The sequence below is a fragment of the Lichenostomus cassidix genome, chromosome 1, assembly GCF_008360975.1.
Source record: "Lichenostomus cassidix isolate B80296 chromosome 1, HeHo_3.0, whole genome shotgun sequence".
NCBI classification, from domain to species: Eukaryota; Metazoa; Chordata; class Aves; order Passeriformes; family Meliphagidae; genus Lichenostomus; species Lichenostomus cassidix.
In genome coordinates, this window is record NC_139479.1 from 32850192 (window position 1) to 33138549 (window position 288358).

The 288358-nt window shown below is 39.7% G+C and overlaps 6 protein-coding genes and 2 long non-coding RNA genes across 17 annotated transcripts; 5 read left to right on the forward strand and 3 right to left on the reverse strand.

Moving 5' to 3' along the window:
- The first annotated feature begins 512 nt into the window (after window positions 1–512).
- LOC146444491 (regucalcin) lies at window positions 513–12052 on the forward strand. Its single transcript, XM_085055974.1, has 7 exons — window positions 513–655; window positions 999–1164; window positions 3765–3947; window positions 5217–5432; window positions 6932–7063; window positions 10749–10903; window positions 11632–12052. Exons 2-7 carry the CDS (start codon window positions 1002–1004, stop codon window positions 11680–11682), a joined length of 900 nt encoding a protein of 299 aa, XP_084912100.1. The 5' UTR covers window positions 513–655; window positions 999–1001; the 3' UTR covers window positions 11683–12052.
- A 4629-nt stretch (window positions 12053–16681) lies between these two features.
- Window positions 16682–26598, forward strand: LOC146444492 (regucalcin-like). Its single transcript, XM_085050104.1, has 7 exons — window positions 16682–17071; window positions 20336–20504; window positions 20966–21148; window positions 22408–22623; window positions 24082–24213; window positions 24766–24920; window positions 26124–26598. Exons 2-7 carry the CDS (start codon window positions 20339–20341, stop codon window positions 26172–26174), a joined length of 903 nt encoding a protein of 300 aa, XP_084906230.1. The 5' UTR covers window positions 16682–17071; window positions 20336–20338; the 3' UTR covers window positions 26175–26598.
- A 17265-nt stretch (window positions 26599–43863) lies between these two features.
- On the forward strand, window positions 43864–64173 carry PLCXD1 (phosphatidylinositol specific phospholipase C X domain containing 1). 4 transcript variants are annotated; one of them, XM_085056072.1, is made up of 9 exons: window positions 43865–44024; window positions 45683–45794; window positions 50361–50419; window positions 50912–51054; window positions 53939–54075; window positions 57301–57429; window positions 57933–58088; window positions 61397–61580; window positions 62685–64173. In XM_085056072.1, exons 4-9 carry the CDS (start codon window positions 50943–50945, stop codon window positions 62975–62977), a joined length of 1011 nt encoding a protein of 336 aa, XP_084912198.1. In that variant the 5' UTR covers window positions 43865–44024; window positions 45683–45794; window positions 50361–50419; window positions 50912–50942; the 3' UTR covers window positions 62978–64173. The 4 variants fall into 4 exon arrangements, with proteins under 4 accessions (XP_084912206.1, XP_084912198.1, XP_084912213.1 ...); XM_085056080.1 differs by lacking the exon at window positions 50361–50419 and having other exon boundaries at window positions 43864–44024; XM_085056064.1 differs by lacking the exons at window positions 43865–44024; window positions 45683–45794 and adding an exon at window positions 46040–46167.
- LOC146444494 (uncharacterized) lies at window positions 52072–60640 on the reverse strand. The gene is made up of 3 exons (XR_014850943.1): window positions 59919–60640; window positions 57443–57559; window positions 52072–52285 (listed from the first exon to the last, which is right to left on the reverse strand). It is a non-coding gene; the product is annotated as an uncharacterized LOC146444494 (long non-coding RNA).
- Window positions 64174–64378: 205 nt separating the features above from the next.
- Window positions 64379–75721, reverse strand: GTPBP6 (GTP binding protein 6). Its single transcript, XM_085056052.1, has 10 exons — window positions 75306–75721; window positions 72379–72516; window positions 71889–71959; window positions 70250–70380; window positions 69475–69545; window positions 68897–69055; window positions 67334–67542; window positions 65842–65990; window positions 65379–65531; window positions 64379–65079 (listed from the first exon to the last, which is right to left on the reverse strand). The coding sequence occupies exons 1-10, from the start codon at window positions 75655–75657 to the stop codon at window positions 64938–64940; spliced, it is 1575 nt and encodes a 524-aa protein (XP_084912178.1). The 5' UTR covers window positions 75658–75721; the 3' UTR covers window positions 64379–64937.
- LOC146444496 (cohesin subunit SA-2-like) lies at window positions 75709–134766 on the forward strand. 3 transcript variants are annotated; one of them, XM_085055989.1, is made up of 33 exons: window positions 75709–75853; window positions 75959–76124; window positions 80468–80552; window positions 81173–81319; window positions 82795–82891; window positions 83892–83968; window positions 88292–88363; window positions 90109–90313; window positions 91401–91552; window positions 92842–92915; window positions 93366–93489; window positions 97192–97290; window positions 99350–99429; window positions 107292–107399; window positions 109318–109426; window positions 110257–110374; window positions 111249–111352; window positions 111791–111883; window positions 111969–112058; window positions 113057–113260; window positions 114803–114879; window positions 115836–115923; window positions 116939–117016; window positions 118736–118828; window positions 119504–119672; window positions 122230–122375; window positions 123246–123347; window positions 124665–124819; window positions 124922–125050; window positions 128978–129165; window positions 130247–130421; window positions 131399–131486; window positions 133755–134766. In XM_085055989.1, exons 2-33 carry the CDS (start codon window positions 76081–76083, stop codon window positions 133761–133763), a joined length of 3579 nt encoding a protein of 1192 aa, XP_084912115.1. In that variant the 5' UTR covers window positions 75709–75853; window positions 75959–76080; the 3' UTR covers window positions 133764–134766. The 3 variants fall into 3 exon arrangements, 2 of the variants coding, with proteins under 2 accessions (XP_084912115.1, XP_084912125.1); XM_085055999.1 differs by lacking the exon at window positions 75709–75853 and adding an exon at window positions 79720–79925; XR_014850910.1 differs by lacking the exons at window positions 124665–124819; window positions 130247–130421; window positions 131399–131486; window positions 133755–134766 and having other exon boundaries at window positions 128978–129119.
- A 1333-nt stretch (window positions 134767–136099) lies between these two features.
- On the reverse strand, window positions 136100–180862 carry PPP2R3B (protein phosphatase 2 regulatory subunit B''beta). Of its 4 annotated transcripts, none has more exons than XM_085056018.1 (15): window positions 180770–180802; window positions 180049–180091; window positions 178959–179410; window positions 152580–152765; window positions 150782–150885; window positions 150147–150249; window positions 149304–149378; window positions 145901–145987; window positions 145322–145478; window positions 143902–143950; window positions 142555–142644; window positions 141701–141876; window positions 138783–138901; window positions 138592–138698; window positions 136100–137294 (listed from the first exon to the last, which is right to left on the reverse strand). In XM_085056018.1, exons 3-15 carry the CDS (start codon window positions 179304–179306, stop codon window positions 137150–137152), a joined length of 1746 nt encoding a protein of 581 aa, XP_084912144.1. In that variant the 5' UTR covers window positions 179307–179410; window positions 180049–180091; window positions 180770–180802; the 3' UTR covers window positions 136100–137149. The 4 variants fall into 4 exon arrangements, with proteins under 4 accessions (XP_084912144.1, XP_084912153.1, XP_084912158.1 ...); XM_085056027.1 differs by lacking the exon at window positions 180770–180802 and adding an exon at window positions 180533–180599; XM_085056032.1 differs by lacking the exon at window positions 180049–180091 and having other exon boundaries at window positions 180770–180862.
- LOC146444498 (uncharacterized) lies at window positions 180722–205813 on the forward strand. Of its 2 annotated transcripts, none has more exons than XR_014850940.1 (4): window positions 180722–183791; window positions 194049–194121; window positions 198931–199054; window positions 205224–205813. It is a non-coding gene; the product is annotated as an uncharacterized LOC146444498 (long non-coding RNA). The 2 variants fall into 2 exon arrangements; XR_014850938.1 differs by lacking the exon at window positions 205224–205813 and adding an exon at window positions 199150–200982.
- The last annotated feature ends 82545 nt before the right edge of the window (window positions 205814–288358 follow it).

Here is a 288358-nt window from a genome sequence, read left to right on the forward strand (position 1 = left end):
TGTCATGGGATGCTGAAGAGGAGACCTGGGCTATAAAAAGTACCCATTGGTTTGTGACTTGAGGCCTGGGACCTGTCACGGCCATAGCACAGAGATGAGCAGGCTCAACAGAGGGCTGTATCTGCAAATTTTGATGCCAGCTGTTTGCCTCATGCCTTTGGAAGTTTTTGAGATTTTACAGCACGGGGAGTAAAAGAGGGCACGGCACACTGAAGGCGTGATTTCTGGGTAACCAGGGCAGTGCTGCAGGAGCCGTGAAGGATCCCTGGTGTTGGAAGTCGGGGCCAAGGTCCTGGGGTCACCTAAACCAGAGCAAGAGGGCAGGCAGAAACCAAGCCGTTCGGCAGTCAGCCTCTCTGGGAACTGAGAAACCTGGCCCCGCGGTGGGAAACCTCTCCTCCGTCTTTTCCCCCGCTGCAGCTCTCGGAAGGGGGGTGCCGAGCCGCTACTGCTTGGGCAATCGCCAGCCCTCGCTCCCAGCGCTGGCCTTGCCCGGAGAGGAGGATCCCGAAGGGCCTGGCAGGGCAGGGCAGGGCAGCCCGGCCGGGAGGGGTCCCGCCCCTGGCGAGGGGAGCCAAGGAGTGCCGCTTGCCTCTCCAGCCCCGCTATAAGAGCGGCGGCGGCGCCGGGAGCGCTCCGGCACCTCTGGGAACAGGTACGGCCAGGGCGTGCGTGGGGGCGCGCGTTGTTGTTATTATTAGTATTTGTTGTCGTTCCTCTTCTCCCCGGGCTCCGGGGCAGACCCGAGGTGCACACCCACGCGGTGTGTACACGACAGGCACACGCGGGGCGCACAGCGGCCGGGCGTGCGGGGGCGGGCCCGCCGGCGGAGCGGCCTTGGCCTCCCTGCGCCCGCCCGCCCGCACCCCCGAGTACGGTTTTTTTCTTCCCTTTTATTACCCCCCCGCTTTTTGTTTTTCCTCCCCGTTCGCTTTCCTCGCTCCCCGCAGGCCGTGGCGCGGCGGGGGTGCAACACTCGGTGACGATTCCCTCCGCAGGCCATGTCGTCTGTCAGGATCGAGTGCGTGGCCAGCGAGGGCTGCAGGATCGGCGAGTCGCCCGTGTGGGACGAGAAGGAGGACTCGCTGCTCTTCGTGGACATCACGGGCAGGAAGGTGTGCCGCTGGAGCCCCCTCACCCGGCAAGTGCAGGCCATCCCCGTGGGTAAGGAGCTGCTTGGGCTTGATCTGGTTCTTTTTCTTCTAAGGTGTACGCAACTCGCTCTCTTTTGTTCCCACTTGGTACCAGAGGTCAAGTTCCGACGTTGGTGTCTGTAGTAGTTCTGTTCTGATTTGAGTGATTAATACTCACAACATTTTCTGTATTGAAAAGAGCTTTCTAATAATGATTTGAGAAGTTGATACTTTTTTAAGGTAGTGGTGTCATCAGCTAGAGTCTTAATGGTTAAAGTATTCTAGAAAAGAAGAGATATGCTAACCCTCATGAAGAAGGGATTGCAGATCTACTGCTAGATGTGACAGAGCAAATATTTGTGTCTGGAGACAGCTCCTTAGGTGGTTTCAGTACAATTTTATTATTTTCTCATGTTCAGTAATGCTTGGTGAAAATCAAATTTTCCTACCTATAAGCTATTCTCATAATTCACTAGAAACTGATCTGGGCTTATCTGCCTTTCAGATTACTGTAGTTACCAGTTTTAAGATGAGAGAAAGCCTGATATTAATTTTGGAAATGTTGCTTCCCAAACTTACTTCCTCTTAGCTTAGCTGAGGGATTGTGCTTCTCCCGGGCTTTCCACCCAACTTGACCTACCCTCCAAGATATAGTCTTTTACTTGTGGCCTCTCTGGAGATGTGGAAGGGAGAGTAGCTAAAGTGGCTCCTTTTTTTATTGTGTACTCTCTTTAATAATAAAATAGTTATTATTAATAGCTGTGCCTTTGAGAATGCCACAATTAAAAGACCAAAATGAAAATAAAAACTAAAACCCAAATAGCCTAAGAATGTCAAGTGATTATAGTAGCAAGTTTCCAAAGTGGAAACTAAAAGAGAAATTACTCATTATTAAAGCTTATAGAAAATTACAATAACCCCCTGCATAGAAACAACTTCAAATGCCCTTTTTAACTCCACAGGGGAAACACTCTAACTGCATAACTGGGCCTGGAGGGGAAGCATTATGGTCAGTTTTCTCCTGGGCCTAAAATGGTGCTGCAAGTGAATCAGTTCCTGCAGATACTACTTTAACCAAGCCATCTGGGGTCACAGCGGACTGAGCTGGGTGCATGGGCTAAGACACTCCTTGCACTGTGTTTGTGCAGTGAACTGTAGGGTGGCTGTGTCCTCATGCACCCCTTTCCTCTGGGGTGCTTTGTCAGGAAGGTATGGAGCTGGTCTTGTGGCTGTGGGGATGTCCAACACCTCCAGTGGACAGCTGTGCTTGAGGGCTGCTCCTCCCAGGGTGGGAAGAAGGCCCTAGGTGCTGCCCAGGTGGAAGGACTCCTCTGAGCCTTGGCCCCAGGTGTTCTTCTGGGAGAGCAAATACAGACTTGCAATCCTATATTCTGCTTGGAAAGCCTCTGCTGCTGATACAGACAGAAAACCAACTTTTACTAGTGTGGTTACTGGCAATATGAATAGCAGCAAAATTACTACATGTGGCAGGTGCCACACATAGCTGAGGGGACTCTGCTGCCCTCTGTGCTGGCGTGGGAAGAAGTGGCACCTACTTGCCCAGTGTAAATGAACCCAGACCACCAGCAGCCTCAGCTGCTAGAGCTGAGCTTGCAGTCAGGTGTACCTCTCCAGTGCTGGGGGTAAATAATTGCATTTGAATTTCTGTCGTGGTGGTACTGCTGCCAGGGCTCCAAAGGGAAGGGGCATCCTGACCCATGAGCAAACAGCTGGAAAGGAGCAGTTCCTCTTGGCACCCAGTGGTGGCTGGTGGTGGTTATAAATGTTCGTGAAACTATTACCTAATTATACTCCTGCAAAGCTATAAGTACAAGAAATGTTTCAGTTTTAAATTAGAAAATTAGTAATTAGTGCCATGTACAGAAAATACTATGCCAGGATTTGTTGCCCTGTTGAAGTTATTATTCCTTACATTGCATCTTATGGTAGGCTTTTACAGAAATGTCATCTATGCACTCACTGGGTTTTTACTAATTCGTTTATAATAACCTGCAATTGAGGTTTCATGCATAATAACTCAAGTGAGTGTAAACTAATCATGGAGCATTTACTAGTTTTCTGATTTAGTTCTTGGGAAGCTCTGCCAGTCCTTTGTGCATTTTTGGTGCTGCTGGAGGCTTTTTTGTGCGTTTTTGCTGCTGCTGGAGCAGAGTGTGGTGCAGGGGGGTGTCTCTCCTGCCCACTGTGACCTGTCCCAGTGCAGAGATACTGTCTCCATCACTGTAAGGCTCATTACGCAGGAGCTGTGCTAAACAAACACTGTTGCTCCAGAGCTCTTGTGGCAATTGACTTTTCCTTTGGTGAGGGGGGAACCCATACAGTAACCTCTTGTAAAAAGCATATGTTCCTGTTCCCCTTTTTACACATTTTTTTAAGCATGTAGCACAACTAGGTGCTGCTAATGATTATAGCTTCTGGTAGCAGTGGTAATACTCAAGTTCATGTGAAATAATCTGCTTCTATGCATTTAAACATCAGTTTTGTTGGTAGAAAAGTAGCTTGTTTCTCTTGCCTGTAGTTTCACTGAGTTCAGTTTGCATGTCTAAAGTGGCCAGAAGAGAAATGTCTATTCACAGCACATCCCACTTTTCAATTTCACCCTGTTTCTAGATGCTCCTGTGAGCTCCGTGGCTCTCCGGAAGTCTGGAGGTTATGTCATCACTGTAGGAACCAGGTTTGCCGCTTTGAAATGGAAAGAGGAGCTGGTAACAACCTTTACCCAAGTGGACAAGGATAAAGCAAATACCCGATTCAATGATGGGAAGGTGGATCCTGCAGGGAGGTATTTTGCAGGTATGCTGCAGGCGCTTCCTTCCCTCTGGTGCTTGCTGGGTTTTGGTGATAACATGCAGTAATCAGTTGTAGATGTGGCAACTTTTCCTTCTTAGTTAAATGGTGGGGATTTTTTTTGTTGTCTTCAAACAGAGTTTAATCCCATTTACAGATCTATTTATATCACCTGGGCACTATCTAATCTGGACTATTTTGTTAAAAAGAGGCCGACTATTCAGAGGCTGCTAGTTTAAGATACTGGCCTTGCCTCCTCCCTGTCAGCAGCTTGTTTTGAATAATGGAAGGGTACCAATAGAAAACACTTTTCAAGTGACAAATTTGTTATATTGTGTGGTTTGTTCTTCATAAGTCAGAATTTTATTTCTAAAAACTAAGTGACTACTCACCCTGGAGATGAGAAGGCTTAGAGGGTCTTACCTGTATGCATAAGTATCTGATTGAGGAGGGAGTAAAACACATGGAGCCTAAGCTCTGCTCTCTGCTCAGTGATGCCTACTGAAGGACCAGAAGGAGTGGGCACAAATTGAAAACTCTTTTGCTGAGGATGATCAAACAGTGGAACAGGTTGTCCAGAGAGTCTGTGGAGTGTTCATCCACGGAGATCTTCAACACCCAACACTGTTGGGAGGAACCTGTGGTGTCTGACCCTGCTCTGAGCAGAGGTGATCCTGCATGATCTCCAGAGCTGCCCTCCAGCCTCAGCTGTGATCCTGTCCTCCTGTTTTTTAAAACACCATTCAATGCTTCTGCTGTGTCGTAGCATCTGCAGGCTTACCTTAACTTGCATTTACTCAGCCTTTCAAGAGCCAGTCTCAGCTGCCAACTTCAAGCTGCAAAGATGTGATTTGCTTTAAAAGAGGCATTAGTGTAAGACTCATTCTGAGGGAGGAGGTAATTTTTTTCCACTCTCTCAGCTCTACAAGACATTAAGATTTGTTGTAAGTTAAGTGCTGGCCACACCTGTCTTTGTATATAAATGACTGAATAAAACATTTTGCAGGAATCATGCTGCATGCCATTTCTGCCACAGAAATGTTCAACAAAAGAACAAAAGCTGTGTTTTGTTATCTTCTGCTAAAAGCAAGCACTTTGAAAATCCACCTTTTTCTTTTGCTTTTAACTCAGTTTCTTCCTCACATTTCAGAAGTATCCTGCATTGCTCCCTTCTATGTTGGCAGTGTGATCATCATCATAGTGAGGGACTGCCACCAAACGTGGAGGAGAGTCCATACACTCTGAACCTGTTTTCTTCCCTTTGGCTCTGCACAGGCACAATGGCAGAGGAGATTCGTCCCGCTGTGCTGGAGAGACACCAGGGCTCTCTGTACACGCTCTTCCCTGACCTCTCAGTGGTGAAGCACTTTGGCCAAGTGGACATTTCTAATGGGCTGGACTGGTCACTGGATCACAAAATCTTCTTTTACATTGACAGCTTGTCCTTCTCGGTGGATGCCTTTGATTATGACCTCCAAACTGGAAAAATTGGTATGAATGGTTGTATTGTAAAATAATTGCTTATGCCTAAAGACTGTGATGTTTGTTTCCGCTCTGGTTATTACACAGAGATGATCAGAGCTTTGGGAGCACTTATCCAGAAACCTCCTTAGAGCAAACAACAGAAGCCATATTAACATCTGTCTGCGCCTGCGTAGGCTCCTGGCTCAAACCTGTCAGGGTCGTTTGGTAATAGTATAAAGTATTTAAATTGCATGGCAGTTTGAGTAGTAATCTGTACTACTGTTACTAAACACAGGGCATCTCTGATCTTCCAGTGTAAAAAGGATAAAGTGTATCTCATCTGTCTGTTCCTGTGGCTGCGTGTTTCTTGTTACTGGCAGCACAGGCAAAGTGACAGCAAGCTTGCAGTCTTGGGCAAAACCTCTTGCCAGCTTCTCTAGATATTATTTCACTGTTCACCCTGTTTTGTTTTTTAAAATACAAGCTATTAAATGAAGATTCTGCAGAAAGAACACGGCAAAAATCGTAGCAGTAACTCAAAAAGCTTCCTTCATTAATTTAAAACAAAACAACGCCTTAAGGGCTTCTACAAGCTTGGGCAAAAGAAAAATTCCAGTGACTTGGACTAGTAATTTGCTTTTGAGTACATGGGCTGCAGTATTTTGCTTTAGAAGAACCCAGCCAATTTGATGTTTAGTTTTAAGACTCTGAATTTAAAGCAGTTTTGGATGTAGCACATTGTCCTAATGTCTCTCTGCTATAGCTTACAACTGAATTTTTCCTTAGGAAATAGGGTGCTTCTCCTCTCTCTCAATCGTTCTCGCTTGCTCTCTTTCTGTGGGCAGTCTGACAATTCCCAGGAGCAAAAAGGAAACTAATTAAAAATATTGCTGCATATGAGAAACATTGAAGTTGTCGGAGCATAATATAAACGACGTTGGAAAGTTGGGTTTAATTTTCTTTAATAACAGTGGATAAAAGTTCAGATAGAGTTGTTTGGTTTTAGGTTGATAGCATGCCTTTGAAATTGATGCTTTTCCTAACTCTGTGTTTATGTAAGCTCTCAGTTTATAGATCTGAAGGTCAGTTTTGTGTTGGAACAGTGATTATTGGCATGTTCCAGCAAACTGTTTGAAAATAATCCAGCTGGAGCAACCCACACTTGAAACGATCCAAACTGCTTTTAGAACAAGTAATTAATTTTATGAATATATCTAACATTAATTTATTCAGTTATTCATTTAATATTGTAAGTAGGGAACATGAGTGGTACACTGGAAATGAATGCCAGAAAAAAGGATTATACTTTCAACGGATAGAAACTGATCCATAGGTTTTCATGCTGAGAAACAACTGTCCCGGGAAACAAACAGGGCAGCGGACACAATCTATTTCTTTCCTGAGAAAAAAACCCGGGGCTTCAGCACAGCTTTTGAAAATAATAGTACAAATAACTCTGCTGGGCTGTGACTGATAAAAATTTTAACAAATGTCTCACTCAGTTCTGTGGTTTTTCTACCCTGCAGGCAACCGTAGGAGTATATACAAACTGGAAAAAGAGGAGAGCATTCCTGATGGGATGTGCATTGACACAGAAGGCAAACTCTGGGTAGCTTGTTATGATGGTGGGAGAGTGATTCGCCTTGACCCTGAGACAGGTAAGTCCTTGCAAAAGATGGACAGGAATTTTGTGTTAAACAAAAGAACAGAAAAAGAAATAAAAACAAAGAGTGAGAGGTGTTTTTTTTCTCCCTCACAGAAGTGGTATATCTGCTCTTTTAAAAACACTGTGCTTTTTTTTTGCCTTCTTTGCTTTTTTATTACTTTAAACAATTTTATGTCCCTGCTTTCAAAAATTACCTTTATAAATGTGTCCTTTGTTCCCAGCATCTGTTTTGTTGGAAAAGGTAAAGTTGCTAAAGAGATCATAATCTTACTTGTGAATTGTTTGAGTTAGCATCCTCTTCCATACTCCACGCTTAAAACTAGTGTTTACCTCATTGATAAATTATGTAAATGAGTAAGGCATGAAATGGGAAAGATTACTTAAGCCATTTTTGAGTCTTGTTTCTTCAGCTTAGTGTATTATTTTGTGCAGCCTACTGGATTTTATTACAAGTCCCACAGGACACTGATGCCAGCAACATCTTTTTTATTGTTGAAAGTTATTTACACGATCAATTTTGCAATGAAATAATTTAAAAATGTTAAATGAATTCCACAGCATTTTATCATTCCCACAGTAATGTCTTGGGTGTGTCCATTGTCTGAGTCTGTTGTTCATTGCTGCTCTCATTTGGACTCTAGTGATGTGCCAGGGATGATTTACTCTGGGTAAAAAAAACACACATAAAGCACGTAAGGGAAACTGAACCACATTGGCTGCAAGGAGCCAGTGGGTGAGAATGGGAGAATGACTTTGACAGATCCCAGACAGCACGAGTTTGCATAATGCAGCAAAAAAGCAACTGCACTGGGATGCATCTGGAGTAGAAGGTTTGTAGACAGTAGAAGGCTTGGGGTTTTGTGGGAATGCTAATTCAGGGATGCCAGTGCCTCCTCTGCAGTGCACAACAGACTCTGGCACACACGCACCAGCCAGATCAGGCTGCAGCCTTGCTTCTGACTGCTGGAAACCTTCACTTGAGGCTCAGACTGCGCTTTCCCCTTCACCTTTTGATCTGTACCCATCCAAAGTCTTGCCAACCTGTGGGACTTGAGACTTCTCCTGTTCTGCAGTCAGCCCCAGGAGAAGGAAGCTCCAGTTGGCAGATGCCAGCAGTGCTGGGACTTGTTTCTGGACCCACGTCCTCTCACTTTGATTGACAGAGCACTCCTTGGTGACATCCACCAGCCCACTGAATACCATCCTGGAGTAGTAGACTCAACCATTTTTCCTCTCTGGTTCACCATTTCTACTTTTTTGCTCCTTGGCCTCTTTTTTTCTCCCTGACCTTTTTTTCCATTCTTTTCTTGCCTGTTTTCCTTTTCCTTCTCCCTTTTGAATGTGTTTTCCTGTGGAAAAGCTAGATGGAATAGTGTCCACAAACAGATGCCTAGGGATTGTAAGAATATTGATGGCAGAGTACATAACCCTAATGTATTCCCCATCTTTAAGCTCATAGCTGGATGAGATACTGATGTGTTGGTAGTGTATTTCTCCTCCATGAACCTGTTCTGTCTCCCCTTACCCATGTAAAACTCAGCACCTGCAGGAAACAATGTTATGAAGTTTCACAGGGTAAGTGTCCATGTCAAAAAGAGCCACCTTTTTTTTGTGAATATCTCATGCTTACCTGCCCTCTCATGCTATCATTTTAAAGAAATATCTAAAATCTGCAATTTGCTAAATTCTGAATGAATTGTAATTATTTAGGGAGATAACACAGACAGGTTTTAAGAGAATTCTATGCAAGTCTCTCTTTTAACACACAATAGCCATTAAGTGTGGCTTGAATGGCTGTCAGCCAGTTGCAGATACATCCACTGATAAAGAGCTCATCTAAAACACGTGAGGGATTTTCAGGTTTCAATGATAACAAAGCCTGGACTTTGTTTTTATGGCAATGGAACCATCAAACTTGTTTGTATGGCATCTTTTCTAAGTGAAGGTTTTGAGGTTCAGGGTGAAGCAGTTTTGCAGGTTTAGGCTTCTTTAGCAGAGATGGCTGCTGCCTTTATATTCAGGATATGCTTCAGGGAAGGGCTGATGGCTGATCCCACAGGGTTTGCAAAGGACTCAAAAGGGTTGTCTAACCTGTGTGTTGCTAAATCTTGTCATACCTTCTGGTCACTTAGTGACCTGCTACTTTTATTCTTCTAATTAGAATCTTAGAACTATTGAGGTTGGAAAAGACCTCTAAGGTCATCAAGTCCAAACATCAACCCAGCATGGACAAGTCCACCCCTAAACCATCACATTAAGCATCACATCTACACTTTCAGGGGTGATGATTCTACCACTTCCCTGGACAGCCTGTTCCAATGCTTGACAACCCATTCAGTGAAGAAATTTTTCCTAATGTCCAATCTAATTAAATATTTTATTTTTTTCCTAATGGATGTGTTTAATGTCCTTTGATTGTATAGAGTCTGAAAGATTTGCTAAGTTTGTCTCTTCTGTAGATACCAAACACAGACTAATACTTCAGGTAGATTGTAGAGCATCCAGGTGCAGATTTTCTTCAATCTCCAGGGAGACATTGCTCATCTCAGAGCTTTGTAAATGAAATCTTCCAGGCTGTTATCCATTGAGAGCACTCTCCAAGTACCACCAGGGTCTATCCCCTTGTCTTTGGGGCTCATGCCTCTTTTCCTACAGTCCGTGTTTTTTCCCTTCAAATGCCCTTCCCACTCATTTTGTCCTAAACTTGGTGTCAGTCAGTTTCTAGGATTCCCAACATGAAAATTACTCTCCTGCTATTTCAACACATCGCTAAAGTTAGTTGCTGTATGTGGACCAAGCCCTTTACATAGGCAGTTGGGAGGGCAGAGAAATTACACATTTTGTAAGGAAATTAATGTACTTTAGCATATTTCTAGAAAGAGAAAATTCACTTGTAGGTAAATAAAATAGGCATAATGGGAATAAGCTCTTAGTGCGCAGGATTAGCAGAAATTTTGGGAAAATCTACTGTAAGATGTCTCAACAGCCTTCTGGTTAGGGCTGGAGGCGATCTGTTCACTACTGTCATTAAGACCATAGCTGTTTGTTGGCATAATAAACACGTAGTATTATTTATGGTAGAGCTATTTTCTTGTAAATGTCAGACGTGTCCCATGATGCCTATTTTATGCAAGCTTGATTTGAAAGACTATTGAAATTTCAGGAAAAACTTCTAGGAATTAATCTTCCTTAACCACAGGCAGTAGAGGTGTAGCAGGAGGTACGCCTCTGTAGTGCTGCTCGAGGTCTGCTTGCTCCAGGCTGCCTTTGTAGTTAAAAGTAGAAGAGTCAGCAGGTCTAGGGTGTGATTCATGTGACCTGTTTTAGAGAGGAATTCTATCCCATTTCCATTGACTGCATGGACAGCCTAGATGACGAGCTCAGATACGTGTCTGTGCTGTGGATGTTAGCATTTAATTAGAGGACAAGCTGGGATTGGAGTGGGATTTGTTTGTGATACCTGAAACTGAAACTTGTCCAATGCTACATCATCAACAACATGGTTCACAGAAGTCTGGTTTGTCCCTATCATGGTGCTCATCAGTCAGGATGGGACCTCCCCCAGCCCTGGTTCCCACTTCTGCAGAGCACCTGGCTCCACAACGGTTATTTGCAATAATTTGTTTAAATTTTCTGCTGTGAATAGACAAACAGGAAACATGCATGTTTTCCTCCAGGAAAAAGACTCCAGACTGTGAAACTTCCAGTGGACAAAACAACTTCCTGCTGTTTTGGAGGAAAGGATTATTCGGAATTGTATGTGACTTCTGCTACTGATGGGATGGATGAAGAGTGGCTTTCACGGCAACCACAGGCTGGTGGGGTTTTCAAGGTGAATGATACTTTCTCCTTCCATTTTAGATGGCCATTTCCTCACCCCTGATTTTTTTCAATTAGGAGTAGTGGAAAGCTGGAAAAAGACGATTGTTAGACCATTGGTCATATATGTTAAGCTATTTTTTGTATTTTTTGTTCCTGTTGCGGTATGGGAAAGTTAAAGGCATTTAGAGATTTGAAGATTCAGGGTTTAAACTTTGTAACAATGCTGATAGTGTAAATTTTCTATGCAATCATCTCTTTATACTTCTCCCTCTCTCAACACTGTTTGCATTTTCTATTTATTGTGGAAAGGATGGGTAAATACTTACCTGCCTTTACCAGTGGCAGATAAAAGCATCTGCTTTTATTTGCTTCCTAGTTAATTATCACTAAGTTACCTCTTTAAAAATTTGCTTCACTGGGATTTGTTTTAAAGCCCTGCTCTTCTCTGCGTGTGAATTCCGAAGGTTACATTGTGAACTGCAGAGTTAAGGCTTAGCAGTATCTAAGAGAAGAGGCTTTTGGGGAATGGACTCTGGCCTGTGATTACTGAGCTTTAGAGAAAGAGCATGCACTGAAATTCCTGGCTTTGATGAGCTGATGTTTGCAAAATATAGTAGGATGTCAAGTTGGACATCCTACTATATTTTCTAAATTAAAGCATGTCTAGTTGTGTAAGAAAAGCAAGTATCTGATAATGGTGAATTATCACTCTAATTTTTTTTCTCTGTGTTTTAACAGATAACAGGACTGGGGGTGAAAGGAGTTCCACCATTTGCATTTGCAGGTTAAATGCACACTTTTCACAATGGATTAGAGAATGCTGATGTGAGCAAGACAAGTCTGAAGGTTTTATTCTGGTGCTCAGCATCTTTTGATTTGAAACCATAACACCTTTATAATATTTCATCAGGAAAGGATGAAAAACTACTGAAATACATGGAATATTTTTAAATTGATCCTTTTTCTCAATTTAAACTTACTTTAAGTATATGATGGTACTTTTTCTGTTGTGCTAAAAAGATTCTCATCCTAATAAGCTGCTGTTGTAATTCTATTTTATGATTAAATAATATTTTAATATCTTTTTATTGTGTATTCTTCTGCCTGATTTGCAACTTATGTTATATTGCTTTATTGATTAAAGGACTTGTCTCTTTTACATATTTTCAAAGTTCCTCATAAAATGCCCTTTGGTGGCATTACCACTTTGTAACTTCATTTGTCTTATGATGATCTAAAAAACTGAAACATTAATACCTCTCACTGTGCATCTGCAGCTTCCTTCTAACAGGCCTCAGCTGTTAGAAGGCTGTTAGAACAGGCTGTGCTTAAATTAACTCCGGGTGGAAGAGGGTGGAACCAATCACCCTCTCTCTCCAGTGCATATTACCATGTTGCTCATTTTGTTAAATATAAACCCAGATTTCTGAAGTCAAGAACCTTTGAGGATCTTGGCCTGTTCTGGGTAGATCCATGATGCCAGGAAAACTTGGGGCATTCTTGGCCATTTGTGCATAAAACACCACCTGCATGTACCTCCTCTCGAACCTCCCCCACAGTAGAGAGAGGCAAGGCAGACCCACATGCCCAAACAACCACTGCTTTTACAAACGTGGAGGAAAGGGACTTCCCTCTATTGTGCCTTCTTCACACCAGCTGTTGTAAATTAAAAGCTCACTCATTGGGTTGCATTTTTGCTGGTAACTTCAGGCCCATATGTGCTGCAACAACTGTGTTGTATCTTAGTTGGATTTTGAACTGCAGATTTTTGCCCTTGGAATGTTACATGTTCCCGTGTTAGTGCACCTCCACCTGCAGGTGGAATAGCTGTCTGTCCCCATCCTGCTGTGGGAGGGTAACCCACCAACTGACTGCCATGTGAGCCTGGTCTGAAAGCGAGTGCCTTTTTTCTCCAGATAGCTCCAAGAATCAGTACGTAATGCTTTGCCATCTCTGCAGGCTTGTTGGAATTACTTTCTCATGGATTATCTTGTGTCGGCTGTGCCCTTGAGTGTGCAGTGGGTGACTCAGCTGCCCATCAAGGCCTCTGTGCTGCTTTGATCCAAGGGCTCGAAGATGATTTTGTGCAAGTCACTGTTTCCCCTTTAAACCATGCAAGGATCTGTTTTGGCAGCTGGAAAAAAGAGATGTAAGCAGCCCCACTTCAGTGTGGATGAGCATGAGGCAGTGGAGGAAGCTGGGCCTTGTTCTTCTGAGTGTGCACATCCTTCATTTACTTTGTGCTGCAAGGCAGACTCAAAGTCCAGTATTGAGAAAGTCTGAGTTGAGGGAGCTGGTGCATGTGGTAAGTTTAGGGCTCTGATCTCACTGAAGTCACAAACCTGGTGATACCTGCAGCTCAGTAACCACACTATTGGGCTGCTGTGGTTGATCACTAATGAGCATCTGGAGATGCAGCAGAAAATAAGTGGGCATAAACACAGATAAGCTCCCTCCGCCGTTGCTACTGAGACTTTGTACCTGTGCTCACCCTCACACCACTGCAGTGGCAGTAGGGTGATTGCCAGCACAACTCAAAAGAACAAGCAGATCTTTTCTGTGTTGTTGCTGCTCTAGAAAAATATGAGCAACAGCTTGTACAGGCATGAAAGATTGGGTCAAAGATTATTTTATAACAGCTGGCCAGGAGGTACCCATGAGACACAGGAAGGACATGGCTGCAGGAGCCCCTTACCCTCCATGTTGTGCATGGGTGGCACTGAGCAAATGTCTGAATAATGTGTTTCTTTGTGCTTGTGAGTGTGGGAGCAGAGGCAGGTAAAATAACCCGCTGCAGACATTTCACAAATGAATGCCACCTCCTCCTACTAGAAAAGCACCTGCTTGGCTTTGCTGCGCAGGTTTCGTGGGCTTCACATGAGCAGGAAGAGCCAACTCTGCCAGGAGAGTTGCATTTTTAATGTTGCCAAAATGCCCTGGGAGCGCTTCTCAGCAGAGCCTCCAGTGCAGAGGCTGTAGCTGCTGCCTGCACCCCAGCCCCAAGGAGCCCAAACTGGTGCTGCTGGCGTATTTTTACTTGAGTCCCATGACAGCACTGGATCTGGCAAACTGGAGCTGAGCCGTTGCCGGTTCCCTCAATTAGGAAGGCTTCCTGACTTCTGTTTAATCCCTCTCTCATTAATGGCGCTCACCTCTTTGATCAAAGACCAGCACTGATTTCAATTAGGGTTGAGCAAGAACCCAGTGACAGGAAAGACTGTATCAGGAGGAGCAGCTGCTGTGCCCTGAAGGGTTTCTTCACCCTCATGACCAAAATCTATAGTCATAGGTGAAGCGTAGTTATTCCCAACCAAGCTGGAGAAATCTCTTGTAATCCTTTGCTGGCAAAATAGCTCTGGTGGAATAAAAGCAGGCGGCTGACTGCCTGGGGAGCTCCAGTTCTTCCCATCTCAAGCACGGGGGAGGGACCAGGCCCTTCCTACAAAAGGGCGAAGCCACAAAAAGATAAGCCTTGGCTTCACTTTTGGACAGCACTGTCAGGTGGGATATCGCTGGGGTGAGTAGCTGTACCTGTATCTGCCTGGGGTTTTTCATACCTGTGTCTTCATTAACTCTAACCATGCCTGTTGTCATCTCCAAGAGGGAGACAGCTGCAGAGGTGCATAAAAACTGTAAGACATCAGGTCAACCAAACAACAGGCAAAGATGAGTTTCTAGAGCAATGAATGATGGGATGGACCCTCAAGGGGAATAAGTAACACAAATATGTTTTGGGGAGTTGTGGGGAAAAAAAAGGGAAGCAAAGGATTTACTAAATATTTGCAAAGCCACAGGAACAAAGTCCGAGCTATTGTCTGACCGTATGCCTGTGGGGAACAGAAGACAAACACAATTAATTTGTATTTAAATACCACATTATGTGGTGTGATAATGCCTCCTGTCTCCTCTATGTTGATAAAAACTAGGGACTATAAAAAGAAGTGGTAAAGAGTTGCATCAGAGGAGACCAAAGCAGTGGGAAAGGACAGAGGAAGCCACCCCAGAAGGTGGTTTGGTGTCAGCCAGAGGTACAGGGGTGGGTGGCTGCCTTTGGCCAACTTCACTAGAAACTTCTGCTTTGCAACCCAGCAACATTAGCAACAAACAAAGTGCATGGCAGGGCCAGGCTCTTTATGTTGTGGAAACAATTAAAAGAATAGCTGGCTGGCTAGCAAATACATGCACCTGCTATTGCAGAGTTGCACCACTCATCAACAACACCCACAAAACCTTTGAGATGTGTTTCTTCCTAAAGTGACTGACTTCTGGAAAGGCAGACATGGGGAATGTTGGAATGGCAGGGTGGGAGATGTGATATTTGTGTTGGTAGCCTAGAAGTTATTAGAGTAGGAATAAGAGACGGTGCAAAATATGGCAGGGGCATCCCCAGAGCATCTGCAGCCACCTGAATAAACTAGAGACATGTTCCAGTATAATTTTCCCAGCTGCTGTCCTTCCTGTGCCACTGATGATCCAGCATCCGAGCTGCTCACCCAGAAAGCTGCACATTTGGAATATTTGGTTGCGGTGAGGTGAATTCTTTGTCCCTCTGCCTGACTTGGTTTTACTTGGCTGCAGCCTGTGGTGGGGAAGTCAATCAAGTCACCAGAAGAAAAGAGCTGTGTGGAAAATGTGGTTTTCTCCTCCAAAATCTTTTTAGAGAAAATGCTTTGGGAAATAATTTTGCATAAAACAAGATAACTTGTATTTTTCAGTCATTTTTATTTTCAATTGAAAATTAATTTTCAGTGAAAATTATCTTAGGCCAGAATTTTCCTTTCGAATATGTCTTCCAGCTAAAAATGCTTTGAAAAAAATGCATATTGTTCTACTTAAACCTCCCTTCAAGGTTATGATTTAGGTTAAGAGAAAGAGAGCAGAGAGTAATGTGATAATTTTTCTGAGAGCAAGCAGAGACCAAGGGTTTGTGCTCAGATGAGATGAAGCCATTGGAGGCCAAGAAAGTCTAAGAAGGGTCCTCAAGGCACCCAGAATCACTTTGCGTGTAATACAATGACTTTGGCAGGAGTTTGACTTGGAAATATTACTGCCTTTTCCCCTAGAAATGTTTGTATTTGTCTCTGTCTTAGGGCTGTAATTTTTTAATCTCTGAATGTGGATTGATGGTGGCTATGATAGGTTAATATGTCTATCTTGTCTACTTGCTTATCAGGGAAAGATGTTCATCCTGTGAATAATTTGAACATCAAATTAAAAAGCTCATTAAAGTCTTTCATGAATAAAGAAATGCATTGTTCCTGCATGCTGAACTGGGGCTGATTCCTCCCAGGTGGTTTCTGCCCTCGCTGAGTGTGGCCCTGTCACTAAAACCCTGGTGGTTGCTCTGGCTCACTGCCTGGCTTGGACTCTGTCCCCATGGCAAGCCTGGCTTGTCCCCACCTTGCTGGCCCTGCCATCACCTACCTCTGCTGAGCAGCGCTGGGTGGGAGAAGGCACTTGGCATCTTCCACCTCTGCCTCCTACCAACAAAAAAAGAAGGCAAATGCCAAAGAAGGAAGAAAATAATAGTCTTAAAAGCCAGGCAACACATGGCCATCCTGCAGCATCCATGGTAAAATTTCTTCCCTGTGTGTGCTGCAGGCAGCAGCTTGGAGCTCTTTGCCAAAGTGGGATCAGGCTTTGCATGCTCAAGGTGAGGAGCCCTGTGAGGATCCCAGGTGACTTCACATGCAAGATGGTTGGGGCACAGCTGGGAGTAGGAGCCAAGTGTTAATGATGCTAATAAGCCTTAATCACAACAATATTTTTTTCCTTATCAGAGTATACAAAACCCTCCCCTGCATCTTTCATTAACCTTCCCTTTTCAACACCCTAAATTTGGGAAGACTGGGCTAGCCCTTGGGGCGGCTGAATGGTGCAACGCCTCAGTTTCCCTCTCGCGCTCTCCTGACATGAGAAAAATACTGAGCAAGGATTTTTCTCTATCACATGTCCTGCTGCTGGCACTGCAAACCAGACCATTCAGAAAGGCTTTGGTTCCTGCCTCATCATTCATGTGACTGCTGACTGAATACAAAATGTAAAAGGTTACCTGCTCCATGCAGATAACATCAACTGGTGCACATTTTTAACCGTCGCTGAAAGCAGCAGCCAGTTTCATTGGACCAGTGCTGGAAAAGAGTCACCAACCCAGGTCTTGCAATATTTTCCTCAGCAGGTGCGTTGATGTGATGAACTGCAGAGTTTCGCATAGGTGTCTTCCAGCTTGGTAAAAATATTCAGCTGTTTGACTGAGGGGAAAAGGGTTCTTAAAATGCTTTGGTTTATGCAGATGGTTGCTTGACTGTACATTAAAAGTTTTAGCTGTCTGCCTGCTTATTTGGAGGTTCAGCTTGACATTAAAAATGAAATTATGTGTGTTTGCACAGGGGGAAGAGAGGGAGGGAAACAGCAAAAAAACGTTTAAGGCCAGTAATTCATTTGTATTTTACCTGTATCTTTCTAGGTATACTGAAATGACCAATATTTGTCCAGATCATTTGAAAAGAGATGTGGAGTGAGGTCTAGAAAGGCTATTTTCAAATAGCTGCCAGATAGAGGAGTTTAGTTTCTAGAGCAGACAGGATGGTTTTATATTAGTGTTTTATTCCTAACAGGAAATTTTTCTTATGGTCTCCAAATTCTGTTAACTTTTACCAGTTTAACAGTTTGACTTGGAAAACATTTCAGTGACACTTGTCAGTCCCTTAGGCTCCATAAGGGGTTTACACATGAGTCCAGGATGCTGCAAAGCCAACAAAATTTTGGAAAGAGGATATAGGCAGGGTGAATGTGATGATTTTTTTTTCTGCAGGGATTTTACTTTGGGAAAATACGTAAGGATTTGGTGATCTTTACTTGGAATTTCTCATCTTTCTTTGCATGCTTGTCTCTGATGGGTCAGTGCTGTGCCAAGCAGGTGGCGAGGTGCCACAGGAAAAGGTGCCAGGTGGCAGGATGCCTGGGGACTGACTATGCTGGGATATTTCAAACCAGGATTTTTGGGGTCATTTCCTCATTTTTCCCTCTGAGATGCTGTATTTGGTGAAATGCTACTGCTGCACAGTTCCATGGGATGTCGGTAGTGAGGGCATGGCAGGAGGTGGCTCACTGAGCAGAGGGGTGACAAGGATTTGGCAGGACCAGGGCTGAGTCCCTCCCAGCTTGTGGGGACTCTTGGAGGGCAATGCTACCTCTTAGGGTTGGATGGTCCTTCCTGTTAAAAGCCTCCATTTTCAGCTGCTTGTAAAAATTAGTGAAACCTCAGCTAGCAAAGCACAGACCTTCCCTTCTAATTGTCCTCTTCTTAAAAACAGGGAGGGGTGATGGTGATTTGAGCCAAAATATACACCAATATGAAAACATCCACAGCTGGAGAGACACACAGGAGTTACTTCTTTGACAGAGGGGATGGATGCTGAGGCTGGATGTGCAGTCAGGGAAGGTGGGTGTGCACTGAGGCTCCATGGGACAGGGCAGGTCTCCACAGCATCGCAGAGAGGAGCAGCAAGCAGGCAGCTGGTGCAGGCAGGATGGTTTCTCCCCTGCCTATGCCTTGTGAAACAGCTGGCAATAGTGTGATTGTGTACTCCTCATGGGGCGTGTGGAGTGGATCTGTGAGTCAGTATTTCACCATGGCTTATCTGCCAGACCCCTTTTTTAGTGCTGCAGGAGTTGGACAAGGGGGATGTAAATGAAACAGGAGCTGGTGGGCAAAACAGGTTTAACAAGGCTCATTTGGGTCAATGAAACAACTGACAAGACAAATACACACTGGCTGCTGCAGGTCTGGAGGCTTTCTGCCTCTGCAGCAACTGCGCTACTGCCGAACTCTTGTTTTCACACAGGGATGAGAACAGCTCTGTGCTTTCCAGACTATGATACAATAAAGTCAGCATTGTGTCTCCAAGCCTCGGGTCCCACATATGGCAGCCACATGACACAAAGCTTTAACCCAAGAGAAACTCACTCCTCCAGCTCAAGCATTGTTTAACAGGTTTTCAGAGGTTAAAATTTGGCATCTTGCTGTGTATCCTCATTTACACTTTAGACTGATGCTGTTTGCCTGCGTGGAGCAGCTTTTTGTAGCCAGTGTTTTTTGGAAGGGAAAAAGATATATTTGGTAGATGGGTTGTCTGAATCTTACCTTGGTAGTGTGACTCATTGCAGGAAATACCCCATATCCCTCAGCCCTGGTGTTTCCACTCACAGTGATTGACTGGATCTTCCCACGTATTTTGAAGTGCAATAGGGCTAATTAATTATGTGTAAACCTTATCACCAGCTCACCTACTGGGAAACAATGCCCACTTGAAGACAGTAATCCCTAGGATTGATGTTGTGTCAGGGATTGGCTGCCTCCCAAGAATTATCTCCCAATCTGTGGGAAAAATGTGCTGAGGTCAGTGGGTGCAGCTGTGGAGGTGGCTCCATTAGGGGTGACAAAGGCAGTGAGTGGGCCTCTTTCTTTTGTAAGAGCCGAATGGTGGAGGTTATTGCTCACATCCCACCCCACAGCAAGGCCAGGGCAGGCCAAGGATCCATGTTTTAGAGGACATCACTGTGTTCTGGACACAAACCTGGTGGATTTTGCACGCTATGTGGGCGTCAATCAGCTATGGCTGATTGACTGATGTCCCTGAGAGCACCCTGCTGCAATGGAGACAGGGTAGCCAGGGCATGAACCACTCTGGGCAGAAGCAGGCATATGGAATGGGAGCTTCATTGGTGGCTTTGGTGCCACAAGCAGCAGCTGGGGTAATTGCACTCCACAGCCTGGCATTGAGTGAAATTCAGAGTGTGCAGCAGGGGTTGGAGATGAAGTTGGGGCTGCAAGGGGGTTGATGACGAGGAAATGCTTGGAGGGAAAACAAAGCAGTAGAATTTCAAAGGCAGGAACCTTCCTCAGAGTTTGCATATTCTCACTGACTCCGTGTGGGAACAGGCACTGGTTCTGCAGTGGCCTCTGTGGCAAAATAGAGTCAGTGCTGTGGGTGCGTAAATGTCTTCCTATGGAGGAAGTCAGTGCACCTGTGTTAATAGGACAAAGACTTGTTTTTCCACAGAAAGATTCCTGATTCATTGGTGCTGCTGCCTATGGATCCCTCCCCCCCGCCCCCCATGGTCTGGGGGGCCCTTAGGATCACTGATCCCCAGACAACAGCTCAGTTCCAGCTCAGGGACATAGCCCCAGCACTCCTGTGCCTGCAGGCAGGTGCTTCATCAGCAGCTGTGGTTTAGGAAAGTTTTGCTAAGAAGAAGCTTTGGTGCCTCAAGCTCAGTTCCAGCTATGAGGCCATGGAAATGTCATAGGAACCTTCTAAATGACTCTGTTGTGGGATTTGGAGTGCTCTGCTAGTTACAAACTCTGCTTTTAAACATTGTAGGCATAAAAATAATCCATGAGAGCTTTTAATTAAATCCATTATTAATTTCCCCTCAGACCATGTCTTCCTCCATCAAAATCGAGTCTGTTGTGAAGGAGAAGAACCGGATGGGAGAGTGTCCTGTCTGGGAAGAGAGGGAGAATGCTCTTGTCTATGTAGACATCAACTCACAGAAAGTTTGCCGCTGGAGCCCAATCACCAATGAGGTGGAGAGTGTATCTGTGGGTAAGAGTCCATGCTCACTGCTTCATCCTGGGAGCCTTCTCTGTCTGTCCCATCCATCCCTCCTGGTAGGAGTCCTGCAGCTTGGTGGTCTCTCTTACTGTCCATGGGACCACCCGCCCTGTCCTCCCACAATGTGTTGCTGAGCACAGCGTGGCCTAAACCAGCCAAGTGGAGAGAACCATGCACATGTTGCCCGTGATCAGCCTAAATGGGAATGCATGTTTCACTTGAGACTTGCAGAGGAAAAGGTGCATTCCTAATGGTTGTGCCACCCTAGAAGGTGCAAAAATCCATGGAACATGAAGCTGATGAGATGTGCTAACAATCCCAGGGGAGAAGGATCTTAGCATCAGCTCAGCCTTTCCTGGTCAGGGATGTCCCAGACAAGCCCAGATGCCTTTGGTGAGGGCTGAGTGATGTCCCAGAGCTACCCTTCACCTTCTGCTCTCTCTCACCCACAGACGCCCGTGTCGGCTCAGTGGCGCTGCGGCAGTGCGGCGGCTATATCATCGCGCTGGGGACCAGGTTTGCCTTCTTGGACTGGGACACCCAGGCAGTCACCACCATCCTCGAGCTTGAGCAGGATAAACCCAACAACAGGTTCAATGATGGGAAAGTGGATCCAAAGGGGAGGTTTTTTGCTGGTAAGTTCCTGGCAGATATTTTCCCCAGAGCAGAGGGAAACTAATCACAGTGTATTTTATTTAAGGCATTTTATTCCCTCTCTTGTGAACACTCTGCTTGGTTACTGCCCAGTGGAGGAGGACAGGGGACTCCACATCCTCTGACCTAAATGAGGACAGATGCTGTTGACAAGGGCCATCTGATAGGAAGGCTCTCCTACTTGGTGGTTGGTGTTTTTCAAACAACTGCCTCCATGGAAGGTGAAAAGCCAGTGAAGGGCTCATGTAGGTGGGACTTTTTCTGGACATGTAGAGAAGGATGCAGCTTCTAGAGCAGAACATGAGCTGCAGCTTGCACCCTTTGCATGCAGCCTTGGTTAACCTGTGGAAAGCAAGGATGGGGGTCGGGGTGGGGGGGGGGGGTGGGGAGATTCTCAGCCTCCTGAAGGCAAGAGAGAGGCTTAGGTTGGATATTATATACAAGGTCTTCATCCAGAGGGTGGTCAGACACCGGAACAGGCTCCCCAGGGAAGCAATCATGGCACCAAGCCCGACAGAGTTCAAGAAGTGTTTGGACAAAGCTCTCAGGCACATGGTGTGCACCTGTATTTTAAGGTCACAGCCCATTTAAATAATGAAAGTAGCCTACAAAAAGCAACAACAAAAACAGCACTTGATGCCTGTCTGCATCTTGGCTTTTGCTGTGAACAAAACCTCAACACCCTGGCATGTCCTTGTGGTCCTTTGGGTTTTTGATATCTATGGCTTAAACTTCATGGCAATGCAAAAACATCCTTTCATTGGCCAGGATCAGCTCTGTGGGAGACAGCTGCTCCTGATCTGCTCCTTTTCCTCTTTCTCATCAATCTTCCAGGACCTATAACTCCCTTTCATCATAGAATTGTAGAATTGTAGAATCATAGATTGGTTTGGGTTGGAAGGGACCTTAAAGACCATCTAGTTCCAACCTCCTTGGCATGGGCAGAAACACCTTTCACTAGACCAGGTTGCTCAAAGCCCCATCTAACATGGTCTTGAACACTTCCAAGCATGGGGCATCCACAGCTTCTCTGGGCAGCCTGTTCCTGTGCTTCACCACCCTCACAGCAAGGAATTTCTTCCTAAAAATCTTTTATTTTTAGGAAGAAAAGAGAAGAAAAAAAACCCTAACAATCCTGTGATTCTCCCTCAGACCTCTTGGTAACACTTAGAGGAGGTTTTTGATCAAACACAAGGAACAAGCTTCTACTCTCTAACCAGTGCTCCCACTTCCATTTCAGGTACGATGGCTGAAGAGACAGCACCAGGGGTCCGAGCGAGGCGGCAAGGAGCTCTCTATACCCTCTTCCCTGACCATTCAGTAATAAAACAGTTAGACCAGCTGGACATCTCCAATGGTCTGGATTGGTCCCTGGACCACAGGACCTTCTATCACATCGACAGCCTGTCATATGCTGTCCATGCCTTCAACTATGATGTGCACACTGGAAAGATCGGTACATATGCTTTTAAATTTGGTGACAAGTATTGCTATTGCTCTTTCTGCAGCAAGACCTGGGCCTGTGAGATGCAGTGATTTATTTGACAGATCTCATATCTTCTGGTTACAACTGTCAGCAGCCTAACTGTGATATTTCTCAAATTTAGTCACTCATGAGGTGCATTTGGTGAACAAACTTTTGACAGTCTTTCAGCTTCCTTTCATCTGGGAAGATGGCTCATACTTAGACCTGTTAAAGGAGTAACAGGGAAGAAGCCATTTGCACTGCAGAATGAGAAAGAGCTTTTAGGATGCTATTTATTCTTTAGTGCCATCTACTGGAATTACTTAGATTGTACTTGCTCCATAAATACAAGTGGAGAGTGTGCATGTATATGTATCACAGAAAGGTATTTGGAGGATCAAGCTGTCATTGTGATGGAGATTTCCCAACCAACTTTCTGAAATTGAGATGTTTTCAGATTTAACTTAAATGTATTTTATGGATAAACATTTAAACATTTTTTATTATATCTGCAAAAAGCAAAAATTTAAGTGTAAGCAAAATGGATTTAATCTCATTTCAAAACTCTGTGAAATATTTTTGTGCTTTATCAGCCTGATATACCCCACAGGAATTTAAATGTCTGAATGGCCTTTATACTCTAAAGTGTGCTGACTTTATGAAATCATGGATGAAAATCACACAAAATAATTACATTCACTCATTTCATTTTGTTGAGAACATCTATTTCTACAGGTTGTAGGCTTTCTAAAGAAGATATAACACAACTTTCCCCCTGCAAATATAAAAACCTAACATGTTTGAGCTTCCTAGGCTTAGTTTTATGCTCACAACTATCTGTTCTTTGGTAGTGTAGTGGCCAGAAGGTGCTGGGTGGGTCAGAGCAGATGGCCCATGGCCCTGCTCCATGGACTACATCTGCTCACCAACACATCTGCACTGCATCCTAGACCATGAGTTGGTGTCCGGGCTTAATCAAAACTGGTTTCTTGACTGGCCATTAAAAAGTAAAGTTTTTCATCATCAGCGGGGAGAGATTGCTTATCACCAACATTTAAACCCAGGTGACTGTTTATGTGACACATCCAGGCTGCCACGACCAGTGAAAGTCCAGGAAAAGTTATTGCACCTGCAGCAGTTGTGTTATGGCAGGCAGCAGGTGGGTTAACAAGAGAGATGGGGGCATTTTGTTCTCTTCTCTTGGTAAATAACAGGAGCACTAATTTGGTACAATTCCAGACTGAAATGGCTTTCCTGGGGACTTGTTTCTGCCAGGCTGAATCAGGCTTTTAACACATCAGCAAAATGTGTATGTGATGTACATTTTACAGTGTATGCTCACAGAAAGTGAACTTAGCTTTTTGCAAGAGCATGGGAGATGTTAGACTGGGATCTGATACAGAGAAGGTGGCAGCCCACATAACTTCAGCTTTGTGCCTCTTCCTGCAGCCTGCCCCAAGCTTTTGTACCATCTGGAAAAGGAGGAGCAAATGCCTGATGGGATGTGCATAGATGCAGAAGGGAAGCTCTGGGTGGCCTGCATTGATGGCGGCAGGGTCATTCGCATAGACCCAGAGACAGGTAGGACCTCCACCAGCTTCTGCATATAAAGGTGAGAGGAATGGCAGCAGGAAGAATGGTTTGAAGGTGAGATAAGAAGGTGAAATTTATTGCCTATTGCTGCCCCATGGGTTGTCAAGAGATTTGCTGGTTCAGACTCTGATCATGTAAAGAGTGCAGCTCCCTATGCTGCCTCCCAGTGTCAGGTAGCCCTGCTCCCAACAACTGCTGATGAGCTGCACACTCTTCTTAATAATACCACTACCAAAAAAAAAAACCAAAAAACAAAACCAACCCCAAACCAAAACAACAACAACAACCCCCCCCAAACCCCCCAAAAAACCAACCAAACAAAAAAAAACCCAAACAAAAAACCCAACCCCAAAAACCAAACCCCAAAAAGCTGCATATAAAATTTCTCAGTGTTGAAATGTTTAACTGGGAAAAGCTGTAAGGAATGACATCCATCCCAGGCCAGGTGTCTCTGCCCTTCCTGGCCTCACACATCGAACTGCTTCATTTAAATGCTTCCTAGAAAATGAGCATTAGAAAACAATTGCACATTTTCCCCAGGAAAAAGAATCCAAACTGTGAGGCTTCCTACTCCGAGGATCACCTCTTGCTGCTTCGGTGGAAAAGACTACTCAGAAATGTATGTGACTTCTGCATATGATGGACTGGACGAGGCCACCTTAGCCAAGGAACCTCATGCAGGAGAGATTTTCAAGGTGAGCAGATTTTATTTCTTTCCTTCTGTACATCAGGCCTGCCAAGACTCGTGTTCTGAGGGTGAGGTGCCCCCAGCTGCCCTTGCTCATCCCACTCGCCTCATGAGCTGCTCCAGGTGCATTACTTGTCCCCCAGCCAGGCACAGCTGCTTTTGCAGAGCTGCTCATGAACTTGGAAGGAAGATTTGGAGAAATTACTAGTAATGGTGTTGATAGCTGGGCTGGCCAAAGTTGGCTGGCCAGGATCTGAAGGCAGTCAGTGGGTATGGATCTGCCACATGGATAGTGCATTCTGTAACACACTGTAAGGCATTGCTTTTATTTCTTACTGTGTTTTCATCACTTTTGGAAATTTCATTCTCTTACTTCTCAGTTCTTAATTGTGCCCAGAAATCTAAATGTTTACAGAACATACTTCTCCTTCAAAAATTAAATGCTTAAATTCACCAAGGCAAAATTTTGCATCCTAATCCCAAAACTTTTGGGATTCATTTAGTTTGTTAAAAATGGTTGCAACTTTTTGAGAAACATTTTTATCCAGGGCTCTTGAATCTGAAACTTGTTTTTCTCTTCATTTGTTTTCACTCTATTATCAAAAAGCACATCAGGAGAATAAAATGCAGTTCTTACTCAAGAATTGCCACCAACCCAAACCAAACTCTATTATTGGTTTAGCAGTAGGATGAAGACATGTTACAGGAGGGATGGAGATCTGGGACACTCCAGTGCTTGGAGCAGATTTATCATGGCTGAGAACTGTTGCATTCATCAAGCAGTACAGTTTAGAAGCCCAGAGGAGGATTAAATGAGCATTGTATTTTTTGGTTTTGTTCTCGAGTTCTCCTATTCCACAAGCGAATTGGTGTTTTCCAAATTCACATTTGTCTTGCATGGGCAAAGCATGTTAAAAATTACTGTGAACTGTTTTGAAGATAAGGACTACATGTAAGGGCCACAGATAATGTTTAAATTAGCAAAATTGTTGAGTGGTGCTTGATAAATCTTAGTGATCTCAATGAGTTTGAAAGAATTCCAAACTCTTTCCAAAGACTATTTTTGGGCTCCTCTTGAAGCAGGGGACCCTCCACGTCGGAGTCTGCTGCTGTGATAGTTTTTCTAAAATGTTTGAATGTTTTCATTATACTCAGTTGGAGATTTATCTGTTTCCTTTATCTTTTAATTTTTAATTTTTTTTTAAAACAGATAACAGGCCTGGGTGTGAAAGGGATCCCACAGAACTTCTTTGCTGCTTGAACCTTGTCACTAAACATCAAAGAAGAAATGCTTCCATCTTGTAGTAACTCTGACCAGGAGAAGTCAAATTAACTACAGAATTTATTTGTGTGAGGATTTCTAAGCCCACATTTGTGAGTGTGCTTGTTTGGAATTGAAGATATTCTTCTGTGGGCCTGTGGCTTGATGCAATAGGTTAGAGAGGTAAAGTTAATCTGTGTTACACCTTGGTAGTTTTGTGACTTACCGTAAACCTCTTAATGCTCAAGAGTAGTTTCGTTGAATTTTCTCATGACCAGCTCTGGATTTTCAAGTCTGTGCAGATCCCAAAGCAGAATCTGACTCCTCATGTGACAGTGATGTACCAGCAATGATATGGCAGATTTTAATAAACATTTTAAGAGTGGTGTCTTGAACTGGACTTTTCCTCTGCTGTGGGACTCCTCTGAAGTTTTTTTTTGTTTGTTTGTTTGTTTGTTTTTATGATCAGACCTATTTGTAGTATTCAGGTTCCATTTTTACATCCTCATTAGCCTTTTTCCAGGCTGTCTTGTCTTTAGGACACCACTTAGGCTTCTGAAAATAAACTACACAACTATATTTAAAAAAATGCTTACAGATGATTTTTCTCTGCATTCAGATATTACTATGAAAACACAGACTGACCACACACAGTCAGTGCACAAACAGGCTGTGAACCACCAGGACTGCTGGGATACCAAACACGGCTGGTGGGTGGAGTTGTCCTCTCAGGGGTCATATTTAGACCCACATGGACTTCCCTTTCCTTTTGTGTCTTCTCAATGTGCACACAGCCTCACCATCTCACCCCCCTTTCTTCTGGTGCTCCTCCTCTCCCGTTTTGAGTATTTTCCTCCTTTTTCCATTTAGATCCTCCCCTTCCTTCTCCTCCAGAAAGCACAACATCAAGGTGTATTCTTGCAGGCTTAATAACGACCCAGCACTATCCTGGACTCACTGAACCACTGTAATGCTTTCAGGATTTCAGAATGCTTGAGGACTATAGATATGCAGTGAAATCTAGCCTTTGCATTGAGTTTGTTATCTTTTTACTGCCTGGAAAGATACGCAGCACATAATGCATTTTCAGATCTTTAATGCTGACACTCTGAACTGTTGCAAAAAAGGCAATAATACGCATCATTTGCCAGACCAGATGTTTCAGTGTCTTCCTCTGAAGTATTTGACCTTTTCACCCCTGCTATTCAAAGCCCTCAGACACTATGAGTAGGAGAAAGCACACAGTGCCTCGTGAGGGTAATCTCCCCCAATAACTCATGCATGGAGGAGCAGAAGAGCTGTGGTTAGCCATGCAGAAATGCTAAACATAGTTTCCATGGGGCTGTACACAGATTGCCTCTAGAATTAGCTGTTTTCTCCAAAACCAGCATCCTTCTCCTGGCCAGGGGTCCCTCACGGCAGTTTTGGAAGAGCCAAACTGGGTTGATTTCTTCTTTTAAAAATGCCCATATTGCCCAGCTCTCTTATGAGGTAGCCTTCTGGCCTGCTGGCAAGTAGAAGATCAGGTGCTGAGATCTGATCAGGCAGAGGGTAGGTCAAGCCACGTATCCTAGGAAAACGTCCCACTCATTTCAAAGGTGAATGTGACAGGGGAAGGTTAGGTGGTATATTTGGCCCCTCAGCTGAACTGGGCCACAGTCCAGAAAGAAATCTGAGATCCAGAGGACCAGGAAGGGAGCTTTATTCACTAAGCACTATTCAATTGACATGGCCATGAACAGTATTTTCCAAAGAGCATGATTTTCAATGCACCTACCTGAGGTCTACTCTAAAACCCACATTAGGCACTTTTCAGACACTTATTGTAGATGGTTACTTGAGGTCATTAGCATGCTCTTTGCTCCTGTGCTACTTGACCAGATAATTTGTATAACAGGATAAAGGGGCTTGACCCATCACTCCTACCTTTTGCCCTGGCAGGGAGGTGAGTCCACAGAGCTGCACAAAGACAACTTGATTGAGAAATAAAACATTCAGCTTATTGTAATGTTTGCTTAACAAATAGGCTGTTGTTTTTTTCCCAAGTCATAATTCCAAGAGTAATTAAACTGCTGAGGGTTCTCAAGAGCAAAGGTGCTAAATGCCTTTTGGCACCATGTCAATGCCAAACTGGTATAAAGAACATTGACAATTATGCAAGATTTCCTGTTTACCGCATCTGGAGAGGATTGTGAAGGCAGGGTGTTCGGAGGCAAGTCGAGTGTCCTAACCTTTAATTAAAAAAAGAAGTAGGAAGTGAGTGCAGATACTTTATTTAACAAAAAATACTCAGTTATTTGCAAAATTGCTCACTACTCGGTCCTTTGCTCTGTCAGAAAAGCAAAGTAGATAATTTTGAAACAATTTGCACTTGAGAAATACTTACTACCCCGCAATTTTTTTTCTCGAGCTTTCCCAGTCATGTAAGACAGAGTTGCTGGTTTGTAATTCTCCAGCCACTCCTTCTTCTACCTCTAAAGGGAGACAATGGTGCGTGCTGCTCTCAGATTCCAAGGTTCGAGTGTTTTGGGAACTCTCTCTTTGTAGCATGGCTTCTCAAATTATAAAATAAAATGTGTGAAGATGAGTTTCTCTCTGCTACTCAAAGACCCACTACTTTGCTTCTCTTCAGATTTCAGAAGTTGCTGTTTTGTGATTTTGTTTTGTAAAGAAAAGCTGTAGTTGAAAACCATGTTTGGGCTATTCTCCAGCCTCAGCTCACCAAAGTGAGGCAAAAGCCCCTTGCCTTGAGGCAAAGGATGAAGGTGTGAAGGAAGCAGGTACAGGACTGGGTTCATCCTTTTGCGCATACAGGGAATAATATGGTATCCACAGACCTTGCTGAGGATACACTCTGACGTGGTTCCTGGGTGGCTGAGTACTTGGCTGGTGTGGGTCAGCCCTACATGGTGATGACTGTGACAGGGAGGATGCTTGTGCCCAGGGGTAACCTACAGAAAATACACCATCTAGTCAACAATATGGCACAGGCTGATGGGAGCTGGCTTCCCTTCAAAGGGATTGCTCTGTACATCCTGCCTTTGATAAGCTTTTATAAGTATTTATTATGGTTTATCTATATTTAACCTATACCATACTGGATGATATTGAACTAATAGTATTCTAAGTTAGCCATTCCATGGTTAAGTGCTCACCTTGTGAAGCATATAAAAAATGTGCTGGTGACTGACTGGTGTGAAATTCTCTACTTGACTGCAGCAAAAGTTGGTCTGAAGTCCCCATTAGTAACCCGTGACTGGTTAACTCTGTTTTTGAAATGCAGCAAACTGGTGGAATAGGAATTAGTCCAGCATTTGGAATTCAAAGCTTTTGATTTATACATGTTGTGATAGCCTGCTTTTGATGCAGCCCAGGACACATTGGCTTTCTGGGCTGCAAGTGTGCATTGCCAGCTCATGTCCAGCCTCATCCACCAGCATGCCCAAGTCCTTCTCGGCATGGCTGCTCTTGGTTACTGCACTGTGACTGATCCAGGATCTTGCAGATAATCTGTGTCAGGAACAGGAAACCAACTCCATTTCCTTAATGTCAGTTCAGCAATTTTCCCACTACAAAATTACTGAAACATAAATTAAATTACAGTGTAATCTGAAGTCTGGGGAAGTTTTCCAGTGACTCTCAGGGACTCAAAAGAGAGGATTTGCTTCATTTTTGGCATTACATCTGTATAGCTGTGTTCAGGCCAAGTGTTTGTTTCCACTACAGAAACTGCTCAAGGCTCAGTGGTTTTTCATCAACTCTTCCTTTGCTGGTGTACACTAGCCCAACTAATTAATTGTCTTTCTTTTTTGTATTATAACATTAGTACAAAGCTTTGAGAACTTATTGGGAAAAATTTAGGGTGCTCTCTTTCTTACATGGAAATGAGAGAAGAAATGAGAAGTTTTACAAGCCCTCAGGAAAATAATATGTATATAAGAATATGTAACGTCTTTATTAGGGACTTCATTTTTTATTCTTAAACATTGGAAAGATTTATTTTGCCTTCATTTTTGCTTTCCTACCAATATCTCTAGTGACAAGAAAGCTTAGAAATAAAATAATGGAAAATTATTTCGCTACACAATGGTGCTAGCGTGCTGTTTTCATTTTCTCTTAAAAAGCTTTCCCTAACTCTGCTTTCCCAATGGAAGGAGACCTATTTATATAGCCCCAGAATTTGTATCTTCATCCTGGGTGCCTGGTGATTCCCCTGATAACTCTCTCAATACAAACAAATAAATAGGTAAATAAAATTTTTTGTAATAAATAAATTCCCTTCCTAGATATAGGAGAAACATTACATGCTTTTGAAGACCTACTGTGGGAGATCCACTCAAACTGAAATGAATTTTTAAATTTTGTAATGTCAATGAGTAAGTGCTTACTTTTGGTAAACTGGGGCTCCTTTTGGACCTCTTCAAAACACCTTCTTCCCTTTATTGCTGACTCATTTACTTGAGGAAGACTGATCCAACAGGTAGATACTTAAACCATTAGACACAACCAAATCCTCAAATCACAAATAAAACAAAGGCAGAATTTTTTGCTTGTGGGACAGCTCCTTTATTTTCACATCTCCGTGTGGTATGACAAACCATATTTATCACATACTTTGGACCATCTCTAAAATCTCCTTGGCATATCAAAGACCTCTTATAACTGTTTCTGTTTATACAAAATTCCATTTTTCTCAGTCTATAAGAGGCACTAAAGAGTCAAGTAATGCTGGAGGGTATAAGATCAAACCTTTCTTATGTGCCTCAGAGGCAGAATTTCAAGAACAGCAAACAACAGTCAGAAAAGACTGGAGGAAATGTTTAGTGGTATAATTTTTAATACTAGCCAGGCAGCAAGATTTGCCAGTGATATATTACTTGAGGGTAACCATCCCAAGACAGTGACAAAATATTCCTTCATTCTGTACTCTGTGTACTACCTATATAGTAAACATTTGTGTCACCTGTGATATTAGAAAAGTGTTTGGGGAACATTAAGAGTTTTAGTGAACATTTTATATATTTTTAAAGACACAAGAGTGTATATATTTAATATTCTTTCTGCTTATAGCACTCAAGCTAGTATAATTACCTGGATTTGGTATATTTGGTCATTTTGATATTAAGCAATGTCATGTTTCCAGGTGAATGTCCAGCTGTGTTGAAAAAAAGCTTGTTTTTACTGTTACAGGTTTCCCCAGTATTCTCCTTCATGTAATTCAGTGATGTTATCATGACTCTAAAAAGGACACCCATGAGCAGCCAGCAGCCTGGCACCCTCCTAGATTTACTGATTTCAGGGTTCAGACCCTTCAGACCCTGTAGGAAAAGCCCAGATTGACTATGGACAAGCACATGGACTGTCTAGACATATTCACTCTCTAGATGCCAAATCAGTAGCACATGAAATGCCCTTACTTGCAAGATCTCAGGTGTTCTGGGTTGTGCTATTGATGACTGAAGCTATCCTGAAACTGACCTGTGTGTTCCTATCAAACAAAACATGTGCTAGACATAAATTTTGCAAAATTCGGTCTTTGCAAGATAGAGCTTTTAATTGCATCTTATTTCCAAGGTTTGTAGCATAAACAGAAAAGAACTACAGGGAAAAAAGCGATTCTTATATGTGCAAGAACCTTTATATCTGGCACAAGGTTACTGGGGATAATGAAGAATATCTGCTGGGAGAGAAATATAACAGATTGCTTTGAAAATTTTGGATCGCATCTGGAAAAATGTTTCTGATTCAAGAAGAAAAGGAAGAAAGTAAAGGAGACATTCTTTTATATTCGTTGGCAGTTGTGAGGAATGGATAAGAATTTGAGGCTGGATGGTCCACTGAAGAGTGGCCATTGGAAAAAATTCATTATTATTGCAGTACAGAACGGAGGAATAGCAGCTGAGTAATAGAAGGTAGACTTCAATAAAAGCTGTTGAAGGGTTAGTGCTTTACAAAAAATAAGCACAATAACGCAATATCCATCCACAGGTAAATACCACCCCACTGTGAAAAAAGGGAGAACGTGCAGTAAGAGATCAGCTTGATTAAAGCATGAACTCTGCATGAACCTTAAACACAAGAAAGGATCAAGCTGGAAACAGAAACTAGGTCAGGCTACTGGGGATGAGTGATAAATATAACATGAAGATATGGGAACAAACTTTTAAAAAGTCAAAGCTCAAAACAAGATGCATCTGCCGAGAGGTATAAATAATTTTAGAAATGCAGTTGTAACAGAGGGAAGGTGAAGGAAAGGATGAATTAGTCAGCAGTTCAGAAGAGAGGAAAAGATACTGTTAGATGATACTCAGATGATAAAATTTTGGGAATTTTTGCCTCTGTCTTTACAACAATGATCAATTTCAATTGAAGGATATTATAGTTCACAAGCAAGGGATTATGAGTTTCCTTGTGAAGAAATCGAAGAACTTCATGATGAAATATTGGATAATAATGTTTTACCTGAGAACATATTATAGGTAGGTAATTGTGGCTAGCGCAGGTCTTTCCCATGAGAATTTTTTCTTGTGTTTTATAAAAAAAGATAAAGTTTGGATGTTATTAAAAACAGTGTCTCGAGATTTGGACAGTTCAGGCCTGGCCAATCAGGCCTGGGGGGAGGTTTCTGACTGACCAATCTGAGTGATCTCTGAAAGATCTATATAAGTTGGAATCAAATAATAAAAGCTCTCCTTTTTATGCCATGCTGAGAATCTGGGTCTTTTTCTCTGCTAGCGGCTCAACAGCGACAGGTAATGTCTTGAAAGGTTCATGGAGAGAATGCCAGCATTTGTCTTTAAATAAGGAGAAAGGAAGATTGGGGTATGATTCAGCTACTAGCTTAATTTCTGCTTTCAGAAAATGTTTAAAAAACCAACGAAACAAACTATTTGTTAGTACTGAAAGACAACAAGGATGTGAGCAGTAGCCAGTAAGAAGTTATCAAATGCATGTAATTTCTTCCTACAGCAGAATAGGATTTGAAAACTGTGCAAAGTCACATAATGTTGGCACGGCAGCTACCTCTTTGTTCTGCCAGGGACCTATTCACCCCTAGTAGGCACCACTAGAAAGAGCTGTAGATTAAATTTATCTAAGACTGTAGATTGTTTGCGTTGCCTGAAGTACTGGTTTATTGAGTTTGTTTGTGCTGTGTGTTGCAGTATTGACAACCTGTAAGTCAAAGAAACATTTGGTGTTGATGTAATGTTCTCCTCCTGCACCAAAACAAGATTCATGTAAGCTGTAAATGCAAGCAGTGGGTGGGTTTTGGGCTACCATCCCAAATGCTTTGCCAGATTCTGCACAGCAGGGAACAGGCAGACTAACTTTGGCCAGTCCTGCTTTCTGCTGTGCTTTGTGCCTGTACCTGGATCCCCCTTCAGTCTTCTTTCTCCCCCATCCTGCCCCAGCACTTACCCATGCTTCTTTAGGGCAGTTTGTGATGGGAATTCAGTAAAGCCAGTATAGCCACAGTCACTGGAAATATGACAGAAAATTATCTTTTCAATGCATGTACAGAAAGGTGCAGGAAGGGTCAAGCTGGTGTTTCATTTCTCCTAAGAGCTACAAACCAAGGATGGAAGCTCCAGATGACCTGGAATATTGCTGTGGAGAAAAGGAATGAGAAACATAAAGATTAGCTTGAGATGATAACTGTAGTATGACTGCTTTCAGGGACAGTGGTTTTTTTTGGGTTGTTTCAGCCTAAATTACTCCTGCTGTCAGAAAAAAAAAAAAAAAAGTATTATGGACACACTTGACTGCACTGTCTTGGCTTGGGGAAGGTTGTATTTTTGTTGGTCTGGAACCAATTGGGATTTGGAATTGTGTCTTCCAGTCTGGGATCTCTTAATATTCTGCAGACACTATTTCTGGGGTGACTGCCCACAGCAGTGTGCTCTTGTTGCCTCTGCCACTCTTCAATCTGGGCCAGAGCTCTTTTCACTGGAAAACATAATTCCAAATCCCAATAACCTTCAATAAAAGGTTATGGCTTTGGAACCAACAAATTCTTCACAGTGTGGAGAAGAGAAACAGGCAGCTTCGGGGTGCAAGTTAGCAGACTGATTTCAGAGGCTGGTGAGTTGCACCCTTTTAATAAATTACTTGCTTTGATTGCAAAAGGAGTCTTAGCTGTGTAGTGGTTACCTGGGTAGTGCTTTAGTAGACATCTCTACAGCAGGTATCTGTGAGGCTGATTGAGTTGAATCCCACTTCAGTGTTCTGGTGACCTGGTCTTGTCCCTCAAATGTAGGTAGCATTGGCCAAAAAATTAAAATGTTACCTGGGAGGTCACTGAGTGATATCATAGGCTTGTGCCTTTGGGCAATGAGGCTGTGGAGTCACAGTGGTCACTTCTACCTTCCAGTGCTTGGAGGGCTTCTCCAAGCTCTGTTCTCAGGAAGAAATTTATGTAGTTTGGTGCAGGAATCATCTCTTGTAAGGAATGCTGGAGCCTGACTTTGCTCAATTTGTTTCCCCTCATTTGATAAGAGCTTCCTTTTTCATTATTAATAACCCTCTCTGCAGCTTGTGATATCTCATTATGCTGCTGGCATGAGAGTGGGGTGTAAAGGACACCAAGAACAGCTGATCATAGAATCATGGAAAGGTTTGGGTTGAAAAGGACTTTAAAGATCATCTAGTTCCAATCCCCTGCCGTGGGCCCAGACACTTCCCAGTAGCCCAGGTTACTCCAAGCCACATCCAGCCTGGCCTTGAAGTCTGCAAGAGATGAGGCATCCACAACTTATCACAGAATCATAGAACGTTAAAGGTTGGAAGGGACTGTAAAGATCATCTAATCTGCCCTGCTCCTACCATGGGCAGGGACACCTTCCACTACACCGGGTTGTCCAAGATTTTATCCAACCTGGACTTGAGCACTGCCTATGTTGGGGCATTCACAGCCTCCTTGGGCAACCAGTTCCAGTATCTCACCACCCTCATGGTAAAGAATTTCTTCTTAATATCTAACCTAAATTTCCCCTGTTTCAATTTGTACACATTACTTCTTGTCCTATCACTACAGCGTCTCTGAGCACACCCTGTTAGAGAAAACTTTGTACAGATACACAAGGACCATTTTCATGGAAAAGCTGGAGAGAGACCAGAACTACCATCTCCACTCTTGGGTAACTGATGCACGAACCAGATTGTTTAAGAACGTTTTAGCAGAGTTGAAGAGCCTCAGCAGAGCCCCATCTGCTGCCTCCTACTCCACTAACACCTGCTGGGTTTTGGTGACATGGAGACTGCAGTAATTGGAATTAGTGGGAGTAACTGCTGAGAGAAGGGAAGGCAAAAGTTAGTGCCTAGGAAAGCTGAAGGCATGCCCTTCAGACTCCATCTTTCTCCTCTGGCTGCTGCAGTCATTGCTGCATTCTCCCACTCACTGCCAATGCCAATGAGGTGTGTTTGCACCCACTTTCACAAGAGTGAGTGGGAGAAACATGAGTCAGCTCCTTGCCACTTCTTCAGTGGAGGTGATCTCTGCTCGGCATGCAGGCATCAAAGCTGCCAGGGCAGTTTTAGGGTGGCTATCCTAGGAATTTGCTCCTGATTTTTCATAAAAACAAGGTCACTGAGAAGGAGTTGCTATTTTCTACAATCTGTCTCTAGGGACTCCCCTATAGGGCAGAAAGCAAACTTCCCATCTAAGAATTGGCTCTATCCATTTCAACTGCTCATTTCCATGTACAGTTGATTGTTGATGCAAAGATAATGTCTTAAGATGAACTGTAGTTCATAAGGGACATCTCCTGTCCTGTTAGTGACTTTTCTTATACTTAAAACCTCACAGGGTAATTTTATAAACATCTCATTTATTTTCAGCATCTGCTTTAAATATTTGTGTAGCTGAGGGGTGAGGGAGAAACTGATGTCAAAAAGTGCTAGATTCACAAAAGTTCTTCCTTTTCCTTTAAAAATAGGGAGTTTTTTTGTTCATTCTTCCTCTATCATAATTCTCAGGATGAGCTAGTGACTAGGATGATTCCTCTTCAAACAAGTTACTCATGAATATTTTTTAAATCACTTTCTCCCTTAGGAAAAACCCCAGTTTTTTTACCAGATAAGATAGAAGAGATTGAATATGGTGATGCACTGACCTCTGCTGGCATCATCCTTCCTTACAGAAACTCCTTTTAAATGCTGAATTTGATACTCCAGAAAACAGATGATACAAGATGATCTGAGACAAGACCTGAGGCAGAATCAGTTCATGATGAAGCCATATTCCAGTTCTACAGTAAATCTAACACTGTGACTCTTAAACCAATCCACAATTCTTGGGCGTAATGACACACAGTGTTATTTCTTAAAGAAACCCTCAATCAAACATTTTAAATATACAATAAGAGCTGGGTGATTTCTTTTGTACCAGCAGGCTTTGAGTTGGACCAGGTATTGGCTGTCTGTCCTTCTGTGGTGGCATAGAGCTGGGATGTAAAGAAAAAGTGTACACAACATCTCTGTCAGCTGCTCTGGCTAATGGTGAAGAGTGTGCCCCTGCCTGGCTCCAGCCTGCTTTGTACTGCCACATCATCCTGGTCCAGCATGAACCAGCAGGCACATCTGTTCATGCATTGTTGTCCTTTGTCAACAAACTGCTCTACAACACCCTAAAGCAAATGTGACCAATTAGTTCCCATTAGAGCTGTTTCTCTCCTGGAGATGGGCTGCTGGTTGCCAGAAGCATTAAAAGAAGCTGGTGGAAAGAAATGGGAATTTCAAGGCTGTAGTGTCTCTGATTTTAGTTTGGGATGGAATGACTCTCTAGAAACTGCTCTCTACCACAGCCTCTGCTGTGTGGCTCCAATCCTTCTCTGACGGGAATGACTACCAGATGCAAGCCAGGTTTGGTTCAGATGAAACTCCAGGTGATACCAAGAACTGATGGACAAAGCAATCAAAATAGTGCTAAGGAGCATTACACCCTCAGGAAAATGAAGACTGTGTGCAGGGAGGGATGACAGTGGGAGATGGTTGTGTGAACTATGTCTGTTCTTGTATGAGGAGCTTTCCTTTTCTCTTTGCCCATGCAAGGACTAAATACCTCAGAATTTATTGCCTAGGAGATATCTGTATTCCTTTCCATTCCCCTGGGGGCACCTGCACACACAGCTTTTGTATATTTAAGAAACTCCCTAGAGACTTCCAGGTTTACTGAATAACTGTGGGAGAATATATGAATCCATATTTTGTTTGTACTCCTGTCAGTCTGCACACGTTTCAAAGTGAAGACGTGACTGTTGCCTGTGGGCTAACCTTTGGAGATAAGTTTTAGAGTAGAGTGGCAAAAGAAACAGGTTCCCCAGCCCTTGTTTCTTACGTAGTGAGCAAAATGGTTGGCTTTTGTTTTGGAAGGAGACCTGCCTAGTCAAGATGAGAGAGACAGGAATATGAAGGGACACGCCTGCTGAGGCTCTGCTCAAAGTGGAGGCTAAGCCTCAGCTGCTCTGTCAGAATATGAGTCATGTTTTTATTTGTGTTTTTCTGAGCCTGAATTGAGAAAGCTTGTATAAGAAATTTTACAGCTCTTGACATCACTCTGCACTTTTGCAAGACAATAGCCTGACATTTTGCCCTAGGTGTTGGATTAAATAGTAACTGGAGATTGTGCAAATACTCCTGCTTAGCCATGATTATCATGCCAAGGCCTTGTGCAAGCTGGGGACTTCTGTGGTTGGGGTGGTTCCTGTAATGTGTGACATGAAGATAGCAGCTCTGTCTGTCTGTCTGCCTGCATCACTGTTGGATGGCTCCTCTTTGAAAACACTGGTAGAAAGCCCACATGGGAGGACCTGAGGGAAGAACCACAGCCTGACCACCAGTGCTTGCTCTCAGGGTGAATCTGGGTGGTACACAGAGCCCAAACCGAGCAAAGATATGCTGCAAGCTCACCATCCTCCTGTTGTACACAAGCATTTTGACATGAGTATATCACTAATTTTGGTTCTCTTGGGTGTCACACTCCAGTAAGCAAGGCAATGAAAAGGAACATAGACCTCTGCATAAACGTGCTTGCACAGTTGTATCCTACATTTCCTTTAAATTACCCTCTCCTAAATTTTGTGAGAGCAAAGAGAGTTGAGACCATAAGAGCAAAGAAACTTGCATTTCTCAACATCTTGCTAATAGCTGCAAGCCTGAAATAATTTAGGGATTTTTTGCTTACACTGATTTTAAAAATTAGAAGCTCAGGGCTGTTGGGTGAAGAGTGAGTTTCACATATTTTGATGCCTTATGGATATGTTCTCAGAAAAATATTTATTTATCCTTTTAGGGCCACTGTTTTCCCATTCATTCAGCCCTGCAATGATTTATTAGCTTTAGCTTAATGATCTCATCATCTGCTTTCAAGCTGCAGTAGTAGGAATGTGGCACCAGCACTTTCCTTTCTCAGTAGCATACTTTGTGGGCAAAATGTGAATGCAGAGTCAGAAGAACTTGTTCCTCTTTTAGCTAACCACTTGCTGTCAAGCTGCTAACCTTTGTCTCCTGCATGGTGGTATCTTGCTGCCTCTTTTCCCCACAGTTGCCTTACAGTGCCACTGCAATCCACTGTGGGTGACTGTTTCAAATTAAGCATACTTCCTGTCATGGGGAAAAAATTTCAGTGTCCTTGGCTGGCTCTGTCCTGAGGTTCTTCTCTCCTGGTTGTCCAAACAGGGGGACTTGCTCAAGCACCTTGTACAGAAATGAGAAGTACAGTCATTTGTGTGCATGGCTGGGTCTCACCTTGATGCAGTCTGGAGCACAACCCTATTGTTCTCCTCAACGCCAGAGCTGAGAAACAGCTCTGTGTCCCAAGCTGTAGGCACAGTCCTTGCAGGCCATGGGATCCAGTGGGAGATCCAAGCAGGCTTGGAAAGGAGCAACCTGACATGTATGAGGCAGAGCTTTCTGCATCCCTTGGTTTACTGTATTAAGAAAAGCAGATATTTTGAGAAATGACTGAGTGTCCTTGCTGAGGTGATCATCAATGAAAAGGAAAGGGACAAGCAGCAGGCAGAAAAGTAAGGTTGGAAAAAAATTCCACTATTTTGAACCTTCTGTCCTCTTGGTCTGTGGATGTGGCACCTGGGGACATGGTTTAGAGGTGAACACAGTGTTGCTGGGTTAAAGGCTGGACTCAATGACCTCAGAGGTCACTGCCCCAGTCTTAATGATTTTAGGACTCCATATGACCTCCACAGGAGACAAGCAATGTCCACTCCTTTGCATTTGGCCTAAAAACCAAGGGTCTGTTAATCAGGTTATCAAAACATTGAAGAGAGGCTGTTTTCAAGAACCTCATGATATGGCTGATAAGATTTTGCTTCAGTTCAGCTTATGGTTTAAAAAGTGCTGTGGGTAAGAAAATAGGAAGAAAGACTGTACCAGATTAGGCAACTGCATAAATCTCATTTCCCTAAAAAATTCCCTTCCCTTTAAAAAAACCCCAAAACTAAACCAATCAATCAAAACCAAACCAAACAAAACAAAACCAAAAAACCCCAAAACAAAAAAACCACCAACCAACCAAAAACCAGCCCAAAACAAAAAAGAAATAACCTCCCTAGTTGCCAAGTTCTATTTCCTATAAACCATCAATTGTTTGGATTTGTGTTAACCTCCTTTCCCCACCAGTTGAGCCCTGACCTTCCTGTCGATGTGGTGCAGAGACTGAAAATATGGGTCAAACCCTGTAGCCTGATACAAAATTTCATCTACATTAGAGGACCTGAGGGCCATTTCAGGATTAGAAATGGTTCAAATATATTTAGAGCAATGTGTGAATCTTTAGCTGATGGTACTTATCACACTCATGAACGGAGTGAAATGTTTTCATTTTTCTAGCACAGCTGTTCATACAAAAAAGTCAACAAGTGCAACAGTGGGCGCGACATCATGTTCTTCACTTGTAACCAGGGAACAGGAAAAACTTGCATTTCAACTTGCCACAAATGTCCTTGCTTCCTGTAGCTTCTAACATGTACTGTACAAAATGTGCTCATATACTCCTGTAAGGGGAGTTTATTACAGAGCTTTATTACTATGAGTTGTACTGGCAAGCTGCCCTTGCCATGATTGTTTCAGGTAAAATAGATATGGAGGTATACAACTGTAAGAAAAAAATCCCAGCTTTGTTTTTACAACAGAACCTGTCAGTCAGGAGCCTCATAATCCATAGAAAAGCCAATTGTCAAAACAGATAGTCTTCATACTTAAGTCTTGTGTAGGATTTGTTTGTTTGTAAGAGGCAGTGGATTTTTTTTCCTGGCAAGGCAGGAGGTGGTTAGAAGAGTCTTACTGCATCTGGAATACAACTGAAAGAAAATTGCCGTAGAAAATTAAATGTGAAAACAACTGACAATCAGGTAGGTCACTGCTAGAGCAGCTTCTCTGTGTTTTGTTTGTGACATTCATGCAGACAACTGCTGAGCTTCCAGTGCATTGGAGTGGCTTCTCACCATTGCTTTTAGTAGGAGGTGGTTTTGGGGCTTGGCAAAGCTGCTTTTGTGGTCAGACAACATTGCAGTCTGCATGTTGTACACAGTGATAGCAACATCTCCTAACTAAAAATGCTATGTAACAACTTGAAGGGTACTTATTACACCATTATAAAGCTTGAAGATGGGCCATAGTTAGTGTATGCCTGAATAATGATGAATTAGCTCAGGCAAAAAACCCCCGTAACATAAACTGTTGGTGGGAAATATTAACTGGAATGTTTGTATGTCCTGTTCCAGCAGAACTGCTATCCTGGGTGTGCAAGAGTGGGACTACCCTGAGAGATGCAGCCCTTGTGCAATTTTTCAGCTCCACAGTCCTGACACAAGTACCAGTGGAAAACAATCTACCAATGGAGGGTGGGATTTAGGCCATGTGGATAGAAAAAAAAAGGCCCAGTAATATGTATCAACTAGTTTATAAATGACTATGCTATTAATTACTGCCCTGTGGTAGTGTGGGAGGTCAATATGGTGCTTTGTTACCCTGCAATAAAATAAGTAAATGTAATAAGAGATTAAGTACTTTCTCAAGTTATCTGTCCCCTTTGGAAACTTACATAATTTTTTCTGTTGTAGATTTTAGCCTCTAATATTAGCAATGTTTTACCCAGACTGATATCCTGAGCTCAGCTTCTACCAGCCCTGCAACTAAATCCTCTGCCATGGATGACTTGTGCTGTTTGCAGGGTGATGCTCTGTTGGAAGATGAACCTTTATGGCAGATCGCTGCAGATCATGCCTGCACTGCCCAAGACATCCATCCTTGCTTGCTTTTACTATTGTGCCCCAATAGACGTGAAATGCAGGCAGACACTAAAAAGAAGCACCAAGTCTATGAAACTGCAACAGATACAGCTCTGCAGAGCATAGAACAGGATTGGCTCTGCACTGAGGACCCATTTTATCTCATCTGTATCAGCTTGTAAGTCTTCTTTGTTGCTGAAATGTGGCCTTTAAAAGGCCTCAGTCCATGGCTGGCTATGGTTATGATTGACAGTACAAATCAGCAATGCATGGGGGAAAAAGAACTCACCAGCTTTAGAAGAATATTCAGTTATTTCCCAAAAATCCATTAGGAGCCCAAAGCCACCACGACTTAACTAAGATGAGAACCACAGGAGTTAAAGTCTGGATGGCCTAAAGACCCAGACAGTGTTAGCTCCAACCCTTGCCCAGTACTGGAAATTTGTCCCCAAGGACACAGACGCCTAATTTTCACAACTGATCACAGGCAGAAAGCGGGATGCTGTTTATGGCACTGAAGGACACAAGACTCACTCCCTCAGCTTCACCAAAGTGATGAATTTAAGCATAAAAAGAATCCCTCCTCCTCCTCCTCCCTATGGTGTGCCATCAAGTTAGAAGCTGCACACAGGAAACACATGGACAGGGCACAGAGTCTTGATGGTCCTGCCTTTCCCAGGGCAATGCTTCAGCCTCATCCTGCCCAGGAGCTGCCTCTCATGCTGATCTGAGAGCTGCCTTTGAGGATGAAAGGTCTGGGTCTATAGTCGCTTCAGCTTCTCCGGGGATTGGGAGATCAGAGGAGAAGGCTTTGTTTCTGACCTGTTCCAGTTAGGAAAAAAAGAGAGATTCATGTAATTTTAAAGGGTTAGATAGCAAACTAATGGCAAAAGGAGGAATGAGGAGATTTCCCCTTCTCCCTGTAACTTGAAATCCTTTCTAGAGGACATAATGCATTTTTTTTTTTTTTTGTGTCTCCCCAGTTGCTGTGTTATTTTCTTGCAACAAAATCCAGTTCTCTCCTTGCTCATGTTTTCTCAGATGCTGGGTCTGAGGAGACAGTTTTGTTTATCTCCCCCTTAAGTTTCTCTTCCTAGTAGGACATTACAAGCAGCTGTCTTGTGCATCTCGGAAGGTCTTCTTGTGTCTTTTTTCAAACACTGTTAGTGTCAGACATGAAGTAAGCTGTACAAAATGTATTTTAGGGCATTTTAACCCTTCTTGTCAATAATGGTGTAGTTGAAACCAAAATCTCTATTGCTTCTGTTTGAGAGGAGGATTGTTTTGCCTGCACCTCAATCCATGCCCACTGAAGCCTTACTTATATTGGTGGGAATGGATCAAAATGGAGGAATTTGAGGATTTTTTCTCTATGTTTTTCTTTTTAAAAATTTTCAATTAAAGTTTTTGCTCATAAAATTCAAGTCTATTTTTTCTTCTCAACAACACTGTGCCCCATGTCTAACCATCCCAGTAGCACTTTTACCAGTCACCAAATTTTATTTCTGACTTTGCCTGTTGCAAATAAAGCCAGGGTTGTTTCTTTGTGACGGAATTAACACTCTGCAATGTGTTTGGGCAACCTATATCCCACCCAAATGCTTCTGCCTAAGGTTTCCTGCCAGGTGGTGCTAGACTGTCGGAGGCACCTCGTTGACAGGCAGCCCCACACACAAGGACCAGGCGCAAAGGAGGGCTCCAGACTGCTTCCCATCCTCAGCACATCCTGCTCACAGCATTGCAAGCTGGAGTAGCCATCGTGGTGTCATAACTCTAGAAGCAAACACAGGGAAGCTGTTTCAAGCTCTTAGCAGGTCTGGGCTGCATTTTTCTTCCTAGGTCTTTTTATTATCCAGGGTGACATTCCTGGTGCTGCAGGCTGCCTCCTCAATGACTCCACCTCTCTTAGGAGCCATTGTGGCTGCAGTCCCTAGATATACAACCTTCCCTCAGAAATACTAAGCTGTCTGTTTGTTCCAAAGCCAGAAATTAGGTGAAGGTTGAGAGGACTTATCAGGAAGTCAGGACAGGAACAAATACACACATTGCCCAGGGCGTTGCAAACGTCCTCAGAACAAACACCCAAAATCCAGGGAATTCTGTTAAGGTTGTTTAAATGCTTAGTGATATTTCTGTACGTTACAGCATAGAGTAAAAGGTGATCCATGTCTGAAGATAAAAGACTGGGCTGGCAGACAAATGTCTCATGCAACATCACAAATACTCTACATTTTCAAAAACTGTCAATTTCAAATTCATCTGAACAAATCAACTGATTTCTCTCAGACTGAGAGTATCATATTTTGGCATGCCAAAATATGATATTTTTACATTTTACTTCTATTTTTACTTCCATTTTTACTTGTGTTTTTACTTCCATATTTTGGAAGTTTTTAAATGTATCAAGTCCAGTTTAAGGCTCTATGACTGCTGCTACTGTGACTAACAAACCAGAAATGTCACTCTGATCCACAGCTTATAAAACAGACCTGCATTTCCATCAGTCCCCACACTGATGCATCTGCCTGTTTTCACTCATTCAGATGCTACCAGCTTCAAACCACTTCAGTATTGAATGCTTCAAAACCTGATAAGCTCCTTCTGGGTAAGTTCTTCTTTGTCTTTTGAACTCCATTATTTCTTTTTAATGCAGACATTTATTTTGTGAGGAGGACAAATCTTGGGCTTTTTCATGTCCCTGCTTCCTCATCTTGATCTGCTTATCATTATTTCTGCAAATACTACTAAAAGTTATCCTTGCCCTGACTGCTCCTAAGGAGACATGCTTGTTCAGGGCTTTAATCATTTGCTCATTAATTTCCTGTCATTCCTTGGTTTATGGTCTTCCTAAATCCCTTCTGAGAGACTGTGATCTCAGAATTAAAGCAAGAGCAACTCTCTTGACATCTCTGGTAATTCCAGTGCAAACAAAGAAGAACTGAGACAAAAACTCAGACTTGAAAGGGTGGGAATTAGAAGGGTTTGGACAGGGCTTGAGATTTCCTGATAGAGTATTTCTGGTGAGGTGAGGCCTGCAAGATTATTTCCACATCACTCAGCAGACACTTCACATTACTAGGGTCTAAAGTCCTGTTTTAAGGCCTTCAGAATAAAATGTGGGATTTCAGTTTCTTTTTGAGGTTTCTGTTACTCATTCCAAATTGACACCAAATAGTTTTTAATTTTTGCTTTCTACAGTCATGTTTTGCCTGTTAGTCCAAACAACTTCACACAGGTTTGCTTCACAAGACTGGAACCATGTCTGGCTGTACTGTGTTCATCATGGTAATATCCAGAGGCTGCCTGACTGTTGTTTTGTCACACCTTCATAGTCTTAACTTTCTAAGCAAGTGAAGAATTAAAGATCACTTTGATTTGTCCTCCTAGATTTTTCTGATTGAAATATTTTCCAATTTATTTCATTCCACAAAGGGCACAGTAATACTTCTCTGTAATTGTTCTCAGCTACTTTCTATAATGGTGGTGCAAAATCACACAGCTATCAAATTGTGTCTTTTCTTTCCTATCTTCTCCTTTGCTTTACTTGATCTCTTTTGGCATTTCATCCTTTTTGTGTCTAGTGCTACAGCTTGATGTACACCTATTCTGCCTGTACCTCCAGCCAGTTTTGTGATACTCTGTAAGAGCTGATATATAAACAGCAGCCTGAACTGATACATATAACTGATATGTAAGCATCTCCTTGAAGCCCAGGCAGCCCTGCCATCCTGGGATTCACCAATGGGAATGACTCGTTTAGCTGAATGTTAACCTGATTGTGCTGCTGTTGGTACAACAGCAAGTGTTGCTCTGCACATTTACACTGCTCTGCCTCCTGCAAAAACGAGACAGTGAAATAGGCCTATCTAGAAAATATATCCTTGCATTAAGAAGCACAACACTCCGGCAGCCTGAAGTTTTGCTAATCGTGTCTGCTGATCCCAGAGAAGTTATATCCCAGTTCCATTGTAGGTGACCCTCTAGGAATAGGAATAGGAATAGGAATGTAGGTGACCCTCCACCCTGTGGAGAAAGGGGAGCTAATCATCTCTATCCATTCTTTTAGTTGGAGTTTCTGCTCACCACTCTTTACTTAGGGAACTGTGCTCTAGAGCGCTTTTGGAACGCTGATAGATGAGATCCTTTCTCCATCTCTCTGGGAAGGCAGAGAACACACCCAGCTTCCAGAACTGCACCGACGATTTGCATGTTTGCCTCTACATGCCATTCACTCACTTATTTACCTCCTGCCTCTGTACACAGAAGAGCTTTTTGAAGAGCTTGCCAAGATTTCTGTCAGATGCCAACATCAGTGAATTTCACCACAGCTGAGGGCCTGACAAGCTTTGTTGGACGGACACAGGAGGAAATTAAGGTATCTTTTCTGTATATATATGTTTGTAAATATTTATTTTAAGCCATCTTGCATGAATAGATGTCAAATGCAGCAGCACGGCACACGCTGCCACTTTAGCGCTTCCCCCGCCTGTCCCTGCCCGCAGGCTCCTCCCGGAGCAATGCCCCGGCAATCCAGAGAGCGGCTCTGCGCTTCGGGCAGCGCCACTTCACCAGCACCACCTCTCCTCCTCTTCTCCATCGCTCCCTCCCTCCCCTTCTTCACCTTCCTCAAACCTGCGGCCACTCGAGCCGGGCGGGGCAGCTCCGCCCCGCTCTGCCGGGGCCCCGGGCGAGCTGCGGTGCGCACGGCTTCCCGAGGAGCCAGCATGGACACGGAGTCGTTCCTCGGCGTGAGTACAGCCCTGGCGAAGGAGAGGAGAGGGGAGGGAGAGAAGGAGGGAGGGAGGGAAGGATGCGGCTCCCCGGAGGGTCGGGCAGCGGGAGCAGGGCACGGAGCCCCGGTACCATCGCTGGCCCCGAGGGGCTGGCGGCTCCCTGCTCGCCGCGCTGTTCGGGTACTGCTCCTCACAGGACTTCCTGTAATTCCCCGGAGGGTTTTTTGAACTTCTGGGTCGGCTGCAGCGTGTGTTTTCCTGATGTCATCATGAATCGTTCTTTAATTATACCTCGCTCCCGGATCTGCGTTGGCCGGGCTTTGGCCGTGTCCCAGCGCTCCGGGCTGGCGGGCCGAGGGACATCAGCGCGATGCTCTCGGTGTCCCGGGGCTGGAGGGTGGTGATCTCTAGCGGCCTGACACGTCTGCGGGTTTTATTGCTTGTTTATTGCGCGTGTCCCGGTAAAGTCCTCAGCATGTAATCGCTGCCTGCATGCAGAGCGCCCGAGGAAGGTCAGAGAGCTGGCGCGAACAAGGGGAGCGAGGGCATTTAGGGTGGGTGGCTCCTGACTGGAAGCCAAGTGCTCACTGGAGTCTCTCTGTCACTCTCCTGCTCAGCAAGGAGGGAGAAGAATGTAACGAAAGGCTCATAGGGCAAGATAAGGACAGGGAGAGATCACTCACCAAGTACCATCACAGCAAAGAAGACTCGACGTGGGGAAATTATTAAATTTATTACCAATGAAATCACAGTAGGGTAATGAGAAATAACCAGCCAATCTTAGAACACCTACCCCCACCCCTCCATTCTTTCTGGGTGCAACTTCACCTCTGATTTGCTGATTTTCTCTACCTCCTCTGCCTGCAGTGGCTCAGGGGGATGGGGAATGGGGTCAGAGGTCAGTTCATCACATATTGTCTCTGCTACTCCTTCCTCCTCAGTGGGAGGACTCCTCACACTCTTCTGCTGCTCCAGTGTGGGGTCCCTCCCATGGGAGACAGTCTTCCACAAACTTCTCCAACATCAGTCCTTCCCACTAGCTGTAGTTCTCTGTGATCTGATCCACTGTGGGTCCCTCCCACAGGATCACAAGTCCTGCCAGCAAACCTGCCCCAGCATGGGCTCCTCTCTCCATGGGTCCTGCCAGGAGCCTTCTCAATGTGAGCTTCCCATGGGGTCACAGCCTCCTTTGGGCATTCACTGGCTCCAGTGTAGACCTCCATGGGCTGCAGGAGCACAGCTACCTTACTGTGGTTTTCACCATGGGCTGCAGGTGAATCTCTGCTCCAATGCCTGGAGCCCCTCTTCCCCCTCCTTCTACACTGGCCCTGGTGTCTGCAGAGTTGACTCTCTCACATATTCTTACTCCTCTTTTCCTGTCTGCCGTTGATGTTGCACAGCAACTTTTCCCCTCTTCTTAAATATATCATTCCAGAGGCTCTACCACTTTTGTTGATGGACTTAGCCTTGGCCAGTGTCAGGTCTACCTTGGAGCCAGCTGGCATTGGCTCTGTTCTACATGGGGAAAGTTTCTGGCAACTTCTTACAGAAATCACCTCTCTAGCCCCATGACAACTAAAATCTTGTCATGCAAACCCAACACAGTAGTTTATCACAGTACTGTGTGTAGGGTGGTGTTGCCTGTGTGGAAAAGGGGAATGAAGACACAGCTCTCCTTTGTGAAGTTTAAGATTTAGTCATGAGAGGCAGCAGCTAATGGTTGCAGTTTCATTTCTCCAGGCAGGCCTTGGTTTCTCCATAAATGTTGCTCCTCATCTCAAGCACAAGACAGCAGCTGAGTTTAGAGTTGGCAGTGTGAGCATCTGGTCCAGTCTGGTCCAGTCACTTTTGTACGGGACTTGCTCAGCAGATAGCCATGCAGCTCTTGCCATGCACTGCCGGTGGCTGCCATCCCCAGTCTCAGGGTACTGTGGAAGAAGAGGAAGAGGAGAATGAGATGCGAATCTCTCACACGTCTGTGTTTGCAGGACTGCAGTTTTTCTCGGTCTTGCTCTTTCTGCTCTCTGCTGGCTTTCCTCAGGCCCAGCAGGACACTCCTTTTGGAGTGTCCTGGTCCCACAGAGGCTGGGGCATTGATGGCAGCTTGTGCTAGGCTGAGAACCTGCTGCCTGTGGGCTTTGGCTGGGCAATGGCAAGGGCAGCCCAGCAAAGGCAATTGCAGGGCTCGATGTCTCTGCAGGGACTTTCTCAGCATGGGTCAGTGCTGGGTTGTTCCGACTCAGTGGTGAACTGGAGAAAGGGACCAGCATGGCAGAAACTCAGCTTTTCTCTGTCAGCTGTAGGGCTGTGCCTGTGTTAGCCCAAGCAAGGTGGTGAGAGCACATGGCAGGAGGGGAGAGTGGCAGCAGGCAAACCTGCACCTTTGCACGCATCCTGGGGGTGCTGCCGGTGCAAAGGAGCTTGTGCCAGGACAAGGTGTGACTGCCTGGCAGGGCTTGTGGGTCTTGCTGTGAGGGCGTGTGGGGGCTTTGGAGAGTCCCAAAGCCTCTGGAAAAGGAGTTGCAAATCCCCCCTCAAAAAAGAGGAAAATCAGTGGTTATAGTTAGGTTTCTAGCCTGCATACAGGATCTACATAAGTGCTGCCATATGCTGGGGTGCCACAGCCTCACAGCTCCTGCCAGTTTCAGAGCTGGAGGAAAAGAGAGACCATCCAGTCTTTTGCAACTACTAAACTGCAGTGTTGTTCTAAGCACCTGCAGCCCCTGTCCCTGCTGATGAGACTTGGTACAGAGACTAGAGCAGAGCAGCTGGGGGTGAGCAGTGGTGTGCTGTCTGATGAAGCATGAAACACAGCAAAAGGTGACAAAATTAGCTGCAGACACCTGTTGTCTGAACAAGGGTCTGTGGGGGACATAAGCTTGTCATGTTAAAGTGCAGTGCCAGAGGATGGGTGAGTTGATCTGCCTGAGATCTGAACATCACTCCAAGAATTAGAATAGCTGATGTGGCATATAGAGACCATTTGTTTATCCAGGAAAAAAAGGATCTGCACTTTTCCTAAATAAATCTATGGGCATTTCTCGACTTGACTTTGCACTAGGCCCATCAAATACCTGTTTTTTTTAAAAATAAGTAGACATAGGAAGCAAGTGAGGGTTTAAACCACTCTTTCCCTGCTTATGCAAAGGCCTGGCGTGTGTATGGCTAACCTCAGAGGCAGCTGCAGTTCAGCAGAAGGAAGCCCCAGGTTACATAGCAGCCAAGTGCAGCCTGTGTCACTGCACCAGGGGTGCTAGGCATTTCCCTCTGCTGGCACGGTCCCAGCCTAATCTAAACTGGGGTGTCTGTACTCAGGGACATTAATTCAAAGATGCACCAAAGGCACAGCAAGGCAGGCGAGGCAAGTGATGCTATGTGCATTGGCAAGAATAAAAGCAGATCGTATCTGTTATGTGTGTTATGGACATGAAAATTAGGAATGCAGTTTCTAAAGTTGCGTCTCAGATGACTCTATGTTACTACCAAAAAAAAAGTCTATTGCGCCATGTTTAAGGAAATGTTCTTCATATAAGCACTGTCACTCATCAGTATGTAGGGAAAAACCAACCACCTCATAGGAGAAACAATCCTGAATGAATGTGCTGAGATGCAGCAAAAGGGACCAGGGACTAACCAAGGTGTTTGCAGAGTTCAAAACCTTCAAAAATACATATCTGACTGCTATTGTAGCAGACAAGAAGGGGTAATTTATATTAACAATATTAAAAAAAGAATTAAAAAGGAAACTGATATTAATGATGGTAATCACTGTGCCATGATCTAAAAGAAACTGTCACACAAGCTGTGACAAAATAAAGCCTTGAAAGCAGTGAAAAGAAGGAAGGCTCTAATTCCCAGATCACCACATGAACTAGGAACATCCTAGGAAAAAATACCCCAAACCACAGAGATTTTAATTCTGTGTTCTGCATAATCCAGGATATCATAAAATGAAAAATGAATAGGATAACTCTAGTAGGCCCTGGTGGTGCCATGATTTCTCTTCTGGGTTTCATTTACTGGCACCCCTTCATGACCACTGCAAATTTTGCAGAAAATCCCAGAGAAGAACAGTTCCAGAGTAGTTTTCAGGAAGGTCAGACCAAACTGAAATACTTATGATCATGGACTCAGAGGGGTGATAAGAACAGATGAGGTGTTCTCTAAACTGGGAATAAGGAGAGGAGCATTTTCCTCTTTGACCCCAGACACCACCATGACCTGCAAATCCAATATCTCGACATCTTTGTAAAGTCTTTTCATAGAGGTTCTCCTGTGGCACCTGATTTGATCCTTCAATGTAAGTGTTCTCCAGGGACTTGAGGGTAGCAGACCCAGCCCCTGTCCCAGCCCTGCCATCTGTCCCCTTGCTGTGCTCCTGGGACTGCAAAGGGTAAAGGAATGGATGTGGTTTCACGCTGGAAAGAGGTACTCCTTGTGGTTTCACAATAGCCAATACAGACAGTAATTTCTCATACCACTGCAACTGCATATATTTGTCTTGGCTCTGTTTTTTCTGTCACTTGGTCAGTTTGCAAGCCTGAAGCTGGAACCCACCCTTTGGCATTGTGCTGGGAGACAATATTATCAAAAGGAGTATATGTCGTGGCCGACAAGCTCTTGACATTTTGCTGCAAACACTTGAGAGAAGGGTTGGCATTTTTTAACATCTCTAAATCCATGCTACACAGGTGCAATGGCATTAATTCAACTGCAGTATATGGAATGGTTTATTGTTTTTCTTTTTTTTCCCTCCCAGAACACCCTATGAAGTCCCAGAGCACATACTAATGGAAGGCCCTTTGCAAACCTTCGTTCACATTTGCCATGAAAATGGTCAATGGATGTCACGATTACCAGAGAAGCTCTGGGATATTCCCCTCTATAACTTAGCTCTTCCAGGTAAAGATTAACTTTTGTTTTCCACTGTTTTGTTAGCTTGCCATTTAAGCATTGGAATATCCTGTTTGTCCCATTTCAGGGTGGCTGTGTTTATTATTTGGGTCAGTGTGTGGGGGAGGGTTTATGTGATGTTATGTGAATAATGTTGGTCTGTAATGTATGGGGTTTTGTAGAGGGGAGGGGTAAAAAAAAATTTTTATTGTTTTTTAGAAATGAAAAGGAAGAGGCACTTTTTTTCACTCCCTCTGCACCATCTTGTCAGATACTATTAATAATATAAGGATTGACTTATTTGGGTAATGATAAAATTCTCCTAATTAATTTTTGTGACTTCCTATGTAATGTTTCCAGAAGGGGAGAAATAATATTTTACCTTATTATTTGTTTCTTTGCACGGTCTTAAAGAGGTTATGAAGTTACACAAAAAGGAGAACTGAGACTTGTAATTAACATGTTTTTATTAATGTAGACTGTGATTTTTCTACATGATCCCGCTCATAAAAACTGGATTTATCATATTATGTGTAAATGCATTTAAATTATACCTGTGTATCATTAACCTTTCTTTGGTCATATTATTGCTTCTTTCTGCTGCCTTGATATTTTTCCCCCTCTCATTTTGTCAAAAAGTTTTATGGTGTAATCTGATCATGGGGAGGCACTGGAGGACTGTCAGCTCTTGAGTGATTCTCTTTGCCTCCATGTCTAAAATAGGCTTTTTTCTGCCTGTTGTGAACTAATGGAGTGTGTAATTCCAATTAAAATTGAAATCCAGAAACTTATTTCCTGGTGGCTTCTTAGATATGTAATTTGAGTTGACGTTAACTTCAAAACAAGCACACCTCTGTTTAGGATAAAGCCTATGTAAGAGGATCCAGGACAGGTGCTATAAAAGAAAAAAAAAATCTAGATTTCTTATTTAACCATCAAGAGAAGAAAAAAGAAAATATGGATCTATCTTATGACTGAAGAAAGAAGGTAATAGTCTCCTCTTTTTCTAGTTTTCTTTTTGTTCCTTTTGAAAAAATCCTTCAAAAAGTCAGCGGCACACTCAGAGGGATTGTGTTTTGGTGAAAAATGAGCCATGTTGCTTCTGTAAGACTTTCACCTGGTGTTTTTTGGCCACTGTAGAAAGTGGAGAACCTGCTGATGGGTTTGTTTGACTTCCTGGCTCTCCTCCTAAGGGTGACCTTGTTATTCTTGCAAATGTTTGTTGTTCTTGTGAATATGCCTGCAGGGAGAACAGGCATGAAGAGTAGTTGAAGGCAAGTCCATTTTAGCAAACATTACAGGACTTTTACAGAGCATTGCAGGCTATTAGCTTGTAATATTTTGGTGTCTGTCCAGCTGACCTACAAAACTGATCTAGCCCAAGTCAGAACACAAACAGATCAAGACCAACCAGCTCAAGACAGTTCTGGCAGGTTTCCAGAAGAAGCAATGAGTGGGGGAAACCCAGTTTGGACGTGGAAGTTTATCTCATAGAAGGCATGCAAGAAGCATGACAGAGAGCATTCTGAAAGCATGGTGAGGAGGCAGCAGCAAAGCTCACTAATTAGTGTTGTGCTTGCACCAGATTCAGCACAGTGCTGCTGAGGTGTTGCTTCAAGGTCTGGAGCTACTTGGCTTGGTGCTAGCTCACTGTCTTTGCATCATATATGTTGTGTCATGGATGTACCCATCTTCCTTTCCTTACTGTAACTCACTGACATCACAAAAGACTCGTGAGTAAAAATTACTATCCGTTTGCTGGTTGGCAACTGTAGGTGCAACACCCATCAGTGGAATCCTGCTCATCTCTCTCAGACTTGGATTTGGTTCATGGGTATTTAATAGTTTGACTCTTACATCTTCTAACACATACTGCTTTGATTGCATGCCCTCAATATCAATTTTCCATCTGCAGTGAGTGTGCTTTGGGTGTTTAAAGCAGTAAAATAGATCAAAAATGGCTTTTAGAAGGTGAAAAAATTGAGTGAAAATTAAACTATTATTAACAGTTTCAAAGAATTTTTATTTCCAAACCAATCCTTTTTACTTTGTCTACTAAAAATATTACCACTGTCACCAGTAAGACTGACAATTCAAGAAAGCAGTCCCTAGCATCAGTGAACAATTAGTTTGACAGAAGACTTAAAACCTAAAATGATATGCAGATTCTTTGCAGATACTCTGTTAAGATCCAAGGAAGTAACTTCACCGAGTTGTTAGCTTTTCTTATCGATGCTTTATAAAACTGGAAGAAATAACAGAACAGAAAAGCTAGCAAAATCATTGGTTCCCTGTCCTGAAGAAATTGTGAGTTGCAATAGTTTCATCTAGACAGGATGCAAGAGATATGTCAGATTTATTAAGACTTCAAGGAAATAAAATATTTGGGCAGCCTGTAGTTGAGTCTGATGCCTATGTAGTTCCCTGTGGTGGAAAGAGTCAGGTAATTTTTGAAGTCCATTAAAGGAAGATCTTCTTAATCTTTCACTCATAAGCTTAGACTTGGATTAGCTAATTATTCCCTGGGAAAAAAAAAAAGTGTTTTCATTGCAAGATAATTATTTTGAGGGAAGATGCCATTTGAAGCAGACCATTTTGTTGCGGTTTGGGGCAAACAACAGTGATGTGTAGTTAAGATGGGGACTGCTTTATTGAGAAGTCTCAGTGCCTTCCCTTCACAAGGATTTCACACTAAACTTATTAATGTTAGGTGAGCAACCTCTGTAGAAAATTCCACCTTTTTGCCACTACTATAGAGGCTCACAGACAATAGAGGTGTGTGGCTTGCAAATGGGGTGACCCATCAGGTGTGCACGTGAAATGTAGCTGTGGAATGTGGTCTTGATTAGTTAAGAAATGAGATTTTCTGTACATTTATTTTTGTATTCTACAGGAAGTCATGACACTATGACCTACTGTTTGGATAAAAGCTCTGCTGTTAGTGGCAATGAGTCCAAGCTGGTGAAGTTGTTAAATAAATGTATGCCCTGCATTGTGCACCCCATTATCATGAAGTGGTCTACAACACAGGTAACCATTGTCTGGTGTTCTCTTCTTGCCTTGGCAAAGTTGAAGCTTGTGCTGCAGGGATGAGATTGCACAATGACAGAACAGCCTGCTGCCCAGGAGTCTGTACTGTCATGGGATGCCATGCTTGGGTGTTGGGGTTTAACCCCAACCAGCAACAGCCCTGCACTGCTGCTTCCCTGCTGCCCCTGGGTGAGACAGGGGAGGGAATTGGAAGGGTAAAAGATGGAGAACTTGTGGGTTGAGACAAACACCATTTAATAGGTAAAGCAAAAGCCACACATGCAAGCAAAGCAAATAAGGAATTAATTCTCCACTTCCTATGGGCAGGCAAGTGTTCAGTGATCTCCAGGAATGCCCGGCTCCATCACATGTAATAGCGTCTTAGCATGACAAACACCATCACTCTGAACATTCCTCTTCTTCTTCCACCAGCTTTATATGCTGAGCATGACTCCTTATGGTGTGGGATATCCCTGTGGTCAGCTGGGGTCATCTATCCTGGCTGTGTCCCCTCCCAGCACCCCTCCCCAGCCTCCTCACTGGTGGGGTGGGATGAAAGGCAGAAAAGGCCCTGAGTCTGTAAACACTGCTTAGCAATAGCAGAAACATCCCTGTGTAATCAACACTCTTTCCAACACAAATCCAAAACACAGTTCCATTCCAGCTAATATGAAGAAAATTACTCTTTCCTATCTAAATCCAGCACTTTGGAGTATGAGATAGGAGCTATACATGCCTGATCATCTTTTCTGTGGAAAAAGCATGCAGGTGAGGCAGGGATGATACTGAAACAAAGATGTTACTTAAAGCTGACCATTTGGTACCAGAAACCCTTTTTCACACATTTATTGTTGTGGTAAACAACATTTAATATTAATGTAATCAACAGAGTTTTTTCTCTTGCACTTGGTTCAGAAGGTACTGCTTGTCATTTTTGCTGTCACTGTTGTGTGAGATGTCAGTTGTTTTCCCCATCTATACTGAGTATTCACCCAGCAGCAGAGACAGAAGAATCTGTTCTTGAAGGGATTTTTTTTTCCCATAAAGATTAAGAGAATGAAGGTGTGGTCCATCACGTAAGGTTTAGTTAATTTTTTTAAATGTGCAAATATTAAGCTAGTAGTTATCTCTTTGTTCCTTACAAATGTGTGTTAAAGACAAAATTGGGGATCATGATTTAAGCTGCAGCTTTTGAAGAGTCTTCCAAAGAACAGACCTTCCTGACATCAAAGAGATACCAAAAATATTTCTGGTTTTGTTCTTATTGAAGGAGTAGTTAATTATTAGGGAATTAAAACTGAATAACTGATAAATGGCAGTAAGCATGCCAAAGTTTCTTTTGTGGTGTTTGAACAGCTCTGGCAAACTGGAATCTTAGACACTACCTGATATCAAATATGAACCAGAAGGGCACTCACTTAGAACAGAGCCTTGTTTATCTTGAGCTGCTTTTTTGCTTTGGGACTTCAGCCAATGAAAGATTTAAAAACCTCTTAACTTGTGGGTTTCTGGCCGGTGAAGTGACCCTGTTGGTGACAAACTGTCTCTTAACATCATTATAGTAATTTTCTGGTCTGAACCCAGCGTGACAAGCAGGAAGTGGCCCAGTGCTGATAGGAGAGAGGCGCAGCTACAATCCTGCCCCTCCTTAGCTCTGCAGTGTGCCAGTTACCTGTGTGGGGAGAGGACTCCACCCATTGGTATCCAGAGCAGACACTATGGAGCCTTACTGATGGTAGGATCTACGGGTTCCTGGATGGCCCAGGGTCTGGGAGGTGCCTGCTTGAGCCCCAGCTGCTGTGGCTGTCAGTCTGGAGGCCCAAATCTTTCCTGTGTGATGGCTGTGTGACTTCCAGTCGTGCCCTGGATGCCTGGTCTGAGATTGAAGCACTGAGCAGCATTGCTCCTCAGGGCTTCCTTTTAAATTTTGCCCTTTAGGGGGCAATGTTCACACTGCCTAATTCAGTATCCAAACCCAGGTGACTAATTAGAGTCTAATTTGTCTATTTTTTCCATATAGTCAACAGAAGAGAAATTAAGTAATCTAAAGGGCAGTTCAGAGCAGCTATTTCATCTGGTGTTCTTTCTGGCCACAAAGGTTATACACAACCTACAGCTGTGTACACTCCTATCTCCAGCATGCTCCAAGCGAAGGGGTGTGGATCATCCCTTCAGCTGCTTCAGCCTGGTGGAGACCAAGCAGGCACAGAAGGAGCTGTTGGCCAGACCCACTGCACCCTGGGACACATGGGGTTGGGCTGTCTCAGCTTGGCATCTCAGGCACAGCCTGGGGACACTAAATTCATGTCCAAAGAACAGGAAGTTAGGTGGTTAAACTAGGCAGGGTGAGCATCCTGCCATGTGTCTTAAGCTCTGTCTCAGCACTAAAGCTATGAATTTGGATATTCAGAAGCCATGCCTTGCACTTATGTAGCTTTCATTCAATCCTTTCTGACCTAAATCTGTACCATGTTTCTGAAACCCAAATCTTTATTCCTAGCAGGTTGAACTGAGACAAATTAGTGTTTAAACATATTTAATTAAATTGATTCTATTTCCTTTTGCTAAGGGAGTCTTGATGTAAGGAAAAGACATATCATTTGGGACTTTTTGCCCTGGAAACAGCTTTACCACCTGTTCAATTCAGCCCTCAAATCCAGTGTAAGAGGTCTGAGGGAAATGGAACTAGAGGAGTGCCTCGGTTTTGTGGGACTTCTACAGGTTAATTCAAGCTTTATAAGAAACTTTATATTGAAAAAGAACAATAGCCAGTGGTTTTTTCTATTTTTGTTTTCCTTTCTGTTGTGGATGTGTGAGGTCTGCAGAGACAGCCGTGGTAAAGTCTTTGATCTAATAAAATAAATACAGCATTTCTAAGGTACTGATCCTGCAGTTGTTTTTTAAATCAATAGTTGTGTGAAGAGCAATCATGTATTTATGCACACGTTAATGGATCTTTAACTTTCAGAATACAACAAGGACAGCAATCTGAAATTAATCTAATCTGTACCTGCAGTATATGCTTCAGGGAAATTGGAATCCTGCTTGTCAGAGAGCAAAATGCTTCAAAGTTGCAACTTGGTGCCATATAGTGACATTTTAAAGACAAAAGACCTGTGAAAAATGCTGTAGGGCAAACTTTGTACTTTTCTTTTAGCTTTCTAAACTAAAGAAACAAATTTCTTTTAAGCTCTCAGGACCTTTGTCTGCTGTTTCACCTTTCAGGTCCTGACTGTGACGGAGCAACTTGAGGCCGGAGTTAGATACCTGGATTTCAGGATTGCCCACAAGGCTAATGATCCATCTATGAATTTGTACTTCGTGCACATGGTTTACACAACTGTTACTGTGCAGGTATTTTCCCTACCTTTGTGATGGCTGTAAAACCAGTGCCATTTCTTTCATTTAAGTGCCATCATAATCCAAAATGCTCCTCAAGGTCTTCTGAATAGGTTATTTGTTTTTCTCTTGTGAGAATTTCAAACTAGAGAAAATCAGCAAGGCAGGAAATTAGTTTCAGCTGCTGCATGTGATACTGGAGCATCAATCATTTCCTCATCCTCAAACCAGGCTCCTTGAGCCTGCTCTCCACTGCCTATCCCCTACCGCATGCCCAATGTTCTGGCGTTTATCTTGTGTTGTCCCAGGATGATACACAGGGCTATCCTGTTTCCCCAGGAAGGAGAGGAGTTATCAAAGAGAAAAAGGCATTAAAAGCCCCATATAATCACAGAAACACGCTGTTTTTCATTATTGTGGTTGTGAGTCTCCTCCACCGTTGCTGCTCGGTTGATTTTATGTCCTTTCCCCTGTATAGCACAGATAACTTTCTAAGATGCCATACCTCTTTCTTGTAGGATATCCTGTGGGAAATATTAAGGTGGTTAGAAACTCATCCTAAGGAGGTTGTTATCATAGCCTGCAGGAATTTTGATGGATTAACCAAGAGACTTCATAATCATCTTGTTGTCTGTATAAAAGAGATTTTCCAGTGTAAACTGTGTCCCAGAAATGTAAGTATGAGATCCCTTTTTTCTTTTTTTTTAAAGAATGATACATCACAGTGAGATCTTTGATTCCAAATGTTTAGATATATACTATTTTCACTCTGTTTTTAACCTAGGAAAGGTAGCATTTGCTGCATCAGAGGTAGGTCATTGCCTAATAAAACTGAGGAGGTAAAGCAAACCTACGTTCCACAGTGTGGAGGAGGGAATCAAATTTGACTGTTACATCTGTTGAATTGTGGGACAGTAGTAGAGACAACTGTCATTCATTGTCCTGTCTGACTTTTTTTGGAAAGGGAAGGGAAGGGAAGGGAAGGGAAGGGGAGGGGAGAAGAGAAGAGAAGAGAAGAGAAGAGAAGAGAAGAGAAGAGAAGAGAAGAGAAGAGAAGAGAAGAGAAGAGAAGAGAAGAGAAGAGAAAGAAGAGAAGAGAAGAGAAAAAGGAAAAAAAGAAAGGGAAAGTTGTGTGTGTGTTACATATTTATAAAATTTAAAGAATCCAATTTCTCCCTTTTCGCAGCAGTAATTATAAAACAATTTTTTTCTATTTAAAATAGTTTAGGTTGGAAGTGACCTCTGGAGGCCATCTGGTCCAACACCACCATGCAAAACAGGACCCACTTCAAATTTACATTGGGCTGTGTTCTGTTCATTCTTGAGTATCTCCAAGGGTGGAGATTCCCCAGCCTTTCTATGCATCATTTGACCACTCTCACAGTAACTGTGTTTTCCTTCTCAATCTGATCGGAATCTCTCTTGTGTCTGCTGACTTCCATCCTTTGCTGTGCATATCTGAGGAGTCTTCTCATTTACCCATTAGGTATTTGCAGACAGCCGTAAGACCTGTCCAGTTTTCTCTTTTCATGCTGGACAGACTCAGCTCCCTCAGCCTGTCCTTGTGTGTGATGCTCCAGCTTTGCTGCAGCCTCTGCTCACTCTGGTTGTGTGCTCCTGGATCACTCCAGCTCGTCAATGACTTCTTTGTACTGGGGAAGCCCCAGCTGGAGACAGTACTTGAGATGCAGTCCCACACCTGCTGAACAGAAGGAAAGATCCCCTTCTCTTGATATGCTGTCTGTGCCTCTGGTAATACAGCCCAGTTCACAGTTGACCTTTGCCAGGTGGGCTCACTACTGGCTCATGGTTAGCTTGATGTCTGTGAGAACCTTCAGGTCTTTTTATACCCAGCTGCCATTCAGTCACCCAAACCCTCCAGAAAAGCTTTAATTTAAATAATCAGAAAAGATTTGATTGCTAGATATTAGAAGTTGAGACTTTTAGCTTCCTCTATTTTTTACAAGGTGTGGGAGCTTTTAGTAGTTAAACAATTAACATTTCAAAGATGCAAGGAACAGAGGGTTTTCTCTGGAGATGTGAGTGGTACAGCAGAATGATGACCCTGTTTGCGATTCAAATTCAGCCTTTGAAGCTGGTGTATCAGTAACGTGTGACTATTACCATTTCAAAGCATTTTGTACAGCAGAGTTAAAATAGAACAATTCTCAGCTAAACTAGGGGATTCTGAATATTCAGGCCTCAGCTGAATAACTGAAGACCTGAGTGACACTGTTTTATTGTTTCCCCAAATAACTTGAGTGTGCTGGTTGTGGATTAGCAGAGATACTGGAGAAGGTGGTCAAATTTGTTTTCAGACACATGGCCAGCTCTTAAAAAGAAAAAAGGTAGTAACTGCAAATTGGCAAGCTGCTGACGACAATTTGTTGAACAAAGGCATTGAAATAATGGTCTGAGATCACTTCAATGAAGAAAGAACAATTCCAAGTTTTGTCCAGGGTGAGGGAGAAAGGGAACTGGAGTAAACACACACCTGTACTTACCTTGAGTAGGAAAACCTTAATTCTGTGGGATCTGTGACCAGCACAATGGATCTCACTGTTTCTGCTAGTGGTACCATTGCAATTTAGGCAGCTGTGGGATTTTCAGGATCACAGATTTAGATTTACTATCAAATACCCAATATTCTGAAATAAACTGTTACAAACTGTTTTTCAAGACTGCATCTCTGTTGTCGAAGTGTCAAAGTATTAATGAAGCAACTGCTAAGTCGAGGTCTGTATGTAGTACTGGCAGAGGCCACAGCGTGACAATATTACACTGAGTTTAAAATTTTGATTGTCTTAACTATTCAAGGTGTCTTCCTTTGATCTGGATTACTAGGGTTTAAAAATCCCTTGTTAGTCTTTCATTTCTGCTTTGTTTGCAAAATAAGCACCTGTGTTCACATACACATTTCTGATAGCTTTTTTTTTTGCTTTCATTGCACATCTTTCTTTGTTTGTTTAAGAGGTTCCAGCTTTAGAAAGGCAGTTGGAGTAAAGCAAAGGCTTCAGTCAGCCACAAAGTTTTGTAGTTTGAGTAGCTTGTGTCTTAATTTTGCAATATTTTCTGACCTAAATGACCTAAGGGGGCTTGCATTCTATCTTTTGTGGATGAACTGAGAGGGATTCATTCAACCCTCAGCTTTCTTCAAATATTTACATTAATAATTTTCAAGTGCCTTTGGCTTTTATTTTAATTAATAAGCTAATTGGAACATCAAAAAGCCACCATTTCCTTTTCACAAGCAGCAAACATAGTTTTTAACCACAACATTCTTAGAAAAAAACAATGCCTGTTAAATATGTTGGTTTTGCAAATAAAACTAGTCAGAAGGCTTCAGTTCTCTCCAGTGATAACTTCTGAGGTTGGAAAATATAATTTCATATTGAGACCCTTAAATTTAACAGCTTTTTCAGCCTGTCTATCTGTTAAAGAAAGTGTCTGACTCAGGTCTTCTTCTCTCTCAATTAAAAATGTTTGGAGCATCTTAATTTCAGAAACTATCCACTTAGAGAAATCAGAATTAATGTAGCTCTTGGAGATTCACATTTAGTCTTACTTGTTTTAAGCAGTTCAGTTTTCTTTGATGGTTACAGTGCCAAATTTGCATCAACGTGGGGCATTTGCCAAAATGATTCCTGTTTCTCTGTGTCTGCATACCTACAGCAGATGCTCTGTATCTTCCTCTCCTAATAAATTTGCAGCAGTGGCTTGTGCATGAGGGCTGACACAGGGATGGTTTCCTTTTATGCAGGTGTAAGACCTTGGGTTACATACATTATCATAGTTGAATTGTTTGAGGAAAGGAGAAATTTGCTGAAGCTCCCAGGGTCCTATTGCCCTGCAGCTTGTAAACCAGCCCATCACCTACTGGGCTGCTCATTTAAAAGCTGTATCTGAATGGAATCTCATCAGCATTTAGACTTTGGGAACACTGCTGCGTTGCTGACTTCAACCTGGGCATGCTTCCTTTTAGGTGGTGCCAACACTGCGGACCATGTGGCACCTGGGCCATCAGGTCATAGTCTCGTACGAAGAGGATGTGGAACTGGAGAAGCACCATGAGCTGTGGCCCCCGATCCCATACTGGTGGGGAAACAAAACATCCACTCACGCTCTCATCCGCTATTTGGAGCGCATGAAGCGGATGGGCCGGCCAGGTAGGCACAGGGAGTTGGCCTGGAGGAGAGAAAGGGCATGGAAAGGGAGCCCTCAGCGCTGACCAGCTCACTGGCACAGTTGTGCCCGTTCCATGGGCAGGGGGCTGCTTCCTCAATCCAGTGCTTGTTGCTTGAGGCAGCACAGATGATGAGAGAAGTGCATTCCACTAGCCTTGTTGTGAAAAGAAACCCCTACCAAGTTTGTCTCGGGAGACCTTATCGCTCTCTATGACTGCTTGAAAGCAGGTTGTAGCAAGGTGGAAATTGGCCTCTTCTCCCAGGCAGCCAACTCAGGGCAAGAGGAAATGGCCTCAGGTTGTGCCAGGGGATGTTGAGGCTGGACATCAGGAAGAATTTCTTCACTGAAAGGATGGTTAAGCATGGTAACGGGCTGCCCAGGGAGGTGGTGGAATCACTATCCCTGGAAGTGTTCAAGAAATAATTGGATGTGGCACTTAGTGCCATATTTTAGTTGTCATGGTGCCATTTGGTCAAATGTTGGTCTCGATGATCTTAGAGGTTTTTTTCAACCGTAATGATTCTGATACAAGAGCAGTACGTGAAGGGTGAAGCTGCACCATTAAACAGTAGCACTCAAGCATGCTGGTGTAGTACAATCTGACAGAGATTCCGTTCAGAACCTCTGACACAGCTTTTGAAGTGAATGCACAGGGTGGTGATGGGGAGAGCTGCTTCAGAAGTGCACTCCCCAGCTGAAGGAAATCGCTCATGTGGGTGCACCCTGTGCTCCCATCCATCACAGGGGAAGGCTAAGCATTTGGAAGCAACCATCACAGAAACAAACATAATTTACACAGCAGGACTAGTTAGTGGAGAACCTTTAGACTGCAATGAATAACTAGACAAATTTAGCTAAACTGGAATGTTTTGATAACTGAGCATAGCTCAGGAACTGTTTACTACAGCATGCATTTGCAACAAGGCAAAACAGTTGTAGGGACATGAAAAAAATACAGAAAGAGTTAAGAAGTTAGTATTTTAATGATCCCCGCTGGAATGAGATGTGAAGCTAATGCAATACTGAGAAGTTTCTCTTCTCCTCAAAACAATATTTAATGTGTCACTTTCTGATTTTTGTTTCAGGAAAATTCTTTGTAGCAGGGATTAACCTTACTGAAAATTTAAGGTATATTCTCATACACCCATTTGGATCGTTGAAGAAAATGACACTCCAGAGTCTTCCATTCTTGAAAATATGGATAAAGCAGCAGTATCCAGGACCAAAAAAAAAATGTATTAACATAATTGCTGGAGACTTTATAGGAAACAATGATTTTGTCAAAGATGTGATAGAACTGAACACAAAAATTAATCCTCCATTGCCCTGTCAAACAGAGGAGGACATAGCATTTAATTCTCAGCTCCCTAATCTGTGAAAAGATGAAAAGGCTTGGTCTACATTTATGGTGCACTGCTGTAAACATCCTGAATCCCATAAAGGTGAAATTAACTCAAGCCAGAGATGCTTTAAAGGCTCAGCGAGAAAAGGTCTCTCAATATCATCAGGGTTTTGAGGCCTTTTTGGATAGGAAAGAGAGCAGGTGTACCTTGCTGAATTCTCTAGAGAGCTATGGTACAGGGGTAATTTTTTTTGAGGTGCTTTGATTCTGTAGCAGATGACAATACTGGAAGTCCCAAGAACTCAACCTTATTTTACACAGGACTAAGAAGGAGAAACATGTCAGTAGCTGCATGAATTATTTAGTGGTAAGATTTTATCTTTCTTATAATTTTAAGGATATTCTGCACTACTTGCAACCCCAATTTTTACTCTTTATAACTTGTCTGTTTTTACAGTTAGTGTTAAATAAACAAAATGAACAGTTAAAAAGTATTTTTGATATATCAGAGGTGCTGTACCAACAATCAAATTTGACATGATTTTATATATACACCAGTGTGCTGAGTATCAGTTGTGATCCCCCTTACCAACAGGGTACCCACAAAATTATTTAGTATTTGTGAGAGGTAATTGTATTTGTACACATAGTCATGCCAGTTCTGCACGGATAAAGATACCACAACTATGCCCTTACACAGTTTTGTCTGTGGCAATGAAATGTTCTACTAGGTGTTGCCAAAGTAAGCCTTTAATTGAAAATAAACACAGAGGAAACAAATTACTGATCTTAAACTGCTCTAGAAATACAGATTCTTGGCTTCTATCATGCTCATTTGGGGTTTCACACCTGGTCTTTTATTTAGCTATTTTAGTAGCGCTGTAATTATTTTTCCTCTCACTAAGCAGTTTTTGCTTATTTCAAAACAAAGAAGTTTATACTGTTTCCCATTGCATATTAATTCTGTTTTTCTAATTGAACTGTGTAATAAGTTCAGACGATCACGAAGGCAACAGAAATGTCAAGCATCAGGACTAAAACAAAACCAGTTACTGTGTAAAGTTCACTATGCAACTTCATCCACGTACCTCACTTTTTAAACGCACTTTATATGCAAAAACTAAATTCAGACGTCTAACAAGATGCTAATGTTTGCAGAAGTTTTTCTGCCTATCTTTTGTGCCCTCTTTTGTACCCTTGTTACTCTAATAAAACTTGATCTCTCACTGAAATAGTCTGGCTTCTCCATTCTGTGATACTGTTTTATTAATTCCCAGTGGTAATTCATAACTGCAATAATAGATCCATTGTGGTTGTGCTTTTTTTTCCTCTTTTGATTTCCTCTGTGAAAAGGTTTTCTGTACCTTAAATGTTTTCTCCAAGAACTGACACAGTAATAGGTATTGTGGATAAATTACTGTAGGCAAGAAAACTGTATGGGTAAAAGATGTTCACAGGTGACTTTATTTAATGCCTTAATTATGATTCTTTTTCTTCACTGCAATAAGACATGGTAGTTATTTTACTTACGTTCATGTGTTCTGCTTGAATACACATTTGTCTTCATTATTTATATACAACCAATGACATTTTATTCACTAATTTTCACTTTCCAAAGACCATCTGAAATAACTATAATAAATATTATTTTATTTTGAAAAAGGCTGTAAAAAGCTTTATCTATATGATATAAGAAACTTGGTATTTTTCTGAAGGTTAAGTCAGATGCTATTCCATGTGTTTGAGGTCCACAGCTTATAGCCAACAACAGGTTTAACAAAAAATTTAGTGCTGTCCTGGTATTTGCTGACAAAATTAAACTCAAAGCTCTTATTGTTTCCATACAGAAGTTTTCTGAAACAGCGTCCATTTCTAAAATGCGCCAAAAACATCAACTGGGGAAGAAAAACAAACTATTCAGCTGTGAGACTAACAAGTCGTTTATTTCACATCCTCTGGAGGAGATGAATTTCTTTTCCTAGAACAGGTTGCAGTTTCATGACATGAAAATCTTACTGTTGGGAAAAAGGTTTTTGTATCTGCCAAAAGCAGAACTGCCGATTATCACCTTCACCTTGGCTGTGCCGTCTTCAGGCATGACTTCTACTTCCTGAACTGTTGCTTCTTTATGGAGCCAACTGTAAATGTAAGAGCTTATTAGCCATCTTACAGGTATGATATACTGCACAAAGTGTGATCTTTGGTTTAGGTCAAAAATTTTCCATCTAGATAACACTTTAAAAGATGAAGTCCTTCACTTCACTTTTCCAGTGTATCTAATGGCTCTGTTTTTTGTCAATAGGTCAGAAAACTTTGATAATTATCTCTGTTATTCTTAATGTGGATTAAAATCAGTACGGTATGATTTGAAAAGTTTAAGACATGCATGACTGTTTCATATTTCTCCAAATCCTACATACAATTCAAAATTATTTACCTTAGTTGAGGTCCCTCTAAGTTGATGTTAACTGTTACAATCTTCTTCCCCGTTGCTGTCAGTATTTTTTTCTCTATTTCTTGTTTCAGTTCTTCTAAACCATGCCCATGCAGAGCAGAAATAGCTAAAGCATTTTCTTCAGTAGGTTTATACCTGAAAGAAAATGAATAGCTAGTACATTTGTTCATGAAGATTAGGTTGTGAAAATATTCCAAGCACGAACAATTTAACTAAGTTATTTTATATTGGCACCTTCTGCAGAGGCCACTTCTTGTATGACTCAAGTGATTTCTTTTATAATTAAAAGATAATTAATTCTTTTTCAGACCATAGTTACATATGCAAAAGATTGAGAAACACTATTAAATATATTCTGAAGTGTGAGATCTCTTTTTTAGACTAAGAATTGAAAAACTTCCAGAACATAAGAAATGTTTAAGTACACTTAGCATCTCTTGCTTACCTTTCTATCAAATCCACTTTGTTATGAACTTCTACTATTGAGTCCAGTAAATGGCTGGGAAGATTAAGATTCCTCAGAACTGACAGAACAGTTGCTTTCTGGAGGTTTGTTTCTGGATGAGTAATATCCCTCACGTGAACTATGAGATCCTAGCAAGGATCAATATACGACACCAGTTACCAGGTTGCAGAGATTTTATACCATTTTTGCATTGCTAATTCATGTAAAATACTTTCCTATCCATTTGAAAATACACTGGCAGATTAGCACTGTAAAATTAACTACTAAAACAGTATTAAATCAACACTGGTTTTTAGACCATGATGGAAGGAAATCTGTAGCAGCTGTCTTCCACCTCTAGTGAGTACAAATTGCCTCCAACAAACCTGAAGCAAATGTTGTTAATCAAGCTAGTTACAGAATCAGATTCAAAACCGATCCATTTTTTTCAAAGCCAAGGCTTTGCAACAATAAGGCTTCAAAAACACTGGAGATTAAAAAGAGTGAGCTCTAAAAATAGCTCTCAGAAGAGTAATGGCTTCAGAAACAGAGGGAAAAAACCCCCATGTAACTTGTAATTGTATTTTTACATTCAAAATATAGAAGATTATCCTTATGCTTAACTCCCAGTATACTATTACTGGTGCTTCACTTACAAAGCTTTATACAAAAGTTACCAGTTTCAAGTATATACACCATGTTTGCCATGATAAAAACCAAGCAACCAAACTCAACGTTTGCATTCAAATTGTTGCATCATCTTAGCTCAAGACATTGCTTTAAGCTTTTGAAAATTAATTAGAAGTAAATTTCATGCCTTTCAGTTAACACTTCAGAGTAAGTGACAAACAGGATGGCTTCAGTCAGCTTTTGAAAGCCCAGCTATTACGTGGTGAAGTCTAATCTTCAGCAGCATTCTGGCATCTAGCTACCACTGAATTTCATTAGCTTTCATGATACAGGCTTTTTGTTTAAATGTCTGCCTGTATGTGTGCAGCTTTACACTTTGCTATAACACAGGAAAATAATGAGAAAATAATTGGAAAACTACATTTATATTTATTGCATGCTCCTGCATCACATCACAATCACCCACTTGTAGTTCCACAGGAAACCTTAAGTTAAAACAAGATCATTTCAGAGGCTTTATTTAATTTTTAACTCCCAGGAAAGCTAGCCTCGTCTCACTTGGATGCACTGTTCAGATATTTAGTCAGAAAAAACCAATTTATCTGGTTTAAGTATCATGGAGAAAGACACATATATTCCAAACAAGCCCTTTCTGAAGTCTCTTCATATCTGTATGTTCTGCATAATTAAAGATCAGAAAATTTGTTTACGATATTTACATCACTATTTCAGGAGATTACTGTAGTCAGCCAGATACTTTGCTAAGAACAGCATGTCAATTAACTTTCCCTATTCTGAAGGGGTGAGGACTATCTCATAGGAAAATTATTTGACTTCTCAATTTTTACAGTCAACTACTTACTGAGTAAGCCACTTCTTCTAGTGTAGCTGAAAAGGACTCAACCAGCTTATGTGGAAGATCAGTCAGAAACCCAATGGTGTCAACATAAATAACTGCCATATGTGAGGGCAGATAGCCAGCATGGGCTGTAATATCCAGAGTGGCAAACAGCTGATCTCTGGGTTGAAGTCCAGCTTCCCCAGTTAATGCTTTGATCAGAGTAGTTTTTCCTAATTAAATTAAAAAAAAAAAGTATAAGATTGTAATGGCTTGTTCCAAGTAATTTAATTTAATTTGCAATGCTCAGGTGAAATGTATGATGCAACATATATTTTCACATCTATTTTAGTTGTTTAATTGTAGGTTGTGATCACTTATCACATGCGATGTTAGAAAATCCAAAGACAGTCTTACATTTTATAACCTGGAATTGGGTTTAAGGTCACATATGTAATCATAGACTGGTATCTACAGCTGTGCCATGAAATCACAAGATTATGAAAGACTGATTTGACCTGCAGAGTGACCTACCCATATCTCTCACCTGTAAGACTCTCTGAAAAGCACTGCCATGATAGTATTAGGAAGCATGAACTTACACACTCCTCAGTGCTTCTGTTGTCAAATAAAACAATTTACTTGCTAAATTAAAAGAATAAACAGAGGCACTGTTAATATATACCTTATTAGGCTGAGGCCTTTATTGGGTGTTTCCTCACAAACATAACACTACAGACATTTATTTGACTCAGTGAATAGGCTCAGTATATAGCCTAATTAAAGTATTTCAATTATGTGTATACAAAACTGTTATATATAGAGAGAGTTGAATCTTCAGTTTTAAAAGTATGGAAGTATGACATTCAAGAAAAACATACAGTATAATCCAAATCGAGTATACAATGATAACAAAATTAGTGCAAGCTAAGTTTGTTTTTTTAAAGAAGTTAAATTACAAAATGAAGTTGTCTTAAAATAATGCAAACTGGAAAAAGTGTCTAGTCCAAAGTCTATTTATGCCTTGTGTGAGAACTCACTTGTGTAAGCTAAAAAACCAAACCAAAAAACAACAACAACAAAAAAAAGCAGAAAAAAACCCTTTAGCTTTATTTAGATTCTCCTAGGAACACATCTCAGAATGCTACACATAATCCATGAAAAGCTACAGTTCTCCTTAAGCAAGTTTCTCAGATCAATAGCCAACTCTCAATTGTCTTCCTATGCCCTGAGCCTCCATGGTGATCTAAAGAGCCATGTACTTTTCTATACCCATTCTGATCAAGTAGTAGAGAGTCATATAAAGGGACATTAACAGTGCAGTCTTCAGCACTGTATATAAAATCTTTTTGGCACAATAGGTGATAGGCATTTCTCCAAAACATGTCTTCAAGACTGAAAAAAAACGAGCAGCTTAATTTGCTTTCCTAACTATATACTAACTGATAAACATTCATTACACAATTAAAAAAACTAATTAAAATACGAAGCCTATTCACACACAAATGAGATTCTGGCTAGAGTTTCTAATTAAAAATTAGACAGTATAAGCTCTTTTGTGTTATGATTTCAGGAGGTTTTGCTTACCACAGTTGGTATATCCCATTACTGAGACCATCGGGAACTCGCATTTTCTGCGCTGAGTTCTAAGTAAAGCCCTTTTTCTCCTTAGTTTCTCCAGGGCATTCCTAATTTTAAGTTCTCTTTCTTTCAAGACACGATTCTGTGTTTCTAGGAAAGTTTCACCTGAAAAATACAAATGAAGAATTGGCAGAATAGTTTACAAGAGAAACCGTAAAGCACGTGATGCATTTGGAAATCAAGTGAGTTAGCACTAGGGCTTGCAACTAAAGCTACGTATTCTTGCCTAAGAGAATAAATAGTAATTATAAAACATATGCTAACCCCTCTAAAATATCCATGTACACTTATAAAAAATCCCTGTGGAAGCAAATAGTCTGTCCTTGGCCACTCACTGAGCCAGCGCAGAGCCAAACTTTATTATTTAATTTCCTTTCCAATACATTTTTGTACATTTGTTTAACTAAATGCAGAACACCATTTTTCCTCCTGACCTCCTCCAAATAAAATAAAATGCAACTAAATTTGTTTAAAAGCTATGTAGAAAAAAAATCCTCTAATTCATGACAATATTTAGACTTTACCTGAGCCCATGATGTATCTTGAACCACCTCTCTGCTGATCTCGCTGAGACAGCTCATTTTTCAGATTTGACCTGGCACCAGAGTAACAGTTAATTAGAAGCAATTTTCTTTAATGCAGTTATACTAAAACGCCTAAAAATTGTGAAGCAATAATGATATTCTGATAGTACAAATAAAACTATGCTAAATGACTGAGTTGTAAATAAACTACTAATGGCAAAAAGCCTGGAGAAAAAAACTCCAGATTTTTCCTGGCTTCACTGTAGCTTGAAAAAGTATACAACTCTCTTGGTAAATTCTAATTGCTGTTCTCAAATATTAGAGAGGCAGAGGTAGCTCTGATACATGCATACAACTCACACCAACTGCCACACACAAGTTTCTATGCCACATAATGCAAAAATATTGAAAATTTAAATATAAATTAATCTTCCTTGTTTATAGCTTTCTTTATTAAACTCAGCAATACTATATACGGGATACACATATCCAATTCCTGCATATTCTTGCAATCCATCTTCTGTCTTAGAAAGAATCAAGACCTTTTCATGAGAAATATATTTTGTAAGATGATTGAACACATTCTGGTTTTGCCTGTCAGCACTGCAGAAGCTTAAAACAATGACATTATAGCAAACACTTCTCTGCCCTAATCAATCATTGAGCACCCTATGTATTTTTTCATTACAGAGAGTATTGCTGTTTTTTGTAACTATAAAGAAAGAGTCACTAAGACATGCCAATATGAGTATGTGATTTGCACAGCTCAAGGTACCTGAGAAGTGGAATTTCAGCCAATGCTATCTGCAGTTTGGCTTCTTTTGTCCGGGCATTACAGCGAAAAATGTGAAGCACCACGGTATATCTGTCAAAGACTTTCACGCCCCAGGCACTTTCTAGCTCTTTCTTTAGCCATGTAAGACAAAAAAAATGAGATGTCTTCAGTCCCCCACGGGATCACTAGATCAATTCCTACACAGTAAGTAGTTAGTTAGCTCATGGACACCTGAACTCGGAGGATCTCAGAATTCCATTTCAATTGATGGGCAATCATTACGAGCATTCTAAGTCAAAATTTGGTTGACCACAAGAAAGGAGTTAAAGAGAGTTTAGAAAGTAGACATTTATGTCTAGGCTCAACAAATTCAGCAAGAATCCTTCGACTGCCCTTTATGGTTTCTTGCAACAAGTCTTACAGCATATCTCACAATCAAAAATATCAGTGGTTAAATCCTTGTAAAAAATAATTATGAAATACTACAATGGGAAAGGATAGGAATAACATAAGAAAAGAAAAAAGTATATTTAAAACTTACAAACGAATAGAGAGAAATGCAAGAAAATTATTTAATAGCAAGCTTTTAATGAAATATTTAATAAACCCCCAACCAACCCAAACCCCTCACCCTTGCTGTAATTCAGCAAGACAGTTAAAGTATGCAGTAGTTCCCCTATGCCATCTCTAAAATCCAGAATGCTTCTTGTATACATGTTCTCAAACTCTTTTTTAATCAACCCTGTTTAATTGCTCTTAATATCCATATTTTGAAAAGAAAAAAAAATCTAGCAAATCTAGTACTAAAAGAACTCATGCTACAAAATAATTTTCCTAAAAACTAGGAAATTGAAATGAAACATTTTCAACTTTCCTTTCATCAACAAATGGAAGCACTTGAGATAACCATCCATCAGAGATATTCGTCATCTCTTCATTTTATAATCAGGGAAAGCATTCAAAACTACCAGCAAAGCATTAATGTTTGCTTGCAGAGTTTGCATACACTTTACACCTCGCATGATGCTACACATACAAAAACCCCGAAGAATTTTTATTTCAGTTTGTCTAAGAGTATCTGTAGTTCATCTACCAGTTGTTTTACTGCCAGTGTTAAAATACTGAAGTATGCTGCATCCCTCAATGTTTCTTTTTAAGTGTTAGGAATGAAAGTTTAACTATTTGAAACATCCAGCTATAAGCTTGGTCTGAATTTACACCTCATATTCAAAATACAATTCAGCATCCACAGAATAGGAAAATAAATATGCTATCCATTATAAATATAGAAACTTGAGCACATAGCTAATCCAAAATGTTGACGTTTTCCATAACAAAAGCTCTGTTAAGACCATCATTTTGTAAAAAACACCTTGAGTAACTTTTACAACGTTTTAAATAAGGCCAGTGGCAAATGTGGGAGCAGAGTCTGTAATAAATTAGTATTACTACGCTGCTGGAAAATTTCATGCACAAGAGCTGGAAACATATATATAGATCAACTGGACAAATGAAATAGTGATTCTTTTTAACAAAACTCAGTCCTGGTGCTTCATATATTAACATCTGCAAATCCAGAGTCTTAACTGACCACTTCTCCTGACAATCAATAGCTTCCAAACAATACAGATTTAATTACCTTTGTTAGTGAAGATATTCTTTCCACATTCAAGAAGACAGCTGTCACATGGGGCAATTTTTTAATCTTTTCTAAAAGATGGATAACGATTGCAAAATACAGTGTTAAATGTCAATTCTCTTTTTAAAATGCCCAGACTATAAACCATTTTGCACTGAGCAGAATGCCCATAAAACATCAACTGGCACCATATTCTTTGTTCATAGAGCAGTTGTAATTACTAATTTAGTAATGTGCCAAGAACAGCATCAGTTTCACTTATTTCAATTACATGAACTTGCAGACTAAGTTGCCTCACACGTTTTCAGTGAGCATGGGTTATATCTATTCTGTGTTGCTTTTGTAACCTTAAAAATTCTTTCAAGTTTGTCTGCAAACCTGCACGATGGATATAGAAAATTCTCACCCTCTTCAGTTTTCACACCTATCCTTAAACAGTTTAAGCTGCAAAAGTCTTCCACTTAGAGTGCTGAAAGATCTCAGTCCTTACCTGTCAAAACCTGAAAGTTTCCTTTGCCAAAAACAAACTTCTTGCTGGGATTTTTTGTAGGAATAATTATTTTATCTAAAACTTTCCAGTTCTGAAGAGTATCTACAAGAGCAACAGCTTCGGCAATCTGTAATTCAGCTTCAGGAACACAACAACAGAAAAAAGACGTAAAGATTAAAACGTACCATCATAACTCTGCTCAGATCTCCAAAAACCACAGTACATGCATGAACATAGAAAGACTAAGCTACACTGAAATTTTGCTAGGGTATTTCTTTTAACCTGTAACACAAGGAGTGAAGTGTCTTACTAATTGAACAGTTTGATGCAATTTTATCACCCAAAGCATCTTTCTGCCAGTATAAATTATTTCTGTGGTTGTTGATTTAGAAGAATTTTTAATTGTATTGTCAGGAAAGAAATCACCAAGCTTTTTTCCTCTACAAGTGAAATGAGTAACTAGCTGGAAAATCTGTTATTTCAGATGAGCGCAAAGCCACACAATTAACACTTTGGTGTTTTGCAGCAATATTTTAGGAATTACTAATATGACATACCCTGCTGCTAACTTCACAGCCATTTATTCATAAGAGACCTAAATTGGTCTGTGACTTGCTAAACCCAGTAGATTCCAATTCTGTATTCTGGTTCCTCAGTTATTAACATCTACATTGCAAAGCAATGATTTTTGAGGACTTTGTGAAGTCACAAAGACTACACAGGGATATCAGGTCAGCAGATGTAGTACTGATTTGCCAGACTCTTCCTCTTCAGAACAAATTTTTCAAGTTTCTCTAGATAGCAAAACATAACTTATATACTTAATAGGTCACATTAGTCCAAAAGGTAATAAATTTTTAAAGATAATAATGATCTAGTTTCTCCTCATATTGTTAACATTTCTTATAAAAGACACAGATTTCCTGTAGTATCTGTGGTGTTTCAACAATCATTCCAAAATACTTATTCAGACTTCAGGCTCTTTGTCTGGAGGCGCTAAATGAATGGAAAAGGGACCACTGCTATTCTTCTGTATGTTTGGACAGAAAGGTGCTTTCATATTTCACTCATTTTTCAGTAGAAAATGGAAGTGCTTATGTAAAATCTGGAAAGGTTACAAACTTTATTCTGCAATGTGATAATTTGTTATAGTTAGCAGCTCTAATAAAACTAAACAAGATTTAGGTTCATCACATAATAAATTGGAATAAAAGAATAAGCATCACATACAAACTCTCTCTTGCCATCCAAAAGGACTTTTGACAGGCTCAAGAAGTGGATCCTTAGAAAACTAATGAGGTTCATCAAGAATGAGTGCAAAGTCCTGCATCTGGGTCAGGGCAACCCCCAGTATATTGCTACAGGCTGGGGGATGGACAGATGGAGAGCAGCCCTGCCAAACCTGGGGGTGCTGGTGGATGAGAGGCTAGACACGACCCAGCACTGCATGCCTGCAGCCCAGAAAGCCTAATGCATCCTGAGCTGCATCAAAAGCAACGTGGTCAGCAGGGCAAGGAAGGGGATTCTGCCTGTATGGTCTGCTCTGGTGAGACCCCACCTGCAGTGCTGCATCAGCTCTGGGGTCCAGAGCACAAGAACATGGACCAGTGGGAGCAGATCCAGAGGAGGGCCACAGAAATGATCAGAGAGGTGGAACCCCTCCTTTGAGAAAAGGCTGGGAGTGTTGGCGTTGTCCAGCTTGGAGAAGGCTCTGGGGAAGACCTTTTATGGCCTTTCAGTACCTAAAAGAGGCTTATAAGAAAGATAGGGACAGACTTTTTAGCAGGACCTGTTGCAATAAAACGGGGCAGTGGTTTTAAAAGATTTCATTTAGATTTCATATAAGGAAGAAATTTTTTACAATTAGGGTGGTGAAACATTGGAACAGGTTTCCCAGAGAGGTGGTGGTCCTGCAAATATTCCCTGTAAACATTCAAGGCCAGGTTGGATGGGGCTCTGAACAACCTGGTCTAGTGGAAGATGTTCCTGCTCATTGCAGGGGCATCAGACTAGATGACCTGTAAAGGTTCCCTCTAAGCCAAACCATTCCATGATTCTATAAATAAAAAGCTAACGTACAAGACGTTTTAATCCTTTCTATTGCAATTTTAAAATTAGAGGTGTTTGAAGCATCAAGTTCATCATGTATCTTGATTGTGTGTGATTAATGCATTTATATTAGCCAGTTACAAGGATTTCTGAGAGAAATCTAGTAGCAATCCTGAAAAAAGTCCTTATAGAGGAATTATTGGTGACTGCATCACTAAGTAACTGTAAAAAAGCACTTAAGTTCCTGAGAGGATTTATATGAGACTTGATCTTCACTGCACTCTCTCCCCTGGCCAGGAGAGTATTGCTGCTCTTCAGCCAACTTCTGAGCAAGCCTAAGCCCAAAGCACTCCCATCAGGAGCAGGCAGCGTGGGTGACGGCTGAAGGCAATTAACACTTTGCTAATAAGGGGACAGCTGGCTGTTTCCCTGACCAACCTGCACTGAGGCGTTCTGCCGTCTAAAATACAGTCAGAATGATTTGCAACTCAAAGCATAGACCTGACAAAACTCAGTAACAGTTCCTCGTCTTTCAGAAAATTGTCAAAGCAGCAAAGAGCAACCTAGACCTTTTATCCAAGCGTGTACTTTGCAAAAGACCTTCGTGGTTTCACTGCTGTAATACCGGCTCCACTTCACACTACCGGCACTAAGCACGGAATCAATCAGGTTGGAAAAGACCTCTGAGATCATCGAGTCCAACCTGTGCCCGAACACCATCATGCTAACAGCCCACGGCACTGAGCGCTACCATCAGTCTTTCCTTGAACACCTGCAGGGGCGGCTTTAACACAGTCTCCCAGGGCAGTGCATTCCGAATCCCCTGGATGTATTCGCTCCCAGCGCTCGGGAGCCGCCCGCCCCCCGCAGCCCCGCACCCGTGGTGAGCGGCGACTTCTTGGGGCCCCACTTGACCGCGGGGTGCACGATGGCAACGCGCTGCGCGTCGGGCCCCAGGGCCAGCGGGGACGGGCCCAGCAGCTCCTCCAGCTCCGCCTCATCCTCCTTCTCTTCTTCTTCTCCATCCCCGTCGGCGCCCGCCGCCCGGTTCCACGGCGCTCCGCCGCCCGTGCCCGGCGGGCGCAGGGGGACCCGGAGCGGGGCCCGGAGCGGGGCGGCGGCGCTGAGCGGGCGGGCAGAGGGCAGCGGGCAGCTCCGGGGCGCGCCCAGAGCGGCCGCCGCCCGCCGGCTGCGCAGCAGCAGCGACCACGAGAGGCGGCCGGGCCCCATGGGCAGCGGCGGGCCCGGAGCGGCGGGGAGGGACCGTCCCCGGCCGCGTCTTTCCGGGCGCTGCGGAAGCGCCGCCCGGCCATGTGACAGCGCTGCCCGCCCCTGCCGGGCCCAGCGCCGCCGTGATTGACGCAGGCTCGGTGCCGGCCCGGGGCCCGCCGCGCCGGACAGCGCCTGCAGGGCGGCCGCGGGGACGGTAGGTTTCATTTCCTTCTGTCGCATCCTCTCCTGCGGCTGGGGGTGGGGTGTTTCTGCCTCGGTTCGCCTGGAATCAAGTCTCTTTGTGTGCCTTTCTTGACAGCTTTCGGCCGCTGTTCCTCCCGCAAAACCCGAAGGGTTGTTAAGTTTTTAACACTGCCGATTTGGGTGAAGTTTCCTCGGAAGGTCTCAGCTCGTTTGTGTTGCTGAAATAATGTAGCGGAAATGATAGCCGAGCCCAACGCAGCCAGCAGCCTTGCCAGCCAAAAGTAAGACGTGCACAGGTTGCCTGTAAAATGTGTTGGTAAATCAGGGTGCTGTCCCTGGGGTTTGTGCCTTGCAGGTACCGCGGCATCTGCTGTGTGTCAGCTTGGGTGGGAGGGGGAAAAAGGGATTTGCTGTGCATTGTGCCTTGTTACTAATATTTTAATTTTATTTCCTTCTATGTACTGTTTTGCATCTTCTTAATGTGTTGCTTTGTGCTGGTTGGCAGGGATTTTGGCCTTGCAAGCTTTTCTGTGCCTTTTTCACCACAGTGCAAATGAACCTACCTAAAAAAAATAAGGGTAGATTCATTGTCAGTGCATGGGTTCCCTTCCGTGCAGAATTTGGGGATGCTGAGGGGGAAGAGTGCTAAGTAATCTGTAGGCTCCCTGAAGGCATTGATGGGGGCGTTGCTTCTATTTATTTTATGTTGTTTTTATCAGGGATCTGTCAAGTCTATTCCCTTTTGTAATGTATTTTTCAGTCATCAGTTGCAATGATCTAAAGTATTCATATAATTGTTCACACAATGGCAATTAGAAGTTTTACTAGAATAAATATAAATAAATAGAAGGCAGAGGTAAAACATTTGGGCATATCTTGTTTGGTTTCAAAGAGTGGAGCTTCTTAGATGTCCTGTATAGTGTGCTTTGAACTCATTGCTGCCCAGTCTTTGCTGATTCTTTCACATTCTGGGCCAGTTTGCTCCACATATTTTGCTTCATTGTGCTCTAATGAAAGGTGAGAGTTGTAGCCTGTGATGACATGTATAGCTTCCCAAATGTCCTTTCCACTATGTTTCATCTGAAACCAGCCTTTTAGCTTCAGAAGTGTTAGGAAGGCACATGGCACTTGCTTATTGGAGCTTCTTATGTTGCTTCTAAAAGATGAATCAGTTGTTTTGAATTTTTTATTTTAAAAATCTACAGGTAGGATTATTTCAGTAACATAGATTAATTGTTCCTTTTATGCAGTTAAAGGAATATGTTACCTCTTTGGCAAAGAGGTCGTTTTCTTTTTAAGTGTGAGTCACCAAATCTGTTCTAAATGTTTATTAAGATAAGAAAACTGAATTTAGAAGTTATCACGATAGTATTGTGTCTGAGGGTTAGATGTGGGACTTGGCCTCCTTTGTACTTCCAGTGTTTTATCTTATCAGTAATACTTCAAGTGCTAGTGAAAGGACCATATTGTGGCAGGAACACAAGGTAAAAATGAATATTTGAGCCATATGCAACAAGGTATAAAGGTGGAAATAGAAATGGCATTCTGCTTATGCTTTCTTACTGGTTGCTGATGGAAGCGAACTAAATGGCTAAGAGCTGTTTCTTCCAGTGCATGAGGCAGTGAATGTATGTGTGCAGAAGTGCTCAGCATGGTGTGGAATAACACAGGGTGGAAAAAAAAGACCCAGCTAGTTCAAGATTTGTCAAACCTACTTTTGCAGTCCTGTAGTTGAAAAGATTTTAAATGGAGTTATGTATAGGCATCACTGCAGAAGTGATCCCCATGTCTTCCTCAACTAGGTACAGTAGTTCCTATTTTGCTCAAGAAGATAAGATGATGTCTTAATAATTTTAAGAGTTTCTTCAACAGAAACATAGTTGTGCAAATAAAATCTCCATTTAAATATATCCTTCAATTGCTCAGTGTTTTCACGGGGTTCAGTTTCTAGGTGCTGGCGCTACAAATGTTTGTACCTGCCTCATGAATAGCCTTACTGGAAATACCAATATTAAAAGCTAATAAAAAAAAAAAGAAGAAGAGAAAGGAGAAACATGAGTATTAGTACTATCTGGATTTAAAAAACCCTCCACTATTGTGTAAGTTGTCTGTTGTTGCCCAGTGCTTCCTGTGGCATAGCTATGTGCTGGTAACTGGTAACTAAAACAGTTAAGAAACTAAATGACTTGTTAGTATGTAGTGCTTAGTTAAATTTGTTGAGTGTTTAAGACAGATATTTAGTTGCATGTGTGACAGTTACTCTAACAGGTTTCACCCCAATATGTTTTATTTGGTGTTGGTAGCCCAATGTGAGGGAGCTATAGGTCTGTGGTCTTCCCACTCTTGCAGGTTTTGCTGAGCTTTGGTAACATGCTGTGCCATATGCCAGGCATTTCCTTTCTTTGTTGGAAAAATGTAAAAGTACATTTTGTCTGGCATAAGAGACTAAGCAAGTACCACAAGGCCAGTAGATACTGTCCAAAGTGTCATCGTTCAGGATATTCTTGGGAAAGAGAAGCATGACTTAAACCTTCAAAGAAGCATGTTCTAGACAGAGATACTAAAAGCAGTACGTGATCAGACAAGTCCTTGATGGAACTGTCCTGCAGCAGTTCTTATTTTTTAATTATTTAAATGTTTTAAATCAACTTGGACTCAATTATAGTTATGATAATCAAACGCAACACAATTATTTTCATTATGGGATGGAGTAAGTTGCCAAATAGTACTTGTAAACAGTTCAGGAAAAAGTTTTGAAGATGTTTTGAGTGTTATGCTGAGGTACAATGCAGAAACTGGTAACCCATGTTACTGTGGTGTCGGCTGGCACCTGAGTTGTAGTTCCAGTGAAACTGTGCAAGTAAGAACCTGTTAGTCCAGCCCCACAGTGTTGCATTCTGCTTTGAAATCAAGAGTGAAAGGATTTAATGACATGAGAGAAACAGCTCCTTGACAAACATGTTTGGATTCTTTTTGGTTTTGTGGTCTGTAGAAGAATGTGGGAAGAGCAAACTGGCATCAGAAAAGCAATACATATTGCTGTCTCTTGCTGTTCTTTTCAGCTAGGAAGTCTCTGGTAGCACTTGAGATACTTAATCTCTGTGGCTTGCAATTTTAAATCAAAGAAGACATTTGAAAACTTTTGTGAATGATTTCTTATGGAATGCTGACTCAGCTGGGAACTGTAGTTTATCCCACTCTTCACATGCAGAAGTCCAGACAGTTGTTGTAAGGGCTGGTTCATTCTGAATTATTTTCTTTGCTTCCATCTGTCAAACACTGTGGCATGTTTCAAACTTTTCTATAGCAAATAATTCATGGAATTTAACTTTCATGGGACTTTTCTCTGTGGAGAAGGTAAGGATTTGCATAATTAAATTTGGAAATTTTACATATTTTTGTGCAATTTTATATTTATATAGAATTTTTATAGGAGTCTTTGGAAGCCTCATTCTACATCACTTCTTGAAGTGTCTCAATAGATAAAAAAAGTAAACAGAGACATGTTTAAATAAAAAATTCTGTCTGGTCTCACCAACAAAACATCAGGACCTTGGTCCTGCAGTTGATGCTACTCAGTCTCAGAATTTGCTTTGCAAAACAATCTTGGGAAGAAGAACAGTAAGACTGCTTGTCTGGCATTGATAAACCTAAGTGGAGTTGAGCTGGCTCTGCATCTGCAGCACAGTTAATTCTCCAACTGTGTTAGCCAACAGTGGATACTGGAGAGTTGATTGTATCTGGTGGTGTAATACACTGTTTTTCTGTCTGTAAAGTGGTCACTTCCGTTAGTACACTCTCTTGTTGCAGTAGTATAATGAAAATAGAAATAATTGTACACTCTCATATTTACTTTCTTTTTGTGCCTTCTTGTAGTACAAGTCAACTGGCTTCATGTCCTGGCCACTGTAGTTTAAAAGGAGGCCATTTCAGCCAGCTTCCAGCTGGACCTGCTGCACAAGTGGGATCCAGCTCGTCTACTCAAACATGACCTTTGGCAAAGCACATTGTTAGCATTGGGAATGATGAGAAATGGCATGGTTTCATTGCAGATAAATATGTGGCTTCCGATCTCCCAGAAGGTGCATCTTTCTTTATAAAATTATTCCTCCGTGATATTAGCAATGACCTGAAAACAAAGTTTTTCTGTGTCTTTTTTCTTCAGCATGTTTTGTGAACAAAGTGAAACAATTTCTTCCTCTCATTTTAAAGTGTAGACCCATCCAATGTTACTGCCTAGTTTAGCGTAGGGCACCCATAGAGTGAATGCATACTTGTGTTATTGGTTCATGGTGCAAAGCTCTTAAGTCAACAAAGGCTGCATTAAGTGAACATCAGCTTTCTTTTTCATTTACTTTGTACTTCCTTGATACATTTGATAGCTTTGCTAGTTTTCTAATTATCTGCATATCTTACATGAAAGCTGATAGTCTAAAAAAGGCCCAAATTTCTGTCATACTTCTAAAGTTAGCTGTTTTTAGTGACAAAATGTCACCATTTCCAAGCAACTAATTAAAAATACCAAAATACATGTATTTGCTTTTATTTTCTTCTGGTTTTGTCCTGAAGTGTGTAGTTCTGTGTACTCTCTGCTAACCCCTTCAACGTGTTTGTTACACTGTAGACAGAATGCTGTCCATGATGAGCCTGTACCCCAGTCTGCTGCACAAAATGGCAACTGTGTGAGAAATGGCAACCTGAAAACACCAGTAAGTCAATTTGAAAGCTTTTAAAAGTTTTAATTCTTTTAAATTGTGGAGTTTGTTTTGTGTCTCATTCACTTGTTACAAAATTGAGTATTACCTACAACAGCCACAATGCATCTAAAAGCTAGTCACTGGATACAGCTTGACCCTCAAATTCCATTGGCAGCAGAGCCTCAGTGGTGGCTTTTGAACAGTCAGTTCATTTCAGCAAGTGCTTTTCCTTTGCTGTGCTTTGCATGGAGCTGATGTTAATTTGCAGGTAGTGAGTTTAACCTGTGAGTGAAAGGATGTAGAAGAGCTTCTGTGCTTGCTTTTTGTTCTTCAGAAGTGACAGCTGTCACTGAAAACTGCCTTCTGGGTAGTGTGCAACTGTACAGAAACTTCTTTTCTGTTACACCTTTCTATGCTTATGACTCATTGTTGAGAGAAAAAATTCAAACTGATAAATCCTTTCATCCCCTTTTAGTATGGTCATGTTTGGTAAGGATTTGTTGGGGTCCTTGGGGCATAAAACTGAGCAGCCTGGGGAAACGATTACAATAAGAGCAAAGTAAACTTGTATCTGTGAATGTCTGTTGGGTGCTGTGTTTTCTCACATCCTTTGTTTGCTTGACTCGTTTCAGAGAGAGAAGCGGAAGGTTCGAGAACAGTGTGAAAACATAAGGAGAAATTCTGCCGGTAGCAGAAGAGTGAGCCAGCTGCGGAAGGGCGAAGTGGTTGAGGCAGTTACCTTGTTTGAAGTGGTTAGCATGGGGAAGCAGGCCATGCAGGTATTCCTAGCACTTGGTTATGAAAGGACTTGGTGGAGGGAAGATGGATAAACAGAGGCCATTTCTATTATTTATACTGTGGAACATTTAAATTGTGGCTTAGATGGGGAAGAGACATGTTTGGTTGGAAAACTGTTATGAGCATGCCTCTTGGAAAGAACATCTTGCAACTTCAAGAAATAAGTGAAAGGGTAGCTGTTGTCTTTTTAAAGAGGAAGGAAATTGTACCTAAACCAGTCTTCCTAAAGCAATGCCTGAACATATGAAAGGATAATTATTTAAAAAAATGCGGAAAAAGTTCATCAGTGTAAGATTTTAGTTGTCCAGGATTCTGAAAATCAGGCTTTTCTTTTTTTTTTTTTTTTTTTTTTCTTTTTTATCCCTCTGTGCTTGCCTTTTTTATCCCTATGTGCTTGCATTTTGGTATTTTTCTTTTACCTTCATTCCAATGCAGTTTACCAGCAGCTTGCATAATATCCATGTGCATCTATGTAGTTAGCAACTTTCTTCAATGTGAGGAAGCCCAGCTCTCCGTATTCTATGGGCACATGCATGTATTAACTTTCTATAAGTGTATGAAAATCTGGAGCCCCAAATATTTTTATACAGAATTTATACATATGTCTCCAGTGTTCAGTGTCTGTAAGCAAGGTGTGTGTGTGCATGCATGCATGAAAAGTACATTTATATTTTGGATGTGAGACCTTCATTTTTCCAAGACAGTTGTGTGGATGGCTTTTGCCATGCCCCAGCTGTGTTAACTTCAGTAGAGCTCCCTGAAGAGCTTGGCTTCTGCTGGGCCAACTATCATGGGAAGGTCTTGGAAAGGCAGCAGAGCTTGAGTTATGTGGCTGCTAGAATTTATTAGACCTGTGTGGAACTACTGGTGGGTTGAAGCCTGGATGGCTTATCCCTGGAGACCCATGTCACATACAGTCTGTTAGCTGAACTGCTCTAGAAATGAAATTATGAGTTGTTTTTTGGCATATGTGTAATATGTGAACCATTTCAAACCTACTGCACAAATCAAGTGCTGGAGAAGAAGAGAACTTCCAGGGAAAATTGCTAGTATAATTTAATACTAATTATTAGATGGTGCAGAGGCTAAATGTGTGTGTGCTTTTTTTTGTTGTTTTTGTTTATTTATTTGTTTTTAAATTAAATTGTTACCTCAGTGCTAGCAAGAGCTCAGGAGTACAACTTTTTCTAAATTTTATTATTACATTTATTAAAACTGTGGTTATTTTCCCTGTAACAGGAAGTAAAGCATCTGTGAAAGGCAATATTGTCTAAAGCAGTTTAAGACTTGAAAGAGCTATTAGATGTGGAATAGAATTGCTTGGAGTTTATTCACGTTTTTGTAATTTAATGGAGATGGAACAATGTTAGTTTTTGTCTTTATTATGGGTATCCTCAGTGGAGTGCAGCAAACTGTGTTCATCTCCTGACTAATGAGCTTCTTTAATCTGTTCTAGTCTGTAGTAGTTGACTGGGTTGAAGCTTATAAACAAGACAGGAATGTGGCACTTCTAGATCTCATCAACTTCTTCATTCAGTGCTCAGGCTGTCAAGGTAATTTATCCTCTTTGTAGCCCTTTCCACTGTCTGTGAGTGAGAGTAGTCTGAAGTGTGTTTTCTGAAATAGAATTTTTCTCTCCAGTAAATAATGTATTTATAATCTGTACTGTTCATTAAGATGAACTCTAGATGGACAGGCAAAATATAAAAGAATGTTGCTGATTAAATTCTTTGACTCTGTGCTTGCAGCATTCCAGCTCTGAGAGTTGTATTTGAACAAGGTTTGCAAGGTCAGGTTTCTGAAGTGGCATATCACATTGCTTTGCAGAATCCCCACATAGGGATGGTGCTTTTGATGAGTGTTCTAACTGAAATCCAGTGTTTCAGTTGCCATTTGTTTTGTATTTCCTGGTATCTTTTGTTTTGCTAGCATCTTTGAAAATAAGCAGCTAGCAAATTCAGCTCCCTGCTTTAGTGGCTAGAAAAGCAATCTCTTGCCTCATTGCAGTTGCTTTTGTTAGAGGGTTGTGAAGCTCTCTGTTTCATAACAAACATTGAGGCACTGACTTCTGGCCACAGTCTGCTAGCAAAATGCTTCAGGATGGCAAGTAGGAGTTTTAAGAAGACTGTCCTGTTAGTTTGAAACTTCTGAGTGTATTTAAGCAGCTGGAAAGATACCTTTTATGCTTCAATATTTTCTAGGTCTTTGACTAGCATGCCTTCTCTTAGGGGAAATACTTTGGGTTTTGAATAGCAGTGGGCAAAATTTTAGTCAATCCTTGAAGTAAATGAATAAACAGAGAAAACAGCCTTTCCAAACAGCACAGAGCAGACATCTCTAATGTGAATTTCAGTCTTGGTTCATCAGTACTTTTTTATATCAATTAATTAATATATCTCTTTATATATGTGTTGCCCCTACCAGTGTAAACAGATAAAACAGAATTCCACTTTCTTTGGTGTTTCTAAATTTAATAAAGTCCTTACTGTGGTTTGGACTTGATTAATGTAGAGTTGTCAGTAATTCTTCTTTTTAAAACACTACTTTTTTTAGGCATGGTAACAGCAGAGATGTTTCAAAGTTTGCATAAGAAGGATGTCATGCGAAAAATGACCGAGACCTTTGATAAGGTAGGCACAGCTTTGATTTTGCATGTCTTTTTAATATACACAATAGGCTCTACCTTAATAGCCAACCTGGACTGAATTTCTCTTGCTTATCAGGAGCTCTGTCCCACTTAATTAATTTATCAAAATAAACCTGTTTTTTTGCAAGAGAAGTTTGGTGTCATATTTACCCACATTGGCAGCATCAGGATATGAATTTTTTAAGTGACTTTTATTTTGAGAGTTTTATTAGAGCTGCCTAATTGCAGTCTTCCTGAATCATTCTCTTAGGAGTTCTTTTGATAGTGATTTTGTAAACGTAAATATAACCCAGCATTGCAGCAGGTAAATGGATCTTTGGTGTTTGGTTGATAAGTCCCTTAAAAAAATACTAATATAGATTACTGATAAGCTAATTCAAAGGTATTTTTAGCTGATACTTTTATTTGAATATGTTCTTTCTGCTTTAATGACAATTATCATTTTTTATGACTGTATTATGTCATATAGAAGAAGAAAAATGCATTTCAGACGTTTAGATAATTGTGAAACCAATAGTGAGTATCTAATTTCTTGTGGATTGTTAAGAAAAGTGTGTAGCTTTACAATGCTGTTTCACTGCTTGACTGCTCCTTGACTAATTACGGTAATACTAAATTTTCTGCAGTGCTCTCACAGTTGCTTCTGTGCTTTTTTTTCCCCATATTTGTCACCTCTGAATTGATTTGTCAAGCAGCAGCCATCAGCCTTGTTTTAATTGAGCATCTCTCAAAGACCAGCTGCTGTAGAAATTCCCACAGAGGATGAATTTGCCAACATGGTTTTCTTCATTTTAGAAGTGTAGTGGCACTTGGGCTAATTTTTGACAGAAATGATCCGATATTTGTCTGGCCATATGAATTAGTAATCTGGCATTTCTTTGCCAGCTAAATTAGCCCTGAATAACACTCGTGATAGTGCAGGCACTCTGGCAGATACAAAGATGTGATTATTGTTATCGTCAGCCTGGAAGTATTACAGCTCTGTAAGCATTTCATCTATCCTGGTGGGCAAAATGGCAGGTTCTGCAGTTGCCATAGAAGCTGTACTCTTCATGCTCTGTGAAGAAAGTAAGTTCTCTCTTTTTCATAAATAAAGTGGAAATGTAAGTCAGTGGTTTGTTAGTTGAGAAGTAGTGCCACGTGGGACTCCTGTGATTTCATAAACTTTTTTTGAAAACTAATTACAGTAGTAGTGAAAGTACTAATGAGAGTGGAGAGTGTTGCAAGGTATCTGCTTGATATCGTCTTGCCTTTGAATTTTTATTGTTTGTTTCTAGCATTCAGAGGATTCATTGATGGTGATTTCAGTAATTTAACCATGGCATTGCTGTTCAGTTTATTAATTGCAGCACTAGGTCCTTGTACCAATGCTTCCTCCTAAAATTCTCACTAATGACAGTGAGAAATGTTAATGGAGTTGAGTTTGGCAAGAAATGTGAAGTGCAACAAGAAAAAAATCCACAAATACATCAGTAGCAAAAGGAAGCCCAAGGAAAACATGGCCCCACAGCTAAATGAGGTAGGGGCCCTTGTGACAAATGACACAGAATGCCTTCATTGCTTCTGTCCTTACTGGTAAGACTGGCTTCATGAAGAAGATGAAGACATAAAGATGAAGATGAAGACATAACCTTTCATAAAGGACAAAAAGGTGATCAAGAGTAGTCAGCATGGATTTACAAAGGGGAAAATTGTACTTAACCAACATGATAAGCCAACTACAACGAAGTGAGTAGTTGGGTTGATGAGGAGGGAACAGCAGAGGTTATTTGTCCTGACTTCAGTAAAACTTAAAACACCATCCTTTGTAACATCCTAATGGACACAGTGCTAAAGTATGAGTTAGTTAAATGGTCAGTGAGGTGGACTGAAAACTGGCTGAACAACCAGGCCTATGGGAGAATGAGCAGTGGCAAAAGGTCCAGTTGGAGGTTAGTCACTAGTGCTGTACCTCTGTTTGGTATTGGGGCCAATACTATTTAACATACTTAATAATGACATAGGGCAGAGTTTACTTTTAGCAGATTTTCAGATGATACAAAATTGGGAGAATTAGTTGCTAGATTGGGTGGCAGAGTGACCTCAACAGACTGGAGAGTTTGGCAGAGGGGAAGCTCATGAAGTTCTGCAACAGGAAACCCCATGAACCTGAGCATGAATAACCCCATGCACCACTGCACACTGGGGGTTGACTGACCTGGAAAGCAGCTCTTCAGAGTAGGATCTTGGTGTGGATGACAAAATGAACACGGGCCAGCAATGCATCCTTGCAGCAGAGTTGACCAAAAACCTCCCAGGCTGCATTAGGCAGTACCAGCAGGTCATGGAGGGTGATTTTTTCTCTCAGCACATACTACTGAGACTACATCTGGAGTGCTGAGTCAAATTCTGGACCTTACAGTACAAGAGAGAGATGGGATTTCTGGAGTGATTCCAGTGAAGGTCCACAAAGATGATTTATGGCTTTGATATGAAGAGAGGCTGAGAGAGTTGAGCCTCTTCAGTCTGGAAAGAATTTGGCTCAGGAGAATCTCACCCATGTGTAAAAATACCTGGTGTGACAGAATGGCAAGTAGGAAGCACAGCTCGACTCAATGGTGCACAATGAGACAGTGAGCATGAAGGCAAGCCAAGATAGGCAATGGGCACACCTGAACACAAAAAAAGCTTTACTGTGAGGATGGTCAAACAGTGGAACAGGTTTCCCAGAGACGTTGTGGAGTCTCTGAAGATACTATTTCACTGCACATGGTGTCACCTGACACTGAGGGAACAGATGTGTACTTTCAGGGATCCTTGATAGAATGATGGTAGCACCAATTGTAGTTACAACTAAAACTTTATTTCTTAATGGTATATTATGATTAGCACAGAATTTATGATTCAAATGACACACAATTTCTACAAGCAGAATCAATATAATAGCATAATATAGAATTTGTAATATACCTGAGATCTCACTGTCCAGCAGGAGCTCTGGTCAAAGTTCACCACTTAGGTGTTGCAGCAGCTTGATTTTATAGTACTCTGGGTGCCATGATGCTTCCCTGTTGTGTGACTGTGTCATTGCCACCACCTTCCTGGCTGGATGCCTGGGACCTTCAGGAAGAGAATAATTTGCCTGGCATCCAGGAACCACGAGACTACTGGAGAGGGGAATTATCTGTTTGATTTGTCTGCTTGGTTCCCAGGACCTTCAGGGTCTGGTAGTGAGGGAAAGGGAATGAATACATGACCTGCTTGATCACAGAGAAGAGCTGCTTGCCTCTTAAAATGGCATTAGCTATGCTAACCACATTACCAGGTGTTGAGAGCAGAGGTGCTGGTCAAACACAACACTGGGCAGCCTACTCTGGCTGACCCTGCTTGAGCAGGTGGGGTTAGATTAGATGATCTCAGAGTCCCTCTCAGTTTCAGTCATTCTGTAATTCCATGAAAACTCATACTGATACTGGAAGCAGAGAATGGCTTTGATATGGTTATTGAGGCATTTATTTTGTCATTGTGAGCCATGATAATCCTCAGTCATGAAGCAGTCTTGTCTTTACACTGTTTTTTTGTTTTTCTTGTTTTATGATACTCTGTTTCTCTTTTTTGCTTTTCTTCCTGCTTGTGACATTTACTTCTTGCAGTTCTGTGTTCTCATGTAGTTTTTCTTCCCTTTCCTATTTTGTTGCTAAAACATTTAGCAAGGAAAGAGTTAACTTTGATGCATAACTGTACAGCCAGATGGGGATAGAAACACTTGTGCTTCACTGAACCTGACAAAGAACTTTAGATTTCATGCCTTTTGTCTTGGAATAATTGCAGAGTAGAGAAACATCTTTGAATCAAGTCACACTAGTGCTAAAAACATTCCTCTGTAATTTGAAAAACTCAGAATGTTTCTTTTTTAGGGTTTAGATGTTTTACAGTATTTAGGTACCAAATGTTGAAAAGGGATATATACTTAGACTTGCTGAGGAGCCATATATTAGAATTAATTATGAGGGTTATACCTTGTATATGTTGACTTGTAAATTTTAAAGCAGGTTGTCTCCTATTTGTAATGAGAAAACTCAGGTTTTATATAAGACTATGTTTTTCTTCTGTCATTGGTTATTAAAAAAAACCAAAACAACAAGATGAGAAAGATTAAGATTTTGAGTAACATTTTGGATTATATGGGCCAGCTGTAACACATTGTCTGAGGTTCTAATGGCTTTTGGAATATGTTGCATGTTTTGTAATGCTCTTGTCTGTGGATTGTGGATTATCTGTGCCATTTCATTAACAAGCTTTCAAAATTTTGTCTCCTGCATTACAGGAAACCGGGCTGCAGTACAAGAAATTCATGGCCTATCCTTGGATCCTGACAGTTACTTGGCCAGTGGACATGGTAGGGCTGTTGTAGCTCTCTACAACTGTAGTATAGCTTTTTCTGTGGGGAATTTATCTAAACTCTTTGTTGGCACTTCATTTTGACTTTCCTCTCTTTCCATGGACTCTGTATGAAAGAAGGAAACATTTCCAGACGGAGTCAGAGCAGGAGCTCACATTACTCAATTGAGTGATTTGAATAGTTTTCTGGAAGAATCTGTTAAGGGCTTAATCTGACTTGATTTCTGGAAGCAGAGTTGCTTCTCTACTGGTTCTGAAAGGAATCTAAGGGAATCCCCAGTTATGTGCCTAAATTTAGGTGGTGTGCCCATTATTTTATATATATATTTACAGCATGTGTGTTACCATTAAACTTTATCCCAGTGTGATAGTCATGGACAGTAGAAATGCTCTTAAAAGGTGAGAGGTATTTGTGCTGCTTTTCAGATTGAGGAGTAAGCTATGGTGATAAAGTAGGTATTTCCTGAATTTGTAGATGGTCTTTCTGCTGTCCGTGTCATGATCAAGGAGCATTAAATAGGGCTTGCTGGAAATTTCCCTTTATGTTTTGGCACTTGCTACTACTGTCAGGCTCTGAACTGACTCTTACAGCCTGGTCAGGAACATATTCCGAATTCCCAGTGTGTTTTGGGTTGTGGCCAGCCGTGTGATCAGTCTGTATTTGCTTTTCTCTTTAAAGACAGCAGCAGCCCCTGTTCTTTGGAAACAAATTTACAAGAGAAGAGCATGTAGTGTACTTAATAAGCACAGGAGGTTATGCTGGGTGTGAAGCTGTGTTAGAATGTGGCTGAGAAGGTGTTTGCCTACTAGTGAAGGACCAGCTGAGCAGTGCCCTGCATTCAGGATGAAGTTTTCCATAGTGAGTGAAGTCTTGGAGTTCCTTGGCTCCATTCACACCTAGGCACTATCAAGATGCAAATTCGTATTCTGAGCTATTCCTGGGATCTGTGAGGTGTAAATAAAATAAATGTTCGCACTGTCTGAGGTTGTCCTTTAGGAAACCTTTCTGGTGTGACTTTCACTATTTTGTGTGAGAAGTCATTTCAACTTCCCTCTATCTGCTTTCCTCCTGGCAGAATCAACTGTACCGTGAACACTCACAGTTTTATTGTACCTTGCTTTTTGCATGATGTCAAAGGTATTGCCTACTTACTGTTCCTGTGGGGGCTTTTGAAGACCCAAGTGCAGGGGGTACAGGTGAACAACTGAGTATTTGGTATTAAGCTTTAGCCTGATAAACTCCTCAAGTTAGCAGTGATGCTGAGGAGAACAGTCCCATCCTGTTCACACCATAGTTGTTTGTTTCCACTTTTCACTTACTTCATTTTCTTCATGGATTTTACCATGCTTTTGCAGGAATAAGAAGGATAGGGATGTGGGGAAGCAATGCCACCTGTGAGGAAGTAGAAGACGCCAGGAGCGCTTATGGTTTATGCCAGTGAACGTTACTTTGCTCTGCCTTCACACACTTTGTCCCTCCTGTCTGATCACAGCTACCTGGCATACCTTGCTTTCAAATGTGAGCTGTTGTGACAGTGTAGCTCTAATAAAGCTATTTTATCTCTCTACTTGCTTGTATCCTAGTTTCTTGTCCCTACTTTGGAATATTAACCATGAGAAAAGTTATGGGGCATGAAGTGCAACTGACTGTCAGCAAAACTCTCTGATGTTCAGTGGGAGAGATGTGAATAAAAAACCAGAACTAATTAGTGTGTTTTCTCTCAACTTTTCTTTCTTGTACAGGACAATGAAGACTACCCGCTGATCAGAACAGGACCTTATTGGAAGAAGTTCAAGGCCAATTTCTGTGAATTCATTGCAGTGCTTGTCCAGCAGTGCCAGTGCAGCATCCTTTATGATAACTACTTGATGGACACCATCATCTCACTGCTTACAGGCTTAGCAGATTCCATGGTCAGAGCCTTCAGACACACAAGCACTTTGGCAGGTAAAATCACTTGCACAGTTGCTGTGGTGGTGCTGAGTTTTATTCACTTGTGTACAAACAAAACTGCTCGAAATTGAAAAGCTCAGTTTACTGGAGCAGTTCTCTTATGCACTGAGAGTACCTTCCTAGTACACCTAATGTGTGTTATATAAATGTCTATAATATAAACTGTTTGTTCCCACATCTATATGAATTAAATTTGAATGCTTTAGACATGATAGATCTAACCCAATTTTTTCTTTATAGAGAGATCTTTAGTGCTTGACATGACTGACTTCAAATTTTTGCTCTTCTGAGTATTATACTTTTCAGTAACTGATTTTTCACAATTTTCTCTGTTGTTATTTTTCTCCCTCCACTGATTAATGTGATGAGGTTGCAGTAAATGCTTCACCTAAAGAAGCTTCCTTTGGAAAGCTACTATTCTTGTAGTCTCTGTGCTGAAAAGAGCATTGCTTGTTAGCACATTTTTGTTTCATGAAGCATGATGATACTAAAGCTACTACTTTTTTTCCCCTAAAGCTGGTAAATACCCTCTTTGCCATGCAAGGAGCACTTTAAGCACTTTAAGTGTAATTTATTCTAAAGTATACTGTTTACTTTGAGGACTCAAAAAACTGGCTTGAAATCTGTTCAAACCAGCTAGCAATCCTTAGAGAAATGTGAATTTTTGTCAATTCCAGTAGTGTATTAAGATTCCCAGCCATTTCTGAGCTAGCTTCACTGTTTTTTCTGATTTTTTTTGTTACTGACAATCAGCTGTTCCACAATTCTAGATTCTTTTGCAGAAAAGTCAGAATTATGTAAGCTAAGAAGAGAGTTGCCCAGTAAATTACTTCTCTGACCAGAACTCTGACCAAAAGTTGTAAATCACCAGAAATAGAACTTAATTTTCCTTTTTTGATCATTGTCTGCCTTTAAAATAAACACTGTATTTTAAAACAAATTACTATAATCCAGTAGTATTCATATTTTGGATATAAAACGGATTTGGCTTACCATATCCTTTTTGTGGTAAAGTGGTGACTATATTTATGCAACATATCACTGAGCTGAGCTAATTGTGCTGGGTTTGTTTCCTTTTTAGCAATGAAACTTCTGACAGCAGTTGTAAGTGTCCATCTGAACCTTGATGTCAACAAGCACAATGCTCAAAGATTATACGAGGTGGAGAAGAAGAGGATAAGTGGCAAGAGGACCAGCTACAGACTTGATCAGCTAGAGAGAAAAAGGAAAGAGGTTAGGGAGGTGTCTTGAATGGGAGATGTGTGAAAGTGCGAAAAAAGGGATTGCTGACTGCTTGCTTTTATGTCCCTGCAGCTCTTTATTGTTTATATGGTTTATTTATGTTTTTTTATGGGTTTATATGTTTATCTAATGTATGGTGCAGAGCAGTTGTGACTGGCTAGATTAAATGGTAAAAAATGACTAAGGTAATAACTGCCCCATGTACTGTTAACCTGTGATGTCTGTCCTACTGATTGTTTTTCTAAACTGGCATCATTAGTCCTTGATCTTCACACAAATATGAATTTACACACAAATTTAATTGTCTCAGTAGCTCTGGTGTTGTGGGAGTGCAGTTTTGTGTATGTTTCTACAAATTACAAATGTTAGTGATGAATCAAAAAGGACATAGGAAAACTGTCATGTCTGTGTAAGTAATGCATTATAAAAATGGATTGAACTTCAGGGATGTCTGGTATAATTTTTGCTCTTCAGTTTCTGTTGTTTCTTCCCTGCTCAAACAGTCAGCTCCTTTTCAACTCCCAAAGGCAGAGCTATAACTGTAAAATAAAACTCTGGCTTGAGGGAGAAGGTGACTTGATGTATAAACATCAAGTATAGTTCCTTGTCTCCTGACCTGAGAATCACTTACCCCTGTTCTGAGTTTTAGATGTCTGTGGACTTCTCTATTACAGAAACAACACCCTTTTTGTGGGGAGGAGTGTTTGGGTGAGAGAGGATATTTTAGTATCATCGTAAGTCTTATCTTATGGGAAAGATAGAGGAAATGGGTATGTTGGAGGGAAAACCCAAACTTGTTAACCTTTCTGATGCTGTTGATGAGAGAATATTTTTATTAAGTGACTCGGGTTTTCAGAAGTTCTACCTACATTTTCAGGATTCAGTTTTTTTAGTGCGCTCATTGGGCATTTTGAAAATTCTTTTGTTTGCCTTTCTTCCATTTCTGTTTAAAGTACATGAAAAGAGAATTTTGATCTATATGTGAAGATTGCTTAGTAGTTGTGCTGTATCCTTTTGTGTACTGATAGATCAAAACTCACTGTATCAAACAAGTACTTTGTTTCCAGGCTTGCAGTTGGTATCCGATAAACCTTTCCTCAGGATGTAGCTACAGAAAGTGCAGTTGCTAGTGTAGATACAGACCACTCATTTTATGTTGGTACTATGTGTAAATGCCAGGAGTTTGCACCTCAGTAGTATTCCAAGGGCCCTGATGCAAATTTTTCACGTGTAAAGAATTGTGGGACCAATATTAACATTCAGTTCTCTTTGTATTTCAGTATGAGCGTAAGCTTCTAGAGATACAGAACATGATGAATGCTATTTTCAAAGGGACGTTTCTAAACCGTTATCGGTAAGAGTAAAAATAAAGCTGTGACGTGTATCTGCATTCCCAAGAAACTCTTGCTCAGATTGTGCAGATGCAAGAATCAAGTTAAACAGCCTGGAGGCACTGATGGTGTCAAGGAAAGTGTAGCGGTTAGATTATTTTTAAGAATTTGGGCTTGCAGAAAGACTTCTTGACTGTGTTCTTTCAGTTCTTCCTGCTGGCTATAGAACAGTGCATTTGTGAATGAGAAGATACCCAGAATTGCAAAATAATTATTTCATGAAACTTTGTGGCTAAAAAGTGGTCTAATCATTGACTGAAGATTAACTTATAACATTAATATGGAAATACTTGGAATATTTTGAATTATACATGCTTTTGCAATTCCAGAACGTAAAAATACTGCAAATAATATAATTGGTTTTAAAATTAATTTTAATGTATTAATATTAATTAATTTTTATAATTTCACAGTGATGTTATCCCTGAGATCAGAGCAACTTGTGTTGAAGAAATTGGCAGCTGGATTAAAACATACCCAGATGGTTTTTTGAATGATAGCTACTTAAAATATGTTGGGTGGATGCTGTACGATAAGGTAAAGTTTTAAATTCTTTTTTACTCAGGGCAGTACCTGGGATTTTTTGTTTGAAATTTTTTTTTGAAGAATCCTAGCATTTAAATTCTTGAGAGCAGATGTTTAAGGCTGTGGTGGTGCAAGAAGAGTTTACTTTTTTTCCCATTTCAAGTTTTATTTTTAAAGCCATTTTAACACTAAATAACAGAGAACATTTTTTCCAGTTCTGTGTGAATCCCTGTATGTGCAGTTATTTTTATGTGTCACTTAATGGGGAGTTACTTCTGAATTGTAAAATGGCTTATATCCTTTGAGATCGTTAAAAGTTGTCTGAAATTCTGTTTTTAGGCATGATGGACATTTAAAATTTTGTTTAAATTTATAAAAATGAGAAAATAAATATTGCCTATAGTAGAATAGTCTTCAATATTGCATTTCTCATTTGGAGTTGGACAGATTTACAGAAAGCCCAGCCATTTCCTAAAGGGTTTTCTGCTTTCCCTTATAGTTTGTTTTTTCTTTTGAGTAGAGGAAAATTTAAAAATCCTTCAAAAACCACCAATACAAACAAGCAAAAAACCCAGAAGTCATTAAGTCAAAAATTCCAAGCAACAGGAGAAGAGACAATGGGCAAAAACTGATACACTGGAAATTCCACTGGAATTTGAGGAAAAACTTCTTTACTATGTGGGTTACTGAGCACTAGAGGAAATGCCTAGAGTTGTGGAGTCTCCCTGCTGGAGATACTCAGAACTGTCTGGACACAGTCCTGTGCCACGTGCTGTAGGATGACCCTGCTTGAGCAGGGAGGTTGGACCAGGTGATCACTGTGGTCCTCTTCGACCTGACCTGTTCTGCCATTCGGTGAAAATGCACTTTTCCTCTTGCTTCGAAAATGCATGAGAGACTTTAGAGGGATAGCACTATTTATCAGGAATGGGTAATTAGCCAAACTGACGTGCTGTACTTCTGCAGGCCGCCTTTGGAGGTGTGTGTAGCTGCTGTGTACCTCCCGAAATATGCCGGGGTTTGTGTCAGCTCCGGGCCATGTTCGTGCTCTTGAATCAGGTTGCGCTTTGCCAGGGAGCCAGCAGGGGGCGCGCCAGGCTCCCGCTTCCCGGCGATCTGCCGTCCCGCTAAAGGTGGCATTTGGGTTTGTAGGACGGCAAATCCATCAAGACCTGTCGTTATTTCCTGCATAAATTGTGTCTGATCAGAATAGCTTTTTAGTGCATATTCGGTCTTGAGAATTCTCAAAAGAAAAAGTAATTTTTTTTGAAGATGATGTGTCTTCATTCACAGTACTCTACAGTGAAAATTAACGGCTGGTGTCTGTGATTAATGCATACAGCTCACCCAGTGCTGTTTTTACTGGGAACTGGAAATGGTTGGTTTTTTCTACAGCTGATTTATCTGAGAGCAATGCAGATGCAAGTAGAGTGAGATAAAGTGAGGTGTCTTCCATATTCTGCATTTGGCTGAGACCTGATAGTGTGCCACTGCTGGTGGCTGCAGTCCTGGCTGCACTTTGTTATTTGTACCTACTGTCAAATTGCCTGATTTCAGAATGAAAGCAGGGCATTTTTGGCACCAAGAGGGGCAGCAGTGTTTTTATATACTGTCGTGGTTTTAAGCCCAGCTGGAGATGCAGCCTCTTGCTGCATGCAGCCTCTTGCTCACACCCTCTTTTCTTCCAAGCACAGCACTGTAACAGCTACTGAGAAGAAATTAGCTCTGCCCTAGCTGAAACCAGGATGTATACACATGAATGTAATTTCCCACTACTCTTCCTTAACAAGCATTTCTCTCCCACCTTGTTGGGGGTGGATGGCAAGAAACTGCCATCTCCTGGAGCTAATTTTCTTTTAATGTATGTAACAGAGAAGTTTGTCAAATAATTTAGGCTCCAGAGTGGAACAACCATGAAAGTATTCTAAGGGTGGTGGAGAACCTGGCTATCTACAATGCTGTAAATAGAGATTAAGTTCAGTCATTTGTGAGGATTTAAAGGGGAGAGAGGAGGGGAAATAAGTATAAAATTAACATTTTTGTCTTCAGAGTCTTTTATTTGAAGATAAACAATCTTTCTTCCCCATGAGATACCATTTTGCCACTATAACCTCATATGAATCATTACAAGATGCTTGAAATTGCATATAAGGATCTCTCTTTGCGCCAGAAAGAGCTGAGGAATGGTGCTCTAAAGATATGCTTGCAAGTAGTTTATGTTCATCTGCTAGAAATAATTTAACTTTTTAGTTTTCAGGACCAAGGAACAGTTGATAAATCTGAAGGTAGTGAGATAGATTCTTGATTGTTCAACATTACTTCACATCCTTCCAAAACTATGAGGAGTGTTGAATTTAGAAAAGGGGAGGTGATTGAGAAGTAGAAAATGCAGATGAAAACACAGGAAAATAACAGAAGTAGTCATAGAAGTAGTTACTTGTTTCTAGTTGCTAGAGTTAGTTTTCTCAGCGCATAAAGAAACATACATGTATGGGGTTGTGCCAGAGAGCTTTTGGGTGGGAACAGGATGCGTCAGAAGGGAGGTGGTGCAGATTAGAGTGCAGTGTACATTGTTACCTGTTGATCTTTCATTTTATGTTTCTAGCAAAAAGCAAAATATTTCTAGTCTTAAGCAAAACTGTTAGTCAAAGCCTGCCTTTGGGTATCATCCTTGGCTTTCCATGTGAACAGGTGAACAGGAACTTGTGGCAATGGATAGCCTATGTGTAGGTGGTCTCCTTTCTTGGATTTCCATGTTTATTCTTACTGCTATTGTTAGCAAGAGGAATTAAGAAAGAAATCTGAAGAAACAGATTCAAAGCCTGCACTTTATTTTAGTGTCTCTGCTGATATCCTTAGCATTATAAATTCACAGAACACATGATTTTTCTGGGTTGGATTGTCAGAATCACTTTCATAATGCGATGTAAAGCTTTGTCTTTTGAAAGATGTAGCAATATGCATAAGATAATTCCTGGCTAAGGAAAAGACTTCTTTTTGAGGCATCGATGAAGAACAGTACTAATGAAATAACATCTGGTGTGGATAAACATATTTTGCCTAAATTAACTAATTAGGCTAAATTCAAAGCAGGCCCTTTCTTAGAATACTTAAAATACCATGTATTAGTGTAAAGCAGAAATAGGGAGAAGGCATGACACTGAACTCTAAGAATCCACAATGATAAGCCTGTGCATTTTTAGGTTGTACGTCTTCCTCTGGGAATCTAGAGAAATCCAGAATTTTTTGGAGTCCTTGTATGTGTTTAACAATTGTACCAGTCAACTGTTGAAAAGAAGCAAGCAAAGTCTGATGTATGGGAGAGTGCTGGTTGTACTAAGTAGGTCATCCATACTCCTGTCTTTGTATCTTTAGCAGATAAATAGCATAATCCCTGTATCTTTTGCATTTTGTTGCTTTTATTAACTGTGAGGTCTGTGAGAGTTTTTTTGACTCTGAGGGAGTCAAACACAAACTTTGATGTTACCTTTAAGTTTGACTCACTGCAGGTTTCCTCTGTGAGAGAGAGAGAGATGAGCATGTGTACACACAAACAAGATGGTACAGATGTCACTAATAAAGAAGATGAGGCAGCATTTGGGTAGCCTGCTGTAGGCACCCACAAAGAGCTCTTATTTACATGATATAAATGCTGATGGTGAATAACAAAGATACATGTATTTTACTGTTGGCCAATTTCTCTTTGTCTTGTAGCAAGCTGAAGTGCGGTTGAAGTGTCTTCTGGGACTGCAGGGAATTTATAGCAGGAAAGAACTTGTTTCCAGGATGGATCTCTTTACTAACAGATTCAAGGTAAATAAATTAGTTTGCTGTTTTTTTAAGTCTAGGTTGGGTGTATACACAGGGCCTGATGTTTTGATCAGAGCTGATCTCCCCACTCTCTTGACTGAGAGGAGCTTAGACTCCTGCAGGAACAGCTTTGTTCACTGAATGGATGAAGGAGTTTTGCAGAGATGTTTCCCTGTGTGTCTGTGGAATCTTCTGTTTCACTTTAGTTCATGCACAGAATGGTGTTGGCATGTGCTGTGGTCACTTATCTCCACCATTTATCCAGATTGGCCCAGATTTTTTTACAGGATCTTTGGCAGATGACAAAGAATTTCATGTGCTAAAGATCTCCTTTTTGCTGCCCCTGAGAATGGGTTAACCTCGGAGACAGTGTACTGGCTATCCATGTGTCACACTAATGTGGGAATGGCTCTCTCTTGATCTACCATGTTAGTATGAATCTTGAAGAAGGGATACCTTATCTCCTTCCTGAACAAATCAGGTGATACACTGTAGTTTTGAGAGCTTGTTTTGTGGCTTCAGTGACCCTGTACTCTGCTTTTATCATCTTCCAACATCCTGACTAATTTAAGAAGTAAGGCCTTTACTTTTTTAACCCTGGCCTTGGTAATGATTTAATCAGATGCTCTAATCCCAGCAGGGTTGCACCTACTCAGTATTTGAATAAGGAAGCTCAAGGTGATGTGATTGGTGTCTCAGTCCCTGTCAATCAGGACATGATTCCATGTCAGTGTCAGGACAGATCAATGCCTCCATGTGGTGGCAATCCAGGTTCTTTTTGCAAAAGGTGCAGGGCTTACCTGTATGCCAAAGCAGTTGCTAATAGTAAAAAATACCTATAGCACATGCTCAGAGAACAAGAAATAGATCAATATTGGTGTTTTAAGAATAAATTATTCAGAATGAAACTTGGCTATCTAAGATTGACCCCTGTTTTAAATGATTATATGGTAGTCCCTTATCTTTCTGTCTACTGTAAGCTGTGTAAACAAATGCAGGATTGGTATTCAATAAAGACTGATGAAATAGCTCCAGGCTGTTTGTACTGCTGTCTCCCTGTGTGGAAGATGCAGTGTAAATGGATTATTGGAAACTCCATCCCCCAATTAAAAAACCCCCACCCAAAACCAACTCCTTCCCCTCTAAGCAAAAGATATCTAAACAGCTACACACAAAATACCAGTTTCAAAGTTTAAATCATGCTTTCTCAGTGATGGGGAATGTAATGATATAACTGTCAATCCATTTCCTGCAAATGGGAGTTATACATGCTCCCTCTGTTACCCTTGAGTGTTCAAACTCAGGATTTGTTGGCTTACACACCTTCCAGCTGGATTGTGAAAAAAAGGAAGGTGCAAAGGAAAATGAATGTAGAGATTTAGAAATCCTGTGTTAAATGAGGAAACTGTTAGTCCCAAATCAAGCAAGTCCAAAGGTTTAATAACTCAGAGATAAAGGCCACACTGAGGTGTGCGAGTTCTTGGTTCCATGGGATGGGAAGTTTTCTAGTTTTCTGAGCTGTTTGCATGTGTACTGTTACAATATTGTGAATTCTGGAGGTGAGGAATAGTGCTGCTATGCCATGAGGTATCTTTATAACTTAAGTCCTAACTGCCTTTCCAGCAAGGCACTGAATTCTGTAATGTGTAAGTGCAGGCACTTTACTGTTAATGGGAGAAACTGATTATATAATGCTTGTAATTTGAGGCTTACCTTCATTTAACATACTGAAGTGCCAGTAGTAACATCTTAGAAACAAGTTGTCAGTCACTTTTAATTTGTAGTGTGTAGTTGATTTCTTGTGAACGCATACATTACATCTATAAAAAATATCATATTACTGCATGATTTATTCAGTTAAAAAATTAACATGCTGTTAATTTTCAGGGGCTGGGGAACTACTTGGTAGTAATCAAGTTGCCTTATGTCTCTTAGGAAATAGCTGCTGAAATAAAAATAAATCTCTGCTGTACTAGTGTAGATGATCTAGCTGTAGCAAAAATACATGTTTATTGAGAACAAACCATGTTACATTTTTTTGTTGTCATTTTACATCCATTAGGATCGAATTGTGTCCATGCCTCTGGACAAGGACCATGAAGTAGCAGTTCAAGCCATGAAACTCTTGATGCTTATGTCACAGTAAATAATTTCTTTTTTAATTTACTGTATTGTTTTAATGGCAACAAGATCCAGGTACAATCCTGATGAATCTTCCTGTAATCAATTACTTGTTGGGAAACAGTTGCTTCTGGCAGGATATGAGTTACAGTTAAAGCTGCTCAACACATGACATTTCCTTTCTGTGGGAAATGCCAGTGTTGAGAAAACCCTTATGCTGAGATTCAGTCTGAAAACTGTATTTTTATATCTTTACATTTCCCTCTGAAAGGAAATTACACTTTTTAGAATTTTGGCTTTTCTCAAAAAATGCATTTTACTATTTTGGGGGAAGTTCCCACTAAAGATGGGGTCACCACCCCATCTTCTGTCCCAGGATTGCCAGGCCTTGACCAGGAGCTTGGAGAACTCTGCCATCTTCCCTATCTGTGCACCTGATGCAGGAAGCCTTGAGCTTTGAGACTGTTGCTAGAATTCAGACTTTCAAATTCTTGGCTCCAGGGCAGCGAATATGGTAGTCTTTGAGCCCATGGCAGACTGACTGACAGGAAATGAGCAAGTGTGTGATACTGCGGTTTTGCTGAGGTGGAAAACTAACAGAAGAGCTGTTTTCTTGGGAAATTTACCTGCCAGCCATAGATTTGGTAGGATGATGGCAAGCTGGAGGTGTGGGGAAGAATTAGACTTAGTATTACAGAAGTATATGGATCTTAATTTTACACATCCTTGAGCAGCATGTTTATTTTAGAAATGTCTTTATTTGCAATATATGTGAAGAATAAATTTTCTGTCCCTCTTTTTCAAAGCAAAATGGGAATAAAAACTTCAGTGCATTCCATTGGTAATACAGTTGAGATATTAGGACTGAGTGTCTCCTCTGTCTGAGAGTGTAAGTTGAATTCTGGTGATTCACACGCTTATTTCCATGTACAGCATGACACATGGTCCAATAGCCTTGTGGGATTTGCTTCTCCATTTAAGCCACAAGTATTGGTCATTGCTAGATGAACATGTAGACCTTAGTGACCAACTAAGACGCTGCTGTAGATATTTACCTTAAATTTCAAGTATGTTTGTACACTGAAGTGCTGCTTTATAGTCTCCTATCTCACTTCGCATTCCACTGGTTTGAATGGCATTTTTCCTGGCCTTCTTCAATAGGCACATCAGAACAGCAGATGATGCTGTGAACACTGCACCCTCTTCTAAAGGTAGTGCCATTGTTTGGGCCTCACTAGTAGTAGCTAGGGTTATATTGTTCCTGTGTTCACAATGTTCATTTCTACATCCCTTGGTTCCCCATGGTGCCAAGCTGTTGGAACAAAGCACAGTGCTGTGTCCATGGATAACATGTCCCTGTGCTAGGAGGAGCAGCTCACCATTGTTGAAGTACAAAGATTCCATACACCAGTTATGGCTGCACTTGTTCTGTATCTGAATTAACAAGAGCTATATTGGCACTGCAGCTGTTTATCATCTCTGGCTTTATTATAAGGGATCATGTTCTCATTAATGCAAGCTGCAGCTATAAAAGTTTGATCAACGTTTCTTTTTCCCTGAAGCAGTTTTTTCCAAATTTTGCTTAAATATGATCTCCAGGGTGAATAAATGCCTTCTAAAGTTTTCTGAATGATATTTTTCCATCATAAGATGTAGTTTTCATAAGTAAAATAAAAACATTATGAAATAGTTTTTAATTAGGCTGTGTAGAGGCTAGCAAATACATTCTTTTCTTTCTTTTTGCTCATCTGTTGCATAGCCGTCCTGCTTTCTTCCACTGTCCCCACCAGTTGCTCTGAGTCCTGCTGATTAGGCTTAATTATTGAAGTGGTGAAAGTGTGAGTTGGGGACTCAATAACAAAATTCAAGAACAGCTCTTCTCTTTGATAAGAGTAGTGCTGACCAGTCTGTAACTCTGCATGAAGAAAATGCAGACATTATAGACTGTCATATGTACAGGCTTCTTAATAAGAGCCTTCATCAAGATCCTTTTCTAGCAGGGGAAAATCTGATGCCTGAGTACCTACAACAGTGGCAGAAAGGACTTGCTGCTGGCACTGCAGAAGCAAAGACCTGCAGGGCTATTGTGTCTCAATTAGGTGTGTCTCATAGCTCAAAACCAGTGTCTAGATATTGAACAGTAATGCTGCTTGATACGTGCCATATAGCTTGATATGGGGCTGGGGACAGCAACTCCCCTGCTGTAAAAGGGATAATGGAGTGATAAATGACAGCTTGTATAAATGGCATGGCTACTAGTATGTATTGGTGTAATAAAATTTTGGCTACTTTTGTCATGCTATATTGGCTTTTCTTTGAATAACAAATTTTTGTCATTGCAAATTTGGCAGCTGAATTCAAGTGGCTCAACTTGCATTTTTAGTGACATGTGAGACACCTTTCAGATCAAGTTTCTGTTTTTAAAGCTATTGGCAAGAATCTCTATCTGAATTCCCTGTATTTGATCTGGAATCATTAATTATTAAAAAAAATAACGTAATCTTAACTAGTGAGGTACTGACCTTCCGAACACGTCTCTAATCCTGGAATAAATATTTTGTTGTGTCATGACTTGAGTCATCAAGAAGCAAGACCTGGAATTGCTTTTTTCTTTCAGTTAGTCTATTGGGTGGTTTTTCTTGGGAAAAACTTACTATGTCAGTAACTTTCTTTTACTGACTTCCATAGTTGTTTTTTGGGTGAGTATAGCAGCAAGGCCTCACTGCTGGTTAACCATTTTTGTGATGTTTTACAATGGCAGCAGAGCTATGCTCCATGTATGTTAGTAACAGGTTTGAGCATCTCCTAATCATTCCTGCATTCCGGTCCTGTGGAGTATACACTGGCTACTCTGTGTACTACTGGCCCATAAAACTGCTGTGCTGGCTTTTTTCTTGGTAACTAGAGAGGCAGTGAAAACACTGATCTTTTTAATTCACTTACATGTGTTACATTACTAAAAAAAAAATTCCACTTCTGATTCAAAACTCTCTTGCTATGCACATACTTGATTTTTTCAAATCCATATTTGTATTTTCTTCTTGTCTATTTCTGTGAGTTAAGATTTTTTTCCTTGTTTGTTGCATGTTGTCTCAATTGAATGCCAGTCTTTGGGCTAGTAGATTTCTATTTTTACACAGCATGATGCGATCCTGAAACTGAAATGAGCCTATGAGGTTTAGCATAATAGAAATTATTAATGGTACTGAATTATGCATAATTGTTAGCATTAATGTTGCAAAGGATTTGACAGGGAATAGAACTAAGAAGGAAATAAAGAGGGAGAAAACATGAGTGACCAAGGTATCTTACTGAAAACATAGCTTTGCAGGAGGCAAATTAGTTTAGTGTGCCTACTGCTAGACAATTCTGTTAATTTTTGTGTGCTTTGCTACCTAAAAGAGTGGAGGGATTTTGCAAGAGAGCAGCAAAAGTAATTAGGTAACTGTAGTAGATGCATGGGGAAAGGTTACAAGTGGTGCAGATAGGGGCACAAATCTGCAATTAGCTTGAATATATAAGTAGCACAGGGGAAAATGACTTTGATTTACATTAGATAAATGTAACTAGAAATTAAAGTGAGTTTTAAACACAAAACACATTGGTCTGCCACAGCATAATCACAGTGTATTGCAACATGCTATTGTACAGCATCCTATTGTACAACAATCCTATTGTACAGTGGGTGGGAAAGGACTATTGTTACATGGTAGTGGCAACTATGTTGTCATTTTGCTGATCGCCAAAGTGTCTCTTGAAATACCTGCAATGAGAGCAGGGGAATGAGAGTGAGATTACAGAGCTGATTCTTGTACTTAAAATTTTTATTGCAGACATTAGAATACTTTCAACATGTATTTTTTTGGTTGATAGTGCTCAGTGCACAAATATTGCTTTTACAATGCAGCTGCAGATTTGGATGTTTAACTTGACTTAATTTTAAATGCAAAATTAACAGATTCTTTTTTAATTGAGATGCTATACCTTGGATTGTCACACCATGATGTATGCCAGATCTTACCCTGACAGCCACCAAAAACAAAGATCAGCATAAAACTCTGTAAAATGCATCATGTGTGTTTTTATTTTACTCTTGTGATTTTGATGGTTATCCTTGGTATGAGCAACAGCACAGACCAAGTCAGGCAACTCCAGCAGTCATACCTCTTGCAAGCAACAAAATGAAACAAAAAGCAAGATATGAAATCTTTCAACTGGTGCCATATGCAGAACAAAATGGGTCTGTGATCTCCTTCCAGAATGTCCCAGTTTCTTCTTTGTGACATGTTCACACTGGAGTGCAGAGAAAATGGTATGTCATGAGATTGGTATGTGGAAGGCCATGCCTGTTTATTTTTAGGTACCTAAACACTGGCAGGCACTTCTGGCTTAACCTTTATCTGTTGCTTGGCCTTCTGAGAGCTGTAAATTTGCAGCAGTATTATTGCTGCATTTGAAGTATTCTTTGGGTGGTTAATGTTTGGCTTATATATGTAAAAAAGAAACGCACCTGTTTTCTGTGGTGATGTTAGTGCTGGTGGTAGCAGGTGTAGCCAAGTGCTGCTGCTTGCAGAGGCAGGTAAAACACCTGAGCACTCATTTAAGTGTAAAACCTCATTTACGAGTGTAAACCTCATTGTGGCTCAGAGAGTAGTGGTGGAGCAGTATGTGAAAAGTAATAGTAGTAGTACACACAGGTATTCCCTCCTGTTCAAGAAAGAAAAAGCCAAAAGATCAGGTGCTCAAGTGGTGTCAGGAGTGTCTGTCAGTCTGTGCTGCAAAGAAAATTGATTCTTCTCCTTTCCTTTGCTTCTCTGCTGCTAGGGGATGCTTCGTATGCACCCAGAGCTATTGCACCTGACCTACTCATGTCTTGAGGAGGGAGGAAATAACACTGTACTAATTTAACTGGCAAATTCCCAGCCTCTTAGAAGACAGAGTTAAAAACAGGGAGGTTGGGATTTTGGAAAGCACATAACAGCTGAAGTTAGGAGGGTCATCTGGTCCCAATCTCTACTCAAGAAGAGCCATGTAGAGCACATTGCCCAGGACTGTACCCAGATGGCTTTTGAGTATCTCCAGCAATGGAGACCCCACAACATCCTTGGGCAGCCTGTGGCAGTGCTCTGTCACCCTCACAGTAAAAACATGTTTCCTGATGTTCAGAAAGAGCCTCCTGTGTTTCAGTTTGTGCCTGTTGCTTCTGGTCTTGAGTACCACTGAGCAGAGTCTGTCTCTGTCTTCTTACTCCCTCCACCAGGTTCTTGCACACTTTGCTAAGATCTCCCTGAATCTTCTTTCCTCCAGACTGAGCAGTTCCAGCTCCCTCGACCTTTCCTCAAATGAGAGATTCTCCAGTCCCAGGAGACATCCCCAGATCATCTCCATGGCCCTTCCTTGGTCTCTGCCCAGTATGTCTCTTGTACTGGGGAGCCCAGCCCTGCACCCAGCACTCCAGCTGTGGCTTTACCACTGCAGCATGGAGGGGAAGGGTCACCTCCTCAAACCTGCTGGTAGCAATTGATGCAGATTGGGATACCATTCACCTTCTTTTCAGCAAGGGCACATTGGTGGCTCATGTTCAGCTTGGTGTCCACCATGATTCCCAGGTTCTTTCCTAAGGATAGAAAATACATATGAAAAGGCAGTTTGATTAGTACTGGAAAGGAAGAGTTCCTAATTTCTATCCAGAGAGGCAGATGTTGCTGAGCTTTTTGAGCTATCTGAACAATTGAGTCAAGAAACTCTTTTAAAATAGAGACATTTAGGCATTGCATTTGTTTTTTCTGTAAATGTGCTAAAAAGAGAAAACCTGAAATAAAAAGAAGAAAAAAATTAAATGCTAAAATATGTGTACACTTGCCTGGCATGTTCACACAGGAAATTCCATTTAAGCATAAGAAAAAGGTTTTTCACTGAGGGAGTGATCCAATACTGGAACAGGTTGCCAGAGATGTTGTAGAGTCTTTGGCTTCATAGATTGGACACAACCCTTGTCAATCTGGTGTACTGATCCTCTTGTGAGCAGGGGATTGGACTAGATGATCTGCAGAGGTGTTGTCCATCCTCAGTGCTCTTTGCTTCTGTATTAGTTCAGTCTAGATCACTGTATGTTTGTGTAGAAATTTCTTCTATTTCAAACTGTCCACAGGTTTTGAAAAAAAAAATAGAGAAAATGACAAAGACGTCTTCATGGAAACTAGTGCTTTAAAGGAACTGAATAATAGATTGACGTAAAAAAGAACAGAAGAAACCTTGTCAGACTGCTAGTTTATTTCTGTAAATTGTCCATAGCCTTTTAATATGAACACTTGTTGTATTGGCTGTTTTTTCCTGTTAGCGCTTTTTGTTGTCATTCTTTGTTTTACTGTCACTTTTTAAACTTGTAGAAGTTTAATAAATTTGATCATTCATGGCTTCACAGGACACACCACTGCTTATTCATATGCTTTAATGCACCACTTCTTTCATTTTTTTACTGTTTAACACCAATAAACACATTTTTACTCTACTTTCCCAATTCTGTAGGTGGTTGAATGAGTGACATAAATATTTTCCTTTATGGTGATTTCTTGATATGTATTATCAGAGCACTTTCTATATGTCCTATTACTCCAGATATATGCTCGTGGCAATTGCATGTTTAAAGAGTTCACCAAAACCTGCCCCAAGTGTGTAAGGCAGTTTTTATTTCACATTATCCTGTGAGACTTATCTATCATTTTCGGAGACATACTATTAGCACTTTCATTTAATGACCTTTTTAATGGATGGTCCAGTGGTACTTTCACCTAATGTGAGCTCACTTCTTTTTCAGTCAGCTTGGAGAATATTCTGGGGCTTTGTGACTTGTGAGGTTGCTAAAGGATGCGATGTGTTGGAGACAAATGGGCAAGCATAGGAAGGACTGCTGATTTTTTTTTAGGCAGCACTCCTAGCAAGAAAATAGCATGAGTCCTCAATTGTAGAGAAGGTATTGGCCCACAGCTGTAGATGGTTTTAGGCTATTACTGCTAGAGGATTGAATGCAGTGATAAATAACCCTTTCCTCTCACCTAGGTGTACTAAGTGTAAGCATATGTTTCTCCTTCATTCTCTGAAGTAGCCTAGTCCAATTGACATTGTTGTGGCAGTAAGAAGCAGGTATTTGGAAACTGTAATCCTTGCTTTGGACTTCACTCCTCTGCTATCTCTTCGTTAGGTTATTCAACCTTGATGCTTCATTTCTTTTTTGTAAAAGGTTGATATTAATACCATTTCTACCTCTCAAGGAGTGTTCTAGGTTTACTGGTTGGCATGTGGTATTCTCAAGATGTGTAGCTGAATGGAAAACTAATGACTTTGAATGTGTTTGTGCAGAGAGGTCACAGCCGTAAGCATGCCTTTAAGAATGGGTTTTGATTTCTTTTTACCTGGGATTCTGTACAAGCCTAGTGTAATAGAATATAGGTTTTAAAATACTGGAATAAAAAACTTAAAAATACTTTGTACTACAAAATGAAGGTTTCTTATTGTTTATGACCTTCCATGGTGAAATCTAAGCATAACGTAAAGGCATGATTTTCCTGTTTTATTACTGTTGCTCTTTTTACTGTGATCACTAACAAACTGTAATTATACTTTAAATTAATGTTCATGTCTATGAACTGGGCCTGATTTGTCATGGCTTGCACAGACCTCTGTTTCTTTATGCAGTGAGTAAAAGAGCACTGCCAATTTTGTTTGAGAGCATTTTTAGAAATGGCCTACAAAAATTTACACATAGCTGTGTAAACAAGTTGCACAGTTGCAGAGAATCAAGGCTAGTAAAAGCTGGACATAGCATTCATACTATTCTTTGCAGATAAAGCTGGACTATAACTTCCGTTGTTATTTTTGCCTAGGAACTGCGAGGATGTGTTATCAGCTGAAGACTGTGAAATGTTATACCAGTTTGTTTATACCACACACCGTCCGCTTGCAGTAGCAGCTGGGGAATTCCTTTATAAAAGGTATCTCTGCCTGCCTGCTTCTTGCATATTCTCATTTGTTTTGGAATGAAGGTGGATTTATTGAAGGGGGACATTAGGCATGAACTTTCCTGCTGAATGTGTGTGCCAGCTTTCATTTGGTGAAACATAAGGGAAATGCTGTCTGGGGGTAATTGCATATTTCCCTGCAAAGCCCTGGCCAAATAAGCATGAGAAAAGTTGCAAGACTAACTCAGAGAATATGAAACTAATCCACAAGTGCCATGATATGTTGAGAACATGCCCTCTTTCTTTCTACTTTCTTTTGCTATTATTTTTCTTCTTGCAAGCTAATCTGTCACCTGGCATCTGATGGATTTTCATAGTTTGGTGATTATTCACAAAAATGGCCTCCTCCCTTTGGAAATTGCCTTATACATTATAAAGGCTTTGAATAATGCGAGATGCAGCACATTAAAGAGCCCTCCCAATTTTCTGTCAGATTAACAAAGTACAGGGTTTATCTTCCCCAGGAGTAACTCTTATAAGTGGGCTTCTTGTAATGATGGTTGCGTGAAGTTGAATGGAGTTGGCATGCTAAAAAGTGAAGAGACAAATATTCTGTCTCTACGGCTGAGAGAGATAATTTTGACTTAGAAAAATGAACAAAAATAAAAATATTTAGGCAAGGATTTTGTGGGGGAACATTCAGAAATAATTGTGTTTCCACACACAGAGAATCTCCTCATAGTTGTCCTTTCCTGTCTAGCTGAAGTGTTGGCATTCTGGAATTTTTGGAGCCAAGTCCAACAGAAAGACAGATAAAGAGAAACTTCTGTTTTGATGAGTCTGCTATCACATCTGCTAGACTTAGTCTTTTGTGTTGGTCCTAATATGCTCTCATAAATTAGATATTTTTCCTCTCAGAACTCTGCTGCTTTTTGCTGTCAAACTTTATAACTTTACTTTTTCTACCCAGCTTGCCAATGCATTGTGGGCACATTGACCCTGTAAACCTCATCCTCGTCCTTGTTTGCCCAGTGCTTTCTCTCCAGCACTACCAGTATAGAATGTTTGTTCTGGTGTGATAAGAGATGTTAGTGACACCCTCCTTTTCTGGTCATACTGCTAAGTTTTAGTGTAAATGCTTGTGCTTTCCAGTACTGCTGCCCCTTCTTCTTGGTTTGCACAAAATCTCTTCAGTGTCTGCATATTTTAACTTAGGTTACTTAGCTGGTATAAACTATAACAGCAGGAGCACTTCCTAAATGCACAAGCTTATGCTGACATTTAGTAGTTTGGTCCAGCTCTTGAATCCAAGCTGTTTGGGCCTTATGTTAATCTGTGGGGATGGCCTTCCTGTATTTATTTTGGGATTAGCACTTTTTGTGGGCAGTAGTCACAGTCATTTTGGGTAAAGGGGGAAACAGAAATGGAAGTGTCATACTGTGCTTCATACTTAGGCAGAAGAGGAAGAGCAGATTTTCCACTGTGTTTGTGGAGTTAATTGCCTCTTGTAAATAATTACAAGATACTGTGCTTTCCTTAAGAAGCTGCAGTTCCAAGATGTACTGTGATGTGAATAGTGGCTGTATAGTAATATCTCTACTCTGTTAAGTTTGGTGTAGAGCAAACCCCTTTTCAAGCATGAGCAAATGCCTACCTCACTGTATGATCAGTTCTGTGGAATCTTCATCTGTTATGCAGAAAGCTGGCAGGGTACCTGTGAAACTGTCAGAAATAGTCTCTGCATCCACAGGGATATCATATCTCTCATAATGGAAAACAATCTAATCATTTTTAATTTCATCTGATAAGAAAGTTCAGTGGGATTTGGGTAAATAAGTAGACACTTAGGAGAAACATAGTCCTTGTGATCTCGACAGAATTAGTGTTATATTGGTAAATGAGTGTAAGAAGAATGTGGCAGAACTGGACTGACTTCCTTTTCTGTTGGCAGGCTGCTTAGTCATGAGGGAGATAAAGAAATTCAGCCCAAAGGAGGAGGAAAGTTTGGGGCAAGTACTGACCAATTGAAAAGATTAATACACTTCTTCCTGGAGAGTGAGGTGAGAACAGCCCCTGCAGTAAGCCTTTTAAATCCAGAGTTGCATGTTAAATCAGTTATTTTCTTTCACTTGAAAGCAGTTTCTGTTGCTGAGCTCTGAAATGTTTGGTCTTTGGCTCTCTAGGTTAAGTTTTTAACAAAGACATTTCTGTTCTGTTGTATTAAAATGAATTTACAAGTGTGCTAATGGAGAGAATCAGTGCTGAGACAGTTTCTGGAAACAGCCTGAAAGACTAATGCCACCAAGTGAGGGTTTTTAGGTGTGTCCATATCTTTCTGCAGGCAGATGGGGGTTGCTGTACCATGGCTCCATGCTGACCAAAAGCTGTGTAGTTTTATTGAGAATTTTATCATATTAAGTATGGTAGTTCACTGTTTAGCTTTTGCAGTGGTGCAGACCTTTGTGTGGCCAAAGTGTCTCAGGCACAGCAGTTTTGTATCTTTCTGCAGAGAATTTGATAGAGGACTTGTTTCTAGTCCTGTAACTGGATTTTTAGCTGTTATGATCAGCAATATAAAAGCAATACAGAAGCTAGTATCAAAGAGATTATTTAAATTACAATTACATTTAAATTTGTATTAAAAAAGAGAAAATAAAATATTTTTGCCTGCCTTTTTTGCTTTTGCTCCCCAATTTCCTGCTTTGTATCAGATTGAAGACATGGTGTTTAAATGTTGTTTGGCATTAACCTATGTTGGAATACTGTGTATGAATAAATGTGTGTGAATGACAAAGCTTTGTCTTTGGAGAAAGGGAGAGGAACATATGAAGGAAACTATATTTCTTTTAGTGATGTATTTGCTTCTATAACCTTGTTTTTTAATCCCTAGCTACACAAACATGTTGCATATCTAATAGACAGCTTGTGGGACTGGGCAGGCAAATTCCTGAAGGACTGGGAGTGCATGACCACTCTTCTGTTAAAAAATGCTGAAGAAGATGGAGAAGGTGGGTAAGGAAAGGGCTTAGTTTTGTCTGAATGAATCTCCTCATGCATTCATTATATTTTGAACCTTGCCTTAGCTAGTTTAGGATCATTTCATATTGCAGGACCATTACACACTTGTGGTCCCCAAGTGTCACAAAGCAGATGCAACTCAATGCACTGCTAATGTAATATTTAGATCAACATATTTGTTTTGTTCAGTATTCTATATTTATGTAATGTTAGTTTAGAAACTTTGCATAATTAAGCCATAATTCTTATGTAGTGTTTGCTTTGTTTATTTGTGCAAAACTTAAGAATCTAGAAGTATTAATTGATTGAAATGCAGTTATTGTCAGGCTTTTGTTTCTGCCTCAAAAGCAAATGAGTAATGTGTTAAGTTCACTGACATCTAACACTAGAGGATTTTTTTGTAGAATTATTTTGAAGTGAGCTTAAATAAATCTTTAAAGTCCCTTCCAACCCAAACTATTACATGATTCTATGAATAGTTGTTGTAGCAGAACTGGAGCAGGTTGTGTGATTAAAATCAGTTTGTAGACCCAGTGAGTTGGAGCATTTTGGTATTCAAAGAAGGTTTGTCCTACATGAGGCAGTAGTCAGTAGGAGGAGACCTCATTGAAACTGCCTGTGTTTTTGGGAGCCCAACTGCCCAAAAAAGTTTAGCCATTAAGGGATTAATGGTACTCAGTAAATGTGGAAAATAATTTTGTTCAAATTAAGTCAAACACTCTCTAGCTGTTTATCTAGCAACTCTGCATCTCCCTTTCTGTAGAGTCCTTCCACAGTTGCTCAGGCAGATGAGTAGGCTTTACATCAGTTGTTGCTGCATCTTCATTTTTCTTTTGTGTGATGCTGAGACTGATTTACTTCCAGCACTGAGTGATGCCCAGGAAAGTGCTCTCATTGAAATTATCCTTGCAACCGTCAGAGAAGCAGCTGAAGGTCATCCTCCAGTGGGCAGAGGTGCAGCCAAAAAAGTCAGTGCATCTTAGTCTTATTTATTGTCCTGTCATCACATTATCTTTGGCTTATGTGCTTTGCCAGACAGCTTGTTCTTAGTTGCAGGTGTATCTTAGGAAATAAAATAGCTTATTTTTCTGAAATGTTGCAGTGTCTTTTCACCTCTAGATCTTATTAGAAGTGAATGTTGAAGGAGATGAGCATTAGAGGAGAGCCACTTGAAGCATATTATTGACAAATGATGAGCATTTTATCCATGACATATAGCCGTTCAGCTATTTGCATCTAATTTAAGGATAACAAAAAAAAAGCATCTGGTTTTCTTCATGGGAAAGTATCTCTATCTTAGCTTGATACACTTGAGACAATGCAATGTGAGTTAAGCTTAGGTTACATGTAAAATTCCACTCAAATCTCAGATATTTTATAATTGAAACAAAATGCTTTATCTGCAGATTTTGTCAGTAAAAGAGAAGAAAATACAATTGGAAGATTGTACCAAAATTACTGAACACTTTATTATGGTGCTTCCTCAACTCTTGGCAAAGGTAACTAACAGCTGCTCTGTGAATGCATGTTAAATATTTCATAAAAATTCTTGCAATGTACTCATATCCTGTTTTTTCTCTGCAGTATTCAACAGATGCACAAAAAGTGGCAAATCTTCTGCAGATTCCTCAGTATTATGATTTGGATGTTTACAGTACGGGACATCTAGAGAAGGTGAATAGGAATTGGCATAATCAGTTCTTGTGGAGTGTACTAAGTTTATGTGACAATGTAGAGAGTTTAATGAGATTTGGAACAAGTAGGAAATTGTTGAAATACAATGAAATGGTCTCATACCTTAAGGAAAGTGCTCTTAATCAGGCTTTACTTTTTCTGATTTGGATCTGCAAAGAAAAGCCTTAGTGCTTGTCAGTTCTGATATACTGTGTCTGGTCTTGGTGGGTAATGATTTGTGGTTTTGTGTGGTAGACTCAGCCCTGGTTTTTTTCATTCCTGGGTGGAGGGAGGGTGGGTTATGCCATGTGTCTAAGTTGGTGTCTCCTAGGAGTTTACCACAGAATAGGTTTCATTCTCCGTGAAGGCTGACTCCCAGCTGCTGGGGAATGACAGTAACTGAAAGATAAGAATGGAGATAGGATATCTGCTGATGGGAAAGGGATGGTCAGAAACAGATAGATGAGATCTTTGAAATAGCTTAATGTATTCTTAAGCAGGGGTGTTTACAGGGAGGTAGTGTTAGGTGAACACTCTGAGGTTAATTTCAGCCCAAAACTTTAACTAGGAGTGAGAGAGTCAGCAGAATGGCACAAGTTACCTCCTCCTGCTAAGTGTGAAGACCCCGTCACTGACATGGTCCAAAACATCCTGCATTCTCCATTGTTGAGGGACACAGCTCCCATTTTTGGAGACATACCTGTCCTTTGGGAAGGCATCTTTTATTCATTATGTAGTGCTTAACATGTGTTGCTAAAGGACAATTTAAAACAGTTGCTTCATTTTTTAGGAAGATCCAGAGATGTGATAATGAAAAAGAGCTATAAATACAGACAAAAAAAGTTGTGTCCTCTAATCCTGCCCCTCTTCTCCTTAGACCGGCATTTGTTTCATCGTGTTTATATGACCTATAAGGGTGTATGGACTTAGTGAAATGAATAAAAGCATAAGTGGATTTTTGTACAATTTACCTATAATACTCCTTTTATCACCTGCAGCATTTGGATGCCTTCCTGAGAGAAATAAAATACATTGTGGCCAAACACTCTGACATGTCTGTCCTCGAGGCTTCCTCCAGGACTTATTATATCCTCTGCAGTGAAGAAATTGGCATCTATAGCCAGGTGGATTGTGCTCGAACTCAACTGATAAATGAGTTGGTGGAACAGCTTAACCAGCTACTAGATTGCTTCTGGCAAAAAGTGAGTGTGACTCATTGTGGGGGTAAGCAGTCTGTTTCCCTAGAAAATAAAGGAAGACAAAGAAAGTTAAGGGGGTTGTAGAATTATTCTTTGTCTGCTGTTTCTGCTAGAAGGGGCCAGAACTCTAAAAGATGGGTTTGCATCTCTGAAAAGAATGGTTCTTCATATTTTAATGAAACAGGTATATTTTGGCAAGAATAGTGTAAACAAGGTAGTCCACACCACCAACAGAGCATTGTATGTCTTCTGGCAGGAGTTTATTGGACACTGATATTGTAAAATGTGTCAAGCCAAAAGGTCCTCTGACCTCAGATTGGAATTATTTTGTTGATCTGTGTCAGTGTGGGAGAGTGTGTACTTTTGAGGAACAAAAGTGCTACACCAGATATTCTGGAATTAAGGTCTGGAGTTGCTTTGCAGTTAACTCCAGTAGTGTGCCAGAGATACTCTGTGCAAAATCAGCTAGTAAGTGCTGTTGATCTGTAGGTGATGAGGCTCTTCCCAAAAAACTTACAGTTCTGTAGATCTCCGTATTTCACTGTACACAAGATGCCCTTTATGCTGTCACTTTGGATGTAGGGAAAAAAAATAGCAAACAGCAGTCTGTAATGCAGATTGTATAGCTCTGAGAGTCTTTGAAATAATGACTTTCCCCTTGAAAGAGGACTGCAGAGTCTCCCTCAAAGCTTTTCATTAGGTCTAAAAAGCAGAAACAGCTGGTGGGGATATGAATAGCTTGCTGGCTGAGCTGAACAACAGAAGCCTGCAGCTGATCTGATCAACTGTGCTGTCATGAACAGGTGTCATGCCATGGTATGAGAGTTAACACTGGCAGGTTTTTATTGGACCCTGGGATATTGCAAAATGTGTCAAGCCAAAAAATCCCCTAACCTCTGATTGGATTAATTTTATTGGTCTTAAATAGAGATCTATGTCAATGTGGGAGAATGTGTACTTATGAGAAACAAGATAAGTGCAAGACCAGGGATTCTTCGACTCCTCCGTAGTGTGATCTATATCTAAATAAAGAGATTTTTCTCCTGGAACTCCTCCCTTCTAATTCCTGGTTGTATATTTCGTCCCCCAGAATCACATAGTATGCTTGTGGAAACTACAGCAATTGCATCTATGGGAAAGTATTTAATATATTTTTAGCTATCTTTGAATGTGATCTGGCAGCTGGAAGCAAGGAAGGTCAGCACCATGGGAACACTTAACTTTCCAGAGATCCTTAACAACTGTGTTAGGGACCATGGTAGACTAATTGCTCCTTTTTACTCTGTCTTAGCAATACTGCAGTCTAGGGAGGCTGCCATGGGTTTATTAATGACAGGAATTTGTCCTTACAGAAAATTTCTGTGCAGTTCTATTGTTTTCTGTTTATTGTACAGTAAGACATGAGTGGCATGGTTAAGGTGGAGGTACTGGGGAGGGCTGGAGGAGAGCAAAGCAAGCATTTGGGTTGGTTGGGAAGAGAATACAGTAGTTGCCTTGGCCCACACTGGCTAATCCCTTTTTCTTTCCCAAACTTTCATGATTTAGGAAGGAGGATTTTGTATGGATGCAGGAGAAATTTCCCGGATGCACTCTGCTTTAAGAAGAGTAGCAGCTTTTCATAAGTGAGATATTTATTTACAGAATTTGTTTCCATATACTTATAGTGTGAACCTTACACATGCAAAGTGAGAATTGCTTGTTGGGTTTAACAGGGTTTTTCATGAGAGAATGAAAGTGATCCCTGTGAGAGGTTCTGCAAGGTTTAGTTTCTTCTTAATAGAACTGTGTGCTTGGATATGGAATTGTTTTTGGACTCATTACTGAGCATCAGCCTTAATGTGTCTGAGAAGTTCATGCTACAGAGTTGAGATGTCAGAGTGGACACAAATCCCTTCTGTGGTGCCTCTGTCCTAGCTGGATGGTTCTCCACAGCCTTACCACAATGCTGGTGGTCAGCCTGAAGAGGGTATAGTGAATGCAGTAATTCTTTGCAGCAGATGTAATCTGCTTTTTATTTATAGTTTATCTGATATTCTTTTGTTAAAAGATGATTTCTCAAAACCTGGAATCTCCAGAGAGTGTTTACCAAGTACATTGTCACACAAGATAGTACAGAGGTTAGGGGAATTGGGCCTTCTTCTCAATTGTCTATTACTTGTCCTGCACGCTGGGGCTACTCTGTTTTTGGAAAGACAAGTCTGATGTTGAGTTGAGAATACTCAAGACTATTAAAAATAGTCTTTTCGAGTGGACTGAGGAAATTGTTCTTTAGACCTTTTTGGACACTTAAAGAATATGCATAAAGTATAGCAAAAGATACAGACCTCAAGCTTTTCCTTCCTCTCCTCATAACACTGCAGTTTTGTGGCAGGAATGCAGACTGTAAAGCTGTGGTCTAAAGGTTACAATGTTAGATCATGAAAACTTATTTTTTTCCCCTTTTAATTAATAGTTAGTTGTTTAATGTTATTGCTATACATCATAGGAAGGCAAAAATAGGATACATTTAACCTGTTTGATTAGGTGAGTCTTCATTTCTTGCTTAGTGTATCATTATTATTTCTTTTTTCACCCACAGTGCCCATGATCTCACCAAGTGGAATCTATATGACAAAACTTTAAGATTCTTGGTGTTTGAAATGGAACATGGGAGTTTACCTGTTCTGGTGAGTAGTTAATATTTAACATTGAAAGATACTTTTCTTGATGAAAGCACAAAGAAACAGAAAGTATTAAATAATCTTGTATATCAATGTCATATGAGGCAGGAAGATACTGTGTCTATTTCTCAATCTGGGAAACAGAGGCTGTCTTTGATATAATGTTATTGGAATCTCTAAATTTATGCCTTTATATTAATTAATTTGGGCGATTTTTCAGAACTGTGAAAATCATCTGACATCTGGATTGATCCTTTGTCATGTTCCAATGATTGCACAGTCTCACTTTCAGTACATATGAAATTGTTGGGACTGTGAGGAACCTCTTTTAGAGTGCATGTAACCAGAAATTGGAGTGCTTTGGACCTGTTGCTTACATGTTGACTCTTGTAGTGCTTTATAATTACCAGTTGTCTCAACTGCGGCCTCTTGGTTATCTGGTTGCCTCAACTCAAGCATTGTTTGTGCCAAGGTGGAGTTGTATATTCTAGAATTGCAAGGTGAAATACTTTAGCAGTTATGAGTTAACCAGCCCCTGTCTGCAGGACAGAACTTGGGGTTTTTTTGGGAAGGGGTGAAATTTAGTTGAGTAGAGACAGCCTGCTGCCTGTGGGTAGAGGTGGTCTCCTTTAGATGGAGCATTGGAGCACCAAAGTTTGGCTTCTGCTCTGAACTGGCCTCTGGAGGAGTCTGCCTTTCATCAAAGTCTGATAAGAAATCCCAAGGAGCTAAGCTAAAGTGAGCCTCTGGGAACACTTTTTGGTATGTGGGTTGCTCTCCCTTGAACTCATCAAGGTGTCAGAGAAGTTCTGCAGAAGCAGCACCTTAATAATGAAGTTTCTCAGGGGGCAATGCTTGCTTATATGTAAACCTATTAAGTTTATTTTAAGGATCTAAATAAAATTGGGAAATGTTCATACAAGCAGCATGCAGAATGTCAGGCTTGAATGCTTTGTTTAGTCAAAAGATTTATGCTGCTGAGCCTTTCATGTAAATAAAGGACATGTGTTTTTATTTGCAGATTATCCTGCCAGCTCTCCAGTGCACGTATTTTTCTCTCCTGTGGCAACTAGCTGCAGTTTCGGAAAATTCTCCCAAGGTTGGCCACTGATGTAATTTTGAAACTCAGAGTTGTGCTTCTAGAAGTTGATTTTCCTGTTCTGAGATTTCTTGAAAAAACAAGTTTTATAAGAAAATAGTTTGTATGTTTTCTTGAGGAAACCAAATTGAATTGAGGCATTTTCTCTCTATCTTTTCCTCTTTTTTTTGTTTTTTTTAAGTGTGTGTGCTTTTTCAGTCTGCAGGAACAATGGTTCACTGCTATTTTTACTGCAAAACATGTGCATCGAATTCCTGGGCCTTGATGGAGATAAGGAACTTGTCTCACTGCCAAAGAGTTTGTTGTTTTCTTGTTTTAAGCAACAAAGAATATTCAATGAAAACTCCAGGACATTCTGTAGCTTTGTTTCTTTTTTTATTTTCTTGATTTACCTACATATTTCTGTCGGAACAGTCGAGGAAAGGGGTAATTTTCTCATCGGTTGACTATTTACTTTTGTAGTTTATGAAGTGCCAAGCTCTAGTAGGTATTTCAGAAGACAGTCTATTTTAAGACACCAGAAAGGAAAACTCTTCTATGTTTTGGTTCGTGTGTGAATGTGTACCTGTGGGACTCCTCTGCGTGGTGATTTCTGACTCCATTGAGTGCTGCTGCTTCTGTCATTCTGTCCCCTTCCCTGGTGCTGCTGTGCACACAGGACAGGGCACTGACACAGACATTTGTTTTGTGTGAGACATGCTAGCTGTGAGTTACCCATTTGGCCACTGATTCACTGTCTATTCCCGTCCCATTCCATTCCTGTGTGGATGTCCACATCTCTCACTGCTCTGTTGCGTTCTGCCTTTCACTCCAGACACGGTTAGCTCAACTGGTAATGGGGCAGCACATTTTTTAATTTGGCCTTTCATATGAGAGCAGATTTTGATTGGAAGCAGATGTGACAGCCCACTCTGTAGGGCCAAATCTGGATGTTGGCAGAGAGGGAAGTTCCAAGAGCAAAAAAAAAAAAAATCCTGGACAGCAGCTCTGTTATTTCCCCCTTGCTCCTCCCCTAGCAGTGTTAAGGCAACGTATTGCCCTTCACCTGGTTCTCCTCAGCATGTCCTGGGATGGATCCCCTTTGCTATAAATGTAGAGTTGCACAGCATAAAATGCAGCTCTCCTGTAAGGGCATTCCTCTTACACTGACTGCTCAGAGCTCAGTGCAGTGCAGCTGGGACCTGGTGGAGGATCAGAAAGTCTTTTGTATAGCTGTGAGCAAACCAAATAGTCTCTACTGCTGGATTCATCTTAACAAACAGTGGTGTCTTAAGTTTCTGAGTACCAAAGTTAAACTCCATTCGCTCTGTGGTCATTAGAGGAGGAGGGGAGAAAAGCAGCTCCAGAAGGCAATGCACATTGAACATTAGGTGGGATGGACCAGAGTTTTTTATGATTCTTCCATTGTTATCTCTGTTTTATACGAATAAGATGAAGTGAATAACGAGAATACATGCTGCCCACCCTACAGATGGAGAAACAAGGAGTTTGTGTCTTGCTGAATTCCACTGGCCTCAGCAACTGTGATAGATGCAGTTGTTCATAGCTAGTAAGCTGTTCTGTGAAATGCCAGCTTCTTTCATCATGTCATCAGCTGTGCTATCTTAAATGAATAATAGGAGTGGAAGAAAGAGGCAACTGTTGTTTGTTCTGTAATTCTCTATTGAATCACAGTCCCTAACATATTGGTCCTTTCATTTTTCCTAAATGCATTTTTAGGAGACTCTTCTTCCACTAAGAAGGGAGTTGAGACGTTTCAGTCAGATTTGCACATGCTTCCTCTACCATAAGGAAAAAGATGTAAGAGAAAAGGTTTGTGTTTCTCTGTCACTTAATGAGCATTCATGCTCAGACCTCCTTTAAAACATCTGCCTTTTTTTTTCACACTGGTATTTCCTTCTATCGATTTTTGTTATGTTTTTGTCTCTTAGCAGAGAAATAACACTTAAAAAACCTAGTCTTCAGCTATTTATTTTAAATAAAAACTAAAGTTATGTTAGTTAAAATGCTACAAATTACTGCTTTACTCAAGCATAGTTTTGTGTCTACATGAATCCATCTGCAGAATTAAGGCCTGAATCTGAATGAAAATAATTGTGTTTTCTGGTTAGACTGATCAGTGTACTGGTGGCTATCATTGCTTCATTAATGTCTTGCTATGAATATTGCTTAAAAAAGGAGAAATTGTCCAGTGGTTCATATGTTAAAAGAGGTATATTTCAACATAGTAGAGCTCTTCTTGCCCATGGAACTTTGAAAATCTTTAGGTGGTATTCATGCATGATACTTGTATACACTACATCCTAAGGTACAAGTTTTTCAAGGGTTTAGCTGTGGCATTGCGCCACAGCTGAGGCAAAGAGAAATCTTTAGTTTGCAAGGAAGAAGTGGGATGGAAACTAGATTGTGTTTGATGAAAATGCAAAGTGGAGTTGGCATGAAAAGTAACATGGTCTCTAAATCTTTCTTTGACTTTGCTTGATACAGGCCTTCATGACACTGTGTGACTGGTTGCTGATTTTGAGTCATCAGGATTCAAATAATAATGAAGAAGCAGTTGGACTTCTAGGTTATCTTCCTAACACATCACTTCAGGAAAAACTGCTTTCATTTATCCAGGAACACGTTTTCAGGGGCGAAGAAGACGAAGGAAAAGGTTAGACATCTTTCTCACTGGAGAAACAATATACCATTTTTGCTATCATTTGTCATCTGCAGTGAATGTATCAGGGAAAAAGGGCTGGTCTTTCTTTTGTTGTTGCTGTTTTGTGAGTTGCGCTTTTTTTTTTCCTGGTTGGGCCCCTTTACAAACAAAAAATCCTGTCATTCACTGCTCTGTACCAACTGTGGATTAACCACAGGATATGGATGCTGATTTACTTGTAGGATGAAAAGGGTTGAAGTAAAGCAGGGCTGGGTAGAATGTAAAAGTGTTTGGTAGACTGACTTCCATGGTCCAAATGATGGTGTTAGAGGACGGTCTTGCAGTGTGGCTTGTCAGTGCATGACAAGCACTCCCTTCTAAGCCATCAGAGTAAAGGACTGGTGGATTTTAATTTTGGGGCTGTGGGGCAGATTTCACAGAACTATAGACTCATTTGGATTGGAAGGGACCTTAAAAACAGTCTAGTTCCAAGTGCCCCTGCCATGGACAGGGACACATTCCACTAGACCAGGTTGCTTGAAGCCCCATCCAGCCTGGTCTTGACCAGGGAATGGGGCATCCAGAGATTCTCTGGGAAACCTGTTTCAGTACCTCACCACCACCACAGTCAAGAATTCTTCCTTAGATATCTAAGAAATAAATCTGCCCTCTGTCAGTTTAAATCCGTTCCTCATTGTATCACTACATGCTGTTGTAAAAGTCCCTCTCCACCACTCCTGTTGGCCCCATTTAGGTACTGGAAGGTGCTACAGGGTCTCCCCAGAGCCTTCCCTTCTCCAGGTGGAAGAAGTCCAACTCTCTCAACCTCCCTTTTCATAGGCAATGTGCTCCAGCCCTCTGAGGATCTTCATGACCCTCCTCTGGACTTACTCCCGCAGGTCCACATCCTTCTTATGTTGGGGGCCCCAGAGCTGGGCACAGCTCTCCATCTGGGGTCTCACCAGAGCAGAGTAGAGGGGCAGAATCACCAACCTTGCCCTGCTGTCCATGCTGCTTTGGATGCAGCCCAGGACACAATGGGCTTTTTGGGCTGTGAGCACACATTCCTGGGTCATGTTGAGCTTCTCATCAGCCAACAACCTCAAGTCCTCCACCTCAGGGCTGCTCTCAGTCCAGTGGGAAATAGTATTTGTTGCTCTGTTGCCTTTTGTCAAGCACATTTGAATGCTATATTGAGGTTGTAATTATGAAGGCTGGTTTCTTTTGGGAGTGTTTTGAAAATAGATTGTTCATTGTGGTTCTGAGGCCAAGTTCAAGTGTCATGCTTTGAAACAACAAGCATTGTTCTAGATTTCTCTGTCTAACTCTTGTTCTTCAGCTGTTCTGATGGAGTTCTCTGTTCAGTTTTGGACACCACACTTCTTTGGGTCATCATGGTATATGTGCAAGAGCCACTAATGGGCCAAAATTGCAACAGGGAGATAGTAAGAGAACCAGTATTAGTAAAGATACGGTAGAAGAGACTGCACAAGTAGGTTGTGGTATCGTAGTTGTGGGAGTTACTGAAGCAGGTTGTCTTTCAGGTTGTGTATGTTGTGTATCTGAAACTGATAAAATTGATCCTGCTTTGGGTTAGATGGCCGGACATCTGTTTCAGACCTTTTTTCTATGATGCCTTCGATTTCTCAGTTCTCTCCCCAAAGGATCCCTGTCATCCCATTGCAGATTCCTTCCTGAACAAGTGATTTTGTGATGCTATATGTGTGCTTTTCTGTGTGCACAGCTGGCAGCTGTTTCATTCCAGTTTAAACTCTAATTTTTAGATACATCTCATCAGTCATTTGCTGTATGTTTGTTTCCAGGCCCACAGTCATTCTAGAAGCAGAAACAGTCCACATCAAAATTATATGTCAGAGACTGAAGTATTTTGGCAGCTGATAGCTTGCATGTGCAGCAGGAAGGAGTGTGTCTTGGCTCTCCTGCTGCAAGAAGCTCTCCCCAAGTACCTTCGTAGCACTGTTGGAATATTCTTAAGAGTATCTGTTTCCCATGAGTTATCCAGCTAATAATTCACTCATCTTCCAGACACTTAATATGTTCTTAATGCTATTAAGCGACTTTTTTCCTTTCACTCTTCCTGATAAGCACTTGGAGAGTTTCATTGGAACTCTTGCTTACTGTGTGTGACAGCTTTTGTAGGGTTTCTGATGAGTTATGTGCTAATTTTCTAGCATCTGTTTTATTCTAGGAAAAAAAATGTTGCAATTTTTCTGGTCCCTTCCATTTGGTGTGTTTGTGCCTTTTATTCTACACACTGGTTCAGTTCTGTAGCTGTGAGCAGTGTTGTACAAGGAAATTCTGACTAGTAGAAATGCAAAATCCCTATGAAGATCAGAGTGGAAGACTGGAGGAACAGTGTGTTTTCACTGTTATCAGCTGCAGCTTTGAAATGGGAATAAACCTGTGTTTTCTGATATACCCAGGAATGAGCGCTTGCATCTGTTACTGAGCAGCTGAGTCTGTGCTATTTAGGTGAAAGTTGGTCATTTAAATTGAGATACCTTGCATAAAGTAATAGAACAAAGCTTCAATGTTTTTGTTTCCCTAGATCTGACAGAAGAGGAAAAGGATGAAAGTTGCAAACTTGATGACTTGCACAAAAAGCGGAGTCTTCTTGCAGCATATTGCAAGTTAATAGTGTATAATGTGGTAGAGATGACTGCAGCTGCTGAGATCTATAAGTATTATGTGAAGGTATTGTTTTAGATAAGGTTGTTTTTCCTATCAGTGCATTTTAGTTTTTGAAAGTGTCTTCAATGTTTGTGAAGGATATGATATTAATAGTGTTGCAGCTCAGAATCCTGGTATAATCACAAAAGGGCTGTAAGATCAAGCAGAAGTGGGGCAGAGCTCCTCTCTTGGTTCCACAAAGGTACCTCATTGCAGACAAAGCAACTGAAAATTGAGGAGAGGACATGTCTGTCTGCACATCTGCTCCTCAGCTTCTCCAGAGAGGCCACTGCAGAGAAGAAGTTTATGGGTGGGGAGTGTTTCAGCTCTTGAGGTTCTCACACAGAAGTGGTCAGCTTAGTTCATACAGCTCACACAGTCCATATGCAGGTGCCTACATTTCACAGGTGTCCCAGGGTTTAGTACAGCTTCATCCACTCTGAACAGGCTTTCAGGGGGAGCAAGAATATCAGGGTGGGCAGTTTGCTTGAGTCAACTGACAGGAGTTCGGAAATACCTGAATATGAATCTTGATCTTTGCTTCATTTGCAAGCACTGGTAAAGTACAGAAAACTCTATTTCTCTCCTGACAAGGCTTTGCCCTTTTTTAAGAATTAACAATTCATTATGAGTTAAGAATTGACAATCAATTAGTTGTTAATACTAAACAATTTTAGTGGAACTTTGATCCTCACGTTACTCTTAAAGTAGCATGCCATTGCTTTACATATGAAATACTATAAAAGGTCTAGTTTTCATCTTTTAGCTTGCATGTTCTGATATTGGGAGTGTTTTAGGAACTTCTTGTGTCACTTGAACAGTCATGTGGTTTCTGTACCCCTGGTGCTAAAGAAGGGGAATGATAATTCTCAATTGTTTTGTTACTGTTAATAGACCTACAGTGATTTTGGAGACATAATTAAAGAAACGTTAAGCAAGACGAGGCACAATAACAAAATTCAGAGTGCCAAGACACTGATTCTCTGTCTGCAGCAGGTAAGGTTAAGATTAAAGCAAGAGGCTGGGAGCTCTTACGATAGCTGTATTCACAGTGAAGATTTTTGCCTCCCATGCCATAATTATTCAAAATTATTAGAAAACCTAGTGAAAGAAATTACTTCTTTTCCTGCACTTTCTGTATGTGTTGTTTTTGCATGTGATAATTAATAACTCCTTTCAAATCATTACACCTATTTTAAAAGGTGATTTTGTCCACAATTTTTTGTCATGTTTTTAATCTTCAAATGCATGGTATATTAGAACTGATGTGAGATTATGAAGTGTTTCTTGGGACATGGTAAGTGTCTCTTAACAAATGTTAAGGATATTATGCTGTGTTTTACGGACTATCTTAATTCCTTTTGAATTTGAAGAATCATGAATGTGCCTGTGGCTGGTCAGCTCCAACCCCTGGTATTTTCAACATTTTTTTTCTGGAGGAAAGTGGGTTGCAGCTCTTCTGCAGGGTCTCAGTTGCTGGGGCTTGCAGCTGCTGATAGCCAGTTAGCTATTTTAGCAGCTGCTTTTGCCAGCTCTGCCCGTGGCCAGAGCCTCTTCTAGCCTGGAGTCCTGCTGTAATCCAGAGGACAGGCTCTTCCCGGGGATACTGACACACGAGCTTTGGTTATTTCACACACATTGCTGGGGGGCTTAGATCTGTGAACCAGCCCTTGAAATCTGAGCTGAGATGAGTCTAAGCAGCATTTGGCTACATATATTCTGCTGACATAGTCAGGACTTTGTGTTTAGGTATCACATAGACAACAGGCTCTTTCTGGCCTTTGCTTGACCTTGAAAGTTCACAGGTTCACAAGAACAAGCTACTTCCATATTCTATTAGAAAAAATTCCCAAGGCACAGTTAATTAAGCTCAAGATGTGCTTTTGACCTACTCGTACTCTCAGAAATTGGACTATGGTGCTGCCAGACTTGCTGCTTTGTATTTGCATTGTGCTACCTTGAAAGCATCTAAGGCAAAATTTGGCCTTTGGGGATTGGTTCAGAAGACCTGAGAGGAGATGAGGTCAGAGGGGCCATCATCTTCAGCAATTGGTTCTCTGTTTATGCAAATCATTTTTTATTTTTATTTTTATTTTTTTATTTGTGCCTGCCTTATGAGCACAGCAGTGTCCTTTGTGTCAGTTCCTTGTCACTGTGCCATTCATGTGCTTCAGAAGCACGACTTACCTGCTCTTCTGTAAGGCTTCTGTCTGTGTGAGGTAACTGTTGCTTGCTGTGCCTGTCTCTGTCCTCCTGGTGCTTTATTTGCCTGTAGGATTACCTGTGTTTGCTTATCTGAGACTTCTCTTGCAGCTGTTTCAGACACATGCAGAAAGCCAAGACAGCAATAGTGGTTTGGACTTCTCCTCTGCTTCCTTTACAAACATCAAAGAACTTGCTCGTCGCTTTTCACTAACATTTGGTTGGGACCAAGTGAAATCTAGAGAATCTATAGCCATGATACACAAGTATGTGCCATGTAACATCACGTTGTCCATGGTCATTGCTTTTGTTAGTTGTCTGTTTTATCTGTTTTATTACTCTGTTCTTTTCTGTTTTTCTTTCAATAGGGAAGGGATTGAATTTGCTTTTCAAGGAGCTACTGGAGTAGATGGAAAATGCTTGCCTCCTAACTTGAGCTTTCTGGCAATCATCAGTGAATTTTCCAACAAGCTGTTAAAGCCAGACAAAAGACTAGTGTAAGTTGAGTTCTTGTACACCATCACACACAGCTTGTGATTTGTGTATCCCTGTTCACAGGACACTTGAACTTCCGTGTGGTAGAATCTGCTGAAGGGCTCTTTAGAGAACATCTGAAATCAGTCTGCCCCTGAGGCTGTTAGTTTGAGACATGCTTGTTGAATTTTGTAGGAGTAGTTATTTGAGATTGTATGTGCAATATGCATTCTAGATCTTTCTTTCACATAGTTGTGGCCACATATGGCAGTTCTTCTCAAGGAAGGGCTGTTAATTTGGTGGAAGAGATTTGTGACTTGACTGGTTAGTGGAGTGGCAGGAATGCTTTTCTCAGCAGAAAAGTAAATAAAAAGATTGAGTAAGAAATAATGCATGGATCATTATTTTGTAATTATCTATTTCTTCAGCTTCAGGCATCAATTATGTGAATTCCATGGAATATATTTGGAACAGAAGTATATGTGACACACTTCATAATATGGATATTTAAATCCAAGAATTTACTATTTAGGTGGGAATATGCCCTGATCCAGTGGGCCCATGTTTTACAGTGGTGAAAATACTTACATTTAATAAGAGTGATAGCCTTGTTTTGGCATCAATGGGGTACTAAGCATCTGAGAGTTGTATGAGTATTATTACTTGTATGTATTATGAGTATTGTGATCTCTTTTTCCCTGCTTTACCTGCCTCAGCTCTGGTCATTTTTGAGAAAGAAGTAACATTCTTCCTTCTATTTGACCTTTAGCATTACTTCCTTAGTCAGTGCTGTTCATTTTGGATCTGGATCTCTGTGCTTCAGTGTTTTATTTACAGATTCTGTAAAAACAGGTATTTCCATTTTCCTGAAAGTATTTCCTGAAGTCATGGGAATGTTAGATGAACCATTAATACACATCTACCTTTTTGAATTTCTGAGCAAATCACTCCAGTACATGACAAGAAAAGTTTTACTTTTGAAAGAAAGTCAGCAGAAATGGAAAAACCCAGCTATCACATCTTGCTGAGCTCTGTGTAACTTGCTTTCTCCTGTGTCACTTTGTTTTAAATTAGAGAATAACTTTCATGGAAATCATCAACCAGGTTTTAAGTAACATGGCTCAAGAATGGTAAAATGTCTACTTTCCTGTTTTTTCACATGACACAATTTACTGACAATTGGCAGCTAAACAGACAGTTCATTTGAAAAAATAAATTCAAAGCTGGAATGCAAAATGCAGAGGAAAAATAGTCAACATACACTAATTACAAACTCTGAGAAACCTAAAGTGGATAATCTATGGGTACTGATAACTTCATTTTCTGTTCTTGCATTTTTCTCCGATGAGACTCTTGGACATCTGCTCCTAAAATTGATTTTCATAGAATCCATAGGACCTCAGGGTCATCTAGTCCCAGTCCCCCTGCCATGGGGAGGGTCACTTTCTACTAGACCAGGTTGCTCAAAGCCTCATCCAGCCTGGCCTTGAACACTTCCAGGGATGGGGAGTCCACAACTTCTCTGGGCAACCTGTTCCAGTGCTTCACCACACTCACAGTCAAGAATTTCTTCCTAATATCTAAACTAAACTTCTTTTCTTTCAGTTTAAAGCTGTTTAAAGCCTTGTCCTATTTCTACACCGTTGAAGAAAGTCCGTTGAAGAAAGTCCCTCCCCAGCTCTTTTGTCAGTTCCCTTTAGTTACTTGAAGGTGCTCTAAGTCCTCCACACAACCTTCTCCAGGCTAAACAGCCCCAATTCCCTTATCATGTTTTCATAAGGGCAGTGCTCCAGGCCCCAGTTTGGACAGTTTCTCTCCTGTAACTCAATACTGTCTGTATTTTAAAGAGCTGTAATCATCTGTGGTAGCACCCATGCAATAAGTAGTTTTCTGTTAAACCATCCTTGAAAAACTGTCATTTCATTTACCTCTAGGGAGTTGTTTTTAATTGAACAGGAGGAAAATATTTAATTGTTGATATGGGCAGATTAAAGCTAAATCCTCACAGTTTTTTTTCCTAGGACTATATTTAACCTCTTGATCAGAGGATATATTCTAGAAGTATATTCCTGAATGTATCAGACACATTTGATACATTCAGGTAGGTTCATTCATGGAAATGTTTTGTGGGTAATACAGAACGTATCAGGGAATGCACTTGACTTCAGTTCTTATTTCTTTAGGCCTTCCCACTGCTGCTGGGAACAAATGGAAAACAATAAAATTCACCGGAGGGGAAATTGCAATTTATCCACAAGTACATTCATACTGTGTTTCTAGAATAACAGTTTCTATTCTGGGAAGCCTAAAGTGCCTTGCAGAGGCTGGAGATTATATTTCCTCTTAGAAATATTTAGGTTTAGCTCCATCGTAAATTATTGGATGGAATGTTTTAGGTCAACATGAACTTTGAGAAATAAACATCTGGTTATTTTCATTTTTCTTATTAATCATAGGATTGATGTCCAGGTCTGTATGTTAACATATGTGAATGTACCTGTAACAGATGAGATACAGAATGTGAGCATTTGTTAGAAAGGACTATATTTCAACACCATCAAAGTATATGGACTTTAACCCTCTCCCCTGTAATTGCCCAGGCTGTAGCAGTAAAATACCTGGCTTGTCAATTGCTCTGTACCACAAAATGCACACAAGAAATGAATTGCTGAATAGCAAGCAGCATGAAGGGCCTGATTCCTGAATCATTAGGAGTCTTTCCATTGACATTGATAGCAGTTGGATTAGACCCTGAGACTGTAGTTACAATATGTGCTTGTTTGAAACCAACAAATTCCATTACCAGGGTTTCTTGATCCCTGGGGCCCCCAGAGTCCAGGACTCTAATTGTTTTGGAGTCGGTGCTTACTCTGACCTCCTCTCAGCACTGGTTTTCTTGTTTTGCAAAGCAAATGAAACGTCTGATATTTTCCAGGCCACTCTCCTAATCGGAAAAAAAAGAAAAAAAATAATATGTTGTACAGGCTGGCGTTAAAACTGTCACTTCTGGTATTTGCTAAGGTGGGGTCTGTTTTAACAACACTGGGCTTGATTTTAAAGTGATGAACTGTAGCTGAAATGTGGTGAATATCCAGTTCCTAATCCTGAGTTAGACTTTGGTTTTCTTTTTTTATTGTTATGAAGTAGGAGTGGGTCAGAAAGACTTTGTCAGAAATGTTCTGTTTTTAAAATAGAGCATTTGAAGAAGGCTGTTTTGCTCCAGGAAAGGTGATAGGATCACTTGGGATCAGGAAGGTCCAGTGTCAAGTCTCTGGATTGAATCAGACTGAACAAGGATTTGAGACAATGTTTCCCACATCCCATGTGTTGTCACAACTGCAAAGCACTTAATTGCCTCTTGCGGACACTTGAAATTTTATTGGGAAGCTGAGAGAATTGGATTGAGATAATACAGAAAAATTGTTTAATTGGTTGTTCTTGTTTTTAATTTTGATAGAACAGGCACTCATGGTGTAAAAACCCCACTGCCTGACCTGTCCTGTTTCCTGTACTACTGAACCACAGGGAGTATCTCTGGCCTGGGATCTCCTTTGTGTTGAAGTCCATGACGCAGAAAAGGCCACCAGGAGAAGAGGTGAATCCTCATAAAATTCTGCTCTGTTCAGGTTGCTACTGGCTGCAGCAACTGGCAGTGACTTTCCCTGCACAGGAAACTCTTTCTAGAGGCTTACGTAATTTCGTAATTTCTGTGGATCTAGCATTGTTTCTAATGCTAAAATTCAAGCACTCTTTTAGCTTTGAAGACATTTGCATTTTAAATAGATATTTCAGAGGTGTCAGATATTTCAGAGAAAAGAGGTGCTCTTTCTTCAACAATTCTGTTTGCACCTTTGAAGAGTAAAGGGAAAATCCTTTCTTGCAATACCTGCCCCAGATATTGAAGGGAATGATACTGAGTTTCCTTATGCTTGCTTTTGTTTTTGTCCCAGGTATGGTTACTTACAGAGGTACATAACAGAGCCACTGTCCTGCAGAGGAGATGAATGGCAGCCCTTGGTCTGGTACAGAAACTCTTTATTGGCAAATGAAGATGAGGAGAGCTCTGTCTTCGGCAGTTTGGGAGAGTGGCCCCCCTTGGGCTCATCTAAAACATCTTTTAAAAGAAAATTGTCTAACGGTACAAAAACTTCCCACTTCTTGATTGGCTGTATTTGCTTTATCTGTCTGTCTGGAAAAACTGCTGTATTTGCTATTTTGCTTTGCTTTAGCAAATTTGTGTGTGCTAAAATGTACTCCATGCTTTGTATTAGCAGTAAGTACCACAGTGTGTTGGATGTTGTGGATTTCCCAGTTTGAACTGTGGTTTTGTTGCATTTTTTGCAACAAGCTTTATTGTTGTTAAAGGTCCATTGATCACTCAGTAGCACTAAGGTTGGGCTGAAGATTCCGAGTGAGGAGAATTCAAAATAATCTGAATTCTGCTTTGTACTAACATCTGGCATTTGTCCGAGCCACTGAGACTTGATTGATTGCTTTTAATTGTTAACTAAAGGGTATTCTTGCTTTAGGCCCTGTAGATAATTGAGACAGAAGAGGTATTTCCAGAAGCTGATTCAGATCTTCAGGCCAAATAATCTTCTAGGGTTTTTCTCTCTGTTGAATTTCTAGGGAGCCTGTAAGATTATACTCCCACCTTAAAGAGTTATAGTTAGATGGGCTGCATCCAGGCTTTAGCAGCATTCATGGACTGACAGTCTGTAATGAAGTATTCACTGCATGGATATGGTGGGACTTAATTAAAATGTAATAAAGCCATTATGAAAACAATTGCTAGTAAAAATGCTAAGTGCTACGGACATGTGCAGTTGTGTGTGGAGGAAATTTTTCCAGTGTCCTTTAGTTTTTCTCATTCTTTCTCATAAATCTTTTCAGTGACTTGCCTCCAGAGAGCTTGTTCCTTTGTGTCCCCAAGGGCCCTCCTTTCTTGAGCATTACATAGACTCAGCAGTACTGATAGCAGTTATGGACCAGAGCCAAGTTCATAAATCTAGATTGCAAAAATGACCAGTGGGCAAATTAAATGGATTTTATTTTAAGTGGCTTTTAGCTGTCTCCTTCAATAAATGAGTGCTTTGCTCCAGATCTCCTTTTGAGCTTGGCCCAGTTGTTTCACTGCTTTGGGGAACATATTGGAAATGTCCATCTGAAGACCTCTGAGGGTGAGGCTGAAGAATAACTGTGTTCACTCTCTGTTGCAGGGTCTTTGCCTGAAACCAGCCAGACTGAAGCAGGAAGCAAAGCCCTAGAAGGGCAGTGTGCTTCCCAACTTCCTTCTGCAGCAGGGAAAAGCAGAAAGAGGCTGAAATCTCAAGAGATGCGCTTGCAGGAGCATTTGCCTTTCCTTTGTCCAGGAGGGCTGCGCAGAAGATACTGGTGAGAGTTTGATGTCTTACAAGCTCCTTCACTTGTTCTGGCATTGACACTCGGGGTCTCTATCCTCTGCTTCTGTTCCTTGTAATACTTCAAGAGCTAAGGGTGTGCTCCCCCCTGTCTTTCCTATGGGCTGTGTCCCAAGGACAGGTTGGGGGTTTTTGTTTCCTTAGTCCAATATCTACATTTGCTGCTTTCTCCTGACACTGCCACAGGGCTTCTGTGCCTTCTTGGAGTAATACCAAGTGTGCAGAGAAAGACAAGGAAGGAGGAAAGTTCTGTCCCGCTTCTTGTGTCCAGATTGGAGTGCTGTGGTGTTAGTTACTCTCTGGCTGTTTGCTGCAGCCAGACAGTAAGTTTTTACTGCATCTCTGGAAATGAAAGAGGATTCTTGTCTCTGCACATCTGCTATTAACTACTGTGTACCCGGTGGCTTTCTTTTAGAGAAGTGTTTGTGTGCAGCATGCACACACATCCAAGTGAAACCCCACGCAACTTGGATGTAAGAGAGGTGTTGCAGAAATAGGGGATCTGGAGTCTACTTTTGAGCAATCACAGTGCTCAGCTGCAGTATTTTCCTTTAATTCAGTTAATTTATTGAGGTGTTAGGTGCTGTTTCCCATATTGGTAGGTTAAAAGGTGAATCACAAATCCTGGAAGATGCATACTTTTCCAGGTTTTGGGACACATGTTAAATGGACCTGGTGAACAAGTAAAACAGAACAAAAATGTACTGAACATGAAGATAGCTCCTGTTTAAATCAATGTTTTGCTTCTGAACTGCTTTATTGAAAATTCCTCAGAGCATAACCTCTGTCATCCTGGGAAATTCTGGGCCAGTAACTTTAGGCTACCTTATGTGGATATCAGCAGATCTTACTATGTGAAATACTCTGCCTTAAGCACACTTGTGCCATGTGCAGCCTCTGTTACGAGATTTGTCAAGACAGCTATTTTTTGGTTTGTTTTTTTATTTCCAGCAAAGATGAGATCAAGACAGAAGATGTCTCTGAACAGAGTCCAGCAGAAGATGCAATTGAAGATGTTGATGTTGTTGGTACAGAACAGGTAATTCTGGCTGGTTTTCCAGCTGTGAGGACAGCTGTAGTTGAGGTGGATGAATGTCAGGTCAGAGTCTCCTGGGTAGCCACATAGCAGCAAAGGGGGTTGTTCTTTTGTGGCCCTTTTCAGGATGAGAAAAGGGGGATTGCCCTCTTCACTTTCCAGCTGCAACTGTAGTTTTCTCCTTCAGTACAATCTACATTTTTAAGGCAATCCTTATTGTGGCATCTAGACATCCTTGGGTCATTCCTAAGGATTGAATGTCGCTTAGGATTCAAGAGGAGGATCCTGTTTCCTTTTTTCCCATACTGTGAAGCTTCCTGATTAAGAGCTATTTGCTGCAGTTGCTTCGTGTTACTGACACATTGCAGAGATGGCACTGCAGCATGGCCTGCGGGGAATATCTGCTTCAGAAATGGTGTTTGCATTGTGCTCTTTGGATTGAAAGACTCGGAATGTGTCTGATCACTGTCAGCCCAGGGCTCTTGCTGCAGTGTCCCATGTTTCTTGCCCTTTTCCAGTCAAGGCTGTTGGGCAGATTAAATTGTTCCCAAACAAACTGGGGATTTGATGAGAACATTGTGGGCTTGGAGTGGCAACCAGCATAGCCAGGGGGTTGTCTTGTGGGCAATGACTGCCTTTGGGATCCCAGTTTGGCAGAGCTGCAGCTGTCTGCCTGGGTCTCAGCTGAACCCTGGACTGGATCCTTGCAGCAGGGAAGAACTTTTAGCCCCTTGGGCCAGTGGAGTGCAAGGACTCAAATAGGATGTTGTACAACATGCTCTTGTGGAGTGACTGTACAAGCAAAGGGGTGGGGTGGGAAAGAAAGGCTGTAATTTTTCCTGTGCTGCAGCTAATCGTAACTCTTCTGCCCTGTAAAGATTTCTGTGTCAGCCACTACAGGCGGCTGAGCAGTTCCTTCAGGTTTTCCTCCTGTATTTCCCCCTGCTCTCTGCATTCAGAATGTAACTCAGTGTTTGGCAGGCAGTATTTTTGCAGTGAGTCAGGCAACCCCTTGATTTCTAGTGACTCTGGTTATCTGGGATCTAACAGGCATGTTCAGACTTTGCATGATTTTTGACTTGTTTAAGTAAGTTTTTCCTGTAAAGTTTAGCAATTTCTTTTTCATGTGAGTGGTGGACTTGTATTCTTAAAAAGGATTAGAAGTTTTAAAAAAAGGGACTTCTACCTTTTCTTCCAGTCACATGAGTTTTAAAATGTAGACTGTTTAGCTCATGTACTTGAAGCAGCTCCTACTGAAGATAGAAGAATTTAAGTTTCTGGGCTTTTTTGGGCTATTGTTATGATCTAATTATTAAGGTTCTTTAGAAATACCTCTGCCCGAATTAAGGTACAAACGAGACCATATGCCAGTCAATAGTATGAGTTTTATTTGATAGAAAATATGAGAGAGAAAGAGAAGAAAAGAGAGAAAAAGAGAAGTAAGAAAAGAGGTGGGGGGGATAGAAAGAGGGAAAGAGAAAATATCCCCATCCGTGGATCCCAACGATGTTGCGTTGATCCTCTCCAGCCGGTCTTCTCGGTGGTGGTGGTCCCCCCAAAAGCACAGGGTGTCATGAGTTAATATACACTCAGACCAGGGGCAATGTCCAGGCATGTCCCCCCGGGGGAGGGGGCAGCCTCTAGCTGCAGACTCTGCATACATCACGTGTACTCCTGTGGTGCCAGGCCTAGCACTCTGGGGGGTCTGTGATGGATTGTGACTCCCCCTCAGCTGCCTCTCACGTGAAAGTCCCGTGGATGTGGCCTGTGGGGTTGGGGGTTCCACAGCTGGGCCAGTCTGTGTAAACCTGGCTTCTGTAAGCTGTGCTCTGCCCCCACCCCAAACTCAGCCAGGGATGATTCTCAGCACAGCTGGTGGCTTTGGCCTTTGTGTATGCATACCTTTCCCTCAGCTTGAGATGATTGAACAATAGGTTTCCCTTTATCTAATCTCAGCAGTTTGACTCAGTCCAAAGTCCCAGTCAGGTATCTTCAGGGAGGTTTCTTTGATTGTAGCTTCTTTATACACTTTTTGTTATAATGAGCAAAACTTTATATCAATGTTTGAGGCATGAACTATTTCAGTCTCTGACAGCTATGGAAATGCTTCTTTCCTTTTGTGGAAGATCTAGTTCTTTACAAGAGCTGCCTCTCTGGCTAAGCTGCTGAATGGTTAGATGCTACACTGTTACTCCGATTCTTTATGTGCTCTTACATGATGTGTCCTTCATAGTAGAAGACTGACTTAATCTCTTTTTTCTTATGGTATAGGACAGTTAAGACATGGAGAGAATGAAGAGAAGTGAAGCACACAGTTACGTTTTTTCCGCAAACTGTTTAACTTGACAATGTAGCGTGAGGGCATCAGCTGAGGTGGCTGCAGACATAGATCAAGTTGTCTCTCTGCCTGTGGGCATCCACCCAGAACAAGTTTGTAGCACTGTGGTTGATTTCTCACCATTTTTGGCTGTGGGTGTTACTGAGGTGGCTGCTGCAGTTCTAGGGTTGGGCATTCTGAGCATCATTACTCAACTGCATCCTCATCATTGATGCTGCCTTGAAAAAACTCCCAGCTGAAGGATTGGAATCAGGGTATTGACAAATACTGAATCAAAGACTGTGAACTAGGCGAAACAAGCGTATTTGAATCATGTGGAGGCAGTGCTCTGCTGGATGTGTTCTTTACTGTTTGAGATAACCAAATGGAGATCTACATGTTTCCTTGTACCTGGTGCTGGGGAGAAAGGAGCCTGGCCCAGCTGTGAACACTGTGACCTGCTGGGTGAAAGCAAGTGCCATTTCCTGCCCGTAAAATGGAAACCCTGGATCAATTGTCTGAAAATATTTCTAAATTCCATTGCTTAGAGAGATATGGTTAGTGGTCTGTAGGCATCAGGACATGTTCCTGGGAAACCTGTATCAAGGCTTCAAAGTAACAAAGAAAGAAACAGCAGACCAGCTGACTATTTTCCTGTGGAAGAAGTCTTTTGTACACAGTGATCATGTGGTGTTTACTTGGAAAAAACCTGGACGGACAATGTAAATAGACTGTAAATATGGCCATTCAGAAGTAGGGGATTTTGCATTAAAATTTGGCACATGATCTTCACTCAAGAGTGTGTCAGTGGCAGGAGGCTGGGGAGTGCTGGCTGCTTTCACTGACCCTTCTCACTGCTCCCTGAAATTGAACATTGCAGTAATCATATCAGCTTTATTTTATATATATATATATATATATATTTTGGATTGTACCTGTGTAAAATAAACTACAGAACTATTGCTATCCATTAGTACTGAATGTGCAAGTGATCCTCCCACGCCATGTTTGGAGAAAGAATGGCAGCAATGTGTGCTGGCCTTTCCATTTGTTATGTTATTCCACAGGCTGAGCAGGGAGTTCCCATGAAGATGGAAGTGAAAGCCGTGACTGTTGTCCAGGTATTGTGTACACTGAAGTAGCCACATTGAACCCTTGGTGCTTCCTTTTGTATAATTGGGTGTGCAGGCTCACATTCCCCACCTAATGCAGTTCCCAGATCCCCTGTGATTCAGTCAGTAACTCCCCATACCTGGACTAGGATACTGAAGTTTCCTTCATCCATTGAGAGTGGTGGATCTAGGCCTAAACCCCCACCAGGTAAGCAAAATACAGTTTGACTAAGAAAATAGTTATACCTGGAACAACATCAAGCATATGGATGCTTTAATTCTTGTAACAATGGGCTAGGGATGGGAAGTACTCTGCCAGGGGCAAGGTCCAGTAGTCCTCAGACGTCATGTATTTTAAGAAAAAAGAAAGACTTTTACAATAACAGCAGGATGTGTTCTACTTAGGAAAGAAGGGACTTGGTTAGCACAAGTATAAAAGAGAGCAGGATTTAACAGGCACTTCATTAAACACAAAGTGGCAACAGCAGCTACAGGCTCTGCTGAAGAGACCAACCCTGCACCGTAGTGCTGTGTGACAGAGATATGTCACTGCATGCTGAGAAAGCCTGTGCCTCTTCACTGCCCAGTTACAAGCCCCCTTTGTAAGAAGGGTTTCAGGAAAAAGCAGGAGGTAGGAAAAAGCATCTCTTGCACCGCAACAGATGTTTAGGATCATCTTCTAGAAAGCCAGTTGGTCATCTTTACCCTTAGGGAACAGAGCTTAACAGACATGCTCTGTGTATCTTTACTATTTAAAAGCCCCAAACCATGGGCAGGCAGTGAAAGGTATGCAGCCAACACTAGAGGAATCTGACATTGGTGAGTCTCTATTAAAACTGGAATAAATCAACCCACATCTTTTTTTAAAGAAAATCCTTCCAACAGTATTAAAATGACTTGAGTTTTTCTCAGTAAGGTTCACCAGCAGAAAGGAGTTTCATTACTTGATACACAGGTGTGTAGGTCTGTGCAGGAGCTGGTGTGATGAGTTGAGCACAACAAATCCCTCCCAGCTGCTCAGCAATACTGTCTTGAATGAAGAAAAACCTGCTAGAGGCTGATTGCTTTGAATTTGCAGCTTGTAATTACCCATCCAGACTGCATACCTGTGTAACCCTGTATGGTGAATTGTTCTTTAATAGTAAGACATGAATAGGGTGCAGTATGTAACAATTAGAACTGTTAAATTACATGTATGAAAGTCTTTATTTGAAAATACAAACATGTTTTTTAAACATTTTAAAAGATCTACACTGCAACCAAAAAAATAACTTACATCTTTTTGTACACTTTTTTCCCAACAAAACCTGTTTAACAGTTAAGAGTGAGGCAACAATTTCAAGCTGCTGTGACACTGATGAATATCCATGGAATGTGTCAATAGCAAACAAGCAAAGGGGAGGACAGACAAAAGCACTGAATGCCCACAACAAATTAGTGCACATCACTGATCAAGTAACATTTATACAAAGGATTAAAAAAAAATTGGTTCCTCCTACATGAATTAACACACCCATTTTGGATCAAGTATGAACACTCAAACAGACTTCATTGTTAAATAATCTTTTTATGATTAACATCAATGAAAAGACTGAAGTTTAAAAGCGCACACAAAATTAAAGTTGGGGGAAACAAGGACTACACAGAGAAGAGAAACAATTTGTCTTGGGTGTTCACTTGTATTCTATTAATATGAACAGCCTGTCAAACAGAACTCTGCTTGTAAATGAGTGCTGAACTGTGCACTCATTGTCATGTCTCTTCTTTGCCAAGGCATAAAACCTAAAATAGGGCTGACTATGAGCATGAGCACATTGCAGGTATAAATTGTCTCCTTACTGCCCATACCAGGACAGAAATACCTGTTCACAGGTGAGATGGAGATGGTCAGTGCACCACACATCAACTTCAAGAGAATTATACAGCTCTCTTAAAAACAGCAGATTACTTTTCTCTTAAGTCAAATATTGTTATTCTTCCAAAAAGGAATTATGCAACATCTGTAAATAAATATTTTAATCTATTTTACAAACTATAAACTATTGAATAAATACAAAAATTTCATAATTCCATATAAATGCGTTTCTCTTACTTAAAAGGTAGTGTAGTGATTAAATATTTTTAGCACAAAACTAAGCTGACTTCCTGAAAACAAACCCCACTGAAACGTATCAGTGTGTAGCAGACCTGCTGCAGACAGTCCCTTCTCTTCTGCAAGTGCTGACCATAAATAACCTTTACTCAAAATCCTCATCATAGTCATATTCGTCCAAGTCTACATCAGCCAGATGGGAAGGCATTTCAAAAAATGGTCTTTTCTCCATTTGATACTTTAGAACACTGGCCTTCTGATGGTCTACAGGATTCAGTTCTGCTTCATACCTAGAAGTAGACAAAAAAAAAAAAAAAAGAAAATGAAAGAGTCTAACTATGCCAGGGAGTGCCTAAATGCTGGAATGCTAACAAGGCACCTGCAGGAAGAACATACTTTCCAATATTTTATATTTATAATAAAAAAACATAACCAGAACAGCACTAGGGTTCTGTAATAACTCCCTGAATTTAAAGTAGTTTACTCTCCCCTCACATTCACTATGCAGCCCTACTGAAAGGATTCAAAGCACACACTGACACACTGTTTCAGTGAACTGCTCATAGACTAGAAATGGTCAAATGCACCCCTCAGGTTCTTTTCAAGAAAGCTGAAATGAGGCTCAGCTAGGAAGAACAAAATACAGCTGCAGTAGGTATGACAAAAGAGAAGGAATACTGGATTGAGAGTCTTACTGACATGTGCATGAGCACCAGGAAGCGATAGCAACCTTGCTTTTAAACAGATGCTGGGAAGCAAAAGCCAACTGTTAACCCAGAAATTATTGATAACCACCTGCTGCTGATGCAGATGAATAGATGAATAATGAAATTTAATGTTTAACTAACACAAGTCAGTGAAGTCTGATATTTAAAAAAGGTTAGCTTCAACACTTCAGGTGAGATCAATCTATAATTCATAGCTTTTAAAAAACCACAAAGTCTCTGGAGATTTATGGTGGCAGATTAAAGAACTGACCATTTCCTGGGTTAGGGTAACTCAGGTTCATGCATGTCTTCCCAACCAGTACTTAATCTCATCTCATCATATGATTTTTTCCATCTACTTAACAGGACTGCACAGAGAGTGAGCTTTAGATACTGCAGATCTGTTCTTTAAAACTGCTTTATAAAGGTGTTAAGTGCTGATTAGAATTGTTCTTTCAGAGAAAGACATAGGACAAAGAAGAGTTAAATATTAAGAATCCACTAAGATTCTTAGTATTCCAAGTTAAATACTAAGATTCCACTTAGTTAAATACTAAGAATCCACTATGAACACTGAAATAGAGCAGCACCTTAGATTTCTTCCATGAGCTCACCACTGATTTGAACAGAAAACAAAAGTCATCTGAAAGTTTAATTCACCAAATTACATATTTAAAAACATGTAAAGGGTTTATAAAAAGAGATTAATATTCTAGAATAAGTGTTTTGGCTCATACAAGTGTACTTGGTAGTCTCATACACTATTAATTACATATTTTTATGAAGGATTTGTGTTTTTCTTTTTTAAGCAAGTGATAGTGGTGGTGAGGCTCTGCTTTAGTAGAGAGGATTCTTATCAACCCTCCTGCTACAGCCTTACCCGTCATTCCACTGGTCACTCGCTGCCTCTTCTGCTACCAAGATATCATACTCTTCAGCAGCATATTTCTCCCAATCAGAGACCTCTTGACTGTCACCTTCACCATCCTAAATAATTACATTGCATGTTATACAAAAAGGTATTAATTGTTAAGCACATAGCTGTAAAGACTTTTAAAATTTCATACTCACCCGTAGCATAGAAAACTGATCCTTCTGTTCATGGTCAAGGTATTTTTCAATGTTGAAAAAAGTATCAAAGAACACATTTGTCAACTTACATCGTTTTAAATCATGCAGAGTAATTTTTCCTGTAAAGAAGATTATGAGATAAGATAATTAGAGATCAAATAACTACAGCTGATGCTATCCTTTCTCCAAAATGGAGGAATCAAAAGGTACATTATCATTACTCAATCATCACTGCTCAAGAGCATTTGTCACATGTGCTCAATGCAATGGGAGGGAAGCAAACAGATTAAATACACACCCAAAGATGAGTCCTTCAAATTGTACAAAACTTTAAACTGTTTCAGACTTTTTTCCTTGCTGGGGTAGTCATCCTACAGTTCATCAGTATGTTGGAGGAAGATGCAGTCTACATCCCTTAGCTATTAAAAATCATTTAAGATGTTAGTTTAAGCTTTCTCAACAGATAGAAGTCTCCAGTGAGTTAGCCAAGGAGTGCTGGGGTAGCAGGTAGGAATCTCCTATGGCAGCAGCCCTCTCTCTTCCCTGACTTGAGGAGACACATGTAGGACAGGTGACAGTGTGTGACTATGCTTCATACAGATGAATTTTTCATGGAGTCAAGGTTGCCACACTTGTCCAGTCTGATCAATATTTACTGCTTGAGAGGAAAGCTAAATGCTCAGAGGTGTTTTGTTTGATTTTTAGAATGTGATACTTTAAAGACTCAAATCAATGGATGTGTTAAGCATTAGAAGTATTTGTCAGATTGCTCAGAAATGTTACCCTATTTCAAAGCTGAATATTAGAGCTTTTGCAGAAAGGCTAAATAATATGAGATACACAAGGGAAGACAGATGACTATCCTTAAAACTCCCCTTTATTGATTCACCTGGAATACAGATAATCTTCCATTGTTAATCAAACAGGAGCTAATTGAAGATGTTATAGAAGAGTTCAGTAAAAGCCAGACTTGGAACAGTATTTCCTCAGCATTCTGTCCCAGCCTCTAAGAAAGTGTAACTCAAGGACATCACAGGGAAGCAAAATCCAAATCCCATTTGTACATGGTTGCCACACTTGCATCTGTCATGAAGGGCTCCAGTGTGTTCTGCCTGGCTTGTAGCTGGTGCTCCAGAATGACACAAATCCCCTGTGGCACCTGTGCCATATCTGTCAGACCCACACAGATGTCTGATGCACTGCACCGTCTCAAGTGGCAGCCACTCTCCACGACCAAGCAAATGATTTGAATCCTAGTTACATAAGCTCCCAATTTAAGTTAGACTCCTATATTTGGTTCATTGATTTGCTCTCCAGTTTCCCTTTATTGCAATGGGAGCTTAGACATGCAACACTCCTGCAGATGCCTGCCACTGTCTCAAACACCAACAAAACAAGCGTGAAATTTAAGTAATGAATTCAGGTCTCCAGAAATTAAAGTTTGCTTTTTTGTACACAGAGCATTCTGTAGAAACTGTATTACAGTTTAGCCAAAACTTTATGAAAGTGTCTTGTTTCAGATCCACAAAGTGAAACATCATTTTATGCTGCTAGTTTTTTGTATTAGAAAAACAAAAGATTTTTTTCTTAACCCACCTTTTAAACACCATTCAATTTTTATTAGGAAAAAAAAAAATCAACTCTTCACAATTGGCTTTCATTTTTTTTACCCTAAATAACTCATTTTGGTTGTATTTGATAGCCTTCTTTTACCATCCTCATGACACAGAGGAGATACATCAATCTTATTTAATTTGAAATGCAGAACAGAAACATTGGAAATGTCTGCCTTTCTGAAGCACAATGTACAAGACTGGAAAGGAACTACTGAGCTCAGGAGGTGACTGTGAGCAACCATTTAATACAAATGTGCTTCTCAGAGCTTGCCTCACTTCATTTTAAATGCCCCCCAGCACCCATGTATTATACAATATTGGTCTAAGACTTCATTCCACTGATATCAGGGATTGAGCTTTCAGATGAATCACACTTCATGTTCCTTTTTCATTTACAATTTTATCTACCTTTAGAGATGTTTTCACATAGTAAATCCATTGGCTTAACTTGGTTTAAATGAGAATATCAATCTTTAAGTTCTAGTTTCGAGCCATTTCAATTCTCTCAGCATGCAAAAAATCACATCTCAATAAATGGCAACTGCCTTATTAAAATAAAGTTTCTTGTAATTTAAATATTCTTAGTATTAGAAAGAAAGTGGGCAATAAGCAAGACTTACTAATTGGTTGTCTAACCATAATTGTATAGAACTTCATGCTCATTTCTTAATTTTTTTTAAGATGTAAAATGCAAACTGAAGTTTCATTAGCTAAAAGTGATACAATGTCAAATGTAGGAAAGTAGCAGGTCTATGGAGTTTCAAATGGATGTAAAAAATAGCCAAAACCTCAGAACAGTTTATTATTCCATTAATTTTAATCCCCTTCTTATGAATTTCCTAAGGGCAGCTTAGGCTTCTAATGTAAAATAAGTCAATACTGGTCTAAGAGACAAACACTGTTTAGAAACTCTTCTCTCCAGATAAACTCAATTAAATGAGCACTGGAACAGGTGAGAGAGGAGTGAACCATCAAGAGCCTTTCCTGAGAGCCTCACCTCAGCTAGATAGTGACAAGATTTCACTTAAGATTAAATGTGGCTACAAGCACAAAATAATATCTGACCAGGAATTTTAAAGCAGCACATAAATTTTAGTATGGAAAGAATGCCTGCCTGCTGTTGGAAGTTTTTAAATTTTTTCAATCAATTTTCAAGTTTTTCAATTAATAAGCTTTAATAGATTTTAGTGAAAAGACAACCTCAAGGCATTTTATTTGTATGATCAACTGAGTGCTCTTAAGAGTGCACTAAGTCCTAAATCCAGAGAAACAGAAGTTACAGATGGAAAAGTATTTTATTACCTTCATGTTGTGGCTTTACAAGATCCAGCATCTGGCATAGACAGTCTTCAAATGGCAAAGGTTCTATGGCCATGTTATCTAATTTTTGACACTGTTCTTCATAAAAATATTCCAATTCATACATAGACAAAGCACCATCCCCATCAAGATCCATGCAGCGGAACCAGTATTCAATGCTGAAATTCAGTCATTAACAGCAGAGACATACTTACTACAGAATTTCAACAATTCATGTTGCCTGTTTTAAAAGCAAAACTAGACTTAGGACTACATTCCACTAATCCATAGAAAGTCATTGAATACCACCTACTGTGGTAAAAATTGTTGGTATTTGCTATGCTATCCATTTTGCATTTGAAAACACATTTGTTAATGGTGTGAAAGAAAAGACAATAACACATAGTTTTACATTAAAAAAATCAATGAAAAATTGAATTGTACATAAAAACTTAAGTATTTTGGGATTGTTTCCATATTAAACAAGCTAGTGACATGTCATACAATAGGTTTTTTATCAGTACCATACAGATAATAGTAGCTGCACACCTTCCCAAAGTCCTTATCATGAAACAACTGCAATGCCCTTAATGTCTGGCTCTTCATAAATAAGCCACACAAAACTTGTGAAACAATAACATTGAATTAGCCTCTTAAAAGTCACTAAAATAGACTTCTACAGCAACAACAACAGGAGGCACTGATAAATAAGGACGATGCAAAGACTGGGCTAGTTTTCCACTCATGTTTTTATAGTTTAGCTTCTACCATTAGCGTTGCAGCTGTTCATCAGTGGTCCCCATTTAAGGACTGGAAAAACAAGGTCTTTGTTTCTGTTAAAACAAGTTTATTCTTACCTAGTTGGCGTTTTCTTGTCCTCTTCAGATATCAAAAACCAAACAAAATCAGCATAGCTAATCTTTCCATCTTTTTGTGCTTTTCTGCCTCTTGAAGGCCAATGAGGAAAAAGAAAGAAAGTTTGTTTTAGAACACCTAGCTTTTACTAACCAAAATTAAGGATTGTTTTCCTTGTTGCTATTAACTATTTACTCCTAAACGATGCAGTGTTCATAAGATGACTTGTCACAGACTTCATTGATCATTCAGGATAAGGAGCATGTGTTTCTAATGCAATGGTGAAGAGGAAGGGGCAGCTGGAGAGGAAGGTAGCACCCTGTCTAGGATTTAGAGCTTTTCTTCCTGGGCAGCAATGTCTCGGCTTAATTGTTAACAGAGGAGCTATTTAAATTAATTTTTGATGATATATTATATACAAGTATATATGCTTTTTAGAATTTCTATTCAGGTAGAAGTGATGAGAACTTAAAAGCTTTACAGAACTCCACTAGCTAAAAGTTTTTGAAGGAAAATATAAAGATAAAAATGAAATAGAAATATTCAGGAAGTAACTGTCCATGGCAAGAACATAATTGTCTGCTTCTACTCTCATACCACAGCAAACAAATAAGGTCCACATAGTCAACCTGTCTAGTAAAAAAATCAGGTAGGCAGTTCCTAGACATATTACATTTCAATCACAAAATTAATTTTTTACTGTTTTATCTTCAATGTGTCTGGAAAAATCTGGTATATGTTTTGTCTTGCCCAAAAAACTCACATAAAGGAGTAAGCTCTAGATATGTGCCTGCTGAGTGTCATTTCACTCATTTCAGCTTTTATTTCTGTTTATCAGTTGCTTTCTAGCTCATATACTGTGCTAGCAAAACATTTAAAAAATGGGTAAAATGCCATAAATACACAAGAGGAAATCAATCCAAAGGGGAGAAATGAAGAATACTGTCAAAGATGTGAATTAACTCAACTGGAGGCATTTTTGTAAATTTATTGATGCGATAAGCATTGATTTTACAATTAGTACTTAAAAGCTCAGTTCTCCTTCAGCATCTTAGGTTTGTGGGGCAGAAAAAGAATGATGCTAACATTTCTTCCTTCCTCATTCCCAGTCATGCTAAGTCATACAATATCAGTGGCCAGTGTTCATACATGTAAAGAAAGGAGAGTGAACAATTTGAACTGTGCCAAAGGTGCCAAGACCACTCTAGTACTACTAGAGTTTAAACTACAATACTAAATCTTGAAATTCACTGCTCCTTTGCAATGAGGAGACTTTTTTCACTGGAAATATCATACAATTTAACAAGCAAAAATTAAATTTTATTTAGATCAGCATAAAAAGTAAGTACCTTGTTACTGCTCCTGAGAAGATGCGCTCTATCATCCTATTTGAAATTGCTGTGAAGAAAGATTTAAAACAGTGTCAACTCTATGCAAGTTATTTTTGCTTTGTATTGTCTCGTTGAAGAGTTTACTGGAATAACTTACATGTGGATCTCTTACACAGATCAGTGAGAAAGATCAAGTATAGTGCTCAATAATCCCTTTGAGTCCTTTTAGAGAGGATCACTTAACACAAAATCTCCAAAGCAAAGCTACAACCACCCAGCTTTGAATTCAAACTTAACACAGAAATAGTAGTGTTATAAAAGTAATAAAATTGGCTGATTAATAAAACAGCATTTCCCAGTTCTTGACAAGTAAATAATGTTTTCCAGTGCCATTAAGTTTTACATGACCTTGGCAAAGAGCCAAAATAGAATTGGCATGATCATACATAAACATACCTTACTGATTCTGACAGGGGTCTATTTTTGACATGGTTTTGATCCATGCTTCTATTTTGAAAACATTTCAGGGATTTTATAGACATGTCTTAACTGAGCACTACCTCTCTAAAGGATATTCAATTAATCCTTAAAAATTTGCAAAATTAAATTGCAGGTGGAATTATATTAGTTGTGCTTTCTTTCTAACATGTACTAACTCAACAGAACAACCATTCAAATGAAAGTTTTCCTTTGTCACTGTCCAAAAGCATAGTGAAACTTTAGTATACATATTTTCAGAAGTAATCAGAATTGTTTTTATTCTTTTTAATGTGGGATAATACTCAGTAATCGCTTTGCGTTTAACTAAGCTTTTCCTGAAAGAAACACTATTAAGATGAGCACAAGGCATCTAAAAAAGCCCAATAGTTCCATCCAAGCAACAAGGATATTTTTAATGTTTCAAAATAGGAACAAGTGTGCAAGACTACAGAATCACAGTCTTTTACATACTATACATGCAGAAAATGTAAACCTGCTAACTAGTGCCAAATAGTACTAAACCAAAACATACTGCAACTGAGTTAGCAAAAAACTTTAAAATAAGCCAAATACCTGAAGGTATGTTTGTCTTTTCTACTCTTTCCATACCTTGCTATAAAAGTAATACCACTTGAATAATATCAGTAAAATGGATTGTGTCCCACATAACAACCCAAAATTGCCAAATGCAACCATTTATAATATACCAACCCTTAAGTAACATTTCCTCTACTTCTTTGCCAAGATCAGAATTCAAAGTCAGAATTTTCCTCAAATGTAGTATTCGTAGGTGCAAAGTAGTATCACAGATGACTTGTCCCGCTTTAGTTCACTGAATCAGCAGGATCAGCTACACCAATGGAGTCATGAAACTGGCCTTGGCATTAAACCACTGTCCTCAGCTCAAAGTCTACAGGTCATTTAATACATGTAAACAAAGGTGCTTCATTTGTCATACCATGATCATTATGTCGAGCTAAATCCTTCCGATCAATATAGAGGTCGTGGTCTGTATCCAGCTCCCAAAATTTGCAATAGATAACGTAAAAATGTTCATATGAGAAGTACTCTGTCAGCTGGTTAATATCAGCTTCCTCTTCCAATAATGCCACATTCTATTATCAGAAGGATAAACAGAACACATTAAAGGGTGTGTAAGACATTTGTTGAATGATCTAAGTTCTCATAAGTTAATATCTAATGCTATTTCAGTGGAACAATTTTTGTTTTCAGGGACAATGCACACCATACAGCATGACAGCAAAACAGAACACACACACAGTAGAAAATGAATGCATTCACAGAAGAATGAGTAAATCAGCCCAACTTCTGCTAAACACATTTGCATGTATACAGCTTTAGATACAAAAAATTACATTTAAACATATACTAATGTATGAGAATTAATGCAATTGGGTCTTCATTACTTTTTGGAAAAGGAAGAAACGCTATTTATGTTACTCCCTTAAGCATTTAGTTAATGCAGGTTTAAAACTTCTAGAAATATCTGTCTTGTAAAATTTTAGGTATCACGTACCTGCAAAAAGTTGCTTTTCCTGAGCTCGTTACAAGTTATTTTCCCAGACCAGGACCTATTTACTGTATAAAATATTCTCTGTATGACCTGCAAGAAAGAGAAAATGGAAAGAAACCTTAGCTATGGTAATTAAATCTGTCCAAATATTTGTCAAACATGTCTTAGTACAGCTGTATTAGAAAGCTCCATCTTTCCCCCATTTCTATTCTTCTCATTAGTTAGAACTTCTCTTGTTTCATATTATCCACTATCCAAACCACTTCTAAATCGACATCTAAACTCATCTAGATAAGTTTTATTTCAATGCTGCAGTACTCATGTCTCACTCAGTAATGTTGCAAAACACTCACATGCTATCCAAAATATGTCTACTGGCAATTGCACTACCTGCAGTCTTCCAGATCTACAGGATATCATCTAATAAACCTAATAACGTATCTTATTATTTCAGATTTAAAAACTTGCATTTGCTGTAAGACTGTTCTACTTCATAAATGAATTTACAGAAATAGAATTGGGACTGTTTAAGGATCAGAGTACAGCAGATGTTGCTACTTCTGAAGTCCACATACACAACAAATCATCATCTGACAGAAATACTTCCTGCAGGTGCAGAGGGAATGTTTTTCTCCATTAAAATTTATTCTATTTGAAGTTCCTTGGGGAAAAAACCCTGTTAATAGCATTAAAAGAAGTACATTAATATTTTCCAAGTGAAGAAGAATGAAAAAAAAAATCTATGCAAGAAAGATGACTAGTTCTTGTGCCATGACTGATACTGGAACCAGAAATAAATGCATCCAGTTGAGTTCTTCTGTTTAATTAAATTTTACATGTACATCAACTTGATGATCTTACAGGTCTTTTCCAAACTAATGGTTCTATGGCTATTTTGGACAACTCATGCATTCAGAGTCATTTTCTTGGGTTTAGTTCACAAACATAAGACTTTAAAATATGGGTTTTTTTTGCAATTTAATTCAGTATTCACCTCAATTAGTTTGACTTAAGTCAGACAGATGTACATTTCAAGTCAGTCATTCACCACTAAAAAAAAAAAAAACCACCCCAAAAAAAAAACCAAACAAAAAAACCCAGACAAAAATCTAAACATGTTATGAACTATAACTGCTCAACTGGTGATTGATTATACCTGCTAATTGGCAAGACTCAATATTGCATGTGTAGTGTTTCATTTGCAACAGAGCAGTCACTGACTAACATCCCCATCTCTTTAGGAACCTCTTTCCCACAATTAAAATGTCCTCCCCACTACAGACTAAGTTTTTATCACTTCAGACCTTAATTGCAGTAAATGAATAGTTTATACTAACCAATAATTTCTAAATTACAAATAGAAGAGTGATGTATTGATGAAGTTTTGAAAGAAAGCTTAAACTGCAGAGCAGCAAGCTCTTCAGTTCTTATTTTGAACAAGAACAGCTGGTTCAACGACTCCAGACAGAAGAATAGATTATTGTACTTCTGAAACTTAATTAACTTAATTCTAATTGTGAGTTTATGGAAGGCCCATTTTTGGCTTATACTACAAAGCAATTTTTTTAAAAAAGGTTTTTGCCTTAGCTTTGCAACTTAATCCATCTGCATGTCATTATCTCATCTGTTATACATTTAACTGGTCTAAAAATAAAAACAAAATTGAATGTTTGGTAAAGACAACTGGGAACAGACTTAAACTGTTTTCTAAAGTCAACTGAGGCAGAGTATAAGCAAATTACAGAGAATTGCCTTTACTGTGCTGCACAGTGCTTTGTCAGAAGGGAGGGGAAATGGTGCAATAAAGAGACTACAATTTCAAGAAGTCATACTTCATATAGGCACCTAACATCCTGGCAGAATAAATGTCATTTGTCACAGCAAACATTTTAAACTTATTTCAGCTCCATCTTGGCCATATGTCACTAATCTGGCCACTAGACTGACCAACGAACCAATACCACATCTTAGCAGACAGAACACTTTGCTTCCATGGCTTACAAAACACATGCTAAAGAGATGTATGTAATGTATATGCATACACATACATATATGTATGTATGTTAAAAAAAAATCAGCAGAAGAATGGCTCATTTGATTTGCAACTGAAAGTATCCTTTAGATAAAACTTCAAGTAGCAAGGTTAAGCTAATTGAATACATATATTAAATACCTTATTTCATCATAAGTAAAATAATCTATAATCATAATGAAAAACTTCCAGGAAAGAGTTTTAGACTAAATTTTGTTAATAAAATACTTCCAGCACTAATTTATTCAGTATTGCTAGACTCAGACCTACTCAAGTAAGCTGTTTCTCCAAAGAAATGTAACTGGAAATAGCAGGACCTTTTCTTTCCTACTGTTCTTCAGGACAGGCAGCAAGCTATCACAATTTTAACCAGAGCAGGTTTTGATACAACCTAGAATCCTTTAAGAAACAAAGCTACTCACAGATGGAACAATTCCTTCAATCAAAACTGACAAGAAAGTCCTGTGAGCTCAGGTAATCATTATGACAAGAAGCAAAACCTAATGCAGCAGGACATACTTGATAGGCCAGCAAGTCTCTGTAAGAAGGATATAATGAACAAAACCCAAATGGTCTCAAAAAAAAAAGCTTCCACAATTTTAACTTGGGTCAAAGTACAAGCTGGATAAAAGACGATCAACTCTGCATGTTTTTTTGTTGGAAAATATTCATTAAGCTAGTTTTCACATGCACAAAGAAAGTGAACTGAATGTCATTTTGAAGAATTTTAATCTTTTGAGACTTCAGTGGAATCGACTGTCTAGTCTACAGTTGAGAAAATCTAATGTCACTGATTTTTCCCTTGGGTACAGAACAAATACTTCAGTCACATAACCCTGGGAAGACAGAAATGAAACTTTTCATGTATAAAACCTTCCTTGGAAGAAAAGTCTCCAGAGAGAAAAGTGGCAAGCAGCTTCAATATTATCATTATTTCACTTAATACTGAACATAATCATATTAATATAGATGTTTCATTCAAGATTTCATTTAATTAATCCCAGACTAAGGTCAGGATTCTAATGTGTACAGTCTACAGCCACAATCAAGTCTTTAAGATAACAGCCTGCTCTCCATTTAATGTTCATTAACTTATCCAACACTATTACAATTCACTGCTTCTCTTACTAGTATTAAATTCAGCAATTCCTTACAAATGTTAAGAAAAACTATCATGCTTAAAAAAGACTCTTTCTCCACAAGACTTCTAGTTAGGTAGAAAGGAAGACTGTCAGCCTTACTCTAACTCTACTCTTCCAAAGGGACAAAGATGCTTAGACATGTTGACTAATCTTAATTAGACATGTTGACTAATCTTAATTTTGATTTTGTTAGTTAACCAAAAATTAGCTTTTCCAGATACAAATCACTTACTGTTGTAATATACCGAGAATGAAATTCAGATGCTTCTTTTAAAAATGAAAGGCCAGGATGACTATTCACCACATCCTATAAAAAAAAGGAATAACAATATCCCAAAGAATATTCATTACCGACCATATAAAACAATTAGCACAGAATAGCACACTTGCTTCCTTAACCAAAACAGTTCAAATTAATTACCACAATCATTAATGATAACTTCGTTTTCACCAGGGTTTCACATAAATACCACTACAAACTTTTTAAAAAATAAAACTGTCGTTTAAAGAAATCAGATTAACAAAAGCTTTTATATATCTTTCATACATTTTAGGAATATTACAGGATATTTTTTTCCTGAGTTTTAGATAGGCTGAGGATTTTGAGCACTGCTGATTGCCGTAGCTTGTAGTTCTGTGGCTGACTATGATTCAGTAAAGTCAATTTACGATTTATTCAGTCATTTTTAAAGCTGGTGTTTGCTGCTCTTTCAACAAAGCTTTATTAGGTTTTGAATTCATATCCCACTTTTCCTTTGCCCTCCAAAGGCCTGTCCTGACTTAAACAACTTTAACTGCCTTCTGGAATATAAAAGATTGCAATACATGTGCTATTCCTGCAGTCGATTTTAAATCTTACCATAGCTCTTAAAGACCTCACCTTATACATAGTGATCAACTGTAAAACAAGTCACTCACTAGCATCTCTGTGGATCGTGCAAAGTGAGCTGCACTAAATATTATCAATAAACTTTAATGATGACAATGAAAAGGTACGTTTAGTCCAAAAAACCTCAGGGCTTTGCCTGTTCATCATTTTGTTGTACTCCCAGAACTAGTTTCAGCTGCAATTTACTTGTAAAAAAGGAATGAAGTCTTCTTGCACCAAGTAGTTACACCCAGGGTTCATCAGAAGGTGAACAAACTTCGCAGCATCATCATAGCAGGTGTGAAGTATTCTGAAATGTAAGTATTTCCATTTAATGTTCTACACAGAAAATTGCTCATGCTATCTCATGCAGGCATCCCAGAGCAAGGCCTATGAAACAACACGTATTTAAATGCTAATTAAAAATGTCAAACCATGCTCTGAGTGAACTTATCAAAGCAGTACTGTCTCTTACATGCAGGTTAAAGGAGGTGGGTACACCATGTAATTGATTACATGGAAGGACATTTTAAAGTTAGCATTAAAGGAAAACTTGAAATAAAAAGCATTTTGTCTAGAATTGGCATCTACAAGTTAGGGCCATTGTTTTCACTTTTCTCATGAACAGTCAGTCATTTATCAAACATTCAAAAATCTATAAACCCTGTTTAAGTATTAAAGTATTATTTAGTTACATTTTCCCGTGTACAAGTTTGCTGACAATGGTTGATTATAGGAAAGTGTTTTATTCCCCTATACAGACAGGATCGCATTCAGAGCTTAAAATATCACATTTCAATGAAAAAACATGCAGTACTTCTAAAAACATGTAATCTACTTACTTCCGCCACATTGCAACAAATTTATGAACTGACACGTATCCTGTTCGTTCACCTCCAGCACAATAAAACAAAGGACCTTTCCAGTAAAGTGGGCATTCACAAGCCTACAATTAAAGAATACATCATCAGTTTATTGATTCCTTATCTGAAGGCTACTCTTTTATTTATAGATCTTTTAAAAGTTATAAGTGTTAAGAAGAAAGCAACAGGGAAGAGATTTTTTAAAAAACTGTTTGCAAAACCAGCTTCACCTTCTGAAATAATTCATTTCAAGCAACTGCTTTAGGCTGAAATCCAAAAGTGGAAAGCAAAACACAGGGCAACTTGTAGCTTTCCTAATAGATCAATGCAGTCAGTCAAATGTCTGTCTGTCCATGCTTCAAGCAGCTAAACAGAGTCCATCTTAAGCTCTAGGGGAGAGCTGGACATCTCTAAACTAAACTCAAGACAGCACTTACAGACCTTTTGAACTGGAGCAAACTGACATTTGGCTGGCTCAGAGGATGGCTCAACTCATCTGCATACTTGCATATGCATGGCACACACTCTGTCCAATTTTAAGTAGTAGGCCAGCCTGCCCTGAGCAGCAGTATCTTGCTTTAGGATGCTCAACAGCTACAGGTTCCCAACTCCAATGCTCCCCCATACACCTGAAGTGGTGATTCTGTGCCTGCTCCAAGCTTCTGCAGCCATAACAGCCAAGTGCCCAACTCACCTAACACTGACTACAGCTGGGAGCACTCAGACATGTTGGCATCTCCAAGAATCTCCAATAAAACTGTGAATATTGCAAGATGTGTAAGGTCACTGGAGCAAAAGTACAACTACTTCTCATGCAATAGTTTAACTAGTAATTCAAACAAATTAAAAAAGTGAGTTTGATAAATACTGTCCTCAGACAGAGAGGCTTTGCATTATTCTTCAGGAAAGTGCCTTTCATCACTGAATTGGAGGGGACTAGACCTTTTCATCTTCCTTGCTGAGAAAGAAGGGTCTCTTCCCCACCTCCCCAGTTCAATGCTGGAAGGAGCTGTGGAAGACAGGGATCTTATCATTTAGCTTAGCACTATAAAAGTTTTGGTGAAGGAAACCCCCAGTCCTGCTCTTGTGAGCAGTCTTAGTTTCTGTTTTCTAGACCTTGGACAAAGTGACAGGAACATGGATGAGAACCTGAGACTCATTACCAAGACCATGACTTGCAGCGAGATTTCAAACATTGATTCAATATAACAAAATGGAAATTTTAGTGTATTTTAACTAGCTTATTGTCTGTTACACAGAAGTTTAAAAATATTTGTTGCTTTCTAAGCTAAGTATTTTGTCACTCTGCCATAACTCCAAATTAGCTCTTCAGGAATAACTTGAGAGCTATAATCTCAAGTTACCAAACCATTCTGTCTTTACAACAGAGGCTCAGCACACTGCAGAATAAGAAAAAAACCCCCAACCAGTGTGAACAACCAAACAAAACATGTATTAGCAATGCTTTTGCCTTAAGTTTCTTGGTCAGCATGGAATGCAGAACAACATATAATGTGTCCTTTTGTATTTGGTTGTTTATGCAGCAAAAAAAGTAGTTCAAGTTTTGGTTTAATGTTTGTTTGTTTTGGGAAGGTCATTTGATACACAGTTAATGCAAAAAAAACCACATAACTGTGCTATCAACAATATAGAATATTGCTGAATGGTAACTTGTAGGAGATGAAAACACATAATACAAGAAAACCAAGCACACGGAGCTCATCTCTCATTTCCACAGGAGTACAGTATGAAAAGAAGATGGCCAGCAAGTTCTCACCTTTGCAACCTTACCCATGTCTTCTAACGTTGCCCTCTCATTTGGAAATTCAGAGAAAGTGTTCTCAATTTTGGCAATCACAGCATCTATATTAACTTTTTCCTTAGGACATCCTCGAGGAAAATAAAAAGTTGGAATGTTTTGACTATGTGATGGTGGCAAAGTTTCTTCCTTCTTTGTTTGAACCTAAATAGATAAATACACATTTGACAGTCAGGTACCATGAAATCACACAGTCATCCACAGAGGACTTAAATCTCTTGGTATTCTATGTTCCAACACACCTTCAAAAATATTTCAGATTATAAATTGAATAAACTATTAAAGAATGAGAGCACATCGGAAAAATTAATGAGTATTTCCAAAAACTGTCATTTAGAAAGACTTCTAGGATGTTAAATATTTAATAAAAACAACTTCAGTCTTCAACATATCAAGTTTCAAGACATATATTAGACAGCTTCTTGGGGACATCTGAAATTATTCAGGTTATATTATCTGTTTTAGAAAAAACCTTTCAACCTCTATCTTAACAGACATTATGAAAGAATTTACTTTTGCAGTATTTCTAGTTTTACAGCTTCAAGCTTTTGAAATAAGGATGACAACTTAGTTATGAACCACCAACTTGTTCAATGTAGTTACGGTGAAGATTTTCTTTTTTATCCTAAAAGGTGATAGATTTTATATAAAGTAGCAAACAATGCCTGCAGAGGGATTTTCTTTAATGTAAAGTGTACACAATTATGGTGTTAGAGCTTAGAAAGATATTTCGAGAATTGTGACACACCATATCACTAAAAAAACCACCCAGATGACTTGTAACAAGAGAAATATATTTAAATGCATTCAGGTTCAGTAAAGAAGAATTTATCTTGCAGTTACTTTCAAAATGAAGTCAAGTAAGGCAGAGAAACAAAGATAATGGGCAAAGTAACAGTTAGGAGGCAACTCAAAATTAGCAATTAAACTAAATTAAAGTGAAGTCTACTCCCAACACTACTATTCAAATGTAGAAACACTGCTATAGGGTGACTCATCCTAGTGTTGAATGTGCTCAAGATCCTGCATCCCATTTCTCATTTTCAACCACAACTGGGGGAAAATAAATCCAAAATCCCTCCAAACCCCCTAACCCTTGTTTTACATCTTGTCACCTTTTCCAATGTGCTCTAAAGATACCCAACTCTCCTACTGCAATCAATGTCCTTCCTTATGTGAGTAGAAGAACAAGGTGCTTGTGGACAACAGATTTTAATTTGCAGAGTTCCGACCCAGGAGCTTTAATTGGAATGCTACATATGCCAAAAAACAGCCTGAACTAACCTTTCCTTCCCCTCCTCTGCATTTGAGCCTGAATTCCTGTCCACAGCTGCAGAATTACCTTAACCATGCCGTAAGTTTTACTTCATATAGGAAAAAGTTACCTTGAAGCTGTGACACCAGGAGTCAATGTCTGTCACTTTCTAAGAATCCTGTAACAAGTTTTGATATCTTATCATTAGTTTAGCAGTCCAGTTGACGAGGCATCAGCTTAGATTAAGAGTGCTAGAGGGTATCAAAAATGCCTTCTAACTTTAGACTTCCAACATTTTGGGAAGTATAAAGACAGCAATGTTTTATTCTCTAGGTAACATCACCACCAGCACTACAAATAATAAACATAACTGAGTAAACACCTTGTTTCACTCTAGAAGCCCAGCTCTACCCATCAGCACTTTACAAAAGCCCTTGAAGTTACCCTATTTCCCCTTTTCCCCATGTCCAAGAACTGCCTGGATTGACATAAGATTAGCTCAGTTGGTCAGAGCATGGTGCTAATAACACCAAGGTTTTGAGTTCGATCCCCATATGGGTCAATCATTTTAGAGTTGGACTTGATGATCCTTGTGGGTCCCTTCTAGTATTCCTCAGAATATTCTGTGATTCCGTGATAACCACTCCCATGTGAGCTGCTCACACACAGAGCAGCAGGTGTTCCAGCTCTTCAGAGGTGCCCTATGAGGAATGCCCCATCTGAGAAAAGGGAAAGTGCAAATCACAGACTATTAACATTCCCTGAATGTTGCAGATAATATGAGGTAAATCAGTATTTTAAGGAAGCTTAGTACAGACAGACAAGGCACTTTTAAAATCCACAGCTACAGAAATTTAGAGCCTCAGTTTAAAAAAGAAAAAAATATTTTAAAAGGAAAGGTAGAAGCAGAGGGAAGACTACACTGGAAAAGATCCCAAGAGAAAAAGAAAAGCTAACAATAGAACCATTTGTTCATTGGAAACTATTTTTTCAGAAACTACTAATTACTTTAGATACCTCAGATACAAAATAAATTACTTCCATTGGTCCAGGTTAAAAGCTGCTCTTAAACATATATGGAAATCTCAATTCAAGATTTGTAGTAAGACCTATCCAAGCACAAGTTATTTAAAAGAATTATACAATAAGGGCTTTTTATTTATTTTTCATCTAATAGTCTAGAATATGTTCGCAGCAGACAAAGACTATGGAGAAGAAATTAAGCAACAGATTCAGAACTTGAGGCAAATATAAAGTGATTTTTTAAAGATGAAAATGTATTTAAACATTTCAATTCTGCATGCTTAGTGTAAAAATACATAATATTTAATCAGACAGAATATTAATTCAATTCTAAAACCAAATATAGACTACAAATAACTCATGGCAAGACAAATTAATTCTCCCTATATTGAAAGATGTATATTTTTACATGCTGGTTTATCAAAGCTGGCAAAAGAAGAAATTACAAAAAGGCTTCATTTCCATTAGCAAGTGTGTGATCACAATAATTTCTGCTTGAATTATTAGGTGCCTACATATAGGCATCTAGTGAGAATACCATCTAGGGCACAAAACAAAATGCCCTTGAACATTCCTTGTGGTATCCAGCAGCCAGCTCCGAGCACAGCTCTCGCTCTGCATCTGCCACGTGGATGTTCTGAGCACACTAATGCTTCTTAAATGCCATCAGCAACGTGGAATTGGACAATCGAATTGTGCTGTTAATGTCAGTCAACACAGGGATAAGAGCTGCACTGAAGAAAGAAGCATGTAGTCCAAAACCATTAGCTCCAACTAATGCACTATAAAGTTGATATTACATCTCCTCCCTCTTCTCACCTTCCCAAGAAAGGCCAAGGATTCTTCTCTCAGTCTGAATTCCAATAACCAAAATGCTCCTTGTACAAGTGAGGCTGCTCTGCTGTATGTGCTTTAATGAAGGAACATGTGATACTAAAAACTTCACTGTTTTCTGTAAGTTCAGCTGCTAGTTACTTCTGTAGAGGCACATACTGCATAGCTTATGAAAGAGTCAGTTCTGTTATTTCAGGGCAATCAAAATGCACTAATTGTGTGATATTAAGCTGTTCTAAAATTAATTATAATTTCAACCAGAGAATTTCTTCATTAACGAGAACTGCCAGGAGTCTGCTAACATCAAATCTTTGACTGGAAAATCTGCAGGAACAGTTCATTAATCTTTTCGCACAACTACTCCAATTAGCGGTCAATTTAACATTTAGAAAGTGATCTACATTTTCCTGTGGCGTTAAGTTAAAACCTTTAATACTTGTACCAGTAAGGTAAACTGAAAAAAAGAGACTCTTTTGGTCAGTGAAAATTTCCCTGCAACTTGCTGAGAAAGAGTACCAACAATAGCATGCTTGGAATTAAGGAAAACAGCTGTACAAACCTGTAAATAACTCAAAGAGATGTGTGCTGCAGTGTCAGGACTGAAGGGAGCATTAACCTTTGCAATAAGTATATACCAAATCCAGAATCTAATTGTAGATTAGATTTGCCACTGCAGTTTAGGTTTTATGTAACAGATGGGAAGTGAGGATTCCTTGCAAACTTGTTTGCAGTAATGTAAACAAACTTCTGTAAGATTTTTCTGTAGGAGAATTCAAGAATACCTTTAATACACAAACAGTTTTCATTCCTGACAGTAAGTACTGTCCACAGCTACCCAACACTTACTTGTCTTGATTTTTACAGCGGAGGAAATAGAATTTTTTATCCCATTGAGGTCACTGTTCAAGAGGCAAACTTCTTATTTTGCAGCTTTCCAGATCCTTTTCCAACCATGCTTCTAGCAGTTGTTTATAGTAATGGCACAAAATCAGTATTATAATTACAATACAATAATATATTAGTATATACCAGAGAGCATGGATACTCCATATTCCAAAGACAGAAATTAATTCTTCAAACTAGATAGTCTTCTTACATCTACCAACTGATGAGTTGCACTCAGCTTTGTTATAAGCTAAAAATAAAGACACTGGGAATTTTAAAAGGGTGGGCTTTTCCTTCTCTCTTAACCCAAAGAGCCAATGCTGTGATACAGTCATTCAACTACAGGATATATTGCTGAAATAACAAGGAAGGGGGGACTTGTTCCCTGATATTTTAAGAAAGTATGCTCAGTAATGTCTAGATCTAAAATTTGCATGTAGCAAATGCCAAGTAGAAATACTGAGCCAAGCAGAAATACTGAGTCCCACAAATGGGTTGAATATGTGGATTCAAATGCAAGTGAGTAAAACCTCACTTATAAAGGGATTGCCGGAAAAAGAAGAAAGCTAAATATGTTTGTGAATGTAATACTCTTTTAGACATCTTTGAGACTAAGATATGAGCTTGGGTTGGAAGGGACACCTAGTTCCAACCCCTCCTTCTGTGTGCAGGGATGCCACTCACTAGATCAGGTTGCTCAGGGCCTCATTCAACCTGGTGTTGAACACTTCCAGGGATGAGGCATCCATAACTTCTACTGTGTAACCTGTGCTAGTGCCTCACCATTCTCATTATAAAGAATTTTTCCTCTCTTCTTTTAGTTTAAAACCGTTCCCCCTTGTCCCACCACTATCTGGATGAAACTGATTGGTATTTATATTTTGACATGACTGTAGAATAAGATAACTTCATTCATAAATGCTGGTGCTTTCTAACAGACACCAACATTTGTTATGCCTGTTTCTCTGAAAAAAAACCCAAACCAAACATTAAAAAAATATAGACAGAGTTCGCAGTTAGCTCTTGCTGTAGCATTTGACAGGAAGTTCCAGGATAATGTCCATATTAGAGAAAAATCTATGCAATGCATACAACAGGGTCAAAAAAGGACCCAAAAAATTCTACCTCACATTTACACCCAACTTCACATTAGGTTTTTATTAAGTGGTGCACCACAATCTCCACCCTAAAAACCAGGCATTAAACACTGAAAATACTATAAAGAGATTTTTTCCTATCAAATAGATAAAAGTCTGGTTCAAATCCTTAATAGTTTTCAACTGTGGAATCAAAAGGAAAAAGGTCTGTAGCAACACTATTCATGATGTGCAATACATAAGTTAATCTGGTTCTTCAACAGACTGGGTCTTCTTGTATATTCCACTTTATGATAAATTTACCTGGATGGACCAAAGTACATAATAACCACAGAGGATTTTCTGCAGAGATATGACATTCAGCCTTTTAAACCAAAACATCTCTACCATTACCCACGTACAAAGTTCATCAACCACCCAACAATGCAAACAGATACTGCACGAAGTTCCCTGATTCACAACAGAAAATGAAAGGCAACATAGAGATACAAAGGGTAACACTATTTTTTTAAATAAGTCTTTCCTGTATTAAATGCAGTGAGTTCTTAAGAATACAAGGTGTGCTACAGCTTATCAGTTAAACAGTAATTGTGAATGTAATAAAATGTTATCAGTAAGCAAACTCACAAGGAATACCTGACCAGCCTTCCCTTCCCTCTGCTCTGTTATTGCTGTCAATCTAAGTCTGACCAATAAAATCACAGAAATATTTCTTTAACTTACTATCTAATTGATTGCACAGTGCAAATCAACATTTCCCTCTAGATAAACAATTATCAGTGATTTTACGGAATTTAAATTTTGAAAACATCACATAAAAGACATGTTACTACTGTTTAGAAAAGGGTTCATTCTCATTTGGAAGGAAGACAACAGTTTTGAAAAACCTGTTCTAACACCTCAAATACTTTAACATGCTGAAGTGCCTTCAAAAATCTGTTTCAGGATAGGTAATGTAAGGTTACTACCAGAACTTTCCTCAGAGGAAGTCCAGAGAAACATATCTTCTGTAACGTAAGATCTCTTGATCTTGTGGTAGACATTTATATTTACAATTATTTAAGTTAAAGTGTGATACTTTTTCATTGCTCTCTGTGTCATTCTCATTAATGTCTTTCAAGCCAAACTAATGAGATTTATTACTTCAAGAGCTCACTGATTGTACCACTTCCCATTCAACTTGATGTGCTAAGCATTATTTTTTTCCTCTGTGAAAGATGATCCTTGGACAACTTAAAACTTTCAATATTTGTGGGTTGTCCCCTCCTGCCCCCAAAGTTCTGTTACTGTAAAAAGCAATTATTGCACTGAAAAACAGCTTGAAAACAGTAAATTAATCTGAAAGCTTAATAATGAAGTTTTACAGCATGGCATAAGGTAAGCTATACCACAGCACACCTGCAACTTCCCCCATGCCCACATAGAATTTACTGCCTCTCACCATTGACAGGGAAGCAATATAGTGAATTGCCTCAGGTCACCAAGACAGCTAAAGAGCAAAATTAAAACCCCCTCTGTGTCTTCATCCTCACACAGTTGGTGCTCAGAAGCAACATGGTTCTGCTGCTAACACAAGGAAGGATCAGGGAGTACTGTGCCTGCATTGTTTAAAATCAGATTACATTAGGCTTAAAACCATGCTAAGATTGTGATTCATTTTGCATAGCTTAGTCAGAAATATAAAAGATGTGAATGATCAAACCCTGGAGAGATACCTACAGAGAATGAACCCATGCTAAACCAGTCCTCAGGGTATATCTGTAAGTCTTTTCTCTGGCACCAAACATTTTAGTCCCAGTTGTTTCCTTTTATCCTGGCCTTCAGCTTGCTATCCTTCAGTCGCTGTCTGGTAGCTGTTTGTGGATGTGCTAGAGACTAATTTTATCATACATGCTCCTCTTTCTTTCCACAGTAAGAAATAAACATTTATTTTAACCCTGATGCAGTTTTACACTAGCTTAATTTTGCTGCTAGCCTTAACTCTGAAAATTTCATTCATCTAGTTTGGTCTGTAGTCACTTTATATTTGTGCCACGTGAGGGGATGGAAATGGAAAAATTAATACACTTTCCCATAAAGTTCTAGCAATATACCATTAGAAGAAAAAAAGTATTTTAAACTACACTGTTTCCTATTTTATATATACTTGTGACCTGAATTAATGCAAAGGAGCAGGGTTTAGCAACTCTCACAATGCAGTCTATGTTCCAGACAGCAATCCTGTGTTAAAATTCTGACCAGAAAAACATGGTGGGAATCTCCTTCCTGCATAACAGGTTGTGCACTCATCTTAGTTTTACACAAATTGACTATCATTCTCATCTCATTTATGCATGTTCTTAGCTGTTTACTCTCAAGTCTATTTCTGTACAAAAGTATATGGTAATCTGGTCTTCTGATTCAATGCAAACATTAATCCTCAATGCTAACTAAATCAACTCTAAAGTTGAAGCCATACATTGCTCTGTCCCATTTTAGGATAATTGACATGTTACAATACAGCATGTAGCAATTCCATAAGCAAATCAAAAGAGATTCAGTGATGTTTAGAGCAGTCAAGAGTAACATAGGAAGGATCCTAGGTGACAGTAAAAAAGAAGCTTTTTAAAGACCATAACCTTGCACAACAATTTGCAGAAGGAAGGAGGATTATGATGGAGTTAAAACCAGAGTTTCATGGCCTAAAAATATATCCAATTTCTTATTTGACATAAGGAAAAAAAATTTGCAATATTGAATTTCCTAATTTGCACATAGCATATATTAAAGAACAGATAACGATTTCTATACTTGGTTTAATTATAGGTCATTGTTTTCAGCAGTTCACAGTGCAGACACTGTTACTGGGAGTTGAGATAAAAGAAATGGTGAATCTCACTGATCCATTCCCCCTGCTGTCCACTGGTAGCCCGAGTCCAGCAAAACCCTTCCTGATTTGGCAAATAGCAGCCAAACTACAAATACCAAGCTCAGAAGAGGTAGTTGATTTTCATGTTTCTTGGGTTTTTTAATCATTCCGTATCAAATTCTCCTGAACCTTTAGTGCAGCAACTCAAGAATGTCATCCATGTTGAGAGCAAATATCAATATCAATCCTTCTAGAGTAACACTGGCTACCAAGTGGCAGGGATGAGACTGTACATTCATTTTACAATACAATGTTGGACAGCTGAGCTTATTAGCAAACTAAGATTGAGTTTTATTTTGTCACTGAAATACTGTTTGTGGGGTAACTTCTGATTCTGAGGTAAAAAAAACCCAAAGTTTTTTTTAGCTGTTTGCTACCTGAAGATAATTTCTCCTCTTGCTGTAAGTCTTAAGACAGCAGAGTAAATAGTAGTACTCTTAATTTTGTGATAGCATGGGAAAGAAGTACCCCATTCAGTTTGAGTGAAATTGCTGTGGTAAGGGCCATCACTGGATAGTCTTGAACGTCTTACTATAAAGCATAAAAAATTATGGTACAACTACCATTAACACTTTTCCCCTTTAATTTAACCAAGCCAAATTGAAACAGCCAAACTGACCCTCAAGAAAAAGCCACGTAAGCATCAGCACTGCAGGAGTGCATGCTTTGGACCATCTACACAAACATATCTGGAAATGTTAGTTGTAATGTAGGAGGAGACAGTAGGTAATGGCATCCAGGAAAAGCTTCCACCTGAAACTATGAAATGCATTCCATACACACCATCCTGGGTATTGAATTTAACACCACTTCCAACTAAAAGCATTTGTGAATGGCCACCACAAGCAAGTCACATCACATATACACAAACAAAAGTAGCACTGGGAAACTTTCAAATGGCCAAAATCTCATTGTCACTTGTTAGTGAAGAGTGAGGTAAATGGCATTTTTCTGCATGGTACCTAACCATTACAGCACACAGTCACCAATCTCCTCCCTTTCTGTACTATATATGCTGGACTAACAGATGTCTCACGCAAGTTCTTCTACAACTCTGATTTTAGAAATACTGGGATTCTCCCAGTTTGCAGTTTGGTACAGCTGATATATATATAAATGATGCAGCCCTGCTGGGAACTGGAGGATGCCATTGCAAAAGCCTTATTACTGTAGAAACAACATCAAATATGGCTGCACACTTTTTTTCTTTTGGTACAGTCACATAGAGCTTCAATATAAAAAGTTATGCAGAATGAAGAGCTTATTGATTAATTCAGAAAATACTGGGGTGCAGACAAAATGGAAGATGTAGTTACCTGTGCCCCCAAAGCCATGAATACAAGACCTTTCCACATTACATGCATGTCCATTGGTAACTTGCTTTATTTGCTGACAAAACTTTTACCAAAGGCTTCTTGAGTGAGGCTTCCTCTGAGAATTTGTCATCACATGCCTTAATTTAAAAATGGAAAAAAGTAATATTTTTCAGAAAAATCTCCCCTGTGAAACACAATTTCTTCTACACTTCATGATAAGACAGAAGTAGTGGAAAAATATTAGCTACTGCTAGTATGACTGCTAGTGCCTGTGAGTTGCTGTCAAACAGGCTACAGTTTATGAATTATGTCAAATTAAGTAGTCCAGTCACTAATATATGCTGCAACATAGAAAATATAGAATACAGAAGATATTCTGATCACAGGTGAAATCTGTTCTTCTATTCCTTCCCAGTGTATTCTGTTACCCCAGCTGTTTCCAGGGCACAAGTGGGTAAGTTCATCCTAGTACGTGATCATTTTGATTGCACACAGCCAAGGGACTGACAGGTACACCTGAGGCAATTCTAACATTTGTCTACAGAAAACAGCCTGTGTCAGGACAGGCCATCAGTTCAACATCAAAAGTAACACATACATCTAAGACAGACATCCACTTAAACTCTGCAATAGCTTTTTATCCTTACATGTTTACAACAAAACAAGTTTCAATCACTAGATGCAATAGACTTTAAGAAAAATCCTCTCAAACGAGAAACATGTCACCAAGTTCAGCCTTGCTACTGAGCTGCAAAGTCAACAGCTGGAGCAAGTATTCTGTCAACTGCTTGTCTGCTGATGCCCTGAAAAATTCTGTTTTGGACAATTGCGAAAACAATCTTATATCCTTTTTGCCCTGCAACAGTTGGAAGACATTTTCTATGAAGATATGCTGGACTGTTTCAGGCTTTCTAGCATATGAAGTACTACCAGCAACAGTCATACAACATCTACTATTAGCAACATTAGATAAAATAGAGAATAGTCAATCTTTTATTTCAAGGAAAAAATAAGTACATCTGAACTCTTCAATGTATGAATTGCTGCATCACAAAACTTAGCTGCAGTGGGAACTGACATCTAGACTCTTAAATCATGCATGCAAGTAAGCTGTAACAAACTTGTACAACACTGGCTTTTCTACACAAACAGTACACATTTTCTGTAAAAATAATTTAAAAATAGATTTATCACCAGACATGAGCAGGTAAAGAAGCTGCTGTCACAGGCAGCCAATACATTTTAAGTTTGAACCAGGAAACTTCACTATAGAAGTAGTAAATACCTACCAGTTTCTTTTTAAAAGACTAGAGCTTAACACCTGGCGATCCACTAGCAGTGAACCATTTATGGAAAACTTCATCTTAACTAGTAAGTCTCAGCAGGCAGCTTATATATTTTCATTCTGTTTTAAATGTTGGCATCTGCTCTGGAAAACTGGCATTATATCACCAAGCTAGCATCAAGCATACCTATCAGCTACAGTCAGATTGAGATTTGTATTCCATCTCTGGCCCTCTCAGCAAACATTTGTGTTCTTTAATAAAGCATTTGTGTGCCTGATGTAGAAGTATTATGTAAAAATGAATATTGGGTCCCCCCCGTGTGGTGTTCAAAGGTCTACAAATTATGTTAAATTAGCAAACTGATGTTAACACGACAGCTGTCATGCCAGAAGCCTCTAATTGTTACACAACCTACTTCTGAGACTGTAGCTGTAAACCCAACTGCCTCAATTAAATTTTTAATAGTAATTTTGCCTCAAATGAGGCAAATGACAATGTTATCTTCATGACTAAAAGAATCACTGTGTGCACTACATCACAACCACACACCAGCCCAGCACAGCTTAGTACCTACAAACTCTATTCATTGCTGTCTTGAACATGCCACAAGCATTTATGTAGGATTTTGGTAACAAAGGAGTGTAAAAGATCTAGAGGCACTACAGTCTAAAGTTACTTCACTCAGAAGGCAAGCCAATCTCATGAGGCACTGCAGAAGCTGAAGAAATAGTTCTCATACAGCTGACATAAATAGCACGTGTAAGCAGCATTTAGTATCATTAACAGGTGGCCATGAAATGAGTAGTTCTCCATTTTCACATTGAGGTGTGACACACACAACTACACCAAGGAATCATCAAGTAGTCACAGCAGATAAAGGTATAATTCATTAAAAGTATAAAAAAAATATACTAGCACAGGTCTGTCACTGACATTGAGAGAATTAATTTAAAATTTAGGCCAGATTTTTTTTTAGCTCCTTTTTAAAAATCATTACATTCAGCATGAATTTGACTTTTTAAAAAAACTGGTTTTAAAGTTTGAACTCCACAGTTTCATAAGGTGATCTGGCCTCTAAGTAGCAAAATATACACATTTTCTAGTTTAGCTAACACAGAGTTACAAACGTATAAGCATGTCACTGTACAGAAATGTATTTTATTCCGTTATAGTTTGGTTTCAAGCTTCAGATATATTTTCCTCATATAGCTGCTTATATTCCAGCTCTGACAGATAGGGATGCCACTAGCTGTTGGCTAAAACATGGTACTCAGCTATCAGCAGGTAATCAGCCTTTCAATTCACATTTTTAAGATGCTAGTACATCTGACAAGGTGATAGTTTCTTCTCCCTCCAAAGTTTCAGATAAATTGATGAGCAAGGTGGACACAGTGGCTCTTCAAGTACTGCATTCCCAGTTCAAGATATCCCATAGGTGTTAAGTACCTAAGAAAGATCTTGGTCTTAGAACCAACATCAGGAGAAGATGGACTGAAGCTCTATTTAATTTTATGCAGAGATACCTACTAAGAAATTTAGCTCCCCGAAGTAATAGAGAACATTCAACAGTTATGTATTGTTTTATCTCTCTTTTGAGAAATATCTTTTGAGAAAGATCTTTCCAGAAAGCCCTACTTTGCTCAGGTTTTTTCAATTTTCATCAGTAAATGAAAACTGAGGAACTGCCTATTCCACCACTTTCCAGAACAACCCACCTCACTACTGGTTGTCTATTTAAAGATTTTCAAGAAACTTGATGTGCTGCGCTCTAATGACCACTCCTTCTAAACCACAGGGGATTACCTACACAGATTATTTACTTACATGGCTCTGTATGAAAAGCTGCTGCCTCGGAATTCCTGGAACCTGTGGAAGACCCAGTCATTCCAACTCATCTCAGAGCAGATTCTGAGCCACATGTTATTTCCGCATCCACCACCATTACTAAATTTTTATTTTAAGATGCTAGTTTTAATAGCACAAACCTCTTAAAGAGAATCTGACATTTGTTTAATAACTTACGAAATAACAAGATTGTAATAGAAACAGGAAGGACAGATTGGCTTCCATTTCTTGATTTTAGCATTCTAATTTTACATCATATTCATGGACTGTTGTGTCTGAAAGCCTATACAGTGGAATAGGAGGTTGTTAACTCCAACAGCAATAAAGCTTAGCAGCTGAGAGGGTTTTTTTAAGTTATTCTACAAAATCTCTAAGCAGTCTTTAATTTTAACACAAAATTTCTTCAGTGACTATGTAGCTGATAAATAGCTATTCTTTGAAATGCTCCTAACCTACAAGGACAAATTGAAATTAACATTAATATAAATGGTCAGGTAAAGAATACCCATCTCCTGTATCAACAGTTACCAGCAACCACATTTAATTTTTGTTGAAACTTCCAAAAAGGTCTCCTTAAAATAATGAAGTCGAAGCAAACCACCACTTAAAAAAGGAACTTCAGATAAAATACTTTATATCAAACTGAGCAATGACTGACCTCATATCCTAGTTTTACATTCCTATTAATTCTGTTTTGCCCAAAGAATTCTGTAATCTAATTAAGTCATTTATCATACATTATTCTACAGTTGCCATTTACCCAGGAAGTGCAAGACTGGTTAAAAATGAAAAATATTTGCTCATTGTCTGCACTGTAAGTTTATAGCCAGCAGCATGCTAAAAAGAAAAAAAAAACCCTACAGATTAGACAAGCTGTTTTCTAAAGTAGTTTGTTGCTTGGAGGTATGCTTTAGCATACTACACTGAGATGTTTTCTAGGTCAACATAAAAAGGCCCTGTAAAAGTACAAGTGATCCAACTATCACTCGATGAAAGACAGATCAAGTTAAGGGGCACCACACAAGGTAATGCTGTGTTTGTTTACAACAGGATGCCATGACTAGACTAAGCTTGCCTCCTCCTCTGAGGTGCCTAAATATTAACTGCTACCACTATTTTTGGGTAATTAAGATAGGATTTTCTTGCCACCTCTAGTCAACAAGTTCTCTTACCTCTCTCCAGTTTAGCACAAAAGACACAAGCCCAAAATACTTTCACTCATGTGTTTATGCTGAATGGCATAAAGAGCACAGTCAACACTGGCATTCTGCTTTTCACAATGGAATAAACATTGCTTATAAAGGTCAGCTGAAACAAATTTAAAATAATAATATAAAAGACAGAAGGTTAACACATTCTTAGGGTCACAGGGCTCTATGTCCCTCTCTTGAAGGTCACCTCAAAGGGACACTAGTGCACTGAATTCAAAATTAAGTAGCAGGCTATATTTAGAATAATTTAAAATGCCAGAATTTCTAAGATAACATAATTTTTATTCTAAACTTTCCTTAATTAAAAAAGGGTGAAAAAAATTAGCACATGCCATCACTGATACACCTTTAGTGTATGAACTAGAAGTGAGGGTGAGGTAAGGACAAAGTAAATGCTTTCAGATACCACCATCTGTCTTAAAGGGTGCTCAAGGAAATACCAAATTTCAGTTTCTCCAAAAGAGTTGTACACTTCTTATTACTCAGAAAGATAATCAATCTCTTTGAACATTTACTCTGTGAGTAGTTTTCCTTCTGATTTTATGTATTTCAAATACTTCTATTCTTGATTTTAAGCACACTTTAAAATGGTAGCTTTAACTCACTGCCACAAAACAGCAGAAGTGCACATGAGAACTAAACAGCAACAACTAATCTTATCCAAATAAAAAGTCCAAAATAAACATGATCTAAAGGAATTCAGGATCATCATGCAAGTATGAAAGCACCTTTTAGCATATTATGTTTGAGCTAGTAAAGTTACAGCCTATTTCAGTATATTTTATATGCCCAGTTCCAATAAAAAGGTAAATTAAAGCCCCCAGGGAAAAGCATGTAGATCACAATTACACAGATTAAGGGAAACTATCTTTAAAAGTCTAATAGCATTAAATGCACCAACTTTTCACTGCATATACCTCTGAGCAAATATCATACTTCAGGTGTGCTATGTGCTTCAGCAAAGTCTCCTCATCTTTTGTTTGCACAAAACTACCTGCAGAGGCTTTTAAAACACAGAAGAAATCATCATATATGGAACATACTATGAAAACCCTGCGAGTTGAGTAAGAGCTTCCATGCATTGCCTGCAGTTTGAGTGGTTGTGAAGGTACAATTGACAACAATAACTTGATTGTATAAGAAAAGAAAGACAAACCTGGACCTGCTGAAAAGCTTTCAGTCTCTTCTTGAATCTAGAAGGTAAAACAAAATCACATCCTCGAGCTAGCAATGCCAACTCCTTTCTTAGATCAGGATCTTGTCGCAAAGAAATCTCCTTTATCCTCATGCTTTCGGATTTCATATAACGTCTCTGTGTGCCAGTCCAGGCACTTGAGTCCCAGTAAATAGCTGAGCTGTTGTATTATCACACAGTGCCGCTTAAAGCAGCAGCTGCACCCGAGTTCTGTGATATTATAAGACTCAGCTCAACTTCGCCCGCTCCATACATTAAAGGGAACTTGGCTGGAATTGAAAAAACAGATTGGAAAGTCACTTTGGGGGCCTGCCCTTTCATCCAGGCATTCCAAAGTCTAAATGGGACAGTATGGAAAATGAAAACCGTGTTTGGAGGAGCATCTATAAAACAGCTTCCAATTTTAAAAAAGGCAAGCCCTACAGGAATGCAGAGAGGCCAGTCGTGGTTATTTTCTAGCTTCCTCCTCCTCCCATCCCCCTCAGCTTTCCCTTCTGTCACAAAACACTCACTGTCTAGCTTCAATGAAGTACCTCACCAAAGGATAAGGCTTATTACACAGCAATTAAATTCCTTTTTAACTTTTTCGTCCTTTAGAGGGAACCCTATTACACTGTGAAAATTAAGGCAATGACAGAAAAAGCTTCAGACAGACTTTCAGAGCAGCTCACATAATCACAGGTTTTTTTTACAATAATTTATATCTAAATTACTGTATTGCAGGAATCTAAAAATTGAAATGCAAAGACAGAAAGCCATAGCAGAAATGACGCTAATGTTCCTACACTGAAATGCTGCTTTAAATAATATTTTGCCAAAAGGTTACATTAGAAATATCAATCATGTCACAAAATTTGAAAAAAATTGACAGGATACTTTTTTCCTTAAATAGGAGTTTTATAAACATTAACATCCACATATTAGATTGCATACCTGCCACATTTCAGTAGCATTAAACTCTGCTACCACCCTATTTTCAGTGTATTGAATCTCAAATACATTTTATGGGGGTGGTGAGGCCAAGTTTTAGTAGACATCAGTTTTCTTTATGGAAATAGAAATCTGATAAGCTTTTGTGAAAATTGAAGTGACCTTCAATTCTTTCTCCTTTACAATTTTAGGTACATTAACTTATAACTAGTGGAGTTTTCACATTTTAAAAGGGTATACCTTCATCACAGCAATCTTTAGGAAATGCTGCTATTTTGATGGAAGGTTTTTTCAAATATCACCATCACAGTTATGAGTATGGCAACTCTTACTATTCCTGTTCAAGCTGTGAACACTCTTAGCACCCCCAAATTCTCTTAAGGTAGAGGTGTTGTCTATTTATTATCCGTATCTTGTCATGCACAAGTTTAGTTACTAACAGCATAAAAGCAAAGATCTGGACAATCTTACTCTGTTTTCATCCCTCCTACTTTAAATAAGGCTATTTTCCTGATTACACGAAGATGTATACAGCCCAAAACAACTCTTTCACCACTGAGTCTGAAGTTTCTTTTACTGGATGGCACTGTTTTACTCCCATATAACCTTTAGCTCTATTTACCCATTCATAGCCATTCTATAATGTAACACTATATTAAAACCCCACAGTAAATATCATTGGTCAATTAAGAAAAGGAAACTATGAAAAAGTAATAGTGAAAAATTATTTGTCTTAATTGGATTTTTTTTTAGTTTATCACACACTGTTAGAAAGTAAATGATGATAAAACACCTGCTTTCTTGGTTTTAATTTAGTATCCAGTCCTGTCCCCGCCTCCTGCTTCTTTATTGCAACTCGTTATGAAGATATTTATTTCTTTCGGAAGTGGGAGAACAAGAAAGGAATTGACAAGGCAAGAGTCAGACATGTCATGGTTGGCATGACCAGACTATCCAACTGCATTGAGCAAATCTGGCTGTCACTCACTGTCTTTTAGGAAGACTAAATCAACTAACCTGGGATAAACCTTGGCCACAGGGAAGTCAACAGAAAACTGGGCATGCAGTACACAACAGCAGCATGCCTGGAACTTGAGATGAAGGACTGAGGTGTTAGAGTAGGAGAGGAATCCTACTTTGGCAACAGATAACCGTTCCAGACCAAAATGTGGAAGGTCATGAAGGTTGTATTGCAAGACAGATTGTGTTTCAGGTTAGGCAAAATAGCCTTACTTGAGACAAGGAAAGGTATCTTCTCACCTAAATCGCTTTTTACTTTCATCCCTTTTCACCAGGTGACACATTCCCGTTTGGTGCTACATTCACAGTCTTACTTGATCTGGCTGTATTATGCCATTAAGATAGATGATGGACTGTCACATGGAGAGCTAAACTAAATGACTGAAGTGCCAGTATAGAATCTAAAAGGCCTGGAGCTCCTGAACCTGCTGAAGTAGCCTCGGTAACAAAGAAGTGCTCTGAACTCCATTTCGGAAAGAGTTGTATATTTCCCTCCTTTACTCAAATGGAACTTAGAATCCATCATAACTTAGTAGCAAACCACATTCAGTATTTTGAGTATTCTGTATTGCTTTGTCACAATATTACTTCACTGCTTGAGGTAGGTGTGAAGTCAATCCCATTGTTAGCCTAATAAAATTATAGCACTATGGTTTCAAAACTAGTGGTCATTTGTATACCTGGATGCAGTATATTTGTTGTTCACAGGTTGAATATATGAACATTCTCCATGCAACTGAGTACCCTTAAGTACACTGACAGCTACTAATCACATCGTTTACATCAGCTAAGTGGAAAAGGGGTTTGCATTGCCACATTTAAGGAGACTGAGCATTTATAAAGCAATGTGGTCAAGAATCTCCTAAGATCTCTTTTAACCTTTTCAGTCATGAATTAATCACAGGGGAAAGGGAAAGTCAGCTTTCATCCAGATTGAACTAGAAGCGTTCAAGTATAGTGTTACATTTATTCTAAATCTGAATTCTCTCAAGTGAAGCTAAGGCAAAATCCTTTACTGGGTGAAGGTCTGGATGCCAGCCATGAAGCTGTTCAAGTATCCTGGCAGCTTATTATTAGCTAGATAAACAAACAGAGGAGAAGATGCATGCTCAGGGCTTCCTTCCAAAGCTAAAGATACACACTGTGAATGGATCGGACTCAAGGGTTTGTGGCCAAAGAGTTTATCACTTTAACAGAGATCTGAACATATACAAGAGTAACAACACAAATAACATAATATTCTGCATGAGGTAGAGGAAATACAATCTTGAAGAATACTTTTTAAAACCCCTAAAGTGTTTGCCTAGCAAAACAGAATTTCTTGTCAGAAGCATATACCAACAGTATATTTAAAGTCCGAGGAGATTATGTGGAAGTGACCTCAAGTCTTTGGAAAAAGCATCACAGCATTATAGGAAGCCCCCAAGAAAATAATTTTCAGCCATATAAAACCTTTAGTTGTGAGAGTCTAGTCTTCAACCCAGTAACACGTGAACCAAAATGACAGAAAGCCTGATTGGCTTCTGGAGGAAGTTTAAATAAGGCTGAATAGCCAAGCCCCAATGGCAGCAGCTTGGAGCACAACAGCATCCATCAGATTGTGATGGTGCAGAAATTAAGAGTGGCTCCTGGGTTAGCAGTGGAAAGAAAAAGGTTGTATTTCCACATCAGCCAATGCAAAGGGTTGTTATGCAACTAGTGCAACCCTCTACAAAAATAACTTAATAGTGAAGCACAGAACACAGCAGTTAAGAGAAGATAACTAAGGCAAGGTAGCACCTTTCTCAATATAGAAAAAAGATGAAACAGCATGACTAACGTAGTATTGAAGGTATATTCCAGACGTTTAAAGTGGAAAGAAGGCACTAGGAAAAACAAATAATTCAGGAAGATACACAAAAAGTCAATCAGTTAGCGATGTTTGCTAAAACACAGCTACTAGGAGGCAGGAAATACGAGGAAGAAATTACATAAATATACTAGAACACACATGAAAGCAGCAATTCGCAAAACTAAACCAAACAAACCTGAAATGCTGAGGTTGTCCCCCCCAAACCATTGTAACTAGACTATCACCATTATTTAATGTTATCTAGAATTATTTAATGTTATCTAGAAACCAGATAGTCGATACCTGGCCTTTGCTATACTGAAAGGTCCTGACTGTAATTTCTTACTAGCAACTTCCCATTTTCCCCATGTTCTCTGCTCTGCATGAGAAGAGAACAAGAGGACAATGCACTTGCGAGCTGAACAGAATTACCAAGTACTGCTGTTCATCCCGAACTCTCCTTTGGACAGCAGTCATCCCTTTCCAGCTGTACACTCACAAAACTCAAGGGAGGTAACATCTACAATGTGCACATAACAGAAGGAATCGTTGTTAGGCTCATACTCAACTACCAGTTATGGAAACTGATTGCTTTAAAGTTATGGATGGTGTTTTGAGTATGACATACAACACTGATGAACTGCTAGATGTTGACACTGTACAGCCTATTTGCTGTAAATGATGACTATTCACAAAGACTTAGCAGGTGGAAGACTAATATAGCTGATCATTAATTGTTTTCAATATTGCATAATTTCAAATAGTTTGCTTTATTTTTTAGTAAAGGGTGCCACAAGGATGATTATTTACAATACAGTGATGATCATATCTACTGGAAATGTTGACAAAATTTAGATGATTATTTATTGTTTCTCAATACCAATCTAACTTCTAAAGGAATAAAACTAATTAGAAACTGTTCTCCTGGTTCTGCTGAATAAAAAAAAAAAAAATGGATCAAGTCAAGCCATTTGATAAGTTCTACAAGCCTTGTTTTGACAGGAAGGTCAAATTGAACCTTATTCACGCTGGGCACATTTTACAAATATTTTGAATAATTTCCTCAGCACCCACTCAGTGTTTCCCCCTACATTTTCCCATGTAGACTTCATGTACATTTTCCTTTTAGACTTCCAGCTCATCTCACTTAACCCCTTTATCAGCCAAGGTTACTAGTAAGATCTGCATAGAACAAATATGCAAGGCTAGTTCCATATGATATGAAACTAAACAGTATCCACAAGGTTAATTAGACACATATCACAAAAGCCCATCATTCCTGAAAATATCTGTGGTCAAGGAGTGGTACATGGGTGGCTCTACAGTTTCTAGCTACTTTTTACCTGGAATAGTGATTGCTATGCAAAAGTGGCACATCTAACATTAAGTACTGGAACATACTTTTAAAAACACCTCTGGGTCACTGGTCAGGTTTCAATGGAGTTTAAGTTGTTTGTAGAATACAAATTGTCTACCAAGACATTGGTACCATGTGGTTAACTGGAAGACAAGAACATCACACTAATCCAGCCCAATACAAAGGAGTTATTTACATATTACGCCACACTTAGAACATTAAAATTAGTAACCATTTGTAGCTGATCGTGAAAAGCAATGAATATGCTTAATTGGTATCTTCTTGAATCAATGCAATGTCTTAAGTTCAATTAAAGTAAGGCAACATTAAGACAGCTGTGTGTGTAAGGCCTTTATATTTGCCAAGACCTGGCCATATGATTTTACCACTGGCATTTTACAGATTTTTCTCACAACATGGCTTGCTGAAAAATTCTTTGCAGCCACAGACTAGGTCCTTCAGCGGACAAACTACTTCACTGAATGAACTGCATTTATGGTTTTGTACTGAAGTAAGCCCATACAAAATTTTGGCCTCAAGTTTATTTCTTCCTGACAGAGTAAATGAAGAAGTTCTCAGAAAATAAAAAACAGGCTCTCAAGCATCACTGAAGGCAAAAAAAAAAAAAGGCTGTCTCCTCTATATCAATGCCTAATTTCCTCACAGATTGAACACCTGTTAAAAGAATGAACTGTTTAAATGACTGATGTAAAGCTATAGCTATAATTAAGATAACATGTTTTGAAAGACTGGACAAAGAAGCAACTGGAAGTAAGTAATGATCTTATATAGCTTTGAACTTTTGTTTGCTTTTAAGTCAGTTACTCGCAAAGGAGTGACTGTGATTAATCAATGTCATAATTCAAAACTGAATTAATTTTAATTGTCCTGTGTTAGGATTCAGGTGAACTTCAAACTTGAAGAAAGGCACACAATTCTGAATTCTCAGTGTTCTCAGCACTAGAAATGCCAAAAACACTTAAGAGTGGATGCAGCATACAAGACATACATGTTTCCAGTAGGACACAAGTGCAACTGCCACGTTGAAAGAGGACGAAAGTTCACTATTTCTTTTTATAAAGCACAAAGTATAAACAGAATCAATATAACTGCTAACAAAAGTAACATTTCTGTGCCAGGGTACAAGATGCATTTAGAATAAGAAACGCTATCAAAAAGCTGCAACAACAAATAACTTTCAGTTTCTCAATCATAAATAAAAAGAACAGCCAGTTCTCTGATCAGGATAATAGTTCTTCTGTTCCAAGCTACTCAGTATAGCAAAGCTTAAGATGAATAACACAACATACTACCAGTGCTGATTATGTTGACTACTATTATTTCACGCCACTCAACTCTCATAATGATTTTATAGGGAAACCTACAGCTGCACTCTTCCAGACCTTAACGTGAACTTTTGGCTGCCCTTCCTTTGTTGGCACCATAGAAGGAGCTTTATTGAGAACACACTAATGCTGACATCTCTCATAGTACCCTGTTATCATTGTAAAAGTACATCAGCTTGATACCAGGTTATTTACAGTCTCTGTTTAAGTCATGGGCTTGAGCTGAAAGCCAAGTCCACCATCCTCCCCAGTTAGTGATAGAACATGGCACTACTAACACTATCTAACTTATACAGAGCTAGGGAGTGTCTGTGTTAGACCACACTTGGTCTGCACAGCACAACCTAGTGTGCAGTGCAATGCTAACACAGCTTACACAACCCAGGCTCTGTAGTTAAGAGTGCTTCTGGTATGAAAGTGTACGAGGCAGCAATTCAGGTGCAGACACCATGTTAAGAAGGTGGCATCAGCCTAGCTACCCTTTAACTCAAACCTTCAGAACTCATTTGTTTCAAAAAGCAACTCTTAAGTGTTATTCAGACTTCAGTTAGTTAAAAGGTTTCATTCTAGCCTTCCTTTAAATTAAAAGAGATTGCAGCAATACCACTACCTTTAAATCAAGTAACTGCTAACAAAAATTTGGCAAGAATGTTATTAATGAAAAAAAAAGCTAAGCAGCCATATATTAAAGCAGTAAAAAAATTACAAGTTATAGAAATAGGATGAAATGTGCTTTAATTGTCACAGGGTAGCAAGCAGGAGCAGTATGCCTATCAAACAAAGGATACAGAGAAACTACTCCAAGAAGTACCTTTATATCAAAGGTTGACCCTGCAGAGATATGGAAAATAACTTAAGTATTTCTGATTGTATCACATTCTCTCTGCACCACCACCCCACAAAATGCCCATAGGGAATTCTGTGAATTGTTTCCCCACATGCCTTGCACACCAGCTGGTTAGGACTAGACATCTTGCCTCAGGCACTTTTAGGACTGGCATTTTTGACAATGTGATGAACAGTGTACAATTGTGTATACCCCATGTGTTTAGGATAATTTAGAGTGCCAGAAAAACTGTTAAATCTATGTACCATAGTGATAAAGGTTTAGAATAAATCTACAATAGCTATTCTTCAAGTTTGAAAGTTACGGCTCTACAATTTCTTCAATAATATACTCAGAAAATGAGACTTGAATGTTGAAAAATTTTTGTCTCCAGATTTGTTATATTAAGTATTTAGTTTTAAGTATTTATTTTATCGTACAAATCACAGCCCTAATTTCAGAATACTAAGTGCTAGCAAGCACTTCACATCATATAACAAAAGTGACCAGAACTTTGTAATTACAGTGTTTATACAACGGCTACAGTCAGATATCCACCTCACTGTGAATGACACCATGCAAACAAAGCAAAGTACCTCCCCTAAAGGAAAGAAACAATCCCTAAACAAATACTGTTTTGTTTTCATTTGCACTAAAACATCCTGTAAGATGAATTTTCGTGGTAGACTTCTGACTAGATTTTAAAATGTGCATGTGGATTAAGTGAACAGTTTACTCTTAACATGGCTTTAAGTGACCGGTCCAGATAAAAAAATTCCATAAAGATTGTGTAGGTTCTTTCATTATTGGAGAAAGTACCTTTGACTTACTAATCAGGAGAGGGCTTCAATTATCTTGAAAGACAGCAAATTCTCCTGACAAAACACTAGTGTTTCAGCAAAATACAAGGCAACTTCTGAATTTTGCATAGAAGTATAACCCGCAGGCTTCAATTACAAGCTAATCTCTGGAAAAAAGAAAATAACTCCTTTAATACAATAGCTGACAGCTACAGTACTTTTAATGCTGTCTAATGGTTGCCATCAGCACACCAACTTATTTTGCTCATATGCAAAGATTAAATATCTAATTAGATTCTAATTAAGAATGCTTCCTGTTCTGAAAAACATGTTTTTCTAACAAGTACGGAAACCTGTAGCACAAAAATGTTATTTTCCTACACTACCTGGTAATTACTTAAGGATGGCAGTTTTCTGTTATGAGCTTTATTGTTTGGTGTTCTTCAAAGAAGTTGCAGGAACAGACATACAGCAACCTTACCCATAATCAAATGCAGTGATTAAGCTCAGTGATATTGAAAATATACCATTTTCATGCACCATTTGCCAAAATAAGTTAACCGCTTGTATGCTACCTCATGAGACTTCCAGTATACAATAAGAAAAAGTTGAATAAGATGCTTAAGTTGACTTACATAGTCTGAAAAGAAATAATTCTCCAGCTCTTTAAGGCTGGATGTAAAAGCATTTTCCTAATAACACCCTCAGGCACACAGAGCTAAGTACATTAATTTTTACCATTTTCTAGGACTGCTATATACAACTTAAATCTGTATTAGCTTTTACTGTAGGTCCAGTATCTGAAACATTCTCTTCCACTTATAGAAATAATATGAGGGCCTCAAACTTACTTAAAACTTATATGAGGTAGATAAAACCATTGTGGCTTGATCTGAGAAACATAATAAGATGTGCAACACCAGATGCATTCATTTTGAGACTGCATGATGTTGTTTGTGGAAGAAAGTAGGGTACATTGTACTTTCTAAGAGAAAATACACTGTCATGGCAGAACATGCAATTCTTGGTAGTATTTAAGAGCTGATGCCAGCTTCAAATGCAATTTACACTTATAGATTAAAAAACTTTTGGGTGAAGCTTCAGTTCAGCTGAATAATAAAGCCATAAATAAACCTCTCACTGCTTGGAAATTCTCCCTCCTCAACCTTCTTCAAGGAACCAACAACCTAACCCATCTAGTTTTCTCTCAGCACTACACAAACAATTTCAATTAAGTCAAGAATGTTAGTCTTCATTAATCTCTTCTAGTTCTTCTTTATGGGATTTACTTAAAGCAATCAACCAAGACACATGAAGAGAAATTACAGTATACAAGTTAGTGATCAAGTATAGCAAATAACAGTGGGTTTTAATGGAAACTCTTCCTTTGCTTGCCTTTATTTGATACAAGAATAAACTGAGCATCTGCTGATTGACTTCCTGCATTTCACTAGAGCGGGAAATATAATAGTGTGAACAACAACAACAAAAAAAGTAAATCGATTGTCATGCCCTGGTGTCTGGCTGGTGATTATACATAAATACAAGTCCCTATTATTGTAAAATCAATCTAGACAAACACTAGACAGGACACACGATGTTTTGGAGCTAAGAAGTTGTCAAACTAGATTTGAAAAATTTGTATTTATGAAACCAAGAGGTCACTTCAGATTAAATGCTTAAGCGCAAAAGAGTAGTCATGCTGTTCTGTAGTAGTCCTGTGGGTGGAAGGCCAAGTTTACACACTCAATGCATATCAACAACAAACAAAAAATAACCGATACTCTTTAAACATCCTCAGCTTTGTCCTCTCTACCCTTACCAAACTGAGCAGGCCTCTCTGGGATACCAGGTCTGACCAGTGTAGTAAATTATGTACCAAAGTATGTAGACTGATTGGGAGTGACAACCTCTTACCATTTTCCAGTACTATTAAAATATATGAATTTATAGTCCTATAGCACAACCAGCACGATCACTCTTTGAAGTCCTCATGCATCTCATGAGGATCATCAAGGCTAAGTGGAAGGTCCTGCATCTGGGACAAGGAAATCCCAAGCACAAATACAGGCTGGGTGAGGAATGGATTGAGAGCAGCACTGGGGAGGAGGACTTGCAGATGTTGCTGGATGAGAAGCTCAATATGACCCAGCAATGTGTGCTTGCAGCCCAGAAAGCCAACAGTGTCCAGGGCTGCATCAAAATCAGCTTAGCCAGCAGGGCAAGGTTGGTGATCCTGCCCCTCAACTCTGCTCTGGTGAGACCCCAGCTGGAGTGCTGTGCTCAGCTCTGGGGTTCTCAACATAAGGATGTGGGAGCAAGTCCAAAGACCACAAAGATGATCACAGGGCTGGAGTACCTTGCCTAAAAAGATGGCCTGAGAGAGTTGGGGTTGTTCCACCGGGAAAAGAGAAGGCTCTGGGGAGAACTTTCAGCAGCCATCCAGTACTTAAAGGGGGCCAACAAGAGAGCTGGAGAGGGACTTTGTACAGGGCATGTAGTGACAGGACAAGGGGGAATGGCTTTAAAATGAAAGAGTAGGCTTAGATGAAATATTAAGAAGAAATTATTCAAATTCTTTACTGTCAGGGTGGTGAAACAGGTTGCCCACAGAAGCTGTGCACCTGGGAGTGTTCAAAGCAAGGCTAGATGGGGTTTTATGCAACCTGGTCTAATGGAATGTGTCCCTGCCCATAGCAAAAGGGCTGGAACAAGATGGTCTTGAAGGTCCCTTACAGTCCAAACCAATCTATAATTCTGTGATTCTAGGGCTGTTGATCATACATAAGCAATGCTTGATTTTGTCAGTCACCACAACATTTTCTATCCAGTTTTGTTTTTACAATTTATGAAAAGAGCCAGAAACTATACTGAACTGGAAGCTTAAAAACAATATTTGAGGTTGGGGGCAGGGTTGTCATCCTTGTATAGAGGGCATTGTCTGTTATAAATGAAGACCTCATTAGGAAGGAAGTACTGAGTGTACCATGCAGTACCAAAACAATTACTTTGTTAATATGCAGATTCAGTGGAGTCAGATTTGAGTCTTGTACTAACAACAGTGCCTGGTATCATTAGACAAAGGAATATTTGCAGTCAATGCAGTATGTTATAAAAGGAATACAAACACAAGGACTTACATTTATCCACAATTAGATGGCAAGGAGCTAAAATAATCTTTTGGAAGCTTAGGCCACCTATCCACTAAGATTAATAACACAGAACCATTGGTATTTTACGCTCAGTGCTGCTGCTTCACTCCACTCCTGACACCTCCTCTGGGGAAACTATTTACTTACGTAATTTGCCAATACCACAAACACAAAATTCAATTCCATTTAAACAAATAAATCTCTTCAGAAACAAACTTACTTCTTTGGTTCCTGAGGATCGTCGTGTTGCTCTTACATTAGAAATGTTCCTTGAGCTAGCTGGAGTTGCCAATGGAAGAGTATTAGAAAGCTGAGGAGGACTGAAAGACATCAAAGGCAGTCTGGTATCTCCTAATATGCACTGCTTGGAATTGGAATTTTTACTGGTGAAACACTCATTTTTACTGTTTCCTGAATCTGCATTACCAAACTCTGTTTTCTCCTTATTCTTGATTCTTCGCAAGCAGTCTTTTAATGTTAGCTGAGTTGCAGGCTGACTCAACCAGCACAAAAAGAGTTCATCCACCTTCATTTTCACTGCAGGTTGCAGAACTTTTCCAGGTGACATTTTCTACCAGATTCCCTGTTTTGTTGGTTCAAATTCAAAGTAATGATCTGACAATCATATAAATATTCCACTCGACTTTCAGTGTTTCGCAGGCTCCATGGTTACTGTTAAGAAAAATATCTGTTTAACAAAGTGCTGATATTTATTCCCTCAAGATACCAACACGAGTTAGGAGTTATATTTTAACATGTAACTTCAACAACATTTTATAAGTTTAAGCCATAAATCAGTCAGAGTCAATTCCAATAATTTCTTTTAAATAATGAATAACTTCTTTTAAAAGCAGACTGTGTAAATGGTAGAGACTGAAAAAAAAGAAACTACACTTGGGCTTTCTCAAAGAGATAGCTAACAAATATTACAAATATCCTCTAAGAATGTGTGTTAAAAACATGTGTATTATGACAAATAAGACTTGAAAAGACTTATAATTGAACATTGTAAGACCTAAATGTCTAAGCAGATTATGCTAAGCCCTGGTGACAGAACAAATAAGATTTAATAAGCAAGTCTTTCAGTCAAGAGATTTAGAACTAAGACTGAAGGCTCAATTTTCATCCTGAGGTTGTGTTATGGATTTAAAATCTTGCATTCCCCCCATGTGAGTGATTCCCAAAGCCCCGCCATTTGATATTTTAAAAACCTAATATTTAACGTTCACTTTTGCAGTTTTTCAAAAGCAGTGTAAAATCCAATGCAACTCAAGAATCGAGACAGTATGATTTCAGGTTCAGTTACTCACTTGAAACAAACATGTTTTGTGTATTTGTGTTAGAGACAGAGGACTGGACAGAAACACAGAACAGAGCCCGAGTTACTATCGAGATCTTTGCCATCAAATTACTTCACGATTTGTCACAGTTCAAACAAAACCTGATTCCTCATGTTTGCGGCTTTTTAAAGCCCGCCTCAGTATTTGGTCTATATGCATAAGGCATATAATAAAAGACGTATGATTGGAGATCTTAGACGTCTCTTCCAAGCTAAATGATTCCATCCTATGATTCCGCATGCAAATATTTTGCTGAACAAGCCTTAAAACAAGAACTTTAATTTGGGAACGAGCACCTAGCAAACGAATATCCTATTAAAAACCAAAGCTCAGCCACGTCCCACGACAGAACTAGAAGCCTTTTAACACTGCACCACTTAAACTTTTCAAACCGTTATAACTTCGCCGTTCAGTTATTTCGTTTCTGGAACTGAAGGCCACCTCGTTTGCCTACTGTTTTCAGCTCAACGCCTTCACAGCCCCGGCGGCTGTGTCCAGCCAGTCTCCAGCACCACTGGCCTGGAAGGGAACGCTCCGGGGGAAGGGCTAGCCCGGCGCCGCCCCGGGCACGGCGAGCCACCGCCGCCGCCACAGGCTCGCTTCCCTCGGGCGAGCGCCTTCCGCCACAGCAGCAGCTGGGAAGCAACGCGGCTCCCCGCCACGAGAAAGCCCCGCAAAGAAACGCGCTCACCTGCCCCACACCGCCGGCGCCACCCCCTCCCGCCGCCGCCTTCAAATGCGCGCCTCCTTCCGGCCCGGCCCGGCCCGCCCGCCGCCATCTCGCGAGAGCTCGTCCCTTCCGCCCCGCGGGACGCGGCCGCCGGTCGCCATGGCGACGGGCCGCAGCGGGCTGAGGGGCAGCGCTGCCCTGCCCGAGTCACCGCCGTGCCGCCGCCACCCGGGCCCAGCTTGGAGCTCTGACGAGCTCTCGCTGTCTCACGGGCTGCTCCTCGCTGACTGGTTTTCTGAGAGGAGTTGGCAAAGTGATGAAGGGGCAGAGTATCTTCTCAACAAGTTTGCTGAGACACAAAGCCGGGAGGAGCCGATACCCCAGAGGGCTGTGCAGCCTTTCGGAAAGGCATCGGCAGCTTGAAGAGAAGAACTGTCTGAAATTCAACAAAGGCAAATGCAGGTTCCTGCACCTGGGGAGGAATAACCCTGGGCACCAACACAGGCTGGGGGCTCACCTGCTGGAAAGCAGCTCTGTGGAGAAGGACCTGGGGGTTCTGGTGGACAAAAAGGTCTCCATGAGCCAGCAGTGTGTCCTGGGGGCAAGAAGGGCAATGCTGTCCTGGGGTGCATTAGGAAAAGCATTGCCAGCAGGTCGAGAGAGGCAATCCTGCCCCTCCTCTCAGCCCTGGTGAGGTCCCATCTGGAGTGCTGTGTCCAGTCCTGGACTCCCCAGCACAAGAGAAACAGGGAGCTCCTGGAGGGGGTCCAGAAGAGAGTGACAAAGAGGATAAAGTGACTGGAGAATCTCTCTTAAGTGGAAAGGCTGAGGGAGCTGGGCCTGTTCAGCCTCAAGAAGACATGACTAGGAGGGGACCTTATTAATGTGTATAAATATCTAAAGCAGGGTTGCCAAGAGGATGGGTCCAGGCTCTTGGTGGTGCCAACCACTTGGACATGAGGCAAGGGGCAGAAACTGATACACAGGAAGTTTCACCTGAATATGAGGAAGAACTTTACTGTGCAGGTGACTGAGCACTGGAACAGATTGCCCAGAGAGGTTTTGGAGTCTCCCTCGTTGGCAGTATTCAAGAGCCATGTAGGTGCACTCCTATGCCATATGCTCTAGGACGACCCAGCCTAAGCAAAGAGATTGGATCAGATGACAGACTGCCATCCCTTCCACACAATTTACCCATTCTGTGATTCTGTGAAAGTGAGCTGGTTCTAGCTGCTAGATGCTGTTAAAAGGAGAACACTAAATGCTCTTTCTACATTATTGTTGTGGTTGCCACTAGTGTTACAGGATTGCAAATGATAGGATGAAAGAGGAGGTGGAGGCAGTAACAAATAGAAGGATAATCCCCTTACTAAGGGAACAATGTGTGCTAATCTATTTGCAGCCCCTTTTTTGTACTGGAAAACATATACTGGGAATTTGTGGTTGTCAGCCTTCAGGGCACCCTTATGAATCTCCCCAGGTGCACTTGTCACTGGGATATTAAATGGTTGACCATTGGCCTATGTAGTTATTTTGTTTGGTATTTTTTGCATCAGCGATTCATCTGTGTTTTTGCATCAGATTCCCTTCTTCCACTGCACTGATTTTTCCATGTAGTGGCTACACTTACTTTTATCCATTTTACCTTCTACCACTGCCTTTACCAGCAGCATCACTCCAGATTTGACAGGTTATTATCACAAATCGTTGGAATGTTACTGCTGTGGAGGTGGGGCTGCACCAAAGATGATACAATGGTTTGAAGGGAGAGCTTGAAAATGCAGGCAAGATTAAAATAGGGTAAGTGAAGGAATGGGCTTGCTTTCTCATTTCTGGAAGCTTGGAGAGAAGACACAGAGATGAGAAAGTGCTGAGGAGAAGCAAAAGCTGAGATGCTATGAGAGAAATCTGTTACAGTCCAACACAATTATGTTTTGGTAGTACCAGAATTATATTTTGATAATAACAGAGTCATCTGGCAAAAACCAATATTACTCTTCTAAGTATATCAGAAAGCTTTATCTGTAGACACTGAAATATATTTTTACAAGTCTTAAAATGAGATTCTGTATTTAAGAAGACATTGAAAGTTCTTGAAGGAGTCTCCATCTTTTGAAGTAGAGTTGTATTCTAGTTCCTGTGCATTGGTTGGTGAAGTTAGAAAGTATGTTTTTAGAACACCCAAAGTGGACAAAATGGCATTATTTTAAAGTGGAATAAAACATTCAGCAGAACACGGAGAAAGCAGATGTCCAAGTATGGATAAATCTCTAAATAATATGGAAGTAGCTTTTAAGCAGGCGAAAAGAAATTTAAAACCCTGTGTTATGGCTGGCAGCAAGATTTTTGGCGGAGAACTGAAGGGCTGAATTAAGAAGACTGATAGCAGAGCAAGAGACGTGGAACAAAGAGAACTTTTAAAACATTTTGAATGCCTTTGAAGCATTCCTTAGTGATGGTGTAGCCATCTGTTGATTGACATGTTGAAGACAGGTGGCAAGAAGGGGATCAGAGATTGACTTGACAGAGTTGTAGAGTTGGATATCATCTGCATAGAGATGATGCCCTTTGTTGAAACTGGCAATGCGATGTCCCAGAGGAACATGAAAAATAAGAAAAAAGAAATTAAAAAAAAAAAACCCTCTGAGAGATGCGCACAGTCACAGTGTTCTCTCATGCATGCTAGTGTAGATTCAAAGCAATTCTAACTCTCACTTTATTAGATTGTGTCATGATTAACATTGGTGTGAGAGAGGAATCAATTCCATGTGCTTCCTGTTAAGCAGAAGACACATTGGGCACTCTCACCAGGTTGTACCACTACTGGCAGTTAACATAGATGTTTTGAATTTGTCTCTGGATGAATCAGGGCTACTCAGCAGTGTATCTGCTGCTAGGTGTGTGTGCTTATAGAGATATAGGGGTCCAAACTTGGTCAAAAGTGGAGAAATACCTAAATTGAACCTCTTCATTCAGATCATTCACCAAGAATTGAAACTTGAAATTCTTTTTGACTGTTATTTCCATGTTCTTGCTTGACATGGTAAGTACAGAAGCTGAACCTTTTCTATGTTGCTCTCAATGTATGGAAAACAAAAATCTGTTTTAGTGTCTTGCAAGTTACATGAAATGTATCCATCTGGTTTAGGGATATGCTCCTTTAAAATCCACTGTATAATTATTAAATATTAAAGTATGGAGCATGCAATATCCAACTGATACCTGAAACTTTAGTTATGAGGTGACACTTAGCATTGTTGTAAAAGACACAGACGTCACTTTGTGTAAGGCACTTGTTTAGTAAGTGGAAGAAAGTGGTGTATTGATATAACTCAAGCCAATTAATAACAGGAGTGCTTGGGCCTAACAACTCAGTGCAGTGGAGTTAGTACACCCATGCTAGTGTGTCCATGTAGCACAGCATCTGGCTCCATACAGTGCGTGGAGGTACTAGCTGTGGTGCAAAAACTGAAGAGCCACATCCACCTCTTGTTGGCTCTGCTGGTTATGGCTTGTTTCTGACCTTGCCTCGCTGTTGTTGACTCAGCAAGTGTCATATTAGAAGTACTGCCAATGTATGTTCCTGGCTAAATATCAAAGCCCCCTTTTGCCTTTATTCGTCACTGTGTACAGTGGCACAGGGCAGTGGTGTTCATAACGAATATTTCTGTTCCTTATCCGGATTTTGCAGTGAGGACTGGGCTTCTTCCCTCATAGTCTTGGGTCTGTACAACTTAGACATATGGGTAATAAAGAGGTGTTTCCGCTCCCTCTCTAGTAGAGTAAGGCAACATTTCTAAGGCCTGATAAATGTTACCTTGAGGTAGACATCTAACCTAGATCAGATGTAACATGACTTAAAAGTGTTCCTCTCCACTACTTAGTAAGAGTCTCAATTAGCATCTGAGGTATACACAACCACATTTTAGAAGTCCAAAGTCAGATAGGATAAATGTGTTTGGAGTATTATATTTACTACTCAGGGACTGTGTTAGATGTAACAGTCTCAAAAGTAGAGTCATCACTGTTAAATAGAGTGGCAGGTTGAGGCAGAACCTGTCCCTGAGATCAAAATACAGTTCATTGCAGGATCTATCTGAGTCTTTATTCTGGAGCTTTTCATATGCCTTTGTGCTGGTTTTATCTGGGGTAGAGTTAATTTTCTTCACAGGGACTGGTATGGACCTTGTTTTGGATTTGTGCTAAACACAGAGGTGATAACATAGAAAAGTTTTTGTTATTGCTGAGTGGACCTTACACAGAGCCATGGCCTTTCCTGCTTTTCCTACTGCCACACAGGCAAACAGACTGTGGATGTATGGGAGATTGTGAGCTGGGATAGCTGACCCAAACTGACCATCATGCTCAGTATGTAAAGTTGGGGGGGAAGAAGGAAGAGAAGGATGTTTGGAGTGATGGCATTTGTCTTCCCAAGTCACTGTTATGTATGATGAATACCATTTCCTGCTCTCCTGGAGATGGCTGAACACCTGCCTGCCCGTGGAAGCAGTGAATTGATTCCTTGTTTTACTTGCATGCATATATTTTGCTTTTCCTCTTTAACTGTCTTTATCTCAACCCATGAGTTTTCTCACTTTTACCCTTCTAGTTCTCTCCCTGACCCTGCTGGTGGGGGAGTGAGGGAGCAGCTGCATGGTACTTGGTTGATGGCTGGGGTTAAACCACAACAGCCTGTCACACAGGGAAGAGAACTACAATACCTCTTTAGAATTCTGCTTTAAGGAGAATATTGCATTTTGAGCAGGCTTTTGCTTTTATAATGCTCTTGCTGACACATTTCACAACTTTCAAATGTAGGAATCTGAAGTCCAGTTCTAACCTATAATAAGCACTAAAATAACTGTGTCCTGATTTCCTGATGTGCTAACTTAGTTGGAATTAAGTGTGCTGAATGCCACTGAAAAACTGGTCACTTTTATTCAAGTTGTCACTGAAAATTTTGGCCAGATGGGTTCATTGAGGTTGTGCTGCCAAGGTGATGTTCCTTGTAAACCTGCTTATGGTATGCAGTCAGAGATACTTGAGGGGAGTGTAAATGTTACTTTCCACTAAGTGAAGGATAAACTCTAACATACTGTCACTTAAATTCCTAGTCCTGGTCCTAGTCCTAGTCCCCCCTCCATTTGAGGGGGAATGGAGAGGGCTTTGGATGCCTTACGCTACATCATTTAGAATGAAGATAAAAACTTAGAAAATGGTAACAACTGGCAATCCATTGAACTATGCACCCATACCAGCTAACCATGCCACTCCATCCTTTCTTGCAGCAGCTTACCAAAAATAGAGCTGGGATGGTGAACTATAGGTCATATGGCCTCCAGAAGTAGCATCATATGCAGACAAAAATATGTCGGCAATGCTGACTTGCTGCACATGTTTGGCAGCCAGCAATGCTCTCAGAAGAGTCTAATATTGAGACTTGTGGATTGAATTTTCTCAGTCTCCTACCACCTTGAGGTAGAATACTGCAGTAGTATAGCATCTGGTTAATAGCTTGCTGATGCACAACTCCTTAAGAGCAAATCAGAGATATAATTACAAATTGTTTTGTAACGTTCCAGCTCATATTGTGAGTCGAGGCATTGAAACATTCTGTACTTGCAGACACATTTTGTTTCCTGCTTATCACATGCACCATGTAGTTAGAATAAAGCCTTGTCACTGGCTCTCTCCTTACATGAGCAGATGAGCAGTTGGTTTAATGTAGGAATATTTACCTCTCTGTAAAAAAAAAAAAAAGAGTATAAAATGTAGATACTGTAAGAGCAGGTGCACTACAAGAAGAAAATTGGTTCAGCAGTTGTTTGCCATCGTGTTTTTAGATTAATTCCTACTGCATATCCTTGCAGGGCTCTAGCAATGACCAGTTCTTATACATTTTACTGAATTACTGTTGGTGTGTTAGGTTTTTTCCACAGGGGACTTGGACTGAGCAATGTTTACAGCAGTCCAGATGTGAAGGCTAGTTCTGCATTAAGTCACCCTGATCTTCTAATCCCAGGTTCACATACTTCTAGTGCTGTATTTTATCCGATGGTTTTATCTAGCATTGTGTCCAGGTCACATGGAATTTATGGAAAACTGCTTGAAATGCAGTCTCTGGGGTGGTGTTTAACAAGGTGTGCATGAGGATGTTTATGGGGTGTGAGAATGGGAGTCCATTCATTCTGCACTTTGAGTGTTACTGAGCCCAGTTCTCTTCTAACCTTGTCCTGGTGCAATCATTAAAGAGGAGAGAGGATTCTGAGCTGTTGTATCCAGCAGCCTGCAATGTCTGCCAGCTACTTGTCTGCTACCATACCCAGGTGCTTGGCTCTTGCATCTCCATCACCTGGCTAGGACCCAGTCTGAGGAACTGAGACCTGAATGTGTTTTGGGATAGAATCTACTTTTCGTTGTTTCATCAGAGCAGTCTTCATCAGATTATCAAGTATAAAAGAGTGCCTCTACTCTTTTTCTGCTTTGGCAGCTCTAAAGAAATGTAAATCATGTACTGGTCAAATGCATTTTTATCACCTGGTACCCACTATTGTTTCTGTAATAACATGTATATTTCTAGGGCAGATTCTGTTGAATATCCATGTATGTATATACATACATTAAACAGAAACTGCAGTAAACCACAGAATTTTGCCAGTTACAACTTCTCTGATTAGCTCACTGAACTAAAAATAATTAATATAGTTAGTTGTTGGATTACAACACAATGAGAAGTACACACCTAATTAATCACATTTTTTAATTATTATCTGCTAAATATCTGGCTGTTTGAGTAATATTTTACAACTTTGGTTAAATTCACCTTGTGCTCTTCAAAGCCAGTAGCAAGATGTCCAGTTTTCATAATGCTATGAGATCAGACACCTATGCTCTGGGGGGTTTAATTCACCACTGCATTACTCCATTTACAAGATCTGATCTGTGATTTGACTGCTATTTTCATTCAGCAAAACTAAAAGATTAACTATTTCTAAATTTATGAGCTAATTAGTACACTAATACAAACCACATTTATAATTTTCCTGACTTTGCTTAATCCTTCTTCATTACAAAAGTCAGTTCAGATGTCTGTAAAAGCTTACAGGAAAAAAAAAAAAAGTATTTGTTTTCGTTTTCATTAGGGAAAAGCGAAAATTCCAAAAGATTCTGGGCAGACAGAGCCACATTCTTTTGCTCTCATTAAAGTCCTTTTAGTTACAGTAGTTAGAGGAGGAAAACACTGTGCAGCTCTAGGCATATGTCTGCAAGGTTGCCAACACCAATAATTTTATCACAAATTTAATAAGATTTACTGTTTTTCTTATAAAGCTCCAGAGTCCCATGATTATGAAATAATGTTATCTTCCACTAAACATGCCTGTTAAAAGGAGTCCTTGTAATTGCAAAGAAAGTATTGGAAATACAAAATTAATGATTAAAAAATCCTAATTAAAAAATGCAAGCCCCAGAATAATTTCTTTAAAATCAAGATTTTAGGGGCAATCTTGGATTTTGAAAAGTGTTTATTATTCAAAATATTTTGTCAGTAGTGGCACTAATTCCAGCAGTATTGCTCTTCAAATATTTCTTTATAGAATTTGGTACTACTTTCTTGATATTCTTCTCCTAGTCTAGAAACTTCACTTAAGACACAGAAACCCCACATGTTTTTCTGATTTAAGTGCATCAGAATGCTGAGACTTAGGGTTAAGAGTTGGCTACATATTTTAGATATTGGAGCCAGACAGCAATTCAGTCTAATAATGTGCATGTCTACTATTTCCTGAAAATTTGCTGGTACATGACCCTTTATATGCATATATGTGACCCTACAACAAACTCTCTTATGTGGTGCCAAGAAATGGCATTAGCTTCAGCTGCTTTATTAAATTGCTACCCAGGCTGGCGTACATTCACAGTGAGTGAGGCACAATGTATCAGCAGCTCTCGCATGCTGTGCCAGCTAACATGGGAACTGCTGCTTCTCTCCATGCTCGCTGGGTTAGCACACAGAGGAAGAACAAAAGCCCCTTGAATGCTGGCCAGAGTATTTTGCACACTGTCACAACCATGTTTGTCCTTTGGTGTGAAAGGAGCACTGGAGGGGCACTAACAAATGGCTACCTTGAGCTGTGTTACTCCTTTTAAGAGCCGCCAGCCTCCCCAGTCGTCAGTGAGGCAGCACGTCCAGCAGACAAGGAGTCTGGCTTTTAAGCAGTATTTATCAAATAGGCTGCAGCTGTGATGAACGATACTGTTCCCAACTAAATATTCTCTCCCAGAGACAAGGTTAGAGAAATAGTCCCTGTAATTAACATTTACCTTTTAATATTACTGGCTGAAAAAAGAAGTGAATGTGACAGCAGTCAGCAACTGCCAAGGTATAGATCCAGTACTGGACTATTATGGAAATGAGAAAAGTGCAAGCTGGAGGAAGACAAAGCTTGCATAATGTTCCACATGATCCTGGGCAAAATAATTGCAGCTAAAGAATGTAATTTGAATGTATGAGGAGTATTCACAGGGACTAAATTTATCTGGGTGATGCAGACTCCTCTGGGCTCGAGCTGGTTTCCTGATCTGAACTGCCCTCCAGAAGAGCCTGTTGGTGTCCCTTGGTTGTGAAAGTTCCCCCATGCGGCTTAGTGGCCACAGGCTAATATGGCCTTTGGGAATAGTCCCCATGGTAACAAGAAACCAGCTTGTGTTAGTATTTCAATGCTGCTGTTTCCTGACTTTCAAGCACCTCCTCAAATAGCTTTACTGTCCTGACTCAGTACTTAGCCCTAAGAAGTCTTCTGGAAGGATCAAGATTGGAATGCAACTTTTCATCAGAATTAAATATTTTTCTAATTTTCCTTCGTACTGTGTAGTAAAAATTGCTGTCACATGTGTTTTACACTTCTTATATTCCTGTAGAGGTGTTCACAAAAGACATTCCAAATAATTCTCAGCAGAAGTAAGCTCATGCAGCAAGTATCCTTAGTGTTCAGGACCTTGAAATGCAGCTAATAGGTTAGTCAACTATGCACTTGTTTTTCATCCTATTCAGGACAGAGGGCAAGGTTCTGCCTGAATTACTTCAAAATCATGTGCTTAAATCCTCTTTCATGGCATCTTAAGTTCATTTTAGTGTTTCTGATTATGTAGAGCACTCCAAACTTTGTGTATCTATTTGGTATCTATTCACTTTAACCTGTAAAATATTCCATTTTAATTACTTATATTCCTGCAAGTCCTAAAGATGTAAGTGATCTGGGAATAGTATTTGGGCTCTCTTTTCTTGTTCATTAGTGTACCTGTTAGTGGCTTCCATTGCAGAAACACCCTTACACCATATGGTGGTGCATGTAATGTTTGGTTCCTAAATTGGTCTTACAGGAAAGGTTGAATTTTTTTTTTTTTTTTTAAATCTGGGGCCTGACGGAAATGAACATATTTGTGTGTTTTCTTAGGTTCAGCTCTTCTCTCCACAACTGCTGGTGGGTCTCAAGTTCTTGCTAGCATTCATAATTTCCTGCCAATTTCTCTAATTTAAGAGTTAGTTTAACATTAAGAGCTTTAACTTGTAAATATTTCTAAAAAAGCTGTTACCTTTGATAGTCTGAGCACTTATCCTTCTCCTGAGAGTGTTTCTGTGCATACTTTTTCTACTTGCCTCACACCCCATTGTTACCCTGTGGCTATGAAACTGCACAAGCTGATAAGGCAAATGCCACCCCTAGGTTACTCAGAGCACAAAAGCCCTGTGAGCATGCTCAGCATCATGCAGAGCACTGTGTTTCCACAGGGTCAAGTCTGAACACTGTTTTATTGTGATGTGAAGGAAAGAAAAATGATGAAAAATGTTCTTCCCTTGTTGTGAAGGTCATCTTGTGTCTGCTAGGTATGGGAATTTACTCTGAACAGGAGTTCCCCTCATCCTGGTGTCCTGGATAACGCCTGTGCACCAGGTTCACGTGTGTGAGGTAAGAGCAGAGACATGGAGGAGGCACAAACTGTAGACCTGAACAGTGAGTAAGGACAGCCTTGGACTCATTTTTAACACAGTGCCTTAACATTTAGGTTGCTGCATTGCACTTTTTAATGAAATGCTAGTGGTGCCCACAGTTAGGCATTCCTTATACTGCAAATAATTAGAAAAAAACAACTGGTATACAGTATTTGAAAACCAAGCAGCATAATTCCATGCACCTCTGGAAGGGAAGAAAGTAACCACTGATGGTATTTTTAAACCAAACCAAATGTATGAGGCATCATTATCCTCTTGTTTTCCTGGAGACATCTTGTCCAAGCCCAAATGTCCAAGTAAGTTTCATCAATTTCATCAAACTGACGTTCAAATCAGTTGTTGTTTTGGGATTGAACTTCACAAGTGGCAAGAGGATTTCCCAAAGTAAAGTGGTAGTCCTTTGGAAATAATGAGGTACCAAATGGCATTACTTGACAAAACTTTTGGGGATGGAAATAAAACACTGCAGTGGTTTAGTATATCAAACAACTTGAAGTGATTAAAAGGGCTGTGTTTCTTTCTCAAAAAGCATTTAAAACATATTAAAAGGCTTCAGTGAGACACCATTGAACATTGCAGGTACATACTGAGAACAGGTCTGGTTTTCCTCCCGTTTTGTACTCATTCATCTGAGCACTCTTAGAAGGATGCCTACCTTTTCCCCCAAAGGTGTCTGCTTTTCACATGCTCTAACCTGCATAAATTCTTAATGTTTTACTATACTTTTTGCAGTGGAGATGTTATTGGTTAGGTAATAAGAAAAAGCCCCAGTTCTACCATGTAATGTGCATTTTTTGCACCTTATGAGAATATTGAATAGACTTCATTATTTTTTTCAATACAAGTCTGAATTCTACCATTTGATTACCTGAACCAAAAGCATTTCAATTTGCCATCCATCACCCTGACCAGTGTAAAATGCTGAATATTCAGATTAAATTGGAACTTTTTTTCTATGAATAAGGAATTTGATTCAATTCTATAATATACAGTGTCTCTGGGGAGAGGAAATTGAGCTGAAGGTCGCTGAAGGCAAGTGAGAAAATTGTATTATCCAAATACAAAATTCTTTTTCTTATCATCAAAACCTGAAATACAGCCATGGGGAATAAGGGGGTCAAGAGAGAATTCAATTAGAGATGAAAATGGAAAAGGTGCATTTCTCAACTTACCTTTCATTTTTCCAAACAAGTGGCAGCAGTGAGCTGTATAGGGACAATGAAATATTTGTCAAGCAGTTTAAACTTTTTTTTTTTTTAAGTATAAATCAGAAAACATTCTCAATCAGTTATAAAGAGATAGTAAAATTCCATATGAACATGGAGTGGCCATTTCTTTGTAGCCTTAACCATTGCAGTTTTACCTTGTTCATCAGTGGTGGGGAGAGGTAATGAATACCTAATTACAACAATTTGTATGGATAAAATTGTCTTGTTCGGAAAGATTTCTCAAATGTTTGTAGTCACCCTCTAAGATGGCTTATGATAACAGTTTCTGTGCTGAACTCATAATGTTAAATGATAAATTTCAAAATCATTGTAGAAGCACGATAGTGTTATGTCATAAAGATGCTTAATTTTCTCTTTATTTTAATGTTTCTCTGTTTTAGTGTAGATACCAAGAACTTGTAAAATAAGCCAAACCTAGCCCAGTGTGGCCAGTTGTGAAACATTAACAATTACAGACACAGGCTGTGATTTAGCTAAGAGTTGCTGCGCTTGCTCAGTTCTGGGCTGCATGACTCGTGTTGCTGCACTGGGTCTGCAGGGTGGGTGTCCCCTTGATAAAGGCATTTGAGCTAATGCTGAGGGTAATGGTGGAGGAAAGGAGATTTCCAGTGACATCCCGCAATGCTAATTTGGCAACTTCATTAACTTGCTCTGTAAATTACACTGTGATTTGTAAAATTAGCTTGAGATATCGCAAGAGTTCTTATTCCATGTCTGTACTTGTTTGTTTAGTTTGCTAAATGTTTAGGTCATTTCCTAAACATTTGTTCTTTCAAAGAAAAAGTCACTGTTGTATTTACAGAAACCTTTCTTTATTTGGTAAACAATAATTTTTAATAATTTATCATTACATAGCCATTTATAGTCTTTCTAGTTAGACTAGATGGTGTCATGTATAACCAAACATTCAAATATATTTTAATTCTAAGGAGCCCTTAATTCATAGTGCAAGTACCAGTTCTGAATTTGGGTTTTGTCCAATGTTGGCTTAAACCTAGTGAAGTTTTTCTCATATTCTATAGAAAGTAATTTGAAAGTGTTGTTACTCTTGAAGACAAATGCAGTCATCTCTGAGAAATAACATGGAAAGAAAATCTTCAACCTCAGTATAGTAACTTGAATCTGATAATTGCCTTTTTGGTGTATTTGTAATACTGTATAATTATTAAATTGTGAATGTCCTATCCCTGGGTTCAAGGCTAGGCTGGATGGGGCTCTGAGCAACCTGGTCTAGGGAAAGGTGTCCCTGCTCATGGCAGGGGAGCTGGAACTAGATAGTCTTTAATGTCCCTTTCAACCCAAACCATTCTATTATTAAAAGCATGTTATATTGACTATGAAGCTATTCTGCTTTTTTACAAAAGAGTCTCTTTTGAAAAACTGAAATTAACAACCCTAGCCTTGGTTCTCCAGTGGTGCAAGGATTGTATGTGCAGATGTGAAATGAAGGATTTGAGAGCAAATGCAGTTTGTGTTGTTTGGAGTAGAAACAGTGATGCAGTACCCATTGCACCTCTGAACACATAACAGAGCCCAGAGAGATGAATTGTTTTCTCCCAGATTCAAAGCTCTTTAAAACAAACGTCCCAAACATTCTCTAAATTATCCTTTTCTTGTTCCATGGGACAGAAATTAAAATTTTTGATTTTCATGTAAACCAAAATTATGTTTCAATTTTGTTGCCTTGTTTCATTTATAATGTAATGGGCTATGTTAAAGACACAGAAATGAGCGGAAGTGAAATTATTTCAGTGGGAATTCACTTTCTGTACATTTTTAAAAAATTTTGTTGTGAGCCTGTCTGTGTTTTAAAGTGCCAGAACACCTCTATACGCCTAGTGCCTAATAGATTCACCAGCTTTCAGTGGAAGTGAAAGGGCTCTTCTGTTCAGATTGGATTGCAAGATTGGGGTCTTTGTAAAATAAAGTGCCTTCTAGATAGATTAGGACTGTCTGCATGATACTTATGTAATGCGCTATGAATAATTTTTTTTTTAAAGTGACAAAGTTTTATATTTCATATCTAATGAAATAAGACTTACTCTAATTTTCGTTTCAGCCTGTCATAGGAACAAGAATTTTATCTACAGTTGCTGAATTTTTCACAGTGAAGGAAAAAGGACATTTCATAGGTAAGATTATTCAGTCTGGTTCTGTTTGAATCTGCTGAACTTCCTTCTGTTTGACAAAATGTAAAATTAATGTTTTTTGAATCCAGGGACTTCAATAACCTATGAAAATTAAAAAATAAAGGGAGTTTTACTGAATTGAAATAGGTTGTTAGAAGAAAATCAGCCTCTGGTAAAGGCAAGGGAAGAAAAATGATGAAGAGAAATCACATTGACAGAAACCTCAAACCTTATGGAAACAAGTAGGTCAAAAGAGTTGTTCAAAACAATATACCTTTGGAGTATATATTATCAAAAGCACTACTAATTCTTTAGGCAGAAAGACACCTGAGATCAAACAAATGCAAATTTGTAGCTAACCATTAAACAGCTACTTGGGTGATGGGAAGAAAAGAAAATATATATAGTGCAAAACATTAAATCAAGTGATTATTGGAATGAAAAGGTATTATACTAAAATAGTATAAAAATAAATGTAAAATGCACTTGACTTTCCAAAATAAACTAAAGCTCCAAGTTTGGGAATACAGTTCTATGGGATAGATATTCTGTAGAAATTTGATTATTAAATCCTAAGATATGGGAAAGGAAACTAAAAGCAGTATCAACAACCCAGACTGTAGAGAGGAGCTTCCTTTTTTAACTAACTTTTATGGACTGCTGTTGAGTGCAGCAAAGTAAAGGTTATGCAGTAAAGTGGCAGTTGGGCAGAAGCGAGCTATAACAGCAAAGCTTTACTTCCCTTCAGAGTTATCACACTAAAAACAGATGAATCAGAAGATGTAGGCAACAAAGAAGGAAAAGGGTTACACAGAGGCTCTAAGGATGATTTGCACTGTGTGTGTGTTGTAAGATAGAGGGTGGAGATCTTCACCTCAGGTGAACTTGGTGAGAGTTGGGGCTGTGTACCAGCTTGCACTTGCAAGGCCAAACCAATGATCTAAAAGGCCAGAGATAGACAGTTAAAGGCCACATGTATTTATTTGTCACCTTAATGCAGACAGATAATTTAAATGGGAAAACACTGCTTGAAAGTGCACCCTAGTGACTGCTCTGTAGTAATGTGAAGGAGCTGTGTTGACTAGGCAAGAGACTGACCTACTTAATGAAATACCTTTGGGAAGACTTTTTAAGTATCAAAACCCTTATCCACACAGTGTTAGGATTGTGATATTAGGCATTCAATAGACAGGAGTTCCCAGTGGGTAAAGTGGTAAGCTCAGCTCAGCCCTACTGTTTTTCACCACAGAGAAAAGATTACACAGATGGAGCAGGAGATAAAGATACTTTACTAGACCAACATGTCCATGTGGAATTGCCTGTCCCCAGAGTTCTGGGCATCATTAGAGACAAGTTCCTTGTTCAATTGCTTTTGACCATTCTACATCACAGACTGCAGCCCAGGGGATAGGCCAGGCTTCTTAGAGCTATTCCAACTCCAGCCTTTGTCCTCTGAGACTGTGTGGCCCCTGGAGAAGGGAGAGAATGGAGGGATAAAAGTATTAAAAGTTACTGTCCCTCATATGACCTCTGCTGGACTCCCATAAAATAAGCATTGATGCTTAAGAGGATGGCACTACCCTTTCTAATGCAGTTCTTTAATTTTCTTCTGTTTTATCTGCAGCAAAGTTAGGTAAACCAGATATTTAGAAAAGTCCACAAAGATTAGAAGAGGTATTTTTGGAGAAGGACACTTGGAGGAAACTCACTTGAGTAGGTGAAAATTTTTTATGGCTGTCCTGGCACATGTGATACAAATATTTTTTTTCCTCTAAAGATTTAGTCTTTAGCAGCTTACAGATTCTGCTGGGGGCCAGGCTATGCTGACCAAAGGATCCATTCCATATGCTGGAAGAGTCATCTTTGACTTTAAGGGTGCATGGCCTTAGCCAGCAGTGTGCAGTTGTGCACTCGTTGGGTATAAGACAATTTCCTAGCTACATGTCAACAGCGTAATTTCTGAACAGCTGAGTTCAGGGCAAATAGTATAGAGTGTTACAGAATACCTGGTGGAAAAAGGGCCTGCCCAGGTGATTGTGATGTGAAATGTACTCTGGTAAGAGGAATGCATCAGTTATCAGTATATTTTAAGTACCAGTATATTTTGGATCAGAGTCTAAATGAGATGTGGGACACATTGAGATATCAATGACAGAAAAACTTACTGTTGTGACCAGCAGGATATTGTTTTACCAGGACAGTGAGAGATGCAGGCTTAGCAGAAGACAATTTTATTCAGTGAAATAAAAGCAGGCAGAAGCTGCCAGAACTGGGTAGCCATACTTCATTGTATTGTTTCATTTATTTTACAGAAATCTGCACAGTGGCAACCCCTCCCCCCTTCTCCATTTTTATACCTCTACAATATGAGGAAAATATGTTAACATGAATATGACTACGTTTCTTTTATTTATAAGAATAAACCTATTTTCTTTCAGCTGCAGACCCATTATTGCAATAGTAAACAAGAAAAGAGCGATCAATTTTAAACTGATAAACACCGAAAATTTTCACTGGGTAGAATAAGTTATGTTGAGGTTATTTGCTGAGAGCAGATTAGGAGAAAGCCAGCACTTGTGTTTATTGAGCTTTTCTGATGAAAAGTAAACTCACAAAGCCTTGTTTATTAGGTTTTTTTTGTTAAACAACAACAAATTGGGTACTGTGGTATGCACATATACATATTGACAGTTAAATCTGAAATTGTTCTCCCCCATGCATGAATATGTAAACACGTACTAATCATTGTACATACAGAAGCAGCTGAAAAGCCCAGTGAGAGTCTGGCTCCAGCAGAGCTTTTCCTGTTTACTTTGTTGTCTGTTGGATTGTGGGCTTATTAAAATACAGCTATAATTTGGTAAAACTTTCAAGTAGAATTTGTCCAAGGGGTTGCTTTGCACAAGTGCACAGTCCAGTCATTAGTTTGCCATTGGGAAGAAAGAAATGTGCATAAAAAGATAAAGCAAATTATATAATTGGGTTACATGAGTGTATTGCAGAACAGTCTGTTTTAGAAAAGATACCAGATATTGGTAGATATAGAATTTCCACACTAAATAATTTCTTTTGATACCTGTCTCTTACAAAAAAAGACAAGAATCATCCCTTTCTTTCTTCTCTGCTTTCCAAGCAAATAGGAACCAAAGCAGAATCCCCTTTAGGCCATGACTTTTATTTACCACAGTCTGATTGCCAAAGACAATTCAGCTGAGGATAATACATATGTATGATGATGGACTTGTCATCCTTGTCTAGTGGGAAGGGAGGTTCTGGATGGAGAAAGTGAAAGGGAAAAATTAAGCACCAGGTGAAAACTCTATGAATTTTGAACTCCAGGTGATGTTGTACAGGGTAGGACTTTCAAAGCACCCTCTTGGAACATGAAAGGTGGGAAAAACTGGGAAACCTAAACTGAGTAGATCAAACCCATACAGGTGGGTCCATAGCTAAGTACAAAAGCTTGTTCTTGTGGGCAAGGTACTGATAGATGTAGAAAGCAGAAGCCTATTAAGCTTTGGAAAACTCTTTCTTGTATTCTCTAATGACTATGCTGCTGTCTGCTGAAGAAAGAACATGAAAATTATATTGCTAGAGATGTGTGCAGGGACTCCTCAGTGGTAGCTCTGTGCAGTTCATCATGTAAAGCCTCCTTTCCTGCCATCCCCAAAGGCTGAAACAGAGTTACTTGAACGGGCTTTTATATGAACAGAACATAAAACACCCATCAGCATGTATGCTACTGATATAAGTGTTTTGCTTAAAAATACATAACTCTGAATATTGAACTCCTTAGACAACTCCTCTGAGGATGAATAAGGAAACTTCAAATTCATCTGTTCTAAATAACCTGAGCTGTAAAGAATTTGTGTATGTTACCTCTACCTGCTCCTCTTCATCCTGGAGAAACAAGATGAAATACTTCTAGCCATATTGAAGAGGTGAAGCACTAGAGTCTCTAAAGATCTCATAGGTGAATTTTATTTTGAAAGAGTATGAGGAAATTCTTTTTTATTTCCCAGGAGTCTTCACTTAACAGTTGGAGACTTATATTAACCTCGCTTACAACCTTGATCTCAGTTGCAAGAGAGCTCTTCCAAATCTTGAAGTAAAGAAAAATATAAAGTATCTGCCATTACTGCTGCAGCTAAAGGACCCTTTTAGTTTCCCTGCATTGTAGGAGATGGTATAACTGTCAAGTGCCTAGTCCTGTCTTTCATGAAATGGGAACAATGTGAATGTGCTAAAGGGAAAGGATTTTCTTGCTTCTTCTCCTCTTTGGCACATGCACATGCCAGAGGCTGTGCACCTACTGTAGCTGCCATGCTGCAGTGCCTCTAGGTCACATTTGTCCTGATACATTATGTCGTCAGCACTAGAGAATTCCTGAACATTTACTGGGGATATTAGATTTGCTCTTTCTGAAGTGAAGCTTATAAACTGCATCACCAGCTATTAGGAGAAGACATGGAGTATATTTGTAGCTGTAAGTTAAGAAAAATCTGTATATATCTATGCTATATATTCACTGAAGGATCACCTCTCTCCTCCTTATCAAAACCAATGCATCAGATAGATCTCTCTCTTTCCCTCTCAAATCATAATGACATAATGCAAATACTCTCCTATCATATAAAAAGACATGTGCCTGCCTCTCCTTTTCCTTGTAATCTTTTGTCACCTTTTTCATTCACTTAAAATGTGTAGAGATTTCAAAATCACAACAAAATGTTTGTATTATTTGTGATGGGTTGGGCAGCATAAAAATGAGAAATTCCAATCTAGTGCTTCAATTATTTTATCTTTTAACAGAAACTTCATCCTTGAGCTACTTGTGAGGCAGTAACATATGTGTATCTTCATGACTGACTGTGTTGCTGGGTTTTGTTACTGTTTTCAAGATAGTGGAAACCGCAATGTATTTATGGTAAATCAGGTAAGTGATGTGTTGGAGACACATAAAACTGTCTCAAAAAGCATTCATAAAATACTTCCTTCTCAGTAACAAGTGACATCTATATTTCTTAACAGCAGAATATTCCTTACAGTGAGTGTCTAAATAAAACCCATGACTGTGCAGAGGAAAGATTTTTAAATGCTGCATCAGTCTGGACTATTTCTTCTCTTGAAGTGCAATGCTCTCTTGGTGGTCTAATGGAAAAGCATTTTCCTTTCCTTTTGCACTATTTCATAATATAGCTATAAAAGGGAGTGTAACAATATTCTTGCAACATAACTGTTTCCTGTAATGCAATGCATATGAAGTGCAGTCTGAAAACATACCATGAAACAAGAAGTCCATTTTCCATGTGGCAAAACTTACTGTCACAGTGGGATTAGTTGTTGAATTTTGAGTAGAAATGTTGTTACATATATCTGTCTCACAAACAAAAGTGGATGTAATATTTAGCAAAGGTGATTTTATATTTGTATGAACAGAAAATTTTTTCCAATTGATTCACGTACAACAAAGATATGCATTATGGCTCTCATCACTGTCTGGTCTTAGCATGAGGCCCTGGGATGTATGTAAGAGAGCAAAGGGGGAAAGAGTTGGTCAAAGATATGATAAATTATAAACTACATGTCTGTGTCCAGAAATTATTGCAAAGCTAACACTCCTGCTCATGTAATGGTATAAGAATCTATTGATTCTTGTGACAGAGAGAATGGCATAGGAGTAGTGCACTGAAAATGAAGAAAAACAAAATAGAAAGTAACACGTTTAAAAGCAGCCTTTGCCTGGTAGAGGTGATAGAGGGAGAAGGAAAATTAAGATGCCAAAATCTATACTCTTAAATGCAGTAGAAATTGACTCTTTCTCACAAATGTATTGTATGTACCAAATACCATATCAAGCCTGTTTTTCCCCTTGTTTGAACCCCAAACAGAGGCTCCTACTGATAGACTCAAGACTTTGCTACAGGTAAGAGGCAGAGAAGCCCTAACAAGCCCAAACACTAATGTGCTGTAATGCAAAAACAGCTCTGTTGGCATCTTGTTTTCCTGTGGGTTGCATTCACTGAAGAAAGGGGCATATTACACGATTGGCGTTTGAAATGCAAACATGGCACACATTGGATTCCTACAATGTCTGCCTGGGACTGAAAGGTTTGGGAAGTTTGGGGGGCATGTATATCTCGTCCTGTGCTTCCTCAAACAAATCCAGAATGGATCTGCCTATGTTACCCACGCTGGTTTTTGCCAAGACCCTCAGTTGAAGCCCAGTTCAGAAATATTGCCTGCCTGCAAAGGGAACACCACCCCAGAGCTCGTAGCCACTCGTTCAGCAAAAATAATTCACTGTTTGTTCCAAAATAAGGAATTCCGAGAACTGTGCACCTCTGCCTGTGCATGTAATGCAGATGATTTCTCTACCACTGACATCACTTGCTGTCCTTGTTTACTTTTGCTCATTATCCTCTGCAATGTTTGACAAACTACAGGACTATGGTCTAACTTCTACATTTTCTATCCTATTTACCTGCTTCTTCTTATATGAACAATGATGTTTGATTTGGGTCTCCAAGGGCTGTGGCTAATGGTGCTTGTGTGTCATTCAGTTAGTCTTCCTTGCTGAAAACATTCTTATCTTCTTACTCATAGAAATGCACATATATTTCATAAACAGCCAAGTTCAATTAAGTATGAGTCATATATGGGGCTTCATTTATCCAGTTATTTTTTTGCTTAGAAATACCATCAACAGGGATTATTTGATGCTTTGTTTTTCCCTTATTTTTCCTCTCAGTCTTATACCCTCACTTTCCTCTTTCAGACACTCATTTTAACTTTAAAAATGTGGGGTAACATGCAGGGGATGACCAGATAACAATACATTTCTATAGCACAGCTCTGCACACCTGGTAGAGAAATCCAATGAGAGGATTTCTCTTGCAACGGCTGTAAGCAAACAAACAAAAACATCCTGATAATAAATCACTGAGATGACCTCACGTTAGATGAATGTTTATCCTTAATTGACTGTAGAACATTGCAGAGGACAACATGTACAAGCTGTTTAGTTATGTTTTCCTGCAGTCCTTCTTTCTGCTCCACTTCTGTGAGAGTAGTTTGATATGAAGCAGATAAAAAAAAGATTTTGCCAGCTCCTGTGGGCCAAATTCCAGCCTCAAGCCAACTTGTGCCTCTTTGCTGGGGCTCATGTGGTCTGAATCAAGGATGGCAGAAGCAGCAGCCTCCTCTTCCTGTTTCTGAGCAAAAGATGAATGAATGTGGTACCAGATGAAAGGCAGTGCTGAATCTAATGGAATTAGTTTATGAAAAAAGCTCCACCCAAAAGAATTTTATTTGTCTCCCAGCTACAAATGAAATTAATTTGTTTTGCACTTCCTGACGGATTCAAATGTGTCAAAACATTAGGGTCATGAAGGTGGGCGGTTTGCATTGACAACTGTGGTTTTTTGTGGCACACTGGTTTAAATCAGCAGATTTCAAACAGATTTTGTATTGAAGTTTGGGACAGAGTTGAACCCAATTTTCATGAAGAGAGTTGTGGTGTGTGAACAGATTTATATAGCTGGTCAGTAGCTGGAAGCAAAGCCATTAATGTTTGAATGTCTCTGGATGTTATCTGGGAAACTGAAAAGGCAATTAAGTATTTAGAGAGACATTTAAGGGACAAAAATCAAATCACATACAAAATAAATACTTTGGTAATTCAGTGATAAAAGGGAAGAAGACTGAAGAAATGTTTGACGAGAAAGCTGCAGGAAAATGGGATAATACTGTCTAGAGAACATAAGAATTAAACTGAATAAAGTTGAGATCAGCCAGACAACTTCAAGCCCTTTATCTTTAAGCAGTTACACGTTAAGGGTGCAAGTTCTAGGCCTTTTTCCTGTATCAACAAGAGATGAAATAATTTAAATTTGGCAGAGATGAAGATGTGCAAATTATATGAATGCCTTGCATCAGTTGAAGAGTGTGAGCATGGTCTTAACAGCTCTTTGTAATTTTTCAGATGAGAATCTTAAATTCTCTTCCAAAGGCCAGCTGCCAGGATGATGGTGTTTCTTAGGAAAACATTAGGACAATTAAATAAACTATCTGTGAAAATTGTAACATATTTTTTAAAGAGAAGAAGTAAATCTGGATATGTTGTTGGTAGTTGCACATCAAATGCAAACTGGACATTTGATGACAGGTGGAATTTCTAGCATATATTGATAAACTGCAAGATGAAAGAGAACCACAAGGCTGATGATTGAGTTGGATACACCTATTCATAAGTGGTGTTTGTGTTGTAGCTAGTGGCAAGGAACTAATATATATTTATTTGGCTTATTTGTTTTTGAATGTGTATGTAACTACAGCTTGTTTCGTATACAAATACCGCTAAAAGCTGTGGTATTTTACCTCTGAGTTTTAGGCTCCAGTAAGGTGCAAAAACTAGATCTTTAAGGGAAACTTAAAATACACTTTTTCTCTGGGGATATTAATTATCCAGATTTATGATGTATGTAATTTATGAAAGTACATATGTATGAAATGCTTTAACTACACTGTTCATGGAAATTTGTAATTGTAGTATACAATTAGGACCTAAGGTCTTGAATGCTATGCTCATGTTTTTGATATTGGAAACATTTTGTTTGAGGAAAACTTCTTACAATACGAATGATGAACTCATTGTAGCAACTTTACTTAGTCTCCATAGCAGTTATAAATGCGTTTACACTACAGGTCTTTTTTTATATTGAGATGTTATGGTACATCACATTCAGCTATCTAGGTCAAATCATATTAGTTATTTATATTTAATAGGTTTAAAAAGAGTTTGAGCATTTGGTGTGTACATTTTTCCTGAGGTAACAAGCAGAATGGCAGTGCAGATACCGGGTGGGTCTGTTGGTTGTCATGGCACTCAGTGCAAAGGAGCAGAGCTATCTCAGCCCCATGCTGAGGGAATTAAAAATGAAAATGAGAAAGATTAGGTAATGTAATGTTGATTTTTCTTGTGATTTCTACTTCCTCTGAGAAAAACAAATGCAATATTTTTAATGAGAAAAAATATCTCTCAGATACTCTTGGTATTTAGAGATGTCAGCATTTTGTGTGACAGCTTATTTCTAGCTTGACCGCATTTCTGTTTATAAACCATCACTAGACGTTTATAATGGAAGGAGATGAGGCTCCAGGTGATATGTGCACACTGCCTATAGTGATGCACTAGAAATAGCCAGATTTAACTCTGACGTGTAAATAAGATTACTTCTATACTCTGTGGTGTTTTACTCTCTGTCTGTCTGACCCCTTCTGTGACTTCCCTCACACCAGCACAACCACCCAAAACATCTCCGGGAGCTGCTGCTGCTGCTGCTCAGCCCAGGGTGCAGCTCAAGCCAGACACTGCACTCTGCACGCTATTGTTTTCCCATCCCTTATTTATGAAGTGCAGTTAAAGGATCCTCAGACGATATTCACTAATTTTTAGTAATCCCTGAAGAGACACTCATGGGTATCATCCAGGGAAGAAGATTTTTGAGTTTACATCTCCAGTGGTTTGGGGTGGGGAAATGTGGAGATCTGCAGATCTCTATTTGCAGATCACACACCCTGTGGAAGCTTTTGTCAGCATTAAAGCCTTTTTAAAAAAATCAGCTGGAGACCAGTTGCCAAAGAATAACTGTAACCTAAGCATAGATGCCATGCTGGAAGACTCCCAGATGGAAATTAGGTACCAATTCAGAAGTACCTTCAACTTCCACAAGTTTTCTATTGTGTCTGCTGGCCCTGGTCCCATTTTTTTAATATCTGCTGTCTAAAACACCAGTATTCCTATACATGTAGGGATTGCTCTCTTGATGTCAGCTCACAGAACAAATAGAGAAGAAATGAGCTAATCTGGGAGTTGTCAAACTTTTTAACATTTTCGTATGGCTAAGAGTCACCTGCACCTTCCCCTCTCTGTGCCCACCACCTCATTCCCAGAGGGTACCATCCTGGTCACTATACTCCAGACATTTAGTAGCCTGTGGGCAGTAGATTTGGGTCAAAGATTATGGAAACAGTACTATTGGTGGTTTGTCTACAATACTCTCATAGCCTCAATCTGCTCTGCAGTACAAGACTATAAAAATTTTATGTGTTAAAAAGTGTTTGACTCATCTCCAAATTACCAGCAGCATGATCCTACAGGATTTCCTTTTCCCCAGGTGAATTTGCAAATATGTATTTACATTTACTGGATAGAATTCAGTGAGAAGAATGATCTGAAATGAAATTATGAAACGTGCTGCTTAGAACAGTCAGCATCATAGGGGAAACAGAGTAAGCAGAGAGCAATCTATCCAGGATGCTGCCAGGCCAGGCTGTGGAAGGATGACAATCTGTAATCATTAGAGATACTTAATAATTTTCAAAAAAATTGATGTAAAAAATAAGTCAGGAAATATGAATGTTATTATTGATTAAGCTTTTGAAGGGGAATTTTTCTTAATAAAGGAAAACATATTTTCTACTCACTCTTTTTCTTGTGTTTTCATTAAGCAATTTAATATGTCTGAATCTTACTTTATGTTGTATTTCCTCTTTATTACTTTATATTACATCTCTGTGTTCATAGATTGAATGGTATAATGCCTGGCTAGAAAGAAAGTATGCCTTCCGTTCAAACAGCTATAATAATTTCAGACCAACTTTATTCTTTTTATTGGGGAAAAAGTTATTAAAAAGCCTATAAGATGTGTTTGTTTTCTTTTTGATCAGAAACTTTGGTAGTTGGGTTTTTCTATTTCCTATTCAGAAATACAAAGGTGCCCTGTCTGTTCTGTAAAGGCCCTCTGTTGCAATGTTAAAGTCAATGGGAAATTTGCCCCAACTTTGATGGAATGTTACCAGACCCTGTTTTTATAGCAGGGAGCAGTACTCATCTTGGTGTAATGGAAAAGATGTGCGAGCATTTCAAATATCTGGCAGTCATTCTTGCTTCGTTTTTCTAACCAGTCAAAATGCATGTAGCAGTGCTTCCTCAAGACAAATTTAAAAAAAACCCCAAACAACATCAGTTCTGGGTAACACTGAATTTCAAAAGAAAACAAATTTTCAAATGTATTTTTTCTTACCACGTATTTTTCTTGCAGGGATATTGCTGTGGTAATGACTATTTAAGAAAAATAATAAAAATAGGCATATGCTCTGAGAAAATCTTCTTTAAGCCAGCCTGAGACAAAAAAATGTTCAAAGAAAAATCCCTCTTGCTTAAGAATCTTCTCTGCTGGATTGTGCAATGGCAGTTTAGTTGTTAATATATCTTGCTTTTGCTATTCTGCTGCAGCAAATGTGTGTGTTTCCTCAGACATCTCTGATACCTTGATCATCCATATCATTGAATCAGTAGAGCACAAACCTTAGAGTCAAAGAAGATGAGTTTCCACTGAATTCTTTGGGATTTTGCCTGGAAGGGACCAGAAAAAATGATGGAAGATTTTCTTCTGGGAGATACCCCTTCATAGGAAACGGAATTTCTGAAGATTGGGCTCATGCTTCAAAATAACTTATTTCATTGAAAGAAAAATAAAAAAACTCAGTCTTTTGATAAAAATGTTTTCCTCTAATCTATTTAAAATCAAAGTATTTTTATGCTAAAAACCTGGATATCATAATAGCAGGAAGAATCCAGCAAGAAGGAAGGCAGATGTGGTGGTACCTAGCAGTGACAAACGAACCCTACAACTACCCAATGTGCAGCTATAGAATAACAAGAAAAGCTGTATCATGTAAACTGATTATCAGTCTTCTGTGGTATCTTCAGAACACCTATGGCAGCTTCTAAACACAGTTTAGTACTTAGTTTAAGTACATGAATGAAAGGTTGTCCATACTGGCATGCAGTGAAGGGAGGCAGGTGGTGAACATTTAGCAAAGAATTCAATCACAATTTTGCTGTAGATTTAAACAGGGGTTGAGTTTGTGTCACTAAAACTAAGCTTATATAACTGTTGCAGAGTGTATCATCTTATAAAACAAAGTCTTTGTAAAAATATACAGTGCCCTGTTAAAAATATGTATTAATAGTTTGGAAACCTGGGCAGATTCCCTCATCCACAAACATCGTTCCTGCACTGAAAGAGGTATTAACAAATGTAACAATGTCTAATCAAATTTATGAGTTTTCATGCTAAACATGTATTCTATGGAATTAAACATACTTTTTTATTTCTGTAAGAGAATGAGATGACAGAAGATATTCTGTGACTGTTTCAGCAAGGAAAATCTGGGTCTAGTCCTAATAAAGACAGTTATTAAAATAGAAATACAGATTAGGATTGAAAAGGAAGTTTATGCTTCTGACCTCTATTCCAGGAAGAATTCAAGAAACTTGCTTTGCAAATTCAATCATTTGCTTTTCTTTGCATGGAGGACAAACCCACTTCAGTTCAGTAAAGCAGCTAAGCATGGACTGGAGTCCTGTTAAGAATTTGTGAGCTATCATTGCTGGAATTAAATAAAAGCCATGAAGTTACATAAACCATTACCCTCAGCCACACATAATTTAATTTAAATTGTTTAATGAATAACATTCCCAAAAATACATATATACTTCTGCTTGGAAGTAGTTTTTTTCCATTTGTTGCTATCACAAACTGGAAAATTGTGAAACAGATGGTCTTTGAGCTATGAAATCACCTATTAAAACCCAATCTCTAGTAGCTCCTGTGCTTTCACAAAGAGAGAGTAGGTCCTGCAGGCGACCTGAGTTTCCCCTTGCTTTCTCCTCTGAGTGTGAGTGCTTGTGAGTGTGGTCAGCAACCTCTCCTGGTACTCATTGCCATAGTTTGATTAAATTCCCATTAGCTGAATATTTGCCCCTTCATGCTTTTGAAGTGTTGCTGTCATGCTTTGTACTCTGGAGAGGTTGTAGATGTGTTCTGAGGGTCTTCATTTTTAGAAGACAGATTGTGACAAAAGAGCTGAGGTGGCTGAACAGTGCCCTGGCCCTCTGTCTGCCTCTCCCACAGGCAATGGCTGCAGCCTTGAGTGTGTGATTTAACATTCCATAGAGACGGTAGCAGTGTCATTCTCTCTTTCCCTCCCAGATAAGTTTGTTGGTGCCCTGAAGGTGCTCCAGTAGCAGTACAGGAACTGGAGCCACAGCAAGGGGCTGGATGTGGGTTTTGGCTGGGGAATGAGGTGCTCTGCTGGACAGCCCAGTGTCTGCCTGGGTCTCTTGCCATAAGATGATTTGGACTTGTGTGTCCTGCTTGGGGACAGTTTAAAGCGAGGATGTGAGAGAGAATATTCCCTGGGCTGTTTTATTTAGGAGTTGAGGCAGGACAGACTTGGCAGATTTTCCTGGTCCTAGAAACAGTGCAAATGCGGCAAGAGGTCATTTGCATTGTAAAAAATAATCTGTGTATAAGCTAGATAAACACATTCATTCAGGTTCTTATGGAGAAAAATTCTTCCATTTGCTACAAAATGAAAGTCATGGATCCTGGGAACTGTCCAATATTTTTGCTCCCAGCTTGTTGCTGGAAGAGAGAGTTTTTGTCATCAAATGCTTGAGAAATTGCACTACTTGTGGCTGCTTCTATGCTATGCCCCGCAGCAAGGTCCTGTCCCACATAGGTCCCCTGGGAGCAGAGGTCTCATGTTGTCCCTGTCCCAGTGCCACCTGGCAGCCCAGTGTGATACAAAGCAAGTGAATTTGGAAACTTGCTGTGTGTAAATACCTTCCTGATGGCTTAGCCCCAGTAATTGATATTGCAAAACTTCTGAGAGGTCCCAGAGCACAGATTAGGCACAAGTACCTGCTTCTGTGTGAGCTGCTTTGCCTTGCCTTGTGCCAGAGGGTTGGTATTTTACTGATGGTTAAAGCTCAGTTGTGGAAACTCATTTAATTTCTTTGACAGGAAAGCAAAAAGCATGAGAATGCAGTAGGTTGGGAAAGAAACCTCCCCCAGCAGGGAAGGAATCATGTGCTGCACTATGCATTCAACAACCTTTCTCTTTATTATTTTTCATAGTTAAATAAAATTATTTCTGAAGAAAACACCAAGGGGCAAGTGTGAGCTGAACAGTTTAAGAATGCTTACAAACACACTAGAAAAATCACTTGATTACCTAGAGGAATGGAAATAACTACACCAACCAAGCTGCTACAATCCATACTGGGATAAAAATACATGTAAAGCTCTACTTTCCCAGCGAATAAGATGACAATGACATTACAGGGCAGCCTTGTCACAGATAAACTGATAAGTAAATGACAATCCATACTGGTAAATGGTATTCTTGACATGAGATGATTTCAGTACAATCCAAGTAAAATCCAAGTAGATAGACAAGGAAGGTGAAGCACAGATTGTTGAGTGATGTACTCAAGGTCATTGAGGAAACGTTGTCAAAACTGGCAGTCAAATTTAGGCAGGCAAATCCTTCCTAATAATTTCAACTGCTCACAGCTAACCTTGAAGCTAGTTACAATAGGTTTGAAGATTTTGGTTTTAAAAAACAATGCCAAGACCAGCTGGCTTCGGGCAATTACTTGTGTTTAATTATCAGTTTATTTAACCCTTTCTTACATCTCCCTTATGAAGCTCAGTTCAATTTGTAAGGAAAAAGTGCCTTTCCGAATAGAAAATATCAGTGTCTTATCTGGAAAATGAGGATACAAGGTGTCGATGTTTCTGAAAAGATATTGAGAAGTGTTTTGACATTTTTGACATTTCTTCTTCATTTTTGGGTCTAATACAGTCTGTAAGAGTTGATTTGACTTGACAAATATTCTCACTCCTTAGAAAACCACTTTATGCCAAATTGACTGTTTAGTGATGCTTTTTCCTGCAGACCTATGACTCAACCTTATTTAACATAGTTAACAAAAGTTAACCACAAGACAACACAAACTAGACATTGTACTTTTATTAAATATGTCTGTCTTAAAGCCTTAGATCCTTGGAGCAAGTGTCTGTGCAAGAGAACCTGTTTTCATTAACAAAAGCAGAATGATTTTTTAAGACTTAGGGAAGTAGGAAAAGCTTAAAAATGGGACTTAAGTACATTTGAGCCTATGGTCTCTAAAGACCAGAATGCAAACATCTCACATTGTGACTATTTCAAGGCCTTGACATTTTTAGTTAGAAAATTAATTTCTAGAAGTCATGAACAAGTTTTATGGACCTGGGGTTTGCCATCATACAATTGAGGGGCTGAGCTGGACTTTGACTAAGGTAACAACTCAGCAAAAAAGAAGAAAGGCAATGCCACACGTCAAAAGAAAAAGATTTTCACTGTTTTGGTGGACTCTGGATCACGACCCTGAAAGTTTTTATGTGTGAGTTTATGTTATGTGTAACAGAGGTCCTAATAAGTTTCCCTGTAGGAAGTTTTTAACCAGCTCCAGAGGAATGTGGAGTTCAGTTCATATGGTACCTTTGTACCAGCAAATATCTCCCTCGTAGCCCATCATGCCCTCTGTGTTCAGTCCTGCAAGCCATCAGATGCACATGATGTGGGAAAGAGTGTACCTGATACATGAAATTATTATTAGCAGCTATTAATATTAGTATGTTCAGTATGGTCTTAATTGTGTCTTCTAGAAATAATTTTCATGGATGCTTTCCTTACTTATATTGTGTAATACACCTTTCCAGGAGTAACTAAACATAAACACACACATGTGCACCTCCCCCCCCCCTTTCTTATGAGGTCGTTGATGTTATTATTTCATGGTGGTTTCTTATAAGCTCCCCCAGGCACACTAGCTTATTAATTTTATTTCTGTAGTCCTAAGTTCTTAATTTTATGATTTTTGGCCCTTATTCAAAAAGGTACTTAAGGAAAATCTTTAGTAAAGTTTCTGCAGAAATATACTGAATGAGTGTAATTTTTAGGTGAAAGGAAAACAGATAGGAAAAATGTGACTCTTAGAATTCTGTCTCTGTGCCTTATAAAAAACTCAACTGTGTATACAAATAACCCTATTTTTTTAGAGACAGCATGGCAGTATTGGCTAGAGCTGCATGGATGCTACAATGTAAAAACTTGAAAAAAATTTGGTTACACTCCTCTTGCATTTGACAATGTCTGCTGGCCTCTTAAACTGTGGCTTGTCAATTACATTGGATTTGTTAATGTCTGGTTTGGGGCTAAGTAATGTGTAATGCAATATTGATGTAAAGAGCTGTTATTATTCATTATCAATTTGTATCTTCTCTCATTTAATTTTATCATCTAATCAAGAAGGACAAATGTCTGAGTATTGATCTAAGGTAAGAATCACCCAGTGTAAATTACAGATGTCAAATATTCAAAGTAAATGGTCCAGGCAAACCACCTCCTGTTTGTCCAGGCTGTTTGCAGCAATTTATGAGCAAAAACATCAGTAGAAATAAGAGCTGATTCATAGGCAAGGGAATGTATCAGATGCTTAATGTATGAGATGCGCCATCTGTAATTAAAATCAGGTTTGAAGGGACCCATAAGGATCCTTAAGTTCAACTCCCTGCTCCTTGCAGGGCTGCCTAAAACTAGAACATATGATCAGTTCTGCAGCAGATGTGATTTTGGGGACTTATAAAAGATATGTAGCTGTGGAATGTGTTAATTGACTAGAAGGGCCTGGCTCAAATCTTCTCCATGCCTCAGAGAGACCAGATTAATCTGTGAGCTCTGCAGTAAGAACAAATCCCTTTGAGCATACTGAACAGCAAATTTAGCCCAAGGAAAGCTCACATCCTTCACAGTCAGGACCAATCTCCAGTTGGTAACAAGCTGCTGAGATCCATCCTTTACATATACTTCACTAAAGTCTGGAAATTCATTAGAACAAAACCTCCATGAGGGTGCCACTTCATGTCTCTCTGGTGTATCAAGAGAAAAATAGTGCACTAACCATTGGGATCTAAATCTACTCCAAGCACTCACTTTAAAGATATATAATTTATTAGAACAATAGGAAACATATTGCAATCAGAGTAGGGAAAAAAGATGAAGCAGCATTGTGAGTTTCATAGCCTTACCAGTCTGGGATTCCTAAATAGAAAGTGCTATTCTATTTTGTTTCATTAGCAGGGTGACAATGCATAGCAGAGAAAGGAAAAGTCCATGAGCAACGGAGAACACCTGCCCTATACCCTTCGTGTGAGATACAGCAGCCAAGATCTTGCTCTGTGGAAGACTATAGGCTCCTAAAGAGCGCATAAAGGAGAGTTACTTTGTGTTGTCCCAGTGCCTGGGGAGTGACAAAATGAGCTGAGAGTGCTTCACCACAAGTATGGCCAGTATTAATGTCATGTTAATACTGTGGTTCTGCTTCTTCTATGCTATTACTTCTCAATCTTCTCATAAATAAGATATTGCTTTTCAAGATCATACATTCTTGTAAGAGGGGTTGTCTAAATGAGGACAAGTCTTGATATACTTAGCACACAGTTATGTGCATGCTAGTTTTGTCCCAGCCTCAGCCAGCTGAATGCTATTTAGCTTCCCTTGGCTGGCACTGGTGCCTAGCCAAGAGGAACTCCTGTGCTGGTGAACTTCAGCAGAAGTCAGGCTGTAGCAATCTGCACTGGACACCAGACTGCATTGTTTATTCTCCTGTTAATTCTTTAAAGTGTGTCAATTTTTATATTCAGGTGACAAATTTAATAACCTTTGTAAATGAGGCAAATTATAAAGAAAATTTGTACAATTAAAGGACAGATATTTGTAGGTAAAGCTTGAAATCGGTTTCAAGAATATAAATTGAATTTCTAACTCTGCAATGGGTTTTCTGTGTAATTTGAGGCTTTGGTTTCACATTTGTAAAACTGGAATACATTTGTCTCATCCATTTTGATTGTAAATTCTTTGAGATTATATCCAGCACCAGGCACATTTCCAGTTTTCTTCTGAAACTCTTTGGAGCAATGCAAAGGAATAAATCTGATTCTTTGGGAACGCCCAAAACCTCTTGAAGCAAACAAGTTGTTGTTTTGTTTTATTTTTTTTGGGGGGTCAGGAACCAGAAGGAGCTCTTGAATGAACTTTTTGTGTTGCAGCAGAAGCCTCGAACTCTAAAATCTTCCAGACTCACTGGTCCTGTGGCACTTTTCCCATGTCCTTCTCAGTCAGTATTGAAAACAGGCACTATGTTCTTAAGCAATTTCTTCATTGGCCTTGATTTCTGGGGTTGGCCTTGGGGACCAGGGTTTGGATGGGGCATAATATCTTTTTAGAATGGTAGATTTTCAAAGCAGCTTTCAAAATGTCACAAAATCTCCATGGCTTTTCTGATTTTATTACTTTTACTTCTTTGTTAGAACAAAATTCAGAGCACAAAACTCTTTTGTGACTGCAGTAGTAGGACAGAGGAACTGATACCTGTGCTGTGAAGAGATGGGACAAAATTTCTTGTTTGCTGTGGCAGGAAAATTAAAAGTATTTTAATTTTATTTTTCGTTAACAAGTTCTGAGGGAATAAGGCACAGCTTGATGTTGTAAAAGTGGCCCAAAAATGACTTTAGCCAGTCTAGAATTTATCTCAGTCCGCAATGGATGAGGATGTTTTGAAGTAAGTGCAGCATGCATGTGCAGCCTGGGAGCTGCCTTCCATTAGTTTCCATCTCCATAGGTCTGTGGTTTGCTAGAAAAAAATATCCTGAAAAGTGTTAGGTACCAGTCATGATTTCTACCTTCACTGATTACTATTTGAGAAACTACATCTGTGAGACACAAGATGTCCCTTACCAAAACAGATCAGATTTCAGTTTTTTACTCTAGTCGCCATAGTCCTAGGCCCAAGCAAGCCAAGGACTGGAATTTTTGATCAGAAGAGTAGCAATGGAGCTCACTGCAGGTTAGGCATGGACAATCAAATTTTGATTATCTGTGTGAAGATTGAGTTGTGGATTAACCACTTCCGCCTGCCACCACATTTTTGTTATATTTACTGCATCATCCTTCATATTAACTTTTTCAAAATTAAATATATTTACTCTGATTCTACAACCTAATTTGCATCTGTTTTGTATTATCCATGTTCTTTCTTTATCTGGATTATTCTGTCTCCAGCCTTCCCTATTGCCCTGGCTATTGAGTGTTAATTATATAAAAAATAATGAAAAAGTGAACTGTGTAATCAGTACAAGATTATAAGAGTGTACAAAATGAGCACTAGATTGGTCCATAAGAATGTAATTCTTGTGTGCTGTTACAGCAGTTAAAATTTAAGTTATCTAGTAGTGTGTCTTAAATGATAAGCTTATAGAAGAGAATTTGGTTTGCAGAGCTGCCGTCTTCACTAGTTAAGGCAAGGGGCTGAGAACGGGCAGACTCAAGCCTGGCCCCTGCTCGGTCATGAGCTGGGCAGAATGCAGAATGTGGGAGAGATGTATGTGTGAATAGCTAATGCCGAAAGACTTTTGGTTTCTTGACATCATACCTGGACAGTTGAGGCAGCCTTGTGGGGTACCACAGGCTTCCCTGGCATGCATCAGTACAGCACAGTAATCATCATCATCTATATGTATAAAACTTGTGCTTTTTCAAGGAGTATTTTTGCTGAGATCATCTTGCCATCTATGAAGTGGAGACAGTTCATCATATTATCCCATGTTGAGGGTATTATTATCCTTGATTAAATGCTATTCTCAAAGCACAGAGTGGAGCTGGGCTGCCCATGCTCTGGGATTGGTCCCTCCTGCCTGGCTCTTAAGTCCTTGCAGAACATGGTCTATCTCCATCCATCTGTTGTCTCCTGAATGATATCTAAGGAAGGACTGTGTCTTCCTGTGCAGCGCCTTGCACAGGAGTTTCTTGTTCAAGACTGCTTGCTCTTGTGGCAGTACTGGTAGAAGTGACCATACCATAATACATAAAGTCTAGAAACACAGGATAAAAAAATTTGCCCTTCCTTTTGCATTATTCTCATCTCTAAACCTGAGCTACAAATAGATGAATGAAGCTACAAACAGAACACATTCATTTGATGAATGAATTGTCTTCCCTTGATGTTTGATTTTTTGGTCATCCCTTTCTGATGAAAAGATAAGGAATTTTTTGTTAAGTAAGAGCACCATCAAACTTAAGTATGTGTTCTTGTTCTGAGTATTTTGGTCTCTTGTTTGTAATTTCCTCTATTTCAGATATCAATTAACTGTCTTGCAGAGCCAGCATTGTTAATTCACACCAAGATACTGCTTCTATTATTTCTTTGCTGATTAGCTAATGTAGCTTAATTTCAGTGAGGGGTATGCATATTAAGTGGCCCGCTGCAATCAAAATGCTTTTTAGTTTTGAAGTTTCTTTAATGCTGTTACAAATGTGTTCTTTGTGATAACAAGTATTTATACTACTGAGAACCCTTTCCTGTAGATCATTTCATTTGTGCAAATTACAAAAATATAACTATAAATAAATTGTGGAACACTGCCTTTCCTCATGAATTGTGAAAGCCAGAAAATTTACTTGTTACAGCCATAAAAAGAGAATTCACTGGAGAACTGGATGGCTTGGGAGATAGATAATAGGTAATGGAGAACACAAGATTTCACAACCAGGACATCTGCACAAGTCCAACCCAAAGGTCTAGTCCAGCAAACATTAGTATCTCTCCCACAGCAATCCACAAAAGCAAACAAAATATTAGGATGTGCAAGAAATGGAATATCAAATAGTTTGGATAAACAGTGTAACCGTCTGCCCAGAAAAAAACGCCCAACTAAAAATTAGCAATAACAGCAACATATTGGAAAAACTGCCTTCTTGGTGCAGCCTAGGAGTTACTTTTCACGTCTGCTTTCTCTTACACAGACACTTTATATATGAGCTATGGTTACACTGGCACAGTGCTGCAGGCAGAACCTGACTGTAAGAGTCATGACCCATCTTCCAAAGGGCTGGTTAAAGCTGTGATAACGTAAGCAAAAAAGGAGCTACTTCTTGGGTGCAAATATGGGTGTGCAAACACCTGTTTCCCTGGGCAGCAAGAGCTGTGTCTATGGGAGAGGGATGCAGGGGGTCTGTGTCACAGGACAAGGTCACAAGCACAGGGCTGTGCATCTTCCCTTCCCAAAGTCTTATTCACGCCTGTCTCCAGACACCAGAATGATTAAAGAGCAATAACACAGCATCTGTGTCCACACTCTTCACTTCCAGTCAGCATCTGGCCCCAAAGGTCCTGTACATTTTTCCCTAGGGCCCATCCTTCAGTGTTTGCTCAATCTGCTTGCTCTTTGCAGTTTTCCCTCTTCTTCTCCTTGGAGTTATTTTTCAGATCTCTTGCATATCTGTATTATCCTTCAGAAAAAGAAAAGATAGCAGACACTCTATGCTTTTGCTGGTGACATAGGAAAATTGAAAACTACTGGTTTTCTCCGAGCATGCTTGTCAGTACTTTAGCTTGGCAAACTGTTTAATGCCACTGTGCTCTGTCTGGCTCTGTCAATAGTGGATTGATTGTAACAATCATTTAATCATCTATTTTATGGGTGGTTTTATGTTAGAATGGGGTGGATGCTTAGAATTGTGGCTCTTAAACAAGCTTGTGGTTTCTTAATCATGCCTAAACCACTGCTCATATTCATCTAGCAATGATTTTGCCCTCTTCCTTCCATTCTGTTCTCTGAACATCTGGAAGTTCCTATGAGTTTATTGCTTAATCTGTTTCCAAGTTAGTATTTGACTTTATGCATTCTTATGTCAGTGACGTCCAAGTAAAATGCATTCCTGTAAAAAAGAGTAAAATAGCACCAGATAGTCCCTAATGTGATGTGTTAGGGACTAGTGTGCTTTCCTTTGCATCTTGATTGAGGGCTCTGGCTTTTCTCTAACTTTCAGCTCATGATTTTTACCTTCCACTATTCAGGAAGTAGGATAAGTTCAGGTGGACTATGCATCTTCTGAGATAGTTTTTAGGGGCTTTTTATTTTCAACGTGTGCAGGAGGATCAAGGTCACAATGTATGTCCAAGTCTTCTGCTATTATGGTCATAGCCCTTGAAAATTTCCTTGAACATTTGGCTGTTTTTGAGAGCTGGTCAAGAGAAAATTCCTCGGTAAGTATCTGCAGTCTGTAGATTGGTCTTCAGTATTTTAGAATGCAAGTTAAGTAGTTGCCACTAGATGACAGTATAATCTACTGATACGATACCTAAAGCAGCATTTCAGTGCATTATAATATTGAACTTGTTCTTTGCATGATCAGTTTGTTACATTTATTTTGCTGGTTCCAGTCAGAACCCACTGGAATTCAGCAAAATGTGAAATTATGTCCTTTAATTTTTTCCACCCTAAATGCTATTAGCTGGAAGGGCAAAAATATTATCCACAAGTCCTGGGCAAGTGCTAGAGGAAAAAACTTGCAAGAAATAGACATTCCTAATTACTTAGATGTAATTAATTTCTGAATCTCTCCCTGAGCTCTTGTTAATGCTGCCTGGCATCTCTAGTAGTTATTTTCACTGTATGCTGTCCTTCTGGCTTGATGGTGTTTTTCTCAAATATTACTTTCTGAAGGAGAGGAAGACGTGGTGAATCAGGTCCCTTTTAACTAGCTGTACTACAGGTAAGCATCACGCCAAGGAAACACTGGCAAACTGATATAAAAAGAGACTGAAAGTATACTACTGTTTTTAACTTAACCTGAGTCATGAGTACATTCTCTCCTGCTCTTATTTAATGACTTGTTTCTCAAAGAGTTAAAGTGTTTAGTGTGAAGTTGGACTTCTTGGATAAACAGAAGCGATGATCTTGTATTCACCTCGCTTGTTTCTCTGTCTTTTGCTCTGCAAAAATATTGAATAATATAAAAAAGCAGCTAATTACAGAAACATTTTTTGCACTCCTGTAGTATGTATGTTTACCCTTCTCAACTGCTGCTTTGAAATTGCATTGTTTTATCCAAACATATTGAGCAGAGACTTAATGCAATGTTGCTTGTGCGACAGAAGCAGCCTTGCTGTTACAGATGTGGTTGGGACAGTCACCTGTAAGTTAGTTTGCCGTCTACTATACAGCTTTTGTAGAAAACATTACTTCAAAAGTCAATGGACTTTTAGAATTTACTTAATTACTGCACCTTTGTATACAGCTGACATTTGTTTCTAGGCTGCTCAGCGCAGTGAAAAAATGAAGTGCTCTATCACAAGAGTCAGCTGTCACACAGGTTTTCACTTTATCATAAAAAGCAACAAAGAATCTAGCCACCCAAATACTACAAAATAAACCCAAGGTTTTTTCCCCCCTTTATAATTTCAGGTTTGTACGGAATTGTGCGATAAAGAGCAGTGAATAGCTGAGAAGAGTCACATGCAAATCCTCAGAAGGGGATGAGAATTAGCAGTTCAATAAAACAGGCTAAACAGTCTCCAGGAAAAGCGTCCATTTCCCAACATGATCTTTCGGATGTCTCCTTTGCCTTCCAAAGGTCACCTTTAAAATTTGCCAGATGATATGATACTGATAATGGCATCCTGTAAGACCATTTTCGGATCAAAGTTCTAGCATAGCAATTACACAGAACGCTGACACCAACGCTCACCACTAAATAAGTACTTGGGAGATTGGAATGTTTTTAGCCTGACAGTCATGGGAATTTCTTTTTCCTTGTACTGTTGTCCTGGAAGAAGTCATGACTCTGAGGATATCAATGCTATGAATGTATTTAATTAGAATGATAGGAAATAATCAATATGTGTCCATCAAGCAGAGTGGAAATGGAAAAAATTAATATATTGGGCAAAACTAAGCTGGGATGAGAGTGCATCTACTGACTGTTTATTTAGTCTGCTTCCTTTCTGCTGGGGACCTGTATTTGACTGATCTGAGAGATCCTTCAAATAAATCACTTGAAATAAAAGTGATCAGAGGTACGCAGCAGTGTTTCAGAGTCTGTGTCAGGGATGATGCAACAGTTATTTTTTACCTCTTGCCTTCCTGCTAATTCTGTATTAATAAGAAGCTGTTGATGTGAACAGCAACTGTAGCTTGTGTTCTGCTGTTTGTGTGTTGATTTTAAACCAGGTTCAGCAGGAGGCATTTGGAAAATGTCTTGTAGCATATCTGTATGTGCAGACTGGGGCTGGAGGAGGAGTGCTCTGTGAATTCTTATGCTTAAAATCAAGTTACTGTTGCTGAAAGAACTTTGATGATGTATGAGACTGAGGGAGTGAAATGCAGGTTTGCATTTTAAAAGTTTTCTTTTGGAATGGAAAAAAAGAAGTTTCTTTATTTCTCCTCCTTGGCCAGTTTCTGAGCTTCTTGACTTCTGTTGAGATGCCGCAAGCAATTCTGCGTGCAGTGTCTGCAAGTGGCTGAAGCAGGGCAGTGATAATTTCTGTAGCATCATGTACACAGACTTTGCCTCACCCTGGGTGCTTAAACAATGCTTAGAAGAACATTCTTTTCTTTGCGAAAGTCTAGCACAAAATTCTGGCTTAAAACATATAGCATCTGCAGCAAAAGGAAAGCATTTTCAAGCCTGAAGGCCACACACAGCAGTGGCAGGAAGGGTTGGGCCTTGGTCTCTGAAGGTCTACTTGTCACAGTGCTGGGCTTTTCTTCTGTGTGAGCTGCAGTAAATACCATTGCTCAGACAGAAGAAAGATGTTGGCTGCACTAGAAGAGGGGTCTGAGCTTTGCTTGTGCTTTCTGGAATGCCGCAGTACCAAGGATTTTTTTTACTATTAGAAAGGACTAGTATTCAGTAAGAAGCAGTGGGGACTTAGGGCAAGAACTGAGGCAAGAATTAGTAAATGGTGTGACACGATTCACAATGTGTCCCCTTGTGCATTCATGGGGAGAGTGGAACTGCTGCTATTATTTATTTTCATGAATAGTGATTTTCTTGATAGCACTTCTGAAGGTATTTCACATACCTGTCCTCACAACTCACCCGCTATTCCTGCAGGCAAATGCGACGAGGGAGCTACATCACAAGACAAATGGGTGAGGGCAGGATGGGAATTAGGCCAGCAGAATGTTTTCCCATGTGCATTCAAGCATGTTTGCTTCCACATGTGCATGCCACCCAGCCTGCTGAAGCCATCTGCCCAGTTCTAATGCATGTGCCTACGGAATATTTTGCTCAGCTTCGTCTTTAACCTACACACTAAAATCTGAGAGAAAAAAGTAAGCTCTCATGCCAAATGATGTTTGTGGTGATGTTAGAAGCTGGCAGAGAACACAATCACATGGCCTTGACAAGCCAAGTATACAGGTGGGTTGGAAGTAATTGAATATCCCTTAATGCTGGGTGTCACATCCCATTTTCTCTGTGAATTCAGAATCAAACTTATGGATCTCAGAAGCGTACATACATACTACTCTGGCTCATGTTCATAGGCACATAAACCTCATTCTAAGAAAGCACTTGAAGAAAAGGATTGTTTTATTAAGAAACTATATTGTATGGTGGTGCCTGTTGGAGCCTGTAATGTAATGTTATGGATCAGAATTAGAAATCCAACAGATGAAGAAGCACCTTGCACAACTTTCACTGCCCCTGGATTGAGCTGACGAGACAAAAATAATTCTTCTTGAAACAAACAAGCAAAAATCAGACAAAGGAAGGAGACACCCCAAATTAAAAAAGAAAAGAGAGACACTGAAAAGTAGATGGTCCAGTTTCTCAAATCACCAAACTCTCCTGTTGTTAGTGGTTCCCTTGGAATTCTGCCTTTGTGGATAGCATATGCTGCCTGAAGTGCTTGGCTTTTCTGTCAATTGTACATGGTGCATATCTTTAGATTTAGGTAGGGGGACAAGGACAGGTTTTTCTGAACTAGAAGCATTTTTTAACTCTGCTTTATCTTCACTTGCATGTATGTAAATCCTTACAATGACAGGGGGCTGAGGAAATATCCCACTATTTCCAGGTGTCCATCTTGTTAGCCTTGAACTTATTCATCCAGCTAATTGAACCAAAATACATGTTGCCACACAGAAGAAAACATGATGCCTTCCAAAGCCTATTAATTATGGACTGAAAGGCTGTCTACTTTTAAATGGATATGTAACACATCTTTACATGCTCTTTGTTGAAGAGACTGGAGACTATCTTATGCATTCCTCATACTGAAACACAGAAGTGCCAAACGGCACTTATTTTGACCATATTGCTCTAAGACTTCTGCCCTTAGAGTTCAAGCTCTACTAGATCAACCAAATGCATGTGGGCTGTAAACCTTGGAATCAAAAGCCACACACAGCCTCATGAGAAAGGCATAAGATCTCCCTCTTTCTGACATCTCATGAGAAGAAAGGTACAAGTTACAGCACTGCAGATGAATAAAAAGCCACAAGGCGTTATGGCTGGTCAGTGTAATAGGAGCAATTGGGGATGGCAGAGACTGCTGTGGGAAGTGAGAATTTCTCTAGTTTCAGATTATAAAACCCCCATAAAACAGCACTGCTGTTTCAGTAATGCTGCCCTGCAATAATGTCTTCCTGTTTATAGCCTCAGTCTTATTGTAACAAAGTCCCCACTTTTCCCTCCCAAAATATTCCCTAGAGAATTGTCTAATCTAGCTTTAAATAACTCAAGTAACAGTACTGCCATCATTTACCTCTTGGAGATGACTACTTGGCATAATAGTGATAATTGTGAGAATTCTGTAGGGTTTGTTTCATGATGATGTTTGCAGACTGAATTCTGCAATTCTGTTTATAAGAGGTTGGCCATAGATTAAAGCGTTCAGTGTTCTCTTGAGGTTTGAATACACCAATTCAGGTGCCTGACAGCTTATTTCTAATGAGAGTTTAGGTGCTTAAATAGCCTTAATAACCTGTGCTTATGTGAATATTCATAGCTAACAATCCCTTCCTCTACTACCCTACACTGGAACAATATTGTGTGGAATTATGCTACTTGCCCAATGGCCTCAGTATTTTTTTTTTTATGCAGATGACTGATGGCAGCATAGATTATCTTTACTATTTATGTCCAGATAGGGCAAGAGTGCATAAGAAAGAGAGATTTTTTTTTTTTTGTATGTCTGTTGCTTTCTTTGAGGTTGAATCAGCACGAGTTAGACTCATGTTCAGTATTATGGTGGTAAAACACTAATGGCTGGGCCTCCTGGTCAGATGTTGTGTTCTTTAGAAGAGGTGCTAAATGACAACCCCTTCACTCTGTGGTAGTGGTGGTTGCTTTAACCAGTGATCCCATAGCTTTTAGACAATGGTCCACTGTAAATCCCAAATTAGCATACAGACCACCTACATTTCTTGCATGTAAGTGTTGGTACACAGGCTTTTCATTGAAAATGCCAACTTGCTGATACAATCCCATCAGTTGGCTAAACATTACCTACCATATTCTTTCTTCTCAGTCTGCAGCTGAAGAAAAAACAGCCAGAATTACAGGCAGAATTTTTCTGGTTTGAAACCAAAAGAGATTAGGTTGTTGCCTTTACTAAGGCCAAACTTCACTCTTAATATAAGTAGCATTTTCTTTCATCTCAATAAGCAAGATTTGGGATGCACAGAAGGATCAAGCTCTGTGACTGATTTTAGGAAAAGGCTTAGTTACCAGGGGTAGCACAAATGGACTTTAACCCAACAGAATGGCTTCTTCCCATTGGAGCTGCTGTTCTTTAGGAGTTCATGAAAGAGCAGAGACTTCTAATTGAGCCCAAACTGAAGAAACAGATGAGTTTTGGCCAAGGGCCAGTGTTTTCAGAATTGTTGATCAAAGATAAGTTTTATCACAGTTGGTCTTTAAAAAATACTGACATCTCAGACAAAAAACTGAGCTAAAACAGATGGAATGTGAGCCCTTACAATTTAAGCTGATCTGGCTTTTTCTTTCTTCTTCCCTTTTTTTCTTTTTTTGCCCTGTGATCACAAACATAAAAAGATGGGGGTAATACAGGTGTAAAATTTATTATAACTACCAAACTCTTGAGGGTCTTTAGAGAGCAAAGTACATACAAAACCTGCATTTGACCTTAACCATTACTTGTTCCTGTGGTGGTTGGGAATGATTAAGTCATTTTTAATGTAGTGGAGGCTGGGGTCATGCTCCACTTCTCCTAAAGCTCTTTAAAGGACAAGCTGCTGTAATTACTATAATAAATGTTGTAACCTATAGAAAAGTGCAACCCACAGCAGACATGCTGCTCACAAAAACACCCAGGTTCTCCTCTGGGCATGCGTTCTGGATTGTCACTGGCTTAAGCACCATAGTGAGTGTGGCAGCTATTAGGAGAGCAGAAAGAATATGTAGGAAAATGTAGACATGGCTGTTAACTACATCAGGCTTTTGGCCCAGTCAGTTACTTTTTCCGTGAATATTGAGGCCATGGAGTCACATATTAGAGCCATGTACAGATTTAAGTCAGAAGGGACCTCTGGAGGATGTTCGGTCCAACCCCCTGCTCCAAGCAGACCTAAGTTCCAAGTGAGATCAAGCTGCTCAGAGCTTTTCCAGTCGCATTTCGAATGTCTCCAAGGACAGACAGATTGCACGGTCTCTCTGTGCAGCCTGTTCCCATTCATAACCACTCTCACTGTGGAATGTTTCCCCCTTAGGTGCAATCAGAATTTTTGCAATCCTACTTAGCGCTTTCTTCTTAAAGCCCTTTCTTGATTTTTGAAAAATGCAGTCAACTTAAGACTTCTCAAGCTACCATTCTTTTTACAAGAGGGATGTCATCCAAGAAGGAGAGAAGCAGCATGCCTATTTGACATATATAACCACTCACACAACCTGGGGTTTGGATTCTATATAACGAAAGCCCTGTGGAACACTCATTATGAATTCTGGTGGAAAATCCATAACCCCAAAAAAATTAATAAAAGCAATCAGTAAAACAATTACAAATAGCATACAAGCTCAGAAAAAAAATTCTTGCTTCATGAGTGGGGAAGTCTTGAAATAGAAAAGAAAAGGCCCCAGCAGAGGAGTCTATTGTTTGCAGCCCATTCTGATTAGGAGTGAGCACACTGGAATCATGGGGACCCACATACAGGTTCTAGAAGGAATAGATTTGACTGGAAAAAAAAGGCTTTATATTAAGAACCTTTAGATTTCTGCTTTTTAGTTGGTTATTTATTTGCGCTTAAAATTTAACCCTTCAAAGAATCAGCTCTTTCTTTAGTAATCTATTCCTGCAGTAGTCATGCTAGGCTACGTTTCTTTTTGCTGTGACACAGGAATATGTTGCTTGCACATTGGCACAAGGAAAAGAAGGAGGTTCTGGCAAATCAGTGGCAAATAAAGAGATGGCACTTGTAAGAGGAATTGTACAAAGACAAAGTGATCTTTTAGATGGGTGACTGCAGAATAAAAGCTACGTAAATGACATACTGAAAAATAAGTCAATGGATTTACTGTCAAAACCAAGAGACATGAGAGCGTGAAAGTTTTTCCATTTCTGTTTCATCTGGTAAAAAAAAAATATCCTTTTCCAGTGCAGGGTATGTGAAACATGATAAGCAAAATGAATTTGGAAAGTATTGTAAAATATATAGGCCTGACTAGCATTGTATTTTAAATCACTTTTTATTTCCACTAAAACTTAACTCAAATTCTGATGTGGTTTTTTTTTTTTTTTAAATTCATTATGTCAACATAAGTAGGTGCAGCTTATAATCACTTAGATGGTTGTTATTTTTTAGCTGTTTAATTCATTGACTCACATCCGGCAATAATTCATGCAAAATGGGCTCTGAACTCCTTTCCAATATGCAGATTTGTGTGCAAATGAGCGTTACCTATGGTGTTCATACTGAAGCGTTTTTCTTTGATGTACATTTCTGACATTCTGAGATTGTAAAGAAGAAAATAACTTTAAAAATTTTAAGAAACCTTAATTGAAGTTAACATAAAAGAAGATACATGGTGTTAATTGGTCTGTTTCAGGCATAATTTGTGCCTTTGAGACCATGTCCCTTACCCCCCGCCAAAGTGTCAAGACTCACATCTTTAATTCAACAATCTTTGTATTAATTACCTCTGGATAAGGTAAGCTTTGATTGGGAGTCCTTTATTGTAAAATTACAGTACATTGCCTGCTTTAAGATAAATAAATTAGGGTTGAACTTGAAAAAAAATCTCCATCCAACTGTGAATGGGAAAGTGCATTTGAGTATCAAATGTTAGATGAAAGAACGTTTTTTATCAGACTTCCTTACTAGGGGAAAAGTGTTTTCTTTTAGTTTCTCTTTTTTAATTTTTTTGCACATTGAAAAATTATAGCTTCAGATGAAAACATTTGGGTGCTTGGGCTGCCAACACTTCCCTCCCAAAAGGTTCCTTTGTGCCTCGTGGGATCTCAGCATTCTCCTCTGAGAAGAATTCCCTGGCACCTGGTCCATTCACATTCATTTGTCACAGAGTAATCAGAGAGCTATGGATGGCATTCCCTCCTCTGCAGCTCACCATTCCCACTCCTTAATTGCATCGAGTTGACTGTCCATTAATGACTGTCCATTGATTTTGCTTTCAAGGATGGAAGGACTGAAGAGGGCTTTGTTCCCTCTCCATGTTACCTGGATGTGTTTTGGGGAGTAAGTGTTACAAGTTCTGAGCAGTACAAAAGCAGCCACATGGAGCAGGAAAGCTCCCAGCAACATGGGCAGACTAAAGGCAGCCTGTCTACTCATCCAGAGGAAGACTACCCATTCCTAGCTTTGCTGTAATGGAGCTGCAGAGCTAAATTTGGATGTTGGGGCTTGGGTGCTCTGCAGATGGTGTGCTTTTTGTATGGATTATGCTGACTGCAATATGATGCCCTCACATATGCTTTCAATGCAACTAAATTGTTTGAACAGCTATTGTTGAATGTTGACAGAGCTTTAAAGCCCATAGGCTCAGTTCTGACCTCAGAGATGCTGGTGTGACTCTCGTAGGATGTGCTGTGTGCCTTGTGTACCTTTCAGGGTTAATGCACCTTGTTCTGTGACTGCTCATCTGAGGGAAGCAGAGACTGATAGCCGAAAAACTGGTTGTGCCTATGCGGAGGTGTTAAGGACACTTATTCTAAAGTTTCAGAGCTGACACCTGAGTGATTTCAGCTCTACTGTCCCTCAGTAAAGACACACTGACTGCTCTTCAAAAGATTTTCAGCATATACATAAAAGACCTGAAGATACAAGTCCAGTTTTTTGTTCTTAGCATTATCCTGAGCATAGTCTTCCCTGCCGGGACACCTTGGTCAGTGCAGAGCTCCCACATTTCCCCAGTTCGCACAGAAGGTGTGCCAGTAATAAAGGGATGCTGGAGGCTTCAGTTTTGCCACCTGAGCGATCAACTGCCTCAGTAAGGCAGGTTTTGCCCCATTTTTGCAATGGGGAACATGTGTAGTAACTACAGCTTTGGCCCTTAATTTACATTGAGATCAGCTGAAATGAAAGATAACCATCAAGAAAAAGGCCAGAAGAACTTTTGTTTTATTAGAAACTCTAGAAATACTGACACAGCAAGACACAGGACACCTATTCAACCCTCCCCTATTCTGGGTGCGGATTTGTACCAACAATGTGGTGAAACCACTGTGGGATCTTGACCCCAGAACTGGTTGTATACTACTCTCTCATTGTACTAGGCTGCTGTGATTTTCTTCCTGCTACGTTTTCCCATCCCCTAGAGGCAGGCTTGTCAAGAAGCCTTTTGTCTGGCACAGTATTTTCAAATCCAAACTCTGATAATTATCTGTGGTTCTGCTGCTGACTTGAAAGGCAATTGCTAGGCATTGAATCCACATTCCCTTCAGTACTAAAATTAAGAGTAAGGAGCAGGGGGCCTTTCTGTGACTGCTTCTCTCTCCAACACTTGACACCAACTGCACATGTGAGGCTGACCGTCAAAGATAAATGAGTTCCATGGAAAAGAGGAGACACATACTTGGATCTCAGTGAAATTCAGAACAAATCAGTAGAAAGTGCAACACAAAGGCTTTGGATGGCAGACTGCTAATAAGAAGAGGTGAGTATTTTAGCATATTTAAATGAGGACAGGGCATGCACTAATCAAACAACATATTCCAGAGGTACTAAAAGAGCAAGGGAACGAATGCTGCTTAAAACTTTTCAACATGGATGGAGGATTTTTAAAATATCATTAAATATGATGATCTAGGTTTATAGGAAGATAATGAGGTAAGTAACAAATATGTCAAAACTAAACTATCAAATAGTGTAATTATGCTGGGTACAGATTAGTTGCTGAAAAGTTTCCCATTACTGCACTATAGCTGTCAGAAAAGTGTATTCAAATAATAATGGGTTTTCTTTTGATTTGCTTTATTTAGCAAAAGGTGCTGTGTGGTATCTTTCTAATAGCTTTCCTGGGGTGAATAAGAATTACATCATGAGCCTGCTAGGATTCTTCAACATAAATTGGTTGAAATACACACAAGTGACAAAAAATAATTTTTTACATGTGTCATTTTAAAAGCTTTCACATCATCTAAGTGGATTGTTTTGAAAGTACCTTTATTTAGTTCTCTTACAGTCTTTGTCTTTCTTCTACTGTTTTTCAAATCAAGCCTAGATTGTTGTCACATTCATTGACATTTCTCCTTCACAGCAGCAATATTTTTTGTTAATCAGTCAGGAAAGAGAATTAGTTTTACATCAACATTTAAAAGGGATATTTTCTTAAAACCTCCCAGGGAAAAAATTACCTTTTACTGAGAATTATACAAAATGTACATGCTTCCTAGGCCAATAGATCATTGCCATATGAGTATAACAAAGGTTATTTAGCAGTCACGGGTTTTCTTTGGGAATATTGCCTTCACAGAAGCAGTTCTCTAAGGAGATGAGCTTATTTTAAGCTGATATTCATTAGAAAGCTGCTAAGCCGCAAGAGACCTTCTGGATACAAAATAGGATATCTGGCTTTTATTTTCTTTTGCAGGTAATAAGAGATAATATCTGTAATCAAGATCAGAATCTTTGATTTATTGTTTTGATAGATTATATTGTGTTATAATATTCTGAGATTTTTCTCTCTATTTCTTTAAAGGAGTAATTTTAATGGATTTTAAGCACATGAGAGCATGAAACCTATAGCTTCAAGACTGGTGTCTTCCTCCATTTATGAAAATAATGTCTCCTGGTTATTACCTGTATTTTCTGTAGTTGCATGTCAAGGGCTTGAATTATCTGCATTAAAGACAAAATTTATATTTTCATTGTGTTCAGTAGAAACTGGATGAAGGCTGCATACCTCAAAAAGCTAAGAGGGGGTTAGATATGATCTTTTGAAGGTAGGAGGGGGTATGTGTTTAATGTGTTATTGGATCCTTTGATGAAATATGAATCTTCCTTGAGGTACAAACAGTTGAAGAAAAAACTAAGCATTGGACAGAAGAAATACATGACTGTATGTATTAAACAGTGAGACTTTTCATGCTAAATACTGGATAAAGATGATAATCTAATTGGATTGAATATTTGAGTTCAGAAAAGAAACAGAGAAAGAATCAGGGTAAGATTTTGTCAAGTTATTGAAAAATTGAGAAATGGTTGTTTTAATAAAAAATAAAGAATCTGGAATGAAGAATGCTTGCATATACACATTAATCTCATCTGTGATAAAAATGGTACAATCAAATCTGAAGGGAGGCTTGGGAAATATATCTTTTCAGCTGTACAAAAGAAATCTTCTGGCTTATCACTTTTGACAATATGGATACAGTGGGAAAATAGCAGAATGGTATCTGCAGGGACAACACAGTACTGTCAGGGACTGACTAAAAGGTAAATTCTGGTCTTTCTCCATTATGTTTCAGTAGGCAGGATCTCACTGTCTGCACTCATTCCAAAGTACTTGCAGGCATGCAGTAAGGCTAGTAGTGGTAAAATAAAGGGGGGCGTTACCTAGAAGTTCAGTGCCAAAAACTCTGAAAATTTCTGTTGACACTGACTACACTTCTGGATCAGGGCAGGAGCATTATGAAGAAACAAAAACCAAAAAGGGTGCGCCAGCTGAACAGCTGCACAACCAAAGAGGGAATATATTTCTCCTCAGTGGCTTTGGGTTACAGGCAATGACAGACCTCTCCCAAAACCTTTGTCTTTTCTTTAATTTTCTTTTGTAGATGTGGAGGTGCTATTGGTCAGGTACTCCTTGTGACTTGAGCACTGCTCTCAACTGATAAAACACATATCTGATATATCTCCAGGTCCTGGAGATATGACAGTTCCTGGAGAGTTCTCATCCTGGTCTTGACATAAGCTTTCCTTAAGGTCTCAGGAGCCATTTTGCATCTCCTTTCCTTAGTTTGCCTTTTGACACTCTTTGAAGACAGTTGTGTGTTCATACAGCTCTCGGTAAGAGAGCATCTTGCTGAGGAATGCCAGAAAGAGCAACAGGCAATTATGTTGTCCAGGGAAAGCATGGTGAAAATATTCTGCTTTTATATTTAAAAGAGAATATGAAACAGTTGGATTTTTTTTCCTTCACATTCTGTAATATAATTTTTCACCTCACCAGTACTCCAACAGAGATGGGAGGGGTGAAAGCAAAAATCTGGTATTTTGAAACTTTGCTTTGCTGCTGGACAGCTTGTCCAAAAGAGTGAAGTATAACTGGTGGAGCTGACCATAGAAGGTGGAGATAGGGAGAATCTCAAGTAGGTTCTGTTGTAGTACCTAACAACCAAAAGCTGGTGCATTGGCAGTATAATTGTTCACATAAACATACACACACGTGATTTTTATTTTTATCCATTTGCCTCAACAGATTTGTTGTAAGCCTGGACCTCCATAAGTATAAGAGTATATGAGTATATAAATGCAATTCCTCTGCTAATGTTGACAAGTGCCCATCCTTATTAGGGTGAAGATGAATGAGTAACAAATACTAGCCTTCAACAATGAGCATACATGTCTTCAGTGCAGAAATGTGGAGATTCTTGGGGGCTGTCCCTGTGTTGCCTGCTGTGGAATGTTCTGTCTGTCAAAGGAAAAGGCTGTAAGATGTAAGCAAGATTCTGTGAAGGGGTATTGCAAGATCCAGAAGTTTCCTGGTCCAACAGTAACACTCTTAGTAGCTTTTTCCTGTGAATAGCTGAAAATCTGGGGAGTCCTGACAGAACTTCCTCCAGCATTACTGACAGATAACCATTTGCACAGTTACTCCCTTGTGACTTAGAAACTTCTCCAACACTGCAGGATAACAACTTTAATGAAATTACCACCAGTATAAAGAAATATCTCTGGCAAATCGCTGCATGTATTATGACCAGATGACTCGAGATGAGGTTTAGCTACAGCAGATTTACAACTAAATAAATTGAAGGGAAAAGATGATGGATTTAATGGAGAAAGAGATGATATTTGTATAAGTGGGATGTTCAAACATTGCTTGAATTTGGAGACAATGTCCTAATCCCACCCTTTATAAATATTTTTAAAATGTTCTCATAACATTTCACATCAAAACCAGTAAAAACCAATAGTGGCAAGCTATGATTGAATAAAGATGCATGGGAACACTGGGTCTGAGCGAGCATGTCTTTAAAGATTCACTTAAAAACTCTCTAATCTGCCTGTAACTAAATTAGACTGCAGCACTGTAGGACCTGCTCAATGGTGCAGTGAAGTCAGTGGAAAAACTCACTTAGGCAAACATCTGTGTATAACAATACTGTTCAAGCAGTCACCAAGATAAGCAACTATTCCTACCATTCACTAAGTCTGCAGAATTCATAGAATATTTTCAGCATTGATTATCAAGTCCAGATCTTTTTCACTGCTATTTACAACAAAGCATGAAAGATGAGTGATTCATTTTCATGACGCACTTCTTTTGGTGCACCTCCAGACCAGAAACTTCAGTTATTCAATATGTTATTTAAGCACCTGCTCACTAAGCCCTGAATGATGCAATACAAGGATACCATCAAGATGTATCTTAAAACACCATTTGCTTCCCCTCACAGTGGTGTTCTCATTTCTTTATGAAATATTTAAGGGGTGCATGTTGTTCTGACAGCATATTAAAGCGTCTTCTTTGATGATGTAATAACTGTTAACAGCTTAATGCTCCCATAACCAGCTAGTAATGGGAAGGGTATGTTGGATTCTACTAGTTTTGAAGTGATGTCAGCCAAAGATTTGTAGGATCATAGTTTTCCTTAGCTTTTTTAAATATCTACATCTGGCATACTTCATGTTTTATTCTACTCTGGTCTGGATTGTAGTTTTGCTGTGCTTTTTGACTTGACTTGAAAGATCTATGTTTTTTTGCCTTGACTTGATCTCTGTCTTGATAACCTTGGACTGGTCTTTAAGGATTCAAGTTGCAAACACAGGACCTGTTGTCATTGTTCATTAAACTTGGAATTCCTCAAGTGCTTCTTGACTAATACTGAGTAAAATCCTGCTCACTGACTTGTTGCTGGGACATGGAAAGTTTTTATGCTTACTGCATATTTTAAAGGTTGTCAGTGAGGTGCTCAGCCAAGTTGCAACTTGATTCTGTAAAGTTTTAATGCTCAAGTCCCAGTCTGGAACTGATGTATTTTGTGGTTAAAATCGCTTAACTCTTTCATCTCTCATGAATTCCACCATATTTAAAAAATTCATAATGATTTCTTAAGGAGAAATGTGGAACTTTGTTAATGTTTGCGCAGCTCTTTGAACAGCATGACATGGGATGCAGGCTCAGGAGGGAGTAACGCTGCATATTGCCAGTGTTTGTTTTGTTTTGACTTTGAAGGCTGAAGCTAAGTTACACTTAAGCTGAAAAGGGTCTGGATTTTGAAACATTCAGGCATTTCAGGTAGCTACCAGACTGCTCAAATGCTGATAAACAAGATAGAAAGCAATGGATTATTAATCATTCAGATAAACTTCTTGTTAGGAATGAAGCAACATCTATTCCAAGCCTCCTTGAAACCTGGAATACTTCACAAAAATACACATAAAGCTTTACCACATGTAAAAAGGAAGACCTCAAAAACAGCAGATGAGCTTTTGAAAGAGGCCAGCTTTTAAAAATTTTTAAAATTTAGCATATTCTCCACAAGACAAGTTAGAAAAGTAGTATGTTTCTGGTATAAGAAAGGACTACCAGATGGGATGGGAATCTTTCTGGAAAAGCTTATAGCTGAATGTGCAAACCGATCTATTCCTGGTCATATGTGACTCTTGTACTGTTGATATCAAAGTGTTCAAGGCATTGAACTCACATCTTTTTATCTCCAGACCTGCACAGTGTATTTTTCAAGGAACTTAAGGGTACAGGTGCCGAAGTTGCCATAAAACCTTGGTTTTTATGACTTAATGAACTCTAAAGCTGTGGGACTATATGTCTGAGGAGTGAATGACCTTGGTGGCAGGAGCACTTTCCTTTAGATATACTTCTGGTTCCACTGAAATCAGCAGGTGTTTAACTGTGGATTTTACTAGGTGGTGTGTCTCACTGGTTGCTCTCGAATAGTTTGAAAAATGTTAATGAATGCTTATAATGTTTTCTGGTTGAATTGAGAGAGAGGTGACAGTGTATACCTCCTTTGTTTTACTGAAGTCTAGTCTATTAGCACTGAAAATTTCTTTGGCTATTTCATCTACAGGAAAATCATATTAGAATAACATAGAAAAAAATAATGTGTTGATGAAGATAACCAAATATGTTGATGTACTAAATTCTGAATAACATGCTTGATTGAGAAAATCCAATTCTAGTTTAACAGCTTGATTGCTGATTGAGAGAAAACCTTTTGTTCTGATGAACAAATAAGGAGGAGCAGTTTTACAACCAAAGCAGATAGACATTGCATTTGTTTCTTTCTCCTTGTAGTAGCTAATTAAGGATTCTGTGGATCTTTTACAGAAATAATGCAGTCAGATCCAGGTACCTGTAGTTAAATGGATTTCTTAATTTTGAACAATAGACAATGAGGGAAAAAAATCATATTTCTGCTTGGGGGAAAAAAAAAACCAACAAGAAGGAATATATCCTTCTGTAAACTCTGCAACCCAGGGAATTTCAGGAGGTACTTAAATGAGCAAGAGCTGTTCAGCAGTGCTAGGAAGAAAAGTGCTTGTCAGGAGAGAAGGGAAATTCAGTAGCCCTTTATTTCTAGAAATGGGACCACTTCACTAACATCTTAGAGGACAAGGAATATGGATTTTCATATATTGACTGGGCAGTAACAAAACAACTCCGTTTCTTGCCTTTTCAGACTGAAGGTCAAGCTGCCAGGTGTGTGTTTTTTCCTAAACAGTACAGCAGATGAATACACCTCTGGTTCTGCCTACTGCTATGGGTTCATCATGATGTCCTGTTTAGTTCAATTTCAGTTAGGAAGATATGAATGCAGCAGGGATGAGAGAAGGGAGAAGGCTGGAGAGGAGGTGCAGAAGTACAGAAGTAAGAACGAGATGTCAAACAGCTAATCCATGGGGTGTTCTTTATTGTTTGATGCATTTCTCTGGGTGATATGGGAGGTTCAGATTCTGTAGAGTTCAGGATTTTATTTAAAGGGGAAAAATCTGAAATATTTCTGTTCTAGCCAAAAAGATAGGAACTCTTAAATGTAAATAGGTCCAGCCATCACTCTTTCTGAGAAAACAAACCAGCTAAAACAACACCTCAAAACACCAAAATCTCTCCATTCCCAACTCACCAAATAGTGAACTATAAAGTCAGAGGAAGAATTAATTATGAGGAAGTGTGAGTTACTAGGACAACTCTGCATTCAGCAGGGACAAATGGAGGGGAAAACGACAGGGACTGAGGATCAGAGACAGAAAATACCCTTGGAGAATAACTGAGCACCAAAAAGTCATAAATAACAACAAATCTGAATTAATAGAGTGGTGAATGACAGCTAAGCTAGTGGCTGGGTACTGGCAGTGCTAACCACAGATCCCTGTGTTCCTTAGAGTTCATGACTCTCCAGGACCCAATATGCAGCTGCTTGTAATTTTGGTCATTTCTTTTCTTTATGTCAGGTAAACATCTGCTGTGCTATCATCTCTTGCTATGGGAAAGTTGAACCCTTACAACTCTTTTTGAAGAAGGGTATGAGCATGCAGTCAAATGAAGAAGTAAACCTGCTGCTTGCCCTTCTCCTTTCTCTTTTCTTTATGCCCCCATGGAAATTGACAAGGCTGGTTTTTTTTTGCCTTTCTGAAGCTCCTTTCTATGTTTATGGACATCAGGACCAACACAGAAGTTAATAGCAAATTCAGGGCACGTTAAACAGTCTGAGTGAGCTATGACCAGCAACATCCTGGTAGCAGAGGGGTTTCAGTGGGAGCTACCACGGCTAGTCACTGTATATTGTACTCAAAGATGGCTGCAAATCTTTTGGCAGGCAGCACTCTCAGCATAATCTCTGTAAAGTCTGCATGTAGCCCTAAGCCCCTAGTGTTGTAATTCAACACCTGCTCCAAAGGGAAGGTTATCTTAAATCACATAGTTAAACCATGTAAAAGAACACTAGATTTTTAATTTTTTTTTAAAATTAGCACTCGGTTTTGGAGCCATTAGTGTTCATATAGGTCATATTTGCAAGCGTTTGCCCACACCCACCAGGGTTAGAAAATGGCTTACAAAGTAAAGTGAAAGCTGAGATTCTAATTATATAATTCTAGGAGCTGAGGCTTCAGTAAAAACACAGGTAGAGAGCTTGTGTGATTCAAATATCTGAGTCCAGGGAGGAATAGATAATCCCTCTTCAATCTTCATTTTGGGATATTCTAACTCCATGTTGCCCCACACTCAGAACCTTAGATGCTTGACCAAGCCCTAAGCCTGATTATTTTACTCATGTACTCATTACTTCACCTCTTGCACTAACCCAGAATAGTGAATTTATTGCATAAACATCTCACTTGGCAGTTTGATTACATTACATTTACTCCTTCGACTATTCCTTTATTGCAAGGATTACGCCTCAGAAATTAGAAAAAAGTCAAAGTAATGTCAGGAGCAATTTTCACTGAGGTCAGGGTATTTTCTCAGTGGGGCAAAACCAGAGTTGGACATTACAGATGGGGGGGATGCTTGTCAGACTGACCACCATTGTGTTTAAAAGTATCTTGTGCGTTCCTTCTGGAACATAATTTTTTCAGTATATAATTCAGGGGAGATCCAGATGTCATACATGCTGATCTGTATTCCCATTATGTCTTCCCACTAATGAGTAACATTATCTACACAATTGTTACAGACAAAGATGTCTTTCTAAAATCCCTTGCCTTTAGGTTATGTTTTCATAGAATCAGACTGGTTTCAGTTGGAAGGCTCCTTTTAGACGTTATCTAGTCCAACCCTCCTGCAATGAGCAGGGATATCTTCAACTAGATCAGGTTGCTCAGAGAGCCATCCAATCTGACCTTAAAGGTTTCCAGGAATGGAGCATCCACCACCTCTCTGGACAACCTGTTCCAGTGTTTCACTTCCCTCATTATAACAGATTTTTTTTTATACCTAATCTAAATAGATCCTCCTTCAGTTTAAAACCTTTATCCCTTATCCGACTATAACACGCCCTGCTAAAAAGTTTGCTGCTCTCTTTCTTATAGGTCCCCTCCAAATACTGGAAGGCTGAAGTAGGGTTTTCCCAGAGCTTTCTCTTCTCCAAACTTAACAATCCTGATTCCTTCAGTCCTGAGGGAGAGAATTCTGCTCATCTTGAAGGAGAAACAAGAACAGAAAGGCAACCTGCCACCAGGTTGATGCAAACGACCCCATGTGCTGTCTAAGAAAACCAGAGCTGAGCTGGGCCTGAGCTGGCCTGTGTGGGGGACAGAAACTGGATGTCAGGTACAAGGGAGTAAGGGAGGAAATGGATGCAAACAGGGTTGCATGTGACATATGGTTCCTTTTGCTTTCAGTCTAGCAGAAGTTTCTTAGTGGATATGAAGTCCTGTGCCTGATTGTGTAAAGCCCATTAGCATATGTCTCTGCAGTGGGTTTCTGTGGCAGAGTTCCAGTAATTACTGTTCATTAGTATTCATTAGTACCAGGTCTTGCCTGATCTTGAGTTCATGTTGAATCAGCACTGCTGTAACATTTTTGATATGGGCTGGATGTAGAGGTCAGCATGGAGGCATTAATTAGGCCTGGTAGTCAGAAGTTATTTTCATGGCTCTTCAGATAGGGTTTGCTTCAGATGCACCATGGCTTTTCCTTCTGAAGTGGAAAGCATACATGTAAAGTGGAGTGGTGGTGAGCCTGACACTAAAAGGCTTGTGAATATAAAAACAAAGATTTAAAGAAAGCCCTAAACTTGCTCTCTGGAATGACCTGTTAAAAAAATCTGCAGGGGTTTCAGTGACTTTTCTTTACTGTTCCTTTCCTTACCATTGCAACTTAAGAATGTTGACACTGAAAAGAACTAAAAGTGCAAAGTATGGATGATAATGTGATTGTATTGCTGAATGCTCATTATTCTTTTGATCAGCTACTGCTGATAATAATGTAACCACGAGCTTCTCGGGTATACCCTCTGACCTCTACAAAAAAAAAAAAGACTATTGAACAACAAACCTTCTTATCTCTTTTTAAAAACAAAAATGGGAAAAAGATTGTGTTAGAATAGTTACTACATTAAAAGGATAAGTTCAAGGTACTCATGGAACTCAGAGGTACTTTTGAGAGGTTACAAGTGAAGAAAGATTGAGTAAAATCTGAACAAAAATGGGTTGGCATTTTTCATCTTGAAAAAAGACAATGAAATTACTTCAATTTATTTTCTTCTTAGAGAAAAATGTATTTTCTATAGATATCTTAAACTGTACATTTATCTAAAACCACAGGGCTATTTACCTTTTCTTTACTTCAACAGTCTGGAAAATTGTGATTCTCAACATACAGATCCCTAATTCTAGTAATAACCAGTCTCAGTAGACTGTTACTCACTTGAGAAAGAAAAGGTATACAAAGGTTCATACACTGAAGAATAAAACCAAGGCATATTTGTCATAGCCAATGCCTCCTTTAGCTGAATGTAAGCCTACAATACACAGATACAACTGGTGAGATCACAGTCATTTACATTTCAGTAACATAGAGTATTGCCATTACTTGGGAATGATTCCAGAGAAATCTGGCTGAAGAATGTGAGGAAAAAACTTTTTTCAGACTTTCTCATCTTCAATAATGATGAATAAAATATTTAAGAGGGAACAGGAAAATTTCTCCTGGTAAAGGAGATGCAGAGGTTGGGATTGCTCTCCTCATAAAGTCTTGTCTTTCTACATGACAAAACTGATAGAGTTGTAGATCTAGTTACATTTCAAAGTAAAAAGCACAAAGTCCTCTCCTGCTTGGAATAATCAAAAGATTCCAGATGATGACAACAAGACCAGACAGTTTCTAACACTTCCTGGCTTCCTTTATGTCAGGTTCTTTTCAACATTCCTCTGCACTTTTTCAGTTTTATGGATCTTGGGTAAACTGCTCAAAAGTGTGCCCAGTAAACTAGGCAAAAGGGCCTCTGATCTGACCCAGCATGGTCACTCTTAAGTTTTTGTAGTACATCTCCAGATAGATCATGTTGAGATCTTGGCAGCAAAACATTTCTGCATCATTTTCAAATTGAAAGAGGATGAAGTAGATACTACTATGCAGAAAGGCCTTTGTTTTAAAGGAAAACAAGACAAAATATATTGTGGCTAGCACAGTTTTTCCCATGGGAAGTTTTCTTGTGTTTTGTAAATAAAGATAAAGTTTGGATGTTTTTGGAACAGTGTCCCAGAACTTGGGCAGTGCAGGCCTGGCCAATCAGGCCTGGGGGAAGGCTTCTGACTGACCAATCTGGGTGACTTTTGAGAACTCTATAAATGTGATGAAATCAAAACAATAAAGGTCATTCCTTCTTGCCACTGGGAACCGATGCATTCATTACTCTGCTAGCTGCTCAACAGCGACAATATATAGATTAGGAAAATGCAAAAGTAACACCTCATGTAGTAAGGATACCTCTGTCAGTAGTATGGACTCCAGGAAAAGTCACTGCCTGTATCTGAAACCTTTTGAAATATTGCATGATGTAATATCAGAAACATTATTAATAAAGATGAAGGATTTTATAGCTTTGAGATCCAAGTACCTCCATGAACCTAAGCAGACCAGAGGTATGTTTGGTGAAGGAGCTGGAGAGATTTGCAATCCATGCTAAGAAGGGGGATGAAAAAACTAGTATCACATCCTGTTCAGGCTGGTTCCCCAGCCTGAATAATCTGGCACCCTCCGGGCTGACCTTTGGCACCAGCTGGTTTACAGCTCAGACTGACACATCTGTCTCCAGAGCTGAACACCTCTTGGGCCTCACCTTGCCCTTCACCAGAAAATGCACACGCTCTGGATCCCAGCTGAACTGGATACTTTTCACTTCCAAATGATTTAAAAGCAGAGACAATCCTCTTTTAGGGCTTCTATGGGTGAGATTCTTTCACTGTAATGCTAGTGCTCTTTGCAGATTAATGATATAAACTTGTTTGAGATGCAGTATGGAACACATAGATTAATGACCTCCCAATACAGTATGATTCACAAGTTCCTTTACTTAAGCGTCATATGCAGACTGGCCTCAAAATAGACATGCTTTGAGCCAGAACATTTAAGTCAAGAAATTCTGAACTGCACAACCAATTTTGTAGGATGTTTTGCTAGGAGTTATCTGATTACAGGGCAATATGAATGTTGCAAATGCAACCCTTTCTTCCTGTAAGAAAAATAAAATGCGGACTCTAAGTAAGAAATAGCAAATCTTTTCTGCCAATAAAAAAATTAAAATTCTCTTTATCTAAAGATATGAAACAAATTAAGTTCAGTGATGGCACATTCCACATAGAGCGCTCCTTTTTTTTCATGCTTGGCACCTTGTTTTAGGAACCCTCTGATGTGGTACTCCTGTTGCAAAAGAACTGTTTCTAGTTCAGGGAAAGAATGATGCGTCTTTAATAAACAAACCTGGGAACTAATACAAATCCATGTTGACAAATGCTTGTCAAGAAGAAAACCAAAGAAACAAAATCAATACATAGTCTTGCATTAAATCACATTGTTTACAGATAGATCTCCTGGAACTTTTTTTTTTTGTTTTTTTTTTGTTTGTTTACTAAATAGCTGTCCCTGATTAATTTAGGATAAACCAGGATTTGGCTTTATAACAACAGAAGTTTTTTTAAAAAAAAGTTTACAGCCAACCTTTTCAAATATTCTGTCGTTTTTAAGGAAAAAAACATTCCTCCCAGCCTTCCTTATTCTGACACCATTTTACTTTAGAAGATCTCAAAGTACAAGTGAATACATGACACTTGCAGTGTCTCCAGTGTACACATTTTACGTTTGATTTATGACATTACTATATAGGTGCACTTGACAGCTTTCAGATTGAAGCAGAGACAAGAGAGCTTTAAAGTGAGATGGGTTATCTGGGTAAATCTATCAAGGGTTCGTCCTGGGAGAACAAGGAGAGAGGCTTTGTAGAGCCCTGCTGTGTAGCAAGCCTCCATGCTGAGCACATCCCAAGCTCCCTGACAGTTGTGCTCAGCCTTCACTGTAATAACGAATAAAAGGGAGCTCCCTGTAGATTACAGATCTTCCGTGTTTTGACATTGACCTTAATACATAATTTAACCACAAAGCCTGAGAAGTGTGGAACAAGATAAGAAAAGACCACAGAACTGGCAAATAAAGTGATGTTCAATCAGAAATCATATTTGTTCCTGATAGTGGAGATGTGGGCATTAAAAGGAGAGACAGAGAGAGATTGAGAGAGGGAGAGAAAGGGGAAGAGAGAGGGAAGAACAGTCTGGTTTATTTGAAGACTTATGGATCTCTTTTAAAGGACATATGGTTGTCAAATAAAAGTTTGTCCTGGATTTGCAGTAAGAAATAATAAAAAAAAAAGTCAATGGTTATTAAATTTTCATAGACACCGGGTTGCTGCTTTTCTCAAAATAGAGTAATGGCATTTTCCATGTTTGCCTCATGTCTGTGCTTTTGCTTTTAACTCAATGGACTGCAGAGGGGGCGGTACATAGAATTACCATAAAGCTGTCCTTAGGCATATATTTAGACTAATCGAGTTTAATATCTCCCTATTCTAGACCTTAGCTTGGGTTTCTACATTAAAAGAAACAATTGTTTGGATGCTAAGAGTTTGTAGGTTTTTCTTCTTATTTACAGAGAACACTCAATGCACAAGTGAAATGCACAGTGGGATGGGCTGCTTGCATGGCAGTGGCATACTTTTACTTTAGCAGAAGAGGCTCATGCAAAAGAAGAGGATTTTTAGCACAAAGGGTGTGACTGTGGGTACTGTTAAAATTAAGCGCAATTCTTATGGGAAAATTATCAGGGATAAAATGATATACAAAATAAACAATACTTTTCAAACATCATGGAGGAGGCAAAAATTGTTGGGAAAAATGGCTTTTCATTTTTGTTGCTTTTGTTTTTTCCATCCCAATCAGATAACATGTACGGCCAGCTAATCTCATATTTTTGATTCTAATTCTTTTTGTATGGTTCACGACGTATCAGTTTTTCTACTGCTACAACAGCTGGATGGTCAAGGCTTTGAGAAAATTCCCACTTACCATTTATATTTTAAATAGAAAATATTTATATTTAATGAAATTTAAATTTAAATTTGGGGTTGATTCTGGTTACAAAATTTAACTTTGATGGCACCTTTTGAATGGGGTTTCCAGAGTCCTCCCTTATCCCCAAATCCTTCAGTTCCATGTTGGGAATACATGCAGACACTTAAGTAATTTGGTTGGTTTTGTATGATGTACCCAAGAATGAGATTCCTTTGTCTTTGAGCATAGGTACATAATTGGGCTGGTTTGAGATCAATACCTCTTCTTGAATACAAATATTTCACTCGTAATATAAAGTCAAACCATGAGAATAAAGAATTAAACATTAAAGACAATACACTCTTTCATGTATAAAGATGGAATTGTATTTCTTACATTTCCAAAAGCAAACAAATGAGCAAACTACTCTAAGGGAATTACAGAACATCAGTATTTTCATTTGGAATGATTGTTGTATGCATACTTTGAAACAGTATGTTGAAGTATGTTTGGGTTTTTTTTTTTTAATACATATATATTTTTTAAAAATAAGTTATCAGAAGTATGATTCCTCAGAGCAGTCTTCAGACCAGAAAACCTTCATGTTTAGGGTAAGGTTTCAACTCAACACAATACAATGGTCCTAACATTATCTCCCTCTCACCACAGCACTCCACGTAGCCCCTTTGACAGGCTCACTTTTGTATAAGCAGCACAACCTATTTCAAAGGGCTGAATACAATACTTCAGCCCTCAGCTGCCTGCTACATTAGTGAAGAACATGATGACAGGTAAAGTCCCAAAGCTACATGGCAAGTTCTTCTCCAGGATTAATTGGCCTTATTTAGTCCTAAGGATTCTGATCTAAGTGAACTTCAGAGTGCTTACACCAGGCTTATTAAGACTACAGTTAACCACCTTCACAATAATTTTTCCATTTGAAAGAAAAAGGAAGAAATAAATGGGGGAAAAACTCAACTCCAACCCAAACATCTCAACTATTTCTGGTCCACCTATGCAACTTTCCATCTGTGTGCTAATAGCAAATATGAGGCAAAACCCTGTATCCATATGGAGAGATGTAGGTGAAAGAGAAAAAACTCCAAGAAACAACTCATGGAGATGACAGTCAGTGAGGTGTTTTCTTACCTAGGAGAGGAGACAAAACAATTTTGTTCTGTTCAAAATGGTTCTGCATAAAACCTGGCAGGAAGGTTGGCGAGGCAGGTTCAGAGAAAGGGAGAGACAAACTCCTTTTGGTTTGCTGAGGTTAGCTGCAGTATGTAAAATACTTGACCATTTCTTTGGATCCAAATGTGCTACCTTGTCTTTCAAATCTTCTGTTACACAGATTCATCATTTTTCATAGCCATTTTTGCTTGATTTATAAAATAATGACTCAGATTTCCTGGAAAATACATTGCTAAAAGTAGGAAGTTACAGGTGATGCCTGTTGTATGACATTGCCATAATATCTGCAGCTCCAAATTTAGCAGTTTGCCTTACTAGCGCACCAATCTGAAGGTCTGCTTGTGCAATGCATCACAAACCAGGGTGTTGAGAGTCCAAGGAGAACAAATGGTAAGAGGAAGAGGGAAGAGAAACAGAGTGTTTGGATTTGGCAAAAAATCCAGGGAAGCGTAATCTGGTGTGACATATCCCTATCCTTGTTAGGACTAACTTTCACAAACTGATGGAGAGCTGATAGATCTGCAAATCTTCTGCAATTGCCTGTAGAGACATAAGAACTGGAAATGCAGTGGTTGCTCACAGGGTGGCTTATGGGGTTGTTTCTGACTTATAGATGGGAGATGTTGCTTTCATTATAGAGATACGCAATTGTGGTAGCTCAGCAATTTTATCAGCACCAAGAGGATCTATTTTGGGGTCTAGAAAAACAAAAAAAAAAGAAGACCCAACTGGGGCTGAGCTTTCCATGATCAGAAAAATAGAAATTAACTTTTCTCCCTGCTAAAGAACCAGTGCCTGGAGATGATAAAATTCTTCAATATTTTAAAATGATGGCAAATGCTGAAAAGGTAAGGAGAAGGCTCATGCAGATGTGTAGAGGCTGTATGAATACTGTAAAGTCAAATAAAACATAAGAGGGACACAATTTTTGACTGAATTTGGTGAATAGAAGGACCATATTTCTCATAAGAGCAAAGTGAACCAAATGGACATTTGATCTTCAAAGTTCCATCAGGGGATAAATATCTTCTAGAAGATAAGTTATCAATAATGCAGATGGGACAGGAGACTAACAGCACAGAGTCAGAACTAGCCACTCCTTGTGAACTTAGGGCAGTGAAAAGTGCCCTTGCTCAAACTACACACTTTGAGGTGAATCAGAAAGTTCTCTGAATGTTCAGAGTAAATGCTTGAGCCTATGTCTGTGAACACCAATCAAATGGGTCTGTAGGAGAAATGCAGGTTCTTTTTCTTTTCAAAAAAGGACAAAAATAGCTTTTTCAGCTGATGTGAATGAATATAAAACAGTCCAGTATATGTGCCAATACAAAGAAAGAAAACAAGCCATTCATTTGCAAAATCACTCAGACTAGAGCAGGTAATGAAATGAATAAGTAGTGTGCAGAGGTGAGCTGTGCATTTGCTGAACAAAGAAAGATGCTGCAAAGTCAAAAGAATGGCTAATAAAACAAAGCACAAATGGCCTCCATGTGATGCACAAATTAGGCCCAGAAGCACAAATGAAAGAAGTGAGAAAAACTGAAACACACTTGTTCAAAAGAACATATGAAGCTAGAGAAGTCAAAGGTGAGACTGAAATCTGAAAGCAAGGGACAAATTCCAGGCCTGGCCAAGTGTGAAGTGTCACTAATGTTCAAAGGCACAGAGAGTAAAACAAGACGTTGTGGTAATGCATTAAGGAAAGCAAGTAGTCCACGGGCATAAGTTTGGTCTCGTCACTGGAATGTGTGCCAAAGCCCAGTAGATTCATAGCCCCGGGAACAACCTGAACCAGACATGAATGTGCCAATGCGTGAAGTGAAGTGTGCTTGCAGAAAAAAGGGGTCACCTGGTGACATTCAAGGTACAGTTAATGGAAGATGCAGAAAGTCTTACATGTGGCACTAATAAAAGTGCAGCAAAACATGACAACAGATGGCTTCATTCACAGGATCAGTCAGAGCAATAAAACAGGCTTGTTCTTTGTAGCTGTGGAGAAAAATAGCAAAAAGGATCGGTCTTAGATTTTGCAGTGACCACAAGATGCTGAACAAGATCATTTAAAAAGGGAAACATTTCCATTTGCTCTCAAGGAACAAAATGTTTGCTGAGGTGGCAGAAGCCAAGTTCTTCAGAAGATTAGATGCAGAGGGAGGGTTTTGGCAGACTCCCCTGGACACTGAGCACTTCGAAATTTGCTTTCAAATCACCATTTTGCAGATGCTGCTTCCTGAGATTGCCTTTTGGAATCGATTCAGCATATTGCAGAAAAACACCCCTAACACTAGGAGGTCTCCCAGGGGTGAAAATACATGTGAATGACACAAGAGAAATGGGCAGCGCCACTTTTGAACATCAGGAATGATTATAGAGAATACTAAAAATTGCAAATTGAACAACTCCAAATTGTCAATCTCAAGCTAATCAGAGAAACAGACCACAAAACCAGTGATGCCTCACTCATCTATAGCAGAGGCTTGAGGGCTATGACAGTGACAGAGGGCAGGTGTATAAATGCATATTCTAAGTAGAATGTGCAACAGCCAAAATCAGTTTTGTGATTTTGTCTGGAGTCAAAAGATGAGACATTAAGCATATACCACCTTTTATGAAACTCAACAAAGGATTTGGTGAAACATTACCAAGCAAGCTTACTGCAATTTTTTTTCAAAGGGTGAGAGAAGGCTGTGAATATGGAGGTCCTGCTAAGACATTAAATAGCAATTGTAAGGTGACCTAGAATGAGCTATAACACAGTGTATGACTACTGCAAATGTAGGAAGTTCTGTATTTACCCTGGATATGGGATGAATTATGCAAGCAGTCATATGAACTATAAGCAGAGAATGATAAAAAACACAAAAACATTTCCCATGCTTACATTGGACCATCTGGAGATCAGTCACAAAAAGTACAAGAATGGTAGTTACCACAGTAAGGCAAAATAAAATGTAGGGAAGATGTTCATCAAGAAGGACTCCTTGGAGTGACTAGTCAAGAAGCATACCAGTGAAGTTGTACTTTATTCACAGATTAGGCAGGTATCAGAAATGGTGAACATAAATGGGGACTGGTTTAACTGCATCAAGCAGACCTCTGTAAGTTAGCCTGCAATGCCTATATTATTGATATAGTCCAGGTTCCAAAATCAGAAGTGAAACATGATTTATGTGAATAAGCATAGCATCTCTCAATGGCATATAACTAATTGAAAAGACCACAGGTTTAGCTGTGATCCAGTGCGTTACAGCTGATGCATAACTGTTAAGAAAGGGAATGGTTATTATTGTACTCCACTTCAAAAATTCTGAACTCCCAAATGTTTCTACAGCGTATGCATTTTAACATAAGATATCAAAGGCTTGATTCACTCGCCCACGTATAGGCTTCTAATTCCATTTAAGATGCACAGACATACCTGAAACATCCACAAGGAGTGATGTAGGACTTAAAGAAGATTTGTGCATTACTGTAGTGTGAGATGGAGGCCATAGTGGACACATTAGGGCATCTCAAATCCCATAGGAACTCATATATATCCATAAAGACTCTAGAAGGGCTTTAACCAGAGACGTCAGAGGCACACCAGAGCACACTCTCTCTGCATAAGGAAGAATTTACTCAGGAAACACTTGGCACAAGAGAACCCTGGGGAAAAAACAAAGGAAAATCAGCCATACAAGTCTGCATAGGTACATGAGACATAGAAACAAGCTTGAATCAAAGAACAACATATAACTGTGAATTTTGGCAGACAGCCTAGAGAAGTCAAAGTGGACACGGAACTGTAAAAGTCACCAGGTGTTTGCCACAGCCCAGAAATACAGACTTCGGCAAGATTACTGCTGTCAGGAAAACAGAGTGAAGATACATCACCTGGTTTACATTCTGGGATTTGAGCCAGTGAATGGACTCCTTAGACAAATGTATCATCTCAGTACTGGGCTTATAGGAAAACTTATTTAAATTTTAGTATTTGGCTGATATCCCTGTTCTTTTAAATTAGAGCTACAAGGTCACATTATGGAAGAGCTGGAAAATTCCCCTGATTAGCCATCCAGCACAAGTCTGGTACAGCACTTGTGGTGTGTAGGGCCCTGGTGTTTAACAGGGTTGTGGCTATTGCCAGGGTGAAGGTCAGCCTGACCTTGGTCTTCGTGACATGATGAACAGGCACCAAAATGTTTCAAGAACAAGATGCCTCTTTGATCACCAGTACTTACCTGTCAGGGCTGGGCTCAAAGTCACCTTTGCATTTCCATCAGCCCTGGCATTGAAATAAATTTGGCAAATAGTTGGATTAATCTGAAGGCCCGTTTGCCACTGTTATTTCTTTGAGTTCTCCTTTCACTTAAGCTGTGGACAGTCCACATGTAAAACTGCCTCCTGCTGCCACTGACAGGCTCGGTCTGAGCTTTTCCTTCCACAGGCTTCCTCCTTACGTTCTGTACCTAGGGCAGTCTCTGGCCATCCAAAGGAGGTTTTGTTAGACCTGAAAGGTTGCAGCTGAGCTGTGTTGAGCACTGTGACACCTGCTGAAATGGGAGATACATGTGCATCTCTTTCCGTCTCAGGGAGAGAGGCCTTTCTTATTCAGAAGGGCAGAGATCATTGTGACATGGGGATTTTTGCTGTGGGGCAGGGTACCAAAAATGCCCATGGCACTTTGCAGATAAGAATGAATCTGTGCTAGCAGAGAATTGTCATTTCAAAGTTGTTTTTGAATTACAGATGTAAGGAGAAAGCAGTGAATCCCACAAAATTGCTGTATTTGTTTTTTCTTCTCTTTTAACTTGCACACAGCTGAACCAAATTATTTTATGTCCAGTAAAAGTCCTCTCTCATAAATGTGCTGGCTGTTTCCTTTCATATGAATTTTTTCCGTATGCTTTATGAACTTTTGAAAATGCAGGGAGAATAATTGCATTGTTGATAAAAATATAGCATAAGTCATGGAGACTGCTATGCTAATGAAGAAAGAAAGAAACATTTTTTTTAGAGTCAGAAAGCCTGGGGCAAATGAAAATCTTCTTGAAAACTTCAGTGGTAGTTTTGCTTGGGTACAGATTATGGACTCATGAGCTCTGTGAGTGGACAGGCATGCTCATATAATCTTTACGACATGTGCATGTTATTTAATAGGATGTCTGCAAACAAAATTCCCAGGCTGGAAAATCATTGTCTTAAACGGAACTGAAGTCCCAGCTTAGGTCAAAATCCATCCTTTGCTGCTTTGAAAAATGATCAAAAGCTTTGGTGGAAGTTTCCCTGTTTCTGTTGCGTACATGTACAAGGTGAAAAGGATATTAACAGGGGTCTCTAAGCATCTCACCTGCTGTCTGGGATTTGGGGTCCAGGACAAACTACATCATGTCTTGTGTCTACAATCTCTTCAGATGAAACTTAGGTAAGATGGGTGACTTTCTTTGTGTGGAAGAAGAGGAACACATGGATACAGAAAACTGGTAAGAAGCATGGCAGTCTTCCTAATGTCCCTCAATATATTTTCGTGAGTAACAAATTCCCTTCTACTAAAAAAAAATAGTTGAACCAATTTAATAACATGTTCAATTGAAAAAAATTGTTAAGAGGAGGAAACCTTTTGGGTCCCAATTACTGTTAATTTGTAATCCGGTGAGGTCAAGTACCTGATTAAATATTTATATAGGAGAAAGGTCATAGTCTTTTGTGATCTTCTATGCCCTGTGTTAATTTTCCGTCAGATGCAATGAGTTCCTTTTGGAGAACACTTTATCAGAGAAAGTAAGCCTTGCTCTTGGTCTCCAAAAAGGCAACTGTTAGGTTTTGATGTCAAGCAGCTGAAATCAATCTCTTGCAGTTAGGTACATTTTTAGCTCAAGTTTTCTGAAGCAATTTAGTGATTTTAGGCTTCTCAGCATATGAATGCTCATCTCAATGCCTTTGAAAGGCACTTGACTTTAAGGAAATGAAGAGTATCTGACCTCTGTAAATTGGGACACTTTAAAGAGATCTCTGCTGGACATGTGTGTGTCATATGGAAACCTTTCGAAATCACTAGTCACTTTTGAAAACCTTGCACTCAAAGGACACAAAACATTATTGTTTTTTCTCTATTGGAATTTGTTTTGTGGCTTAAACCCCACAAAAGAGACACGCCATATGAAGCTTAGGGGTGTCTGATGAGAAGATAAATATCTAGGTGGAACTGAGGCAACACCAACTGGAACCAGCAGAGATTTGCCAGTTTGTGGTTTTCCCACTGTATCTATGGAGGGGCAAACCACCCTGTCTGCTGCTCCAGCTGTAGTGATGGGACAGATGGAGATCAGCCAAATTCTCTCTCTAACCTCCTGTGCTCTGGCACTGCATGAAGCAGTGCACTCACTGCAGTCAGGATGTGGGGCCTTGGACATCCTCTAAGGGTGACCACAGCATCTTCTAGGGAGTGGTCAGGTGCCCCAAATGCTCTGTGAGTGCACCCTGATGTGGGACATAGTCTCTACAGAAAACCTGTTTTGTCATTCTCATATTAAAATTAGTATATTTTCCTTCACAGTTTGTTTTTGTTGTTTTTTTTTTTTTTTTTTTTTTTTTTTTTTTGCCTTGTCTGTGTGCTTGTTCCTGTTTAGCTGGAAGTATTTTAGGTCTTCTCTTTTACAACATTTTAAATTTCTGTGTATCTTTCCATATGCTATACACAACCACACATTAGAAATGTACATTCAATCTAAAGGTTCTACACCAGGGAAATATATTGGCTAACTTGGAAGCCACAGGAAGCATTCAGAGCAAATATGGTGCAGAAAGATATCGAGAATTCTGGTTTCTGAAGGTGGTTGATTTGTCATAACCAGTTACATCATGTATCATGCAAAAAGAAAAAAACACTTGTAAGTTTGAAACAATTATGGGATTTTGTGTTTATGATGCATCTTTTTAGCTGGGGAAAATCTGTATGGAGTAATTCAGAAGTGCCCCTGGAGCTGTAGCACCGCTGTAATACAGTACAGATATTCTGAATTAATATTATTGGAATGACCCAGTTGGGTAGAACTTGGACCAGTAACTATGCTTTATTGTACTGTTAGTTTCCCCCTTGTAACCCATGATTGCTTATTGACTGAATTAAAAGTCTTTGGCTAGTGAACACTAAGTAGTACTGCAAGAAAGGTCTGACACCCACCTATCTGCAGTAATTCTTTCCCTCATTGTTGATGAGATTGAAAGTGATGCAGACAAAGCAAGTAGCTCTGTCCTTAGGAGGGTTGTATCTCTACTAGACTGCTGTTTCATAGAGAATAATTGTAGAATCAACAGAACATTTGCTGTCATAATGCTATACTTTCCCCTTGTTTGTCAGGTTTGAAATGTGGGCTCTTGGGAGTAGCTGTTATTGGTATTCCCTGTTTATATAATGTTGAGTGGAAGGGAATGGTGACCCTGTTTGCCTACTAGTGGGCTGAGTTTTCTAATCTGATATTACACTATCAAGCATGAGTAAACCAACTCATGCTTCCCATGTTTCTCAGTGGACAGAATCAGGGACTTAAAAACGAATTTATTTTAAATAGAAATATTTTAATGTAGAGAGCAAATCCTTGTTAAGAAATTGTGTCTTTTTTTTCCCCAGAACATGTAGAGTTGAAGGCCAGGAAGTGATCATCTCATCTAGGATTTTGTATTATCACAGACCCATACATATCCCAAATTACAGATATAAAATCCAAATAACTTGTGCTTCAGTGAAAAAATATCTTCATTAAGGTGACCAGTCTTACATGGAAGAAGTCCAAAAATGTAAAAGAATACTACTATTTCTAGTGGTACAGAGTTCCAAAACTTAATCACCCTCCTGCAGCATAAACCCCAGATACATTTATTCTGATCTGAAGCTCAAGCTTCCCAGCCTTTGGGTTCTTCCTATACTTCACTCTTCTAGAATTTTTCACAGTATTTTCTACCTAAGAAGATGTTTACTTACCGAAATCATGTTGCTTTTCAGTCTTGCTTAAAAAAAAATATACTGAGTTCCTAGAGTATCTCATTGTAAAGCATTTTCTTTAGCTCTTGGGATGCTTTCTCCACATTTTCCATTTTTTCCATTTCCTTCTTAGAGAATGGACACCACATGTGTTCACTATTGTCCTAAATCCTCTCTTGTTTCTGCATTCCCTGTTTAAGCATATAAGGGCTGTTCTTTTTTTGCCACTATAAGACACTTTGAGTTCCTGTTGAGCTGTACTCACAGTGGAGTTTGTTTGTTTTAATTTATCTGCAGACATTTCTGTATAATATTCTGTAGTTGCATGCTAAATTATGACCACAAAACTTCAGGGTAAGTGGCTGCTAGAGTAGTCTATGTAACATAAGAAGTCTGATAGCTTTCACTACACTCCCATCAGAAAGAGCTTAAACACTGGATATACAATGACATTTTTCCAAAATCTATCAAATCTGGGTATTAACACAGTGACAGACTTCTGCAGAGTGACACTAGCCAAATAATTTGACTCACCATGTTGTATTAGATTTTTGTGCATGTCAACAGTCTGTGTTGTGATGTGCCAAAACACTAAGAGAAACAGGGCTCTTCCAAAAATGACAATTTAAGCCCATTTTAATTCTGTTACTTCACTAAGCTTAAGGGCTGGCAGCTGAGAATCCAGCTTACTCCCCTTTCCTTTGCTTTCAGCCAAGGAATTTGCAGTATGTTTTAATGGGGTAAATTAATTACATAATAAAAAACTTAGTGACTTCTGAAGCCAAACTGCAGACTCTTTAGAAGAGAGCGCACTTTCTAAAATAGAGTATTGCAGAGCACAGTCTTATTCTGAAGTACAAAAAAATATCAGCCTGGATTCAGAATTATGACCTGGGAAACTGCAGTTTTCTACTCATATTCTAGCCCAAGTAAGGATTTCCTACTGTCATATTAATATTTCTCCCTGGCCATTTTTTTAACTGGTGCAGTTTGGAAGAGAGAAATACTGTGCTTGCCCACTGTCTCATAACATCTGTTTTACTAGAACGGGATTAGGAGATACAGGGAGTCCTCGATCCAGCAGAACCCTAAACTTGAAGAAAGCTTAGGCTGTGAGCTGCTAGGGACAGGGCTGTTTTGCTGGTATCCATACAATGCCTTTCAGAGTGGCATTCCTGCCCATGACAAAAAGCTCCCAGGTGCTCAAGTAATAAAACTGAAAAAAATATGCAAATAGTCTCCTTGAAGATCCAGTGCTTTGACGGATCAGGGCCACGACTCAGCAGATGAATGATGTTGGCTCACAGCAGCTGAACAAGCCCTATTGTTTTAGGAAGCTGTCATCTTGTGCTCCAAATTCTAATCCTTCATTAAAAATAGCCTCTAGCATATAATTGCAAAAATAGCCTTCCCCACTTGGACTGACAGCAAATTGATGCCATGTTGCCTCTAGCTTCTGTAATAACTGGAGACAGCAGCTCAGAATGCCCTATATTCAGTCCTCTCACTTCAATATCTTGTTGACTCTGAAGCCTAATGATGACTGTCTCAGAGTTCATGCTATTATTTAACTGATGATCAAATATGCAAGAAGCAAGAAGAAAGGTGATCAACAGGGGTTTGTGTCTTTAGAGTCTTCAAAACCTAGAGTATGTGATTGTTGTTTGCCATGTGATCCTTTACCTCAAAACACGGCAAGTGGTTTTTTGGTGAGGAATGATATATCTCCATAATAAATTCTGTATTTCATAAAAAAAATTATTTGCTACAATATAGAACATTGGAACTTGTTCTTAAACAGTCACACCGTTTTGGTTCCACTTTTTTATGCTCATAAGAACATAACTTTGGGTAATTTTTAGTTTATTATGTTTACAATAAAAAGAGATGCATGTTTGTTCAGAGTGTCTTGAGTTTATGTTATCTAGCTCATTTTCTAACTGGAAATGTGCATAGAATGCTCATGTGAACTGCTAATTTTTTCCCCCATTCAATTTCTAGATGAAAGACTTGTGGAGTGAACCAAGCAAAACAAACAAACAAACAAATAAATAAATAAAAGAAAAAATATTGAAGGCAAGACCAACTGTACTGCAGCCAATTGAGAACATTTTTTTTTTTTTTCAACATCTGGTCAAAAACATCTGTGTCATTGGTCTAAGAGCAGGTGCAGCATTCAGGAACGAGGGTATTAGAGATGCAGATGGACAATGTGTATAAAGGGTTTAGGGAAAACTTTTGAGAATTTGGCAATTAAAATAATATCTTCTGAGGCAGCCCAGGGACTTAGAGGATGATCTTTTCTTAAGGCTCACTCTTAAATTTGTTGATTATGTGTGAATGAAGGGGACATTTTGAAATCTGGATAACACCTCATATGGTTTAAAGAAAATATTTTGATTTGGAACATTGCAAATAAAGCCAGTTACTGTTCCTATACAAGCCTTTTACCTATTAAAAATCCTTTAGACTGTGCACCAGTCCTTGTGTAAATGCACTTTTGTACATAAAAAATATATGTGAGACTGTGAAATATTGTCATACAGCATGACAACAAATGGCACTCTCTGTGTTATAGAGAGAAGAAAATGGGGCCTAAAAAGACAGCTTAATTAATGTTAGAGTTCTGGGAGAATGTCTTCATGAACCACCTTAAGGAATTTATGAGAGGAGACAAGTGAGTATGAATCTCCTGGTTTTTCTCACTTCTGTGGAATCCTCCTCCAGGTGTTTGTTAATTTGCTAACTACCAGAATGCAGTCTTCTGTGACATCAAGGGTTGCATAAATCTGCAATGTCACAGAATGACACAATCTGTGATAATTTCTGTAGACCAGAAAATGCCAGCTAATTTCAAATGTAGGAAGAGGAAGAACTGTTTGGGATTTTGGTTGGTCGGTCACTTGTTTTTTTTTCAAGATAAATGCTTTTTGTTGAATGCCTCTTGCCGTTCATAAAGCCTGGTTACTTGAAGCAAACAAAATATAATCTGGGGATTAAGTCAATTTTTCTGTAATCTCTTCAGGGCTTTGTAGTAACAGAATTTTTCCCTGATGCTATGAAGACTATTTCAGAATATTCAAAATGTTTTGCATTTGCTGTAGTGGAAGTACAACGAAAATTACGTATGGATGCAAAGGAGATTAAAATAGCTATTACCAAAGAATTTGTTTCATGCAGCTTGTAGTTTATTTTGCCAAAGCACTTTTGTAAGATACCGATATTCTTCTTTCCAGGTGGATTTTGAGTTGCCCTATTTATAACAATGTGTTATTATTTTAGTTGTGAATATCTGTTCACCAGGGTGATAAGAAACATACACTCTGCTTTCCTGCCTCTACAGAGCTGGAGGCGGGTTTTCACCTTGTCCTAGTTAGACCAGTCATTGATACAATGTAGAGGCAATCATTAAATACAGCTGCAAACCAAGACCCTATAGTTTTAACTATATCGGGCTTTTCTTGGTCGAGTAAAGAAATGCTGGAGGAGCTTGCCTATATGCATAATGACACTTTCAGGAATCAGCAGCTCCCCTAAACATGTCTGACAAACTAAGTAAGTATTAATTACCTAATTTGATGTAGCTTTGCTGATCTGTTTATCAGACAGAAATTTTGTATACCACATGTGTCTTTTATTAGTTCTGCATGTCAGACTGAGGTGGGATTTGCCTCAATTTTTGAAGACTTGTTTCAAAAGAACATAGCTAAAGTTTGCAAGAGAATTATTTTTGTAATATTTTCCCACAAGGCTGGCTTGTCAGCCTTATCAAGGCGCTTTATGCTCTCTCTTATAATGTAATATTTAATACCTTTGTTTTTTGCATTTGGTTTCCTTGGTACCATTAGAGTAGAACATGAAAAAAGGCAGATACAAAAGTGTAAGTGTTGCTTTGGCAATTAATCTGCCAAACTATACACAAGCAGCTGGATGACTAAAGAGTAGGGTCCCGATTCTGCAGGCACCTACCAGAACACTTCTCCCACTTCATGGGGGCAATTCTACTCCTGTTTTCTCACTGAGAAGAAAACGTCCACTTTGTTGCACGGGGAAACACAACATAATATACACGAGGTTTACTGTGGCAATTTGTGCCCGTGATTTAGTGCTGTAAAGCATTTGAAGGGGTAGGGCTCAAATGTGAGGTGCGTATGCTTGAGAGAATCAGTCAAACAATTGCAAATGCAGGGAGTCTGTGGTGTGGGCTTACTGTAGCATTTAGCAGCCTGCTCAAGTACTTCAAAAACAATATTTCATTTCTGTGCCTGCTAGGAGATGTTGAATTCTGTCCCTATCCTGAGTTTTTGGGTTGCTAAATGTAGTGCAGACTGCTAGGGAAGCTTATCAGAAGCACTGTTACCAGAAGCTAGTAGAACATAATTCACTTTCCCAAAATATAAGGACTTAAAATAGAATGTTGCCTGGTGCAGGGGTTTATGTCCTGGCTATTTTCAACTTTAGTAAGATGTTCTCATCCTGAATTTGTAGATGGTGAATTTATATTTCCACCTTTGGCAACACTAAAATGCAGGCCTTTCCTCTTCATGCTCATTCCCATTGGCAATTCACTGGAGCTTCACTGAGCCTCAGCAGCATCCTCTATAAGCTGGGAAATGTGCCTCACTTGAACCTTTGCCAACTCCTTCATTTTTCCTTCTTCTGAAAATTTTGAATCTAAACCCAGTAGTGCTGTCCCAAAAAGGCATTACAGTCCATTCTACCTCCTGCTTTATGTATTTACTCTCAGTCTTTGTCCTCTCTTTCTTCAGTTCCCCATAGGGCAGTATTAGAGACTCCTCTTTCATTTTTCTAACCTAATTTTTATTCTTTGGTCCCTTCCCACTACAATGGTCTTCTCTACTAGAAGCAACATCTTTTGAATTTAAAGAAAAGAGACAGGCCTTTTAAATAAGTCAGTCCTTGCTAAGAGGAAGTGGGACATGACACCCATTTTCAGGCAAAGTTCTTGTAGGGAAGTCAGGCACTCTATGTTGATTTCAAAGTCCTTTGTTGCCAGAGAACATTATTTTGCATTTGCAAATATCAGTCCTCTTAGTAGCATTCTGCATCCAATCTGAACAGTATTTTCAAATGCCCTTCATCTTTGTTAAATTAGCATAGATTTGTTAATATGAATGAGAATGCTCGTCTAGTGCACAATCTTTCCATGAATTTAATTGCTGCCACCTTTTCTGAGTCCAGTTCATAGGTCCTACAGAATTAATTTCATCCAGCCAAATCTGGCATAGGATGCACTTGGGTTTAGATTTACTTTCTCTGGATTTTCTGTCATTCTCAACTCCAAGCAGCAACTGAACCATTACTAAATTTGTTATGAATGTGAGGTGTGATACTTTAGCACATACTGGGTGCTCCAACAAACTCAAAAGGCACTAACTATCCAGTGACACTCCCAAAACGAGATAGAAAACTAGCATTTTATCTTCAGCTCTTGTAGAAGAAAATAGTAGTAAGCATCTGCCTGAAGTACATAAGAACTGCTTGTGCTTTTCTGGTCTTACAGAAATATTCTTGGATTTTATTTTTGTTGTTTAAACAGAGCTAGTGAGACCATGTATACAAGGAAATTTTTTTCACCCAGTAAGCTTTGTCATTTAAGTGTAGCAAATTGTATGCCCTAATTAGCCACATTCTCAGAGGTGCTAGACATCTGAAAACACCAGTGTTCAGGGTACAAGTTATTAATCAGCCCTGAAAATTGAATTGCAAGTGGTAGAACATTTTCTTTCTTACCAGCACTTGTTTCACTACGCTGAATTTCTGACCATATATGCTCTGCACAGGGAACTTTTGTAGTGTTTGCAATATTGTTTCAGAAATGGTTTTATGATTTGTGGCTTCCAGAAAAACATATTCCAATAAAACAGCTTTGACACTTGCTTCACCTGGTTCCTCAAAATATTAACATCTCTGTTGAGTGAAGGTATGGCAAGTGCATCGAGGACATAGTAATCTTGGGCACTTCCTCTTTCATCACAGACAACTGACACAGAAATTGTTCCAGCTAATTTCTTTTTTCCCCCGGCAACATGGTAATCAAAGACTTTAGGGAGATACTCAGTACGCAACCATTGAGATGTTGGCATGACCCCAGGAGATTTTAGGTTTGCTTCAAGGTAGTAGTACAGACTTGGGTTATCAAGATCACTGAGTGCCACATTAATACATGTAAATGCACCCACCATATACTGGGGAAAAAAAAAAAAAAAAAGAGAGTGAGAGAGAGAAAGACTCATTGAATTGTTCAGGTTCTAAACAGTTATTTACTTTCCTGTTGGGCACATGGGAACAAAATCAGGCCCTCCCCTTGTGATGTACCCCATGACTCGGAAACAGCTAATAGTGGGCAGCCTTTCCTCCAGGACAGCAATGCTGGCACATCTTGTGGGTAATGCATGACCACCAGAAACATCAAATGACATTTTTGTAGGGAAAACACAGAAACCACTTGGAAATGTTTCTAAATCTTGTGCTTATTTTTGTCCGCCTCAGCCTGGCATGTCTGGTTTTAAGGTTTCTCAGGCACCTGCCTGTCCTGAGGGCACCCAACCCTCTTGGAAGTGAGGAAACAGAGAAACCAAGAGCTCCTTCTGTTTGCCTCTATTCCCACATGACAGAAGAGTATTTTAGGGGTGTTACATACCCCACACTTTAGAGAGTAGGGGATTTCTCCTCCCTAAAGTCAGTGGCTGTTTCTTGTACATCTCACACCCACCCTGGGTGTCGGTGCTCCCTCAGGCTGTGGTGACATGGAGGGCCCTTTGGCCAGGGAAGGAAAGAGCTCTGGGGAAGGGTCAGCATAGTTTGTCTTCAAGAGTTTCAACCCTCCTCCCCTGTGCACTAACTGGGGATTTTTCCCACTGTTCCCCACATCTGGGAAGGGGTGATGGAACCCAAGGGTAGTCTGGGTTCTGCCTGGACAGAACTGTCCAGGGAGGTTTGGGGAGAGCTGGGCCCATGAATCAGTGTGTTGGTCCCTTCTGGCATCTTCCTGACAGTGTCACCTGTGTGGGTTGGCAAAATACATGAGAAAGGAGTTTGCAAGGGGGGAAGATGCTGGGCACAGTGTTGCTGTGGGGCAGCACTGGGAAGAGTACAGGAGTCCTGCTGGTTTTCAAAGGCATCATCTGGAGCAGCAGCTGGCCATCCCACTCCAGGACCCGTGGTGGTACCAGGGCAGGCAGTGACCAGTGACTGAAGGGGGAATGGGGGTGAAGGTGAAAGGATGGGACATGAGTGGGGCAGGATGTGAGAACCCTCATGTGCTCCATGGCTGTCCAGTTACATCTGTCTCTGGTTAGGACCACACGGATAATGCAAGTGGGTGAACACTAACACATTTCCTTAGAATTTAAGGGTTAGTTAAATATGCCCCTCTAACAAAAAAAAAAAAAAAAGAAGAAAAAGAAAAAAAAGGAAAAGTTTTCTCACTTTTTTGATACAGTACTTCTGTTATGATATTAATAATTTCGAGGACACTGTGGAAGACTGTACTAAGCTGTTGCCGTGTCAATTACATAGAGCTATATTTTTGTGCTCATTATTATTCTTGGATGTCTCTAATTTACATCTAAATGTACTGACTAATTTTGATTCAATCATGTCAAAAATGATAGGTCATGTGTGGGAGGAGATGACAGCCCTACCATCAGGAATTGCCAGAATGTGAATTCCTCGGGGCAATGATTTAATGCCCAAGTCAAGCAGTGCTGTCAGAATTGGAGGCCAAATTATGACACATTATGCTGTACTATGGACTTGCACATACAATACATATGAAAAAAGTGACTGAGATTGGAATTATTAAACTATGCTTTAACCGCTGCTACATTTTCCTTCTCACTCTCACTCTCTCTCCCTCCTGCTGTCTTTTTTTTCCCATGCTCACTGCATTTGTTCAGAGGTACTAATAATGGTACAGAAATCTCTTCTGTAACAACCAACATCCCAAACCATCCTGAACAGCAGCCTGTGATTAAAGTGGGTGATAAAATAATGGCACTTGATGTACATTTCTGCTTATCCTTTCTTTAAATCATTTATACACTTTTAGCAAGCTACATGTCAGCAAGATGTTCTGTGAAAGGGCAGGGCCCATTTGTTCCATTATGCCTTTTTCCCAGGATTTATTTTTTTTAAAGGAATCCACTGTCTCTGGATAAACCTGCTGAATAACCTTCAGCAGCTCCTGAGCAATCCATTGGAACTGATTAGCATGTTGGATAACTCATCCTAATTATTGCATCGTATTTGCCTTTATTTTAGCTTAAGGGGATTTATCTGTTAGAAATGAGGAGGGATTTTTTTTTGGTTTTTTTGTTTTTTTTGTTTTTTGTTTGTTTGTTTTGTTTTTGCTTTTGTCTTGTTTTGTTTTTGATTTTTTTTTCAGGAAATGTTTGCTTTTCTGTCTGGCCTTTTAAAACTGGGGGACAAGGTGTGAAGCTGTTTACCATGAACACTGCATGGGCAGTTCATTGCTTATTCTTGTGCAATCAGTGCTGTGATTAACGCTTTAAAATTCTTGGTTAAAGTCACTGGGAAACTGTTGAATTTGATGATCTCGTATTTTCATATCACTATTATGTGTTCATCTATTGTAGTCCTAAAATAATGCAATATGGTACTGTCATGTAATTGATAGCTTAGTCAAAGTAATTGGGTTTTTCCAACTACACAGAATGACTTAAAAAAAAAAAAAAACTCTTGAGATTTCAAATCATTTGTGTGAGAAGTTGTGCTAATTGATTTTGTTGGCACAGGAGTGAAAAATTTTAATGGTGCCCATCTAAGTTTTGAAATGTTTAAATTAAATCCTTTGTTTTTTTAGGTATTGGAGATGAATGAAAAGGAAGTTATTTTGTGCTTTCACATATATAGCATTTTAAGCATTGCTCGAGAAGTAAGCTCTAAGAAAAACAGCTGATATTTAAGCCTATAAGCTGAGAATGGACACTGTGAGGAAAGACCATTGCTGAATTTGGAAAAGACTGGTTTGATTGTCAGCAGGTTTGGATTGTTTGGATGAAGTGCAGTGACATTTTCAGAGAACATTTGGAATCCTGTTTATAAACCCTTAGGCTTAATATTCACAGAGCCCCAAGTCCTGAAGAGTAAGTCTCTTCCCAAGCAGATCTGCCTTGCTCTAGGCATGTGATTTGTGTTGCTCTTTCCTTACCTCCCTGGGTACATTAAAATCAACAGTTCTAGACTTTCTCAGTCAGGCTGGCGTTGAATGCCAGCCTGGGGACTGTCTCCACGTCCAGTGTGGCTGTGGCCACTTGTAACTCCAAATACCCAGCCATGTTCTGGAAGTGCGAGAGGTTTCCAAATGGCTTTTGTAGTCTGTGTGCCGTCCTAACAACTGTTCTTCATCTCCTTTGAGGCCATGAAGAAAAAGGGAACAGGATGGATAGACTGCATGGGCCAGATCTGCCAGCTGGATTGATCAACCCAATTTACATTATTGCAATGCAAGTGACAATTTTTGTTGCCCTAGGAGGAGAGTGTGTTACCTCTCATGGAGGTGAGATGGGTGCCCAATGTGTTAAACAGCAGAAAAAGGTCCTGCCGTCTTCTGGGAGAGTTCTCAGATAGTTGGGATGGTTCCCAAAGTCTCAGGATCTGTAATATGGTTATTGATGTCTGTGTCAAAGCTGCAATGCTGGATGCTCCAAAGGGTGGTACAGACAGCAGTAGAAATGAAAAATCCAATCCAATCAAGTTCCTATTTCCCAGGGGCCACTTTGTGGAAAGAGGGGAAAAAATTGTCAGGATTTGGAAGGAAATCAGTGAGAGGTTGTATGGACTGGATCAGATGTTGTGATTGTGAGAGGCAACAAGGACAGTCTACAGATCTGATTTCACTTCTGCAGGCACGCAATTGAAATTCCTCCTTGCACTGACATGGTGTAGCAATGATTGCAGCCAAGTGGATTTCATACTTCAGTCTGCATTTCCCTGAATGTGGAGAGTTCCTATCCCTGATAATTAAACTTCAAAGCTAACACCCTATTAAATGAATACAGCTATTATTTCAGTATGTTTGGCCACAGTCAGTTGACATTGTGAAGGCATTAAAAGGGGCTATAAACGTCACTGTTTTCAAACAAAAGCGGTGTTTTAGAAAATATAGCAAAACCATCAAGGGTATCTTAATCTCATTATGTCTGCTGATTTTTCTGTGTGCCTGAATGTCCCTTTTTGTTGCTTAGGAAAAACACATACTAAGCTAGTTTTCCTGACTTCTGATTGTCATGGGCTTACTGAAAAGCCAGGACAAAAAGTCTCATTCCAGTTGCAGAGGGAAAGTTGACAGCGGACAGCTTACAGGGACCATACCTGGAAAGGCAGAAAGCCATAGCTCAGTAAGCTATCTTGCCATTTTGCTGATACCTGAAAGAAACACATTATTATATCAGACCCATGTAAACTTGCACAATTTTGAAAAAATTATTTTTGCATTATTATTTGTGATCCTATGTAAAAAGGTAAATTCCTTCCTTTGGGTTTCGGTGCTCTGGAAACCACTGAAATGTTGCATATGGAACTGCATCAAGTGTCTGTCATTCCATTTTTGCCAATTAGCTTAATCCCTCTAGTTTCTGATTTTCCTGGAAATTTTATGTTTTTTCCCCAAGTTTTCTCTATTTTGCAAAAAGTGGGACTCCTTAAGTAAGCTAGTCACTGGTTTATCTAACAGTCTTGTTTCTTGGGATTAGCGTAGAGGTAGAGGAAGAGCTGGAATAGACCCTGAGATGCTATTTGAATAGCTTGCAGCTTTATTAACACATCTGGGAACTCTCCAGCAATAACTTGTTCAAAACAGATCATTCTTCCTTCCATAATCCACTCCACCTGTTGGAGGACTGCCATCAGGATGACTGACCAGTGTGGCCATTCTGGCTTGTTTTCCATCATTGTTTTCCATATGGTCAGTAGACATGTGGACAAATGATCAGACATTAACTCATTCTCTGGACCCACAACCCCTCTACCTCTTTGCTGTTTTCTGTTTGCCAGCCTGCTAGATCTGATATTTCCCTGCCCTTCACTGGGCTCTTTGCATGTTCTAAAACACTGAACATAATTTTCCATGCTCTTTTCTGTGTTGCTGAACTGCTGAAGTGACTTTGTTCAACTGGTCCCATCTGTAATTCCATACCAGTGACTCCCTGGCCAAATGGAAAGGAAGGGAAGAAATTTTCCCTGGTCAGAACAAATGTGGATTTTAGTGAACAAGCCTTTTCTAAGCTTTGTCTTTTAAAATGCTCTGTATGCGAGGACCAACACATACCTGTTTCTTTTCCCCATCTACATATCTGCAAATTTGTTTTGTGCAGGACCACAAGATGGGTGGATTATCTGTGCCAAGTACAAACAGTAGCATCTCATTCTTCTCCCTTCTTTTCAGTCTTACTGGGTTGACCTGTCTGGGCTGGCACAGAGCTGTATTTCTGTTGTGTGTCAATATAAAATGGTCTTTGATTTACTCATGGTCTCTGGCATGAGCATAATTGATTTCTTCCAATTTAGGCATTTTAAAATCCAGGTAGTCTATATTAGTGACCGACCCCTTTTTCATAGCCAGCTGAGAGACAGAGACGCATTCGGAGGGAAAATCCCACATTGTTGGTGACATATTTGCCTGACACACCTTTCATTTTGTTGTTGATATACAGTGGGCCAAAGTGGCTAGATACAGGTTGAGTAGTGCTGATTCACTCTGAATGGTACTTGTGACAGGACAATAAAAACAATGACCTTAACTGAATTTTTCCTTGGGGAATTTTTTTCTCTGCCAGCTGGACCAGCATAGCACTTCTTGACTAAACATCTCTGCAAGACTACATATATTAAAAATAGCTGTGAAAAACAGACATTGAAAGGTGATTGGAAAGCCATCTCAAGCTGAAAAAAAAAAGAAGGACTTTTCAGACATATTTGGCCTTTTCCTTTCCTTTCCTGGAATTCCTGTGCAATACAATAGAAATAATTCTTAGCAGTACGATAATTTTTTTAGCTATGGAGATACAATTCTTACAGGATACAAATTTTTGTGAATTTGACAAGCTATTTTTTGAAACCTCAGGATTTGCCAGACATAGCCTGAACTTGCAGAAGTTCTGTAACTTGATCCATAGGTACATTTTCAGTCACATTATCCACAGAATCAATACCAACTGTCCAGGGAAGACTTCCTCTTAGCATCTCCAGTCATGTTTCCTCTCTTCTCCCAATACAGCTACCAGCCACTGATACCAGCAATTGTTTTCCATGTTAGCAGCTCACCCACAATGCCCTTTGCTGAAAGACAGAGGAAGAGCAGGAAGCAGAGTTTGGCAGAGAGGTCAGAGCTGTCTTTGTGTTCTTCTCATAGTGTGGGAAGTCTCTAAGGAGGGAGGTAATCTCACAAAAAGGAAGTCTAACCCTCAAAAATGAGAAGTAATACCAGCCAACAGAAAAGCTATGCTTGGATGTAGGAGTAGGAGAATGGTGGAGAAGCCAACCACTGATGGAATAGGATGTAAAATGTTTTGCACAGAAAGAGCAGCTCTTAGGAAAATACTCAGAAGTTATGGGTTGCCTGCTGATGGAAAAGGGGTAGGACAGCATATCCAGGTTCTTTACAGAGGACAGGTTCAATTTGCATTTGGTACTCTTCTTCTTACTCCTTTCCTTACCCATGTGATGTGGAGAATCTATCTTTACTGGTGTATAAAAACCATTCCAAATTAAAGCTCAGGATGAGCAAAGGAGCAAAAAAGTAGATGAACTAATTAAATAGAATGGTCTGGCTACAACCTGGCACTGGTGCTTCTGAAGATTAGAATAGTAAAATATTTTTTCAAAGTTATGTGTTTCTATACAGAAATCTTTCCTGTTTGGTATTATGGTAAGATGAGTTTATTATTCTGATTCCAACAATGCTGTTTTCCAGATGTGATTTCACTAGTTACTCCAAGCTATTAAACTCTCAGTGCCCTCAGACTTGACACATATTTGACATATAAACAACATTACACAAATAAAATAGAAATTCCTTAGAAAACTGATCTAATAACATTGGAGTGATAAACCTTTAATGTTAGTTAAGGATAATATGAATTACCAATAGCAAATAACAGGCTAGGGAACTGTGTTAGCAGGGCAATGCCTGTGGTGAAAAGGAACACAAACAAGCAGAGCAAACAAAACATTGTGGCTGGAGTTTGTTTTGGAGAACTTCTCTGGTGAGTAACTGTATATAAGGCTTTGCACTAACGTGTGTTTTTACGCAGGCAATAGTCACATCATCTTGTTTTGAATAATCAGTAATTGAAGAAAGGCCTTCAAAATATCTGATATGATGTACTGGGTTGGGTGGACTCCATTGGCTTCAATCAAACATGAGTTGAGATTGCTGAGGGCTTACTTTGTATAGCTCACATACGGAGAATGGGGAACTGATTTAGCACTTTCTGCTTTCTTTCTTTCTTCCTGTTCTGCTTACACCTTTGTTTGAATTGAGTAATGCTTTTGTTTCTTCTGCCTGACTTTGCTGAATGATTTACATTCAGGAAAAATGGTTCCCTGTGGAAATAACAGTTATTAATTTCGAGTACCAAGGCTAAAATAGCCTTGATACCATCATGATAAAGAATAGTGTGGTTAGAATCACTGTGGTATAACATTCACTATGACTTTTTTAAATGTTAATTTGGTCTCTTAATTTGACCTCCTGTTAGGCACTTTATGAAATGAAGATAAAAATGGAAAGGGTAATACATTAATGCTTAATCCACTTAATGAAATAGGATTTCCTTTGTGATTCCATATAAATTACTGTATAACTGAGACTATTTTACCTGACATAATAATAGAGATGAAATTAATTCTCAGCTGTAAATCCTCGTGGTTAATTTTGAAGTGGTCACTTTACCCTTGTGGATTGCTGCATTTTGCTATTGTTCAGGAGACTCAGACTGTAGTTTTACTTTGTGCTGTTTTCTACATACACCAGTTGTTTCCCTCCTGAATCTGACACCCTACAGATGTGAAGAGTGCTGTGGATTAATATATGTCAAGGGGAAGGTTAATAACAGTACATTCCTCACATGGGATTGTTTTCAGGTGGGGTGTAGAGGTCACCATGTTACTTCACTTTTTTTTCCCTAAGTCATGAAAAGTGATGAAGAGATGGAGGGAGAAGAGAGGCTTTGAGTTCTGTGATTCTTTCCCTTTGAGCCCCACAGGGAATAAATAATTTGCATCTTTCAGTCTTTATGGCTTGCTGTAAGACATCCAGGTTTGAAGGTTGTGCCCTGTGGGTTTTGGCCATTGCCCCCCGAAATGAATCTTTCCATGGTGTGTGTATGATTACTGATGTCAGAAGTGACGTTGTGGATTGAACCAATGATGTCAGAAGCATGAATGACTTTGTTTTGAGCTAAACCTGCCTCACCCTGGATGGTCATTGATTCTGTGGAGCCTGCATACAGGAAACACCAGTAGCACATGCATTACTGAGTCTTCATGTTGGAGGGTCTGTAGAGCCTTTAATCTGCATTAATCTTCCCCTGTCAAATCTGTGCATTGCAGAGCAAAACAAAAAATAGGAAATTGATTATCAGGGCAGACAGACTGTTTATGGGACAGACACATCATTTAAAAGAAATGAAACACACTTGACCATATCTGTTTGACTGCATTATTACATGTGTTTTGCTGATGAGTTCATAAGAACTTGGTGGAGTTAATTGCAGCTCAGGCTGATTAAGTTTTCTCCCCAGCAGTTTTGCAGTCTTGCAGCCCCTGTGGAAACATTGGAATTACTCTTCATTTGTAGGTGTGTGAGATCAGAATCCGTTCTCTCCACCACCACTGACTACAGTGCTTTTACCATGAATATGCTCTCCCCTTCTGCCAGTGGATTTGATGTGTACCAATTCTGTATATGGTTTTGTTTGAGTAATAAATTCCCAGTTATTTAGTACAGTGTTCTGCCTCTTCATTTACATCAGCAGGACTTTTCCATTAATGTACAACCTTGTATTCAGTTGGGACCAAGTAATATTCCATGTGTACTGATTTTAGTCTATTAAAATATTACACATTTTGTATTTTTAAAAGGAACCACAGGAAATTCAATTCTTTCTCTCTTTGAGTTTCATTATTCCAGTATCAGAAACCATATGTGGGTTTCTACTCTGCTGTTTGTTGTAACATGTGGCTGAAAAATAATATAAAATTGGGACTTAATTGGACTAAATGCTTGGCAGACAAGCTGCATCTGGTTTAAGAGAACCTATCAGCCACGAGGTTTTGGGGCCTGATTCTGATGTTACTTGCCTTGGTAAAAATATATCAGTAGCTCCACTGCAGTCAGTGGCATTAAAGCAGTATAAAACCCATTAATGTCAGATCAAGCTCTGGTCAGTTATTTGGAACTGAAAGAACTGTAGTCCAAGATCTGCACTCCTTGCCTTTAGAAGTGCTGGCTCACTGCACCAGACCCCAACAGCTTTATATGCTCTGCTGGTAAAAAATCTGCTTCTGGCTTTTAAATTCAGAGGTCTTCTAGGACCTGATTTATTAAGGTATTAGAGTAATGTAAAAGGAGGAAAAAAGAGGATAAGTACTTTTAAAGTGTAATTTTCTACTGTTTGAAGTATTGTGTAAATTAAATGTGAACTTCCTTAACCTGGAACCTCAGCTGGCTTCATCAAATATCAAACCAATGGGAATCCTTAGATAGAATGGCAAATTTAAGTACTCTCCCTCTCTGCATAATCCACACTTTCCTTTAACACTAAGTCATTTCAGTTGTGTGTGGAGCAAGCATTGAAACAGAAGTGTGGCTGGGGTGAGAGCTAGACAGGTTGTTTCACTTAAGGAACATTTATGCCTTGCTTTTCGTCATGGCAGAGCATTCCCAGGCCTGCCTTAGTGTTTGTCTGTGCTCCTGGCATTCAGGGTAAATATCCCGAAGCTGCTTAAAATTAAAAAGTGAAAGTAGTTAGTGCTTGTACATGGTAATTCCCATCTGTGGAATTCAGACACGCTTTTGTGAGGGAGAAGATGAGGCATGGAAAAATGAAATGTTCTGCATGTGGTGAAAATAGTAAGTTGGTAGCAGAGCCTGGAAAACGGAAATTGGGTCTTCAGATTGCCAGACCATTTCCTCCACAGCATGGACTCTCAGAATGGGCATTAATACCAACATTTGTATTTCCATGTCAGGTTTTTTCCCCAATGAATATTTATCTACATATGGTTGGGGGAGGAGAGTAAGTGTAGCCCTCATCTTCCCCAGGGTACTGCCTTTAACCATTCATGGGTACATTACAGAGGAAGATGGAAGATTTGTGTGTCAGTAAGTTAATGGATTTCTTTATCACCCACTTGGGTTTCAACCTATTCCACTCAAAACTGATCATTTGCAACAAACATGCCAGCTCTGAAAGCTGTATATTCTGAATGTTAATTCTGTGAGTGGTGATCCAAACTGAGAACAAGGAATTAAATGGTAAATGACAAAGCAGAAGAGAGAAAAAAATCTGTCTGTGACTGGATTCAGATCTAAAGAAAGGAAAGATTGTTGTCTGTTCTGTGACACCAAGGATAGAGTGTATTTCTAAATCTTTTCTCTTGATTGCCATGAGGTATTTAGATTGTGCCAATTGTATTTTTTGGAAGCAAAAGACAAGCAAGTAATTTTTTTTCCTGTGTGTAAGAGAAACAAAGAGAAACTTATATATAAAAACTTTTGGGGGGATTCAGACCCAGTAAACCAATTTTCTTTCCACTGAATATAAATGAGTTCTATAAACGTCACTGAATTCAGGTCATGGAATACTTTTTGTTGTTTTTGCTGTGTTTGGAAGCTCACAACAGCTACCCAAGTTTTGTTTGTACTCACAGTGTTGCATATCAGGTCTACACTCAAGTGGAGCAAATGCCAAAAGCTGCAGAAAATATGGGTCACTGCATGTGTTTTCAAAAGTAGCTTGCTGTATCAAACAATACAATGCCATAAAATGACCCAGACTCTAAAGCACCTTTTGAGAATGGCAAAACAAAGACATTCCCCCAATAAAGTCTTTTGTCTTCTCTTCAGCAAATCTGATCCCTTGGAAAAGGAATATATTGAAAGACTATAGAGCAGGTACTGAAGCTGCACTTGGGAGACTAAAGTTTACTTTATTAATTTTTCATCTAGAAATTTTTTACCTTCACACAGCCTGATGGAAATAAAGTTTATGTTGCTGGAATTAGGTGGTTGAGATCAATAATGACATGGTGAGCGTAAGCTATTTTTGTGAAGTTGGCCTTTATAACAGATGAGGCACATACGGGGAAAAAAAAAGGCAGGAAATTTTCTTGAAGTACAGGTGCTTAAAGGGTTGCTAGACCTCAATCTGGATTCCTAGGAAGGTTTCAGGAAGGCCAGTGGCTCACAAAGGCAAGTGATTTTTGTTGAGCATACAAAGGGTGGCCAAGTCTTGAAGCAGCGTCCTTGCTCAGGAATGGTGCATTAAAATGATCCTTCCTGTTTTTGAAGCTAAAAGTTGTAATGAACATTAATTGCAAGCACTCTTGCATGCTTTGGCTCCAATTTAGTCTCCATCTAAATTAGCTAGAAATCTATGGCCTTGATTTATTGCATTTGCAACAGTCGCACTAAAGGAAGGTAATTCCTTCTGAAAATGCCACATGCAGGCAGGAACAGGAAACCAATTAGGAATCAGTGGATGATAAATGGGCATTTTTACCAGCAGTTTACTTAATATCCCCATTAAATAAGCCTCTTTGCATTTATCATTTCATTCTCCCTCAGTCTATAAGGTCCTTTAATTGCTGCCTAAATGAGCCCTGTGTTTCAGTCCAAATTTAATCTTGGATCGGGAGAGAGAGATCCTTTCCAATGCTTGCCTGCCCAGCTGCCAAGAACTGTCAGAAATGATCACATAACTCTGCACATTTCTCACAGTCTCATTGGAGAAATGTAAGATTGACAGAAAAAAAATAAAACCAAACCAAAAACGCAGGTCATATTTTTGCTTTAAATTGTAAACTACAGTGTGAGCGGCCCTTTTCCTCAATTGCATTTCCTGTACTTTTTTTTTTTAAGTTGCACTAAAAATAGATGGAAGTTGTAATGTTGCTCTGTGCTGTTTCGTTTTGGAAAGCTACCTTCAGTGGAAGTAGATGTGTGGCAGAACTAATGAAGTGTTACAGAGTTTGTGCAGCAAACAATTACTGGCTGGCTGTGGCTGAGTGGGTTGGTTAGTGAACATGTGATTTGTGGGTGGAACATGGCATCTCCAGGCTAAATGGCAGTCAGTGATAAAGAATCACAAAGTGGTTGGCTCAACCTGCCTTGTAATGTTTTTTTTTCCTGTAACACTCAGATTTGGGGGTCTAGGGTTAGGGCTCTCAAAAGCAAAGAAATAAGTGGGGTTTTTTTAAATTGTTATTCTGTTATTTCAGAGGTCTTCTTCTGACCTTGGAGCATAAGCAGATGTTTGCAGCATATGTAAAATTCACGGATTATCCCCCAAGCATCATTTTTGAAAGGGGACATTCCCAAGCATTTAGAGTCAACTGTTTCCTGAACTGCAGTGGACTTTCACCTGGGTGGTCCAGATGTCAGACCTCGTACCAAAAGTACAAAGTCTAATCACCAATGCACTAAACCTCACATATTTCTGAAAAATTGGCAGCAAGTAACAGACCCAGAGGAGGAATATTACCAAATATTCAGTGCTGATTAATCTTTCTACTGTCAAAAGCATACACATCTGCCTTGGTACAAAGAGCTACTCAAAGTCAATGCTGTTAACTTACCCTTCATCCAGACCCTTCAGCTTCTAATTTAAAATGTCTATCAATGTGGAGCCTGATGTTAGTGCTAGAGGACTTTGAACTGATGTCAATGAGAGAGTCTAGGACTGAGTCTCTCAAATCTAGTGTTAAATAATGACAAATGTTATAGTAATCTCCAAAATCAGAAGGGTGACTGTATCTCTTTTTCGACCTGTCCTCCTAATACCATAAACCAACAAATATGACAAGAAAATAAAGAAATACAGCTTCTGTGAAGCTCTGACCTCAGTCATGGGATTATAAACTATTTGCTTCATATATGGGCTTGTCTGTTATTTTTCTTCCTTAAAAAAAAAAAAAGAAAAGAAAAAAAGTAAATTCAGAGTGTATAGATGATAACAGTATGGGAAACATTGGATGCATCTCAAAAATATTTTTCTCTTAATTCATTGAAAGGTGGTTGAGTCCACTGTCATGTGGATTCAAGACTGTAGAAAAAATCATATACAAAGGTAATTGTATTCTGTTGAGAAAGGGAAATGATTGATGGGCTCGAGGGTGTACTAATATAAGATTTGTCTTATTTTACTGTCTCCATTAAAGATTCGAAGGTGAGAGTAAGCAGGAAGATATTTACATTCAGACGTGATACAAAGCTGTCATCCTATGCCATCTGAAATCAGTCACTTTTGAGCATTTTTGTCTTAACGTTTTCTTTAAATCATTCGTCATCACAGGGCATCTGGGGAAAACCCAACCTGAAACCTAATATTTCAGATAATGAGGATGGGATTACTGCATAGGAATGGCAGTACCAAGAAAGACCATACGCCCATTTATTACAGCTTCTGCCTCAGAAGTGGCCAATAGCAGATGCCTAGGGAAGAGTATAAAACAGGGCAAGAATTCAAAGATACTTTCCCTGACTAAGGAAGCAGAGGTGTCAAAAGATTAATATAGTCAGCATCTGAGAGGCTGGTAAGGACTACACGTTACTTGTGTTTAGTTTTTGAGAACTAGCAGATATGGTTTTCATTTTTCAAAAAGCTGCTAAGAAAATTAAGTCAACAAAATCCAGCCATTTTGGGGGAGATGAGAGAGGTAAAATTCTGCCACCAATTCTGGCTGGTTTTCAGGCAAAAAAAGAGTTGGAATAAATGGTTCATTTTCAGCATGATATTATGATGTTGCTGTGTGTGATCCCAAGCATTTAAGAGACCCATTTATAATCTGTGAGAACTGGGGGAGGAAAATATTGAGGTTGCAAAATCTGCAAAATTATTTAGGTTAGTCCAGTTGAAATGAGACTGTGAGGAGCTCTGGTGGGACTTAACAAAACTAGGTGGCTGGGGAACATGATGTCAGATGAAATTCAGTGCTGACAAATACATGGTAATATATATTAGAAGAAATAATTTGATCACTGCCTTCTATATGAACTGAAGTTGCTGCAGAAAAGGATTTGTCAGGACAAATCAGGGAGCAGCAGTAATGAAAAAGCAAGAAAAGTGTTAAAATAAAGGCCTAGAGAACACTGAAAATATTGGATTGTTATGATATAATTTTAACTGGAAATACAGAGCATAAATAGGATGGGCAATGGATAGAAGTTATTAAAGGCAGTGCCCTAACTCTTTATCTGGGGAAAATGAAAAGGTTACAGCATAAGAGGACAATTAAAAGGGAGCATGAGGAATGTATATAAAGAGATGAAGGACATAAAATAGACATATCAAGGGTTCTTATTTATACTTTTTCCTAACATGGAAAAAATGAAAACTAAGAATAAGGCTACAGGAGTTCAAATGTCTGTTAGGCCTATATCAAACTAATGAAGAACTCACATCAAAATTTATATGCTAACATGGTACAACCTCTAAGAGCCTTTATTGAGTAATTTCTTTGCTTCTCTCCTCCCCTTTTGCATCAAGGAAAGTTAAAAAAAAGACACCTACCCTTAGCTTGGTAAATATAATATCTTTTTGAATAAGAATTAAATATTACTTCCGATTTGGTAAAAATGCTTCGGGAAGCATTTTACCTGATTTGGTAATCAGGCTTCCTGCTGGCCAGTTTTAACATCTGATTGTCAAACATCTTTGCCGTGCTACTTCCCTCTTTCACATCCCTTGAATCTTGAAGGCCTGTGTTTGGGTGATGGTGTAGTGCCAGAGCTCAGGTGTGTTTGGGAAAGCATGGACTGCCAAGCCTCGGGAGAGGTTATCTCAGCCTGGAATGGGGCTCCTTGCCCACAGATCTCTAGGGATTTCAGCTCCTTGAAGGGGTGATCCATGTGAACCTAAAACACCATCTTGCAGATACTGTGTGACTTATCCACACCACTCCTTGACACTTGATGCTATTGAGGCAATAGCATTACCACTGAAAAATATAAACATGTATGGTTAGAAAGTTCCATTTATGGGTATAAATGTCTGTTGTTATATGACACAGGAGACAACCTTATTTTTTGATCATATTAGTTGACAGAATTTGAAAACTTTTCATTAACAGTCCGACTGAAAACTTTTCATTAACTATCAGCTCCAGGATGCTGAAACTGATATTGGCCCCTGAGGCTTAGACAAGCCCCCTGCAAAGGGATATAGCCACTGGTAGCCACTGGTAGCCACTGGTTAGTGACATAAAACTTGTCCTAGCTTACACTGTTCAAGCATTCCTCTAAGCTGATGACACTGGGGACAACCCTTCAGGCAGGTCTAGAGCTATTGCAAAGTAATAAAATTAGAGTGTAAGAATGTCACCTGCTGATCTTATGCAATAAGAGTGTAGAAGGCAGAAGCATATTTATAAAACCCCCTTTGGTTTACTTGTGTGCTACAGCAATAAAGGTAAGAGTCTGACCCTCTCTGAGTGTGGGTATGTGGTGTGCATGTGCTCACATGTGCGTGCTTTGTGGCATGGCTGAGTCTCCTACATTTCATTCCTCATGTCTAATTGTGACACTTTCCCTTTTTTGAGGCAGAGGTCTGTGAAAAAGGTCGCTGGTTATAAAGCATGTATGTACATACATATACATACATAGACATACATATGTATATACATACATATACATACATATATATGCATATATATATACACATATACACACACACAGACACACACACACACACATATATGTATGTATGTATGTATGTATGTATACACACACACACACACACACACACACATATGTATTCAGCCTGGGTATGAGAAGGCTTTGGGGTGACCTAATTGTGGCCTTCCAGTGACTGAAGGGAGTCTACAAGATGGAGAGAGACTATTTACAAAAGCATGTAGGACAAGGGGAATTAATTCAAACTAAAAGAGAGTAAGTTTAGATTAGATATTAGGAAGAAATTCTTTACTGTGTGGGTGATGAGGAACTGTAACAGGTTGCCCAGAGACGCTGTGGATGCCCCATCCCTGGAAGTGTTCAAGGCCACGTTGGATGGAGCTCTGAGCAACCTGATCTAGTGAAAGATATCCCTGCTCATGGGAGAGGATTTAGAACTATCTGGTCTTTAAGATTCTTTCCAACCCAGGTCATTCCATGACTCTATGATTCTATGGCACACAGCAGCCTGGGGCTGGCTGTATGTACAACCTTGTGGATAGACATTTTTCAAAGCCAATCTGCTATGTGGGAACACTTTGAACAGAGGGGAAAGCCCAGGTTCCAGAAATATCCTTCACATTGGAAGAGAGCCTTAGGCCAGAACTGTGCAACAGCTTGATGGCTTGAAGGAGGAGAAATCCTCCTTAATTTGGTTTGTAGTGTTCCCACTTACCTCCATGCACTGGCCGAATTCACTCGAGCTCTGAGAAGGATTAACACTTATTCCCTCAAAAGATAAGCCATTACACTGCATGGCTGTTGTCAGCCATAGAGCTAAGTGTATGCTGTAGCCTTATCCCTCCCTTACAAATGAGATAACTGAGGGGCAGAGAGCTAAGGTGAGTGCCCAGCACTTCTAGCAGGCTGCTGGCAGAGCCAAGAATCAAAGCCTTGTCTATGACATGACAGCTCGCCTTTGCAGATTTGCAAAAGCTGGACAGCAAGGTCACTTGGGTAGTGCTTGTGTCTTCCTATTTGTTCTGTAAAAAATGTCTCTCCACATTAAAAAATATTAAGAAATGTCCTGCCAGAATTGGGTGAATACCTGTACAAAGTCTCTGCCCTTTATTGCTTGGATCGTTTTTTTTTTTTTTGGACAGCATAACTGTTATGCTGATGTTGGCCAGTGAACTATGAAAATATTGAAAGGAGAAGAAGGGAAGACAAAGAGAAAAAAGAGTGCGTAACTATATTGTGCCTATGCTAAATATCTCTGCAATTTAACAGTCTGTCTGTGCCCTCTTGAAAATCTGCACACTTCGTAAAACAAAGGGCTGAGCATCTTTGAAAATGCAGGCTGTACCAGCAGAAATATAATTAAGATAAAATACTAATCGTATTTATATCCAGGGTGACATTACAGGTTAAGAGTGCATAGATGTTTGTGTCTGGATTTCAGTCCTAAACTTAAGGCTGAATCCAAACAATGTAACCTCAGAAAAGTGGTGAATATTATAAGAAATACTTTTCCAGTAGAATATTTTTGGCTTTGAGAAAGTAACTGTCATTAATTTGCAACAGCAAAAGCTGGTACTATTAAATGAGTATTCCCTAGAATAACAAGCTGGCTAAAGACATATAATGAGAAAACTATTTCTTGCATCATTTCTTGAAACCAGTGCTGGCAACCTGATCAAACAATTCAGCAGTGAATTTTTCACTATGTTCATGTTGCACAGACCTCCACTATTGGAAGGATTTGGGAATATTTTCATAACCTAACCATCTTTTCATTGAACACCTGCATGCTTAAAATTAACAGCTAATTTTCAATTGCCCATACAACTGTGGTTTCATGAAGGGAATCAGAACATGAGGCCACTGCCTTTCCCCCTTGTACAAATAAAGCTTGCTCAGTCTTGATGCAAGACTTTCTGATGTTGGGGATGAGCTAAGCAATGATAGGGTTCTGTCATGACATCCTGCTTTGGCAAAGCACTGGAGTAGAACACATTGGGATCAAGGATAATCATTCAGATCTGGTAGCTCAAAGATATGGCTGCTATTCTTGGCCATGACATAAAACAGTGTCTGTAGGGCAATTCAGTGGAGCTCTGAGGTTTAGCATGACACAGTCCATCCACAGAGAGCTCATGAAGCATAATTATCTAGACTATAGCAGGTAGTGGAGTACTGTGCAGTAAATACTTGATGTAGGATTACCTTCACTGTGGATTATGTGAAAATATAAAATGCTGACATTTCCCAATTCATTTGATTCAGTAAAAAAGTAAAGAGATTATTACAAAATCCGAAAATATAAAGCACATTCCTAAAGTAGGCCCTTGGTCTCTGTTATGTCTTGCAAGTATTGCAAGTTATATAGTCTTTTACCTTAATTCCCTTGTGTTTGATGCACATTGAGATGATATGGCATTTTTGGGAAGCAGCTCAAGGTTGAGCTGTGATTTTACACAGTCAGCAAAATTTTCATGCCAAATACTATGTCTCATCATACTTCTTTTCATTCCTATCCCTGAAAATCTTGTCACACGTTATTGTTTAATTATAGATCAAGATACAATAATTAATCTGTAATGTTAACCATTGTTCTTTCATTTGTTGACGTAGAATGATCAATAATAATGAAAAAGAGAGTAAACCGAGATTGTCCATAAACCACTATTCTTCCCTAGCTTAACAGGGGTGGCAAGAAGGAAGTGTGGAGGGCTTTGTATCACCAGTCCTCATTAAAATATTTTGTATTTTGCCTGTAAAATATGTGCAGCAAATCCATGGTGACCCAGGAATGCCATGGTTGCCACTGTGCTGTGCACTGTGGCCCCTCAGAGCTGGGTGGCAGTAGCAGAAATGGGATTCAGTCCTTGTGTTCTCACACTCTGGGTTTCTCTCTTCTGGGAAACTAGCAGTCATGTGGGGCTTACAGAACTGAAAGACGTGTCACGTCTGTCTGGCGAAGACTGCTATGTACTGGAAGGAAGAAAGTGGTGTCAGTGTACCACAGCATCACTGAATAATGGTAATATGCTAGTGAGTCCCCCAGGGTCACCAGCCAGTTGGAAAATCTGATTGATTGGTAAGGTTTTAGAAAAAAATTCTATCTTTTACACTAGTTTGAATAAAAATGTGATTTTTCCTACTCCCTTCCTGGACCTGGAACAATGCAGTTTATGACTATCTGCTGTAATATTATTATGAATAATTACTAAAACTGGTGAATTAGAATGGGCTAACACCTCTGTTATATTTAATTTCAATAACTCATCTCTTTTGTTATTCTGCTGCTTCTCAGAAGTAGGGGCTATCAAGAAAGGCAGTACTCTTTCCCATGTTGATGGATAGAGGACATGGAATGAGGCCAAGAAGAGAGTCAGCAAGCTTGCAAACAACTTACATCAAAATGGATCTACAAAATCAACACAGGTCAATCCCTGCAGCAGGGATGAGATCAGAAAGATGTACTGAAAAAGAAAGTGAGACTGCATCTTCACCTTATGTAAGTGGATCTGGTATTATGAAGATTGCTCATTAAGTCACCACTCATCAGGCTCAGAGAAAAGCTTCACAAAAAAGTCTCTTAGATGCACTTCTCCTGAAACCTAAACTGGACTATGTTGTGTTAGCTCCTTTTTTCAATTTGTTTGAAAATACAAAAAACTGCATTTCCCCACCTCCCAATTCTTTCCTATTCTCCCATACTTTCCTAGTTTTTTTTAATAATAAGGGCCAGCTGGTGGGAGAAGTTTGTAATGAACTGCAATGGTATTGCATCTCTCTGCTGATTTATAACCACCCTTGAATATGGGTAAGCAAAAGTATCAATGGTTTTTAGTGTTTCACCATAACTGCTCTAGGGGGATTATGGGTGACATAGTGGTCCTCTAGTTTCCCCTGGATTTGTCTAGGACCTGGTAGTTGGCATATTTGCTGGCAGTCTTAACAGTGGCCTGAGAGCTTAAATCTTTGTGGAAGGGATTCATCAGAGTTACTGTCAAGGGCAGCATGATGAAATAGGCATTGCCCCTCATGCAGAGAGCACTGACTGCAGAGCTATCAAATAAACTGGTATCTTTAAAATGTACTGGGGCTATTAAAAAGACAGGCTCTTAGATTACCCCTAAATGCTGTGCTTCTCTCCCTCTCATGTCTGCAGCTATTTCATTTTTATTGTCTTTATGGAAAAAAATTCAAAGGGTTGGAGAACAGAGGAAACATTCTTGTAAAGGTACTTTGTGATCCACAGAGCTAGCCCACAGAGGGAGAGAGAAGTGTTTTCCAGAAGCTTTAACAGGTTGCAAATTCTCTGCCTCTGAGGTCCTCTTTAGGCCCTATATTTACAGACGTGTGCATACATCCATGCACACATGCACAATCAATGTGTGTTCATGCAACAAATTTCTCCTGAAGCAGTTTAGGAAGATGTTCTTATAATGCAATCCTTGACTAAACCCAGTGCCGAGAAATAATGGTATTTGACTCCAACCTTAAGCTTTTTCCTCTGGATTTCCTGCTCTCTTTTTCTCTCTCTCAGAGAATCAGATCCTCAGCAGCAAGGGATTAAAGTCTCATGCTGTAACGTTTGCCCTTCTTGCTGAATGAATAACATGATTAAGGTATATGGGGAAGTGGAGTGACAGTAGCAAGTTCCATAGGTACAAACCCCCTCAGGGGTTGTGCTGCAATACACAATGATTTATTTGGCAGCTATTTGCATACAACAAATTCCTGTGAACATTTCTCTGGAACTCTGGACATTTTCCATGATGGAGGAAGCAGAGGAAGGCTCATATGGGAGAAGAGCAGAGTTTCTTCCTCTGCTACTCTGACAGCTCAAATCAGGAGCAGGGTGGAGTGAGTGACTAGCATGTTCTGCATGTGTTTTGTCCCAATATATTGACTCCTGTACACCATGATGTGATAGCAACCATCAACAACACACAAGGTACTATAAACGAGACAGTAGTATTCAGGTATCACAGACTAACTTGTGTCCAGCCAGCACAACTCTGGGCTAAATACAAGGCCTCAATGCTCCAGAGTGAACTTTTTTTTTCCTGGAAGTTTGCCATTGGCTGAAGACCTACTTTGCAAAGTCCACCTATGAATTGTAATTTCTCTTTCAAAGGCTTGCACTTTTCCTGTAGGGCTCATCTCCTCACAGGTTTTATTGCATGCATTTTTTTTAATGTTCCTGTGAAAAGAGTGCTCCTGTTCCTCTTTTGCAGAAAGGAAATGAAGGTGATGAAACATGAGAGTGAAATCCATGAAGGGACCAAAATTTTCAAATATTGCTTTGGTATCTTACTTCTCACAGATTCTGCTCAGCTACTGCTTTAAATCTGAAGCTGCACAAGTTTTTGACACTTGGTTGTTTTGGGAACTTAAATTCTACTTCTGGTCATTCTCACAGGCACCTAAGCTTTGACAGTCTTAGCAGCTCAGATTCTCTTTCATGTTTTAATTTTGCTTGGATCCATAAATGAGGTGTTTCTGTTTGCTTGTGTCAGGGGCTCAGTCCAATACAGGTTCTCCAAACATACCAACTTAATTGAATTTTATACAAAATAGAATTGTTGGGTACCTCTCCATCTCCTCATCCCCTCTCTTCAGCCACTAAGCATTTGTCTTGGCTGTGTGAGGATTGGTAGGTATCAGATCTGATTGATACCTAAAGAGATTTGCAGTCAAATCTTTGATGCACAATGAAATAGCTTCCAAGATTGGCTGAAACTGCATCCTTATCTTGGCAGAATAACCTAGAGAGAGGAGGTGAAAACTGCCTGTGAAGTAAGGCACATGAATCCCATGGGTTCGAAGGAGACGAACCCAGAGTTCCCAGATTTTGGTGGCTCATGTTGTGAAAACTCTAATGTGGTTATGAAAGAAAGCAGCAATCTACACTCAGGTTTGGAATTAAAAGGTTTAGAGAGCTACCCTGGCAAGAGCATTTAGGGCTTTGAGTGTATTGGTTCTACTGAAAAAGGAGCTTCAGGCGCAGGGACGAGAAGCATAACCATTTGGAGAGACCAGCACGGGTCCTAAAACCTGCAGATCTACATTAGCATGGTAATGTTCTGGAGTCGTTCTGGTCTTCTTCACATGTGCAATGTCATAATATTGAAAGAAATGAAGTACAAGATGATAAGTGAAAGTGGATGTTGGCTTGAGGAAAGATTCAGTGCTATGCCAAGAACACCTGGCTAGGGAGCAGTAACAATAAAAGTGTGGTCTGAGAGCTTTTCAGCACCAAGCAAGATTGGCAAAGTTTATCTTCTGCTTCTGGATATGTGGGGTCAAATTAATGATTTGGTTAAGTCAGTGTATCAATAAAATTTCAAAATAAGACAAGCTAAGCTGGTGTGGATAAATTGCCAGAGATACTTCAAGATACAGACTGGGCCAAATTCTATTCTACGATGGACTTTCTGACTCCATGTGCTTTGACTAGTTTTCTGTTAGTGTGGCTTCTGCCACCTTTTGTATGACTTCTTGTGCTTTTTTCTCCACTACTTCATGAAAGAGGCCAGGTAGCTACCAATGTACAAGTTCTGATTTAAAAACTGAAAAGATACACAGCTAAAATAATGTGTGTTTAATCAACTGTCCATTGGGGTATAAAAAGAAAAAAAGGTTTTTTCTTTTGAGTGCCTAGATGTATAATTGTCTGGTAGACCAGAAAGATGAGTTTTAGTCTCTTGTGCAATTAAAAAAAAAAAAATCTGTCTAAATGTTTTGGAAACAGAAACTTGGTCTGATCTCTCCGATAAATACAATGCATTTTAGAACTAAAGATAAAAGATATACTAAAAAATATTTTAAAAGAGAGGCCTGAATGTACTAGCAAGAGTTGGCATGAATCAGAAAGGCCTGCATGACACTATCTTCTGTAGTGATCAAAATGTTCTAGCTGTGGTTGAACTTCCTTTGCTCAGTGCCATAATTTCAATTCTTTTAAAAGAAAAACTGCAAGTGCTTGAATAAGTAATCAGCACATTCATGTTAACGGTCTTAAAGTGCTTTGCTATGTAATAACGGAAAGCTGCTTGCAACTTCTGTCACTGATGAACAGTGAGACTCAAGAACTTGGAGTCACAGCACAACGGGGCAGGGAAAAGCTGTGATAGGAGAAGCAGTGGGAAAGCACAGTAATTCTAGTCCTTGACCCCAGGGTTTCATCTGTTTGTGATTTGTATTTACTCACATTAGTACTGGAAAATTTTTTTTTGAAATTTCTCCAGATAGATGAAGTGATCTTATTTCTGCTTTTTGTTTTCCTCCCATATCCACCAAAAATAACTACCTGATATTTTTGATAGGAAAACTGTTTTTTAAACACATTTTCTTTGTGCGTATATCTGTATTTTTTTCCTGTTGCAGACTGAATGTAGAGAGTTGAACACACTCAACGTCCATTTTCCTGTAAAACAACTGTGCTCTCTTAGGAAGTTTTGTGGACCTTCATTAAGAACTGGTACAATATTTGAAGATCTGATTAACAATTTTTGCTGTTCAACAATATTTTTCTATTTTTGCTATCTTTTAGAAAAACAGACATGAAGATTTTTATTAATGTGCAATTTGAGGAATGCTGTACAATTTAATTCTTTTTTTTTTTTTTTTGTTTTGGTTTGTGGACTTCCTATCTCTATGTACATTAAACTGTATGCTCCATTTTGAATACGGGACTTGTCTGTATTTTCTGCAATTTTTTCTTCTGAGGAAAGAGTGGAGCTACAGAACAATGTTAAGACCAGAATAAATGAACAGAAACTGGTCATGAATGCTTTGTGCCTGAAAGTTAGAATAGAGTTTCTAGAGAGTTTCTATCTGTTATACCAGTGAGGCTATGGAACAATCTTGCCACAGCAGTGGTAAGCCCAAAATATAATATATATTCGCATATGTATGTTTATATGCTTAAGAAAAAAAGTTAGAACCTGATAGAACCAGATAAGCTTCTGAAGGAGTTTCATGAAAGGGTTTGTATGATTAGTCCTTGTAAGAGCAAGGAACTGCACTCCCAACCTGGAAGTCCTTTCAAGTCTTGCATTCCTAAAACCTGATTGCCTTTAGAGCCCTACAACAGCTTTGATTTGGTGGATTCAGTTTACATTTGTCTCTGGGTAGGCAAGAGATTTGGAAACTGGGGAAAGGTTGCATTTCAGATGCTGAAAAGCCTTTGGGACTGGGGTTGGTTTGGACCTAGAGCATCTTATGATGGGTATTAATAGAGGCGTTACAGGCAGAAACCAATGTTCAAGAAAAGTACTTGAAAGGTGTTGAGGTAGAAACAAGCATGGGAATCATGTAGACCCCCAGGAACTTTAAAGTACACAAAACCCAGTCCTGAGGACTTAAACACCAGCTGGCTGTCTGCCTAAACAGAAAGTCCAGCTGGCTTGACAACATTTAAAATACAGTAATGAAATGACAGAAACTCTCACTTCTTCAGCTTGTTTAGAATATCCTGTTTTAAAATCAAGACTTTGTTAATGAGTCTGCTCAGGTAAATGAGGTGAATGGTTCTGTGGGGATTCACTTCCCCATGCTGCCACCATGCCCCTATGGCTTTCCAGCCGTAAACTGAAGAAAATCACAAGCTGTACAGTAACATTTCTTCAGAAGCCCAAACCTCTCATCCAAGTCCTGCCACCATGTAAGCAGGTACATGCTGAAACTATTGTACTATTTCCTAGCGGGAAGATAAACTAGATGACCTGTAAATTTGACTGAGTGAAATCTTTGGGTGTACCTCACCAGGCAGGTACTGTGGACCAGAGTCAAGGCTTCCTGGAGCTGTTTGCAAGAACCTGCTTTGGCTGTCACTGCCCTTCTTGCATCTAACCTTGAAAGCCATGTTTCATCATAGAGTGTATCTACTTCTTGGCAATGATAAAGCAATATTAACCACACAATTAAGATACTTACTGCCTTTCTGCAGGTGGACTGGCATGGTGCAGGTAAGGTTGGTGGGGTTGGTCACCATTTCATTCTGGTGGACTTGTTATTGCACATTGTCACAACTGCCACTTAGGGAGTAGACGTAGACCTTTGTAAATCTTAGACACAGTGAAATAGAACAAGCTCCAAGAGGATTCCTCTATTTGCAGTCAAAGTCAGATACTCCTGTCTTTTCTTTCTCACTCTGGTGGGTGGAACCTTTGTGAAAAGTCTCATGCTCATCTGTTTGGGTGCAGAGGGAGCACCGATACATTTTGATGTTTCCTTTGAAAGGAAAGCAGATCCTATGAATAAAATGTATGCTTTGAAAATCTGATGCTAAAATGCAGACAGAAAGCACACAGAGAAAGGGACTTCATGCTAATATGGAAAGAGAGAGAGCTATGAGATGATTATTTCAATGGCAGCCTAAGCAGCGTTATGCCAAAAATTGCAATAGGCCTTGTGAACTGGGGATGAGACACTGTGCTAAAGGAGAAAATAACCAGCAAGAGAGTGGATGGAGCTGAAGTCATGTAGGACTATATTACAAGGAAAATTTAGAAGTCTGTGCATAGATTCCTGCCTAAGTGGATGCTGATAATGCCAACATTAATTGCCAGAGATTTTATATTTAAGATACTCTGGGGTCTGCTTCAAATGAAGCAGGATGAGTTATTTCAGGAATTGCTGAAGTCAAAACTAGCAGAGAATAGGGGTCAACAAGTGCCTGCAGAGAGCTACCTGCTCAGGTGAGCGCCATCAAATTCCCTCCCCACCATCACAGCAACACATCAGCCAGGTGGGTCATGAAGTTTCCAACTTCCAGTGTTGCTGCTATGCCCCTCGATTTCTGTATAACAACCTTTTTGACCACATTTTCTGTCACTTTAGAAGAATGGCAGACATTTTGAGGATCCTTCTTTCTAGGGCTGCTTTGGCTACTTGAGTAATTTTGGATTGTTTAAGGAGGGACAGTGTCCACTCCTATGCAGGATTGTTAGTTATTCCATGTGTGTGTGATATGCAGGGGATCTGTAAGGCTCTTGGGCTGTTGCAGACCATGTGTCATAATGTTATAATTGATTTAACCTCAACAAGAATAACTGAGAACACCTGTTTTTCTAAGTGATTCTTTTTCTTCACATATGTCACAGCTATACTCATTGTTTACAGTGTATTTTTAGACTTCACATTTAATTACAGCATAAAAGTGCAAAAGTCTGTTTTACACAAGAAAAAAAAGTTTTTCATTATCTTGGGTTTTTTTGTTGTTTTTTTTTAAATAATTGTATCATGTTTTTGACAGCTAAATAAATGGATTTTATTAAACAGGATTATGGGCTGAGATTATTTAGTATTCCTTTTTTATTATCTGGTGTAGCCTCTGCTGGGAGCTGTGAGTTTCTTTTCTTCATTTCCAACATTGATTCTTGCATTAGATGGTTTCATTGAATAATTAATATACTTCCTGTGATTGATGATTTGCATGGCCTGAATATTAGGTTATCAATCATGACCCACTTGTTCTAATGTAATCATATTGAAAACGTGTCAAAAGCTGTTTGCCCAACAATGACAACAGGAGCTGTGATATTGAAGGTGCTTGATACACTACAGCAGAAAATATCCTGGTTGAACATTCATAATGCAGAGATTATGAGTTCCTCAAATTGATGTAACAAAAGCCTGGAGCCCTTGGTGAGAGTTATCAGCTCCAATAAGAAAAGCCCTTTTTTCAGCTAGAAAATCATACTGATTTCTTTGCCTTTTATCAGCTGCTTAGTGACTTTTTTGAGCCTACAGTGTAAAGTAATTATGTTCTGTGCTGCACAGCATAAAGAAACGGAACAAAAAAATAGAAAGTGTTCTTCTTTTTTGAAAAGGCGAACAACACTGCCTGTATCTGTTGTTACTGGAAGGAAAGAGCACTGTTAAGGTCTTTCCACAGTTTGCTTTCAGTGGATTACCACAAACATTGAAAAAGTGGGTTTTGCTTCTGTGGGAATCATTAAAGCAGAGCACTACATTTTACTACTCAGCATATAATGCACATTTCACTTGCAGTGTATTTCTTAGCTCATAGATGTTTGTTTCTGCAGATCATATTGGTTCCATTTCAGTACCCTGTTGCTCCTTACCTCGGCCAGCTACAATGGCAGGTTTAGTTGTATATATTAATTTCACTCTTTCTTTCCTTTTTCCTGTGACAACTCATATTAACTTGGGAATTACATTGAGGTTCAACTCCCCAGACTCGTACTGATAGAAATGTTCCCTATGACCAAAGTAGAATTGCTCACTTAAGACAAAGCAGCTTGGGGTGGAGAAGCACCAGGCTTTAAAATCCTAAGCAGCAAAGCAAAGCTACTTCCTTCAACCTCTGCTTGACTTCCACTCTGAAGTGTAGCATACACAGATTTTCCAGTCTCCTTTGTTCAAAAAAGGTCGTGCAGTGATGCTTTTCCTAACATTTGAAAATGCTTTACTCCTAATGTCACCTTTTGGCTTTGATGGAGTCCTCGAAAGCTTTGCTGCTTCCAGCTCCCTGTTGCTCCTGACGTTAGACAATGTTAGGGTGGATGTAGACCAAAACCAGACTATTCATCAAGATTAAGAGTACTGCAGTTTTGTCCAGAAGCAGAGACCTTATTAGTCCTGGCTAGCCTTCAAGGCATATAATCATGGAGTTCATACTGGTGTGGTCTCTGAATAGCTGGTGTGGTTGACAGTCCTAAGAAGAAAGACAATTGGAAAATTTAAAAGCTCAGGGGAAAAAAGCCCTACAGTTTGACTCCCCTCTTTTTTTTTTTAAATTTTTTAAAATACTTTTTTTAGTCTATATTTTACTTTGTTCCACCAGATGAGGAAAAGTTTATAGGAGCTATGTAGCCTAAGTGATACCACCCAGCAGGAGGTGTAATCTTTTGGGATATCACTTGAAGGCCAAGTGTTTCAATTACTTAATATATGATAATATTAGCCTTGTTGTGTCTCTCAGTGATTAAAACAGAGAACAAGTATGTTCATTGTTATAGGATAAAGGATTCCTAAAATAATTTGTAAAAATAAAACCACAGAAATCTGGAACCAGAGGAAGTGTAGATGAAAAAGATGTAGTCATCTAATTTCTCTGTCAGTGTAGGGTTTCGGTGTGCATTTTAAGTATATTAGTGTAAGAGGGTTACTTAGAAAACAATGCCCAAACCTGTTAGATTTGAACATAACCATTATGATTCATGGTTTTTATTTCTTTTCTTGAATCTCTGCACTTAATTCAGAGCGCCTCAAACACTGGTGCTTCTACAACCATGGGAAATAAAGCAAGTAAATTAGATTGTAAGAGAAACTTAGGTGTTTCTTAGCTTCAGCAAACTATGTCTTCTTCTATTACTTTTTATCACACTATATAGTTTCAAAATTGCCAGTGCAGGTCTGTTAGAAAAACTGTGTTCAGTTTCCCCTAATCTCCTCTTAGAAATGGACTTCAAAATGAGGCACTGCAGAAAGGGTGTGTTCTGAGTTTCCTTTATTTGCTTGATGTTTCTAAAGCCTTTAATGCCCGTTAGTCATCTTTCCTCCACATTTAAGAGGGTTTGCAACTGTTTATTATTTTTAGAGTAGAAGCAGGGATTGCCTTTTGTTGAAAGGATTCCAGGATAGACACCTCCAGAAAGACTCCCTGTAACCTACTCTGATTTTGGAAGAGTTAGTAAAGGTGACATTGTAATTTCTCTCTCTCAATGGTGACTGATCTTTCAACTATTTGTGTATTTGTTGCGCCACTGCATCTTCTCTTGATTGATCATTGTAGGTTTTTGCTTGCCACATATTGTGTATGAAGTGGGTCAGAAAAGCCCTGTACATAAAAGAGGAGCACAAAACCTACACATCTTGTAAAGCACTGATTGTTTTATAAAGCTTTCCTGCAGGAAAAGCTGTTCTGCTTTCTGAATCACTATTTCTGCATTTTTTTAATTAACATTTTTTTGGTTATTGCTTCAAGACTAAAAGGCCACTAGTTTTCAGTTGTTTAGTTTCTCAGCCAGTAGTTAAATTTTCCTTGGAAAGAAGCAGCATTTTATGGAAAACGTCAGTAAACTGTTTTTCTATGGAAAATATTTGAGTAGCCCTCCTCTGTATACATAGCTATAAAAATATTAGGGCAATATGTGCTAAGTGGGCAGTACAATTGTTTCAGCACAAGCACCCATGTCTGCAATTTGCTGCCAAAAGCAAATTACTCTAGCAAGCTATTTAACATAACAGGACATAGCAGGTGTTGGGCCACATCTTCAAACAAACAAAAACTAGGCAATGACTAATTCACTGGAAGGAGTAGTATAGCCACAATTTTCTTCTTCTGACCCACAATACCTGAATTCCACAGGAAAACAGATCTTCCATCCTCCAGTGAAGAGTTCGTATGTGTGGGGTACAAATCTTTCTAAGCAATCAGGGTCATATCTGATACTATGCTTGGAAAAGTTCAAAACAGGCAGGGACTTCTGAGATGAGATGTGAAACACATCTCTCTGAACATTCCTCAATATACCACAATTATAAATAAATACAAACAAAGTCCATTCCCTGCTGACTCTGAATGGAAAAGAGCTGGAGAGAAGAAGAAAAAAATGACTGTATATGTTTTCTTTATAATTTTGGAATGCATTCAGGCTTCACACCAGGCAGCAGCAGAGAGAGAAGCAGCAGACGCCGTTCTCATACTCAACTCATGCTTGGAAAGAGCACAAATTTTGTCATCAGCATTGTCCACAATGGTGTCTATACTCTGAGAACAGAGTATTTCTTGGTCTACATTTAAGAGCAGTGAAGGATTAATTTTCAGGTGGACAGATGAAAGGTAATTTAGTAGGGCAAGAGGCAATCTGACTCAGTGTAGTTTGGGAAGTTGGCACCACAGGTCTCAGCCAGCAGGAAGGTGGCCTTGCCTGGAGCCTCTTCACCTGCCTCTGTATTTCCATGATTTGTGGAGCCTGCAGCACCATTCTCCCTTAGCCTACCAGAAGACTGATCATGTGTGAGTTTGCTGATGCACGTGACAGCCACTTTACGTTTGATGTCACTGATGCCAGCCTGAGGTGACATTGTCTTATTCTTGGCATCTTTGCAAATCCTGTTGCTGCCTGTAGATACCTCTTATAGATACTGTAAATGCTGTAATCACTGCAGAGGGGATGACAGGACATTTCTGTGTTGTTTTGTTAACTTCTCCCATGAACAACAGGAAATTAAGCTGGGTGTCGCATGGTACTTGGCAGTCTCATTTCTGGGGGTTTATTATTTTTTTAATATTCTCTATCCCCCTTTCTACTTCTTTCCCTGCTAGATTTTCCATGGCAATATCAGGATGAATGTGTCTGTCAGCTTCAAGCTGTGACTTTTTTTCTGTTTTTGTAGAGTTGTCCCACAGCATACCTGGGAGCAGGGAATGTTAAAAAAAAAAAAAAAGAGCAGAGGCCTCTGTAGTGTAACGTTGGCCTTGCCTGTAACACGAACACCTGCCGAAGTAAGAGGAGGCTCATTAGGTGACTCTGACTCCTGCTGCCTTTGCTATTTTTGGGCCAGCTGTCATGTGTGCAGGGTGATCTGCTTGGCCTTGACGTTTGGTATAACATCTCAAGACCAGCCCATCGTACCTTTTCCCTCTCACACCCTGCAACAGGAAGAGAAGCAGCCAACACTGTTGTTACACTGCCGGGCCAGACGGCCAATTAAGAAAGCATGGGCTGGCCGTGCCCAGGCATGGGCTCGGGTGGGCAGAGGGGAGGAGGGTGTGCACAGCCATTGCCTCAGAGTGCCCTGCAAACCCTCCTCTTCACTTCTGCTGCATCCCTGGGATCTGCCAGGAAGAGCATCTGAGCTGCCTGCAGCTTTAACGGTATGGCACAAGGGAGCAGAGGTCTCCCAGGATTAATTAATGGGCATCCCGAGAACACATTCTCATTATAGCTATAGCACTAGGGCTTTTCCTCATTTTGCAGAACATCAAATGTATTAGATAGTGTGTGGGGTGGAGGCAGGGAGGAGTGGGGAAGGCAGAGGCTGCAGTCACAAGGAAGCAATATGGACTGAGAGATTGAATCTGACCCTGTCAGAGTCTGTCACAGGACTTAATATTGCATTTATTTAAACTGGATTTTCTCTGATATAACGCCTCTGACTTTCGGGGAATGAGTCATGCTTTTAAGGGGTGTGCAGATCCCTTGGGGAATGAAATGCCACTGATAATAAAGAGCTCGTGCTGACATCCTCCACCATGATTTTTATTTGTTTGTAGCTGCTCATTCTTTGTTAGAACACAGAAATGGCCAGGCACGTGTGTTTTGTTTCTTTCATGTGATTTTCCTCGCCAGTCAGCATGGCTTATGCTCAATTAATTCCATCAATATACGGTGCCCTCCAGCCTCATCTGCACTTGTGTAGTGTGACAGGCAGTTGTGAATATACCACTAACTGTGTCCAGACAAAGGCGTGAGGAGGCTCCACGAGGGGTCTATTAACTCCACAGACAGACTGCAGCTTCGTCTTCGGCACAGTCCCTTTGCAGGAGGGATTTCTTATTTGGTGTTTCCTCCCTCCTGGTGAATTAACTGCCACTTGGATGCTGGCGAGTGGCAGCACTGCCGTCTGAACCGCGCCTGAAAAAACACCAGGGTAGCTGGACATGCTTCTCCAGTGCTCACAAGCTTGTACAGAACACAAGCTCCCTGCTCTGGAAAGCTCGGGAGTCCACCCTGGGTGATCAAGTGGGGCAGGTGATCAACTCTGGCTGAGTATTTTGATAAAGAAGATGCTCTGACCATGTTCTGTCCCGTCAATATGATTAGGCAGTGATAATTTTCTCTGAGAGAGCGCTGAAGCCCACAGCCATCATTTCATCCTTTTCTTCATAAAAGGGCAACATATTTACTGATGTCTTGGGGCCCTGTGATCCCCTCAGCAGTGAGGCAATGTGTTTGCAAGTGGCCTTCAATGTTCTGAAGCACAGGGAGGAAAATAAAAACAGCAGTTTTTGACCAAAAAAATTATCTTTCTTCGCACTAGAAACTTCAGGATATTCAGAAATAAACAAAATACACTTTGGGTATTTCAGAGTCATGAAGCTGTAGTAATTGGGGTACAGTGTAATGACTAATCCCATTAGAGGTGCTGTTTACAGATTACCTGCTTGTTTGAGGGACTAGAAAGCAACGTTGGAACAAAAAAAAATTAAATAGGAGAGAGAATATTTTTTTAGAACTACTGTGACACGAGAATGTGAGAGATGTTAGTTATATTGAAACACTCTTTCAGCCGACAAGGTCACTTGTGGCAATAATCCGCTCATTAGAGGTGTAATCCATCACTCAAGTAATATCAATTTGGTGCCAGGGTTTTAATGCAGGTTGTACTAATCATTAGCGGCAGTTTGTCAACTGCATAATTCACCAGGGATTGTGGGTATGCATGATTTAGCAGGTGACCCTTGACCTCAGTGGAGTAAGAAGCCTGCCTTAGAGGCAAAATCAAGAGGGACAAAAAGCAGTGCTCACTCATGAACAATTATTATGCTTAACAGCATGACTGTCATTTTAGAGGGAAAGGGAAAAAACAGTATGTACTGAATAATGAAGGATTAAAATTCACCTGAGATTTGGCTCCAGCTACAATGCTGGAGTCGCCACCCTCGCTTAGGGGGGCAGGAAGAGGACAACACTTTTTTTTATTGTTTACTTAGCAGCTCTTTAGCTAATATCTAAGGGTGAGAAGCCCTTCTGCCATGCAAAACATGAGGGGTGATCGCAGCAAGAGACTTATTTATTCTGCTGCTGTGAAAATGTTGGTTTACTCCCATCTCTATCCCAGGTGCCAAGTGCTGGGATTGACCTGTGACTGTCATAGGTGAAAAGTATTAGTTAGGAAAGTCTGCATTAGTGTCAGACAGGTAGAGGATTTCCCCTCAGGCTGTCAATTCATTTGGAGGGAAAAGGAGAATAACCTGAAGTGAATTTCTGTGCCCACCTGAAATCTACTCAGAGAGTTAAATGCAGAGTTTGATTTACCAATCATTATAAATGTAGTATAGCATCATATTCTCTATTTCAACTAGTGGAAAAATGCATTTCTTTTCACATCCCACTTGGGAAGTTATCAGTGTCTTGCCTTGCTGTATTGCTGCTCTGTTTTATAATAGCAATAATCCTCCTGAAATCTAGCAACTAGGACCAGTTAAGTGCCCTAAGCTTTACTGTAATTAAGGTACTTTTTTGCTTGCAATAATTCAGAATTGGCTCTGACTTAAAAACTGAAATTTAACAAGTGATTTAGCCTGTAATGTGCTCTAATTGCTTTTGGTATTTTAAAAGTGGGGGTTGGGTGGGAGAAAGAAGAAAGAGGTCAAACAACTCAGTAATTTAGCAGAAAAAGCAACACATGAACTTGCATGTTAGGCTCTTTCCAACTGGAGTTTCAATATGCACACCAGCCTCTTCCTTGTAAGGCTTTCTGATAATCTATCTGTTCTTGATGTCTATGTTTGCAATTAAATATGATGCTTGGAAGGAAGGAAAGGGGCTGAGCAAACCCATTTGCTATGTAAACATGTTGAAATGTCACTGACACTGCCAACAACAAATTTACATCACAGCCCTTGCCAGCTCGGAAAGAAGGGACAAAGGATGTAGTGTCCAATCCTGAAGGGAAGGGAGCACCCAAGATTCATAGATGTCCATAGTCAAAAGGAAACAACAAAAGTCAGGGGGTCCAAAAAACTTGCAAAGTTTTATT

Excerpts from the sequence above, each read along its gene's own strand:
- LOC146444491 (XM_085055974.1), top strand. The coding sequence starts at position 1,002 with ATGTCGTCTGTCAGGATCGAGTGCGTGGCCAGCGAGGGCTGCAGGATC. Across the intron at positions 7,064-10,748 it reads TCGCCTTGACCCTGAGACAG|GAAAAAGACTCCAGACTGTG; the intron begins GTAAGTCCTTGC and ends GTTTTCCTCCAG. Across the intron at positions 10,904-11,631 it reads AGGCTGGTGGGGTTTTCAAG|ATAACAGGACTGGGGGTGAA; the intron begins GTGAATGATACT and ends GTGTTTTAACAG.
- LOC146444492 (XM_085050104.1), top strand. The coding sequence starts at position 20,339 with ATGTCTTCCTCCATCAAAATCGAGTCTGTTGTGAAGGAGAAGAACCGG. Across the intron at positions 22,624-24,081 it reads TGTGCACACTGGAAAGATCG|CCTGCCCCAAGCTTTTGTAC; the intron begins GTACATATGCTT and ends CTCTTCCTGCAG. Across the intron at positions 24,214-24,765 it reads TCGCATAGACCCAGAGACAG|GAAAAAGAATCCAAACTGTG; the intron begins GTAGGACCTCCA and ends CATTTTCCCCAG.
- PLCXD1 (XM_085056080.1), top strand. The coding sequence starts at position 50,943 with ATGGAAGGCCCTTTGCAAACCTTCGTTCACATTTGCCATGAAAATGGT. Across the intron at positions 54,076-57,300 it reads TGAAGTGGTCTACAACACAG|GTCCTGACTGTGACGGAGCA; the intron begins GTAACCATTGTC and ends TTCACCTTTCAG. Across the intron at positions 61,581-62,684 it reads GAAGCGGATGGGCCGGCCAG|GAAAATTCTTTGTAGCAGGG; the intron begins GTAGGCACAGGG and ends TTTTTGTTTCAG.
- GTPBP6 (XM_085056052.1), bottom strand. The coding sequence starts at position 75,657 with ATGGGGCCCGGCCGCCTCTCGTGGTCGCTGCTGCTGCGCAGCCGGCGG. Across the intron at positions 69,546-70,249 it reads GCTGAAATTCCACTTCTCAG|GTCAAATCTGAAAAATGAGC; the intron begins GTACCTTGAGCT and ends CTCTGGTGCCAG. Across the intron at positions 67,543-68,896 it reads AATGGGATATACCAACTGTG|GAAAAACTACTCTGATCAAA; the intron begins GTAAGCAAAACC and ends TAATTTAATTAG.
- LOC146444496 (XM_085055989.1), top strand. The coding sequence starts at position 76,081 with ATGATAGCCGAGCCCAACGCAGCCAGCAGCCTTGCCAGCCAAAA. Across the intron at positions 112,059-113,056 it reads GTACGGGACATCTAGAGAAG|CATTTGGATGCCTTCCTGAG; the intron begins GTGAATAGGAAT and ends TATCACCTGCAG. Across the intron at positions 114,880-115,835 it reads AGAGTAGCAGCTTTTCATAA|TGCCCATGATCTCACCAAGT; the intron begins GTGAGATATTTA and ends TTTCACCCACAG.
- PPP2R3B (XM_085056032.1), bottom strand. The coding sequence starts at position 179,306 with ATGTCACCTGGAAAAGTTCTGCAACCTGCAGTGAAAATGAAGGTGGAT. Across the intron at positions 145,988-149,303 it reads ATTCTCGGTATATTACAACA|GTCATACAGAGAATATTTTA; the intron begins GTAAGTGATTTG and ends TCTTTCTTGCAG. Across the intron at positions 138,699-138,782 it reads ATCAGTTTTCTATGCTACGG|GATGGTGAAGGTGACAGTCA; the intron begins GTGAGTATGAAA and ends GTAATTATTTAG.